The 288,358-nt window shown below is 45.7% G+C and overlaps 3 protein-coding genes and 1 long non-coding RNA gene across 10 annotated transcripts; 3 read left to right on the top strand and 1 right to left on the bottom strand.

Annotated features, from left to right (window-relative positions):
* Nucleotides 1-61,355: 61,355 nt before the first annotated feature.
* LOC149855768 (uncharacterized) lies at nucleotides 61,356-65,917 on the top strand. Its single transcript, XR_016438563.1, has 4 exons — nucleotides 61,356-61,929; nucleotides 62,931-63,290; nucleotides 64,829-64,954; nucleotides 65,621-65,917. It is a non-coding gene; the product is annotated as an uncharacterized LOC149855768 (long non-coding RNA).
* A 5,079-nt stretch (nucleotides 65,918-70,996) lies between these two features.
* SUSD3 (sushi domain containing 3) lies at nucleotides 70,997-144,053 on the top strand. Of its 3 annotated transcripts, none has more exons than XM_090022535.1 (6): nucleotides 70,997-71,362; nucleotides 108,987-109,175; nucleotides 110,473-110,620; nucleotides 114,229-114,393; nucleotides 119,981-120,054; nucleotides 143,387-144,053. In XM_090022535.1, exons 1-6 carry the CDS (start codon nucleotides 71,275-71,277, stop codon nucleotides 143,485-143,487), a joined length of 765 nt encoding a protein of 254 aa, XP_089878661.1. In that variant the 5' UTR covers nucleotides 70,997-71,274; the 3' UTR covers nucleotides 143,488-144,053. The 3 variants fall into 3 exon arrangements, with proteins under 3 accessions (XP_089878661.1, XP_089878662.1, XP_089878660.1); XM_090022536.1 differs by having other exon boundaries at nucleotides 119,937-120,054; nucleotides 143,387-143,546; XM_090022534.1 differs by lacking the exon at nucleotides 119,981-120,054.
* Nucleotides 144,054-149,635: 5,582 nt separating this feature from the next.
* CARD19 (caspase recruitment domain family member 19) lies at nucleotides 149,636-231,666 on the top strand. 5 transcript variants are annotated; one of them, XM_090022109.1, is made up of 8 exons: nucleotides 149,636-150,030; nucleotides 157,487-157,587; nucleotides 159,265-159,373; nucleotides 188,732-188,874; nucleotides 209,724-209,877; nucleotides 219,953-220,012; nucleotides 221,742-221,813; nucleotides 225,023-231,666. In XM_090022109.1, exons 3-8 carry the CDS (start codon nucleotides 159,355-159,357, stop codon nucleotides 225,136-225,138), a joined length of 564 nt encoding a protein of 187 aa, XP_089878235.1. In that variant the 5' UTR covers nucleotides 149,636-150,030; nucleotides 157,487-157,587; nucleotides 159,265-159,354; the 3' UTR covers nucleotides 225,139-231,666. The 5 variants fall into 5 exon arrangements, with proteins under 5 accessions (XP_089878235.1, XP_089878237.1, XP_089878238.1 ...); XM_090022111.1 differs by lacking the exon at nucleotides 149,636-150,030 and having other exon boundaries at nucleotides 157,419-157,587; XM_090022112.1 differs by lacking the exons at nucleotides 149,636-150,030; nucleotides 157,487-157,587 and having other exon boundaries at nucleotides 158,952-159,373.
* An 18,536-nt stretch (nucleotides 231,667-250,202) lies between these two features.
* NINJ1 (ninjurin 1) lies at nucleotides 250,203-282,911 on the bottom strand. Its single transcript, XM_090021766.1, has 4 exons — nucleotides 282,696-282,911; nucleotides 271,217-271,448; nucleotides 262,707-262,872; nucleotides 250,203-256,170 (listed from the first exon to the last, which is right to left on the bottom strand). The coding sequence occupies exons 1-3, from the start codon at nucleotides 282,765-282,767 to the stop codon at nucleotides 262,718-262,720; spliced, it is 459 nt and encodes a 152-aa protein (XP_089877892.1). The 5' UTR covers nucleotides 282,768-282,911; the 3' UTR covers nucleotides 250,203-256,170; nucleotides 262,707-262,717.
* Between the last annotated feature and the right edge of the window lie 5,447 nt (nucleotides 282,912-288,358).

The following is a 288,358-nucleotide window of genomic DNA, read 5'->3' as shown; positions in this document are numbered from 1 at the left end:
AGCCCTCTGCACTTGTCAGTATTGAAGCGCATCCTGTTTTTGCTAGCCCACCCCTGTAACCTATCCAAATCTTGCTGCAATCTTTCCCTCCCTACTCGTGTGCTCACCTCACCCCAACTTTTGGTATCATCAGTGAATTTAAACAGGGTGCTGTTCACCCCATCATCCAAATTGCTGATAAAGAGACTGAACAGCGTGGGCCCAAGGACCGAGCCCTCGGGGACTCCGCTGCCCACTTCTCCCCAAGTTGAATATTACCCATCCACCACTACCCTCTGAGTGCGACCCTTCAGCCAATCTGCAATCCATCTGACTGTGTAGGCATCAATGCCACAGTCACCCAATTTCTTATGGATGATGATGAGAAGCCTCCAGCCTTGGTCCTAACTGTATCCCAGGAACACCCAAGATGAAAAGAATGATAGTGGGGGACCTCTCTTCCTGTTCAGGACTCTTGAGCTGATGTACCAGCCACTGGGCCAAGATAGCTTGGATGCCACCGATGTGTAGATGCCAGGGCCTTCTAATTCTGGCATCTCCAATGTGGAGATGCCAGATGCCACCTAAGCATCCCTGCTGACCACAACCTTGCTGTTCTTGCACTGTTTCTGCTGGTGATCCAGACCTCATTCTCTCAGCACCCAACACCCAGACCCTAAAGAGGATGTCTACATGGCTGGCCACCACTGCTGGTGAGTAGCAATGCATGGACACTTTGACAGCATTGCTAGACAACCTCCTTGCCACTATCTGCACATCAGCAGATGCCCACTGGCCAGTTGTCCCCCAGACATGGGGTTAGATGCACCCACTCATGCTGACCTATGATTCTGTAGTGATAGGTGGAAGGGAATTCAAAGCCTTTCAGCAGGGGGTGCTGTGTTTGATTCAATGTTGGGGCACAGTGACAACTCAAGGTGGGAGAAGGAGAGTGCAGCTGTGTCCTATGACAACAGGGGAGGGAAGCGCACACAGACCCTATTTTGGTCCACTGTAGGAGGCTGATAGTCTCTTTCTGTCTGCAGAGACTATCATGGTCCAGTTCCCTTCCTTCTTTCTATGTGGCAAGTTAGCCTCAGCTCCAAGTGTCTAGCATAGGATTTCATAACCCAGGGTGGGAGCAGGGAGGGTTCCCAAGCAGCAGGGAAAGTTGTCAGTTTCTTCTATTCAGTGTTAAGAGCACTCTGGGGACTCAGATGCTACAGACCTTGTGGATCCCCTGGTGCTCACATGACAGGCCCCAGCAATCTGTGACACCATGCAGCATGATGGAGTAGTCCTTGATGTACTTTGCTCTACAGTGTACAGGGTATGCAACTACAACATAACTGTCATCAAAAGCCACAATGAAGATTGGAAAGGTTGTGTGGGAAAATCCACCTATTGCATCCTTCTGGTTGGAACCACAGTGCCAGCACCCTCTGAGTGGCATGGCATACTTCCCAAAGGGCTGCTTTACCTGAGACCTTACCCTTGGCAAAGCAGTTGGTGACACTGGAGACTAGTGGGGATTATCAGCTTCCACATGGCAATTGCCACCTGTTTCTCCATAGATGTGGGCATTTGCAGACTAGTGGCCTGTCACTGTGCTGAGCAGAGCCAGCTCAGCACAGATCCCAGTGAATGTAGCCCTGCTCCTCCTGAAGTTATGTTACCAGTGCTCACTTCCCAGATCCTCAGAAGCTAACTACTCCCACTGGTTGCTCTTCATGGTCCAGAAGCAGTGGCACATGGTTTGCAGGTGGTCGCAGAGAAAGCTTCCATGGTGCCCCATACCTCTTCTTGGACATGTTGTGTGTGGAAGTTCAGAGTATGTAGCACAGTCTGAAGGGTCACCTTTCAAGTGCCTGGGTCCTAGTGGCACAAGCTGCCATGCTGTAGCCCAGAATTTGGCAAGTGAGCTTGTAGACAGTGGAAATGCAAGGCTGACAATGCTTTGAGCAGGACAGGAGAAACCAGTACCTTGCAGCACTACTCAGCCAGGGATTGCAGGGCAAAAAGTCAACAGGCATCCGCATTCTGTGCCTGCTGGGCCTACACTGCCTGTGTATCTGAGGAGCCCTCCAAGGTAAAATGGACTGGGCCCATAGTGGCAGGGAGCATAAGCAAAAACCTAGGGATCAAACAGCCTATACTATAGATGCTGTTATCTCCGCTTGGGCCTAGGGAGGCTTCTGAGATGCAGGGGAGCAGGGGTGGCAGAGTGGGGGGGAGAAAGTATGCTAGGATCTCTGCTCTCCAGGCCCCTACCTGCAGAGTTGCACTACAGCATCAGCTTTTGCACCTTCTGCAGTATTTCCTCAGGCAGGGGCCTGTACATCTATACCAGTGGTTCTTAACCTTTCTGGACTCAAGGCACTCTCCTTGGCCTTGAGGCTCCCCTCCAGTACTTTTGTGAATTGAGTGGCACCCAATTTCAAAAACTAATATATAGATTACAGTACTGTATTCACTTCCTTGCAGAGAGGCCTGCCAATGGGAATAGGCAACCATCCAGGCAGAGACAAGTCTAAGCCTGCCTTATCTGCTTAGTTTAGCTGCTTATCTCTGTACCAGGGCACTAAGGTGTGCCTGCTCCGTTAAGGTTGAAGCAGCCTGGCCAGTAGGGGTGTGTGAAACGGGCCCTATTTGATTCGGATTTGGATTTGGATTTGGCCTGAATCGGGGACAGCGATTCGATTCGTTGATTTGGATCACTGTCCCTGATTCAATTCGACTGAATCCAAATTTGAAGATTCGATGCTGATTCAGAGAATCAGTGATCCAGCCATAGACACGGCTTTAAATGTTTTTTCTACATACCTCGAGGTACCTGGTACAGCTTGTGAACGCTGTGATTGTGGGGCGGATGGAGCGTCTGACAGGAGCGTGGGGGGGCCCCCCCATGTGCTCAGCGGTGAACCCAGAAGTGGACCAGAAGTACTTTTGATCCACTTCCAGGTCTGTCAGGAAGCATGCAGGTGCCCCCGCCCCAGACCCAGGAGGCACTAATCCCCGAGCTGGGGGGCTACACGGGGGCCCCCCCAAGTGCTTCCCAGAAGACTTGGAAGTGGATTGGAAGTGCTTCTGGTCCACTTCTAGGTCTGCTGCTGAGCACTCTGGGGCATCCACCATGCTTCTGTGGGATGCTTCATGTGCCCCAGCATCTCAGCATTCACAAACCGCCTGCTACCTAGAGGCATGTAGAAAAAACATTTAAAGCTGTGTCTATGACTGAATTGCTGAATCTTTCCAAATCTCTCCAAATTGATTTGGAGTGCTCTGATTTGATTTGGAGAGATTAAAAGGTCTCCTGATTCAATTTGAATTCAGAGATTCAGCCACCAAATCAGGCCGAATCTCCGCCGAATCAAATTGGCGACCAAAGCTTTGCACAGCCCTACTGGCCAGGCAGCTCTGCAGGCTAAGCAGAGCTCCACAGCTGCAGGGAACAGCCTAAGGTGGTAATTGGGCAGCACTTGCAGGCATCACATGACTGGAAGGAGGCAGGATTTTGGGACACATAAGCCAGGGCTGAAATGAGCAGGGACACTCTCTCTCTGGCAACTGCCAGGGAAGGATCTCTTGCATGAGGAAGCTGCCTGAGAACTGGTGCTGCCTGCTTTGCTACCCAAGTGCTGCAAGACTTTAGGAACCTCCCAGGTGCTTTGGCTAGGAAGCATATTGCCCTAAAGGTGGAAGTTTGTCCCCTTAAAGGGGCATAGCTCTGTTGTCACTGATGATGTTTAAGTTATAGCCTAGGGGTGTGTGTTTGTAGTGGAGGACTGGGAGGAGACTATAAGGGGAGGTTTGGGGGCCTCATTAGTGCCTGGAGCAAGGGACACACAATTTGGGTAGAGCCCTGTAATGGGCACAGAGAGAGAGAGGCACCAGGGGGGTACAGTTACAGGAGTGCAGAAAGCCCCTAACACCAGAGGGGCAGAGAAGTGAAAAATAGTAATATAACACCTGAAAGACTTGGGACATGATATAGGGATGGTTGGAGTCATGTATTATACCCTTGGCATTAGGGCATAAAAGGGGCATCCTCCTGCCTAGAAACAACTTATTAATTATATCAAAATGGGTGGTGGATGAGACAGGTGGGTGGACTGTCCTTGACAGGCATGCGGGCTGACATAGTAATTGGCCTCAGGATGATGCTCTGTCTCCTAACACCTCTTGGCACCCTTGAAAAGATCTGAGGGTACCTGGCACCCTGTTTGAGAATTACTCATTTATATACAGTGCTGAAACATCCCCAATAAGGGGCACTTCATATTGCAGTGGGGTTCAGTGACATGATTAGTAATGCTTTTCATTACCTTGTCATGCATCCACAGATGCATCTCGAGCAGGTCCAGGGAGGTGATCCTCCTCCTCTATGCGGCACTGGTCAGGCCGCAGCTGGAGTACTGCGTCCAGTTCTGGGCACTGCACTTCAGGAGGGATGTGGCCAGCACTGAGAGGGTCCAGAGGAGGGCCACTTGTATGGTCAAGGGGGCAGCAGGGCAAGCCCTATGAAGAGAGGCTAAAGGGCCTTAACCTATTCAGCCTCCACAAGAGAAGGGATCTGATGGCCATTTACAAATTCACCAGGAGGGACCAGTGGGAATTGGAGTAGGCTCTATTCCCTCAGGCACCACCCAGGGTTACTAGGAATAACGGACACAAATTGTTAGAGAGAAGGTTCAGGCTGGACATCAGGAGACATTACTTTACAGTTCGGGCTGCCAGGCTGTGGAATGGGCTCCCAGGTGAGGTGGTGCGCTCTCCTACCTTGGGGGTCTTCAAGAGGAGGCTGAACACATATTTGGCTGGGGTGATATGACCCTGGCACCTGTTCCTGCCTGGGGCAGGGGGTCAGACCTGATGATCTGATTAGGGTCTCTTCTGACCCTAAGCACTGTGATACTATGATTACTAGTTTAACAGCAGAGTATAGGAAACTCAGTCATGGACATGGACCCTGTTGAGTTAGGCACTGTACAAACACAGAGCACCAAGATATAGCCCATGCAATAAAGAGCTTACAGAACAAGAGACAACAAGAGTACTGCGTGCAATTGTGGGTCCCGCAATTCAAGAGGGATGTGGACAACCTTGAGAGGGTCCAGAGGAGGGCCACTCATATGGTTAGAGGCCTGCAGGGAAGGCCCTATGAGGGACTTTTCAGCCTCCACAAGAGAAGGCTGAGGGAGGATCTTGTGATAGTGTATAAATTCACCGGGGCGGGGCACTGGGGAGTAGGAGATGCTCTGTTTACCGGGGCACCCCTTGGAATAACCAGGGACAATGGCCACAAGCTGACAGAGAGCGGATTTAGGTCGGACATTCAAAAGAACTTCTTCACAGTGAGGGTTGCCAGAATCTGGAATGGGTTTCCAAGGGTGGTGGTGCTCTCCTCTACCTTGGGGGTCTTCAAGAGGAGACTGGACAAGCACCTGGCTGGGGTCACATGACCCCAGCACTTTTTCCTGTCACGGGCAGTGGGTCGGACTTGATGACCCTTCCAACCCTCCCTTCCAACCCTCGCATCTATGAATCTAAGGGGAAATGGACCAAAAGACGGGGGTCATCACACTGATCAGCCTCACTTAGTTTTTAGAAGTACCTTTTTCCAGAGTACCATGTCTGACAATGAAATGAAAGCCTACAGCATCCCGTGAGCATAGGATTCCAAAATACCAAATTACTAGATACCACAGGAAAGCCAAATCCCCTGGATTTACAAGTGCTCTCGTACTTTGTGACACTGGTTTTGTACATTTCTGATTTAAATAATGGCTTAGTTTTGAATTGCCTTTCAGATAGTATACATTTCCAAAAAGTGAATGACACATGGAGAAGCTTAATTACTGAAAGTCACAAATTAAGGGTCTGGAACAAAAAACATTTTTGTTTCTGGAGGCATTAATTAACAAATCAATTAGATGTACTTAATATCATTACAGTGCAATTTTCAGTGTGAGTGCTTTTCTATTAGTTTTTCAATCTTGCTAAAATGTAGTGGTGTGCCAGCAGTAAGAGGTGGTTGGTAAAGCAAAAACAAAAGCAAGGGAGCTGCCAAGTGTAAGACAAAAGAAAGTGACAATCTGAGCAGATGTGGTTAGTCCTCAGTCATTTATTCCCTTCTGTAGAACTGTGATAGAATTTGACAGGTGTCTAATTCACCGGATAATGAGCAATATAACAATGAGGAGAAAGAAGAACAGACATTAAGGGTTTAGAAAGTGGGGGAACTCCCAGAACCGTCAGCTTCCATTGTGAAACTCCTGGGCTTGATTCTCTGCTGCCTTATACCTTGTCTTGTACCTTGGCCTCATTGCAAAGTAACTGTGGAAAATGACCGAGTCAGAAACAGCTGTGACGGCTGGGCTGGCAGTGACCTGGCCCAGGGGTTTTGAAAGGGCAAAAGATGATTGGAGGACTTGGGATTCCCTTTCTGCACCAATCGGGCCCCAGAGACTCACCCCACCCCATGTCCCCTGATTGGCCCCTTGGGTCACCTGGAGGGGGATAAAAGGGGCAGCATGGGCTGACTCAGGAGAGACCAGCGAGGGCCAACAAGGAAGGAGTTTCACAGAGCTGAGCCAGCGGGGTAGGAGAAGTGCCTCAGAAGATCCTGAAAGAGCAGGACCCGCAGGCAGCAGCGGGACCTTCAGCGGCGCGGCGTGCGGCCGGTAGGAGAGGCTCCCCGCTGGGCTCCAGGATCCCCGGGGAGAGGCTCCCCTGCTCCAGCAAGGATCTGAGCAGCGACCTGAGGGGTTCCCAGCTCTGCTTCCAGCTCCTCCACCCAGAGGCCAGGCAGCGTGACATGAGGCCGGCGCTCTGGGAAGGTCAAGACCCCTAGCAGGCTGAAGCAGTGCCACCAGTGGTGGCCGAGTGGCAGCGTTCCTGCCTACCATGTGGGAGCTCTGGTTTCCAGTCCCAGCTGAGGAGACTTGGGGTGAGTGAGCTAACAAGAAGCAAATCTTCTTGCAGTGGAAAGGGGCCATTGTGTTCTCCCCCTCCAGGTACCAAGGCCCTATATTTCCTTGTCATTTGACATTTTGCATTTTGTGCCTTTTTTATATTTCACCAACCCATATTGTTTGTTCTGCTGTTTGTGTTTTATGTTTTGTGAACCCTGTTTTTTTTGTCAGTGACCGTAAGTGTCTAACCTCTGTTGAATCCTGCCCCCTTGGGGCATTGTAGTGTCCACTATACCCTCTGATTTATGCCTGGTATGTTCCCAGTATTAAAAGGTATATGGTTAAGTCCCCATTGGTGGTCTGGCTCTGCTCTATAGGGGGAGGAGAGTCCCTACACCTCCCACAGCGCATGTGCACTTGCTTTGATCCCTTCAATTGGAGAGGGGGTACCTCTTGGCATACCGCCTGGGTTACACAGCCTTTTACAGACACTTCATGATCAGTTTGCATCAGTGTAAAACAGCTGTACTGTGTGCTGGGCAATAGAAAATCGGGCCGGCCTGCTAAAAGAGGGTTCTGCTAAGTCCATGCAGCCACTTAGAGTGTGAGGAACATGAAGCATGCTGCTGGGTAATACGTACATATTTCTACTTTTGAGGGGCCATAAATGATACTTTTGCCCAGTGCTAGACTGTGGCCCTGAACTACATGAATGTGTCCATCCAGTATGATGAATTGTAATTGTAAAATGCTGCCCTAAACTCCAGTGCTGCTCAGGTAGGCACAAATCTAACTTAAGAAAAAGGATGCTGCAGCCAGCTCCTTGATGGATGGTCCCTTTTCAGCTGTGCCTGGTAGAAACTGAGGACACGAGATAATCTGATCCCAAGTGTTTGATAGTGTTCAATGCGAATACAGTTCCTTTTCATTACACTTCATTCTTTAGGATCCAGTTTATTTTTTTTCTCTGTTTTCTAGATTTCAGTGTTTGTTTTATATAGTGAAGCTACGGTCCCCATTTTGCTTGCTAAGGAAGCACAAGTCTTAATAATTAGACAGTTGTTTTTGTATGTCTGCTCTTAAAAGGGGAAAAAATTGGAGGTTTTAGTTGCATCATTACAGAATCATGCTGGGGGTGAGTGGGACTTTCTATTAGATCAGAACAACACGAGCCACCCATTAGTTTAATGGAGTCAGATAACTGTAATAACCTGTGCATGTAATTCTGTTTCTAACAGCAGGAAAAAATTGTGAGTCACATCTTTTTTTGTTCATCGATCACCTTTTTACTGACCTGGGCTTATAGCCATTTCAGAGAGAGAGACAATAAAGTTGTGACTTTCAGGTTGTATACTAGAGCAATTTAGATAAAGAGAAAATATTGAGGACTAGTGGAAAGGAAGTATGTGTGCTCAAGTTCATTATAGACATCTTTACAGGCAGGAACATAACTGCCAAAGAAGATCAGATCAGTGATTTATTTGCTTTGATCTCTCTTCTCTGAGAGTGGGTAGTTACTGAGGCTTCAGAGGAAAAGGCAAGGCCTGAAGAGGAAATTACAGAATCCCTCTCCTGTAAACCTCTGCCTTCTGGTCAGAGTTCAGCTTGTGCTCTGAAGTTTACAGTTTTGAGTCCTTGTCAAAGCACTTTTTAAAGCAGGGGTATCAAACTCTCCTCCCCCATCCCTGTTAGGCTGAATCTGGACCATTAGGCTTCCTGCAATGGTTGGGCTGGTGGCAGCAAACAAGTGGCAGCAATAGTGGGGTGAACAGCAGCAGCAGGGTCAGCAGCAGTCGTGGCAGGGGTGAGTGGCTCTACATCGGTTGTTGTTTGTCCTACCGCCACCATGATATCCCCAACAGGGGCCACAGTCATGAATTATGTGGCACGCCCTGCTCCCCACTCACTCCAAAGTCAAATTCCCAGACCCATCAGGGCCTGCACAGGCCAGAAGAGTTCAATCCACAGGCTGTATGTTTGACAACCCTGTTTTCAAGGATTATTAAACTCCCTAATACAGCTGTGGCTGTTTTTGTTGCTTAAGTGTACACATGTCACTTTGTAGAGGGAGGCATTGCACAAAGGAGAGGTGGTAGCATTCAGGGAGACTGGCATGTTCCCCCCTTGCTAGTGCACTGGGAACTTTTGCCAAAAGCCTGAAAATTGCACCCCTATCTTCACAAATATTCTAGTCACCTGCACACATCACCTACCCCCTCTACTTCATTTTCTTTGTTGTACTGGTGATTCAGGCCACCAAGCTTTCCTCTGCCATTGACACCCATGTTCCCCTAAGTGCTCAGTGCAGGATATCTGCATGAAGGACCTCACTCTGGACAACTGTACTTCTCTCGAGGAGATTCTCAGTCAAAGAATGAACAACTGGGCAGGTTAACAACAGATCTGGTTGAGACTGATAACAGCTGCCTTGGCAAGAAAGATCCAGAGTGGGCACTTGGTTTAATCTTTCTGAGAATGTGACGTAGAACCTGAAGCATTAGCAGAGTTTCTGAAAGCAGCAGGTCTGAAAGCTTTAGAAAAGGTGTCCTAAATAGAAACTGTGTTAAGCTACACTGAAATAGTTACTGTGATGTCACTCATTTCCCTATGTGTGGTTTACCACTGGGTGTTGCTGTTTGTGGAAGATGGAGCCATGTAGACAGTTCTTGCTATGTGTGGACATGCAGCGGGGAGCAGCTCTCCCCAGCACTAAGCCAACACAGGACTGGGCACAATGTGGTGGGTGCAGGAGATGAGTGAAGTTGGTCACTATGAAATGTGCAGGGAAATAGCAGAGAGCCATCCTTTCCTACCATCCCCTTCACTCCAGAATGGGCCAGGTGCAGAGGCAAAGCTAGGTGGGGTGGACAAGGCTATACACCATCTTAAACCAAGGCACACAAGCTGTGCTCCATGACTGCACCAATACTGCTTCAGGGACACAAGCATTCTCTCCATGTTTTCAGTGACTTCACTGGAATGGGGCAGAGATGCACATTTGGGGATATTCTTTGGGGAGGATAACATCTGCACATATGTAGCCTCTGCGTTGACACTACTGTAATAATATGCCAAGGGGGCTAAAGATATGTTTACATGAGGAAAGCCTAAATAAAAAGTTAAAAATACCTCAAAGTATATTGTTCCAGATGTAGAAATTACCTTGGTGTTCTATAATATTTTCATGACAGTCAAGTGCAAATGCTGTTTTTATAACACTCTGGCTAAGTACTGACAGTCCAAAAGCCTGAGGCTGAATTGATTCAATCTTCGCAGATTAATCTAAACTCTGTAGATTGAACTGAGAAGCAAGTGAACAGACATTCATTTTTGATTCCAGAAATGCAGCCACATGCCAGCAGTAGCCCAGGTCAGAAGCCAGAGCATGCTAAAGCACGTCTTCCTGTTCTGCTGCAGCTAGTGTGGCCATCATAGAGGACAGTCCGGTTGTCCTCTGGCCTCTGTTGATACAAAACTGGATGCCTTTCTGTCCTCTATTTTTCTCTTGAAGAGAGAAACAGAGGACAGAAAGGCATTGGATTTTGTATCAATAGAGGACAGAGTAGCAAAAAATCAGAATGTCCTCTATGATGGCCACCATCAGCAGACAGCTTGGGCCAAAGCTATCCTGCCCACCCTGTGAGGGAAAGTATGTGAGGGAGGAGCAAAGCATCCTGGGATGCTGGGGAACAGTGAGTTAACTTGCATCTGGAGGGGGGATCTGGGACAGATAATAAACCAATGAAACATAAATCAGTTAAGTCTGATACTACATCCATCCAGGTTGATCTTAACTCAGTTTTGGTCATTTTGAAAGCAGTTTATGTGCACTGACCTTCTGTAATGTTACACATTTGAACCGGTTTCTGCTTACTTATACCAGTTTATGTATAATTTCTGTCCCTAGCTTTTGTGTTTGTTTCTGACCCTATGAGTCATGTAGTTCCTCTTCCCACCCACATACCCTGTTTTGCTTTTGCCTTGCTTGTCACTGAATACCTGTAATGCAGCACTGTGTTTTGCTGTCCTTATTTTCTTTGTTACATTCCTTTAACAAAGCTGAAGAAAGAAATATTAACCAATAAGCACTGAGGACTCGTGAAGCTAATCTTATACTTGCATTGTTACTTGGATTCTTTAAGAGTTGGCCTTTATGAAGCAAATTGATGTTGTAGACTATCTAGCAGAGGATTATTGACTAGACCAGCAGAGAATGTGATAAATCCATTGCATGAAGTGAAAAGGGATAAAAGGTTAAATAAAATGGCTTAATAACATGGCAATCACTAACGTTGCACAAAGGAGAAACGGCACTATAAAAATAACAAGGATTTACATAGTAAAGCTTAATTTGTAAAAATGGACAATGGGTAAGATCTTCATTTTGTACAAATCTGCAGTCCACCATTGAAGTAACAAAAGTTATTTCAGCTTATACCCAGATGAGAATTTGGCTTAGTGTCTTTATATTTTGATAGTGTTTTTTAAAAGGTACTGGGCCATGTTTTTGTGAAACACTGAAATGCAGGATTTGCATTAGGGATTTTGTGGTCCCTAGAGCCCAGTTGTTGTGTGTGATTGTTATATTTTTTTAATAATATTTCATGCTTGGATCAAGTCTCTAGGATTCTATATTCTCTGGATTTTAATAGACACTGTAGTAAGGACAATGTCCTTCTGTATTAGTGAACAACAGAATTAAATAATACAGAATTAGAGCTTGACTTTCTTCTGTTGTACATAATTGTGTAGAGAAGGGTGTAGGAAGTTTTTTCCTCCATACAAGAAAACTTGATGGAAGTGAAACTTGGGGTTCAAGAACCTGAAAAACAACAACAACAAAAAATCAACATGTCTTTTTTATTTTGTTGACAAACCTCCAGATTGAAAGTTTTCCTATAATAAACTCCATCCTTTGGAAAAGCCATTTTCCGTCAAAAATATTGCAGGGGCATATTTTTGACAAGTTCCACTTTTGTACTCACTTCATCCATGTACAGGGACTCTAAAACGTTCTGATTCCAATCAGGTTGTATTTTATGTCTATTTTATATTTGTTTTCTGGGGTGCATCCAGGAGGGTGCACTGATGCACTTGCACCCTGTTTTGATTTTTGCTTCATCCAAAGTTTAAAATCAACTGCCTGCCAGTGGTAGCTATATTTCTAGTCAGGAAGCGCTGATGGAGTCAATTGACTTCTTGGATCATTGTCATCTACCTGATCCCTTCTAAACTCTTCATTTCACAAGTGTAAATGACCCTGTCTTCTTAATGGTCTTGATGTTACACCAGTCAAGCTATACTTTGTTCTGCAATTCTGCTGTCTATTAGCTGCTCCTGGCAATGAAGCTCCTATTTTACAGCCCTGAAAACTGTTCAACTCATTCCAACATGGGCAACTGGTGCCTCCTGAGTCGGGGGGCACTTGTCCCCCCCCAGCAGCCAGGCAACAACTGGGGGGAAGGGCCCCCACGGCCAACTGCACTGAACTGAAAGGGCCAGGGGTGTGCCCAGAAGTGCCAGTGGTGCTCCTCCTGGTGTCTCCACTCCCCAGCCAGCACTGTCAGGGGGGACACCAGTATTCCCACCTGCCCCCCCCCGCCCATTGCCTTAGCAGGGAATGCTGACAATCAGGGGGTGCACCAGTGCTTTCAGGGGGTACATTTGTACCCCCTACTCATTGCCACTGCACTCCAATGACGTTATATTTGTTTTTGCTTCAATTTTGAATAATGTAGCCCTAGGACCCTAGCATGCTAGTAAAGTTTCTAATTAATTTTTAACTGGAGAAAAATGTGGTGTTTTGTATGTGGTGATGAACTTCAGCATCTACACCCCATTTTCAAAATTTTGGATCCACCCATGCTTGTGTGGTGGGCTTGCCTGCAGCAGTCCCATGTTCCAGTTTCAGAGAGGGTTAAAGTGATTGGTGGGGCACTCCTCACCAATCAGGAAAGGCAAGTGGAGAGGCTTATCCCACACCTACCCAGGGGTGAGGCGAAGAGCCGGACCAGAGAGGGGACTAACTTCCTCTCTCTGATTGGTCCGTTTGCAATCTCAAGGTGGAACCTCTGAAAAGAATATAAAGGCAGCATGCCCAGCACATGAACGGCTGTGATGAGGTACAGAGAAGAGAGCTAAGGAGAGCTGGCCAGCGGGGTGGAGCGGTTGCCGCAGAAGAGCCCAAAGAGACTCACTGGACAAGAAGCGCCAAGCGGCCACAAGCTCCAGCCCACCATGCGAGGGCATGGTATCAGTGCAGAGTGCATGGAGGGTCCGGCAGTGGACCGAGACCTTGGAGCTGCATGCAGTGGCTCAGGTCCCCAACCCTGGCATGAGGCTGGGCACAGGCTGCACAGATCAGTGCATGGAGGGTCTGGCAGCAGACTAAGACCCAGGAACTGCATGTGGCAGCTTGGGTCCTCAGTCCTGGCATAGGGTCAGGCAAGTGGTGCATGGATTAGTGCGTGGAGGGTCCAGGAGCAGACCAAGAGCCCAGCACTGCACAAAGCAGCTTGGGTCTCCCACACTTTGCACAAGGCAGGGCCATCGGTGCACATGACTGTGCACAAGGCCATAAGCAGGCCAGCTGGGAGAGCCTCATGAAGCAGATGAGGCAGGCCCTGAAGCGGGTGGAAAAGCTGCACAGGGGGACAAGGAGAGCCTCCATGGGTGCCGGAAGTGTGAGTTGCCCGAGAAGGGAATTCCCACAAGGGAAAGAGGCCCTCTTGGTGGGGCAAACTGCTAGGAAACCACTGAAAGGGGTAAGGGAGAGGGATTAGGGATTAACCCCACCCACTGGATTATTTAAGTAAGGTTGTAGGGTGCTGCAGAAACATCGGGGTGCTCTCATTTCTTTCTGGGGGGGGCCTCTGCCTCAGGTCACCAATATTACCCTGGTGCAGCTTGCTGCCCTTTTTCTTTTCCTATGGGCTCTGCACCTTATGCTTTGTAAACCTTGCACCCTATTAAAGTATAAGAATGTATAACGTTTGCTGAGACTTCCTTTTCTGATTACCTGTTCCCTCACCTGTATATGGAGTATTTGCATTGACTTGTACATATACTGCCTATAGTTCTGTATAGATGTCCTATTTTAACTTTCTTATTTCTTATTAAATGGTATATAGTTAAGTCCCAATATGTGCCCTGGTTCTCTTCTGTAAGGGAGGAGGATAGCTGCATCCAGCTGAGCAGCCACACCTCCCCAGTGCCACTGCCCTGGTAACATTCCCTTCATTTGGAGAAGGGGTATATATGTTGAGTACCACCTGCGTTACATGTGTTTTAACCTTAAAGTTTAAGCAGTTTGGAAAGACACTGGAAAACTGAGCTCTTTGATCCCGAAAGACTGCCTGGTTTGCGTAATGGCCTATAAGAAATTAGTTGACAGGGGAAAGCTTGAGAAACAAAAGAGAACAAATTCTGTTTTTTAGATGACGTATATAACTGCATTGAACAACTGGGGCCAGGTACTTCAAGAAAATCAATGATTTTTTTCACAGAACCAATAGGATTTCTTTGTTTGTTTTGGTTTTTGTTATGTGGGGTTTGGGAAACCAGCCAGTTTCTACTGGATTTCCACATACTTGGAAAAATGTTTAAACTCCAAAACTGTTTAGACTCTAATGAGTGTTATTAAACCCATTAAGCATGTAGAGAGAAAGCGCTATTACTGCTTATTTAATCCCAGGAAGGAAAAAGAAACTAAACCTGGGTACTGCTCTACAGGGACATCAACTGTGATCCAAGTACCTCTGTGTGAGTCAGGCAAGGGGACTGCACTAAGGTGAGTAACATGGAGCCCTATATTTGTCAGCATATGCCTGCCTGAGGTTTTTTCCTTTAATAAAGAGAAGCCTCAGGAAAGGGTTGGAGGTAGAGGGATTCAAGGAATGAACCTGGAGAATATCCTTTGTATATTCTGTGTTTGTTCCTAGAGATAAAAAATTTTTGTGGGTGATATCTTTGGGTGCCTGTAGACATGCAGGGACACTGCTCCAACACACTGTAATTACAGCACATCAGTGCAGACTTGATTAATTGAGTCTGCTGGAGAATATTAACTAGCATGCTCCAGTAGTCTCCATGTATCATGTATTCAGTGTCCCAGTGCTTCAAAATGGCAGTGGGGGCACTTTAACTAAAGTTAATTTGACAAGCTTTAAAGTACCCCCACCACTATTTTGAACCGTGGGATGCTAAATGTACAAGACACTGTGAGTGTTTTAATTAAAGCGGCTCTCAGAGTCACTGTAATTACAAGTGCCTCTCCCCCACCATCAGAGCACATGTTAGGTAAGGCTGTGCGAAGCTTCAGTCCCTGATTTGATTCAGTGGAGATTCGGGCTAATTCGGTGGCCGAATCTCCAAAACCAAATCGAATCAAGAGACCCTTTAATCTCTTCTAATCGAATCGGAACCCTCCAAATCAATTTGGAGAGATTCAGAAAGATTCGGCGACTTGGACGTAAACACAGCTTTAAATGTTTCTTCTACATACCTCAAGGTACCAGTGCGACTCGTGAATACTGTGATGCTGGGGTGCATGGAGTGTCCCACAGAAGCACAGGGGGCTCCCCAGCATGCTCGGCAGCAAATGCAGAAGTGGACTAGATATACTTCTGGTCCACTTCTGGGTGTGCTGGGGGCCCCCCCTGCATCCTCCCCAGCTCGGCAACTGGTGCCTCCTGGGTCTAGGGAGGCACCCGGGGTCCCCCCACAGCTGATCGCCAAGTCCCAGGGGAGCCCCACGTGCTCAGTGGCAGACCCGGAAGTGGACCAGAAGTAGCCACTTCCAGGTTTGCCACAAGCATGCAGGGGGACCCTCCCATTCTCCTGTGGGATGCTTCATCCACCCCAGCATTGCAGCATTCATGAGCCTTGCCTGGTACCTCAAGGTAGTAGAAAAAAATGTTTAAAGCTGTGTCTATGGCCGAATCGCTGATTCTCCTAATCAGCATCGACTCTTCAGATTTAGATTTAACCAAATCAAATCAGCAACAGTGATCCAAATCAATTAATTGAATCACTGTCCCCAATTTGGGCCAAATCCTAATCAAATACAACCCATTTCGCACACCCCTAACGTAAGGTGCCCCTTTAGCCCGACTACATGATTGGGATAGTTAGACAAGCTTTCAGATTTAAAGCATTCTTCATCAGGTGTCTGTTCCTAAGAAGAAATATGGCATTAATGAAAGCATTTGCTGTAACAACCTTAGCTGTATCTTGGTGTAGTTTTTTTCCTCTGGGATTTAAATTTAAGAGCTTAAACGAAAGGTGAAATATAAAAACTGTAGAACTGGAGTCACTGGACCTATATGCCCTTGTCATCCTGGCAAAGCAACAAGAATCTGAAAGAGTCCATAGTTATACTACAGCATAATATTATGTTCTCCTGCTACTTTCATCCTCGTTTTCCTTTTGTAGATCAGTAAGCCTCACAGTTATACTAAGGTTCTGCCTTCTCTGACTGCTATCAATCTCTAATAATCTTTCCACTGTTACATACTTGCTAATAACTTTATATTATTTGGCCAATTTATATCAGCTGACAATATGGCCAATGATTATATTATTATAGTTATGTTCATTAGTTCTTTATTTTTTGCTAAAATAATTTTTACATCACAATCGCAGCAAATTAGCGTTTTTGCTAAAGCCTCCAAAGTAAATACTAGGCTTGTAAAACCTTAATTATGTTATTTCTCAGGCAGGTTTTCCTGGCTGCTGCTTTTACTGCAATGCAATTATTGTTTCATTTGAGCTGTTGTGGAGTTGGCATCCAGATTCAATGGGCCAGACCTGCTCTTATTCACACAGCTCTAAATCCATAGTATCTCCACTGACTTAATGAAATTTGCTCTATATAAAGTACTCTATGCAAGTGTTGTGCACTTGCATAACAAGAGGTCTCCATGCAAAATGGTTCCATATTCCTTAGCTTAGTACAAAATGACTATGGACAGGAACAAAGAATAAAATTTCCTGATTTTATGCTGATTCAAGGGGCTATAACATGTAAGCCCAACTATATGGAATCTAGGCTACTTGGTTTATACACTCAAATGCCAGGAGGACAGTCCTTTTATGGCAAGATGAAGAAACAGAAGAAGAAAATTGTTTCACAAAGAAAGTCTTGTTAAAGACTCCAGGCATCATCATCTTATTCTCATATTTATGCTTCATGGCAAGGAACACGATTTGCAGATTATGCTTGTATGTCGGTTTCCACAAAGTTTCTGTGGAAAAAATATGCATCTTCACTAGCCTCTTTCCTGGAAACAGCCTAAACATTTTGGCTAAAACTTTTCAGAATTACTCAGCCTGAGAAAGACACTAGGCACAGAATTTTTCCACTGGAACAATTAAAGTTTCCCAATGTTATAGGATCATAAGATCATAGGAAAGTAGCAATCTCATGAGGTCATCTGCTCCATCTGTCCTTGCTCAAGGCAGGATCATCCCTGCCTAAACCATCCCAGCCATGTGTTTGTCTAACTTGCTCTTGAAAATTTCCAGGGACAGAGATTTCACACTTTTTTTGGTAGCCTGTTCCAATGCTTGACCCCCCTCAGTCAGAAAGTTCCTCCTAATCTCCAACCTAAATTTCTCCTGCTAAAAGTTGAAGCTGTTGCCCCTAGAGCTACAGAGAAAAGCCCATCTCCATCCACTCTATAATCTCCTTTCAGGCATTTGGGCCTAGGTACAGACATTCAAAAAGCCTGAGGTGGAATCAGTCTAAGTTGTATGGTTTTCTGTAAGCAGCGCAGTTTAAGTTGGTAGTGAACAGAACACACATTAGCCCTTTAGGGATAGGGGGCAAATCTTAGACTGGTTTAAAAATGGCAGAACCCAGTCTCTGTGCTGAACTTTCGTTCTGCTTCGGTATAAACCGGTTTTGTGTGCCAAACTTCTGTTCTGTTATGGGTATAGACTGGTTTCTGATCACTTATACTGGTAAAAGTATGTCTGTACCTGCTGTTGAAGAGTGTTAACGCAGCCGCTCAGTCTTCTCCTCTCTCAGCTAAATAACCCTAATTCTTTAAGCCCTTCATAAGTCATTTTCCCCAGGCTTCTAATAGTTTTTGCTCCCCACTAGACTCTCTTGCAATCTGTTCACATCTTTCTTGAAGTGTGGCACCCAGTTATGAGCAACTGAAACCATGACCTAATTCAGGGAAATGTCAGAAGCTTTAGTAGGCAGTGCTATCAGACCCTTCCTATGACAGTGTTTTACAACCGTTTCACCTCACCTCTCCAGTAAATGTTGTGTCTCTGTGTGCTCCAACAGCTACTGACACACTTAAAATGCCCTGAAATCTTTAGCACAGTTAAGTCCAGTCTATGATGACGCTTGCAATATTTCATTTACACTAAGAACCAGTTTATTTTAAGTGGAAAAAAAATGTGGAGGCCATATAGTAGCATAATAAACTTATTTTTCTCAGGGACAATCAATTCAATTATTACCCACAGAAATTCGGATTGGATACCAAGTGTATTGAATTAAAAGACAGGCTATCCAATCTATTCTTTTAAAAAGCCTGTCATTTCCTGTCACATAATGTCAGAGTGGTTTATAATGTGATGCACTATTCTGTGACACAGCATGGTTCCTGATATGACAAGATGACAGCTTTCCCATATTTTACTACCATAAAAGTGCTCTACAATTGCATTTAAGTGGAAAAGTCTATGAGGTTGTAGGAGGTTATCTGCATTTACTTAGAAATACAGTACCCTTTTTATAAGAGTTCCTGCATTAATATGGAGGACTGCAGTAAGAGAGGAGAATATTGGCACCTTGCAGCTAAGGGTTTCTGGTGCCTTCAATTAATATTCAGGGCCATATAAGAAGATCATTTACATTTTAATAGCAAACATATATGAAAACTGACATTAATTCTTCTAAAATGGTACTCAAATGGAACCCATAATAATTGGGATCTATGAAAATAGACTGCTAATGATCTGATTTGACAGAATGGCATAAATAATAATGATATTGAAGTTTAACTGAACTGTTTTGGCCAATGACGCCATTGTACAGTGGGATATTCAGACTTAGGATCAGATTCTATTGGATCTATTGGGCATAAGAAAACTTAGAGACCCATGTGTGATTCTTTTTCAGTCTGATCAAGTCCTTAAAATCCATTAATATGTCTGCTTTTGTAACATACCATTATCTAAATTAAAGCCGAGTCATAGATGAGGAGGACCCATTCACCTTTGCCATTAACTGCTTTTCAGGGACTTGAGCAGGAGGGAATAGAAACACACTTAAGTACTAAAGTCTACTTAAGTGGCTTTAAATGGACTAGAATCTGGCCTTAAGTGCAAGTATCTCAGTAAAGGTATGAGCAACATACTATAGGTAAGGACCTACCACAATTGGGGCAGCTGCTGTATGATTTCACAGTAAAACACATGGATGCCCCATTGGGTGGGCGGGCAGGCAGGTAGGCAGTGCCAGACTGGACATTTGCAATGCAATGCAAAAAAAAAAGGGAAGGATTGGAGAGGTCAAGCTTCTTTGCAAGCTCCCAGGCTCACCCCTGACTAGCTCCTGGAATAAGACTAAATCAGGGACTGAGCCTCTGATTTGCTCCCTCTCCATACACCCACCTCCTTCCCCCTGTGCTTCAGGATGCCAGGGATTTCTGCAGTCTTCTGATTTGCAGCTCCCTTCTTTCTTTCTTTTTTTCCCCTTCCTTTTCCCCTGCTTGCTTGCTGATGTTGTACCTTTTTGCAATCCCCATGCTTTTTTTGCAGGGACCAAACTTTTTCATGGGAACTGACTGAATTCATGGTTTCTGTGGGGGGCGGAAATCGCAAAATCAAAAATTTGGTAAGTCAGGTCATGCGAAAATCTCTACCTCCCCAGAAATATGAATAGAGAGATTTTAAACAATAAAATTACTGATAAAACTATGGCAGTAGTTTTATGCGGCAGGTTCGAGCCCCTGAGGCAGCCGTAACACTCCCTGGTGCTCATGCAGCTCCTGCCTGGCTCACTCTCTAGTGTAGCCCTCCCTTGATTGCTCACCTGCCACATCTTGTTCTTATGGACAATTAGGTAAGGGAGGCTGCCCACAGGCTTTAGAGTGAGCTTTAGTCTGAGCAAGTCCTCCAGGATCCCACTAGTCTCAGTTTGATCCTTAAGCACAGGAGGAGGCCCCCTTTGCCTGTCCATGCCTCTGCAGGGCACCTGTAGCCTTAAGGGCTCATTGCATGGATCCATCTGCCCTTACACCATGCTCCATGCCTCAAAGGACTCTACTGTCACTTATCTTGTAAGGGTCTTGGCCTTATTGGCCTCCTCCCTTTGTGCTCTCTCTGGGCCTTTTAGCCCAGGCCCATGGTACTGGACCTGGCTTTTGGGTTCCAGCCTCCCTAGCTGTGGGTCCTGGATCCTGTTGGTCTCTGCCAGCAGCCCCTCCTGGACCTTTGGTCCCTCCTAGGCCCTTGCCCCACTGCTGGACCACTTGAAATCTCCAGGATCCTCAACTCTGGCAGGCCCTGGATGAGCTGGCTTTGGCCCTTGCCTCAGAGCCACTGAGACCTCCAGGCTCCTCAGGTCTGGCAGTCTCTGGCTGTGGTCTCTTCTTCGCCTTTGGCCCCTCCTGGGCCTTGGCCCTGGCCCTGGCTTCAGGTCAGTTGAGACCTCAGGACTCCCCAGCTCTACTTGCCCCCTTTGGACTATGAGTTGCTGACCCTACTTCTAACCCCTCTCTGGGCTACCAGCTCTTTGAGTGGGCCTCGAGCCTGCCCTCAGCAGAGCTCAAGGCTAAACCACCAGTACAACTTAAATAAAAAGCAGCTCAGCCCTCTGGCAGACACCCAAACCCTTTTGGGGTTTAATGTAAAATAGAGGCCACCTGCCTGCATAAACAAGGTAATTCCCTCTGCCTCAGGTAACTTCCCCTGTCTCCAGGCCTGCAGAGTTGCTTACCCAATTCTACTGTCAGTTCAGGAGCCCTGCTGTTCTGCTGCTAGGAGCTCCTACCTTCACAGCTCTCAGGGCTGGACTGCCCAACTATGTCAGGCATAGGACTTGTATGGCTCAAGCGCAATCCTCTTCTAGTCAGGTAAGTCCCTAATCAGCCCCTCTTGCCACCTGCAAGCTGCCTCTCAGGCTGCTTGTCCTCTTAAAGGGTGACCAGTTGCCCTATCAGTCTGACTCTCTGATTTTCCTAGACTGTGCTTATAAAAGGTAAATCTAGTATCCAGAGGGTGTATATTGGCACAGCTTATTTGAAATCAATAGAGCTAATTCACACCAGCTGAGGATATGGGCCAAACTGCAAGCACAGAACAAGCCCATTAGAGCCAGAACAAGCCCATTAGAGGATAATGGCTCAGACCTCTTGACAAAGGAGGAGGAGCCAGCACACAGGAGCACTGCTCCTGATTGCTGGGCACAGTGCCATCCTTTCAGTCATCAGTGATGGCAAATCTACCACAACCTTTGCTGCCACATGCTGAACCAGGGATGGCCAACCTGTGGCACATGTCAGGTTGGGGAGGGAACAGGCAGCACAGCAGCAGATAGGACAGGAAGCAGAGAGCAGAACAGCAGATTCTGTAGGAGCCAGTGACGTACCATGGGTCTTCAGCACCTGGGGGCCAATGCTTGCATTTGCGCCCCCCCATCGTTCTCGTAGCAATACTTAGTCACGTTGCGCAAGAAGAACTCTGAAGGGCCCGGCCAGTGCCCTCTACCAGGCTGGTGTCCAGGAGCACACCCCCGCTCATCAGTATGCCACTAGCAGGAGCACAGGGCAGAAAGCAGAGCAATAGACCATGCAGAGGGCACAGGGCAGAAAGCAGAGAAACAAATTTAAACTGTAAACTAGCATTGCCGGGGGAGGGGGCCGCAGGAAGACAAGGAGACAGCACCTGAGCAAGACAGGTAACAAATGCTAGGAGTGCCCAGGTAAGAAACAGGGGTCCAAACAGACTCCCAAATCGGGGGGTGGCACATGCAGCTAGGCAGGGCCTTAAATGCCTATATACCAATGCTTGTAGTATGGGGAATAAGCAGGAGGAACTCACCCTCAGAATAGCCAGTTCATATCCAGATATAATAGGGCTTACGGAAACTGGAACGGGAATTCTCGGGCCAGCTTGCAGAGGCACTTAAGGCGAGGGATGTAGTTGTTGTGGGTGATTTAAATTACCCAGACATCTGCTGGGAGGAAGAGTCAGCCAGGTCAGACCTTTCCAGGAGGTTCCTGGCCGAGATACAGGACCTCCACTTAATTCAGGAGGTGCACAGTCCCACCAGAGGAAATGCCCTGTTGGACCTGGTCCTGGCCACAGACAATGACCTGGTAAGGGGCCTCCAGGTCCTTGACCACCTGGGTGATAGCGATCTTCGCTTGCTGGAATTCACCATCCAGCGCAGGGTGTCAAGGGCCAGCAGCAAGGCGGTAGCCCTAGACTTCAAGAGGGCCAACTTCAACGAGTTGAGGAGATTAGTGGGAGAGGCACTGGGGTTCTCAAGGGCAGGGAAACTCAGTGCCCAAGATGACTGGTCGTTCCTTAAGGAGACGATACTCAGGGCCCAAGGGCTGACCATCCCAACAAAAAGCAAGGGGGGCAAGAGTGCCCGAAAGCCCCCTGGCTCACCAAGGGTGTACGGGAATGCCTGATTGCCAAAAAGGTGGTGTACACCCGGTGGAAGGGGGTGCTATCTCCAAAGAGGAGTATACCTCCTCTGCTTGGGCCTGTAGGGGGGCTGTCAGGAAAGCTAAGGCAGACATAGAGCTAGGACTAGCGTCCAAAATCAAAGATAACAAAAAGTCCTTTTTCAAATATATAGGGAGGATGAAGAAAGCACGGGGAAATGTGGGGCCCCTGTGAGATCCTCTGGGCAATCTGGTGGTTGTGCCAGAGGAGAAAACAGACCCCTTTAACCAATTCTTCACCTCCGTTTTCTTGTGCAGGGACCGGGGCTTTCCCACTGTGATGCAAGACGGACTCAAGGGGAACTCCTCCAGACCTCAGGCTGGGGAGGACCGGGTTAGAGAGCTTCTGGAGGGGCTGGACGTGTTCAAATCAGCGGGTCCAGATGCTCTCCACCCCTGGGTGTTGAGGGAGCTAGCAGGGGTTATTGCAGGGCTCTTGGCATAGCTTTATGAGCTCTCATGGTGCTCGGGCCAGGTGCCGGATGATTGGAAGGTAGCCAATGTGGTCTCCATCTTTAAAAAAGGGAGGAAGGAGGACCCAGGCAACTATAGGCCTGTCAGTCTTACCTCAATCCTAGGGAAACTCTTTGAGAAGATCATCATGGAGCACATCTGCAATGGGCCGGCCTCAGAGATGATGCTTAAGAGCAACTAGCATGGTTTCATTAGGGGCAGGTCATGCTGGACCAACCTGATTGCCTTTTATGATCAGGTCACAAAAGCCTTGGATGCAGGTGTTGCCGTGGATGTAGTCTTTCTAGACTTCAGCAAGGCCTTTGACACCATCTCCCACCCCATCCTCATTAAGAAATTGGGTGACTGTGGCATTGGTGCCTACACAGTCAGATGGATTGCAGATTGGCTCAAGGGTCGCACTCAGAAGGTAGTGGTGGGTGGGTCATATTCGACCTGGGGAGAAGTGGGCAGCGGAGTCCCCCAGGGCTCAGTTCTTGGGCCTGTGCTGTTCAATCTTTTTATCAGCGATTTGGACAACGGGGTGAAAAGCAACCTGTTTAAATTCACTGATGATACCAAAATTTGGGGTGAGGTGAGCATGCTAGTAGGGAGGGAAAGACTGCAGCAAGACTTGGATAGGTTGTAGGGGTGGGCTAGCAAAAACAGGATGCGCTTCAATACTGACAAGTGCAGGGTGCTGCACTTGAACAGTAGTAACCAGCAGCACACTTTCAAGAAGTGCATTTCCCATCTTAAAAGAACGGAAGCCAAACGGGATCTTGGAGTCATTATTGACTCCAAGATGAACATGGGCCGACAATGCGAGGTCACGGTTGGAAGGGCTAACCGCACCTTGTCGTGCATCCCCAGGTGCATCTCTAGCAGGGACAAGGTGATCCTCCCCCTCTACGCAACACTGGTCAGGCCACAGCTGGAATACTGCATCCAGTTCTGTGCACCCCACTTCAGGAGAGGTGTGGACAACGTTGAGAGGGTCGAGAGGAAGCCACCTGCATGATCTGGGGACAACAGGGCAGACCCTACAGTGAGAGACTGTGGGACCTGAACCTGTTCAGCCTTCACAAGAGAAGGCTGAGGGGGGACCTGGTGACAGTCTATAAACTGAGTAGGGGGAACCAGAAGGGTTTGGGAGAGACCTTGTTTCCCCTAGCACCACCTGGCATAACAAGGAATAAGAGCCACAAGTTGTTGGAGAGTAGGTTTAGATTAGACATCCGTAAGAACTACTTCATAGTCAGGGCAGCTAGGATCTGGAACCAACTTCCAAGGGAAGTGGTGCTGGCTCCTATCCTGGGGGTCTTTAAGAGAAGGCTTGATGCCTACCTAGCTGGGATCATTTGAGCCCGGTTTTTTCTTCTGCCCAGGCAGGGTGTTGGATTTGAAGATCTACAAGGTCCCTTCCAACCCTACTTCTGTGATTCTATGAATTAGGTAAGGGAAGGGGGTTGGAGTGGCACTTGGGAAGAGTGGAGGACTAAATTGGGACGTGCCTGCCAAAAAAGATTGATCCCCATTGTTTTATTGATTCATTTCCCTCAGTGTTAAAAATCTGCATCTTATTTTGCCCTCACTTTATCTAGCTTCCTCCATTTGACCTTGTTTTACCTTTGTCTGCTACATTGAAAAGTCCCTTGTCAAAGTTTTATTCCCCCCGCAGATTGTTGCCGTGTCGTGCTTCAACCTTCTCTCTGACAAGCTAAAAAACCAATTCTTTCACTTGAAGGTATATGTCCCAAAACTTTCATGTAACCCGGGTACACCCAGGGGTGTGCCCTGTCCGCAAGTGGAAGGGATGGGGTGGTCAGGCAAGAGTGCTGTGAGAGGCCTGCCACCTGGGGGCAGTTCCCTCTCTTCTCTATAGAGCCAGGCCAAGAAAAGTGCTTAACTATATACAAATTTATTGCTACACAAAAATAAATATGAATAAAAGACATTAAATATTTACAGTAGGATTAGTATGTGACACCATACACAATAACCTGCAATCAACATATGGTAGCACTTTGAGGGACTGCAAAACATAAACCGAGTGATTCATAGCATAGGCAATAATTAAGCCCCTTCACAGAATGAAGATTAACACTCTGGAACAGGTATGTCAAAGCATCAACATAATAAATACATCAACTTAGATAAACCCAGGTAAGTTGAGGTAGCAATGCAATATTCTGATAATAGGCAGTAAACATATATAGGTAATGAAGACCGGTAAACCCATATAAACTCCCTTAACATGTACAGTATGAAGGAATCATCAACCACAAAATATGGGGGTGCACTCAGCGCCCCACGGGGTGTTCCCTGGAGCCTCTCCCCATTAGGGCCCTGGGATGTGGACATGTCCCCCAAAAAGGAAGAGAGTAGAGGCTACAGACCCTCCTCTTCCAAGGCAGCCTCCCCAGTGGGGCCCGCTTCCCCAGCAACTCATGCTCCCGCTCTGAAGCATATAGGGCTCGTCCTCTGGTGACCAGTCCCACAAGGGCCTCTCTCTGGTGGCGCTTCTGGCTTCTCTCAATAGCCTGGTGCCCTTCACCGGGCACCCAGAACACAAGTCCTTACTGGCTCTGGTTCCCCCAGCTTCACGCTGGGGGTCTTTCCCCTTCCCGGGCCCTGCTCTGGGCACTGGGGCTCTTTTAGTTTAATGCTGAGCCACCCTGCAGGGCTCCAGTTACTGGGCCTAGAGCCGGGGCTAACTTGAACAGCCTCGAGCTGCTCTCGAGGCTGACATTCCCTGCGCCACCCTGTGCACCGTGTGGGGCCTGAGCAGCCTCGAGCTACTCCCAGGGCCAGCTCTCCATGCCCTGACCTGCGCACCGTGTGAGGCCCAAGCAGGCTCAAGTTGCTCCCAGGGCTAGCTCTCCATGTGCTGATCCATGTACCATGCAACCAGCCGCTTGCCAGGTTTGCAGGCTCAAGCTGCCTGGAGCGGCTCGCAGAGCCTGAGCACCGTGTGCCAATCCGCGCGCTGTCAAGGCTCAGGCAGGGTCCCAAGGACGATCTTCCCCAGAGCTCCTCTCTCCTCACCATCCCTCACTGCATCTGCTTTCAGCATGCCAAGCACGCTCTCCTTTTATATACTTCAGGAGCTCTGCCCCTGAAGTCTGGCAGACCTGCCGCGCTGCAGTCCACAGTCTGGCCCGCAGATTTCCTCTTCCCCTCTCTTCAGAAAAGGAGTGGTGCCTGCTTCCCCCCACCCCCCAGTTTGTTTCTGATTGGTGGATTGGCTCCACCAATCGGAATTAAGGATTCTTGAGACCCTGGACACTTTGGATGAGTCTGTCACATTCATCATTCTTATGGTGCCATGGTGGCCCTCCAGAGTTCCCTTTCCAGCACTGCTAAAAGCTTCCTATGTGACCTTGGGCAAAGCTCTTCCCTTGCCCTCAAGCTCCTGTTCCTACTGCTTCAGGCTAAGTGCAGGTGTTCAAGAAGCCCACAGCAGAAGTGCTGTAACTTTCAAGCTTTACTCTAAGTGCCCCTGTATAGGTTGCGAGGAAGCAAAACACACATTAGCCCTTGGTGGGTGGAGGGGGGATAAGGGGTGTGTAGAAGGAGGGGCTCAGAGCCTGCCTGCATGGCCTGAGTGCAGGGGGTAGACGGAGCTCTCGCATGCTTCCCAGCATATCCCACAGGCTCCCCAGGCTGCCAGAGAGTCCTGAGCAGAGTGAACCAGCCAAGCTACCTCTTATTAGCTGATGGAGATATCAAGGCCACCTGCCTGGGCCTGATGCAGCAGTGGCTTGTCATGATATGCTCCCCTGTGACCATGAGCCACCCACATGCACACACAGCATGCCCTGCACCTGCCAAGTATGCGTGTGTCTGACACTTGGGTTTTGTGTGTATGATTGTATGATGTGTCCCTCAGATACCTGGGTTATATATATGTGTGTGTGTCCCAGATCCCCAGGTTGTGTGTGTCTGTCTGGCCCAGATGCCATGTGTATGTGTGGTGTCCTGGATGCCTGGGATCTGTGTACATGTGTGTCACCAAGCCATAGCTGCCTACCTGGCATGACTCAGGACATCTTGGTGGCCTGGGTGGGCCACGTCCATAATAGGGCAGTCACAGCCTATTCTTCCCACTCTAGTGTTCCAGTCCTCACTTAGTCTTGCTTGCTATGACTTTGATGGAACACTTTCAGGAGGTGATGTTCAGCCTAGGAGCAGTCCAACCCTCAATGAGAAAAGTAACTGATGCCACCGGTATCTTACACTGCTGAGCCCTCTAGATCAGCTATGAGGCCTTTAGGGCCTGAATGGGAGCTCTTCCAGCTGCTACACTCCTGCCTCAAACCTCTGTATGTATAGACTTCATGAAATCATAGACCCTCATAAGGGATCTGTGGTCACTCAACATCATTCTAAAGTCTCATTCGCACCCAGCCTTGTAGCTGAAATTGCTGGGCTTCACCCCAGGGATCCCTAGCAGTCCATTTTGGATGAGGGTAACAAAAGGTGAGCAGCTCAGCTGCTCTTCACCCATCCACTGCTCTGCATCCTCTGATGTCAGATCCCTGCCTAAGTTCCAGGGGCTTTTTAACGGCTCCAGCTAGTCCTCACTTCCAATCCAGGCCCATTTCTACTGTCCACCTCCACTCCATCGTCTCTACAGAGGCAATGACTAGGCTTGCAGGTGCCAGCCAGCTGCCCAGTGTTATGAGATATGGCAGCCAGGCAGGCAGAAGACCCAGCAAATTTATCACATAAATCTGCTGAAAAGACGGGTCAATAGGGAAGCCCTATTTATTGCCACAGGCCCAGAGCAGCAGGAGTTCAGACCAGATATGGCTGACAGGTGGGCCAGAGGCCATATGGCAGGGACAACAGTTATCTGCACTCCAGCAGCGGCAGTTAATGCAGTTACTGAAGTCCTTCCTGGAGGTGTTCACAACTTGCCATGAGAAGACCACCTTAATCGAGTACCAGATACAGATGCCACCAGGGCAGGTGATCTGAGAAGGATGGCAAAGGATCCCTCAAAAAACTACAAGAGGCGGTTCCGGCAGAGGTAGAGCAGATGCTGGCCGATGGGGTCATTAGGGAATCGTGGAGTGAATGGTGCAATCCTATTGTCATGGTCCCCAAAAAGGATCAAACTATACCCTGTGCCTCGAGTGGAGGATCTAGTGGAGAAAATAGGGGGGCATGCTTCATATCCACCCTTGATCTGTTGAAAGGTTACTGGCAAATACCAATGGAAGAACACTTCTGGGAGAAAACTGCATTTGCCACCCCATGGGGTTTATATGAATTCATGCACATGCTCTTTGGGCTACATGAGGCGGCCACAACACTCCAAAAACTGATGGACAAGGTGTTAGCCCCACACCAAGGCTACACAGTGGCCTACATAGATGACGTGGGAGTTTATTCACCGTCCTGGGAGAAGCACCTTAAAATTATACTCCCGGATCTACAGTCTGCGCGGCTAATGGCAAATACAAGGAAATGTGACCTAGGGCAAAAAGAGACCCAGTACTTAGGAGTTTCCATAGGAAGAGGGCAAATTCAGGCACTGGTAGGTGCAAACGCTATAGGAGTACCCAAGGCCACTGACAAAAAAACAAATGAGGTCCTTCTTGGGACTCACCAATTACTATCTGCGCATGGTACCCAGGTTCTCAGACATTGTCAGAACTAACTAAGGATGCAGATCCAGGCAAGATCAACAGGACACCTGAGATAGAGCAGGCATTTCTCAGAATTAAAAATGCTCTATGCACCTAGCCAGTGGTGTACACACCGGACTTCACCAAATCATTTATATTACATATGGATGCCTCCAATGTGGCATTAGATGCAGTGCTGTCCCAGACAGGGGAGGCGGGGAAACATCTGGTGGCCTACATTAATCGAAAGCTACAGCCCTGGGTGCAGGCATATGCAGCAGTTGAGAAAGAATGCCTAGCAGTGAAGAGGGCAATAGAAAGCTTTCGATACTATCTGGCAGGTTGTAAATTTACAGTGGTAATGCACCATTGCAATGGCTGAATAAAGTAAAGTCAGAAAACCGAAGGTTAATGCAATGGAGTCTGAGCTTACAGAATTTTAATTTTTTTACAGAATGTCGACTAGGGAGAGTACACCAGAATGACAACTTTTTCTCAAGGAAGGGTGAGGTGATAAACTCATCTACCTCAAGGCATAGTGGATCACGACCCAAGAAAGGTAGGGGGAGAATTATAACAGGGCCCTGCCCTGGGAGTTTGGGGGAGTCTGAACAGCTCCACACACCAGAAACACCTCTGCATACCCACCCCAGACCTGGGAGAACTCACTGGAGGCTGGGAAACTAGGTCGTGGGATGTAGTGAGTCCCTCAGCAAGGGTCATTGGCCAAAGCCAGCAGCAAAAGTAAAACTGGTCAGCTCAAACATCTCCTGCTGTGATCTGCCCAGACTCAGCCTATAGCAGCCTACAGTTATCCTACCAGAAGTACAAGGCTCCTGATGGTGTTGCTTTTTGGGTCATCAGTACACACAGGCCTCTTCACCCTGTCGAGGTGGCAGTCCATGAAGAGGATTTATGACCCCATTAAATGAGATGTGCTCTTTTAAATACCAAAGACACCTGCTTCCAGGCTCTCTACCTGATGGCTGACGACACCATGGCAGACATAAAGAGCTGCCATGAAATCCAGCCCGGGTTGTCTAAACAAAACTAGTCTCTGTCCCAAGGAGGCACTGCATCAGGGTGACCACCCCCCTGGAGCTGCACAACTGTTTTGAATCCCTCACATCAGCAGACCCAGCCAAGCCATTGGCTCCAGCATGTGAGGATGGAGGGCCACCAGCAACAGATGCAGAGAAGATGCAGAGTAATCGTGGTGGGTGACTCCCTCCTGAGGTGGACTGAGGGAGTGATCTGTTACCCCAAGCCCCTAACCTATAAGGTTTGCTACCTCCCTGGGGCTTGTGTCTGGGATGTGACTAAGAGAATCCCCAAACTCATCCAGCCCTCTGACTACCATCCCATGCTACTCATTCATATGGGTACAAATGATACGGCATGGAATAATCCTGGCCAGGTCACGCATTAATAGAGGCCTTGATCCTCCGGCTCACGGGCCCCAGAGGGAAAGGTGCATCAGTGAGGTAAACAGAAGAATCCGGTGATGGTGTCACTGTGAAGGGTTAGGCTTGTCCACAGTTCATACTTCAGTGAGAGAGGTAGTGGATTGTTGGGAAGGGATGGCCTCCACCTCACCCGGAAAGAGAAGAAGGTCTTCTCAGCCAGAATGGTCAACTTACTCAACAGGGCTTTAAACTAAGATCATTGGGGGATGGGCCATCAATTAACAGTTCTAGCCAGGTCATGCCAACAACAGTAAAAATAACTTGGGTAGCCCAAGGGAGCCTACTCATATGATAGTCCAAGGAAAGGTCATGTCCTATCCTTGGGGGGTCACACTGTCAGAATGGACACAAAACACCCAGGGAACAGGAGATGGGCCCACAATTGATGTAGATCTGGTGAGGGAACACCTCAAGAGGCTAGACATCCATAAATCCATGGGCCCAGAGGGAATGTACCCAAGAGTCTTGAAGGAGCTGGCAGACATAGAGCACCCTATGGTGAAGATATTTGAAAATTTGTGGTGTTCAGGTGAGGTTCCAGAAGACTGGAAAAGAGCCAACATGATCCCAATCTTCAAGAAAGGAAGGAAGGAGGAGCCAGGGAATTATAGGCCAATCAGTCTGACATCCATCCCTGGAAAGATCTTGGAGAAAGTCATCAAGGGAACCATCAGCAACAAGCTAACAGAAGGCAAACTTCTGAATACCAGCCAACATGGCTTTGTTACTGGTAGGTCTTGCCTGACCAACCTTGCTTCCTTGTATGACCAGGTGATGCATTGTCTGGACAAGGGAGATGAGGTTAATGTCATATATCTGGATTTCAAGAAATCCTTTGACTGAGTCTCCCATGATGTCCTCATGGTTAAGCTGGGGAGCTGTGGCCTCGACGCTCACACAGTCTGATGGCTGGGTAATTGGCTTCAGGGTTGGACCCAAAGAGTACTAGTTGAGGGGAGTGAATCAACATGGTACAAGGTGACCAGTGGCATCCCTCAGAGCTCAGTACTTGGGCCAGTACTCTCCAACATCTTCATTAAGGATCTGGATTCAGGCATCAGATCCGAGCTGGCAAAGTTCACGAATGATACTAAACTATGGGGAAAAGTGGTCACACTAGAAGACAGGCTGACCTGGACATGCTCACAAGGTGGACAGGCCAAAACCTGATAGTCTTCAACATAGAGAAGTGCAGGGTGCTCCACCTTGGGAGGAAAAACAAGTAGCATACTTATAGGCTCAGGAGTGCTACATTCAGCAGCACCATGACCAAAAAAGACTTGGGGGTCTTGATTGACCACAAGATGAATATGAGCCCCCAATGCGATGCCACAGCTGGCAAAGCAAATCAAACTCTCCCCACAGAGGTGGTGCAAGCACCTATTCTGGACTCATTCAAAAGGTATCTGGATATTTATCTTGCTGGGATCATTTGACCCCAGCAGACTTCCTGCCTACAGCAGCAGGGCTGGACTCAGTGGTCTCATGAGGTCCCTTCCAGCCCCTACTGTGTATGAAATCTATGAATCTATGAAGAGCTGGTAGGGGAACAGAGAAACTGGTGCCTTGGTGAGTCTCCATGGTTCAGCTGGTGGGAGAGGGAGTCGGGGGGGAGGGGGAAGAGGGTGATTCACCCTCCCCCTATGCTCCAGCATTCACAACCTCCCCCATTCTGGTCCCAATCAGGATTGTGGGCTTCTTGGCCACAGTGGCCTAAGAAAGGGCTATGAACACAGGGGATGGCATGTGGCAGCCTTGGCTCCCCCTGCTGCCCCTTTCTTTCCCCCCCTTCTTCAACCTGGGGCTTTTATTTCTCTTAGGACCTGAGTCCTTGTTATGGTCACATGTAGCTGGAGCAAACCATACCATCATGGGCTACACCATGTCCTCATTCGTGGCCTGACTCATCAGAAGAAGTGCTAGGAGAACTGGCCTCAGGTCCTGCAGGTTGTATTAGCTTAGCAGCCACTATGCTGGTACTTGGGTGGGGCAGAGGGGGGACTGATGCATGCTCTGTGCCTCTGGGAGGGGCACCCAGACATATGATAGGACTTGGTTCAGAACAGCCACAGCCCCTGTATGAGGAATGGTGTCACAAGGACTCCTTCCACTCCCTCTTTCACTGGGGTCCCTACAGGCCACTCCTCTAGAACACTCCTGGGTCCCATGGGCAGTGGGGATATCTGCCCTGTTCTTGGTGAGGAAATGGGATAAGGCCCTTGTAGAATGGTGTGCTCTGCTCCCCTCCCACAGACCACTTCCTAGCATCAAGCATGTGGTAATAATGCCTTCCCATCAATGTGGTCTTGGTGAAGCACTGCTCTCAGTCTCTCTTGTGTCCCCTCACCTGCATCTCCTGGGTGATGTGCTTGAAGACATCTCTGATTCAATATCCTATCTGGAACTGGATGTCCTCCTCATCCCAGATGGTGATGAGATCTTTTATTTCCCTGAACTGTCACATGCATTCTCTGTATTTGACTATTGGGGTGGATAGGTGGGGTTTATTCATGGTCCTTTGTGGTGCCCACTGGGGTCTTGGTGCCCATGGGTGGATGATGGTCTGGCTGTGAGAGGGTGAGTTGAAGCCTGGTAGGGTGGATAGATGGATGGAAGCAGCAGCAGATGTGCAAGAGTGCAGTTCCTGGTGTGTGGTTCTCGCTCTCACTTCAGGCTTGGGGCCCCTGCTCCTGCTTCACCTGGACTCAGCTGCTCAGGTAACCTCCATAATCTTGAATTGTCCAGGAGTCTTCGCTGATACCTCATGATTCTGGCAATGCCACACCCACCTGGGCTGTAAAATTCAAAGGTTTGAGGCCCATGTTGTGCCTCTCTGCTCACCTGGGCTTATTGAAGGTTCAGTGCCCACCCCAACCACATCCCCTCAACACTGAACTTTCTAGTTCATTGTCTACTACCTATCTGATTAGTGGGGAAGAAGAGGGGGAGTCAATCTTCACTGAATGAGAATGAAGGCAGGAGCCTTCCCTCTGAAAAAAAAATAAAAAAGGGATGACACATATTTAGGGCCCAACTCAGCCACTCTTACTTTACACCCTTATAACATGGAGGACTTTAGTGTAGTGTTATGTTATTAATTTTGACCCTAAATAGTACTTGCCAAATATTATTAAATTTCATTTTTTTTCATTTTTACTTTTTCGTTCTCCTTCCCTTAACTGGCACTGTATCAAGTCCTCATTTTGAGGAGATTTCAATATAAATATATATGTCACAAGTGAGAAGGCACAGGGCAACACACTGTCAAGTGGTTGTTTTGTGTTATTACACATTCGTTTAAAAAAGGAAGGAGATTACAATGAGACAGATGTAAGGAGAGATCACCTTCTCTCATTACTTTCCTTCATCTGGAGTTGTAATCCTTCAAGAACAGACATAAGCAGTAGGGCTGTGCAAAGCTTTGGTCCCTGATTCAATTCAATGGAGATTCAGCCTGATTCAGTGGCAGAATCTCCGAATCTGAATTGAATCAGAGGACCCTTTAATCTCTCCAAATCGAATCAGAACCCTCTGAATCGATTTGGAGAGATTTGGAAAGATTTGGAGATTTGGACACAGACACAGCTTTAAATGTTTTTTTCTACATACCTCTGGGTAGCAGGCAGCTTGTGAATGGTACAGAGCTGGGGTACATGTGATTTTCCCACAGAAGTGTGGGTGGCTCCCCAGCATGCTTAGCACTACCGGTCCATTTCTGTGTCCATTGTGGAGCCTGTGGGCCCCCCCCTTCACCCTCTCCGGCTCAGCAACTAGTGCCTCCTGGGTCGGGGAAGGCACCTGGATTCCCCCTGTGGCCGGTGGGGGGGTGGTACAGGGCCATCCCCCTTCACGCTCCCTAGTGGCCACTTCTGGGTTTCCCACTGAACACATGGAGGGGGCCCCCCCAATCCTGTGGGATGCTCCATCCACCCCACCATCACAACATTCACAAGCTGAGCCTGGTACCTTGAGGTATGTCCGAATCGCTGATTCTCTAAATCAGCATCAAATCTTCAGATGTGGATTTGGCCAAATCAACAAATCAAATCACTGTCCCTGATTTGGGACAAACTGAATCAAATAGGGCCCGCTTCACACACACCTAATAAGCAGAGCTATTTTAGTGTTGGAACCAAAACCACATGCCAGATTCAAATCCAGTACTCCATGCAAACACTTCCCCATGCAGGCAGTGTGGGGGATGCAGTCAGGAAGGCCAACCGCACATTGTCATGCATCCACAGATGCATCTCAAGCAGGTTCAGGGAGGTGATCCTCCCCCTCTATGTGGCGCTGATCAGGCCGCAGCTGGAATACTGCGTTCAGTTCTGGGTGCCGCACTTCAAGAGGGATGTGGACAACATGGAGAGGGTCCAGAGGAGGGTCACTCACATGATCAGGGGACAGCAGGGCAGGCCCTACGAGGAGAGGCTACAGGACCTGAACCTGTTCAGCCTCCACAAGGGAAGGCTGAGGGGGGATCTAGTGGCCTGTTACAAACTAGTCAGAGGGGAACAGCAGGCACTGGGGGAGTCCCTGTTCCCCCGAGCACCACCAGGAGTGACTAGAAATAATGGTCAGAAGCTGGCAGAAGGTAGATTCAGGCTAGACATCAGAAAGCGCTACTTCACTGTCAGGACAGCTAGGAACTGGAACCAACTTCCAAGCGAAGTGGTGTTGGCTCCTACCCTGGGGGTCTTTAAGAGAAGTCTGGATGAACACCTTGCCAAGGGTCATTTGACCCCAGTACTCTTTCCTGCCATGGCAGAGGGTCAGACTTGATGACCTACTACTACTAACTATGAAACTATGCACATAAACTGAATTTTTCCTTCCTTGGTGAACCCATAGCACCAGAGGGTGTACGTACAGGGTCAGGGTCTTAGTACCAAAGGGGTGCAGCCAGAGGGGCGCAGCACCCATTGTGCCAGAGGAACGCAGCTTAGGGGGTGCAGAACCAAGCGCCTGGGAGAGAGACACAGAGTTAGGCATCCGAGAGAAAGGCACAAGAAGCCTCAGTGCCTGCATGTTGCAGAGAGACAGAATCCAGAGGGCTCAATGCCAGGAGTGTATAGAGTTGATGATGGTAGTAACATCTGCGAGGCATGGGACACGTGTAGGGAAGGTCAGAGCACGTATGTACTGCTCAGTATAGCTAAGTACACAAAACGCAGCCTCCCACTTAATAATAAACAACTTAATTATTTACTAACAAAGCGTGACAAGTAAGATAGGTGGGCAGACTGTCCAAGACCAGGTGGGTAGGCTGACACAGAGGGCGGCGTCAGGACGGCCCCCCATCACAATAACTTTCAGAGTGTTATTAAAATATTTCAGGTAAGATTTTTCTTCCTAATTTACACCCATACATATAACTGGCTCTTATTCCTATTTTCCTTACAGGTGTATAGAGCTGAGCAGCTTCACTTGATAAGCCCTAGTTGGCTTCATTCATCCCTGAATATAATGTCTTCTTTTTCTCCCTTTCCCCAAACTGAAGGATTTTTGCATACTTGTAACAGCTCTCAATGATTATCCATCTGGGGGAGTGATTTTCCCAGCGAGTCAGAGCCCCCCCTCAGTTCTCCTGCAATCCCAGGCTCTGTGCTCCTGCCACGCCTCACCCAGGGCACTGTCATGGGCCCCAGACTCCTCCTCACTGCCACTTGCCCCCTGTCTGCCCCTGCTGCCCTTCTCCTGCCGCTTTCCTGTCTCCTCCTGCTTGCCGCTCCAGTGCCATGTTCCAGCTGCTCCTGCGGTCCTGGTGCTGCAGCTGGGATGATGCCGGTGGGTGGGGGGTGGGAGGGAGTGGGGAAATTGCTGCGGCAGGCAGGGGGAATGGGCAATGAGGGGGTGTGCAAAATGCAGTGACAGCCTGGTGGGAGTGCAGGGCCTTTTAAAGGCCAGCACCAGCGGGGCCCAGAGCAGGGTGGCAGGAGCGTGGGACCACGCTGCCAAGTGTCTATGAAGCCCGGCTGTGCTGCTCAAGCAGGGAGAGGAAGGAACTAGCCTGGCTTCATAGAGCCCCTGCCAACCTGGCCCCACGCTTCTGTTGCCCCACTCTGAACCCCACCAGTGCTGGCCCTGGTGCACCAGCGTGGGCCCTGTGCTCCCACCCAGCTGTCGCTGAACTCTGCACCTGCTCGCTGCCCCTTCCCCGCACCTGCTGCAGCCATTTCCCTGCCCCCCGCCGCCTTCGCTGTGCTCCAGCACCATGTGGCTCCCAGCTGCAGTGCCAGGACCGCAGGAAGGGCCCTAGCTGACCCTGAGGACTGGGACAATAGGCCACAGTCCTCCCCTGCTTCCCTCCCCTCCTTTTTATTTGTATTTCCCTCGGCATGGGGAGGCAGGAACAGTCCCAGGCCAGAAGCCTGCAGAGGCTCTGGCTGGAGCTTGGGGTGGGGAGGCTGGAAGGGGGGTGGGGCCAGGCCAGACCTGCTTCTCCAGTCACTTAATCATGCCAGAGGCTCCCCCTGGGTCCTACTGCCCCTGGCTCTTGCCATCTTTGACAGGCAGGCAGGGGTAGATCAATTTTAATTTTCTAAATTTTTTAGAGGCCCTGCAGGTGGGTTAGAATGGCCTGGCAGGCCAGATTCAGTCTGCAGGCTGTATTTTGCCCACTCCTGTTATAGAGTAAACAGTATGGTAGAAAAAAACAATCCTGCTTCACCTGAAATGAAGAGAAAATTACCCCAATTTCAGATTTAAGTGTTACTACATTTCAGCAACTTGCATGTGACTCAAGGACTGTGTGATAAATAACACTCGTCCCCCAGTTCACTGCACTATCCAGTAGACCACTTCAGAAAACACAGAATAGGAGCATTATTGCCTGTGTGAACACAATCAATATCTTGTAAAACTTTCAAACAATTTCTTGGCAAACAATGTATTGTCCTGGCCCTGTGAGTCCTGGCTCCACTGCCTGTCCTACAAACACACAATACCTCCAATTGGCTGGTAATGCTAGGGCACCAGCTAATTAGGCAATTTAAAATAACTGATTGACTCCCCCAGCATGCTTTGCAGCCCTGGGTTGGGCTGGGCTGGGCTGTGCTGCCTGTTCCAGTGAGCAGGGCTGGCCCTGCCCCTCTGCTCCCTAGCTGGAACACTGAGGGCTGCTAACTGCCCCACCTTCTCCCCCAGCAAACTGGGCTGGGATCTGGGGCAAGGGAGGGGGTGTAAACTCACCTTCTCCAGAGTACAGAACTTCCTTGCCTTGCTGGCTTACTTAGTACTGGCTGTAAGTGTGAACTACAAATCCCAGAGGCACCTGGAAGCAGGAAGAGGAAGTGATAAGCAACCCTGCAGAGTTCTGTAGCTGTGATTGTGGATTGCAAATCCTAGAGACCTCAGGGGGAGCAGGAAGAGGAAGCAAGCACACAGCCCATGCTGGCTACATGCCAGAGAGCTATGTCTAGCACCTCCTGGCTTCTGGCTTGAACGACTGCAGGCGGATGGCTGAATTTCCTGAATCAAAAGTTAATTTGCTGTTCATTTGCTTTTTGGTTCAATCTTTGCAACTTAGACTAACCTGCAAAGACTAAATCATTCAGCCTTGGGCTTTTTGACTGTCTGCACTTAGCCTAAGGCTTCAGGAGAGTGACCCTGTTTGTCTGGTGATTTCCAAAATTCTGAACAGATTTTAGGGACTCTACTGGATTCAGAAGGGAAAATTAAATCACTGCTTTTTTTGTAGGCAGGGGAAGAATTTCCTCTCCTCCCATTAGAGAATGTGAGCTGTTTCCTAAGGGGAACATCATAGACACTGTGTCCCAGAAAAGTGACAACTGAAAAATGGTAATTAATAAAACAAACAATGTGGGAGCTTGACAAAACCAGAATTCCTGGAGCTATCTGCCCTATGTATTTATTTGTGGGACTCCTAGCATCATACCTCAAACTCTGTAACAGACTGTCTGAACAGCTTTCAATCATGTGTATGTGGTTCAAAACCTTTACTCGAATGACCAGAATTATTAGAAATTGGCTTCAAGACAAGAGAACAGAGAAATACTCTCCGCTTTTTTATGGGCCATTGAATGCCTCCAAGGTCTCTGGATCTTCTTGTCTGTGAGCAGAACTCTTGGGTTTCTGATACTGTATTGAGCACAGGCAATGTAAGTGCTTCTCAGAATCTACATTTTACACATGCATTCGATTTCCCCAGACCATTTGGAAAGTAGTGATGCTACGTATTAGTATGTGTAGGTGTGCTGCTGTATATTTGGACATGTTCAAGTACATTTTTTACTTCCATTAGGGAACTTGTCCATTGCCAGAAATCAGTGCAGATGAATCTCACCTGCAATAAGAGAAATTCAGCAATAAGCAAGTTTCTTTGTGTAGATGGATCTATGCTACCCAGAGGGAGGATGTGGGCAGGCCTGGGGACAGAGGCATCACTGACTCTTATCAGTGACAGCTGAGAGACGGGGATGGCCTGACACTTGGACAGAGGAGTTGAGCTCTGGCCTAGCGTAGACCACTGCTCTGTGTGGCGGGGGGGTGAGCGGGGTGCCACAATGCTCCTTGGGATGTTGGCAGAATGTGACCTACTGTGAGTTGCAATGGGATGTGGTACAGGTGTTTGTTATGGTGCTATAACATACAGTGCTGAAGTATGATACCACATCCATCCAGGGTTATTTTAGAATGGGATCCGCCATTTTGCTAGTGCTCTGTGTACCCTGTCTGTTTGGTTATGGCTGTAGAGTGCTTTCTGAGTGCCTACTGCACAGTAAGTGTAACTTATGTACCTGGTCTCCATTTTGTCAAATGGGGATCGTGATCCTAGCTTGAGGGTGATTAGATAGTGCTGTAAGGGCCCATTTCTAGTTAGCTATAGACACACCAGGGAAGTGGTGATGCACAGGGGGTGCACGTGCACCCCCTGACTGGCCATGTTCATTGCTTAGGCACTGGGCAGGAGGGGCAGGCAGGAGCGCCAGTGCCCCACTGCAAGCACTGGGCGATCACTGTGATTGCTGCAGCTGCTTCTGGGAGTGGTTGTGGCCGCTTCTGGGAGTGGTTGTGGCCACTTCTGGGAGAAGCTGCAGTGATCAGCCGGTGCTTGCTTCCAGAAGCAGCTGCAGTCACTCCTGGAAGTGGCCGCAGTGATTGTCTGTTGTGAGATTGCCCGGTGGGGACTCCCTCCGGTTGGCAGGACTGGTCATGGGTGGGGGGGGCACATGCCCCCCTGACTAAGACAGTACTAGTTACCCATGCACCAGGGAATAGAGGCAATGTCTTTTTCCTTGCATTTAAGACCCGATTTTTTTTTTTTAAACAAACCTCAGTCTGATTTCCCTTTTTACACTTGATGTTTTACAGCAGGTTCAAGTAATCTGATGCCTGGTTGATCTCATTTACATAACTGCTGAGTATAAAAGAAAAGAGGCTGGGTTTAAAACCAAGGCTTTAATGAGTTAGCTAGCTTATTGCCAGTTTTCCTATGTACCATCAAAATGTAAATAATAGTTCTTTTACTTGAATTCAAGCTGAACTGAGTTCTGAGAGTTGTATTCAATTTAATTACTTTCCCCTGATCACTCTCAGTTCCTCTCTATCTTGATGGACAGGAAAATATGTCATCAGTGCAGTGGTCAGGGTCACAGAGAAGAATTTGATTGTTCTCTAAAGCTGCCCTACAACAAGACTTGTGATCAAACATAGCCAGTGCCCTGCTACCTTAGTATGGTACAACTTAGTATGGTTAGTACCTTAGCTCTTGTAAAGATGAGGGTTTGTGAACCAACTGGGGTACCAACCAGCCACATCAGACAACTGCCTCCTTAGAAGTAGAAACCATGTTAAAACAGCTGTGATGTTTATCTATGACTCAGCAGCCTGCTGCAGATTAAGTGAGCCATCCAAATGTGAACTGCTACTAGGTTCTACTGAATCTGAATATCTCCTAATTTCCAGTGATTTTTACCTTCACAATAACCCATGCGTGGTCAGGAAGTAGTATTACAGGTTTCCCTCAATTTATGCAAGTTCTGTATGTGCAGATTCGCTCTCATGCGATGACCCTTTTTATGCCAAAAATTCATTATATGTGAGGTAAATTCATGCTATGCAATAAGTGTCGTGGAAGCTACAGTCAGCTACTTAGTGCGGTGGATTGTGGGAATGAAGCACACCAAAATATAGTCTCCTGTGTGGATCAGTGCTCCTTGCTCACTGTCTGCAGCATACATTTCTGTAGTTGCCATCCCCATTATGGTAAGATTCACCACCACCCTATGCTTATTTGTATTGTCTGCTGTTGGGCAGTACCAGAATTGTTTTGTAAAAAGTGGTAGAAATGGGCCTGGGGGTCAATACAGTCAAGGGCTGGGAACATCTCTCTATATGTTACATTGCAAAGTGGGTTCCCTTTACGTGAATTCGAGTTATGCGCTGTTTTCCTGGAATGCCTGTACAGAATAAAGCGAGGGAAACCTGTATTTCATTTCATGAAGGTATTGCCTTTAGCTGACTTTCACCCAGTTGCTCCATTTTTCTCTCCTGGAATACAGAAAATAGCATGAGACACTTTCTGTTTTTAAAGTTTCTTCTCCCAAGCCATCTAAGCAGGGACTGTGGGAGAACTCAAACAGTAGGCATGAGGACATATAAACGTTTGATTTACAGACTTTACTCTACCTGTAGCTAAATAGGCTTAAGTATCTAAGTGTGTTTTTAGTCTGCCTGAAAATCAATTAATGCATTTACTTCTGTTACACACCACCATCTTGCCCTTAAGATCGAGTCAGAGAAAAGCTGTGAGAAGGAGGAGCCACCAACCCTTTAAGTCTTTCATAGACTCAAGCATACTAGAATAGAATCACACTTAGATGCCCAAGTCCACTTTTGCAGCTAACAGATGGAATAAAATCTAGCCTTTGATATCTAGTTGCAAAAGAGCCTTAGCTCAGTGAAATATTTGGTAAATGTTATTGATACTGTCCATAGCACTCATTTGCCCACATTAAGTTAAATAATTGTGCAGGCTTTCAGGCTGTGCCAAAATATTTCTCTCTCAAAAGGCAAAATAAATAAATAAATAATTTTGAAGAAAATCTCAGCAACATTGATGCACTAAAGTGCTTTTGAAAGATTAGCAAGTTCCTGAGCATGGTGTTCTAATGTCCAATATAAATCAACACCATGCGGAGCATACTCAGCCATTTATAAAGGGAAGAGTGTTAAATTGTTCAGCTTCTGCTGGGAGGTAAAGGAACCTGAAAAAGCTCTGATTCTTCTCTGAACTAACACCTTCCTTCCCTCTTTTCTCACGCCAGTACCCTTGAGAAACTGGTTTCTTGAAATAGAAAGTGTTTTAAAAACATGTTACAGGATTCTTCTCAACCCATGACTGTCCAGTTCACTTACCTTTGCTTCTATTCTTAGGCCAAAGAAGCCACATATTCTTACTTTTAATATTTTAATATTATTATTTATGTTACTTTCATTTTTGTAGGCTCCAACTGAGCCTCTGCATGAACTGGGCTGCATACTGTAGGAGCATATAGTAAGAGTCTCTTTCCTGAAGATGTAACATGTTAAAGAAAGAAGACAAACAGTGGGTGGGTGCGGAAACAGAGGCAAAAGGTTACACATCTGTCTTTGTTCCTTGCTGCCTGCCTGCCTGGATGGTTGCCTATTATTATCATACCACTTAAGCAGCTGGGATACATGAAATACTCTAGTGGCCATTAGGGCTATTTGTCTAATGTTCTAATGAAGTGCAGTGCTTTTCTTGGGTTTTGTAAAGACACTCCCAGACCTGACAACTTGGGCAGGGAATCATGTGAGACTTTTGCTGCTTCTAGTTTGGTTTGGTTTAGCCACCAGAGTAGACTTCCTTGCAGCATTTCAGTATTTCAAAAATATGCGGTCTGAGGCACTCAAAACTGCAAACCTCCTAAACAACAAAAATGACTTGGTGTTTGAAACTTCTAACAAATTTGACTTGCTAGTCTACTTAAAAATCATAGAATCATAGAAAATTAGGATTCGAAGTGACCTCAGGAAGTCATCTAATCCACCCGCCTGCTCAAGCAGGACCATCCCAAACTAGATCATTCCAGCAAATGCTTTATCAAGCCGGGCCTTAAAAACCTCCAGGGATGGAGAGTCCACCACCTCTCTCAGCAACCCATTCCAGTGCTTCACCACACTCCTAGTGAAAGGGTTTTCCCTTATATCCAACCTAAACTTCCCTTGCTGCAACTTGACCCCATTGCTCCTTGTTCTTTCATCTACCACCACTGAAAACAGTCCAGCTTCATCCTCTCTGGAACCCCCCTGCAGGTAGTTAAAGGCTGCCATTAAATCCTCTCTGTAGTCTCTTCTAAAGCAGCCCAGCTCTCTCAGAAGCTATATGCCCCAGTCTCATAATCATTTTTGTTGCCCTTTGCTGGACTTTCTCCAACTTGTCCACATCTTTTCTGTAATGGGGGGCCCAAAACTGGACACAGTACTCCAGATGAAGCCTCACCTGTGCTGAATAGAGTGGAATAATTACTTCCCTCAATCTGCTGGCAACACTCCTACTAATACAGCCCAGCATGGTGTTAGCCTTCTTGGCAACAAGGTCAGACTGTTGACTCATGTCCAGCTTATTGTCTACAGTAACCCCCAGGTCCTAGTCTGCAGAACTGCTGCTTAGCCAGTTGGTTCCAAGTCTATAGTGGTGCATAGGATTGTTCCATCCTAAGTGCAGGATTTCGCACTTGTTGTTGTTGAACCCCGTAAGATTTATTTTGGCCAAGTCCTCCAATTTGTCTAGGTCACTCTGAATCCTAGCTCTACCCTCCAATGTACCTACTCCCCCAGCTTGGTGTCCATAACTTTGCCAAGGGTGCAATCTATCCCCTCTTCCAGCTTGTTAATGAAGTTACTGAACAAAACCGGCACCAGGACTGACCCCTGGGCAATCCACTTGAAACCAGCTGCCAACTAGAAATCAAACCAGTGATCATGACCCACTGAGCCCAACAATCCAGCCAACTTTCTATCCACTTTATAGTCCTTTCATCCAACCCATACTTCCTTCACTTACTTGCAAGAATGCTGTGGGAGACCGTATCAAAAAGCCTTGCTAAAGTCAAAGTATATCACATCCATTGCTTTCCCCACATCCACAGACCCAGTCATTTCATCATAGAAGGCAATCAGGTTGGTCAGGCATGACTTGTGTTCGGTAAATCTACGCTGACTGTTCCTAATCACTTTCTTTCCCTCCAAATGCTTAGAAATAGACTCCTTGAGGACCTGTTCCATGATTTTTCCAGGGGCTTAGATGAGGCTGACTTGCCTTTAGTTCCCTGGATCCTCCTTCTTCCCTTTCTTAAAGATAGGCACTATATTTGCCATTTTCCGATTGTCTGGGATCTCCCCCAATCACCACAAGTTTTCAAACATAATAGCCAGTGGCTCTGCAAACACATCAGCCAACTTCCTCAACACCATTGGATGCACTGCATCCAGCCCCATAGACTGGGCTATGTGCAGCTTTTTAAAATAGTCCCTAACGTGTTCTTTTGCTACTGAGGGCTGCTCCCCTCCTCCCCAAACTGTGCTTCCCAGTGAAGTAGTCTGGGAGCTGACTTTGCCTGTGAAGACTGAGATAAAAAAGGCATCAAGTACTTCAGCTTTTTCCTCATCTGTCACTAGGCTGCCTCCCCCATTCAGAAACCCATACTTTCCCTGAACTTCCTCTTGTCCCTTCATGTCCCTTGCTAGCTGCAACTCAAGTTGCATTTTGGCCTTCCTGATTTCATTCCTGAATGCTTGAGTAATATTCTTTTTACCATCTTGTACCAGGTACACTTTTTCCAGAGCCTGACAAAGGGACTTTGATCCCGAAAGCTTGCAGAAAAGGACAATTTTCTTGCCATTTTCCAGTTGGTCTAATAAAAGGTATCATTTTGGAACCAAGAGTTCTAGTTTTGTGTATGTCTTTTTGTCTCAGACCAAGGCTACCAAGTACACTCCTAAGTAATATTCTTATACTCCTCCCTAGTTATCTGTCCAAGCTTCCACTTCTTGTAAACTTCCTTTTTATGTTTAAGTTCACTGAAGTGTTCTCTGCTAAGACTAGCTGGTTGCCTGTCATATTTGCTATTCTTCCTGCATATTGGGATGGCTTGTTCCTATGCCCTCAGTAAGGTTTCCTTAAAATACAACCAGTTCTCTTGGACTCCTTCCCCTTCAGGCTGGCCTCTGAGGGAATCCTGCCCATCAGTTCCCTGAGGAAGTCAAAGTCTGCTTTACTGAAGTCGAGGGTCCTTACTCCGCTACTCTCCTTCCTTCCTTTCCTCAGGATCCTAAACTCAATGATCTCATGGTTACTGCTGCCCAACCTGCTATGCACTTCTACATCCTTCACCAATTCTTCCCTATTTGTGAACAGCAGTTCAAAGAGAGCATGGCCCAGAGTTGGTCTCTCCAACATTTGCACCAGGAAGTTGTCTCCAACGCTCTCCAAAACCTTCCTAGATTACTTGTACACTGCTATACTGCCCTCCCAGCATATGTCCGTGTGATTGAAGTCTTCCATAAGAATCGGAGCCTGTGATATGGAAACTTCCACTAGTTGGCTGAAGAAAGCTTCATCTACGTCATTCTCCTGGTCTAGTGGTCTACAGCAGACCCGCACAACAACATCACCCTTGTTGCTCTTCCCTCTAACCTTAACCCAGGGACTTTTAACAGGCCTATTCCCAGTTTCATACTGGAGCTCTGAGCCATCCTACAGCTCTTTTATATACAGCACAACTCCTTCTCCCCTGCCTGTCCTTCCTGAACAGTTTATACCCATCCATGACAGTGCCTCAATCATACGAGCTATCCCACCAGGTCTCTGTTATTCTAATCATGTCATAGTTTATTGACTGTATGTTTCCCAGGCTTCATACATTCGTGTACAGACACCTGAGGTGACTAGCCAATTGCCCTGCTTTCTCAGTAAGAATGAGGAGGCCTCCCCTGTTGCCCCCTCCTCCTTGTGCTTCCTCCAGGTCTCCTCCTTCCTACCTCAGGGCTTTGATCTCTATTTCCCAGTGAGTTTAAAGCCCTCCTCACTAGGTTAACAAGCTTGTCTAAGACATGCTCTTCCCTCTCTTCTTCAGGTGGATCTCATCTCTTCCTAGCAATCTTCTTGGAACAACATCCCATGTTTAAAGAAGGTGAATCCCTGCTGGTGACACCACCTATGCAGCCATGCATTAGGCAGTAAAGTGAATGTTTCAACTGCCTCTTCACCATGCCTCTGTATTCCCCTCCTGAGACAAGGGCTGCATCTTTTTACATGTTTGAAATACATCTATCACATTGCAGGTGGTATACAAACAATGCATAATAAGCAGAATGCCCCCCTTCCCTAATACATATATTTCTAGAAGAAAAGACTGCATGCTGTTTTCAGCCTGCTGTTAAAAGCTAACAATTCAGGGTAAATTTAGAAATAATTATGAGGCTTGAAATCTAACTTTAAACTTGCTAATTCCTAGGCAAATGTGAACAGGGAGCTTCCAGTTTTGTAAGTCACTATGCCAGGGAAGCTCAGAGGGTTTCCACTACAAGAAAGCTGAACCAGTGAGGTTCAGGGAATTTAGAAGTCCAACCCATCTGGATTCCACCTTCTTAAGCACTTTCTTCCACTTTAAGCCCATATACTGATATGGTCCATGTGGCAGGCCAGCAGGAGGTGCTCCTGGGTTGAGCCACCCACCTCACTGTGCCCAACCACCTTCCAGGCTCCGAGTGCCTCCCTGGGGGTGCCTCACATCTGGTTGACCCCCTTCCTGGAGCATACCCACTAGCCTGTGGTAAAAACTGCCACCACCCAGGGCTGGGCTTTATTCTGGCTCTGTGCACTGTGGGAAACACAGGCCTAGTAGCCCTCAAGGTACTTGACTCACTTCAAGCACTTGGGGGTGCTTCTCTCAGTTGGAAGCACAAGTAGTGATCTCCCTTAGTCAGCCAAACCAAGGGGACCCCAAGGCATAATCTAGACCCACACCCAATAAGTCTCCCATGCTAGGTACAAAGGAGAACTTTATTGGTTACAAGGGGTAGGCTTGCAATAGGGTACAGGGTAGAGCAATAGCAGAAAAATCCCTTAGAGCAAACTGGCATGACTGAGTAGCCTTTGATCATGCATCTGAGTTACTGCAAGCTATATATCTAGTTAAATCTCAGGTAGCTTACTCACAAGTATCATCCAGAGGCAGGTAGAGATTCCCTCTGGAGGCAGGCAGTTCCTTGATCATGAGTTTTGAAAGAGAGAGAACAAATTTCAGATGGTTCAGCTCTTCTCTTTTTCTGATTCTTCTTCATGGCAGCTGCCTTCTCCTCCTGGACAGTCCTTAACTTATATAGCCCTTATGACCTCATTTACCTGGTCCAATGGAGGCCAGCACCTGTTGGCTGTCAGCCAACCAATTTGAAATGAATCACTAGTTGCTGGCCAGACTGGCAGTTCCTAGCTCCCCACGGAGTCCAAGCCCCTCACCCAGGTATGTGATGCCAGTCACGTAGGCAGGGGGAGCAGGTTCCCCCCTCCCAAGGAATGTATCCACCTCAGGTTACCTAAAGAGATAGGGTAAGGTGTGTCTACCTTCTGCAGGGCCCATATTAACCAAACTGTCACAGAGCAGAGTTTTTGGGGAGAAACAGAGGTGGCTTTCTGCCACAGTCCACATCTCTTTGTTTCTTTTTCTTGACCCTCCTTTTCAAGTGAGGAATCTGTAGCAAGGGCTTGGATTACATTGGTAAATCAACCATATGGAAAGCATATAGGTAAGACCAGCAGTTCAAAGATTGGTAGGCACTAGTGGGGTTTTTTATTATTATTTCATGATGGGGCTAGACCAGTGAGAAAAAGGAAGGAAGTGGGAGGTGTTGAGCTGTACACTGGGAGGTGTTGAGTTGTGAAAAAGCAATGACAGCATACTTCAGTCTTTCCAAGAAGAACCCTAAGAGCCAAAGCAGCTACTTCCAAAAGATTTTATCTAGGCCCAGTTTCATATTGTCCAGCTGCACGCAAAGGCAGAAGCCACACATTAAAGCCCCGAGCGCTGCTTTGAAAATTTGTCACACATTTTCAACCCAACCATTTAACTAAATTTTATTCTTCTTTCTTTATCTGCCAATTACATTTTATTGTAGTGATTTGGAAATTAGCTCTTTTAATATTTCATACTGTTAACAGTGCGAAGTTAACTTGATTCCATGTTTTATAGAGAAAAATGATCGCTTCACTGTAATGCGATATTTGCCAAATATGGACAAGATCCAATTCCCACTGAAGTCTGTAAGAGTCTTCCTGTTGAGTTTAATGGGAGTTGGAAGATGGCCTATATTAAAGGAATGGGGGGGAAGCTGAAGTTTCCCTGCCCCACACAGACATGGTTTTGTTCATCTACAGCAGGGGCGGACAATTATTTCAGGTGGAGGGCCGCTTACCCAGTTTTGGCAGCCTGTTGAGGGCTGCATGGGTAGCCCCACCTCTTGACAGGTGCCCTGCCCCCTGGTCACCATCTTCAGACCAATGTCCCAATGTCTTGGGACCAATGTCCCAGGGTCAGCACCGGTGGGGCCCAAAGTGGGACACAGGTTGGCAGGGGTCTGTGAAGCTGGACTGGGTTGCACCAGCAGGGAGAGGGGGGAGCTGGCTCCGCTCCATAGAGCCCCTTCCAGCCGGGATCCCGTACTCCTGCCGCCCTGCTCTGGGTCCCACCAGCATTGGCCCTGGGACATCAGTGCAGGCCCCGTGCTCCTGCTGGCTCCTGTACCTGCTCACTCCCAGTGCCCCCCAGGCCCACAGTACAGGCAGGGGGCAGCCCACAGCCCCAACCTCCTGTTCCCTGGCAGGGAAGAAGCTGGTGCTGAGCGCAGGGAAAGGCGACCCCTTGCCCGCCCCATGGCTGGCACTCCCTGCTACAGATGCTCACAGTCCACATGGGGCTGTCTGGAGCAGGCACAGGCAGCCCCACATGGGCTGCTAGCAGCTGCAGTGCAGGTCACTGGCCACGGGGCGAGCGAGGGTCCACTTTTCCCCACGCTCAGCACCAGCTTGTAACCTGGCCCTGCGGCCAGCCTGGGCTCCGTGCCAACTCTGGGCTCACCCGTGGAGGCTGTGTGTGGTGACAGCAGCTGCAGCCCCCCCGCTTGCTGAGCCAGGCAGAGTTTGCTGCTGCTGCCAACCCGGAGCTTGCGCACTAGTCAGCCCACAGGCTGTGGTGGCTTTTCCCCCTGTACTCAGCTTTTCCCTTGGCCACTTTTCCCCAGTCTCGTTCCCTGCCTGGGGTCCTCCCCTGTCCCCCCCCCCCCTTGCCCCTTACCTGCAGTTCCGGTGCGGGGCAGCTGCATGGTCCCAGGCCAGAAGCCCCAGCTGGGGCTTCCAGTTGGGGGGGTGGGGGCGGTGAGGCCAGGTGGGCCCTGCTGTTGTGGGAGCCCACCGGGCTTCCCCTGGGTCCTACTGCCCTTGGTTCCTGTCATTTTTTACAGGAACCAAGGGCAGATAAATATTAAATTTTGTAAATTTTTTAGGGGCCTCACAGGCCAGATAGAAGGCCGCATGGGCCAGATTTTGCCAACCCCTGATGTACAGCTTCCATCAAAATAATTTGGAATATACTAATAGATAATGGGTCCTGATCATAATATGCTGGTATAATATTGACAGAAATGGAACTAAGTTAATGCTGGTTAGGCAAAAAGAGAACCTGTCTTTCTCTATGGTTGATAGATATGTAAAGTTTCTAGAGAAAATGTCATGAAGTCTAAATAACTGGATATATGTTGCATGCAGTTCTCAATAGCTGGCATGAAGCCTGATATGGAGGGCTAAGAAAAGGTAATGATTTTGTCTAATAGGACAAAGCATCCTCATTTACTCATTTCCACCCTTAATTTAATCTGCTGTCAAGTGAAATTCCAGACTTGAAGCTATTTGAAGCTATAGAGAAGTTCCTAGCTAGGTACCAAAGGAAATAGAAGTGAATTTTAAGGAACTATTAAGACTAGATAAAATGCAGGGAAAGAAACTATCATTAGCCTCTTCATCCCATGCAACTGGAATTGACTAAGCACATCTAAGTGCTCTCAGGGATATTGTTCTTTTCGTTAGCTGTCAAATGTATCTCTTTGCTTCAGAATTTTCTCCTACTGTTCCTTTCCATGAATGCTCAAGAGGTGAGTAAGCACCTCTCTATTATCTGTGTTTTCAGATCACTTAATAGAATAAAAACTAGTATGCCTGGCACTGGATCCTCCTTCTCTAACCACCTCCCTTAGGTGAAATATTCTTTAGGAGCTGAGATATGTGAATTTGAATCTGGGTAAGAGTAACGTCCTATATGTCACTTGTTATCTTTCTGAGCATGAGATGCATTGGTTACATGGCTGTCGGTTCTGTACAGCTGCATGTGTAATACGTCACAAGGTCAGTTGTGACAAACTGCTGATATTCCTCCCAATGTTTCCCTGAAAAATGAAAACAATTGTGGGGAGGCAGGACCATAGTTTTTGCACCCCTGGTGTAACACAAAGTAGCCTGAAGCATGCAATTAGAGCCTGGGAATTACTGGAGTAAACCTAGAAAGAAGCCCTTATTTGCATGGGTGGGACCCACAGGGATTGCTACTAGGTGGAAGAGAGAGACAGCTGGGGGGTAGGGGCACAATATCTTGGAGAGGGATGTTGGTGGGTGTTGGGGGTGGGACAGCTGGGAAGTTTCTGCTTGTTTCCTATGCTCCTTGTTAGCTTTCTTGTTTCCTTCAGCCACTCCCCCCACTTCCTTTGGTGTCCCACTTGCTGCCTCTGACCCCTGATTCTCTACAACACATCTCACCCTCATTAGCTGCTCCTGTTCTGTTACCCCATTGTCTCCTACACCACCTCCCTCCCACCCATTACCCCCTTCTCTTCCCTGCCTTGGCAAAGTTACTGCAGTTCAGCTTTCATTTTTTGTGGGATAAAACAGACATATGAAATAGCTTGAAACATGCTATGTTCTCCTGACCAATTTTTCAGCTGATATAATTGTTGTATCCATCTGTACCCAGAACTATGGCAGCACTTGAAAGATCTTCATGAGCTATACAGAGATTATTAAACAAAGACCTCCTAATCCCCTTGCAGGTAGAAGAAGAACCTTTTGTAGAAGAAGAACCACATCTACCTTCTCAAGCTCATAAAAGGCCAAATTATCTTGCCCCATAACAAGCAATACAAAGCCACCTGGGAGACAGTGATCATTGCTTGCTGGAATTCACCATCCAGCGTAAGGTGGCAAAGGGCTGCAGCAAGGCAACAGCCCTAGACTTTAGGAGGGCTGACTTCAACAAGCTAAGGAGGATCGTTGGGGAAGCGCTGAGGACCCAGAGGGGAAGGGAGCCAGATGTCCAAAGTGAGTGGTTGCTCCTTAAGGAGACGATCCTCCATGCCCAAAGGGAGGTAATCCCAACAAGGGTCAAAGGGAGCAGGAGGGCACATAAACCCCCATGGCTCGCTAGGAGCATCCGGGAATGTCTCCTTGCTAAAAGGGAGGCATACACCCAATGGAGGGATGGGGTCATCACCAAGAAGGACTATGTTGCAGTCGCCCGAGGATGTAGGGGGGCAGTCAGGAAGGCCAAGGCGGAGATGGAGCTAGGACTAGCTTCCCGGATTAAGGACAATAAGAAGTCCTTCTTCAAATACATAGGGGGTAAAAAGAGGGTCCCGGGTAATGTGGGGCCCCTGCAGGACATGATGGGCAACTTAGTCGTCATGCCAGATGACAAAGCTAACATATTTAACGATTTCTTTGCCTCTGTCTTCCTAAGTAGGGACCAGTTCAGCCACCTCCCTGCTGGGCCCCCCTCGGGCCCCGGGAGAGACACGCCTGGGCCAGGGGTTAGCGAGGAGTTAGTTACGGTACTTCTGGAGAGGCTGGACGTGTTTAAGTCCGCTGGTCCGGACGATCTTCACCCTAGGGTTCTACAGGAACTGGCCGAGGTCATTGCGGGACCCCTGGCGCGGCTTTATGAGCACTCGTGGTGCTCTGGTGAGGTGCCGGAGGACTGGAAGAGGGCCAATGTGGTCCCTATCTTCAAAAAGGGAAAAAAGGAGGACCCGGGAAATTACAGGCCAGTTAGTCTTACCTCAATCCCGGGTAAGCTCTTTGAAAAAATTATCCTGGCACACATCCAGGAGGGCCTTGCGGGGGAATGCATGCTCAGGGGCAACCAACATGGGTTCATCAGTGGCAGGTCTTGTCAGACCAACCTGGTGGCCTTTTACGATCAGGTCACCAAATCATTAGACGCAGGGGTTGCTGTGGATGTAGTCTTTCTGGACTTCCGGAAGGCTTTTGACACTGTCTCTCACCCTGTCCTCATCAAAAAGCTGGGAGACTGTGGTGTCGATGCCCACACAGTCAAATGGGTCGCTAACTGGTTGGAGGGCCGCACCCAGAGGGTGGTAGTGGATGGGTTCTTCTCGACCTGGAAGGACGTGGGCAGTGGGGTTCCGCAGGGCTCGGTCCTCGGGCCCGCACTGTTCAACATCTTCATCAGTGACTTGGATGACGGGGTAGAAAGCACCCTGTTCAAGTTTGCTGATGACACTAAGATGTGGGGGGATGTGGGTGCACTAGAAGGGTGCAATAGGCTACAAGCTGACCTTGACAGGTTGCAACGGTGGGCGGATGAGAATAGGATGGGGTTTAACACTGATAAGTGCAAGGTGTTGCACATGGGGAGGAAGAACCGGCACCACACTTACAGGTTGGGGAACTCCCCTCTTGCCAGCACGGAGACGGAAAAGGATCTTGGAGTCGTCATTGACTCCACGATGAACATGGGCCGGCAGTGTGGGGAGGCAGTCAAGAAGGCCAACCGTACCCTGTCATGCATCCACAGATGCATCTCGAACAGGTCCAGGGAGGTGATCCTCCCCCTCTACGCGGCACTGGTCAGGCCGCAGCTGGAGTACTGCGTCCAGTTCTGGGCGCCACACTTCAAGAGGGACGTGGACGATATGGAAAGAGTCCAGAGGAGGGCTACTCGTATGATCAGGGGTCAGCAGGGCAGGCCTTATGAGGAGAGGCTACGGGACCTGAACCTGTTTAGCCTCCACAAGAGAAGGTTAAGGGGGGACCTTGTGGCCTGCTACAAACTGGTCAGGGGGGATCAGCAGGTATTGGGGGAGTCCCTGTTCCCCCGTGCGCTGCCAGGAGTGACCAGGAATAACGGTCACAAGCTGGCGGAGGGTAGGTTTAGATTAGATATTAGGAGGCGCTACTTCACAGTCAGGGCGGCTAGGGCCTGGAACCGGCTTCCAGGGGAAGTGGTGCAGGCTCCTAGCCTGGGGATTTTTAAAAGGAAGTTAGATGAGCACCTTGCCGGGGTCATCTGACCCCGGTGCTCTTTCCTGCCAAGGCAGGGGGTCGGACTAGATGATCTACCTAGGTCCCTTCCGACTCTAGCTACTATGAAACTATGAAGCAGAACCAACTGAGAAAGAGAAGGGTGGGAAGTTCAGCAAATTACCCTAGTAGAATTAGTCTAAATCACTCCATGAGGTTGGAACTCAAAGTTTTCCTACTCCAAGGTGGATGGTGAGTTCTGCTTCCAGAAATGCTACTGGGACCCCAAGAACCTAGACTATCTAGGTAAAAGTCCTATCCTTCTATGCTGGCCTTGGGACACCTTGCCCTTCCACTGGCTTCTGGGTGGTTCACCTACCTTGGAGCCACTCTGCCAGCAGTGGATGCCCCTTGTTGATCTTTCACACATAAGGGGTCCCAGAACATGGAGAAGGGTTGTGGACAAGCAAACTTCAAGCCTGGGACTCCATTAACTTTTCTAAAGGGATGATATCTGTGATTGGGCTCTGAGTCCCCTGTGCCTGCCCACTCCTCTCCAGTCAGAGGTGAAACTGCCCTAGAACCCCATTCCCTTCTGATGCCAGTTGCATTACTGTGACCACTAAATTGTGCTTGGATGCAAGTTTAAATATTGTGACTGAAAAAACAGAGACAGTAGCCTGCAGTATGCCTACAAATTCCAGTGGCTTGTTGGGGGTACACCAACACCATTGGAAAAAAAACAGGGCTTCACAAGGACTAGTTTGTAGGAGGCACCCCCTTCCCCTCTCTTTTTAACATAACATGTTCCATGGCTACAGTGAATTCTATTGCACAAAAGCTCTCCAAAGCAATATCACATTAGGTTTCTGTCAATCCTGATTTCTTTATTTTATTTTACCTAAATGGTAGAAATATAAACACTCTGAGAAACCTTCTTTAAGGCACCAGATATCTTCAGTCTTGTTGCCTTTAAAAGGTAAACTACCTCCTGTTGAGCAAGATAGATGACTCATTGTTGCTTTGCTTCTCTTCTGAACATCTTGACTGCTTCTTTCATATTCCAGATGTGCCATATTGGAACACCAACAACCCAATTTAAATTAGGTTGAATACAAAAGACTCCTGCAGAACTTCTTTAGTGCATTCCCCATTTGCCTCTTTTATTGTAATGAATTAGCCAAAAAGAAGAGAGCTCTTTTGGGGGAAATAGTCACTTTGCTATTAGCTCTTAACATGAAAAATGAATTCCATCTCCTGGTTTTCTGTAGCTTTTTATTACGGATTGATGCCAGACCGAGAGCATATTTGCCATTACATTAAAAAACCCATCCAGCACAAACTGCTGTAATATTTACATTTGACATTTAATAATACTGACAAAATATAATGATTTGTTTTTTTCAGTTCCTATATTTAATTTTTAGTGGGTAAATGCTGGTCTTACTGCTTTTTTATAACATACTACTAAACGATATCGTATCTGCTTGGGTTTGGAATCGAAATTTACCCTCTAGTTCAAGATATGCCCTTGCTGAGATTGCCTCCGCTACCCTACTAGTGTGAAGTTTGATTCCTAGCATCTCTTGACAAGCTAGTATGGGCAAGCAAAGGACTTTTGCTCTATTTCCTTTTCCTCTTCAAGGAGATCCATAAGGTTTGTCATTTGAACATTTTTGCTGCATTAAATCATATGCCAAATGTTGAACGCAGAGGTTAAACCTGCTGCAGAAGTTTCCACACAGTATTGGTGTCAAAAGCAAGGAAACAGATAGGCTGCAGACTGGGTACACTTTCAACATCCACTTTTCTGACTTCAGGCTGCCTGGTTTTGTCTAAATGTTTGCGAAGTCAATTTTCCACTTGCACAGAGCACTTGAGTGTTCACATAATAGTGTGAAGCTGGATCATCTTGAAGGCTAAACATCCCACAACCAGTAAACACCCTCATTCCAAACTACATTTACACCCACTGATTTGTCTTTGTAATCCACTCAGATAATAAAATCCTTGTGAGGCAGCAGTAGGTAATACATAAATATGCATAAGTACAGACAACCTGATATACATGTTTGAGTTCTGGAGAATATTACTGCTCCCTTAACAACTAATTACAGACAATATAGGGCAGATAGAAGGAAGACCCCATTTATTATGACCAACTTTTCTTCAGGTGTGTGATTGTATTGTATTACCTATTGCAGCCAGCTGAGATACTTTCATTTCACAGGAACTCCAGCACTGGTTTGCTATATAACACAACTGTTCGAGTTGGGTAAACTAAAATAGCTGAAGTTTACCTGGAATAGGGATGAAAGATCTCTCTTTTAGATATTTCTTTTATCGGAAAGCAACAGAAAAGGAAATATTGAATATCAAAGGATAAATGAATAAAGATTTCTTTGATCACACTCACAACACCAATGCAACTGAACTCACCTATGGACTCTCTCATTTGGTTAAGTGTTCCTTTTCCTATTCAGTCAAAGGCATCTATTTTATTTGAAGGGCATGTTTTACTTCCAGTACTCTGCAGCCTTCTGGCACTTTTTTTGTTCGTTTGCCTCTTTCTAACTCTGAAATCTAATTTAAGGCAATGAAGCACCATTAAACACCACTGAGCTTAACATTCTGATTCAATGCTATTGGATACGTAAGCAAAGATTTTATTTGGCTCTTTTTAGTTTGAATGGCAGAAGCATGTATTATATATTTCTGGCAACTTTTCAGATTATGCGTATACATTTTTAAATATTTTCAATGTATGTTCATTTAGATTTAATACTTGGTCTGTAATTTCAATTCACCCTGAGCTGAGATTTTTATGGGGAGTATAGGCAGTAGCTCTTTCCACCTTTAGGCAATCTGGGCTGGAGCAACATGTGGTAGCAATAAGTCGGACATACTTTGTTGAGTAGAGTATTACAGGGTCTTGTCCAGTAGGTACAATAAACACGTCCCCTCTTGTAAGTGGCTTGTTTAGCCTATAACACCTCTTTATTATTTATGCAACACAGTCTTCACGACCATCTAGCATACTACAGCTTTGTCGTGGTGGATTGTTTCGTGCACAGCACTGATAACAAAATGTATGTTATGTAACTGGGGGCAGCATTTGGCCCAACATAACATAATAGATAAAGCAAAAGAAAGTAAAAAGAAAATGTTAGGCTTTGGACTTCTAAAGCTTTGAGATCTTGATATCACAGTCCTGAACATCATGTCTTGGATATGACTTTCCATTGCTAGCTAATTGGGAGTCAAGTTTACCTGGGCAAAATCTATTATTTATAATCTCATCCAGTTAATTGCTTACTAGTTTGTTACCCTCTAGGTGCTAGGTTTTTATAGGTAAGCCTGCAAGTGATTTCAGAGAGTAAATACATGTGTGCACACAAATAATTTATCTGCAGGCCTGCATGGCCAGTTAAGCTGTTCCCATGTACTGTAGTTTATTAACATAATGGCTCAGGCTTTAAATCAAAGTACACTTGGTGTTTTAGGTGGAAGTCTGGCTACATTATAATCAATGGGAGTTTTGCCAGGATTTTACCTGGCAAAACTTAAACCTCTTTTTCAGTTTTGTCATTTCTCCATAGAAAGGAAATATAATGACTGTGGTACTTCAACTGTACATGTGCTGAAGTGAAAAGTTTATCATTTTGACTGGGTGTCCTGTAACATGTTCAAAACATAGTATATTTTCAGGATATTTTCACTTATCATTCAACTGTGAACCTACAATATCTAGAAGGATCTGACACAATTATTATGCTGCTCTTTCACTTAGTATTGGATAAAAATTCAAGCACAGCAAGCAACAAAAAGATGGTGTTTTCTAGTGCCTGCACAGCCTAATTAAAACCTGTAATATCACCTAGAAAAGCTACATTGGAATGTTTGCACCTTATTTTACACCAATTTGCCCATTTCAATCTGGTTTACATTGGAGACAATCATTTGCAATACAGCTCAAAAGTAATATGAGAAAGGGGTCTCTCAGTTTTCCTTTTTTCCCCTCATTTCAATAGCAAGTACTAGATCTGGTCATCTTACTAGTTATTAATAATAGCAGTTAAAATATGGTCTCTCAATTTATGCCCCTATCTGGAATTTTCTAATACTGTTTTCTGTCCTTGTGATATTCTTTGAATAGCTTGGGCAAATAATAGTTAACATACGTTTTAGGTAGTTGTTTCAATATTTGGCTATTTTCTATTCATAATATGTAGTTGATCAGCCAAGTTACATAGTGTAGAAAGGTAGATTCTGCTCCCTGACTGGATGATGAAAGCATTTGAAGCAGGTGAGTAATAAACAATGTATGACATATGAGGCAGGCTTTTGAATTAAAACGCTTTTATGCTACAATTTATGAAATCCTGGGATTCACAAAGACTTTTGTGATTCCCAATGGTTGTATGAATCCTTGTCAATAATGAATAGCATAATTCCATGATTCATAGAAACTGAACTGGATACTTGTATTCAGGGCAGTATGTACATGTATGTTTGTAATTTACTATTTAATCTCTTTTAGTTGGTATTGACTGATACTGTTGTGGAGTTCTTTGTTGCATGCTTTATAATTCTTTTCTTCTCCACTGGTCTTGTATCTTGTTTTCTTTCTCCTACTTTCCACTGCCAGTGCTATTTCATGACTACATTGGAGTCTTGACAGATACCCAGTCTGGTCCAAGGAGTTCCTTCTGGCTAGTGAATTAAAAACACAACCTTCTTGGATTCTGGAGAAGAAAAATCATCTGGTCTGCTGAAATCCTTTGTTTTTACTAATCTATGCTTTCATTATACCTGACTGTAAAATATTTTGTCCATCATCTGCAACCATCTGCAAAGGCTTCATAGGTCTATACAGCCTTTAATCTTTCACTCATGCTCTGACATCTTTTAAGTAGATACTGACACACAGGCCCCATCCTTGAACTGCTCTGGCTATACTATATACCCACTTCATTTCTTGGATACTTGGTATGGTTTAGTGCAGGGGTCCACAACCTATGGCTCTCAAAGCCTTTTGATCTGGTTCACAAACATAGGGGTTTGGCAGTTATTGCTTTCCCTGGGCTGGCAGGTGTGCTCTTTTCTCCTGCTGAAGCAGGGAAAAGCAGCAGTGGTGGCTGGAATCCTAGCACCTTCCATCCCACCACCTGACCTGCCTCTGACCTGAACTGAGTTGATCCAGCCTATGGATGTAAAAGATTGCTGTCCACTGGCTTAGTGAACGTGACCCGATTGAAGGACTTCAGTGACCAGGCTCAAGTAGGCTTTTAGAGCTTCTAATGCAGGAATGAGCTGAGCTTTCCTCTGAATAACCCTGTCAGGGAGTCCGCAGATGCATCTCTGCTGTACAACTAAGCACGTAGTTCTCAAAGGCTCATGAAGGGGAAGAACCTGTTGGTCAGGACTTAGTTCTGTGTTAGGGGTTGCAGGTACTCACTGGGCATGGTCACTGCAGTGCCTAAAGCATCTCAGACAAAGCTCTATATTTCATGCTGAGACATGGGGCTACAGAATACTTAATGTGGATTCTGTGTCTGCTGCAGAAGGGTACCTGTTTTATTTATGCACATGAAATTGTACCTGTCTTATGATGTCTGTGTCTGCCTTGGAAGCTATTTATTTGAGAATAGAGCCCTGGGTGAGTTGTAGCCAAAGTACACAATTCTTCTGAATAAGCCAAAGAAAGCTATTATGATGAGTCAGCTTGTAGAATTAAATGCTGTTCATACACTGCACAGCTGGCAGACTTGTCCCAGGAAGATTGCTGTTCCTTTTGATTTTTATTAAAGAGACACAATATTTTGTGATTAAATCAAATGGATGTGAGACTCTGGCTTAACAGTCCTTTTAAATATGATTTAATACACTAGTAATTCCAACAACAATGCACTCAAGTAATAGAGCAAGTTTTCTCTTCAAGCCAAATATTTAAGTCATAGTTTTTTCTAGTCACACTCTTATATACAGAAGGTTCTAACTAACGGTTATTACAGAAAACTGCCTGCATAAAACTGCCTGCATCAAGTGCAACTGTATTTTATACCAAGTAATAAACAGAGAGAAACTAGATCCAGTTGACTTATTCTAGCCACTAGCAAATGTATAGTCTGCACTTTCAGAAGTTGCTGATGTGTTTCTCTACAACTTGGGTCAGGAATATAATTCCTTCATTGCCTGCACTCATTAAGAAAAAGTTCCTGAGCTTTCACAGAATATCAGGGTGCATAAACTGAGCAGATACAAAACAAAAATTCAAAGGTGCTAATTATAGGAAGCAAAATCAGCAGGATTTGGCATATTGCCAGATCATACAGTATACATTGGCTAGCTCCAACTTTTGGGGGGGGGTGTAAAATTAGCATAAATATCCCCAAAATCACTTTCTTTTTATCTGTTGAATTGAATTGACAAATCCTATGAGGAGGAAATGGCTTGTTCACAGAGTCTTTAGGAAGATGTGCTTGTTCTTGCTGATATAAACTTGAAATTTCAAGTGTATGCTCTTTTCTTTTTGCCCACTTTTCATTGCAAGCTGGGAAAAACCAGAAGAGGTAAATTCAGAAATATATTTTGTTGTCCTTTGTTAGAATCCATCTCTGTGAAAAACATTGAGTAGTTAAGATACTAAAAACCAAATTCAACTCTACTATCTGAAACCACAACTCCCTTTGCATTCATCAGCAATTACTCAAGGCAGATTTAGTCCATCCTGCAGAGCATTAAAAAATTTATCAGCAATTGCGGTTTACATTTATTTTTCCACATGCTTAAAATGACTTCACAAGTCTAAATAAGCTTTTTGTCTCTTCTCTATGATACAGGACTGAGAACCTTATGTGGACTGGTATATGTGTCCCATCATTTTTAGTCCACCTTACATTTTCTAAAAATGCTCATACTTTCCAAGCTTGTGGGGACATAGCCCAAGCCCTTTAGCCCAAAAACTCTGACTCTGCAAGCTTCAAAGCACAGAAGCTCAGTTTGCTGCTGCCTATTGATAATGAAATGTGTCCCTGTTCAAGGTCACCCTGATTTCCTCTTTCTATTTTTTCTTACTCCCAGGCAGGTCATCCTCTGTAAGAAGCAAATCCTCTTGTCCTCTTACATAGTGCGAGCTGTTAACTTGTTGATTACACCACGATGCTGAGCACTTTGTGTTTCCCGTTGAAATTATCAGTGTTTAAAGGCAGCAAGATCTAGAGCAGATCTAGTTTCTAGGTGCCCTAGGCCTTAGATGTTATTGCTACCTGAGAGGACAATTCTTCCTCTCAGTCTTACACTTGTTTCCGCTACTTACCAAGCAACTGTCTCCTGTTTACGTCTTGACAAAATCATTCTAACCCAGTGCAATGGTCTTCTCCTCTGCAGCATCTATTCTGGGGAACAGGACTATGGTAGGCTTTTTTGGCCACATCTTATTTTAGATCATGGCTGAAAGCATTTTTTTTTCTCCTCCCTCCCCTCTCTGTTACTTACCTTTAGTCTCTCTGAATTCACCAAAGGGTCATGTTAAGGACATCTGGACTGCTCCTTGCAATTTCAAATCTAGCATAGATCCAAATTACATGGGATTAGAGGCAGTTTTCTGCTTCCAGATTGGGGGGGAGGGGGGTGAAACCTGGTCCCACATTCTTGTTCCTTTCAGCTCTATCCATTGCTCCTACTTAGGCTTCAGCCTAAGAGACTTTCTCTACCTAATCTCCCTGACAGGTTCAATTATTTTTTTCAGTATCCCCCACTTAAGGATTCCTCCAGTTCAGCTACTGTTGCTAAGACCCCAACAGACATTTCCTACCTGTTCCAATTATCTTTTTCCCTTCCAAGTGAAACATCACTTGCTGTAACCCAGTTGTATGCATTTCTTCCCAAAACACCCATCATTGCTCCATCCTCCTATAAATTCTCTCCCACTAAAAAAAAACCCTTGCTACTTCTTCCCTGCTCTGCTTACTCCTCTTCCTAACTCTTCTCCTGTACAAATCCCACGAGTCTCATTTAAACTCTAACTCCTAAAATCACCTCCCCCTTGCTACTCCCTCTGAAGAATTTCTTCCTTTCCTGAAAGAAGGTCAGTAAACCTGCAACTGCCTAGTCCAGGGATTTTCAACCTTTTTGTGTCAGTGTACCCCCAGAGGCTGGACACAGAGTGTGTGGGGGGGGGGGCCGTGCACAGCTGAATGCAGAGCGGCGGCAGCCGCCACGTGCAACCTTCCCCTGTGTTCGTTCAGCTAAGCAGGCAGTGCCCAACATGGCATACTGTGTGGCAGCACTCTGTATCCGCCTGCCTGTGCATACCCCCTAGGGCCTTCTCAAGCACCCCTGGGGATATCCATACCCCCAGTTGTCAACCGCAGCCTAGTCTATGGGCGACTGGGCCCTGTACTGATGCAGTGCTGATTTTTACTAGGGACCCACAGAAAGGTCTCATAAACATGACAGAGGAGTGGCTCTTATGTGACAAAGCTTCACCAAAGTCCACTGGGTAAGGATATAACCACCTCGGAGAGTGGTCAGTGATGTTTTTTAGCAGTGGGCTGGAATGACCCAGCTTGGGTCCAAGGAAGACTAATGCTAGGACCCAGGTGCTGCTGTCATTGTTTCTACTAACCAAAGAACAAGCAAATGTCCCCCCCACTGGAAGACAGTCAAAGTCCCCCAGTTCCACAGGCTGGATCTGAAGGCTCCATGGGCTGGATGTGGCCCATGGGCCGTAGATTGCTAATCCCTGACCTGGTATCCTCCCAGGCCTCTGAAGTGTCTGTTTGGGGTGGGGGGATGTAGCCTCCAGGATCCTCTCCTCAATTATTAGTTGGAGTAGGGGATTCAGGGTATCAAATAGGATGATGAGACTACACACTGGGTACAAGGGAAGACAGAGAGAGCAGAGAACCTACAAGAGAATGAAAGCAAACACCAAGGCTGGCTCACTGTCTGCATTGCAACAGAGAGGGAAGGTCATGGAACTGGGTGCTGAAAGAGGAGGAGAATGTGAACCTGGGAGGATGTTTTGCTGTTTACATGCTTCAGTCTAGGTAAAACTGAGGCTGGTTTGCAATATGTTCTTATGTTTATCCACAATGCTGCATAGTATCATAATGCCACACTGCATGCACATTTGTAATGCTGGGATTTACATTTATTTTCTTTTCCTCTTTCCTAGAAGCAGTGCAAATACTATTTTAAGGGGGAAAGCAAATTAGCATGATTTGCTTATAATTATAATTTTCAGAAGTGAGCTGGGAAAGCTTAAAAAGTGTGACATAATCTAGGTTACTATAGGCATCAAATCCCAAACCAAACATGACTTTGAGGCTAGCTCTGCTCATCTGGAACTGTGCCATGTAACTCTCTACAACGCTTGCTGATACAGTTTGCATTGAATGACACTGTACAGACTCTTGTTCTGGAGAAAAGGTAATTGTTTTCAAACTGTTTCATTTCTCATGTTGTAGGGAAAAATATTGGTAAATCCTGCCCTATCACATTCTGTTGTTCAGCCCTGTTACATCAGGAACAAATTTGGTTCTTCTTTAACTTAATGTTTTGAGACTCTGGTCTGATCTGAGTTTAACTGGTCACTTATTACTATACCTCTCGCATAAGTTATTTCACATGCATTTGATAGCAGCATTTGCAAGAAATCTACTGATTGAAGCTCTTGTATTATATCCAAACCCCTAATAACAACAGACTGTATCCTAGAAAGCAAGGTAAATAGGTTAGGAAAATCACATTTTTTGCTATAATAATGGGGTAGTGTTTCCCTTTTGTTACCACCTAGTCATTGAACTTGTGCATGTGCATGTGCATGCTACAGAATTCAAAGTTCTATTTTAATTCTAGCAGGGGTTGGGTAAGGAAGGAGCTATGAGAGGACTGAAAGTCAGGTGAAACCCCAGGAACAAAGATCCCTATGAAGCTGAAGTTGCCAGTCCTAGTATACATGTTCTTTTGCTCTAAAGGGCAGAGTGTAAAGGAGTTAGAACAGGGGTGGGAAAAATATGGCCTGTGGAGGGCTTTTTTCTGGCCTGCAGTGGGTTCCTTTGTCCCTCCTGGCCTAGGTGCCGTTGGACATGTGGTGTGTCCTGCTGTCCCCTGGCATGTCCTGCCATCCCCAGCAGGACTGGGGCAGCTGGGCAGCTGGACTGCCTTTCTAGGCAATCCAGGTGGTGGCTTCTTCCAGCTGCCACTGCCACTGGCGAGGACCTGCGCACAGCCCCAGCACCGGCCCACTCCACGTCCGCTCCAGTTTGCCCTGACAGAGCAGACTGTCGGGGAACAGGGCCCCAAGGTCACGGTGAGCCGGGGTGGCCATCGGGACGAACAGGTGGGATTTCTGGCGTGGAGTTTAGAGATGCAGACGCGTAGTGGGTACAAACAAGGTGGGTTTATTTGACTTATGCTTTGATGCACAGATACGAGTTTCTTCAGTTACAGTGATGGAACACAATATGTAACGACGATGAACAACAGAAGGGGGTCTGTTGGCCCATGAGGTTCGCAACGAGCCCTTGCTTTCTACTACTGGAACTAGTCCAGTGATAGGTGCGGCTGCCCGTCGCTAGTCCCAGGGCTGGTCAACAGCTCATAAATGGGAAGACTAACGAACAAAAATAGCAGAACTGTAACACGGTGTGTCGACGCGTGACGCCAGTTCAAAGTGAACAACGATGAATGGTCAAGATGATAAGCCGAGGTCAAGCCAGAGGACGGTGTAACGGGGATGCCAAGCCAAGCCGTAGTCGATCAGGAAACAGAGGTCAGTCTGGAATCAGGTGAGTATAAGCCGAGTTGTAGGGACGCAGTCAAAGATAAAACCGAAATAGTCCGTAACCAGGTTATCAGATATGAGTAATACGCAGGTAGGTCGCAATGTAAGGTTGACAGAGGAGCTGGGGAGTAGAATCCCAACCTCTCTCCTACTGGCAGTCCCTGCCTAAGCAGCCTCTGCGTTCGGATCAAGCAGCTTTCTCTATCTCCTAATACACCTACGACACACCAAAACCAACCACACCAACCACCAACCACAACCTAACGCCCACACCACTGGCAGGGGCCAGGACTCTTTTAAAGCAACTCCTCAGCCAATCAGGGTGCTTGACTGCTGGAATCTTCTGGTACCATTACCTCATGCTTCTTTAAACTGAGCACGTGTGACTCTGGTTTCTGTGTGGTGATTCCGCATGGGTGAGGCTGAAAAGTAGGTCGCCTGTGATTGACAGCTTTACAGGTCACCTAGGGGGCACATGCTGGGCACGCTGTGGAATTTTCCATAACTGTGAGCTGTCTGCGCATGTCTGGGGACTTAACTCCGGTGCTGCCAGCACTACTCAAGATTTTGCTCGGACACAGACCAGCTCCAAACCAGCCGGAACCCGTATGCAGCCCCAGCCTGCCTGCTCTGCACCTGCTCCAGACTTGCCCACCTGCACTGAGCAGCGGTGGCAGCAGCCGGGCAGAAGCTGCTGCTTACGTGGGGAAAAGTGGCCTCCCCTCCTCACTGCTGCTGGGCCCTTCTTGCTGTGGCTGCCTGGAGCCCATGCCCAGGCTCCCTGCCACTCCTCTATGCCACCATTGCTGCCACCTCCATGCTGTCCAGCAGGGTAGTGGTGGCAATGCAGAGGAGCAGCAGTGCATCCCAGGTCCAGGCCTGGGCAAGATGGGCCTGGCGGAAGCAATGTGGTGGTGAAGGGAGAGGGGGAGGCGATTTTCCCTTGCATAAGCAACAGCTTCTGCCTGGTTGCTGCTACTGCTCAGCATGGGTGGGAAAGTCCGGAGCAGGCAGAGGATGGTCTGGGCTGGGGCTGAATACAGGTTCCAGCTGGTCCAGAGCTGGTCCACTTGGCCAGGCCGAGCCCAGAGCAGGCGCAAGGTGGACCAGAGTTGGGACTATGTGCACAGGTCCCCACCAGTGGCACCTGGAAGGAACCGCCACTGCTGCAGCCACTGCCACCTGGGCTGCATGGAAAGCAGGGTGCCCTGGGGGCTGTGTGCTATTGGTGGTGGTGTGGGCTCCAGGCTGTTGCGGGGTGGGGGAGGGAGGTTGCTGACCGGCCTGTGGCAACTCCCCAGAACTACCTGTGTGACCCATGGGCAAAACTAATTGCCTGCCCCCAGGTTAGAATGTGAGAGTGGAATATGACTATATTAGAGAGATGGGAAGACATTTGAGGAGATGATTCTTCTCATGCTTATGGGGCTGAGTGCTCTCCCTTATCTCTCCCTTGTACATATTTACATATAAAAAGAGATATACATATAGATATATAGTTATGCACATTTTATACTTGCACATAATTTTTTTTTCTTTTAGGGCCCAATCCAAATCCCATTAAAGCTCACTCACTACACTGTACAGACAGATTGGACCTTTTGACTTTATGTCTGCTGTTGGCATGGACAGCCTGGTGACTATATGAGCAGAACGCTCCATAAAAAGGTTTGAGCTCCTCAGATTTCCTTGCTCTTTGCTTTTTGCCTTGTATTTATATTCAGCAAGTTTATGTATTGCTTCTCACAAGCCTCGGGCAGGATTAGACCCATTTATTTATGTAAGTACTGCAGTACAAAGTCATTGTGCTTTTTTCAGAAGAACAGCAGTTTACATTTTAACAATGTAAAATGTAAACTCACGTTTACAGAAGCTCACATTTTAACAATGTTCACATTTTAACAATGAAATATCTCAGTCTTTATAACCGATCTAGCACTTTCCAGAAATCTATTTGCTTCCTTTTCTATTTGGGTACGTAATTGCTGAGAGAGATTTTTCAGAAAAGATGTGTATACAGTATATTCTGTTATTAAAACTGTGGCTTGTGGTTGATAGGAACTATGATTCTTTAAAAAAAATACAGTGAATAAGAAGCAAAAAAAAAAAATGCTTAAAATAATTTAAACAAAATTTCCTGAAAGGAAATGTTGTAAAATTTCTTAAGATAAACTGGGTTACCTAGGCCCTGAGACTATAAGGCTGTGCTTTAATGCAAGTTTCCACAGCTAGTAGATGCTAAATAAAAATCCCTGCACTGAGGGTCAATGGTTTCATCAAGTAGGTTTTGATAACTTCCAAAAATTATTATATACTTGTATTTCTATTTTACAGGCCTGGGGAGAGGTCTTGTTCCTGCCTGTTCCCGCTACCACTGAATTCAATGAGAATCATATCAGTGAATCCACAGAGAACATGTCTCAGTGTTTATGTATTTGCTTTTAAGGTAAAAGAGTCAATTCCTGCAGCAATTTTGGCCTGGAATGTGGCAGTCCTTATTTAAGCAAAGCTCCCTTTTGTTGCAGCCGGGTTTAAGTGAAGCTTGCCAAAACTGGGTCAATGGGGGAGCTTCTGCTTCCAGGGACCTCACTGGATCAAGCACTAAATCCTGAGCACCTTATATACACAAGTGGTAGCATTAAAGCCAGTGAGATTAGTTTTGGAGATTACGGCTCTGACTCTACAGCTGGTTTTACTGGTGTTATTCAAACATTAAACAAATAAACATGTTCCCAGAAACTGCCACCTGTTTAGAGTTTTGACAACTTTTTCACATTCAAGAAACAAAGCAGAATTTGCTCTGCAGCCAGAAAAGATCAGTGGTTTTAAAGTGTTGGCATATAACAGACAGGATTAGATTTCTGCTTCAGAACTGGCTATGTAAACCCACAGGATATGTCACTGAGATCAGACTGTGACACACGTGTCTTTAATTGTAGCCATCTAGTATATAAGGACCTACCTAACACCTGGATGAGAGAAAGAAATTTTCACTGCATGGTGGAGGCCTGAAAAGCAGAATTTGTGGTCATTTTACAGTGACCCCACCCCTCAGCACTGACTGGTGGAGAGGGCCTGGGTCAGGAAGGACGAGGGGCAGCAACCATCTTGACTGCTGACTGCCCTTCGTGTTGCCCTGCCCCTTGGCACTGATGGATGGAAAGGCACAAGGGGGCAGCTGCTGTCTTGGCTGTTGCCCTTTGTGCCACCCTACCAGTTGGCACCTTCCCCTCTTGGATGGGCTGCAAGGCTGTAGCAGCAACAAGGACCACTGGCTCCCACAGGGAGCCATCATATTGTTTTTATTATCTTTTTTTGTTTGATTTCCTGGGAAATTGCAGCCTAGGCCATTTTGCACGATGATCTAATAATTTTTCATGGTTTCCATGAAAATTGTGAAATCACAATTTCAGTAGGTCCCTACTTATATACTCACCTACCTTCCATATCTCTGTGTAGTTTTACAGATATCTACCCATAGTTTAAGGGCCTTGATTTTTCAGAGGTACTGAATATCTATAGCTCTTGTTAACTTCAGCTGGAAGTACTCAGCACCACTGAAAATTAGAATGTGACTCTTTATTAATGAGAATGGACCGTAATGGGAGAAAAGGATATGTTAGAAAATTGTAATCTGGTATAAATGTGATAGAAACATTTAGGCCCTTCTCCTGACTTTATTGGGACCAGAATTTGGTTCATTAGACATTACAATCCTAAGAGCAATGATTATCCAAATCAGTGCAATATAGAAACATACTCTATAACACAGGTTAATTCCACATATATACATACATACACACATACATGCACATATGGCAATCTTCCAGAGTGTGTCTACCAACACACTTGCAGGTGATAAGATGGTCTTAATACTTACTCTGTTTAGCTAATTGAGTTTTTGTGAGACTTTTAATCAGCTAATGTCTGTGAAGCACTTTGACATCCTTAGATGGAATCTGCTGTAAAGTGATAATTATGTGAGTGGTAGAAGTCTATTCAGTGCAGTTTCTCCAAAGGCACTAACAGCTGTCTATAGCATAGAATCATAGAAAAGCTGGGTTTGGAAGGGACCTCTGGAGGTCATCTAGTCCAGTCTCCTGCCTGAGTTAGGATTGCCCCTATCCAAACCATCCCATACAAATCCTTGTCTGACCTATTAATGAAACTACATGGTCAACCCTATCACACAACTGCAAGGCATAGTGTCCTTACCTGCCACAGGTAAAGGAGGGGAACAACAATGGCAAATGTCTTGCTGCTGCAAAGGTGGTTAATATACACTCAGGAGATACCAGAAGGGAGGGCCATGCTCTCCACTACAGAGGAAGGCAAAACTCCCCACAATGGACATGTCTACATGAGATGCTTTAATGCACAGTGGACTATTCTACTGTGTACTAGTGAGTCATGGCCAAAACTGTGCTAATTCACAGTAGAATTAGTCTACTGTGCATTGTCACAAAAAAACCCAATCACCTTTGCTACTACGCTTTATCACAAGCTAATGTGACTTTATGTAGTACCTCATGTTAGAGGTACTAAACTTAATGTGCAGTATCTAAGGCACATTAATGAGGCACCTGGTATGTACCAATATGACTGTGGGTGAAATTCCTTCTTTCTCTTAGATGTGGTAACCAGTCTGACCCTGAGCAGAAAGGCAAGAACCTCTAGCTAGGAACCTCTGGGTTTTAGTCCCAGCAGGAGCACTGACATGCTCCCGTCAAAATCCTCAGCTTTGGCTGCAGCCAACACCCAATGCTTGAGGAAGGCAAAAAAAAAAAAAAAGCCCTGATACATGTAGCAATAGGAGAGGAAAGAAGTCCTTCCTGGTCCCATGCAGCAACTAGCAAAGCTGAAAAGCATTGGTAATACCCATAGGCATAGCTATTTCTAGATCATCCCTGACCAATGCTTATCCAACCTCTTCTTGAACACCACCAATGATGGAGATTACAGAATTTCCCAAGGCAGATATTTGAAGACTGCTATCCTGCCCCTTCTTAATGGTCTTTTCTGCAAGCTGAACATACCTGTTTCTTTCAACCTCATATGGCTTGCCTACCAAGCTCTTATAATTTTTGTTGTCTGCCTCTATACCCTCTATAACTTCTCCAGGAACTATAGCTGTCTTTGTGTTATACAGCCAGAGGAAATAAAGACCAGCTTCAGTGCAAAGCATCACAAGCTTTGGTACTTTGAAAAAGTCTAATTTTTCTCTAGCTCAGTTGAATCTTATTTTTTAAAATATGTTTAATTGCAGATGTGGACATACCAGTCCTTTCTGTTTGTGCAGCTCTTTGTGCACTTGCTATTGGACTTGCAGTAAAGAATGCTTATTATCCTATTGCACGTCAAAGCTGTATTTTACTCCATTATATGCTGCCAAAACAACCTGGTCAGTGAAATTTGTTGTGCCATTTGTGGGTTTGATGTGTCATGTTATTTCGACTCTTCAATTCATTGCCATAGGCTATTGTTCTGGACAAAAATTGATCTCAAAGATAATGAGCAGATAAAATCACCAGAGTGAGTGTTAATGGCCATAGAGATTAGTGTGGGCCCCATTCCATATGCTCAGTAATATCAACCAAAGCTCTCTTACAGGAGCCTGCTGTTCATGCTACCACTTCTGCCTTGCCAGACAACACAGCCTGCTGAAGTGCAGTTTCCAAATCAGCTGCCAGTGCTAATGTCAGCAAATCAGTAAAATCATCAAATAACACTATGAGCCATCCTGATCCACTGACGGCAACTTTACTCTGTAAATAAACTACTAGTGGTAAAGGGAAATGTTAAGTCCTCTGCATAAAGGTAGTAGGTAAATGAATGTGTCTGTGCTCTACTAGATGGCATGTGCACTGTGACATATACCATTGGAGAAAGAAGTAGGAACAAGAGTGACTGCTGACTGTCTGCCCAGTTGGTTTAACTTAAAATTCTAGTAAAATAATAGAAGTTCCAAGACAGTATGTTTGTGCCAGTATGAGATTTGGATTTTGGACTGTACAGCTGAGTTTATAACAAAGGATACTTGCTAGAGAAATTAGACTGATCTGCACAACTTGGGGATCCTCTAATGCAATGGTCTCCAAACTTTTTTGATCGCGCACCCCTATCAGTAAAAAATTTTTGAGCACGCACCCCCAATATATGTATATTTATATAAATATAAATGTAAGTTCTAATATTTTCTTCCCGCACCTCAATGGATCGTCTTGCGCACCCCCTGGGGTGTGTGTACCCCACTTTGGAGACCACTCTTCTAATGGACTAATCTTCCAGCTGCTGGATCTGTGAAGTTTACAGCCATGTTGCGTTTGTACATTGAAACTAAGCATCCTTAGCAGGGCTGAGAATCTGAGCCAACGTGTCTGAGTGTATGTGTTACTTTGGACTAAGAATAACTTCTAGCACCTCACCCACCTCTTCCTTGAAAGATTCCGTAAGGAAGTTAATGAGCTTTGGGTCTTGCATTCAATCTGTACAATCCAGTGTTGTTCTCAGGCAAAGACTTCTGATTCCGCACTTGGTTTCAGAATAGCTTTACAAGTTAAGAGTCTGATACATCCTCAGTAGAAAAACATATCCAGTTGAAACCCATCCCACTGGCTAGGTAATGGCATTTCTCTGACAGCACTATATAAGGTTGTTGCAATTGTGTGGTGGAACAGATTGACAACTGTGGTTCCCTCTAAGATGTCTGGCAGTGGGAGCTGGGCTGCGTTGGGTATTTTCCAGAAAGACCTCCCCACATTGTAGTAACACTGTTGGAGCTGGCACTGATGTGACTCATTAGTGGTGAAGTTACACATTACACTTAGCCCATACTAAAAATCTCTGGATGGTGTCAAAGTTGGAAGGTGCTGGGAGCAGTTGCAGGTTAAGGATTAACAGCGTTTCTTGCCTGCCCCGCTCTGACCAGTGGCAATGCAGAGGTGCACCCCCTGGCAGGTGGGAGCACCAGTGCCCCCTCTCCCCCGCAAGCTCTGGCCAGGGATTGGGAGCGCTGAGGCAACTTTGGGGAGTGCTGTGGCTGCTTCACAAATTGGCTGCAGGGGTACCCCCACCCCCCATCAGTGAGACTGGCTGCAGGGGCATGTGCCCCCTAACTAAGGTGGCACCAGTCACCCATGGTTCTGACTTGTCACTAGAGAGATGGTGAGCAGGGTGCTGTGGGTGGGAGGGGAGCTGGGAGTGGTGCATCCTGGGATGCTGGAAGACTACAAATTGCCCTTTTGATGTGTGTGGAGCAGACTGAAGTTACCTTAACCTGAGCTAGGTAGCACAGCCCAGAGTTAACCCTTGCATGGAGTGGTAGAATTTGAAATTCTCAGCGGGCACTTGGCATGGGTTAAGGAGCTTTAGCGCATGGGCACTCACATTTTAAGTGCCCTTAAGATGGTCTACGCTGAGTGTGTCACTTCACCCTAGCGGAGAGGTGACCTGTTTGGTGACAGTCCCTCAGGGGCTCAGAGGTTTCCCGTTCCTGTCCCGGTCAGACCCTGACCACGTCCCTTCATCCTTCCAGCTGTGAAACCTTAACGGTGCGTCCCCTTTTGCTCTTCTCTAGGCCAGCTCAGGCAGCGGGCCGCAGGCGCCGCTCGAGCCGTGTCCGGCGCCCGGCCGGGGGACACGCACGTGCCTCCCGCCTGCGGCGCCATCCCCCTCCCTCAGGGCGGGAGCGGAATCCGCGTTTCCCTCCCGGCTGCCGGCGCGGGCGGCGGCCAGGTGGCCCGGTCTAGTCCCGGCCCGGCCGGATCCGCCGAGCACCGTGTCAGCCCGCCGGGGGCGGGGCCGGGCCGGGCCGGGCGGCAGGTGCGGTCGGAGCGGAGCGGAGCGGGGCTGGGGCGTCCGGTCCCACTGCTCGGCGCGGCGCGGCTGCAGGTGCTCGGCCCTCCCAGGCTCTGCCCTGCCCTCCCGGCGGCGCGGAGCCGAGAGCGCAGCGCAGCGTAGCCCGCGGCAGCTCCGGCGCGGCGCGGGCCATGCCGGCGGCCACCGCCTCGGGGCTGGACGTGGCCCGGACCGTGGGGATGCGGGAAGACGCCGGCCGCGCCCCGCGCAACTACACAGGTGGGTGAGCGCGGCTGCGGCGCCGGCTCGGGGTGGGGGGCGCTGCCCCTCGGCCAAGCCGCCCTGCCCCGGCTCCCCGCGCCTCGGACACCAACTTTTCCCGGCCCCCGCCCCCGCCCGCGCCCCCCTGCGGGCCCCGGGGCCGGCAGCGGGCGGGGGCGACGCGGATCCGGCGGGGAAGCGGCCGGGCGCGGGCACAGGCCGCCTTGGCCGGGGCGGGCTCGTGCCAGAGCCCCGGGGGCACCAGCAGGACGACGAGGTGGCGGCTGGCAGGTGCTGGCCCGGGGCTGGGTGCTGGGGGGGCTGGGTGCCACCCGCGCGCCCACTCTCCTAAGAAGCCGGGTTGCGCTCGTGGCTTTGCTTCCTGCGCTTTTGTGCAGTTAAAGCGGAGGGTGAGTTGCTGCTGGAGGCAGTGCAGCGGAACAGCCTGCGCCCTGGTCCAGAGGCCCCGAGGGACCCCTCTGGGGAGTGCCGTCTTTGCATGCAGGTGCTTCCGCTGAGCTGCCCCAGCAAAACTCCCAGCCCTTGGGCGCTGACTTCTGTGAGCCAGACTACTCCCTGGAGGCATTTGCCTGCACTTCTGAGCCATAGCTGCCACCTTGAAAATTTCATGTGCGTTGAGGAGTTTTAAATTATGTGAATCTCTGCAAGTGCCTTGGCCCTCATGCAGCTGCGGTTCCATGGTAATCATTTCATAATAGCCCTTTAGCAGTAGGCTCTTGTAACTGATGGTTGGAAAAGTTCGTTTACGTTGGTGTAATTGTACTGAAAAGCTGTCAAGACTCTATTCAGATTAAAGGCTTTGAGAAGGATAAGGTGCTAAATCGACATAATAAGTTGGAAAGAAAAATGCAAGCTGATTGCTTGGGACTTGTAGGACGTGTTCACTACCAAGATGTTTTGGCAGAGCAGTGTTTCCATTTCCAATAATGACAGATAATGTTGCCTTTAGGAAAAAAAATTACTTCTAAATATTATACTAGTTTGATTAAAAGCTGAGTGAAAACAACTTTTGCTTTGGCTTACATTAAGTTTACTGGCCAGCATATGCTGTACTACTGTTTCTATTGCCCGGCATCAAAGTATAATCGAATGTGGTTAACTGAGATACTAGGGAAGTACTGACTAAGGCCTGCTTTTGCAGCTCTTCTGCAGTCAAAAAACCACCAGTGCAAATTTGCTTTACTTGCTCTGCTGTAGCCTTGGTTTTGTTGTTGGAACAGTTTTGATCTATAGAAGTGTTTTGAAGAAACAAAAATAGCAGGAATTCACTGTCGTTTTTAGTCAACACATGCGGAGGAAGCTGGCTGCAACAGCTAACCTTACTAAACAGGTCATTCTAGCAATAATTTACTGCACTTTAAATATTATGTAGTGGAATTATCTTGTGATAAGAGGGGGTTTAATGTCCACTTGCTTGTATGCATGTATATAAAAGTAGCATGCAGTGGTGGCAGAGGTGACTTACAATGATAGACATATAGGACCCATGTAAAACTGAAATATAATTTTGAAGGGGAAAGGAATAAATCTTCATAGTAATATTGTGTTCAGAGCTCTCTGCTCTTAAAATGAAATAATCTCTTGACAAGTACAGATAGACTGGGCAGAAAATGAAGCTGTCTCATTTTTCTTGAAACAACACTTTAATGGTATCCAAGTACGTGCATTGGAGTCGGTTTGGCCTTTGGATTCTGTCTCAGTCATCTAAAGTGGGGATGGAAGGTCTGGGCATCCTTCACTGCTCTGTGCTCCTGCTTAGGCATGTGTGTCGAAGGTCATGGTATGCACCACCCTGATCCTGAAGGATCAACGGTTGCCTGCCTACTACGTGCATTAAGATCATTTAGCGGGAATGGGGCTTAGCACTAATGGATCTTACTGGCCCTAAAACACATAAGGTATGTCTAACCCACCGACTGCAATGTAGTGTTTTGATACCTAAGATAGTATTAAATGAGCTAACGTGTACCAGAAGCTGTGCAGCTGCAGCAGCATAGAGCTTCAGAGAAAGGGATGAATTACTTGAGCTCTGCCAGTACAAAGTGGAGAAGCTGAGAAGGTGTTATCTTCCTCCCAACTCAAGGACTGGATTTGGGGCTACTGTCACCATCAACCAGATGGCAACCTCTTCCAAAGCAGCAATGCCTCATGCTGGTACTAAGGGTTTCTACTCAAGCCCCAAACTGAAGTCAATGAGACTGCTCAGGATAGGTGTTTGTCTAAGAGTTTTCTGGAGCAGGCCTAAATGTGGATCTGCAGCTTTTCCTCTGATCAATTCCTGTTGTGGCCTACCATAGCTGTCATGAGGCAGGTACAGTAGGGTCTGTGCCCCAGAAGAATTTACAGACATGCCTGCTGGGCAGCGGGCACCTATGCAGCAGGTTTCCTTGTATCCTGTATGCAGGCCATACGTAATACAGAGGGCCTTGCTCTGGTCTTCTCTATCTATCCTAATTATAAATACCTATCATCGTCACATCAATATTTATTTAATAAGCTGGCTCTGACTTGATCTCTAATCCAGCAAGGGGGTTTAGATACACAACTAAAAATATGATGGGCTAGTTGTTGTCATATAAGTCTTATTGGGGAGACTTAAGATTTGAACATGTTATTTATGCAGCAATAACTGTAGGAGAGCTGACAAACTGAGTCCCTACAGGAAAACAGTTGTACAGTAGTGTATCTTTTTCCTGTTCCATGCTATTGGAGATCATTTTTCATATCACACAGGTGGCATGTCCCCATTGTAAATTTACAGGCCACAAGTGATAAGGTAATAATAGTGATTTATGTTGAAAGACTCCCTCAGACATCTCTCTTGCAGTCAGTGAAAAGGATGATATGACATGCCTATTTGCATGAATACATTAATGAGGAAAAGTTAAAAGAAATTCATCTGCATAGCCTTACTCCTTTCAAGTCTCAGGAAATTCTTAGTTGTAAAGTTCAAATATGCAGTTTTTCTCATGCTGCCCCTCCTTCTCCCTTCCCTTTCCCACCGCCCTTTCTCTGTCCCCTGATCCCACCTTGACCTGAAACAGATTTAAATAGGGGGCTTGATGTCCCTTTTGGGACAGAATGTTTGTTAGCAGGCTGAAATCCTCAAAAATATACTTCAAACTAGAGCTGTGGAAACTACTCTATATTATATTTCTGGTTATAAGAGAAAATATGTGTTACCAGCAGTGAGTATGGCTGAAGGCCCACAGTAAAGAGATCAAAGTATTGTAGATACTGTTCTGGGGAAGCACAGTGTTATGGCACACACTGGGATGGCAGAGTCTTCAGTAAGGGATCATGGTGTGTGGAAAAGTGCAGCAAACTGTTTCAAGCACCTTTGAAGCTGAAACAAAGTATTTCCTCATCCCCAGCCCTCACTTGTTTAAACAACCACAGACACATTACATTTTTCATATCACTCTGTGGCTTTTTGCCATTAGCAAGTTAAAGCTGTTGAGATAAATTGTTCTTGCCGTTCTATAGTTGTTTACACAGGGTAGATACTTGGTGCTCATCTGTCCCATGCCACCTCAGCTTCCTTGTGCTGCTTTGGGAAAAAAACCAGCTGGAAATCTTATGCAGTTAGCTACCTGGGGTGCGGTAGATCTGATGAATCTCCTGTTAACATGGGTTCATTAGCGGCAGGTCCTGTCAGACCAACCTGGTGGCCTTCTGCAACCAGGTCACCAAATCCTTAGATGTAGGGGTAGCAGTGGACGTAGTCTTCCTGGATTTCCGGAAGGCCTTCGACACTGTCTCTCATCCCATTCTCATTAAGAAACTGGGGGACTGTGGTGTTGACACCTACACAGTCAAATGGGTCGCCAACTGGCTGGAGGGCCGCACCCAGAGAGTGGTGGTGGACGGGTCATTTTTGACCTGAAGGGATGTGGGCAGTGGGGTCCCCCAGGGCTCGGTCCTCGGGCCCTCACTGTTCAAAATCTTCTTCAGTGACTTGGACGAGGGGGTAAAAAGCACCCTGTTCAAATTTGCTGATGACACTAAGATGCGGGGGGATGTGGGCATGCTAGAAGGGAGGAATAGGCTGCAGTCGGACCTAGGCAGGTTACAGGGGTGGGCAGATGAGAACAGGATGGGATTCAACACTGACAAGTGCAAGGTGCTGCATCTGGGGAGGAAGAGCCAGCACCATACCTACGGGCTGGGGAACTCCCTTCTTGTCAGTGCAGAGGCAGAAAAGGATTTTGGAGTCATCATTGATGCCAAGATGAACATGGGCCGGCAGTGTGGGGACGCAGTCAGGAAGGCCAACCGCACCTTGGCATGCATCCACAGATGCACCTCAAGCAGGTCCAAGGAGGTGATCCTCCCCCTCTATGCGATGCTGGTCAGGCCACAGCTGGAGTACTGTGTCCAGTTCTGGGCACTGCACTTCAGGAGGAATGTTGGCCAACATGGAGAGCGTCCAGAGGAGGGCCACTCGCATGATCGGGGGCAGCAGGGCAGGCCCTACGAGGAGAGGCTACGGGACCTGAACCTGTTCAGCCTCCACAAGAGAAGGCTGAGGGGGGATCTAGTGGCCTGTTACAAACTAGTCAGAGGGGACCAGCAGGCATTGGGGGAGTCCCTGTTCCCCCGAGCACTACCAGGAAGTGACTAGAAATAATGGTCACAAGCTGGCAGATGGTAGATTTAGGCTAGATATCAGGAGGCGCTACTTCACGGTCAGGGCGGCTAGGATCTGGAACCAACTTCCAAGAGAAGTGGTGCTGGCTCCTACCCTGGGGGTCTTTAAGACAAGGCTAGACAGTCACCTTGCTGGGGTTGTTTGACCCCAGTACTCTTTGCTGCCATGGCGAGAGGTGGGACTTGATGATCTGCTCAGGTCCCTTCTGACCCTACTAACCTATGAAACCCCTGTCACGGGAGTGACATGCAGGGTTTGGTCAGTGAGATGGGCCTTGGCCAGAATACAAGCTTCTCTGTTGCCCCTCAGCTTCTAGAAACCTCTTGGAGGGTAGTGTAGACAGACGTAATCTACAGCATCCCGGTCTGCTCTAAGTTATGTAAGGGAACAGGTGAGTGAAGGTTTGGAGGAAGGAAATAGAACGGTAGTGTGAAAAAGCCTTTTTTTCCTGATACCCCAGCTTGAAATATCATCCATGAGAACTTCGTAGCAGTAATTTGACTTTGTCATGGTCCCTCCCACATTTCTTCAGTTCATAGCCCTGATCTGGAATTTATAGCTCTTTCAGGGAACTTCTGTATGAAACCATGTGTAGGTGGGAAGTTGATGTGATAGCACTCAAAGCACATGGCCCAAAAACTTGCTGATGGCTTTTTCAGGCAGTTGGGGAAGCAAGCTTATCAGTGAAGACACTATAGACACTATGAGATTATGTGGCAGGCCTTCCAGGTGTTTATTTGAGAAGACCAAGGTAAGCATGTTTTTCCTCAAAGCCAGAAATAACAAAGCTCTGCACCAAGGTAGTAAAGAGTCTCTTGTCAGTGTTCCTTTGATTCCATAACACATTTGGATTTGCAGGCTGAGGGATAAAATAACTCCAGGTTTTCCCATAATTTCAGTATTAATTGGGCAAAATAACAGCTGGAAATCTTATGCAGTTGGCTACCTCGGGTGTGGTAGATCCAATGCATCTCCTGTTATTCCTGTCACAGGGTTGACATGCAGGATTTGGTCAGCTACAGCTTGTACGAACTGAATGGTAGTTTCTTCAGGTTTTTATGTTCAAAGAGAAATCTGTGATGTAAGACAAAAGAAAGGAAGGTTGCAGAATTATCACTAATTGCAATGTGGGGTTTATCTTCTGCGTCACAAAAAGATAACCTCAGCCCTTAAACATTCACACCAAATATTATTGTAGCTTAGAGGGAACAATTTTTGTGTGCACCATAAAACCTAGAACAGGATAATACAAGAGGTAGAAAAGATTTATTAGGTCATTTAGTTCAGTCCCTGCCAATGCAAGATTGTTCCCTACAGTATTCTCCAGTGCTTTGTCCAGTCTAGTTTTAAATTACCCAGGTTAACAGATGAATTATGACTAGACATCTGAATTTCACCGAGGGATTGTACCGCTTGGTTTGGACCTGAAATACTGAGGTTTTAAAAAACTGAAATCAACAAGAAAGGCATCTGGCTGTTTTTGCCTGGCCAGGGTGTTAAATTATCAGAATGCACTTGGCCCTCCCATTTGCACCATGCCAAAACAAGGCAATCCTCGGAGTTGCGTAAGAGGGCCCCACAATAATTCTGTTTTAGAGTCTAGATTAAATCTAACAGAAATCTTGCACTCCTTGCTCAGATAAGACTGCCTGATTTTGTTTTATGTGAAGGACCAAAGAATTCAGTAGATAAATTATTTAATCAGAACCAGCAGACTTACATGGCAGTTTCTACATGAGAGTCTGAATTTCTACTCCTGTATTTTGATAAGCAATTGTGTTGTTCCACAGAACAGCCTCAACTTGCTAATAGATGAAGAAACTGGCACAGAAATTATTTGCAGCCTCACTGGAATCCTGCTTTATTGTGCAAGCTTTTTTATATTTTTGAAGACATCATAGACACTGCTAAATGCATAGGTTATGAAGAGTAGAAATGAATCCTAATCAAGACTCAGTCATAAAATCCACTGGGGCTACGACAGGTTTGGTTACAGGTCAGGTCTACGCTGCAAAGTTTTGCTTGCAATAGCACCTAGGAGTGTGAAAAAGAAATTACACCCCTTTATCTGGTGTGACTTCCTTGCTCATTCCTGCTGTGGATGTAGCTTGACCAGCTCATAGTCAAATGAACCAAAATGGGTACATGTATTGAATGGTACTGTTAAGCATTTGCAGTGTCTTTCTCCAATTTTAGTAGTATCTGTTGGGATATATGAATTCCTATCACAGGATCCAGTCCTGCTAGGTGGTTTGCATCTATGAACTCCACAAAAATCAAAGGGTTCTCAGCACCTCAGGATCACATGCAAAACAGCCTGTATAACCTAGAACCAATTCATTTTCTGTGAATGATGCTGTTCACAGTGTTGTATGCTTTGAAATTGTGGTACATGCTTCTGCATACATCTCTGTCTCTCTCTCTTTTACACATACACATGGATGTTCTAACTTGTCCCCTCCCCCCATCGACCGCCACCAAGGAGGAATAGGATCTAGAAGCCTGCAGTCTGACCTCAGCAGAGAAAGAATTATACAGTTATAACACTGCAGAGAAGATTAAGTGTGGCTGTTTGGGTACTTTCTCAGTACATGAGTGATTTCTATCACCATAATAAATTGCATGTTATTGCTAACTCTTTAAGACTAGAGTCTAAAAAAATCAATTATTCACTGAATTTCTTGCTGAAAGTTGCAAATGCTGGGTCACAGTTCTTTAGTACACAGTCAGCAACCTGAAACAGAAGGTCAGCTAAAGAAAATGTTTCAGACTTTATTATCTGAAAACAGAAGGAAGCATGCACAGGCCAGTATCTGGCCCAGGAGCAAAAATGCAGGCATGATTCTACTTTTCTTTGGTCTTGGTGGTTTGTTTCACTCCACTCAAGATGGGCATGTCTGGCCCTAGCAAGGCAGCTGAGAATTTGCCTAGCTTAGTGTGGCTGTACAAAATTGTCAAATCGGCTGATATACCAACTGCCATTTGACTGGGTCCTCCTGCATAGGGGACCTGTCAGGGCAGGTTACAGTCTGCCAGCACTCTGTTAACTCTCAGCTGGGGACCACAGCCAGGTAGAACAGCACTGGGTTACTATAATTTATCCTGGGGTTAGGGTTGAGAATTATGAGACCATAATAAGCTCCCTGATGGCCTTCTTCAGCCTGGGCAAATGCTAGATTTCATTCTTTGGTGACCGAGTCAAGAAATTGTAAAAGTAAATCTTCATTTCTTGTTGACCTTGGGTACCTAATTTTTTTGTATGTTCACCCCTAAGTTTTATTCTTTTAAAAAATAAACAAAGTGTTCACTTTGGGATAAATTGTTTGAAAATGGCAAAACAATCTGTTTTAATTTTTTTAATTAAATATTTTTACTTTTCATTTTAAACTGACTGTTTGCCATTTTCAAACAATTTATCCCGTTTTGGGACCTAAATTATTTGCCCACTTCAACCATAATTAGTGAGTAATTTTGGTCCCCCTGAAACTGCATATTTCAGTCAATTTCAATCAGTATTTCAGAACTTGAGAGCAAAGTCTGGCAAATTTGCCATGAAAGGGAAAGGCCAGCGGTAGAGGCAGAATCTCAGACAAGATGGACATCTACTCGGAGCTGTAACGTTAATTATTGTTTGCATGTGTGCATAGACCACAATTAATGAAGCAGACCAGACAGTTATCATGAGCAGATAATCTAGACCTGCCCATGTGCTGAAGTTGGGGCAGCTACATTGACTCATATCAGCTGAGGATCTGACCCGTGATGACTAGGTACAGATGTTCAGAAGGCCAGAGCCGAACCGATCTAAATTATGTGGTTTTCTGTAAATGGCATAGTTTAAACTGGTAGCAAACAAAACATGCATTCACCCTTTGGAGGAGGGGAGGGGGGAGGGGACACATGAGAAATCTTAGACCAGGTGCCACCATTTGTAAACCAGTCTATGGCATGTCTACATGAGACACTAGCTGCGCAGTAGCTGAATAATACTGTGCACTAGCACATCACAGCACAAATAGTGCTAATACGCTACAGCACAGTATTGTTTGGCTATTGCACAGTAGCATCACATAAGACGTTCACTGGAGCTACTGCACACTTGCAGTGCATTTATTTAGTGCTTGATTATACAAGTACTAAATAAATGCACAGTAACCACTGCACAGTAGTGTCTCATGTAAACATGCCCTTTGTGCACCAAACTTCTGTTCTGTTACAGATATAGACCAGTTTTGTGTGCTGAACTTCTGGTCTGCTACAGGTATAGACTGGTTTCTGATCACTTATACTGGTAAAAGTGTTATGTCTGTACCTTGCCAATAAGTCAAATGCAGACTGAAGACTGGGAGCCAGTTTGAGCATAGCAGAGAACTTTAAATATGTGGGAGGGAAATTGCTTTGGAGGCTACTGTCATTTGGGCTGGCTGTCAGGCTACAGTCTGTGCTAGGCCACTGTCCTTGCCTTCAGGAGGCTCCTACAATGGAGAAGGCAGGAAAGGAAGCCAAGGACAAGGCAACTGGCTTGCTGGAGACTCCTCCAGAAGGGCAGTTTGGGTAGTCTCCTCTTCCTTTACACTGCTGTTCATAAAGCCCAGGGGGGCAGTTAACCTGGCTTTTAGTGTATGTGTTTCTTTTAACAAAGAAATGTTTTTACAAATAAATTACAGTGAATAATAGATTCTATTCTGGGTTTGGGACAAGGCCCTCTTTGCTTCTCCATTAGTCAGCTGTTGAAGGCAGCATTTAAATTCCACCTCCTATATTGCAAATTAAATGAACCATTGAAACCAATGATAAAAATGGGAAACATCCTGATATTGTTATAGAAACATATTTTTATTCATTTCTCCACCATGTGTGCTTAGATAACTGTCTTCTGTTCTTCATGCTCTCCCCCAGGGCTACTGCATATCTTAAATCCTTAGCCTCTCATACACGATTAGCTCATAATTTCCCCCTGCTTCATACCCATGGCTTAAAGAGGATTAGCAGGCACATCAATTACAATTATGTGTATAAACATATATATCTATCAAGAATTTTATGGATTATATTCTGTCTGTTTTACAAATAAACTACTTTCCATTCCTATCCAGCTATTTTTCAAAGTTTATGTATCTGTGCCATTGTGTTTTAGGCTAGCGTTGTGTGTTATAATGAAATATATGTGAACTGATTAATATATCAGGTATGTTGGAATGGTACCAATCTTGTGAAGAGAGAGCACCATTTTCTGATCAGATATCTGATGGCCCCAACACCTGTGAGTATTTAGCTGATGATCTGAACAAGCTATGCTTGGTTTGAAACCTTAGGTAATTTATGCTGACAGTCTCCATCTGTGAGGAAAGAAAGAGAAATCTAAATCCTCCTCTAGTCTTTTGATGTAGTGACATACAGAACTATCAAAAGAAACAAATTACTTGTATAATTACATTTCTTAACTTTTTTAAACTTCTAGGCTAGGGACAGACATTCAAAAAGCATGAGTCTGAATGGATTCAATCTTTGCAGCTTAGTCTAAGCTTCAGAGATTGAACTGATTTGCAAATGGATAGACATTCACTTTTAATTCCAGAAATACAGGCACATGCCTGCAGTGGCTCGAGCCAGAAGCCTAGGGGTGCTAGAGCAGCCCTGCCTTCCCTTCCACAGTGCAGCTGAGCTGAGGGTTTGGGGGTAGGGAGAAGGCTGGCCAGGCCCTGGTAGACAAAGTGTGACTGAGGGTGGGGTTTAAACCTCAACCTTGAGCTACAGGGTTTGGAGGGTAGGGGAAGAGGGAACGTGGCCAGAAGGGGGCATGACCAGACCCTGTAGTGGAGGAGGAGGGGAGAGCTCTGCCTGTCACAGCAGCTCTCTGACAGCTGGGAGCAATCTGGGTACACAGCTCCACTACCTGGCCCCAGAGGGGGACTTTTCCCCCTCTTCCTCCCCCACCCCCTCTGCCACCTCCTTGCCCCCATAACCTTAACAGGGCCATGCCAGGATGGTTGCGGTCCCTGCCAGTGGGACAGGGAAGGGAGGTAGGGGAATAAACCCTATCCTGGGCACCATGACAGAGGGTGCTGTCCCCACCCCCCCACTGCTCTGGGGGTGTGGCCAGATGCCATCCTGGCATGGCCCAGTTAAGGCAAAGGGGGCAGGGAGGGGGTTAATTTCTCCCTCTGCCCCTTGTGCTCCTAGGGCCACAGCTGGGGTCTGCCAGCCCCGGCCACCCCTTCCACCTCTGTTGCTTGCTCGCCCACAGACAGGCAGACCCTGGGCTGTGTGGGGTGGGAAGGAGGGAAGAATTAACCCCCTCCCTGCTCACTTTGCCTTAATGGGGCCATGCTGGGACATGTCTAGCTACATCCCTGCCCCTGCTTGGGCTAGAGAGCAGGTGGGTGGGGCCAGCCCTGCTCTCTGGAGTAGAGAGCACAGCCCAGCCCAGGGCTGCAGAGCATGCTGGAATTCTGGAGGTCTCTGGTTTAACTTAAACCAGGAGAGGGTCTAGGACAGAAGTTCCATGAATTGGTTTGACCCAAATCGGTTAAATCTGATACTATATTCAACCAGGTTTATCTTAAACCAGTTATGGCCATTTTGCAACTGGTTTATGTGCATTGAACTTCTATTATGTTATAGGTTTAAACCAGTTTCTGATTACTTAAACTAGTTTATGTGTGATTTCTGTCCCTAGCCCTAGCGTACGTCTCTAAAGGAAGAGTAATAATGATGAAACATTTATTTGTTAAGGCATTTTGAATGATGGCTAGCAGGGACAGGAGTTATTCCCTCTCCCTCCAGTGTCCGCCAGAGGGGACAGGAGGGGGTTTATTCTGCTGCTCGGCAGCCACAGTGGTCGGGGCAGGCAGACCTGGCTGTGGTCCCCTGGGGGCAATGGGAGTAGAAGAGAGAATAACTCACATCCCTGCCACCTCTATCAGGAGCCAGGCTGGCCTACCACTACAGCAGCAAAGGGGGAGCCCCCAGAAGACCCAGTTTGGGTCCCTGCTGGTGGGACAGGGAGTGGGGAATTAAATCCCTCTCTGGCCAGTTCAGCTTGGACTGGCCACGACCTCCCCACAAGCTGAGGGCACACTTTAGTGTCCCAGACTCCTGGCCTGAGCAACAGTAGGCATGTGCCCACATGTCTGCGCTGTTGCAAACTGGTTCAACCTAGGCAGGTTAGACTAACCTGTGAAGGTTGAATCAGTTCAGACTCAGGCTTTTTGAATGTCTGTCCCTAGCTCTAGAGCCATGCTGTGGCTGCCATCCAGGCTCCATGCAGCTGAGTCAGCGCTGATGCTGCCCCGTGAGCCCCCAGGACCACAAGGCAAGGCTGCTGGGGCCAGCACAGGTGGGGCATACCCTGGGGCACAAAGCAGCAGTACAGTTACATGCCTCTGCTGTTTGTGCTGCGGCAAATGCATGCCCTGGTGTGTGGGGATGTGCCTTATATGGGAGCAATGAAAGATTCAACAAAGAATAATCATAATCATTTTATCCCCATTGAGAGTTGGCCTGTAATTCAACAAGATGTTAAAAAATTAAACCAGAGGCTAAAACCTGAGTTTTCATAAAGCAGTTGCAAATGTACTCTATATATACATAGCATACACTGATATTCTGGCAACTTTTGTTATTCTGAGATAATACATTACTTTTATTATGGATTAGGGAAAAGGTTAACATTTCTGGTCATTGTTGTTTCCATTAGAAAGTATGGCTTCTGCTTAGTGGGTCCCACATATCATTTTGGTCTGTCTGCAGAAATGCCATGGTTGACTGCACATATTTAACGAATGAGAGGTTATATTCATGAGCATTGGGGGAAAATAATGATGGAAGTTAAAACTATTCAAGGTATAAAACTAGCTTGATGTCTTGTGAATTTAATCTCCACCAGAAAAGGTATTTCTAGGCCTTGCAAAACCTGGCTGGTAACTGGGGGGGAAAAAAGGGAACCTGCAGCACTGCTGCCTTTACTGTTAGAGTGGGGAAGGCAGGTACCTGGACAGCTGTTGATGAAAGGATGCTGTGCGGAATACAGGAGAGGGGAGGATCCTTCAGTGATGTTTGGTTATCTTTTATGGTCTGGTCTGTTCATCCAGATCCCTGTAATTCATTCAAGATAAAACAGAATAATGATCCAGGGACTAAGGAAGTTGACCAAACAGAAAAAAAATGTTCTTTTTTTTCCTTTCCCTGTATTAATATTCCTGAATAAGGAAGATGGTTTTAGAGAAGAGTTGTGTACATATACTGCAGATTTGAGATCTACGCTGGATTTGGTAGTTTTCAACTGCAGCAGACTCTCTGTGCTTCCACTGATTGTGCTTCCACAGTGGTTTTGTTTTGTCCTTTTATAAAGAGAAAAGGCATTTAGTAAAATCAGATTAAGATCTAGCTTTGTATTTGAACCTTTCTAGATACCACAATTGTTTAGATGGGTTGGGTTCAGGCATATGTCTGGCAATATGTGGTATTTTATAAGTAATCAATACCGTTTTCTTTTTTGTAAATGTTGATGATGCTGTTTGTTATACAAAACCCATTCCTAATTGGGCTTTTAAAATAGTACCCTCAGTGCTTGATCCTGCATTGCACAGTAAGGATGTCAAGACTGGGAAGGCTACTGACCCAGTGATGGATACTCATTCTGTGCTAGTTTTGTATTGTGAAATGGTACATATATGTTTGGCCATTGTGCACATTTTACAGTGTCTTAAGTGCAAATGAAGATGAAAGGACTGGGAATGTTTCTAGTTTCAGATACACTTGTAATATAATCCTCTTTAGACTGTTTATTCTAGAGACGAAAATGCAAGCTATACACTTGATAGTGCATGTAATTTATTTCTTACATTATCTCCTTTATAATGTATTGGAGAGATCAAAAGTCAATAACATGATTAAATGTTGCCCAGCGGCCGAGGGGATAAGAAGGTCACAGCTAGTGCAGCAATAATAGATCCAGTCACTAAAGTCATGAAAACAACAGTTGACGCCAGTTTCACTAGTGACTTTTATTTGAAAAAGATTTTGCTTAAAGACATAGTTTTAGTGAATTCCTCAGCTGCTATTTTTAACTGGGGAGTAACATTGCAGTTGTAAGTAGATGAATGCTTCTAGGTTGCTTTGGTTTTAATGCATCTTCATATATTCATAGATATAGGGTTGGGAGGGACCTAAGTAGATCTTCAAGTCTCACCCCCACCCTGGGCAGGAGAGAATACTGGGCTTATGTGACCCCAGCTAGGTAATTATCAAACCTCCTCTTAAAGACCCCAAGGTAGGAGCCAGCACCACTTCCCTTGGAAGTTGGTTTCAGATCCTAGCCGGCCTGAGTGTAAAGTAGTGCCTTCTAATGTCCACCCTGGACCTACTCTCAAACAACTTTTCAGTGGCTATTAACTGTATCGTTATCATCCTGTATCAACTCTCTTGATGCCTACCTGGCTGGACTCATTTGAGTCCAGTCTTTTTCTCCCGCCCAGGCGGGGGGGTCAGGCTTGAAGATCTACAAGGTCCTTTCCGACCCTACTTCTATGATTCTATGAGGTGCCCTAACTTAATTTTTCAATATTGCTAGTAAATATGTTAAGGAAATGCAGGAAACCTCTGTGATTACTTAACCAGAGATCTCTTCAAATATCTTGTATTTCTTTTCATTATTATTTCTCAGTTCTACTTATTAATAGAAAAATATTAAATGTTACCTTCCTGTTGAAATCTACAGACAAGGATATTCTCTGATGCAAACTGGAAAAAAATGAGCCATGGAATACAGTATAGTGACTAGAACCAAATCATCCTTTTAAAAAAGAAAGAAAGAAATAAGAATCAGCTCTCTCAGATCTTCCATTTCTTCAGACTCAAAGTAGGGGTATCACACATGTTGCCACCCAACATTTTACCATGTATCATTTGGATTTTTTCTTGACTAATACAGCATTCAGGCTGTGCAGAAAGAACTACTTCAGAAAATAGCTAAAATGGTCATTAGTGCTTAGTTCTGATGCTCACTGGGATCACTGTATTGAACAACCCAATACTAGGAATAGCTGTTGTATTTGTCCCTGGATAAGCTGTTTTTGTGTTTGTCCTGGGACAAAAATATCACCCTTCTAATTAAGGTTTAGTGAGTGGCTGAATGCACTGCTGTTTTTCTGGTATTGATTCGATGACGCAATCCCAGGATAAACTGTTACTACTTCTTATCCAGGAAACATTTTTAGGATTTATCCTTAGACAATGGACATGGACATTTGTACAACTGTGCTTTGTCCTAGGTAAAATGGTTTATCCCAGAATGAATATGATGTTTGTTTGCAGCTCAAACATTAATAGAAAGATACTGGTATTGTTTGGAAAAGGTTAGATATTTCCAACAGAGATTAATCGTTTAGGCTAAGTACAGGCAGTCATAAAGCCCCAGGCTGAATCGATTCAATCTTTGCAGGTTTCTCTAAACTGCATAGATTGAACTGATAGGCAAGAGTACTCGCGTTCGCTTTTGAAACCAGAAAGGCAGCCAGACCCCTGCAGTGGCCAATACTGGTAGCTGGGGGGCAGTAGATCACACCTCCCAGCCCGCTGGCCACTGCCAAAGGCCCTCAAATGCAGCTGAGCAGGGTTCATCCTTGATTGGCTGCCAAGCACCCGCCCCCCAAAACCTTGTGCTCCCACCTCAGGCAGGAACAGTCTCTCCAGCTGGGGGCCGGCCAGATTCCCCAGCTTCAAAGGGGAGGCTCCACCGCTGGCAGGGTCCCCCAAGCCCTGTTCCTGGTGCAGACAGGGGATGTTCCACTTGTTACCAGACTTAATATTAGATTTCAGGGTGGGAGGGAGCCCCGCCCCTCGCCTGGCCGGCCCAATGCCAGACCCCCAGCTGGGTGCTGCCCAGTGTGGGGTGGGGCGGGGGGGAGAGAAGCTCACAGTGGAGGATGGTCTCTGCCCACAGTGGGGGGTTGACTCCTGGGGTACTCCAGGAGCTGGGCTGGAGTACCCCAGCCACCCCCACTCCTCTGGCTCAGTGCTGAACCCCCAACCAGTTATAGCCCAGTGCGGGGGGAGGAGGGGAACCACACAGTATGGGGCTTGACTTCCCATGCCTGCAGCCAGGTTGGCTGAGGAGGAGTCATGGCTAGGGCCTCCAGGTTCCTGGCTCTGGGCAGGCAGAATCAAGCCCCTGCTACGGAATTCCTCGTCCTCCCTCATGCCAGGTAGCATCCAGCATGGGTCCAGTGCCTGGGGTGGGGGGGCTCTCCCCTACCTCCTCAGTCAGAGAGGGGGCTCGGGTGGGGCAGACCCTTCTTGGCTAGAACAGACAGTACAGCCCAGGGCTGCAAAGCATCCTGGGATGCTGCAGGACTATGAGTTAACTTGACCTGGGAGGGGATCTGGGACAGAAGTTCCATAAACTGATTTGACCTAGATTAGTTATGTCTGATACTACATCCAACCAGGTTTATCTTAAACTAGTTTTGGACATTTTGAAAGCAGTTTAACTGCACGGCACTGCTGTTCTGTTACAGGTTTAAAGCTGTTTTGATCACTTATATTGGTTTATGTGTAACTTCTGTCCCTAGCCTTAGTTCAGATCTAAATCTACATCTCACCATGCTCAGAGTTCTGGAATATTTCAGTTTAGGGTTTTGGTTTGGCCTATTACAGTGAAAACGCTCAAACTTAGCAGCAAAGGCTTGTCTTGTCTCTGGTCTTTTTGCTGCTTTTCCTAGCAGAAAATTCTGAAAGTAAACTTAACCCCCTGCTACCTGCTGGGTGGGGAGTCCTGTATGCCAAAAACAGCAGAGAGAGTGTAGTACAGTTTTGGCAATTCCTCCCCACACAAACAATGTACTAGGTGGCGCTCAGTGAAACCCACAGGGGACAGATCCGGGTTTCTATTTTCCCTGCCTCAAAGGTGGTTGAATTTGTGGTTTTGTTTTGATCCACTGAGCTTTGGGTTGGCTGCAAAAATCATCTCTGGATTGGGATCATCTCTCACGGCTGGGAAGTGTTTGAACTTGGAGTTGTTTGCAGCCTTTAATCCATTCTTAAATATGACAGTGGCTTCAATTTACTGAGAGAGAAATAGCCTTTCTGTGGACACAAAACTTATTCCAAATTGGGTTGACACTAGTTAGAGAACAGCATATAAATAGGGTTAGGTGTTTGACCTGGTCAAATAAAATTTGGTCAGTTGACCAGTCAAATATCAATAAAAACTTGTAAAAATTTTTTTACAATAGGTAAAAATAGGCCCAAATACTATATTGAAAAGGAGAGATTTTCCATTAAGAAATGTGTATAAAAATAAAAAATCATGTTTCTGTTAAGAAAACTGCAACAAAATGTAGTTAATTGTTACAATCTTTGACCCGTCAAATATATGCAGTCAATTGACAGGCTTGCCAACCCTACATAAAAGTCCACAGTTCTTCATGTGTGGTAAAGCCAAATATTTTGTGCCATATTAATTGAACAGTTTGTCTCAAAACATAACAGGGAGTGACTCAGACATTTTTGCTAGAGTAAGACCACAAATTAAAGTAAAAATAGTCTTGCTTTGATGCATGCTGTGGGTGAAATTGCTTGTATACACCCTCCCATTTTCACCCCATGTTATTTATTTCTTTTCCCTGGGTGTATTTATTATCACTGAGCCTCCCCTCATTATATGCAGCCCCTATTGCTCTTATCTCTCAAGGTTGCTTTGCAGCTTGCCTTGATTTTAGCTTGTGCACCAGCTTGACCACAGTTTACTTTAAACCAAAGAAACACCTGACAATAGAATACAGGAACTGACTGCAGAGTGCAGACATGTGCTTGTTGCATTAAATTTGATTGGTTTAAAAGACCTGTAGAAACCGCAAGAAAGAGTCTTGTACAGGTCCGTGGCAAAGAGGAAGGAAAATTGCTTCCAAACTTGCAGGTGCTTCCACACTGATGGTAGCAAATCAGTAGGTGCTTGGTTTGTTTCACTGACAAGTCTTGCAGAACAACTGCATTTGTGGCTAATTATATGGTAAATAATTTGCTGAAAGAAAATAATGCTCTTTCATCTGTTCAGAAGACAGCCTAGCTCTGTTTTGTGCATCAGTACTGCTGTTGAACGGATTTAAAGGGGAAGAACACTCAGACATGGAAGTAGACACCACCATTTTTAAAAGGCGCTTTCCTCAAATACCTCTTTCTGTTTAAGGTTAGTGTCTATCATCAGCGAGAAAACTTGTTTTAAAGGTGGCGTTTTCAGTAGTGCTCCAAGTTAGCCTAATGGTTATGTGGCTGGAAATCAGGCTTTGATTTTTTTCCCTGAGGGGAATTTGACTTTTGTGCGAACACAGAACCTAAAATATATTGGCGGAAAACAGAAATATTTGATTTGGAAATGCTGCCTCAGCACCAGCTGGGAGATGTAGTTGCAGAGCCTCATGGTTTCATCCTCAGCAGTAAAGAAGGTTTTCTGGTTATAGTATGGCCATGGACAGGTGTTCATTTAGCTGAAATTCTTACCTCTAGAAAAATAGGCTGGGAGCTGGAGTTTATGTGTATTCCTGCCCCCTAGTTGAAGAGTGGGGCACTGGAGGGCTGCTCCTTGGGGCATCCCTGCCCTTGGGAGTGCACTGGTTGACAACCTGCCCTCTCCCCAGCCTGGGAAGGGGGAAGGCTGTCAATTAGCAGTTAGCAGCTGCTGAAAATGAGACCCTGGAGAGTGCCCTTCCATCCCACCAGTCAGCGTGGTGAGTAGGAGGTCATTGTCCCAGGTTCCTCTGCAAGAGAGTAGCCTCTACTCCATGCACTCCTCTGGGTGGAACCTGAAGGTGTGGCAGGGTGCTGGACCACAGCTGCAGGGCTCCCCGAGCTTGGGGAGCTGCCTGTGGCCCCCTACACTGTAATGGGCACCTGGAGAAGTACAGAAGGGACCAGGGGGACATTCTTCTTGAGGACAACCCTCCGGGGGCTCTGGGAAGGTTCCTGCTGCAGGAGAATGCCTCTCCGCTCCAGCTGATCAGCTGATTGGAAACGAGTGGGCGTTTTCCATGCAGGGTTCCCACAGGGCTTGATTCTGGATGGACTGTCAGGGAGCCAGTGCTCTCCCTCCTGACCTCTCTCTCCCATGGAGGGAGGGAAGGAGAGCAGAGGGCTGTGGGATACTAATTATTCTTCACAGCCTACAGAACTGGGCAGCTGTTCAAGTTCGATTAAGAGGAGGAAGATCTGCCTTGTAGGTAACAGAGCTAACTTTTTAGGAAAGAGCCAATTCTTTCACAAGAAAACGTCTGAACAGTTGTACACCTTTTGTGCTGGGAGAAAGGCTTTTCCTTTGGCACAGATGGAACTCCTGTTTGTGCCCTGTATTTCTCATGACAGACCATGGTCTCCACTTGGGGTGAGGGTTTACTGTTCCTTTAGGGGAGGCTCGTTCCGTTGAGCACTACAGAAAAAGTGTGGTTGGGGAGCCTGGACTGAACAGCTGCCCAGTCCAGTAAGAGCTTGGACTGCTTTGCTTGTTTTTCATGTAAATCTGTGCATATTCTAGCACTTGCTGTAAATCAGGGCATATTAGTGTCATCAAACTTAGAGCTCCAGCTGACTCATAAGCTTAAAAAAAACAGAATTTCAAAAATACTTGTGTAGTGTTGTTGGCCCTGGGCCATTATCAACCATTACCCACTCTCTTGGAAGTGCATGTACTTTTTATGGCTTTTCAGATACTTAGTCTTAAGCACAACACACACAGAACAGTAAAATAGAAAAGGTTAGGGTATTCAGTTGCTAAGATGCTGACATGTGCTTTTATTAGAAACTGTTGAAGCAAGCCATTATTATATAATTAAGTAACAGAAAGGCTTCATAGGTGATGCGCAACTAGATGGCTATAACACAGCTTAAAAGCTGTTAAAATGCTCTTTAGTGCGGCACAGGTTTGAATTTCCTGTCTGGTTTATTGCGTTGTTTGTATCACTTTTAGTACTGATTTCCTGAAAAGTTATGTACATGCCTATTCTTTCAAGTTGGAGTCAGGGCTTTTGAGAGCAGCTAAATGTGGCAGCAGAACCCAGTACAACTGAGAATGTAGCCCTGATGTGCTGACAACTATCATGACAGGAAGTGACGATATTGTCATGGGCTAGGGACAGAAATTACACACAAACCCGTGACCAGAAACCAGTTCAACTCTGTAACTTAACAGAAGTTCAGTGAACATAAACCGCTTTCAGTGTCTGAAACCGGTTTAAGATAAACCTGGATGGATGTAGTATCAGACTTAACCGATTTATGTTAAATTGGTTTATTGACCTTCTGTCCCAGATCCCCCCCAGATTCAAGTTAATTCACAGTTCCCCAACATCCTAGGATGTTTTGCACCTCCCCTGCAGCCTTCCCCACCCCCGCAGAATGGGCAGGTTAGCTTTGGCCCAAGCTGTCTGCCCTGGGCCACTGCAGGCCTGTGGCTGCATTTCCAAAATCAAAAGTGAATGTCTGTTCACTTGCTTATCAGTTCAATCTATGCAGCTTAGACTAACCTGCAAAGATTGAATTGATTAAGTCTTGGGCTTTTTGACTGTCTGTACTTAGCCACAAGGGTGTTGCCAGTGATGTGCAGCAGTTGTTGTGAAGCAAGATGCTGTTTATTTCATTCAGTGGCTCAATTCCAACTGCCCCTGCTTCAGATGAGCCTCTTAACAAATTAAGTCTTTACACAAGTGGTCTCCAACCTTTTTAAATAGGTGATCACTTTTGGAATTGAAAAGGAACCCAAGATCTACCCTTTGCTGCCGCCCCCCATCCTCTACCCAGAAGGTAAGTCTGTAGGGTGGGAAGGGTGGGGGACAGATTGAGGCAGAGGGAGAAAAAATTATTTGGAGGCAGGTCTCCCCAGCAGATAAGTCTGTGGGGGAAGGGGTAGGAGGAGGGGAAAGAGCTGTGGGAGGGCAGGGCAGATCAAGGCCCTGGCCCTAACTCCACTCCCTCCCTCAATGCAAGTACCTTGATCTATCCCCTGCAACAGCAGTGAGGAGGGAGAGTGGGGCTGGAGCAGGGGAAGGCCCTCCACAGCTGGGGTGGGGTGAGATGGAGCCATGAGCAGCTTGTCTAGGGAGTGTAGAGAGGGGGGACACCTTGGGAGGGCACAGGGGGGTGCGTGCCCCTGGAATTGCTTGTGGTGGGGTGGGCTGCAGCTGCAGGCTGGGACCGGGATGTTCCTGGTGGAGGCTGGGGCCATGCTGCAGTCGGGCCAGGCAGTGGTCGCACTGGTAGTGGAGCTACGGGGGGGAGGGTGCAGCTACCCGAAAATTTGCTTTAGCTTGGCCAACCACCCTCCCAGTGCTGCCACCACCTGGCCCAACTGCAGCACAGCCCAGCACTGCCCTTCCCCATGCAGATCCAGGCCACATAGCTGGCTCCCATGCCCTTGGGGAGGGGCTGGGCCTGGGAGGTGGTGCCTGGCTGTTCATGGTGGAGGCTGAGGCTGTGCTGTGGTAGGGCCAGGCAGCGGTTGTGCTGGGAGGAGGGTTGGGGGAGCTACAGCGAATGTTTGGGTGGCTGTAGCCCCCCGTAGCCCTGCTCCCAGCACCACCACTGCCCGGCCCGATCGCAGTACAGCCCCAGCCTCCTCCAGGAACAGCCCTGCTCCAGCCCACAGTTGCAGCCTGCCCCATGCAATTCAGGGGGTATGTGCCCCCTGTACCCTTCTGGGGTAAGTGTCCCCCCATGCCCCCTGGATGAGCCACTTGTGGCTTCATCCCACCCCACCCCGCCTGGCCCAGCTGTGCATGGCTTGCCCCTGCTCCAGCCCCACTCCCTCTCACTGCTGCTGCCTGCACTGCCCCCATTTGGGGGTTGCACATGCCCCACCCCTGATCTGTATGTGGTGGAGGCAACTCCCATTGTGGGTTGGGCTTTGCACCCCAAGCCCCAACTGCAGCTGGTGTTGGGCCGCTCCCAGGGTTCGGGGTGCAAAGCCCAGCTTACAGTGGTAGCTGCCTCCACTAGGCACAGATGGGGAGGTGCGTGCCCCCCAGGGCCTCTGCTGGGGTGCACACAGCGACGGGAGCCCCATCCCCCCTGCCCCTGGATGAGCCGCCTGGACTTGATCCTTCCACCGTCTGCCTGGCTGGGGTCCCCTCACCTGACTGCTCCTGCACTCTGTCCCTCACCACAGGGGCCTTGATCTGGCCCCCACCCCTTTCTTTTCCCCACCGACTGACCTGCCTGGCTAGGGGGCAGGTGGCGTGCACATGCATGCTCAACGTCCCCCCCCCCCCCCCCCCCCCCCAGTCCGGGATTGACTGCAAGAGGCTCCGGGCTTGACTGGTCGATCCCAATCAACTGGTTGGTGACCAGTGCTTTATGCTGTATACATGTGGCACATCTCTTTTGTGAAGCCTGGTGGGGGTTCAATGAGTTTCTGAGATTTAGGAATACCAATTTCCAGAAAAGAGTCTTGTGAAAATTTGGCTTTCAGAAATAATGTTATCAATATATTTATTGTCCTCAAGGTTTGCAGAGCCTAATACTCTTTTGGGCATCTGGCTATTGCATTATGTTTTAGTTTGTTATAAGTCGGCAATTAAAAATAAAAACACTATGGCCATATGCATAATGGGGATTATGAGACAAAACCAAGGATCACCAATAATGCATGGTGATCATGATCAACTATTTTAGGTTGTAATTTGTGCAGTTCGTTAAAAAAAAAAAATTCAGCTTGCACCTCTGCAAAATGTTAGCTTCTTATCTGCTTATTTCTTCTATCGAGTGTAAGGGGAAGGTGCCCAAGAAATATTTTTATGTGAAAATATTTTCATATTGAACACTTATTTTTGTTTTCTTATCAGCAAAACAGAAATTCACAGCTTGCTGACAATGAAATCATATGGTAACTGTTTATGACAAATGGATATTGCTGTGCTGATAATCCTAGTTGTGCATGAAATTTTTGCATTTATTTTATTTCTTTTTTTTCAGTTTATTGTGTAGTTTTCAGTGTTTGGGAATTATACACTTAGCTACTACTGAAAGCCATGTGGTTTGCGTAAATTAGAGTTCACAGATCGTGCCTCATATAGTTTTCATTCTGGGACATTTGCATGCTTGTCATGTGAAATGATCTGGGTTTGTTTGTTGTTTTGTTTTGTTTTGTTTGCTACTGGGTGACGGACCTAGGTCAACAGCCCCCTGTCCCCTGCAGCAGCGTCCTAGCCTTGACTGCTACCCGCAGGAGGCAGCAGCTGCTGCTGCGGTTGCAACAGGAAGTGGAGCATGGAGTCCCCTCCCCCCCCACTCCATGGATGGCATAGTCAGAGCAGAGCCTGTTGGGCGGGGAGAGGCAGGTGTGGGCTGCCCACTGTGGGCTTGGGATCCTTGCCCTGCTGCCATCTCCCCCCGGGGCCACCGGGGCCCAGTAGGTGGGACCTGGCGCAGCAAGGCAGAGTGGGGAAGGGCAGAGACGCTCAGTGCCGCTGCTGTGAGCTCTGCGCTGCTCTTGTAAGGTGCCCCCTGCTTGCCCAGCAGCAGTGGGATGGTGGTGCAGGGTTGTGACCCTTGCTGCTGCCAAGCATGTAGAAAGTGCCTTGCTATGGCAGACAGGGCTCACAGCAGCAGCACCGAGCTTCTTCACCTAGTCCTGCTCTGGCTTGCTGTGCCAGGTCCTGCCCGCTGGGCCATGGAGACCCTGGGGGAAGGCAGCAGGGCAGGGAGCCTAAGTCTGCAGCAGGCAGCCCACACCCACCCTGCACATGAATCTGGGGGGGGACATGCCCTCCCTGCCCCCTCCTCTCGATGAGTGACCTATGGCCCCATCCTGCTCCCCGTCTGGGCCCTGTAGCCACACATGGTTCCAGGCCCCAATTCCCAAACACCGCCCATGCTGGCATCAGCCCCCGCCCTAACCACTTCCATCCCTCCCTCACAATGAGGGCCTCAATCCTCCCTCTCCACCTGCCAGGCTTGTGTGTGGGAGCTGCTCTCCAGACTGCCTGGCAGCCATGTGTATATGTGCACATGCACAAGACTCCCCCTGCCTGACTGCCTTTCTCCTACTCCCCCCAGCCTCTTGCAGGCTGGAACTCTGCCAGCCTGCAAGGAGAGAAACCCACAGTTTCCTCGTTTTTCTCATTTAAAAGGAGAAAATCTGGGTTTTACCATGTTTTTCCATTGCAAACAGAAAACCCGAATCCCTGGTCGTCAGGTGTGTTCTGTTCAAACGTTTTCTAGTTCTGAAAAACTTTATCTTAACACTCATGAACATAGTTTCATAGCTGGTAGGGTCGGAAGGGACCTGAGCAGATCATCGAGTCCGACCCCCTGCCATGGCAGAAAAGAGTACTGGGTCAAACGACACCGGCGAGGTATTCATCCAGCCTCCTCTAAAACACCCCCAGGGTAGGAGCCAGCACCACTTCCCTTGGAAATTGGTTCCAGATCCTCCTCCAGATCCCCAGATCTAATCTAATACCTTTAAAGCTGCCCTGACAGTGAAATAGTGCCTCTTGATATCTAGCCTAAATCTACCTTCTGCCAGCTTGTGACTGTTATTTCTTGTCACTTCTGGTAGTGCTCAAGGGAACAGTGACTCCCTCGATGCCTGCTGGTCTCCCCTGACCAGTTTGTAAACGGCCACTAGATCCCCCCTCAGCCCTCTCTTGTGGAGGCTGAACAGGTTCAGGTCCATTAACCTCTCCTTGTAGGGCCTGCCCTGACTCCTGATCATGTGAGTGGCCCTCCTCTGGACCCTCTCCATGTTGTCCACATCCCTCCTGACATGTGATGCCCAGAACTGGATGCAGTACTCCAGCTGCGGCCTGACCAGTGCCACAGAGAGGGGGAGGATCACCTCCTTGGACCTGCTTGAGGTGCATCTGTGGATGCATGACAAGGTGCGGTTGGCCTTCCTGACTGCGTCCCCACACTGCCGGCCCATGTTCATCTTGGCATCAATGATGACTCCAAGATCCTTTTCTGCCTCTGCACTGACAAGAAGGGAGTTCCTCAGCCTGTAGATATGGTGCTGGTTCTTCCTCCCCAGGTGCAATATCCTGCACTTGTCAGTGTTGAAACCCATCCTGTTCTCATCTGTCCACCCCTGTAACCTGACTAGGTCTGATTGCAGCCTATTCCTCCCTTCTAGCGTGCCCACATCCCCCCGCATCTTAGTGTCATCAGCAAATTTGAACAGGGTGCTTTTTACACCCTTATCCAAGTTGCTGATGAAGATGTTAAACACTGCAGGCCCAAAGAACGAGCCCTGCAGAACCCCACTGCCCACATACCTCCAGGTTGAAAATGAGCCGTCCACCACCACTCTCTGTGTGCGGCCTTCCAGCCAGTTGGCAACCCATTTGACTGTATGTGTTCATGTCACAGTCCCCTAGTTTCTTAATGACAATGGGGTGAGAGACAGTGTTGAAGGCCTTCCTAAAGCCCAGAAAGACTATGTCCACTGGTACATCTTTGTCTAAGGATTTTGTGACCTGGTCATAGAAGGCCACCAGGTTGGTCTGACAGGACTTGCCTCTAATGAACCCATGTTGGTTGCCCCTAAGTATAATCTCCCCTGAGATTCCACATTGTGGAAGTTTAGATTCAGGTGCAAGCTTTGCCTAACAAATATTTATAGGCTGGCTGTACAGCTGCTAGCTGTATTTAAGTTCAGGAGATGTCTTAGTGGGAAATATCAGTGTGGACCCTAAAGTGATTCTTTAATTGTAATTGATCTAGTCAGATAAACTTGCCTGTGGAGCTAGAAAGCATCTGTTTACCCAAATACAAGGTGAAGGAAAAAAGGATAAATTGGAGACAAGTGTAACATATAAAGCTTGAATGTGGGCCTGGATTTCCTCAAGGTTCTAGGATGTTCTGATCCTGGTTTTCAGTTTTGACCTCTCTCTAGATAAAATAAGAGCTAAACTGAAAATTATTCTCAGTTTCAGATTTTGGTAAATCCAGACACATGTGTTTTGGCAATGCTCTGTTAAAAAATAAGATTGTAAGAAGGGCTGGGAGGTGTTCTAGCTGCCAGTGGATGGTTCAGGATTGATTGAGAGTGTGGTCAGGGGGTAGAAAGGTAAGAAAGGTTTATTGACTCAGTATACTACGTGTAATCGTGTTTTTGTTAAGACAGATAATGACAGCCAATAATAATTTGCATTGGCAACTTATTGGCAGTCCCCTTTGCCTGATGTACAACAAGTTTTTCTTTCTACAAAGCTTAGCAAAGTCAGGTGTTCTTGATTAGTGCTGTCCGAGAGGTACTGGGAAGGACCCTGGTATTCAGTCTTTGGGCTCTTTGAGATCTACGGGCCTAGTGACTTAGGTTAACAGCTAATTAATCTTTTTTACAGAGCTGTATCTTCCTTTGAAATGATTTTTGGGTGTGCCAGCCAATTTATACTTTCTGAGCTGTGCTGATAAGTTACAGCCATTCAGATTCTTTTTACTTCAACTGTCTTTAGACTAACCAATAGCAGTACAAGCCTATTTTTTTTGATAAGGTTAATTTTAACTATGCCACAGGGAGTTACCACTTTAAGGCTTTGCTAATTTTACTAGGCCTTACTTTATATAAGGCCTTAAACTTGTACATCTTAAACTTTAATTAGGCTTTTAGCAACAACATATAGCTTAATATCAAGTAAATGACAGAAAAACACTTGGTCTAATTTGTATAGAGCTTTTAGCAAGCACCTTTATTACACAGACATAATTTTTAGCTCTTACACTTTACTTTTTGTTTGTTGGATCACTATGATAGCTACAGTTGAGATGCTAAAGCTACATGCACTACATTAGGGAATGGGGAGGGGTCTTTAAATTTAATTTGCATAGCATGAACAGATTTATGACGACAATGGTTAAAACACCATTAAGCTGTTGCCACTAGGGCAATGCAGAATACTACAACGCTTAAGATGGTTAGCCACGTAGTTGAGGTGATATCTGGTGACACACAAATAGTGCAGATCACATTATACCATTTACATGGCTTGGGCACGTTGACAGCCAAACTGATGATTTGCCCACCCTCTTGAGTGCTTTGCTGAGCCTTTGCCTCAAGGCTTTGCAGCTTATTTTTTATTTTATTCTAGTTTTTTAACTGTGGCATCTGATACCCATGAAGTGGATATTTTAAAGTTGAGAGGTATAGTCTCAGAGGAAATGTCTGGCTATTTTAGGGCAATAGTACAGTTACTTAATTGCAGCAGAGCAATGGCTCCACTTTCAGCTCCTAAGCAACACGAATTGCACAAAGTCCAGGTGGTACCATTTTTATACAGCAAATGACCTGGTCCTTTTTAGCGAACATGTTGCCCTATTGTTACATATGACACATTAGGTAACTTGTATACGCAGGTCATGTTAGGTGGACTGAGTGGCCAGCCTAGGGTCCCTAATCTAATTAAGGTGCTACTAATTTGATCCAAGGGGGACTGTGCCACATACCAAGGGCCTTTGGGGGTAACTTTCCCATATGGGGCGATTGTAGATTCCAGTCCTAAAGGCATTTTTCTTCTAGCCCCGTGCTTAGCAAATAAGCAGTGGTTTAGTTTCTGTCTTTTACCCCCTGCACCAGGAATGAACACTTTTTCTTTATTATAGCCTTTTTAAGTGGTAATCCAGGTACTTTGGTAGGGGTTGTTTTATTTTCTTAAATGTTGCATTCCATGATGCTCTAAGCCAGGGGGCCATTCTTTATTTTTAATGTTGTTTATTACCTGGGAAGAATGCATATTTAATGATGACTGAACTTGCACACAAGCAGTACCCAAAGTTTGATTTTTGTTTACTTTAAAAGCAGTGTTCGTCATGGCCTGGGCAAGACAGGCTGTCTTTAATTCTACATTAGTTAGCAATTTGTCTGCAGTACTTAATTGTATTTGTGGAACGGAAAATGATTGGTTACTTTTACTTAAGTAACCCTTCAGCTATGCGGGCTCCTGCTGAACAGTTTGGAACAGTAGCTTGGACATACCATTGTTTTGGCTTGAACAATACCTGGGCACTGAACAATGAAACGTTTAGGAGGGTTGGGATTTTAATCTGTGACCTTTACCAGGGTGTGGAGTTATACATGGACAGTGTTGGGGCCTCTCGTGATGGAACGGCCAGAGATAGTAGTGAACGTTTTGGTTTTTTACAGATTACATTTATTCTTCCTTCCTTGGGAGCTTGTAACTATGCTTTACCTTCCAGAGAGCCAGAGAGTTCTTACTGTTGCTTATGGGGACAATGCTGTAGCGGGTTGATGAAATGGCACTGCCCTGGCAGAACTATACCACTAATTTGCTTAAGGAACCCCACTGGTATAAAAGGATGGGGATAAGTGATGGCGACTTGCCGATAAAGCCTCCTTTTAGTTGTATTACAGTGGGTACTATTTTACCACACCTTTGTATGGGTATGATTTATAAACTATGTAATAATGCTGGAGAGTGTTGTCAGCCATAGGAATGGGAGGGGGCAGATTCTCCCATAAACGCAGTGACTCAAGAGGCTGAATAATGCAGAATGCACTATTGGGGGTACAAACTCAAGGATGTTGAGCTCAATGGGGTTTTTCTCAGGAAGTATGTAACAGCAAACCCCCAAATGAGTGAAACTACAAAAATTACCTCCCCTTCCACAGTTAGCCATTCTAGCCTTCAGGTAGGGAATGTACCCAAGATGATAACTGGTGCCACAGGTGCACTGACAGTTATCACCTTGCCAGTTCATGATCTTGTTTTTTTTACTTAGCGACTGGGAGTTGATTTGCTCCGGGGTGGCAGGTTTCTTTTAGTATGGATACTGCAGCTGAACCATGTGCAGGTTATCTGAGCTTGTGTTTGGGGGATGCTCTTCAGGGTTAGGCCATTCCTTGAGGTCTTCAGGAGCAAGTTGATTAATATCTGGGTAATAAGAAGGATAGAAGACATGCCCTACCCAGGAAACACAATAAGGCATTAATAAAAAGTACAGTTATAATAGTTCACCACTTTATGGTGCCAGTCAATTTAGACCAGTGACAGAGCAGGACTTGCCTTTAGTGGCAGGCTTAATTAGGAATGGTTATGGCTGTATTTGTGGACAGATCCGATCTGTAGGAATAAGATAACAAGGAGCTTGGCTCCTGTTAGATGAATTTGACTTAAATATCCACCATGTAGCATGCATACTTTTTGCTAATAGTGTCCTTTTTTATTTATTTCCTTGAGGGTGCTTTACTACCACCTGATCTCTTGCCTGGAGCTTCTTTGGGTCACCACCCCTAGGTCGCTGTACTGCTGGCTCATGGGGACTACCCAGTCTAAAGGGCTGTTGCATGGGGCTACTTCCTGGATGGGGTCAGTTATTGGCCCAATTGATAGCTTGATCCAGGTGCCAGTCCCAGGCCTTAGGAGCCAGGCCAGCGGCCAACTGCAGATTGCATTTAGGATGCCATTGGCTCGCTCTACTAATTCATTAGACTGCAGATAGTATGGGATGTGATATGTCTATAACATGCTATGTTTCATGGTTCAGTCATACACAAGATGATTGTGGAAGTGAGGGCCATTATCACTCTGTAGTTCTATAGGTGGTGGATACACAGCTAGCAGAGTTTTCAGTTCTGCATAAGTATCTTGGGCTGTAGCTCTTGCTGAGGCACGGGCGAACGTTATTCTTGTGGCAACTTTTACAGTTACAAACACGTACTGTTGCTTTCAGGAAATTTGAGGGAGCGGGCCTATGATATTACATTGCCATACCTGCCACACTACTTTTCCTTCACGTAATGACAACAGGACAGTCAGGCAAGGTTTTGGTCCCATTTTGACCTGGCGTCAGGTGATGCATGCGTAAACTATTTCTTGTGCTTCTTTTTCAGTTATATGAATGTCCTAAGACGCATTCAGGCAGGTGGTTTCATCGCACCTGGGGCGCCCGTGTTGTCGATGTAGCCATTTTGCGGCTCGTTCTCCAGGTGTACAGTGGGAGGAGGAACTGGGTAATGATGGACTAGCTGCTTTATTTTTTTTCTTTAATATACAGGGTTTCAGCACCCTCTTCTCTTGGTAGCTGATTAACTTGCCTATTTTACTTTGCCTCCAGGCCTTTTCCTGCTTTATTTTCATGTGCTGCACTTACATGTTGGATGTGTAGAGGAAGCTTATCTTGGGCTAACTTTTATAAGGTCTCCTATTTCTTGTGGCTCCAAATGTCTTGTTTTTGTCTTTTAAAGGGGTGGCCATTTAGTACATCCTTTTACTACTATCCAGGAGTTGCTATAAATATAAATGGACATGGACCTTTTACTAACTTCCACACAGCCATGCCAAGCACTGCTTTGAGCTCGGCATGCTGCGTGCTTTTTCCAAGGCCTACTTGCTTGCCATCTCGAATCCTTAAGGCAGCTACTCTCCAGGCATGACCTCGAGCAGACCCACTTGTAAACCAGACTTTAACATTGGCTGAGGTCTCTATTTCAGGTGAGAAAAGAAGTGCTTTTTTGGTGGGTGAAGGTTCACTGCAGCTTGTTTGGGGTTACTCATTGGACCTGGCTCAAGATGTAATAAATCCACCTTTGGACCGTGTTGTCTTGGACTCTCCCCCCATGTGACAGCTGGCAATCTGACAGAGCCATTCCGAGAACAGGTATTGGAGTAGTGATAACTCTGGGTAATTTTTCTCTTAGTGCTTCTATGGCTTCCAGGACAGCTGTTGCTGCACACAATGTCTGTTCTAAGAGAGTATACTTTGCTTCTGCCCCTCTCCAGCCTCGGCTCCAGAATCCAAGGAGTTTTCCTTCAGCTGCCAAGGACTCCTTCTGCCGCAGGCTTCCAGTGTGGTCCTCCTTCCAAGACACCTATATGGAGCCAAAACTCTCCTTTGGGATATCATGCTGCTAGGGAGGCATGAACCATTACTGCTTTTTTAAGGGCTCATGAGGCATATTTATGCTTAGGACCCGGTTCAATTTAGTTCTCTTTTTACATAGGTTATACAAGGGATGAGCTAATACACTAAACTCAGGAATGTGCATATGCCAAAAATTGAGTGTTCCCAATTGGGCTTGCAGTTTTTTTACATTAGTGGGAATCAGGGTCTCTACTATACTTCTCAGCCCTTCAGTTGGTATTGTGGGCCCCCCATTTTGCTATTATATTTCTATAAATTCATACTGGGGCCCTACTTCTTGGATTTCCTGTTCAGACAGCGTGAATCCAAAGGTACGCACTTTTCCTTTTAATGATTCAAAGGCCTTGGTGGCAGCCTCTCTGTCCTGACTGCCCACTATGACCGCATTTATATACTGCCACATGCGTACGTCGGGGTACTTTTCTTGGACCTCATGAATTATTGTAGCTAAAATCCCGTGAGCCAGGGTGGGGCTGTGTATCCACCCCTGGGGCAACATGGTGTAGGTATACTGCTGACCTGTCCACGTGACCTGTCCACGTGAAAGCAAACACTGGCCAGTGATTTTCATGGATGGGAATAGCAAAAAACATGTCCTTGATATCGACGGATCTGTGGGAGCTCGATGCCGAATTATATTGGACTGAATTAAGCACAGGCTCAGACCTGTTCAATTTAAAACTTTTATTGTTTCACAAAGTCATAAACTAAAGGAGGTCTGTTGGTTCACGAGGTTCCCAAATCAAGCCCTTGCTCTCTAACCCGGAAGCTAGGTGCAGCTGCCTGATTCAGTAGTCTCAGAACTGGTCAACAGCTCATTTAAAAGGAGTCCCTTATCTTTTTTTAGGCAAAAGATACAAAACTGTCCCCATGGTGGAAGTGAGGCATCTAACATAACTTTACTATTAGTTATATATGATAACACTTATACATATGCATTTCTAATTCTTACTTCTATTGGTTATTTAGTTAACTTATCTGTATTATAATATCAGGTGATACGCTTTGTATTATAATCATTACGCTTCTTATGTTAATTCTTAATGACCTTTATATTTCTTATGCTAATTTTCTATAACCTAAATACATTATTCATCTATATGTTTTGCTGGTTTTTGCAGGGTTAAAATGTCAAAACTGACATAATATGCGGTTGTTTTTTTGTCATTGCGGTTTAGCCATGCAGTTTCCTATTCTTAACAATGTAAGCGGCATGTCTGCTATTTTTATCATTTGTTTAAAGGTCAGAAGTTCAGTATTTTCATCTAAGGGTCAGAAAGTGATTACCAGAATGTCAATCGCTGACTCCTCAACCTCCTTGAAGCATTCTGGGAGTTTTAGTGCATTTTTTTTAATGCTAGGCCTTGCTTAGCATAAGCACTCTCTTACAGGATCCCATCCATGCAGGCCCATAACACCGGATCTTTCTGTTAAGGCAGGTAGTGACGGGACGGCAGCCATCAAGGGATCAGTATTAGCATTCAAAGCTCGAAAGTCAATAGTCAGTTGCCACCCTCCATTTGGCTTGCACACTGGCCACTCTGTTGTTATATGGAGAGTGGGTTCAGATAATAGTTCAGACATATGGGGGCAGTTCAGCACCAGGCTCATTATCAATCTCTTCCTCTCCATCAGTCTCTCCCCCTTGATCTTCCCAGAGCTCAACTTCTGGTTTCTCCCCATATAGACACTGCTGTACCTTGTGGAAGGATGGCTCCACAGCGTGTGCTAACTGCACCCTCTTAGGGAGGGAAGCGGCCATGCACACTATCATAATTTTTCCTTCCCTCCATTCTAAAGTCTCCAAGTGGTTCTGAGCAGCTCTTGTCGCCTCACACGCCACTCTGTTGGAATCTTTCATATCGTTTAACTCCTTACTCATCTAGGTGACCTTTTCCTGGAGCTGGGCATTCTCTTTGGCCCCTAACCGCAGGCATGTGGCCAGCAGCCATGACAGGCTTATCCCAGGCAGCATTTATGTCCCAGCTGCCAGCAGAGGGTTTGGGATTGATTGAGAGTGTGGTCGGGGGGGGTGGGGGTGTAGAAAGGTAAGAAAGTTTTATTGACTTAACAAAAACATGATTATGCGTAGTATACTAAGACAGATAATGACAGACCATATTAATTTGCGTCTGCAACTTATCAGCAGTCTCCTCTGATGCCTGATATACGATAAGTTTTGCTTTCCACAAAGGTCAGCAAAGTCAGGCATCCCTGATCAGCACTGTCCGATCACAGGCCCACTGATGCAGGTCAGCAGCTAATTAATCCCTTTCACAGAGCTGTATCTTCCTTCTAAATGATTTTCGGGTGTGCCAGCCAATTTATACTTTCTGAGCTGTGCTGATAAGTTACAGCCATTCAGATTTTTTTTACTTCAGCTGTCTTTAGACTAACCAATAGCAGTACAAGCCTTACATTCTTTTGATAAGGTTAATTTTAACTACACTACAGGGCCTTACAACTTCAAGGTTTTACTAAATTTACTAGGCCTTACTTTATATAAGGCCTTAAACTTGTACATCTTAAACTTTAATTAGGCTTTTAGCAACAACATATAACTTAATATCTAAACAAATGACAGAAAAACACTTAGTCTAATCTTCACAGATTATAGAGCCTTCAGCAAGCACCTTTATCACACAGACATACTTTTCAGCTGTCACAGGAGGGACCTCCCACGGTCATCTAGTTCAGGCCCCTGCTCAAGGTAGGGTCATCCCAGCCAAGCGCCTATATTCAATCTGCTCTTGAAAATTTCCAGGGATGGAGATTCCACAGCTTCTCTTGATAGTCTGTTTCAATGTTTGACCAGCCTCGTAGTCAGAAAGTTCTTCCTAATCTCCAAGCCTTTCAGAGTAGAGAAGCCACAGCAAAGTCCTCCAGCATCCCATGGCATTTTGTTCTGCCCCTCTCCAGCCTTAGGAAGACTGTATGCTGCTCACTGGGCACTGTTGCTCCAGCCAGGCAGGAAACAGAACATGACCCTTTCATAATCCCACATTGTTCTGCAGGGAAATGCAGGCTGACCCTAAGCAGCCTGGGTCAACCAGTCAGGACTGCCCTGTACATTGATGTCACCTGTCTCTGAGCCTGAGGAGAAAACTGAGATGTGTTCATAGGGGCCCCTGGCTGCACTATGTCTTCACTGCAAGTTTTCTGCTCTTCAGGGGCTCAGCATTCAAATGTCTGTTGAGGTGTCTCTGACTAAGTTTGTTTACCAGGAAAACAAACTTGGAAGAATTCTTCCAGATCATTTAAACATGTATACAGCTAATATCTGCAACTCCACCCATTTTGGCATTCTCCACAAATTTGCTCATCATGCACTCAGTACTGTCATCCAAATCATTAATGAAGATGTTAATACCAGACCCAGGACAGGCTCCTGGGGAACCCCACTTGATGTCTCCTCCCAGAGTGATGTTGAGCCACTAATGACTACTTCTTGAGCAGGTTGATCCAACCAATCACATTTTGACCTTATGGTACTTCCATGTAGTCTGTATTTTCCTTATCTTGTTAATGATAATAGTATAGGAGACGATGTCAAAGACGAGGTTAAGTTCAGGTCAAGGTACATTACTCATCTCCCCACATCCACAGAGCCTGTCATCCTATCATAGAAGGAAATCAGATTGGTCAGACATGATTTGCCTTTGGTGAATCCATGCTGACTGTTCATAATCGCCTTGTTTTCCTTTTGGTGCTGTAGAATTAATTCTTTGAGGCGCTGCTCCATGATCTTTCCAGGTGTCAGGGTCAGGCTGGCTGGTCTGTAATTCCCTGGCTCCCTCTTGTTCGCTTTCTTAAAGATGGGCACTATATTTTCTCTTTTCCTGTCAACAAGGATCTTGCCCAACCTCCATGAGTTCTCAAAGAGGCTGATGGCTCTGAAATGAACTCAGTCAATTCCTTCAGTACTCTAGGGTGCATCCCATCCAGTCCTACTGACATGAAGGCATCTAGCTTCTCCTAAATAATCCTTAACCTGTTTTAGCATTACTCTAAGCTTTTTGACTCCTTCCCTGTCTTTGCTGCCAACTGTGTTCATTATTTGGTAGCTGCCTTTGTTTGTGAAAACTGAAAAAAATAAAAGCATGAAATACTTCAGTCTTCTCTGTGTCATCCACAGCTCTATTGCTTTCTGCCTTCTGTAAGAGATCTACAGTTTTTTTGGTCTTTCTACTCTTGATATACTTGGAGAATCTGTTTTTATTGCCTTTTACATCCCTTGCCAATTACGTCTCAAATCATGCCTTAGCCATCCTAATTTTGCCCCTGCATGCCTGTGTGATATTTGGTATATTCTTCTCTAGTATTGTGACCAAATTGCTACTTTCTGTAGTATTCCTTTTTGAGTTTCAACTCCTTGAAGAGATTGCTCTCTAGCCAGATTGGTCTCCTGTTGCACATCCCATTCATCTGTGTTATCAGGATAGCTTGCTTTTGCATCCTTAATAATTAGTGGAGCTAAGATTTTTCTGAATGAAGCAAGAATTAACCAGGATTCTGAAATTTCACATGAGTGCTGTGTAGTATTTCCAGTCTGACCGAAGTGGAAAAAAAACAACATTAAATGCTTTCTACAAAAACTTGACCTCGCAAGATTTCTAGTTTGGTTATAAGACCGCAGAGGTTTGAGTGGTTTAAGTTTCAGATAGGCATTTGAACTTTTGGATGTTTGTTTAAGCTCACTAATTTACCCTTTGATGGTTTGTCCCTCATTAGATGTTGTCCAGAGAAGTCATTGAAGTCCTTTTGACAACTTCACTAAATGTAGAAATGATGATGCTATTACAGCCCTGAGGCATAAGGAAATACATAGCTTAGTGGGACATAAGTTGAAGAGAACATTTTTAGACACTTTAAGTAAAAGAAATATTTTAAAGTATATTTTAGCACAGGAAAGGGTATGAACGAGGTAATTGGAATAGATGTTTTAATTACTCCTACATATATCATTATGGGAGATGATAATGCAAGAAAAAGCAGGAAGCAATTTAACTAGCTACAGAAGCATAAATTATTCAAAGTCAACAAATGGATTAATTTTAAATACATCTGGAAGGAAAGAATCAAATGGCAAATTGTTCTTTGGAGAAGAGTTATTGAAGGTCAACAGTCAAGTGTACCAAAAAGCTCTTATGGAGGCTGCTTTGTACTGCTAAACAAATATCCTTTGGACCACATTTGACTTTCATTTACTCTTAGCATCTCTCATTGATACCAGCATCACTGATGACAATGCTAACCATTTGTATGACTAAGACATGCTATTTGCGCTGGTATTTTACAAATCAAATGTATGAAATGCTACACTCTGGACTGGAGATCTTTTATGGATATGATAACTGCTATGCAGAAAACATTTAAAATGAAATCATAGTGTCTGCTTTAAGCCCAAACAAGAGGGGGCACAGTTTATGTATCAGACATGGATCAGTGATCAGGTACTGGGAAAAAGTAGAGTAGGATTTAGGATTCTCTAGAAAATATTTCTTCTTGTGGTTGCTGATTATTGTAATAAAGTACATAGTTGAAACTGCTTTCAGAGCAAACAAAAAGGATCTAAACAGACTTTGAGAGACAGTTTGTCAAGTCAGGTTTTCAGTACATATTTACATAGTAGACTGGAACAGTAGTCATCCCTGTGACTTTTGTTTGTTTTTTGTGGATTTTAAGGGCAGAAATTGAGGGCAGGAAAAGAGTTGTAGCTTCTTATCTGTTATTTCATAGAGGAAGCTTAATATTAATTAAACACAGGACCGTATTATGCAAGAGGTACATCTTTGTTCTACACACATTAAATGTTCAGGATTAGATGGGTATTATTTAACTATTCTCATGCTACTGGACATTTATATTAAGGAAGAATCAAATTGCAAATAAATAAGAGCCCTATCCTGTTCCCATGGAAATCAATAGTAAATTTCCACTGACTTTAGACCAGGATTTTGTGCTAAATACATAAATAGGGACTGGAAGACGCAGGTATGTCCAATAAAATAGGATTGCTATAAACACACAAACCTGGTAAACTTCCTAAATAAAGAGTTGTTTAAAAAAAAAAAAAGAAAAAAAATCTTAGTAACTGTAGACCTCTGTCTGCTTCTAACCAGTGCAAGAAAACATCCTTATTTGTATTTCTGCTTATGACTATGGTTAAAACCTCCAGTCTTTTAAATCATGGTGCAGGTGCATTCAAGTAATTGCAGGAACAACTGAATAGTCCCATATGCTAACACTGGAAAAAGAGACACAGTATTATTTGGTAAAGATAAATATGAAAAATAAAGATATATTGGGTTTATATTAGCTCAGACATACAAGGATGGGGAAAAAAATCACTCGTCTTTTTGGATGTTTCAGAACGCTGTATTTATTTATTTTTTTTAATGACTGATCAGTGAAAAACTATGTTAAAATCAGTTGGAAAATCAGTGTTAAATAAGACATCTCATGGCGACAACCAGTATATAGAGTTGCTAACCAAAACAGGTAACCAATGCAGGCAGCATTCAGTTATTCCAGAGAGAATGTGGATCTAATGAATTTGAAACAATAAGAAAATAGGGAAATCATGTAGGGGAAAGAGTTGTTTGTTTGTTTTTTTTAATGTAAAAAAAATTAGGTATAATGCATTGTATCCTTGAGCTTTGATGTACAAAGTTCTTTCCTGACACACAAATTAAAAAAATGACAATACTAAAGTCTCAAAAGAAAACATGAATGCTAGCAATTTGATAGCACTGAATAACCTACTACATAGACATTCCTCATTGTGTATTGAATATCTTTGTGAGAAAATGTCACACAGCAGAGTGGAATTCCCACGTGGGCAGAAGGCCGGCCAAAGGCTGGGCACGTTGTACATCCTGGTTAAATCCTGGACATAGCTTTTAAATGGGATTTGCAGCAGTCAGTGCCTTTGTGCTGGTTTTCCTGAGAGGTGAATTTGTCTTACAGAAACTAGCAGCATCTTTTGACTGTTTACTTAGCTTGGGTCTCATAAACCTTTATTTCAGTGGACCTGAGATTTGGTCTTAAATTTATGTAATTCTGGTTTCTTTTTCTCCTGTCCCCCTCCCCCTTCATCTGCAGGCCAGTGTAGCCAGATATTCCCCCCTCAGCTCGGTACGTTACAAATAATTCATGGCAACGGCACCACAGTTGGGACAGTGATCACATTCCAGTGTTCTGCTGAACACCAGCTTGAAGGACAGGGAGTCGTCACCTGCATTTGGAAAGGAAACAGTGCTCAGTGGACAGCAGGAGTTCCCTCGTGCAAGCGTAAGGATTATTCCAAAAAAATTTCTATCGCCTAAGCTGAGTTAGTCTCTAGCTTTTTTGATTTATAGTCCTAAGTCTTTGGAAGATGTAGGGTTCTGTGCACAGAAGAGACTTTGAATTTCCTTTAGGGCTGAAATGTGTGGAATGCAATTAAACACCATTCATTACAACACAGGAAAAACTTGTAGTCAGACTCATGCCTGGTCTTACAGCCATGCCTTCAGTAGAGTTACACAAGGGATACATTTTTCCCTTACAAGGTATCTTTCAGCCAATACTACTCCTTATTTATTATACAGTGGATAGTAATTTTATAAGAAATAGGCCCAAAGCAAAATTCTGGATCTCAATGCCTCTGAACTTTGGAGTGTTTAAAATTCAGAATGGTCTCAAGACCAGTGCATTGGACCTTGTCTAATTTTAGAATCCCTGTTACATGGAATATTTTGCTATGTACTTGAGATTCCTATTCCAGGTAGGCAAGCTTATATCTGACTAATGGGCTTCCATAAGAGAAAGTAACAGATAAGAATGCTTGCTTTTAAAAAGCTGTGCAAATATACAGCTATCTCTGGAATTCAGTGGACACATTTCTAAGACTGGCATTTTTGGTGATGCAAAAAGTAACTTTCCTTTGGTAAGGAAGACATAGTGCTCAACCTGGACTAGCTGAGGCTATAGTGCCACATCAAAACTTCTCTATCTTTAGAATATATTTTTCCTACTCCCACGACAATTACAAATATCCCCAGTGTTCAACTGAAGACTTTTTGCTGCTTCCAGGATCCTGTCCTGCTGATTGCTAAAAGAGAAAGTGACCTGATGTGCAAAATAAAATACAGTTATACGGAACTAACCTTCTCAGAATAGGCTTCTTTACATCTGTGTTTCTTTTCCAGTATTTGTTTTTGCCAATCTAGTCCTTGTTAACACTTGATTAATAGAATCTTGTACATCATTGCATTTTTAACAGACTGACGAAGTTGTGCTTTTAAGGTACTGTGAAGCTAACAGCATCATGTTTGATTAACTTAAGTGGTAGGATAGTTGTGATCAATTCATTAGTAACTTATAAACAGTAGATTTTTAAATAGTCCACTTTGAGACAACCTTGGTTTGAAATTAAGCCAAGATACCTGGAACATTTTAATGCATACTGACATGAAAAATTTCATTGCATTATTATTAGCAAGACAGTGAAATGAGTAGATCTCAGCACATTTTAATAGGAATGTGAAAGCTAAATTTAATAAGGTGTTTGCGTTGGAAACCTGTTTCTATATTTGCTTTCCTGCAGCCATATCGAAGTATGAGACTTTTGGATTTAAAGTAGCAGTGATTGCCTCCATTGTAAGCTGTGCCATCATTCTGCTGATGTCTATGGCTTTTCTAACTTGTTGTCTCATCAAGTGTGTTAAGAAAAGTGAAAGGAGGAGAACTGAAAGGTATGTGCACATCCACAAAACCTTGCAAAAATAGCATAAATCCCAAGATGAGAGAGATTTGTGTGTCTAAGGCAGTTAAATGGCCCCTGTTGCCATATTATCTGAGTACCTCCCAGTTTTGTAAATGTCTTCATCCTCATGACACTCAGTGAGGTAATAATCTGTTTGGAGGAGGGGGAACTGAGACCCAAAGAAAGGCTAAGGCCCAGATATTTAAAGGTATATTAGTGCCTAATTCCCTTGACATCAGTGAGGGTTAGGTGTCACATAGCAAGGGTATGGTGGAGTGAGAAACTGAACCTGGGTCTAGTAACTGTGCCATTCTTCTTCTTCTCCTTGGGTTTTCTTTTCCATGGGATGACTGAGGATTTCCCCTACCCCTTTGTTCTCCTTTGCTTTATCTTCAGTTCTTATTAAAATGTGCAGGGATTCTTTATGGCTAGGGAAAGACATTCAAAAAGCCTGAGCCTGAATTGATTCAATCTTTGCAGGTTAGTCTAACCTGGCTAGGCTGACCTGGTTTGTAATGGCACAGACATCCACTCTCAACTGAGGAAATTCAGGCACATGCCTGCAGTAGCTCAGGCTAGAAGCTGGGGGTACTAGAGCAGCCCTCTTTTTCCTGCTATAGTGCTGAGCTGAGGGGGGTATGGCCAGGCCCCAGCAGTATGCTCTGATTAGGGAGGGGTTTCCCCCCCACACTTCTTGATAACAGAGCATTTATCAGCTGTTATCAGCATTTAGCACCCCATCAGAAAACAAAGCCTCTCATTAGTTCAAGTTCTTCTTAAGGAACTTTTTTCAAGGAAGGGAACATTCCAAGGAGGGTTGATTAGCTCTAAAAAGCCCTAAGCTGACACTGTCCTGTCTGCCTTACACAAACACTGATCGGCATTAGCTAGCATACCACATTCTGGCTATGGTCCATGCTATGGGAGAGAAGAGGGAGGGATTCCTGCTTGAACAGCAAGGGGGTGGAGCGGCAGGGGAAGCCAGGCATATGCTGCTGTGCCTGCTAGTCCCTGCTAGAGCTCCAGCGTGGGAGCAGAGGGGAGGAGCAGAGAGCCCAGCCCAGACAGCATGCTGGGATGCTGGGGGACTCTCTGATCTAACTTAAACCAGGAAGGGGGTCTGGGACAAACATTGCATAAACCAGATTGATCCAAATCAATTTAGTCTGATGCTACATTCAACCAGGTGTATCTCAAACCTCTTCCAGCCATTTTCAAACTGGTTTATGTGCACTGAATGTCTGTTCTGTTACGGGTTTAAACCAGTTTCTGATCACTTAAAACAGTTTATGTGTTATGTCTGTCCCCAGCTTACCAGACAATGTTGTAACACTTATACTGTGTGTTTCAAAACCTGGCTGTGAAAAAGGGATGGGGTGATCAGATAGAGCTTTAAGCTACATCTGATTTTTGTACTGTTCTCAATAGGATACAGTTCTGTCTCATCATATATCTCACCTTCTGCAGAAAGCAAAGGTTTACACACATGTGAGGAGAGAGAGAGTTAGCTCCTCTACTGCGGCTGACATTATCCCTCTGACTATCTCTTTCTCCTAACTTGTATATTTCATTCTCATGTCTGTGCTCTTCCTTTACACCTGCCCAGAGCTCAGCTGGATACCTCCATCTCTCTCCAAGGAGCTGTTATGGTACCTGCCGTAAGCAGCCAGGCAGCTTCGTCACCTTCATTCCTGACACTCCCCTGCTGAATTCAAACCTGGAAAAAAGGGTGTAGACTGGATGAGGCAGTTGATGTGCATAGAAGAGGTGGAGACCCGTACATGGAGGTCCTAGTGCTGGTCTCAGATGTGTGAAAACCAGAATTTCCATCTCACAGGAAATTCTTCACTTCTAATTTTTGGTTTTGTGCTAAACAGAAGCTACAAAGAAATCTGCAAGTTCCTGTGAAATTAAATTTAAGTCTGACCTTTTAAAATGGATATTATAATTTGCAATATAAAAGAAAATCCTTTTGTGATTGAAAAGTCATTTCAAAATGACGTAGTAGCCAGTTTGATTCTTATAAGATCCTCTTCCTTTAAGTACTTTTATTTTTAGTGAATTTTGTCAAAATTGGCCATTCCTATAGAATGTTTAGCTAGTGATGGATCAGCATTTTCAGACAGAAAAATATTCTGCTTGGACACTTTTAAGCCAGCCCTAGTAAAACCATCAACATCTAAGAGGAATCCTCCTCCCTGGATCCTCTCAATTTGTGTCCTTCCCTGTCCCAAACCTCTATGCCTTTCCCCCACAACTATATGCCTAACTACTCAGAAAACTGCATTCAACTGCTTTGAAACAATATCACCAAAAAATATTTATTGAGTTCAGGCTAGTTTGATGCCATTTTCTTGTGATGCCACGAGGGGGCTCTCAGATCAGGTCCTAATCTCATTCTCTGCTCCTGTAACTTGAGCAAGCTTGGGAACTGGGAATAGTTTGGTTTAACCCCATAGGGAGAGAACAGCTTGCAGCAAGCTATAGAACCATCTCTCTGAGCGGAGAGTGGTAATGATGGGTCTTGGCGAGAGGTTTTCTAGACAGAAAACAAGTTAGGGCAGGAAAAAGATTGGAAGGAAGGGAAACAAAGGGAGGAGACCTCAGAAAATCCTCACATCTTTAGTAGTAATAACTTGGCCCCTTGTGGCCTAAATCTTGTAGGAGTCAATGGCAAAGCTGCCATTTTCTTCAGTCAGCAGAGCGTTGCATCCTGAAAGAACAGGGTGTGAACAACAGAGAATAGGCATTGCCAATTTAGCAATTTTATTGCAATCCTCGTAGTATTTAATGTTCTTTCTTAAAGCCCCAGCTTAATGTGAGCATCTCAGGCACTGTTTAAAAATAACAAAACTAAGATTTGAATCCCCTTGGGTAATAAAAAATTTTGCAAACATGCCCCAAGTATGTTCTAAAGGGTTAGAATCTGGAGGGCAAATAAAACAATCTTCATTTTTCCTCAGTTTCATCATTTTTCTATGGATATCATGATTAAGACCAGATTGATTTTTTTGAACACTTGGGGGAGAGGCAATATTTCAAAAATGACCCAGGAGATATTTTTCTGAATAGAATAAATTTTATTTTTCTATAAAGCGCCAGCAGCCTGGTAACATCAGCACTTTAAAAAAAGCCAGCGCCTGGTGTCTGAACATAGGTAATTCCTTTTGATGCCAATAGCATTTATCTGTGAAGAGATGCAACTTCATGCTATAAATACAACTTACTATAAGCTAAAATTCAGAGAAGCTTCCTTGCTGCAGTTTCTTTACTTTCTCGTAAAAATTGCTCAGGGTCTGATGATTTTTATAGATTTGGGGGGTTAAATCTTAACAAGTAACATTGATGTTTTAAAAATAATATTTATCCTGTCTAAAGTCCTAAATTTAGAAAACCTCCTTTTCCAGGCAAGCACTTACTTAAGTCTGGACTGAGACATGCCCTTAAAGTTTAGCACATGTTTCAATGGCTTCGTCATAGGGATAATGTGAAACTTGTTTTTTAAGTACTTTTCTGGATTGAGGTTTTAGTCAAGTAAGAGTTAAAATACTGTAGTAATGCCAGAGCTATCTATTTTCGACTTTTCTGTGTTTACAGGGATATGCAGCTGTGGTACCAGCTCAGAACTGAAGAACTGGAAAACATGCAAGCTGCATATTTTGGTTTTAAAGGCAGAAATAATAACAATAATAAAAAGCTCAGGAAAAAAACAGTATTTGATGATGGGGCTAACATGGCATATGACAACCAAGGCTTCTGCAGGTGAGAGTATTAAAATGAAGTATGCTGGGTTTCTGAATGCACTTGATGAATGGGTGTTAGAAAGAAGATTAGTGGAAAATAATTTTAAAATTGTCTCATAAGAATAAAATGATAAACTGTATTGGCGGGTGATATCCTGGCAATTGAACTGTTCCACTGTACATCATGTTTGCAGTTTGTGCTGTATGGGTTGCATCCAGCAAGATGCTGGGCACTCCAGTAATGAGCTGCACATTCCTGGGATATTGTGTACAGCCTCAGCTTGCATTAAAACCCCAGGTTTGTCCTTGAACTTGCTCTTTTTATGGTAATTAATAATGTTGCAAGAAAAGCTATTCATACAGCTTGAAAACCTAAGTATGACCTTGAACTCTGCCAGTGATTTTCTGACCTGTGTTTATACCGCTGCTCTGGTCTACACAAAAAACTGAAATCGGGTTTTTAAAAATGCACAGAAATGTGTGTTAATATGATTTTTGTCTCCCTATACCTTTACTATCCTTTGATATTGCTCAGCCGTCAAAGACAACAATGTACATTACAACTCTGGCTTGCTTTTGTTTCACTGCCCACTTTACAGACTTTGAAAACAGTGGTAGCTATAATTCTACTGGTTACCTATTTAAAAAAATGTTATGTAAACCACCTTCTGTACCACAGTGGAAATGGTATTCAAATGGTTCATTTAAACAAAAGTCTAGTGGCTGTTTAATCAATTTTTAGCTTTGGGTGGTTTCTGAAAGACTTAAAGCTAATTATATGGTGATTATATCCTAAAATGGTTTTCAAAAGGATTAAGAACCAGGTTTTTTTTTTAATTTTGACTACTCCAGCTATCTGTGCTGGAGTGTTAAAAGTCACTACCTGTTTTTTAAATGTTTGAAAAACCTGTATCAATACACAGTTGTTAAATACAAAGTTTATTGCTCCTCTAGAGCTGCAAGTACTTCAGAAGTTCTTATCTAAACCATTTCAATGAAGTAGAAACTGTTTACCAAATGCTGTACATCCATCCTTAACTGACTATATCAAGGAATATGTACTGGTAATTCATTTGGATAAGCAAATCTTCAGATAAACAGCTTCTATTTGATAAGGAGGTTGAAGTGTTTAAACTTTGTTGGGAAAGTGAGGTGAAGGGACAGGGACAGTAAGGAAGCTTACAAACTTTTCTTTTTCCTGTGTAGAAAATGTATATGCTGAAAGCAAATATTAGAAGATATTGCCTACCTTTGTATAGCAGAGTGGTGGATATGATGATGTAAAGGTGATGTGATTCCAGTGTAGTCATTCAGATATAACAAAAATCAGTCCAACCTCAGAAGCTGTAAGAGAATATTCAGTTTTGAGGTAGAAGTCTAGCTGTTGAGCATGGCCACTTATGTTCAGAGAAGCTGTTTCCTTAATAGGAGTTTGAAAGCATTTGACTGAATTTGAGCAATTATGAAACCACCTGAGACACTGCTGGAGTTATTCCAAGGATGAACTCAATCCTGTAACAATATTCCCTCAACAAACTTCTACATAAATGCTGATTGTAATACATTTATATTCACTGTTACATAAAACTTTATTAAAGCTGTAGATGTCTACAGTTTAATTATATTAACTGAATCTACGTGCCTTGATAGATATAGTATGGGAATTGTCTTAATGCATTATGTAGCAAATGAATTTTGAAGATGACAAATGATATGCCAACTTTGTCCATTACTTTTAAAGTTTATGATATGTTATATAATGAATTATCCTGCAGATCTAGCTTATTGTTAACAGCTTGACAGTACAGAGGTAAATGTAAACTGAAGCTGTCTGATGTACTATGCAGTTAGAAGACTCAATGATGGCGAGTTGTGTACTGGCTTTCCCCCTGGTTTCTAACATTTCTTGTCCCATATACAAGAAACATACTAGTAACTTACATTTTGGAGGATTTTTTTTTTGCTTTGGAGTTGTACATTGACCATTCAAACCAAAGTACAAGAAACTGTTAAAACGACACAGTAAAAATCAGTGCAACCAAAGTCTGTATTTTTCACACAATTTACATCATTTCTTGAGAATGTCCTCTGCCTGCACCTTATTGATCCAATGTTTCTAACAAAGAACCATGCTTTAAAGTAATACAGTTTGTTGTTTATTTCTTTTCCTTGATCTTTTTAGTGAAATAATGCATGTTATTTTAACCCATTGTAGTTTGCAGTTTCATCACTTTTTCCCTATGATAGGCTTTAGTTGCTTTATTCCAGGTAACTAAGGAAAGCTGTAATTGAATTGTAATTGCATGTGTAATTGAACCAGAAAATCTGAGAGATGAAGCATGATTTTATCTGTGGGGAGAATGTTGACTATGATGACTACCTTTTCACCTGCTACTTAAGTTTTCAGGGGAATGAATGACCACACACACACCTTGATAACCCCAGTGCAACTTTATCTCACCATTATAAGCTTTTTTTTCTTATAGAAGTGTTCATCGGACATAAGTTTCCATTTTTAATTGAAATAGTTTTAAAAGATGATTCTATATTTAGATCTGTCAATTTCAGGAAATTTCACTTTGTCAATTTTAAGGGGGGAAAAAGCAATTCTATCAGACGGAGCAGAGATTTGTTACGGTTCATAATTCGAGGAGTCAGGATTAAAAGCTCTCATTTAACCTGGTGATAGCAAAGCTTTCTTGTTCTGTGAGAACAAGAAGTAAATGTGGTAACTATGGAATTGTGTTAATATTTAGTTTCATTATCAGAAGCTGAATTGTAATGGCAACTGTTGTGTGTGTGTATATATAAAGAGCTGCGTTCTGACCTTGCATGCACATGAGTAAGTCTTACTGAAGTGATGAGACGTAAATGTGCACACAACTGAGACCAAATTTAATTCACTGTGGTGAACAATTGCCATCTGTGCCAGCCTGCTGCTGTTGAAAGACAGCAGCAGCACAGAGTTTACAAATACTCACTGAAACAAAGTATCATGTCTGTATGCTCCAGCCTTGGCAATATGACCAGTCTTTCCTAAGGAGTACTGACTTGCGCCTGAAACATTAACCATTACTTACTCACAGGACAAGCTTGCTTCCAAGAAGGGCTGAGCAGAGAGTGTGGTAAGCAGAATATAGAACTAATTGCTTAGTGACAAGGGGGTTGAAAGAGATGCTGTGGTTTCCGGGAAGTTAAGAGTTTATACAGGGGAAATGACTGGACAAGCCACTGTGGAATAGTGCTTTGTATGACCACTTTTACTATAGAATAAGAGCATCCAAACAGGGAGCTATTCTGTTTTAAATTCTTACCTGGGGTAGGAAAGGATTTTCCTGTTCTGTGTACCTTCATGAGATATTAAATCTTTTTCTCTTCTGTGCTGGCATGAAACCAAGACCTTTTGAAATAAGGTGCCAAAAGAAAGATAGAGAACTCCAGAGCAGAAGAGCAAAGGGGCTTGTATTTTGCACATTCCTTCAGGGTGTGACAGTTCCCAAGTTCAAGTTTCTTCTCTGTTTGACGTGGATCTGCCATATCCCATGCCCAACCACCCGACTAGGCTGTTTTCTGTTAAAGAAAAGATCTCTCTCACCAGAGATTACACTCAAAACTGGCAAAAAATTTCTTGAAATAGTAGTTTCATTCCACCTTACCGTACCAAAAATGGATTGATGAATCAGTATGCTTCAGTGAAAAAACTGTTTATTTGTTTTATTGGCCAAGATTGTCCTTCCTTCCATTAAACCTACCTCATTCTGGAACACCTTTCTTGTGTTGCTGTCAAATGAACTTTCCTCCTTTTGTCCATAACTGAGCATGCCTCTCAACTCTTTTAGATATGCTACCAAAGTCTTTGCAGGCTACATGCTCCACATGGGCATACTTAATGCTGAATATCTGCAAAGGAAAGGTTAATGAAAGCTGTTCTTCCCCTTGCCAGGTACCAAAGATACTGGAAAGATTAGAAAGCATGTCAATGAGAGATCAGATAAAAGTAATGAGACTCAAGAGAAGTGGAGCCACAACCCCTGCATAGGTAGAAACTTACGTTCACTTACAGATGTGAGGTGGATACAGCTGGTGTTCAGCTAAATACTCACCAGAGATGGCAGGAGACAGTTAGGTGGGCCTTGGGTTTTCAGCCTGCAGAAATATATCAAAGTTTCCTTTGCTTATTTATGATTCATAAACTGAACTAATGCTCTCCTTATCCCTTTAAATAATTCTAGTCATGCTCTGAGGAATTCATGAGGATGCAAATAAGAAAAATATGCGCAAACCGGCATTATCATAGGAAATTACAAGGTGGAGCTAAGATACACAGCACACCATTTTCCCGTGCATATGAAAGCAGCGAATAAACTCAGGACACCCTGTTGTTCCTTTCTCACCACAAGAGCATGCAATAAGCTGGCCTCAGCATTGGAAAAACATTTAAAATTAGTAGTGGGAGAATGTGAAAAGATTTGGGAAAAGATTTGGAATCCAGCTTGCTGTAGCATCCAAATTATCAAGTGAAATATCCAGACTAACAGAAGTTACCATTTCCCTCAATCTCAGTACAATCCTTTTCACAATACCAGGCCCTGCAATGGACCCTTCCTTGAGAAAGGAATGTGCTGTTGCCCTTGCAAGCAGGATTGGTGGCTTCCTGTACTGAAGATACCAGCAGATCAATTCCTTTGGAGCATATGTCTGTTGTCTCTCTCCTGCATTCAGTCTTGAGGGAACAAGTACAAATCACTTCTGCCTATCTTTTGGAACGAAAGCATTTGGGTCAGCTAACCCAGCTGACCAGACCCAAAGATCTGTTATGTGATTAAATCTTTCAGTCTAGTTCAAAAATGCATCCCATATAACTATATTGAAATCGGTCGTGAAAGAATTAAGAGAAAGTCCTGCATTTTTGTTGGAACATAGAATTATTTCTTCCTTTCCCTCTCCTTGCCCCCCCCCAAAAAAAAACAAAAACAACTCAGAAAGGCACATTTGGTTTGTTTGAGTTGAAAGTGGATTATTTTGCATAGCTCTGGAGCTAATTAGTTAGCAGAACTGAGTGCAGGAGTGAGTCAAGTGGAAAAGCCCATGTCTTGGAATACATTTGAGAGCCCTTCTTTAGATACCAATTGTAACTGGTATGCATTACCAAGCACAATCTCTTTAGAAGGGCAACAGATTGGTGCACTCCCACAGGAGTTATTTTTAGTGCCTGTGTCTGAAAGCTCATGAAATTGGGTACTGGATCCTTTCTAATAATATGCAAGATGTCAATCATTGTGCATTAGCAGCCTACAAAGGTAACAGTAATTAAGCAAAATCTAATAAAAAATATTTCCAAGTGAAATGAGTTCATTTCTTCATATTGTCTTCATAGACATTTAGGAGAGGTGACCTAATTTTGGGGAAAGTGTATAACAAGTGATGAAGCAAAACCAGTAAGATGAACTCCTGACATTTTGCTTATACAGAAATCCCAGATGTATGTTTGTATATGTATGTTTTATATATGTAGTGGTTATAAAGGGCTATGTTCATTCCTAACCATGTGTAAATACACAGATCAGAAGCAGAGTTATATGAATGTGCACTTCAACTTCTGGCAGGCTTGTTGGAAATCATTTTCTGGAGAACACCTGTGCTTCCTGTTCCACCACAAGCTGCAACACTATGGCCTTGGGTAAGGGGACCTTTGGGAAGTCTAAGGGAAAGAGGGGACACAATATGCAGCCACAGTCCTCTTCCTCTTCTACACCCCAAACCTACTCCCTCAGGTGTCTTTTCCTTTCTGTTCACATTAGCAGGGGAGATTATAAAGCCAAAGGAGAAACTACTAAATTAAAAGGGCAGCATGCTTCAGTGATCCTCATGGAAGCAGGTTCGTGTGGTGCAAGTTTGTACCAATGAGAGAGAAGAAAGCATGGGAAGAAACTCTCATGCTACAAGACAGGCTGTTCTAAAGTTCTGCTAATAAGAACAAAACAAGTAGAGCATAAAAAGTAAATACAAAACAAGCACAAAAACTCAGCAGCCGAAGGTTGTAGAGCCAGAAGATGTATCACTGGATAAACCAAATAAAGAGAAAATATTCTTCAGTTGTGGTTTACTGCCAGCTTGTAAGAGATCCCCAAAGGCCAGTCTGTCCTGAGAACATTCTAGAAATGCTACCAAGTGGTGCAGGAATGAACACTGCAGCTGTATTTTTCCCCACAACTGTTGATTTACGGGGTAGAAGTAATGATGCTGCGGGTATGGGTGAAAATTCATCTGCCTTCTAAGGGTCAGGTTTGCTTCCGTTTTGTTAGTGCTAGGCCTCTGCCCAGGTTAAATTCCCTTTGTGCTGGCCTCATGGGAAAACAGGGTAGTTCCCTCTTGTAATGAAAGCTTCTGGCAGTGGAAAGCCAATGTAGCTGGCTCATTGATCACATGGGGAATAAGTTAGATGCCGGAGTGTGGCCTGAGCTGCTGCTGTTAGTACCTTCAGTGCAGTGTTTCCCAAACGGCTGATACCTGGAGCACACTTTTCTGGCTTAAATTGGTTGCACGCTTCACTTTTATACCTGAAAAGTGTGTGTGTGGTGGGGAGGGGGTGTCAAATATTTCTAAATTCAGAAAAGATACTGAGTGGGACACAGAGGCTAAAAAAGTTGAGAATTACTGATGCCATTTACCTGGTGCCATTTAAGGTGATGGGGAAAGGACCTCACTCTGCTGTACCCTGTTCACTGTCTGCCCCCTCCTGTCATCTGGTCTGTGCCTCAGGGGCAGAGGCAGCCCTGCTCTCCTCTCTGGCCCACAGCCCTGGGAGCATGGAAGGAGAAGAGAGGGCAGCCAGGCTGCAAAGTATGGCTTCATGCACATCTACCCACTTGCAGCAGAGCACACTGCTGGGAGCTTGGGGCTGCCTGGGGGTGGGGAAGGTTGCAGGAGTCACAGCAGTCCCCAGAGGAGCAAGTGCAGGCATTGCTGGAGTAGTTGATGTAGGTGTAGGGTGCTGGATGGGAGAGGGGAGAGTATTTACTTCCTCACACAGTGGGGATCTCACGGCACACTCCCATTGCTCCCAGAGAGCAGTAGTGTGCCACAGCATGTCCTTTAAGAATCACTGCTCCAGTGGCTGAACTAGCTTGTATGCAGCCACCTCTGCCATTCCTGACCTTGGCATATCTGTGAATGAAATCTATATGGCTGTTAGGATCCATCCCTGTACTCAGGCTCTTGCGGCCTTTAGAGAAAATGCTCATTTGACTCCAGTTGTTTGTAAAGCTGAGTTCCCAGGCAGTCTGTTTTGGGGTGTCTGGAAAAAGAGCCCAGTCATTTTTTTTGTTTGCTTGTGGTGCTTTCACGTTAGCTGCCTGGGTACAATTTTACATCAGTGATTGCAGTGAAGATTTTATAGCCACAAAGGTGAGGAGGTTCCAGGTTTTGATTCCCATGGTGCTGGTGACTCAGCCACATTTCACTTCCATTAAAGTATAGAGATCAACCATGAACGGTTCAGTCCAAAAAAAACCCTTTATCCACTCCCTGCTGTTTTCATGTAGTGCTCAGATTTCCGGATTCCCATAACTTTGGACCATTTGTCTGCACAGGTACTACTCTTTGCCACTGTAAAATCTAGGATACTAGGCTAGATGGACCTGTGGACTAACCAAGTTTGGCACTTCTTATAGTTCTTACACAAGGCATCACACTGACTCACACCAAGGCTGCATGAAGAAGTGCAGACCTGGAAGCAGTGGTGATGAAACAAGTTTTGGTATCACCAATATGTTTAATATTCCTGTATATGAAATTCACAATGAGATGGCTATAAATATTATTTTTTTCAATGCATAATATGCATTTAGGCAGGCAAGGGTAGATGTGATATCTTTTATTAAACCAACTGCGTAGTCAGAAAAAAGTTCTTTGCAACCTTCTTCAGGCATAGGGAATCTTTGCTGTTCTGAGACTCCAAGGAATGAAAGGACATTCCTTGTGACAGGATGTCAGTGAGAATGTAAATAGGTAGAAATTAGGAAAACAAAGTTATAACATACCATCCTTCCCTGGAACCTACACGGAAAATCCTCAAACAGTTGCAACCCATATTAGAAGGCCCAATTCTTAGAGATCTTTCCAGAACCACCCATCCTAGCCTTTAAACAAGCACGCAGCCCTGCTAACCTCACCAGAAACAAACTCCCTATGACCCAAACTATACCTAGTGGATCCAGACTATGCCAGGACAAGAAATGCAAAACCTGCCAACACCTCTCTACCATTCCCACAATAACCACACCCCAGAACAGAACCATCGCCCTTCCTGGATCTGACACCTACACCTCCAGAAATGTTATAGATCTCATCCAGTGCACCAAATGCCCTGGTGGAAAATATGCAGGAGAAACCAATCAACAACTGCACCCCAGAGTGAATGCATACCAAAAATCTACCAAAGACCAGAATACCCAACTACCTGTGGATGCACGCATCTCACAAGACAATCACCACCTCTCTATTCTTAGTTCTAACTTCAAAGGGAACTTATAAAACACCTTTCATAGATGAGCCTACAAACTTCATAAATCTACTGGATACAAAAAATCATGGACTCAGTACAGACATTGGATTTATGCATAGGTGGCAGAAGGTCAGGGCTAATGGGGCTTAGCCCCCATAAACACAGGGCAGCAGTGGCAGTGCAGAGGACTGCAGGGCAGCCCTGCTGTAAGCGCTGGGTGGCTGCAGTGGGGGGAAGAGGTGTGCACAGACAGACATGCAGCCACAACCTGCAGAGGTGGCCAGCAATGCAGTGCCCAGCAGATAACTTTATGAAGGGGAAAGGGTGAGGGGGGGGCAGATTGAGGCCCCTGTGGTGAGTAGGGTAGGGGCTGAGGCAAATGGGGTCCCAGGGCCGGGGTGGGTGGTGGGATGGCTCATCCAAGAGCACGGGAGCGGGGGAGAGGAAGGGCTCCCACTGCTGTGCACCCCAAGGGAAGCACAGGAGACATATGCCTCCTGGATTTATGCATGGGGCATTGCAGAGGAATGCTGGGCACTGCACCTGCTGCCAGTGTTTGGGAGCTGCAGGTAATGCCATGTGCCTTCCACTGCTGGGTGGGCAGGGGATGGGGTGCAGGTGCAGCTTGTACACAGAAGGCACATGGCATCGCATGGTTCCTGGGTAATGGTAGTGTGGAGCAGAGCCCAGTCCACAGTAGCAGCCTACTTCTGTGACACCCTGCATACAAATCCAAAGGACATGTGCCCTCTGTGCCTCCCCCAGGTTGTGCACAATGGCGGGAGCACTCCCGCACTCCTGGACGAGTCGACCGGGCTCAGACTGCCTCAGGGCCCCGTTCTTCCAAGCTCCAGCCCCTGCCCCTCTTCCTCCCTCACTGTGGAGGCCTTGATCTGCCCCCCACACCTCTTCCCCCTTCATCCCTCACTGTGGAGGCCTTGATCTGCCCCCCACATCTCTTCCCCCTTCATAGGCTTACCTGGTGCGTGGTTTATGTGTGTGTGTAAGTATCATTTTAAGTTTTACTTGGCTCTTCCCCAGTAATATTTCTCCCTCTGTCTATGGATTTATGATGTATTATACCTGCCTGACATCTGATTCACCAAGTACCTGCCAGCCCTGATCTTTTACACTCCCCCCCGCCCCCTCTTTCTTTCCTCTCCTCCTTTTCTACCTGTTTTCTTCCTAATTTCCAGCTATTTACTTTTTCACAGACAGCCTCTTTTCTACCTTGGAAAACTACTACAGTAGAGTCTTCCTTACTTACCTTTGGCTTTTTCCCTCCCTTGTTTCCCACCCTCCTCCACTCTCCCCCTTCCCTCTTCTACCTTTCGTTTTCTTAATTTCTACCTATTTACATTCTCACTGACATCCTGTCACACTTTTATCTTCTTTCATTCCTTGGAGTCTCAGAACAGCAAAAACTCCCTGTGCCTGAAGAAGGGTGATTGTGCCTAAAAGCTTGCAAAGAACTTTTTCCAACTACTCAGTTGATCTAATAAAAGATATTGCATCTACCCAAAGAATCTTGCCTGCCTATGTCCTTAGACTAACATGGCTACAATAAAAAATCCAGTACTATGCATTCATGCATAACTCTTCCTTCCACCCTACCAAAAACAGGATAAAATTGTACAAAAGAGGTTTTAACATAAAACCAATTGAATTTTGGTCAAGTTGTATTACAGTGATTTCTTTCGTTACGTTGCTTCAGTGTATAATAGTTAAACGGGGGGGAAGGGAAATATGTACACTATAAAATATGGTATCATGTGAGTAGCTTAATACAATTGCATGCAAGTAAATACATAATAATGGAAATTAATTTCCCTTTTAAAGAGGCAGTAGCATTTTCCGTGTCAAAGATGACACGGAAATGTCACTTTCCCTGCCTTCCTGGCCCCACGCTGCTCCAGCACCACAAGGCTCCTGGCTGCATCGCCAGAGCATGTGGCTGCGCTGGGTGTGTGTGTTCATAGGGTGAGTCCCACACCTCGCCCCCACCAGACACATGCACCCACACCCCACCTTGCACTGCCATACATGCAGTACCCATACCCACACCCCCTCACAGACCCCAGTCACCCTCTCCCCCTACACAGCTCCCCACAAACCCCATACCCACCACACCCCACATATCCACACACACCCACATGCTTTCTCCCCCATACCTATCCACCCCCTGCAGATACACCCACACCCTCCCCCACACCCCACATACCCACGCCCCCACAAACCTACCCCATCTCCCCACAATATACAAGAGTAAGACTTCATTTTAAGCTATTATATACAAGACAAAATATTTTTTGAAATCAAATTAATGAATGTTTTCGATGTTCGCTTTTTAGAATATAATTTGGTATTTTTCTGATTCCAAGATGGCAAAACCCCTTACTGAAAGGAGTACTTCTGGGGCAAAGGGAAGGACTTCTGGTGGCAAAGGTCAGGGGTTAGGAGGTGAAACTTCCAGTCGCAAGATGGCGACCAGGGGGTGGGGCACCTATCAAGGGACAGGGCTATCCATGCAACCCTTGAAAGCTCACCAAATATCAGTATGTGGCCCTTCACCTGAAACAATTGCCTACCCTTGCTATATATCATGTGATCATTCCCTTCCCTGCTTCGCATATGAGAGCTGCCTCCATGGAACAGGCCATTTCTAGTCCACTGGTGTTATGATAAAGAGGAAATTTACAGTTGAGAATTTAAGCTGCAGTACAGAGGCCACAATAATGATGCTCCCTTCATGTTAAGCCTGTTGTTACTATTATATTACTAAGGTTCGGGACATCCTATACTGGGGCTTGGCAACCTTCTTAGAGTGGTGGCTGAAATAACATAACTTGGTCTGAGGCAAGCTGATTTTTTTTACTTGGTTACTGCAGCTTCACTGCTGATGCACACACCGCGGAATCCTTCCACCGCTGAAATGCCATGGAATTGCCCTGCCTCCAGAATGCTGCTGATATGTGGGTTTTGAGGCAGGAGAAATCACTTGCATGGATGTGCAGGGCTAGGAAGCAGACTTCCTCTTCTTCCCCTATGCAAAGTCCACAGAAAGGTGCCATCTGTGGAGTACATGGGTCCTTTCCCTGGCACAAATAGTCACACAGTAGGTCAGTGGGAGGGAGGATTACATCCCCTTCCCTCCCCTTTCCACTCTCTGGAGCTCTCCAGGCACTCTGGCAGAAAATAGGCTGTGGGTCAATGGCTAAATTCCTTAGTATGACTCCAATTGGAATTGAAAATCAATCTGATCCAACTCATTATTTCTGGGCTAACTAGGGAAAAAAAGAGTGTGCGCCTTTAGCTCATACTGGGAAAGGCTGAAAATATATATGATGGTGCTGAGGTGATATTGTTCCTGTTATGATACAGAAAAATATGCAAGGCACGAATTCCTGTGGGTGGTATTTTTTTATTGGACCAACTGCACAATTGGGATAGATATAGCCAAACTAACTATCCCAACCATGCAGTTCATCCAATAAAAGATAACACCCACAAGAATTTTTGCCCTTCAAAAATATGCATCGCATTCTCCTCTCTATTTCATGCCAGTTCCTCCTTATGGTTAGGCAAAGTGTCATGGCTTGATCATGGTTAGGCAAAGAGTCATGGTTTGAGCATAGAACTAAGAATCAGAACCATGGCTCTGACTGACTTTCAGCTCAAGTACCCTGTCTGCCTCTCTCTTCCAGCTGTATCTAAGATAGCTAAGGTATTTGCATCTACTGTATATATGTTTGTAAAGCATTTAGAATGTGATGGGTTCCCCTTTAAGAGCTAGATGTATATTTGGTAAATTTTATTTGTTTTTATAGTATTTCTTTGTACATGCCTTTATAATTTATTGGGACTAACTCAATGCACATATGCACATCATAGTATCATAGTAGCTAGAGTCGGAAGGGACCTAGGTAGATCATCTAGTCTGACCCCCTGCCTTGGCAGGAAAGAGCATCGGGGTCAGATGACCCCGGCAAGGTGCTTATCTAACTTCCTTTTAAAAATCCCCAGGCTAGGAGCCTGCACCACTTCCCCTGGAAGCCGGTTCCAGGCCCTAGCCGCCCTGACTGTGAAGTAGCGCCTCCTAATATCTAATCTAAACTTACCCTCCGCCAGCTTGTGACCGTTATTCCTGGTCACTCCTGGCAGCGCACGGGGGAACAGGGACTCCCCCAATACCCGCTGATCCCCCCTGACCAGTTTGTAGCAGGCCACAAGGTCCCCCCTTAACCTTCTCTTGTGGAGGCTAAACAGGTTCAGGTCCCGTAGCCTCTCCTCATAAGGCCTGCCCTGCTGACCCCTGATCATACGAGTGGCCCTCCTCTGGACTCTTTCCATATCGTCCACGTCCCTCTTGAAGTGTGGCGCCCAGAACTGGACGCAGTACTCCAGCTGCGGCCTGACCAGTGCCGCACAGAGGGGGAGGATCACCTCCCTGGACCTGCTCGAGATGCATCTGTGGATGCATGACAGGGTACGGTTGGCCTTCTTGACTGCCTCCCCACACTGCCGGCCCATGTTCATCGTGGAGTCAATGACGACTCCAAGATCCTTTTCCGTCTCCGTGCTGGCAAGAGGGGAGTTCCCCAACCTGTAAGTGTGGTGCCGGTTCTTCCTCCCCATGTGCAACACCTTGCACTTATCAGTGTTAAACCCCATCCTATTCTCATCCGCCCACCGTTGCAACCTGTCAAGGTCAGCTTGTAGCCTATTGCACCCTTCTAGTGCACCCACATCCCCCCACATCTTAGTGTCATCAGCAAACTTGAACAGGGTGCTTTCTACCCCGTCATCCAAGTCACTGATGAAGATGTTGAACAGTGCGGGCCCGAGGACCGAGCCCTGCGGAACCCCACTGCCCACGTCCTTCCAGGTCGAGAAGAACCCATCCACTACCACCCTCTGGGTGCGGCCCTCCAACCAGTTAGCGACCCATTTGACTGTGTGGGCATCGACACCACAGTCTCCCAGCTTTTTGATGAGGACAGGGTGAGAGACAGTGTCGAAAGCCTTCCGGAAGTCCAGAAAGACTACATCCACAGCAACCCCTGCGTCTAATGATTTGGTGACCTGATCGTAAAAGGCCACCAGGTTGGTCTGACAAGACCTGCCACTGATGAACCCATGTTGGTTGCCCCTGAGCATGCATTCCCCCGCAAGGCCCTCCTGGATGTGTGCCAGGATAATTTTTTCAAAGAGCTTACCCGGGATTGAGGTAAGACTAACTGGCCTGTAATTTCCCGGGTCCTCCTTTTTTCCCTTTTTGAAGATAGGGACCACATTGGCCCTCTTCCAGTCCTCCGGCACCTCACCAGAGCACCACGAGTGCTCATAGAGCCGCGCCAGGGGTCCCGCAATGACCTCGGCCAGTTCCTGTAGAACCCTAGGGTGAAGATCGTCCGGACCAGCGGACTTGAACACATCCAGCCTCTCCAGAAGTACCCTAACTAACTCCTCGCTAACCCCTGGCCCAGGCGTGTCTCTCCCGGGGCCCGAGGGGGGCCCAGCAGGGAGGTGGCTGAACTGGTCCCTACTTAGGAAGACAGAGGCAAAGAAATCATTAAATATGTTAGCTTTGTCATCTGGCGTGATGACTAAGTTGCCCATCGTGTCCTGCAGGGGCCCCACATTACCCGGGACCCTCTTTTTACCCCCTATGTATTTGAAGAAGGACTTCTTATTGTCCCCAATCCGGGAAGCTAGTCCTATCTCCATCTCTGCCTTGGCCTTCCTGACTGCCCCCCTACATCCTCGGGCGACTGTAACATAGTCCTTCTTGGTGATGACCCCATCTCTCCATTGAGTGTATGCCTCCCTTTTAGCAAGGAGACATTCCCGGATGCTCTTAGTGAGCCATGGGGGTTTATGTGCCCTCCTGCTCCCTTTGACCCTTGTTGGGATTACCTCCCTTTGGGCATGGAGGATCGTCTCCTTAAGCATATGTGCTTTCATTAAAGTTTTCGTAATGGCTCTGCTCTTACCACTGAGTATCATACACAGACACTAGACACTAAACAAGCAAAAAGTTCCACCCATTCCTATTGCAAATCCCTTTTCAAAGCCACTGCCAACATCAGACAGGAAATCTAGGTGCATACGGTGCAGGAGTTCTCTCACTGCAAGGAGGCCCTATTTGAATTATTATCCCCTTTGCGCTAGGAACAATTCTCTGTTTGCAAAAAGAAGAATTTTTAAAATTCTTTTAAAGCCCACTGACACACACATGACTGTATATTACCCTTCTCTCCTGCTGGAGGCTGAGTCGTTACTTCTCCCAACAGTTACACCAGCTCTATTGACTACATTGGTATAAATGAGAGCTTTGTTTTATGATGTGCAAACTCTACATACAGGTGCCATCTGTGGAGTAAATGGATCATTTCCTTGGCACAAAGTGTTCCAGAGTAGGCCAGTGGGAACAGGGCTACGTCCCCTTCATAGTTTCATAGTAGCTAGAGTCGGAAGGGACCTAGGTAGATCATCTAGTCCGACCCCCTGCCTTAGCAGGAAAGAGCACCGGGGTCAGATGACCCCGGCAAGGTGCTCATCTAACTTCCTTTTAAAAATCCCCAGGCTAGGAGCCTGCACCACTTCCCCTGGAAGCTGGTTCCAGGCCCTAGCCACCCTGACTGTGAAGTAGTGCCTCCTAATATCTAATCTAAACTTACCCTCCGCCAGTTTGTGACCGTTATTCCTGGTCACTCCTGGCAGCGCACGGGGGAACAGGGACTCCCCCAATACCTGCTGATCCCCCCTGACCAGTTTGTAGCAGGCCACAAGGTCCCCCCTTAGCCTTCTCTTGTGGAGGCTAAACAGGTTCAGGTCCCGTAGCCTATCCTCATAAGGCCTGCCCTGCTGACCCCTGATCATACGAGTGGCCTTCCTCTGAACTCTTTCCATATTGTCCACGTCCCTCTTGAAGTGTGGCGCCCAGAACTGGACGCAGTACTCCAGCTGCGGCCTGACCAGTGCCGCATAGAGGGGGAGGATCACCTCCCTGGACCTGCTCGAGATGCATCTGTGGATGCATGATAGGGTACGATTGTCCTTCTTGACTGCCTCCCCACACTGCCGGCCCATGTTCATCGTGGAGTCAATGACGACTCCAAGATCCTTTTCCGTCTCCGTGCTGGCAAGAGGAGAGTTCCCCAACCTGTAAGTGTGGTGCCGGTTCTTCCTCCCCATGTGCAACACCTTGCACTTATCAGTGTTAAACCCCATCCTATTCTCATCCGCCCACCGTTGCAACCTGTCAAGGTCAGCTTGTAGCCTATTGCACCCTTCTAGTGCACCCACATCCCCCCACATCTTAGTGTCATCAGCAAACTTGAACAGGGTGCTTTCTACCCCCTCATCCAAGTCACTGATGAAGATGTTGAACAGTGCAGGCCCGAGGACCGAGCCCTGCGGAACCCCACTGCCCACATCCTTCCAGGTCGAGAAGAACCCATCCACTACCACCCTCTGGGTGCGGCCCTCCAACCAGCTGGCGACCCATTTGACCGTGTGGGCATCGACACCACAGTCTCTCAGCTTTTTGATGAGGACAGGGTGAGAGACAGTGTCGAAAGCCTTCCGGAAGTCCAAAAAGACTACATCCACAGCAACCCCTGCGTCTAATGATTTGGTGACCTGATCGTAAAAGGCCACCAGGTTGGTCTGACAAGACCTGCCACTGATAAACCCATGTTGGTTGCCCCTGAGCATGCATTCCCCCGCAAGGCCCTCCTGGACGTGTGCCAGGATAATTTTTTCAAAGAGCTTCCCCGGGATTGAGGTCAGACTAACTGGCCTGTAATTTCCCGGGTCCTCTTTTTTTCCCTTTTTGAAGATAGGGACCACATTGGCCCTCTTCCAGTCCTCCGGCACCTCGCCAGAGCACCACGAGTGCTCATAGAGCCGTGCCAGGGGTCCCGCAATGACCTCAGCCAGTTCCTGTAGAACCCTAGGGTGAAGATCGTCCGGACCAGCGGACTTGAACACGTCCAGCTTCTCCAGAAGTACCCTAACTGACTCCTCGCTAACCCTTGGCCCAGGCGTGTCTCTCTCGGGGCCCGAGGGGGGCCCAGCAGGGAGGTGGCTGAACTGGTCCCTACTTAGGAAGACAGAGGCAAAGAAATCGTTAAATATGTTAGCTTTGTCATCTGGCGTGATGACTAAGTTGCCCTTCCCTCCTCTTTCTACTCTTTCAAGTTGGCCAGGTACTCTGGCAGAAAGAAGGCTGTGGGACTGGCCAAATCTTTCTATTTAACATCTTTTTTTATTTAACATTGTTATAGAAAGAGAATACAACCCTCCCTTCCCCTCTCCAAAAGAAAAAAACCCCTCTTTGCATCTTTCCTTGCCACATTTAAAGTGAAACAAGCTTCCAGCTTACCAGATGCTGTAAGTAAATGTAAATACAAGCTAGCTGTTTTGACCTCAGGTCACAGTAAGATGCTTTTAAATATTCCAGCTGGAACAGGAGTTAGGAACGTTAAAGTACTAAGGGTGTGTCTGCATGTTACTGAATAGTCATATTGCTACAGCATTGTGCTTTAGTGTTTCCTTTTGGAAGTACTAAAGCACAGTGCAGTAACCACCTGTATTGCGCCATGAGTGCAGCGTGCGGTTAGATTTTTTTGCTACTTCGCTGTAGTGGCACATTAAAATGGGGGAGCATGCTGCTATGGCGAAGTAGCTGCCAATCATGTGTAGGCTCACATGATCACTATGTCACTGTAACATGCCATACTATGATGTAGCGTGTCCCTACGGCAACATAGGACGATGTGTAGACGCACCCTAAGAGCACAGAAGTGGTTAGACATGTTAATCAGAAATCAGGCAAAGGCAAGGCAACTAAAGTATTATAGCATCTGATGAAGAAAGTTGTTGCCTACTAAAGCTCATGCTTCTCTGAACCAGTTAGTATAGGGCATCACTCTGCCCTGCCTTCTTCCTAAAGTAATAAAAGGGAACACTTGGGTTATGTTGTTTGCATCAGTGGACAAATGTCAAACTGAAATCTGTGTTACATAAATAACAGAAAATTCAGAGGAGACTAGCTCCACTCAGTTCACATTGATGTAGTTTCTGTTAATCTAGGCTAACGCCTTCAGTCTGCTCAGGGGAAATTGAGGGCACTGACAGAAGTGACATTTTGTCATGCAGTCACCCTCTTGAAGTGGCCTACAGCCATTCTGCTTTACAGAAGGGCTTCAGAGAGCTTTAAAAGGTCCTGATCCCACCTAAATAACCTTGTCTGCCTATGTCCTTAGACTAATGTAGCTACAACCTATACACCTGAAACATGGAGCATACTGAATTTTGCCATTTGAAATGGAAATTACACAACATGAAAAAGAAAGAAGCCAGAGACAACAGCAACATATAGTTTCTAAGCCTATGCAAGAAACACAACATCATTCCCAGAGGACTAAACATCTACAGTCCTCTGACTACTACACACAACTCTGAATATGCTTCACAACTTTGCAGGAAAACTTCAGGGAAACTTAGAAATCAAAGATGATTTCTAAACCATCAGATAGGACATCTCACAATAGAAAAAATTAAAGCCTGACTGCTATATTGACTGCTTCTGGGAAAGAATGAACAAGAAATAATCAACAACACATGCCACCATAACATCTGTCCCTCTCAGAGAGAAGGGCCATAGAATCCCTAAGATCTGACCACCAAATAGTAATAAAACCAGTGGATAAAGGAGGAGCTATAGTTATCCTTATCTGTGAAGACTACATAAAGGAAGCAAACAGACAACTCTCTGACACCACCTACTACAAAAAACTAGATGATTCTACTCCCCTTTTCACCTTGAAACTCAAAACTACCATCAAATCATTTCCATCAGAACTACCAGAAAAAATATAAACTTGATCCCCTTACTACCCAACCCAGGGACTTTTTACATGCTCCCTAAAATCTACAAACAAGGAAACCCTGGCAGACCTGTTGTATCCAACCATGGAACCCTCACTAAGGAAATATCAGGTTTTGTCTAATCAATCCTCAAACCTCTTGTCACCTGAAGAGCAAGTTTTGTCCAAGACACAACAGACTTTCTACAAAAACTTAAAAACATAGACCACCTTCCCAGTAACACCCTTCTAACCACCATGGACATTACCAGCCTATATACCAACATCCCACACCAGGATGACAGTCAAGCCTGCTTTACATATCTACAAGAGCAAGATTACAACTCAGAGTACAGACCCAAAGATATTACTATACTTATACACTTCATCCTCACACACAGCAACTTTACTTTCAATAGCCAACACTTCCTTCAGACCATGGGCACAGCTATAGGCACCAAAATGGCCCCACCCTGTATCAAGATTTTCATGAGCCATCTGAAAGAAAAATTCCTTAAGGACTCTGTGGCAGGAAAGATTTAACCTGGCAGGGTGAGGAGCAGAGCCAGTGGGACACCACACCAGAACAGGAGCATGGTGAAAGTGAAATTGCTGCGGGAGAAGATGCTACGGTAAAAGAAAAAAAGGAAAAAGAACGGCAGAGCTGGGAGGAGTTGGAGCTGGCTCCTGCATCGATGTGGGCATGGTTTATGGCAGCGTGACAAGGCCAATTTGCTGGCTGGCCCCCTGAGGCCAGGAAAAAAGGCCTGGTGGAAGAGCAGCTGGTGGAGCTGGAAATAAGTTCCCTGATGCGCCCAGGGCGGTGGGATATAGAACAGAGCCCCATGAGAGGGACATGGTGGCTTCCCCAGGAAGGGGCTTTCCAAAACAGGCAGAGCCAGACAAGGCTCAGGGACTTACCTGAAGAAGCACCATGGATGTCAGACATCTCTAGCCCAGATTGGATCCCAACGGGACCTGAAGGGACAAGAAGAGACGGACATCTGAGCTGTGGCAAGTATAAAGCTAAGAGAGAGGGGGAGACGCTGGGGAGCAAGGTAACCCGAAGTCTGGAAGACGCTTAGGCAGGACAAAGTATGGTTGGGGAAAACTCAGATGAGATAACATCCCAATCCGACCATCATAAATTCAGAGGGCCGAAACACCACAGTTCATACTGTATCAGCTCTAGTAATCTGGAAACAACATCTTTGGTTAGCATTAGGTGGGGTGTAGGGGAGGCAGAGTCCCAAGTAGGAAGGACAGTCGGGAAGATTGAAGGAAGGTACCAGGAAGGGCAGGACAAACCATCTTTCTCCCAATCAAAATAATTTATTCCAGCAAGACATGGCAGGAGAGACCCTCTGGGGAACCTTCCAAAATCTAACCCAGTAACAAGCCTGTCTCTTCCTTAAGCAACGGCAAAACCAGAAAAGGCCCTACAGACATGACACACAGGTGAACAGCACAGTAGGCTACAAATTAATGCATTGGCCAGGAACACTGAAGAAAGGGTGACCCTGGAGGCCAGTGCCCAGATGGAAGGAAACCTAACACCCCAGATAGAATTGTTAGGTCAGATGTTGCACACGGTAACTAAGGTATTAGAAGTTCAGCAGCAGTGGGCATTGCAACAGCATAAATGGATGCAAAGGAATTGGACTACATTTCAGATGCATAGAATGACTCACGAGGATGATGCTGAAGCCTACATTGAATTCTTTGAACATACAGCCATACAAATGGGGCTAGACAGGCTGTAGTGAACAAGCCAACTAGGATCCCTCGTCATAGGCAAAGCCCAAGCTGCATCCTGGGCTCTCCATAGGGAGGAGGGCTATGATTATGAAAAAGTAAAGGTGGCAATATTACACCGCTTGGAGCTCACACCTGAGCATTATTGCAGAATATTCCGAGCTCAGAAGGGGAAGGAGGACTGCAAACCCAGGAATCTCATGCAACTCTTAAAGAACCTCCTGAATAAGTGGATACTTCCGGAGAAGGTAGATTGGGCTACCTTAGCCGACCAAATTTTATTAGAACAATTCGTGAAGGACTTGGATGATGAAACCCGATTGTGGGTATGCCAGCATCTACCCAGGACGGCTGAAGAAGCGTTAAGAGTCGCTGAGGCCTTTGTGGCATCTGAAGTAGAGCATTTCAAAGAAAAGGACTATAAGAGCTTGGGAGCCATCAGCAAGAGGGATGAGGAGCCCTGGCAGGGGCCAACACGGTATTTGAGGTGTGGTGATATGTTACTGGTATAGGAAATCAGGTCAGGTTTCCAGGGAATGCACCCTAGGCCTTCAAGAAAGGTGGAAATTGGTGGGAGAGAGTACAGGGCTGACAGAACGACTTGAAGTGAGCAAACCCATTGAAAAGATGGACTGTAGCTTTGGATGCAGTGAAGAAATAGCAGTGTGGAATAGACCCACGGTAGCAGGAAAACCAATCCAGGCAACCCTAGATACAGGCTGTTCCCAGACCCTAGTCAGGGCTGGGCTAATACCTAGATATGTTATTGATTGGTGCCGAACTGTGAGCATGAGCTGTATCCTTAGAAAAACTGAACAGTACAAAAGAGGCTTTGTTGATGTAAGGATCACCAACCACAAGGGTAGGATGCAAGTGGGATTTGCACCTGAATTGGATGGTCAAATGATCGTAGGGCAAGACTGGCCACCCTGTATGAAGTTTTAGAGAAAATCCAGAGGGATGAATTGAGACGGAAAGGCTGGCCCTGGGTTGAGGGTTGGATAGCCAAAGAAGAAGCAACTTCCTTAGGAGAAGACGACTTGATAAGTCTCAGGCCTGGATCCATGGGACCCCAGGTCCGGACTGCACAAGGAGAAGACAAGGAGTTCCAGAGGATTTGGGTGGAGGAAGTGGCTCATATCAAAGATGAAGTAGCCTGACCAGAACTTGATGTAAGTGACCCTCATTTCGAGATACATAATGGCTTATTGTACAGGGTTAAGAAGTGCCCAGTCTGGGGTGAATGACCCCGGCAGTTAATGGTGCCCTGTATTTTCCGTAGCTGCGTGTGGGGATTGGTGCACACCACTCCCATGGGAGGCCGTTTTTGGAGAGATAAGACACTCACCAAGATTGAGCAATAGTTTTTTTTGGCCAGGTATGAGGGAGGAAGTTGCATGATGTTGTGAGGCCTGCCCAGAATGTCAGAGAGTCCAAGAAAGGTGGCCACCACGTGCACCATTACAGGTGATGCCTCTTATTGACAGTCCCTTTGATAGAATAGCATTAAATTTCATGGGTCCCCTTACAAAGAGCTGTGCCGGATACCAATATATACGGGTCATAGTAGACTATGCAACACATTACCCAGAGGCAATATCTTTAAGGTTGGCAATGGCTCCCCAGATTGTGGAGGAACTACTGAAGTGGATATCCCAGGTGGGAGTTCCCAAAAGAAATAATTATGGATCAAGGTATGAACTTTATGTCAGAGATTATTAAAGCCATGTGTCAAGTATTGAAAATATGGCAGTTGCGTACATCTGTTTATCGTCCACAGACCAGGTCTGGTGGAATGCCTAAATGGGACAATCAAACGGTTATTTACAAGGGGAACCATCATCCGAGAAAGATGGAGGCCCATTCCTCGTCATCTACAAGCTAGAGTACATCAGGAAATACAAAAAATGCTAACACAAAGGGTCATTGTACCCTCTTGCAGTCCATGGCGGAGTCCTATGATAACAGTACCCGAAACTGATGGGTCCCTACAAATATGCATAGACTTCAAGAGAGTTAATGAAATTGCTAGATTTGATGCATTCCCTATGCCACATGTAGAGAAACTTCTGGAGAGAATATGCCAAGCTCATTATATTTCTACAATCGATCTGTTAAAAGGGAACTGGCAAATACCCATGGCTGCTAAGGACCAACAGAAAACTGCCTTTGGTACACCCTGGGGTTTATTTTAATTTACGAGGATACCGTTTGGCCTCCATGGGGCTGTGGCTACATTTCAGTGCCTCATGGACCACATTCTTGCCCAGGATACGATGTATGCTGTCACCTATATTGACGACAATTATCTACTCTCAATCCTGGGTTCAACATTTGCGACATTTTGAAAACAGTGCTGTGAGAGCTACACCAGTTACAGATGACAGCTAACTCCAAGAAGTGCTCACTGTGGATGCAAGAAACCAATTACTTAGGATTTAGGGTCAGACAGCCTTTGGCCAGCAAGATAGCTACGATAGAAAACTATTTACAACCCCAGACCAAGAGGCAGATGAGATCATTCCTGGGTTTGGCTAACAGAAGATTTATTCCCCGTTTTACAGAAAAAGCAACAGCATTAAGGGATGCAATAAGAAGAAAGGTCCAGGGTTTGATAAGGTGGCTTCCCCAAATGCAAGGAGCCTTTAAAGCTATCAAAAGAGCCCTGTGTAATGATGTGGTAGTTGTAACACCTGACTTTTGTTATCCTGCAGATGGATGCATCCGAAACTGCCATAGGAGTGATGTTGTGTCAGGACCAAGAGGGAGTCAAGCGACCGATTGCCTTTGCTAGTAAAAAAATTAAATACCACTAAAACAAGGTATTCTAGTATTGAGAGGGAGACTAGCAATAAAGTGGGCAATAAACTACTTTGGTATTATTTAATGGGAAAAGAATTTAAACTAGTTACTGATCATGCTCCTTTACAATGCTAAATAAGTCCAAACATGATGATGCGCGAATCATGCACTGGGCATTGTCTCTACAGCCTTTTAAATTCTATGTCAGTTATAGGCCTGGAGTGACCAATAAAGTTGTGGATATTTTATCAAGGTATAATGAAAATGAGGCGGCAACGACAGATCCATGGAAGACCACTACCAAAATTATTGATGATCAGAACCAAAAACCTGTTTTGCCACAAGGCAGCTTACGCTGGGGAATGTGTGGTAGGAAAGACTTACCCTGACAGGGCAAGGAGCGGAGCCGGCAGGACGCCATGCCAGAACAGAAGCGTGGCAAAAGTGAAACTGCAGCAGGAGAAGACGCCACAGTAAAAGAAAAAAAAAAAGAGGAAAAAGAACAGCAGAGCTGGGCGGAGGTGGAGGCAGCTCCTGCGTCAGTGTGGGCACGCTTTATGACAGTGTGCTGGGGCTGATTTTCTGGCCGGCCCCTGAGACTGAGATAAAAGGCCCAGTGGAAGAACAGCTGGGGGAGCCAGATTGGATCCAGACAGGACCTGAATGGACAAGAAGAGATGGATGTCTGAGCTGTGGCAAGTATAAAACCAAGAGAGAGGGAGAGATGCCAGGGAGCAAGGTAACTTGGAGTCTCTAAGACGCTTAGGCAGAACCATGTATGGTTGGGGAAAACTCAAGATGAGATAATATCCCAATCCGACCATCATGAAATCAGAGGGCTGAAATACCACAGTTCCCGCTCTAGTAATCCAGAAACAACATCTTTGGTTGGCGTTAGGTGGGGTGTAGAGGAGGCAGAGTCCCAAGTAGAAAGGACAATCGGGAAGACTGAAGGAAGGTACCAGGAAGGTCAGGACAAACCATCTTCCTCTCAATCAAAATAATTTATTCCAGCAAGACATGGCAGGAGAGACCTTCTGGGGAACATTCCAACATCTAACCCAGTAACAAGCCTGTCTCTTCCTTAAGCAACGGCAAAACCAGAAAAGGCCCTATGGACATGACACACGGGTTAATGGCATGGTAGGCTACAGACTGCACCATCAAACCCTTGCTATACTTAAGATACATTGATAACATCTTCATCATTTGGACTGAAAACTTGCAATCTCTAATTGATTTCCATCAGAAATTCAGCAAGCATCCCCTCTCCATCAGACTGTCTCTGGAATACTCCAACCCCAACATTTCCTTTTTAGACATGATGGTCACTATCCGGAATGGTAAAAGACAGACACCAGATACAAGAAACCCACGGACCAACACACATATCTGAACAGAACCAGCAATCACTCTAAACACACCAAGAAAGCTATAATGTACAGCTAGGCCCTTCAATACCACCAACGTTGCACCAAAGAGAACACCTGGGATCATCACCTCACAAATCTCAAAAGGGCATTCACTCAAGAAGGACGCTCCTCCAGAGAGAGAGATTGCACTTTTGAAAGAGCCACCCAGATACCATGTGAAGAATTGCTTCAGTATAGAAGAGAACCCCCCATGAATCTCTCACCACTGGTTATGACATATCATCCCTCCCTGGAACCTATATGGAAAATCCTAAAACAATTGCAACCTGTACTAGAAGATGACCCAATTTTTAAAGTAAACCCAATTTTTAAAGCACCACCCATCTTAGCCTTCAAACAAGCACCAAACCTCACCAACCTTATCACCAGAAGCAAACTTCCTAGGGCCCAAAACATACCAAATGGATCCAGGCCATTCCATGACAAGAAATGTAAAATCTGCCGACACACCTCCACAACAGAACAATCACCATTCGTGTATCTGATACCCGCACCTCTAGAAATCTAATATATCTCATCCAATGCACCAAATGCCCTGATGGGAAATATGTAGGAGAAATCAAACATCAACTGTGTACCGGAATGAACACACATCGAAAATCTATCAGAGACAAGAATATCTAATTACCTGTACGGACACACTTCTCACAAGAAAACCACTCTCTCTCCAATCTCTCAGTTCTAATCTTCAAAGGGAATTTACAAAACACAGTCAAACTTATGAACTTCACTTCATCAGTCTACTGGATACAAAAAAATCATGGACTAAATATAGATATTGGATTTGTGACACATTATAACCTGCCTAAAATCAGACGCCTCAGGTAAACCCTCTACTTTGTACCAGCTATATTCATTCCCTTCCCCTACCCTCCTGTTTCTAATTCCCCTGCTAACATTCATTCATCTCTCTGTGCATTCATTCTCTTTCTCACACCACCCCCATCTGTCTCTCACCAATTGGCCACCTCCATTTACAGTTTAACTGACTGGCTTTCTTGCATACTCCATCCAGGAAGAACATAGACTATCTGAAGACATTTCCTTTGCCTGATGAAGGGTAATTTCACCCAAAAGCTTATAAAGAAGTATTTTTCCAACTACTTGAGTTGGTCTAATAAAAGGTATCAGATTTACCCAAATAACCTCATCTGCCTATGTCCTTAGATCAACAAGGCTACAACCTATACCTCCAAAGGGGAATGCCTTCATTAAGTTGTGTCAGCCCATACCAGGAGCAGGGCTTGCCTGACACAGCCCAGCGCTGCTCCCGGCTCTGTCTTCAGAATGGGAGGGGGAGAAGGGACGGGAGGGAGTTCTCTCTGGGGTTTGCCCAGTCTCTGCTGGCGGGTGGGGTGAGTGGATTGGAGCCCCCACTTCCTCCCTCCCATGAAAAGCATATGCCCTAGGCAGCATAAGGTGCCCTATTTTACTTCTGCCAGTAACTGCTTCCTTTTTTTGTAGACACATTGCAGTCTTCTTTTTTTCAGTCTGAAGTCTCAAGAGTATGTGATCATATCCACCTGATCTGAACACCCTGGGAGCCCTGGGGGGTGTCAAAGTGTGGATGCCCTCTGGTCAGTATCACCTTAACCCAGGTCCAGCCTCCTGAGTGATTTGGAAATCAGACAGTCAAGGAATGTGGGAAGTGGATTGAAATGGTAATGCACTGATAGGCAAGAGAAAGGAATACTACCTAGCCCTGTGTATCCAGATGTTAGCTTGTGGTTGGATTGTTCAAAGAAAGATGAATGCCTGTTTTCTGGAATGCTACATATTTGTGTATCATGGCACATCTCCACAATCGTTTGGGCTGAGAGTGAATAAAGGCTATGTGATTTCTATTTTTTCCCCCGCTCACTGGTGACCCAGAAGCAGCTTGGTCTGGTGCACAGATCCTGTACACCAGGATCTGTAAGTACAAATGGGGAATGCTAATCTTATGTCCTTATGCAGGTGGTGATCTGCAACCAACGTTCTGCAGCTGCACACAGAGCAGTGTTGAATCTTGTATTTTGTAGTACTGTGTTTGTGCTGAATAAACAGGCTTTACACGCCCACTGTACTTCCTGCCAGTAATGTATTTATTTCCTCTCCTGATACCCTGAGTTACTGAAGCGGAAGGGTGTGTGTGTGCGGAGGCAGGGTGGGGTATTCTGAGAAACTACTCCCATTTCCAAAGTACATCAGAGAGCTTTTCTGAAGTTCTTGAAGTGGTTTACTGGTGGCAAATCAAAGTGATGCCTGCTTGAAAACCAGTTTGAAATCTTTCTCATCAGTATACAGAACCATTTTTATCATTTCCTTGAACTTATGAAAGTATGCAGCACCCTCCCTGAAAGCCTCTGTGCAGACATAGCATTTTGATAGGCAGTTAGCACCTCAGGCACAAACACAATTGTGAGGCCCAGGTGCTCACTGGGAAGTTCACAGGTTTCAGCTCTTCCCCATCTGCATGGAAGAGGGGAGTTCTGTCTATGGCACTGTTTACAGTATGACTCTTTATAGCAGGGCTGGGCAATTATTTTGGGTGGAGGGCCACTTACTGAGTTTTGACAAGCCATTGAGGGCCGCATGACAGGTAGCCAGGGGCAGATAACTATTCATTTTCTAAATTTTTTAGGGGCCTCGCAGGTGGGATAGACTGTCCTGGCAGGCCGTATTTGGCCCGCAGGCCTCATTCTGCCCACTCCTGGTTTATAGACTCCCCTCTGCCTGTTGCTCTGTCTCCATCTAGCAAAGTCTTGCTGGGAATTTGAAGGCAATGGAGCTGAAGCTACTGTGATGTCTTGTGCAGTCTCCTCAGCCCATGAAATGTCCTAATAGGAGCTAACAGTGGCAGCCTTTACCCAGGCACATTCCTTTTCATGGCTGCAGTTGAACAGTCACAAAGGCTTCATGTGTCAATATTTGAGTGAAAGCAGAGTGGGGTCTGAGGAATTCTCTACATGTCAACCATGCCATTCAGCCTGTCCCCATATGGGGAAGTAAATAGATTACTACTGGCAAACGACTACTTTGTAGCAGTCTATTTGCATCCAAATCAGGCCTTGTACCAATATACCCAGTTCCCCTGTTAACCTTGCCACTGCCACTCCTTGTTGCTCAATTTCCAAGCCCTGCAGGCAAAATGTCATGGCCCTGTGTGCTGAATCTGGCCAGCACAGTGGACATTTATACAAATACATTTGTTTGCTCCAACGTACCAGAGATTGAGCATGTTGGAGCAGACTCGATTAATCGAAGCTGCTCCACACACAAATTGACGTGCCCGGCCCTGCATTGCATACATTTGTATAAATAGCAAAATATGTGTGAGCACTGAGAAAATGGCAGTGGTGTGCTTTTGAACTAAAACACTTTTGATGTGTTTTAGTTCAAAAGTGCGCCACCATCATTTTCTCAGGTTCATGCACATTTCACTGCTTATAGAAATGCATGTGCCACAGTGCTGGGCACTTTTTAAAAGCACCTGACACTGCAGCACAAGCATGTGTACAAATGCCCAGTGGTACCAATTTCATATGCACAGGGATGGAGCAGCAGGTTTGATCTGGTAAACAAGAGGCTGGGGCTGGGCCTGAGGCCATAGGCCTGATCTGGCATGGGCAGGGCTGGGACTGGGGCCAGAACTAGGATGATGGGCCAGATCTGGCACATGTGGGGCCAGGACCAAATCCAGTGCATGTTGGATTGGACCCATGGACTCTATCTGGCCTATGGACAAACCCAGCACTACTCACCTGGGCTACAGGGCTGAAAGTTTGAGTACCACTGCATTAAAAGTTTACAGTCCCAACTGAAATAGCTGTAAGAGCACAATTTCAAAGTGTAGATTAGGCTCCCTATGGTGTGATTTTAGCTTGTAGACTTATCCAAACTAGCTCATGTGGACATCAGTAAGTCTAGCCCCAAGAGCACAGGATTCTGTTATGCGATGTTTCATTCAGCATCTCATGATGCCTCTAATCTCAGTGCTCCCCAGCTAGATGCTAGCTTTCCTATTGGCCCAGTAAGGCACATGAGCCTTGCAGCATACTCTGAAGATCAGCAAATTCAGGTTCGTTGAGAGTAGGAAAGGGGGGATGAATTCCATAAGGAGAATGCCCAGGTAGCAGTCCTCTTTCCACATTATGCTGAGGGGAGTCCAACTCGTGTGTCTCTGCCAGTCACAATTTCCTTAGGATGCGTGGACAAAAGGCCATTGAAGGGTTTAATACAGTCCTACTCCAAAGAGAACTGGCAACTACTACACATTACAGAGCCCCTAACTCACCAATTAACTAAGCAGGCAGAAGGAAGCCTTTTCCACTCATCCCAGCACCCAAATGATTTCAGTAATTTTCTCTGGAGATTGAAATTAAATGTGGGAACTTTTTTTTTATGAAAAATGAACAAACAAATTACCTCTGCCCCATTCCCAAATAAACCAGCATCACCACAAGTCTTCTCAGAGTCTGCTTTAGCTTTAAAGAGATGCAATCATTGCTGGCAACGTTTAATGACAGAGAAAATGAGTCCATATGTTACAGTAGAAATTGTTTGCTGAATGCTTGATGTACAGAAATAACGGAAGAGGAAACTTCTGAATGTTTGCTAAAGCAAGTGAAACCAAAATGACTATTTCCTTCTTACTTACAGATTCCAGGAAGAATGGACTAGAGACATTACAGTTTCTGCTCATTACAGAGAAACTGACCATCAGCCTAAGTTCAACAAAACTGCACCCACTAAAATATTAGTAACAGGACATAAGACTGCAGTACCTACAGTGAAGACAATTCATATTGTTGAAGTCTATGGACATGATGAGGAAATTTATAAAAATCCTAATTCACATTTACCTGGATAGCCAATATCAGAAACAGCATTATTTGTTGGACCAAAATGAAATAAGTATAGAAATATGTGCCTTAAAGACTACATAGAAAGCTACTTAATTATTCATATAAATCTGAACATTTTGTATATCTAAAGATTGTTATTTAAAAGAATGCTTCCAGGTTTAATATCAGTAAAATAATCAATGTTGACATAAGTAGCCATTCCCTACAATGTGCTAAATATTGTGATCAAGGCAAAAAATATCATTTTCCTGTTCATACAGTAGAAAGAAATGGCAGCAGTTTGTATATTTGATTCATGCACCATCATAACAACTGCATATTCACATGACTGTAACCTTATTTTAACTTGTGTTCTTTTTGTAAACATGTCAAAAAGGAAAAAAAAAGTATTTTTGCATACCAGTATGACAAAATTACAATAAAGATGCCTTTTTAATTAAAGACATTGCCATTTTATTGAAGAGTGGCATTGCTATTTAATTCTTCCATGTTATTTTCATGCAGGATTTCTCTGTTCCTGATTAGAAAAAGTTTGTGTAGGTTACAGCATTGAACATGAGAACAAAAACATCTGTTGCAGAAGAGAAAGAACTGGAAGTGAGTCTGTGTGAACCTAGCTGAAGATCTAGCTGTAGTTGCAGCCTGCTAGTAAATGGTTCTCTTGATGCAGAGATCATTTAGTTTTAGGAACATGGCATCCTCTCATGCTGCTAACCAGCACACTGCACTTGGGACATTTTCTTCCTTTTTCAGTTTGAAATAGTTCACTGCTGTATTCAAGTACGGTTCTTATTTGTTCTCTTATCATCAGATAAATAATAGGAATTGTTACCACATTCTGGTCGTTAAGAAATTGTTATGCAAGATGACTCCTACCAATGCACTGAATTGTGTACCTCCTTAATGGTTCATTTCAGTGTACCATCATGATCTGCACATTTTCATTGTTTTGAAAGACTTCTAGCCATTTTCACCAGTTCAGGATGGACTTTTTAAATATTTGAACATTGAACTACTCGCCTCCTCTACCTGCCACCCCACACTGATAGACAGGCTCGGTGGGCTAACTGAATCTTCAAACAAGATCTCCATTGTATCATCACTTATCACCAGGATGACGGGGCTTATCCTCTCCCTTTTTTTGAATTTGTCTACAATTATTCCAATCGCATATTGAGTCACTCAGCCCACTTATCTGTCAATTACGGATTTCATCCCTAATTCCATCTATTTTATTTAAGGTCTGCCAGTTTCCTGAAGCCACTAGCCTCATCCAGCCTCTACCTCACATCCAGTAAGAACTGGAGGGGCATCTTAAATGCCAGCAAAAAGACCTATGCTGTCAGGAACTACTCAAGTTTCATGCTGTTGCTTTCAAGCTGTTTACCCAAGTCTGTGAAAAGGCAGCTGGTCTTCTGTGTCTTGCTGTTAAAACTTCATCAATGACCATTTTCTGAGATCATCTAACTTCCAATTCTGGTTCAAGAGCATGAAGAATTTTACATGTGAAAAAATGCATGACTCCAGACTGGTCTGAGGAAAAGTCATGGACCTGGTTAAATGGGAGAGTTATGAGCCAATGCTGATTTAGGAAACTCACCAACTATATCCACAGGCTTGGTCTGCACAGGAAATTTCAGCAGGCCTACACTGAGAAGGCTGAGGCAAACAGCACTCTTCCAAGCAGAATAGCCATATCATGAAAATTAACCGCACCCCTCTCCCTGATTGTTATAGTACCTAAGCCATTGCATATTAACTATATTAGAGCTCTGCAAAAGACAAGTGGAGTCTGCTCAATGTGACATCTACTTGAACAGCTCTCCATCAACTTGCTTGATTATGGCATTTTCCTCAGTAAGGTTCTTGTCTCTGACATACCTGAGATTATGTTAATTTAAGCATGTACATATCATCCTTGTTGAATCAGCCCTTTAAAAACTCCTAGCTGAGATGTAAAGCTGAGGAGACATGCGTTACGCTCAGCTGTTGTCCTGTGGGTGTTTCCTGCCTGGATATTGTGGAGCACGTTCAATTTCCATTGACTTTACTGCAAGTTAAGAATACCCAGCAGGGAGTTCTCATACCCTTGTGGTCCTTATTGTCAATTTAGCCATAATGCTCATCTGATTTTCAGCTGTTTCATAGCTGTGCTTCCAAGCTCCTGAGTGACTGGAATAAAGCTAGTTGGGAATTTCCAGGTATACTTTTTCTGTTGGGAAATGTTGATTCCTCAGAACCAGGTTGGAAACAAGCAGTCTCTTTTTTTAGTCTCACCTGTTGAAACTGTTCCATTTTATATACAGTTATTTATTGAAAAAGGGGTTTGGACATGAGTCACTCTCAAGCTAGGTGAATACCTTGATCACCAGAGTGGTAGCAGTGGTTTGGGTGGGAGGTGTGGGGTTAGGTTCTTTTTCTCTCGTTTTTTTATGAAAAATTCCAAAAAATATCTAGTTTGTCTCCATATGAAACAGGAACTTGTATTAAATAGGACTGTGCGAAGCTGATTCAGTTTGGGAAGAGATTCAGCCTGATTTGGTGGCCAATCTAAATCAAATCAGGGGACCAATAAAAAGGTCCAAATTTATTCAAAGCTCTCCGAATCTTTGGAAAGGTTCAGAGAGCTTTGATGATTTGGGCAATCCCCACCTGCTACAGCAGGGAGCTGAAGCTGGACTCAGAGCTGATAAATATGGGTGGGGGAGAGGACCATGGGGGACCCCTGCCAGGCCCCATCCCCTGCCTGCTCCCCCCTCCCTTGTCCACTTCCTCAGCCCCAACCCATGGCTCCCAGCTCTTTAAAAAAAAGCCCTGACTCACTGGGTGCTGTCAGGCAGGGGGTGATCCCTGCTGTCCCCCCACTGCCCCACACTGTGTGGGGGACTCTGCACAAGCCCCCCTCCCACTCCCCCAGCTCCTCCCATAGCTGCCCCATCTGCCCCTTTAAGAAAAAGAAAACCGGGTCTCACCAGCTCCTGCAGCAGCCTTGGGGCTTTGGGGGGCTCATGGAAGAGCCCCCCACATGGCATGAGGCAGTGGGGATCACCCTCCACACTGGGCAGAAGCCGGTGAGTTTGGGCTTTTGGGTTTTGTTTTGTTTTTTCCTTAAAGGGCTGGAGCTGGGGCAGGCAGGGCAGCTGTGTGTGTGGGGAGCTGGGACAGTGGTGGGGGGTTGGGGACTCGTGCAGAGTCTGCCCCATACAGCGTGGGGCAGTGGGGATCACCCTTTGCCAGGCAGGGGCCAGTAAGTGCAGGCTTTTTTTTCCAAAGAGCCAGGAGCTGGTGCAGGTGGGGCAGCCATTGCTGAGCTGGGAGAGTGGGTGGGGGATGGGCCTGGGTGATTCAGCAGGAGCCGAATCTCCAAATCAAATTAATCTGAATTGATTCGGGACAGTGATTCAAATCACCGAATCAAAAAACTGCCCCCCGAATTGACCGAATCCAGAGCGAATACTAGCCACTTTGCACAGGCTTAGTATTAAACCTTGAAGAGTTTTGTGATATTTCTGCACAGCTCTGCTTATGAACACACATCCTATTTTCAGATGTGACTTACTGTTAGAAAGCAATCTACCCTTGGCAGCAGCACCTGGTATCAGTGGCATCAGCTGCAAGGGTTAAGCTAACTGCCTGCAGAATAGACTGGGCTTAGTATATAAATTCAGGCCCTCCGCTTAGGCCTTTGCTGCTCAATGTCTCACACCCTGCAGCAGCTCCCAGCTTTGCTCCAATCCTTGATCCTGCCTTACCTCTACCTTGGACTCTAGTACCTTATTCCTGCTTACCCTGTCATGTGTTCTGAGCTCTCTGACCTAGACTACAGACTTGGATATCACTACAGGCTAGGAACATAATTTGGACTCCCTGGTTCTGATCTCTTTTGTTCAGTCTCAGCCCCTGATCTGCATTCCTCACAGATACAGGTACTAATTTAATGCCATGCTACTCAAGACTGCTTATGCCCTAGTCCCTGGACTTAGGCTCATAATGGGTGTATGGACAGGAGAAGATGGGATTTAGTTTGTACTAAGCTCTTGTTCTACCTTTCTGTTCTACAGTGTAATCCACTGGTCAATAGTTAATGTACACAAATATTTAGTTGGGCATATCTGTATTGTGTACTGCTTTGTTAGTCTTCCATGTGCCATGCCAAACTTGCATCCCACCAGAACAAATCTATCTATAACTGTATGTCCTCTGCTGGAACAAATGTCACCTCTCTGCCCTAATCCTTGCACAAATCCAGGATCAGTCCATTTGCTATTGTCTCCAGGAGTCTTGCAACACCAACGCACTACAGCTGGTATAGCTGCACTTCAGCCCTGTATCATACTTTATGTATGCACTGACGTTCTGGATCTATGGAGATATGAATATTTACAAGGCTATCACCAAAGGTTTAGCAAAGTGGCAAATGAGCTGCCTTGGAATGCAGACACAAAAGAAAGGATTTGAAATCTACAGGCAAGGTAACCAGAAACAAAAATTTGGTTACCTGCCAGGCCCCAGGGTTCAAGCCACCTTATGCCATGTTATGGGGAGGTGAGTAAGGCTTTGTTATGGAAGAAGCTGCTGTTTCTGCAGGCGGCAATAAGACCGTTGAGGGCAACTGGGACTCTGAGACCTGCATGGATTCTGTTGAAGATGTGCCTGATGGTCAGGACCAGTTCAGGCACATCTTCAGGCACAGGACCAGTATATCTGAGAGCCTAAATTAAGATAGGAATGCAAGACAAAGGTACTTGTTTATATGTCTGTCCTGTTAGCCTGGATAAGTATCTTTCTTTTGACTCACTAGATCCACTTATTATATTGTTTGTACTATGTACTGTGGCATGCACTTAGGTCTTTGGGGTTTTTTTCCTGGTACACCCTGGGCACAATATCTGGAGAAGATGCAGACCTGTCAGAGTTCTACTCCTGCCACCGTACACTCAAAATGGCAATTGCATTAGTGATGGAGGGAAATCTGTTCCAACTCAGTTTTGAAAGTCCTGTCCACACAACTGAGCTGTCACCTACTTTCAGACTACCTCTCACTCTGGCCCATCTCCCTTTTTCAGCCTCCTGTCAGTAAACCACTGGGCTGTCCTCATATTCAGTATGAAGATCATGCTGGGGCCAAATGGAAAACAACATACCTGGATGGGAATGGAACAGTTCAGTTTATTTCAACCACCCATCCACATTTCACCATTTCTCTTCCTCAGTTTCCCCTGCCCCACTCCTGTTGTGGCAGCTGTATCTTGGCTTCCCGTGTGTTCAAAATGGCAAAACCTGCCCTGCTATCAAGATTAAATTAAGAAAAAGACCCTTAGAATCAAAATGTTCATTAAGTACAGTGCAAGCTAAAAGTGTTGTTAATTATCATGTCTCCATGGCATATGGATCAATGAGGGTGCAGGTTTCAAAGCATATTGCAAGGTACTCTTTAAAAAAAAAAAAAAAAAAAAAATTATGCCTAGAAAATATCTTACAAAAGGCTATGATTTTTTTCTAGGACAAAACTTGTCATTTCAGCAGTAAATACATTCTCTTTAAAAAAAATAAGTGAAAACAAAGAGCTGGAGATCATAAGTCCCATATAAGGAAAGAGGCAGCATATTTTTAACATGTAAGGCTCTGGACAGTCATAGCAAAACTCACTGCAAACTTTGTGTGCATTTCCAGAGACTAATATCACATTAAATGTACAGAAAGCATGGGGTGAGGCTCTAGTAATACAAGGCTGATCTCCTTTGTTGCTCATTCTGAAATATTTAGTCATGTCCCTGTGGGACCACTCTGAATAGCATCAACTTACATCTTCCTAAAAGGGTACATCCTCCAGCACAATGACTATGCAATTTAGAAACACCAATTCATTCAAGGCTGTAACAAAACTCCCAAGGATTGGTAGGCCTTATAAGTAGTCCAGTGCCACCTGAATAGCACCACACAGCTCCACATACCATGCCTACAGGCTCTGCTACATTTTCAAATTAAAGCTGGATAGAAACCAGCTATCAAGTTGTTCTACGCTTTCAAGTGCTAACTTTATAGCTGGTTGGCTCTTTATAGCTGGATAGTCATTTTATTGTGTGATAATTACTTTGTGTGTGTGGCTTGTCTAAACTTATTGTGTGATTGACTAGTTAATTGTGTAATATATGTAACACGTAGCAGGTGCCTTAAAGCTGACTGGCTGGTTAGTTACTGATAGTGGTAGGTGAGGGGTAGTGAATTTCTGGAGGACAATAACCACACACTTTTAACATAGGTCTCACATTGACATGCTACAGCTCTGGAGTCAGGTCTGCATAGCTCTCCAGAAAAATGCCCTCTCTCACTTTGTTTTTGCAGCCACTATTGCATTTCCCATGTCTGGAGTGCAGTCATCTTCCATCAGCAGGTGCTTGTTTCCTAAGCTCTAGACTTGAGGCTGCACTGAGACAGGTGAGGTCTTTGCAATATTGCCAAAAACCCCTGCAGAGCTGCTTGGTACCTTTGTAAATGTACCGCAAAATTGAAACTGTTTGGCAGTGAGGTATCAACAACAGCTGCACAAGCCTTTGTACTGTCACAATAACAAATTGCCATAGCCTGTAGTCCTGGTTTGTCCATGCAGGCCAATAACAATTTGAAAATGGTTCCAGCTGGTCAAAAAGAGGGGGGATTTTGGGATAATGGGATACAGTCCCAGAATCATACTTGCTTAGGCTGGCTTGCGTTATATAGCCAGCAAGGGGTCATGGAGGAAAAACTACACAATGTGGCAGGTCTGAGAGCGGAACAAAAGAGCATTATAGTAGCCACCCACAAGGCGCCTAATCGGGATGGATTTGTGTTGTGAAGTAGAAGTCAGCTGGCTGTGTGGACCTAGCTACAGCATCCTATTATATAGCCCCATCTTAGCTTCACTAAAATCTCCCCCTTGTAGATAAGCCCTATGTTGTGTAGATACTTCCAAAATTTTACCTGGATTCTAGTTTTAGGAACGCATCAAAAGGCTTATCAATGAGCTTGATTTCAGTCCAAATCCATACAGGTTCTTCATTTTCTTTCCAAGTTGGAGTTGTGGAAGGTCACACCTTAGCCACTAGCTATAAGGTCACAACATGAGGACACTACATCAACAATAGCAGCAGCAATTTCACTAGGCTCAAAAGCCTGTGGGTTGAATCCCACCATCTTAATTTCAAGCTGTCCTTTAAATTTTCCTTAACTGTGGGGGGTGTCTTTTTGAGGAATGCTGAGTAGAAATGGGAGTTGTCTTAAAAGAAATTTAAAAAGGAAGGGGAGAACTACCATAGGAGATTAATTTATTGACTAAATAAGGCAAGCTTTAAACTTGGTTTGAAGGGGCCCAGTGACCACAGGTGAGTTTTTTTTAAAAAAAAAAAAGGTGGCCTGAAGTCAGAGGGCTAGAATCTGAGTGTGAGAGCAGGAAGGACTGGGAAACCACAATGGGGTTATGGAAGAGACATGAAAGAGAATAAAGGGGCAACTTGAACACTACTAAGATATTTGTTGCAGTATGGCGTATGAAAAAGAAGAACTTGATGTCTAGGTACAAAACCAAAAGCACAGCTTAGAACTGTGAGAGAGACAAGCAGCAAGATCAGAGTATTGGTATATAATGGTACAACCTGTTTGGGAAGAATAGAGAGGGACAGCCAGGAGGATGTATTGCACTGTGTTTCAAGACCCCAAGGACCTGCTGTTCTGAAACTCAGGAAGTGGTTTGTGGAATATTTCTGGGTGAATTAAAAAAAGTGGGGGAAAAAGAATAGGAGTGATGTGATGGTAGGGCTCACAGAGCACCTCATTAGGAGAAAATGGTCCTGGATAAAGCTTTAGAGCAATCAACAGGAGCAACTGGGGATGTGATAGTTATGTTCTGTAGGACTTAGAAAGCAATATAGAAAGAAGAACCTAGTCCTTAAAGTGTTGGAATATGTTGCAGTCAACTTTCTGTTTCAGAAAGTAAAAGAAGTTAGTAGGGTAGTAGCTATTTTAGATTTGATTCTGTCAACAGTAAACTGGTTAATTCACCAAGGGGATAATTAGCAACTATAGCTTAATTCACTGTTTTTTCAAGTTCCCTGCCAGTATTTCCACCCCCCTTCTCCCAGTTATTAACTCTTGATAGCTGATCAGTACTGGATAATTCACCATTATTTGCATTCCCTTGGAGTGGTGAATTAACCAGTTTAATGGGGAGGATCGATGATGGTCTAAGGTGGAAAGAAATGTGGAGAAAAATGATCAGCATCCACTATTCTAGGCAAAGGAAAGAGTGAGAGCAGCAGAAGTAAGGAAAAGGGACTTCAAGAAAGCAGATGTAAGCAAATCAGGGGATTATAGGCTGGGTCTCCTGGGAATATTCCTGGAAGGATAAATGAGTGCTGGCAGTTACTGAAAGAGGCTTATCAAAAGCACAACAGCAGACTACTCCAGTGCAGAGAGACAGCAGGAAACACAGTAATGACTGCAACAGGAGCTCTTTAATGACTGGAAAATCAAAAAGAAATCTTTCAAGAAGTAGAAGCAAGACTGGCTGGCTATAAAGGAGTAACACAAGGATGTAGGAATAAAATCAGATGGGCTAAATCACAAAATGAGTTACATCTAGCAAGGGACATAAACTATACAGAGAAAAGGTTTTATATGTATATTAGAGGGAAAAGGATGGCAAGGGAAAGCACAGGCCCTTTACTTAATGGAGGAAAACAAGAAATGAGGCAAAGCTGAATTTTTCAGTCTTCAAAAAAGGTTACCTGTGACCAAATATTTAACAGCTCTGTTCAATATTTTCATTAATGAATTGGTTGATGAAATAAGAACACCTCTAAAGAATATTGGTAACACCTAACTAATACAATTCAGGCAGATTCTGACCCCATCCAAGCACTTTGTGAGAGAGGATCAGAACTGAAAATGATTTTGGAGATCATTAGCCATCTAGAGGCCCTACACTAACAAGGTAAAATCCAATAAAGACAAGTGCAAAGTTCTAAACTTAGGAAGGAAAAGTCAATTGCACAAATGTAAAATAGGAGATAACTGGCAAAACAGCAGTACAGCACTAAAGGATATGGGAATTACAGTGGTTCACAAATTGAACATGAGTCAAACAAAAGAATGCGGTTGCAAAAGAAGTTAAATGTCACTCAGTTTAACAAGAACATTGTGTGTAAGACACAAAAGGTAATTACTGTGCTGTCTATAGCACTGATGAGGCCTCAGGTAAAATGCTGTCTTGCTTAGGGTACCATCCTGTGAGAGAGAGAGAGACAAATGGGTTAGAATTCAAGGGAGAACAGATGGAACGATGGGAGGTTTAGAAAGCATGATCTATGTTTTATGAGGAAAGGTTGAAGGACTTGGGTTTGTTTAGTTTAGAAAAGCCAGGGTTAAGGGCAGACATGCTAGCAGCTTCCGATACCTAAATGGCTGGTATGCATCAATTGTTCCTCATGCTTGGTGGAGGTAGAACAAAAAGGAATCCACTTTACTTTGTGACAAAGAAGTTTTGGGTTGGATATTAGGAAAGTTTTCTAACTATAAATATAGTGAAACACTGAACCAGGATACCTACAGAGATCATGCAATCTTTGGAAGTTTTAAGAAATAGGCGAGACAACCACTTGTTGGGGGTGGTGTTGGTCAGTGGTTCTCAACCTTTCTGGACTGCAGGCACCCCTCACTGAACTCAAGTTGCTTCATATTTTTTTGTGAATTGAATGGCACCAAATTTCAAGAACTAATTTATATATTGCAGTGCTTGCTTCCTTACCCAGGAACTGGGCAATAGAGGTAGAGGATTGTCCAGGCAGGGACAAGCCTGAGCTGGACTTATCTACTTAACTTACCTGCTTATTTCCTCACACCTTACTTATTTCACACCTTGAGCACCCTTCAAAAGATCTGGTTGCACTGGTTAAGAATCACTAGTCTTGGTATATTTGATCCTACTTTAGTGCAGGCTATCAGACTACAAAATCTTATGAGTTCCCTTTCAGGCCTATGTTTCTATGATTCCATGAATAAACTGAATATGAATCTTCTTTGAGTAAGGATTTCAGGAGCTCACTGTAATTTTAACTTTATCACGTGACTCTCAAATGCTTTATTAAGATTTCAAACTTCATGTGGGGAAATAGATTCACTTGTACTTTCAACAAAATGCACAAGACAAGAAGGGAAAAGGAAATATAATTGCCAGGTTCTACAAATGAGACTGTTATTAGGTTTGTTTTCGATGGAGAAAATATAACCCTTAAGATGAAAGCCATTGATAGACAAAACTGCAGAGAAGCCAGATAGATTATGTATGTAAGAGCTAGAACTTTTCATTACTACTACTTATTTAAGCAACATAGCACAATAGGCAGGTAAATTATAACAAGATAAAGAAACTACACCTATGGTATTGTATAAGACTTGTGATTTTGTTTCCTTTGGGAGTGTGCTTAGTTTATGATAAGTATACCCCCTGGAGTTGGTTTTATTGCTCATGTAAAAATTATTTATCATCAGAAGGCAAATGAGTGCCGTGCAGAAAGAAGATGAAAGCTGTTGAGAATATCAAGCAGACATTTTAAAAAGCTTGTTTATCCAGCTAATGAGTTCAAGCGGATTCATCTGCTGGTCTTTTGTTATACAGAGCAACCCTCAAAGGGCATTTCACATTGACTTGTGTATATTTTTAATGAACAAATGGCTTGCACTTAAAACAACCACACTGCTAGTAAACATAAAGAAAATAGAAGTATGTATGCAGCCTAGTCTTTTAAACTGTTTAATTGCTGCACATCACACCATGATAGGATAATTCTTCACAGATAAAGCAGTGACAGATGAACAGCATTTTCATTTGCAATCATTTACCAGTGCTATTCCTTCACTCAGAATATTTCAAAAGTGTGTTGCTATTGCAAGCGAGAACTACAGAGATGGTGGGCATACTGTTCTGGTCTGCTGTTAAACTCAGCCTCTATGCAGAAAGCTAAAAAGATAGTTTCAAGTTCTTAGGCAAATACAGGTGTGGTCTGAAACCAGCTAGTAGATCCGTCGCCATGGGAAGCAAGATATCTTTTGATAGCTGTTGCATTTATTGTTTATAAATCAGATTTGTTCTTCTCTGAGTCAAAAGGACAAGGAATTATTTTCCATGCTACAAATTGGATGGGCTAGAACCTGTGAAGTGGGGGGAATCAAAAGCACTCAGGGCACTCAGACATGCAGCTTCCTGCTCTCATTCATGGCCCTTCACAGAAAGTGCCATGAGTGGGAGTGACCCCCTTCTGCCCAGGGCTGGATTAACGCATAGGCAAACTAGGCACATGCCTAGGGCCCTGAGCTGTGGGGAACTCTGATCCTTCCCTCTGTGGCAGCAATGCAAATGACCCGGTCCACCTTCCCTTCCCTTCCCTTCCCTTCCCTTCCACCCGCCTTGCTGCTGTGGCAGCTGCTTCCTAGCAGTGGCTCTGAGCCCCACTCCCTGCAGGCAGCAGGCCTGGGGTGGGAAGTGGGGGGGTCTCAACCAGCCTGGGCCCACAAGTTGTTTGCCTAGGGTCCTATAAAAGTTAATCTGGCCCTGCTCCTACCGACTGTTGTCTGGGAGCATTGAGGCATGGAAGAGTTGAGCTCCACTTCAGAGCCAATCCGGGAGGAGTTGCCTGTCAGCAGACTCTCTCCCCTAGCCCCACTCAGCTGTGTCTGCAGGATGGGAGGGGGGAGAAGGGAGAGCAGGGAGCTCTGGGTTGGTGTTTGTCCAGCCTGAGTTGGAGGGAGAGTATGTGGAGTGGAAGCCCCCATGTTGGGGGACCCTCAAATCCATGGTGGGGGCTGCAATCCATTTCCCCACCCCCCCAGCTCAGGCTGGGCAAACTGCAGTTCAGAGCTCCCTCCCCCTACCTTCTCCCCCTCTCTTCCTATAGACAGCACAGGGGGGCGGGGGTTGGGCTGATTAGGCACAGGGACAGACAGACGTTAATGAAGGTGCTCCACTTTGAAGTGCCTTCATCTGAACCCTCATTACTTGAGGGTTAATTTATCATGCAAACAGACACTTTTAAAGCGCTTCGCAGCTGTGTGCTTGTCACAGCAGAGTTGTAGAGCACTTTCAAGGGGCTGATCACATGACAAATGTCACTTCTGTCAGCACCCTCAGTACTTTGCAGGATGAAGCTCCTACAGAGCTCCTGCCCGTAGCCAAAGGAAATACCCAGTTGCATTTTGGGGGCAGCACAACATGCAGCATTTGGCTCTTCTGACTTTATCACAAGTCTCACGATATTTGTTGTCATTTTTTTTAAAGCTGCAATGCCTTGAGTCAGATGGGTGCATAAGAATCTTTACTTAAAAATAAATAGGTGTCCAAACCTTGTAGTAACAAAGAAAAACTCAAGCCCTGAAGGCTCCAATATCACAAAGTAAATAAAAAGAAAGCTAAATGAATTATTTTAAAAAAAAACCAAATAAACAAACATGATTTCAATCAGGGGGCCTGGCAGATCATTTTGCGCACTTGGGGTTGACAAACCTTCCTATGTGTTGGAACCAGTCAATTGAATCAGAACAAAAGAGGCCCCCTTTACCAGCTTGCTCTCCTCTGGGGGAGTAAACTGCTTGATTAATTACAGAATAGCCAGTAAAGAATGGACATTTCCTTCTGGGAGCTTTGTAAATGAGTATTTGGTGGCTTGCTGTTTCCCTTGAATGACCTGTTCTTGTGTTCTCACTAGGGAAGAATTAAAAGATACCATTTTGACTGCATGCTTTGTTTTGCCATTCTGAAGCTATTAAGTACTGTACTCCTTGGTATGTATTAGCATAATTCAAAGTTTATTTGGAGCAGGCTATATCTGAATGAGGGAGAGAGAGATCTTTATAGGATACAGGCAGGAGAAAAACCTACAAAATCTAAGCAACTGTAAGGACATGGCTGAAATATAAGTGAAGGAGGCAGGCATAAAAAAGACAGGGAGAGATCAGAGCACCCGTATGATTATGGGATACGCTGAATATCAGAACAGGGAACTGCAAGGATGCTTCTGTGCAAGGGACCTTTTTGCAGTTTGATTTTTTTGCAAAATCAAATCATCTTGCTCCTGGAAGAACTCAAGCAATGATGACCTCTGGGATGAGCAAATGAATAAAGGCATCACTTCTATTACAATCAGATGCAAATGGCTTGCATTAGGTTTCTTGTCACAATGATATAAAGCACATCTTTGTAATAATTTTAATTTAGAGGCTGCCTTAATTGAATCAGCAACTTGAAAGAACTGAGAAGGAGGTCTGGTGGCATGCTTCCTTGTAGCCCCTGAGATTTAATAAAAGTGGATAGGCCACCAAGAAGTTGTTAATTTAGCTATAGTACACACTGCGCTTCATTCAAAGATTTATTGTCTTTTTGAGGGAAAATCCAAGAGAGAGCCTTATATAGTGTTCATCCACATGCCCTATGAGGTTCAGTGGTCTCTCCAGAATCCAAACTTTAATCATATACTAGGTACGTAATATATAGTTTATGGTTGCAAAGAAATTCTTCTGAACGTGAGGAGAGTACAAACAATGTTATGGTGGGGGATAGGGATTCTTAGGCAATAGCTATAAAAGAAATCAGAACTCTCCTCCTTCACCTCAGTGGAACGGTACCTCAGAAGATAGTTTTTAGAGAACAACAGCATCATGGTTAGGAGTTTATTTTACAGGTATAGGAGGGTTAAATGTTTTATATCAGGATGTTGTGGGGTGGGAAGTGGGGGGGAGGGGTACATTGGGAAATGAGACCAGAAATCCAATTATATGTAGAGTCCAAGAGAAATTATTAAGGCTTGTCTGAAGTTAACTTCATGGCCCATTTTAGCTCACCTGATTTCTGCTATTCATGTATGTATAGCAACCCAGAGAAAAAAAGATAATCTCCAAAGGAGATGATCCAGACTTCCAGCCAGTCACGCCACAGAAGAGACCCAAAGGCAGTGACTGACAAGGATTAAGGTCAGGTTTCTCCAAGATATTTATTTTATTAAATTCAACATTGTTATGTGCTGTCAATAACTTCTCATTTCATACTTTTCTATTAGCACATCCGAATCTATGGAAAGAAGTGAACATGTTACGTGCTTTTATTTTGCTATACCACCTGTCTCTGTCCTCCTTAGAGCAGTGAGAAACAAGAAGAAGATCAGGGAAGGGCCAGGATCAGAGCCATTCTGGAGCAAGAGGAGTAGCTAAAGGGGGCTAGGGAGAGCTCAGGTTGCAGGGACTGTGAATCCTGTGAGCAGCAACAATGCTCTAGGCTCTGGAAAAAAGGAACAAGCTGGCTTCAGGGAAGGAAGGAGCAGCAGGAACAGGGTAGTAAGCTCAAGGACTCCAGAAAGGAAGGGAAGTGGCAGACATAGGTGGAAATGTGAGCTGGGAATGAAAAAGGACCTGGGGCTGTTTCCGCATGGTTTCTTAGCACAGGGCCTTCTGTGTTTAAGGTCAGATTCTTTCAGAATTATTCCTTGTGCAACAGCAACAGTTCTGTGCAAACTCTGGTTTGCCAATTCCTGTCCTCTCTTAGTCCATGCCACTTACCTGCCTGCTTATTTTGTTCCCAATCATGTTATTCTTTTCTTAAAGTCCTGGTGGGAGGAGACATGATTTATAGAACCTGTAAGTCCTTGTATCATTATTTCACTGACTGGAGTTGTTTCTAATGTCACTTGTTGACTGGAACAGGAGGGAGCTGATGGGAACTCCAGTGATGCTCCTTACCTAGACAGCTATGCCAGCCTGGTTCTCCACTGCTTTATACCAGTGTATGCCTTGCATTAAAGAAATTGCACCGATATCAACCTTGTGTAACACAGTGCAGAATTGGGCCCTCAAAATTAATTTGAACCAGAATGTGTCTGTCCATTGAAGCTGCAAAGCCTTAAGCCCAGACATGGACAAGTATTTGTGGGATTGGTGCCTTGCTTGGTGATCCCCTCAGAAAGCATGGTGCAATGGGTTCCAATCCATTTCCAGAAACTGGTTTTAATTTCTAAAGCCCTTTTGTGGCTTGGGTCTTCATCTCTCTTTGTCTTTCCGTGACTGTGGAGACCAGCAGTGGCACCCACAATAATGGGCCAAATATTTCCAAACAAGAAGACAGAGATGAAAAGCCCTTGCTCTCTCTGTTGATCCAGCTGAGTCTGAGTGTGTGCCCATTGGGACTCTCAGCTGGTCTCATCCTTGAATGGAAGGATTGTTGATGACAGAGTTAAGGTCCAAATGCAGCCTTTCCCAAGTCTGAAGTGTTCACCTGGGAGCTGGGTTTGCTTTTAACAGAGAAATATACCAGGAACAAATTTGAATCTGAAACAAAACTTTAGAATCTGGATGTGTTTGGATCAAGATTTTATTTTGGCTCATCTCTTGTAAATAAACAGTGAAGGAAGATCATAATAGGAATGGCATGATCCGTATAAAATACAGTCCCAAGTACTCCCAATATAAAGGATCTTGGGACCCTTGCTTTCTTGTTGTGAGCCTGTTAAAATCAATGACAAAACTCTGATTGACTTCTCCCTTGAAGTAATTTCCTTCACTGGCATTTTCTTAGCTCAGCACACAAGAGAGGCCTCTGCTGGTCACATAAAACCATACGTGGCTCCTGCTGATTTTACTTTCACTTTATTAACTTAGTGACCTTTGTTCATCAAAGCTGGGTGGCAACTCTTTCAGCCGTCTGTTTTACATATTTCGGAGGAAACAAAAACATTGTGAAACCTATGGATGATGCTCTACAGGACATGTAAGTGATACACATTTAAGTGGGTATATTTCATTAAATCACTGATGCAGCAACACAGCGTCCTGAATAAATAAAGGAGTGGCAAGTGCTTGGTTGCTTGATGAATGGCTTGTTGCTTGATGAAGTCTGAGATTTCTTCTTGGGGTCTGTTTTGCAAATTGCTAGCTAAAACTTCGAGCAGGGAGTTTTCATGTGATACTATCCTTTAAATAGCTGTAGTGCTTATTCTGTTTTCCTAGCAGAAAGAAAAATTACGTTAAAGAAACTTCCTGCGCTGCAGGGATTTAATTTATTCCTAACGTGATCTAGCCCTTCACAGCCTGGGAGGAAAAAAAGAAGGAAATCATGCAGTTGTGGTTTAATACTTACCAGATAGTTTGAAGCATGTTCTCATTCTGATTCCAGGTGACAGGGGCAAAATTAAATAAAATAATCAAATTCAAGAAGCATAACTGCATCACTGGAGGGGGGAAAAACAGTAATCTCTCCAGAATAGCTAGTTGGAAAATGGGTCTGCTTGTCCTTTAAACAGATACTATGGAAAATAGAGCATGTTGTTTGGCAGGTCATTTGGATTGTTCGCCAAATTAAGAGATAAAAATCAAAGATGAATCGCAGCCCTGGAAAATAATTGGACTTCCCTTCACTGCCTGCCATCAGCAGGGAGCAAGTGATTTGCAAATTGCAGCTCTTGATAAATTTTGAAAATAAGCATTATTCACTTCATAGGCTCTAATGGCTTTGTAGTGGCACTTGCACTAATACTGCAAATGCATACTCCATATCTGCTTATGCTCTTTGAATGTCATAGATCTGGCTCTGGGAGGGGTTAACAGTGCCTTGCTTCTGCCAAATATGTGCCACATCACAGTTCCACCCATCTGTATCTAGGCTTGCCTCTATCTGGCATATGACTCATTTTAACTGACCAATGCAAACTACATCCCTAATATAGCTCACTAACATTTTACATTTTAGTAGCTGTGATTAGCTATACAAAAACTCATGCATGCTTCTAAGCTGAAATGGCAGACTGTAAACAGCATGGACAATGTACTATATGCAGGATGGGAAGAAAGGATGTATTTACCTTGATTGCTGTCATCCTTTTTGTTGGCATGGCAGTCAAAATACCTACAACTGGGTCTTGCAATATTATAGCAATAGATGCTGCTTATATTTTTTAAAGTTCTGTTCTTTCCATTTCACCCAGGATGTTTTGAAATTTTGAAGGATATTTCAAACTGATTTGGAAACTTCTATGTGCACACTGAAGTTGGCATAATTGCAGTTTGAATTCTATTAGTGATATTTTTTTAATCCTGCTTTCAGCAGACTTAGTGTTATGAATACAAAACATTGTGGCAGGCATTTAATTGTGTGAAACCATAATAAAATCAAAGCCTATGATTATGTTATGATATTATGTAATAGGGCTGTGCGAGGCTTCGAGTGCTGATTTGATTCGGAGGAGATTTGGCCCAATTTGGCGGCTGAATCTCAAATCCTAATTGAATCAGGGGGTCACTTAAAAGGTCCAAATCAACTTGAAGCTCTTTGGATTGATTCAGAAAAGATTCAGAGAGCTTCAGTGATTCGGGAAGTCCCCGCTGGCTGCAGCAGGGAGCTGTAACCGGACTTCAAGCTGGTAAGTAGGGGGCGGGGGAGGGGAGATTGGAGGAGGGGGGAGGGGACCCCTGCCTGCCTGCTCTCCCAATCCCCCTGAGCACCCTGACCCCTGCCCACTCCCCCAGACCCCTCCCATGGCTGCCCTACTCGCCCCAGCTCCTGGGTGTTTAAAAAAGCCCCCACTGCATGGGGGGCTCTGGCATGAGCCCCCATCCCTCACATGCTCTCCCAGCCTCCCCCCCACCATAGCTGCCCCTCCCGCCCCAGCTCCGAACCGTTTAAGAAAAACCACAAAAACCCCCAAACTCACCAGCTGCTGCAGTGGCTTCAGGGCTTCTGGGGGTTTGTGACAGAGCCCCCTACACAGTGTGGGGCAGTGGGGGACAGCAGAGATTGTGCCCCCCTCCGGCCTGGCAGGAGCTGGTGAGTGAGGACTTTTTTTTTTTTTTTTTAAAGGGCCAGGAGCTGCGGTGGGTGGGGCATCCATGGGGCCGGGCTGGAAAAACATGCAGAGGATGGGGGCCTCATGGCAGCATGGGGTAGTGGGGGGCAGCAGGGATTGCCCCCCACCTGGCAGCACCCGGTGAGTGCCAGGCTTTTTTTTTATTCTTGCTTTTTTTTTCTTTTTTTCAAAGAGCCGGGACCTGGGGCTGGACTGAGCTGGGAGAGCGGGTGAGGAATGGGGCCTGTGTGATTCAGTTGATTCAGCAGCAGCCAGATCGCCAAATCAGATTCAGCTGAATCGATTCAGGATGGTGATTTGAATCACTGAATTGAATCACTGTCCCCTGAATCGGCCGAATCCAAAGCAAATACTAGCCACTTCACACAGGCCTACTATGCAGCACCTAATGCCATAAAGTTTGAACATATATATGCAATCCCTCCTAAAAATTGCTGTATAGGGACCATGAAATCACTTTCTTCTAGTCAGAATCTATTTATGCTGCTACTGAAATCAGCATCAAAACCTGCATTTGATCCAGACAGGATCAACACCAATGTGCGCTGTCACAATTAAGAGCAAAATGAAATCTGGATTTTTCAAATCCATGTTTATATAATTAAAAATAAGGATTTCTTTAGTTAGGTGCTGTATATTCATGACACCTACACTTCTGTTTGACTCCCAAGCAAACCCATCAACAACTTTATAATATTTCACAATATTTTAAATATAAAAATATTTAAATGAAACTTTTCTACAATGTTGCATTTCTAAAACAAAAAGAAACAGAAATAGTTTAGCAAATGCTGTATTATACATTATACATTATAATACAGAGATGTTGAGGTAAGGAACAAGATTTTTTCAAAAGTGCTTAATGATTTTTTTTGTTTTGTATGTTTCCATTTTTCTACTGTTGACACTTTATGAGGACTTGACTTTCAGAAGTGCTGTCATTCACTCCTAAAATCAATTACTCGAAAAGCAGGTTGAAGTGTCTGGTACATTGAACTGCAACTCCTCTCTCTGGTAGACGTGTGTGCCACAATAAAAAGCTCCTTTCTTACCTGAGAAGCGAAGACATGTTAGAGAGTGAGGGAGAGAAAATCAAAAGCTGGAAAGTGATTCTGAAGGAGTCTTCCAACAATCAGGGCTGGTCCAACCATTAGGTGAACTAGCTGGTTGCCTAGGGTACCAAAATTTGGGGCGCACCAAAATTATATGCAGAACAAAATAACAGGAACATCATTCTAAATAACAGCCCTGGCTGGCTACAGCTCCAGCTTGGTCTAGGACCTGTGGTTTGTTAAGGGGAGCAAGACCTCTGAAAAGATCTCAGAGGAAAGATCACTAGAATCGACCACCATCACAGCTAGAACTCCTGGTTACCTCCACACAGCTACATCAAGGGATTCGACATGGCTTTAAGTGCACCTCATGGCTCTCTCGTACTCCCCTCGCAGCTCCTACTTTTTCAACTCTCACGCAGACTTATGACGAGCATAGCACTGGTAACGTCATCCTAAAAGATATATTGGAAGTGGTGGGGGCACCGAGGCACGCAGTACACCTAGGGCGCCAATTACCCTTGGACCGGTCCTGCTGACAATCCTGTGTCCATTGCACAAATCTTGCGCAAGCAGCTAGTCTGGGTATTGGGCATCCCTTTAGGAGCTGAGTTAGGATCTGTGGGGGGAGTACTTATTTTTCTTACAAGACCATGAAACATCAGTAAAGCCATTCACACCAACTACTCAATTCTCAGGCCAGATGCAGACCTAGAGGTACCTGCAGTTAACTTCATAGAGGGATCCTTATAGTGGCAAAGCTCTTTCCGGCTCCGTGGCAGTGTAGTGGAATGTGAACTCTGTAGCTCAGAATTTGGGTTGGAACGGAATTCAGGAGGTCATTTAGTCCAACCATCTGCACAAAGCGTGACCATCCTTAACTAGCTCATCCAAGCCAAAGCTTTGTCTAGCTGGGTCTTGGAAACCTCCAAGGATGAAGATTCCACAACCTTTCTGGGTAACCTGCTCCAGTACTTCACTATCCTCCTAGTGATAAAGTTTTTCCTGATATATAATCTAAACTTCCCTTGCTGCACCTTGAGACCATTGCTCCTTGTTCTGTCATCTGTCACCACTGAGATCAGTGTAGCTCCATCCTCTTTGGAACCACCCTCATATGTCCCAGCCCCATAACCATTTCCGTTGCTCTCTAATTTGTCTTTTTTCTTTCTGTAGTGGGGGGCCCAAAATCGGATACAGTACTCCAGATGTGCCCTCACCAGTGCTGAATACAAGGGAATTATCACTTCCCTTGTTCTGCTAGAGATGTGAAACCAAATCCAGAATTTTGTCCTTCCTTAAAGGTGTCCTTCTATCCAGCAAGAATCTCTCACAATGGGCAGTTCAGAAGTTAAGAAGGGAAGATGGGTATGAATCTTATTCTCCAATATAAACGTGCCAAACACTGAGAAATGTAAAGTTTGCAACTTGGAGTTGTATTGACCATGAGTTGTTTCTAATGCAAAGAAAGGCCTGGAAGACAAACCTGGTGCAGTTCATTTAGTTTACTGATTAAGGACTATACAGACTGTAACCAATGGTAGCATAAATGATACTGACATATACTCCTTGGTTTATTGTAGTGCTACATCAGTTGAAATGGAACAAGCTCTGCATATCATTTCATATATCCCTCTTTGTCTGGCTTGTTTGCAATATACAGGTTCATAGGATTCAGGTAACCCAAATCTGCTTTTCTTAAAAGCGGAAGTATAAAAAACACTAGTGTATCAGACATGCAAATCAGCATAGCTGATATTTTTCAATCGTCTGGCAATCTTGAAAGAGGAAATATAAAAATAAAAACAATGCCAGTCATCTATGACAGAATCAGAAGAAAATCCTTATTAAGCAAGTTATTTAAATATTTTGTAAAACTACGGGTGAGACAATTCAGCTAAACCTCTTCATGTAGGTGATTCAGGATCATGGGATTCTTGTTCACAACTTGTATAGCACAAAGAAGGCTATACAAAATATATATATATATATATATATATATATATATATATATATAAAAAAATATATATAAAGACATAAGAAATGCTATAGTGGGTCAGACCAGTGGTCCAGGAGCCTGTACCCAACAGTGGCTGGAGTGGATGCTCTGGGGGGAACGTAGAAGTACAGGGCAGGTTTAGTGTAATCTATCCTCTGTCAAACCCTCCCTGCTGTCCACCATCTTTGTTTTTTTGAGGTGCCAAAGGACACCCCTATCCGAATGAATGAAAATAGGTACTTAAATATGTATCATTCTTTAATATGTAACAACCTAATCATGGCAGTACCTAGCTTTAGTAAAAATATTTCTTTTGGTCATGTACAAGCAGTTTGGACCCTGGTAGCCTGAAGAACATAAGTATATCGGAGGTCTACATCAGGGTTTGGGGGAGCATCTATTCACCAAGGTCCGCCAGGGGAGGACAAAAAATAATGGGCTCAAGCTGATTGAAGATCAATTAGGGCTAGACATAAGGAAAAACTTCTTTACAAGCTGAATGCCGAGGGTTTGGAACAGCCTTCCCCCAGAAGTGGTACAGTTACCCACCCTGGTGATCTTCCTAAAACCATCTTGATGCCCATCTTGCTGGGATCATTTGATCTCAGCAGTCTTTCCTGCCCACATGCAGGGGAGCTGGACCCAATGATCTGTAAGGTCCCTTCCAGCCCCTAACAACTATGAATTCTCAAGCTGGCCACTCCTGTATTTAGCTGTGGACCGCAACTGCTTACAACTGCTCGTAGTAATGCAAACAAAATATACTGCATAAAGCAATGGGACCAATCCAAGGCCACTGAGTTCCACTTATTCCAGTGGTATTTGGATCTTTCAGCTCCCCATAGCAAGAGGGAGGCCTGCTGATACAATGCCACAAGCACAGTTTGTATTCAGGTCCTGATGGTCATATTACTTTTAGCACGTAAATATTAGGGGAGTGCGACGTGGGTCCTATTTCATTTGGATTTGGATTCGGCCCGAATCAGGGACAGTAATTCAACTGTTGGCCATAGGCACAGCTTTAAATGTTTTTTTTCTATGTACCTCAAGGTACCAGCGTGGCTTGTGAATGCTGCAATGATGGAGCATCCCACAGGAGTGCGGCGAGGCCCTCCATGTGCTCGGCAGCAGTCCACTTCCGCTGGAGAGCATGCAGAGGGGCCCTTCTGTGTCCCCCCCGGCTCAGCTGTGGGGGGATCCTGGGTGGCCCCCAGACCCAGGAGGCACCAGTCACTGAGCTGGGGAGGTGGTGTGGGGGGGCCAGCACACTCCCCAGCATGCTCCCCAACAGACCCGAAAGTGGACCAGAAGTGCTTCTGGTCCACTTCTGGGTTTGCTGCCAAGCGCACTGGGGAGCCCCCCCTGCCCCAGCATCACAGCATTGACAACCCACCTGGTACTTAAAGGTATTTAAAAAAAACATTTAAAGCTGTGTCTATGTCCAAACTGCTAAATCTCTCCAAACTGATTTGGAGGGTTCCAATTTGATTTAGAGAGATTAAAGGGTCCTCTGATTCAATTCGGTTTCGGAGATTGGGCCACCAGATCGAATCAGAGACTGAAGCTTCACACAGCCCTAGTAAATAGGTCAAACGCTATTAAATGCATCAGTTAGGAAGGCCATAAGCAGCACAACCCATTTTACTTTCATGTCACCAGACAGAAGATTAGAAGTGTGAGGGGGAAAAAAAGATGGTGACAGGACCACAGAAAGACTACTTCTTGGCTGCTTCTTGGGTTCTCTCTTAATGGGCAAACACAAATAAAAGCTTCCCAGACAACTGTCAGGTCCTAATCTCTCAGAGTATGTGAGCGAACATTTTATTATATCTAGTTTTGCCATTGCAATGGTATAGTCTTCTCAGTCGTTCTGGGTAAAGTTGTCCATTCTTCATATACTGTGAAATTTCTGTCATGTTAACTAGTGTTAACCCATGCTGTAGTTTTCCTTTAAGGGCATCTTGCCACTAGCTTTTTTGCAGGTATGTTATTTAAGAAAGCCGGTTGATTATGAAAATAAATGTTATTAAATTGCTATTTGTAAAGAGTAAACAGGCTTCAGAGCCTCGCAAAATACTGAGATAACTTGCAGATATCATTGGGTGCCCCTCAGACCTTTATGCTATTTAACATAAGGGACTAAATGTCTTGAGGCATAGAGGAAGAAGTCTGTGGTTATATCTGCCTGTTTTAACTCCTTTCTTTATATATAAATATATTTTTTTCTCTTTTTGACACAAGCCATCACTTTAAAAGCTTTCCTGTAAAACACGCTGGAAATCTTCATTTTCAGAATGTTACATTTTCTTGACCTAGGTTTGACAATTAGAAGTACACAGCAGTAAGCAATGTATCTCATTCTTGATCACAGTGAGTAAACCTGAGCCCTGGCATTGCTTTTTTGCAAAACTTGTTTTTAAGTATGTCAGTTTTTCCTTTCCACTTTGCTGATTAATTAAATGGTCCTGGTATTTTGTGCTAAAGAGAACTTTTAAATGACACAGATTTCCTCATGCTTGCTGGTTCATAAAGCTAATATATCCATATTTAATTAGGAGCTTCATTTGAAGCTCATTCTTTTAATTTAGAGATGTTAGTCCTTTCTCCTTAGATTTGAAAATCTAGCTGTCAAATTTGTCTTACATGTCCTTGTTGCACATAAATAAAGCCACTTCCCTAACTACATGATTAAAACAAATTGTGTATGCAAATATAACTTACGCACACAAAATAGAAAAATACAGAAATTGTGTTCTGAACACTTAAATTATGTGTGGAAAATAAAATAATGTTATTACAAATTGCACAATTAATTGCTTAAAACAGTGATTAATTTTGCAATACAAAATTTATACTCTAAATAAACAAATTAAATGGCCTGTAAAACTTATTTATATATAAATTTAAAGATTTAACTTTTCACTACCGTCAAGAGAACTGAAAATGTATGTCAGATGCAGAGAGAAAATTCTATTTAAACAGCCTAAATAATTAATTACTTGGCAAATTAGTCTTCTACGTGCCAGTCCTTTAGATTACTGCGAAATTATGCCTTTGTGAAGGTTTGTGCGTTCTCTCCAACAGAGTGGCAAGCCATGAGATTTCCCTCCGTAGACATGGCTAGTGCTCTTTTCAAAGTTAAGCTACATTAGTTGGTGTCATCCTTGTCTAGGTCTCTCTGAAGCCTAGCCCTACCCTCCAGCATATCTACTCTTTCCCTTATCTTGGTGCCAACTGCAAACTTGCTGAGGTGTGCCGTGCGCCATCTTCCAGGCCATTGATGAAGATAGTGAACAAAAGCCATCTCACTGCTTCCCAGTTCACTTTTTGTTGGGAAGCTCTGAAGGGAAGTAGTACAAATCTAGCATTGGGTAATGTGTATTTTGCCTCCTACAAGGTAAAGCATGGGATCTTTGGAAGTGTGTGCTATAAAATAGTGTGAATATGACCATTGCTAGTGGAGTTAAAGAATTAACTCCCACAGTTGTGGTCTAAGCCTTAGAAGCTGGGAGATCTGAAATCCTTCTATGCTTACAAATGTGAACTCTCTGGCTGTGGCTTTATTCATTGCATCATATTACAGTATACTGTATCTCTGATAACACCATTCTACCTAGCTGTGAATTCTACCTATCCTGTGGACCCAAAGAAATCTCATGAGGTTCAATAAGGAGAAGTGCAAAATCCTACATTTAGGATGGAACAATCCCATGTGCCAGTACAGGTTGGGGGCTGACTGGTTAGGCAGCAGCTCTGCAGAAAAGGACCTGAGGGACCTGAACAATAAGCTGAATATGAGCCAACAGTGTGCCCTTGTTGCCAAGAAGGCTAATGGCACACTGGGCTGCACTGGTAAGATTGTTGCCAGCAGATCAAGGGAAGTGATTATTCCCCTCTATTTGGCACTGGTGAGGGCACATCTGGATTCCTGTGTCCAGTTTGGGGCTCCCCAGTACAGAAAGGATGTGGGAAAATTGGAGAGAGTCCAGCGGAGGGCAACAAACATGGTTATGGGACTGGGGCACACGATTTCTGAGGAGAGGCTGAGGGAACTGGGTTTATTTAGTCTGGAAAAGAGAAGACTGAGGGGATTTAATAGCAGCCTTCAACTTCCTGAACTGGGGCCTCCAAAGAGGATGGAACTAGACAAGGGGGCAGGCAATTATTTTGGCTGGAGGGCAGCTTAATGAGTTTAGGTGAGCTGTTGAGGGCTGCAAGGGTAGCCCCTCCCCTTGACAGGTGCCCTGCCCCTAGTTGGCACCTTGGGACTAGAAATCCTGTCCCTAACCCCTGACCTTTGCCACTGGAAGTCCTTCCCCTTACCCCCTGAAGTACTCCTTTTGGGACATGGAGTTGCTTTCTTGGAATCAGAAAAAAAGCAAATCATATACTAGAAGTCAAACATCTACCATAACAGATTTTACTTTTACTTCAAAAATATTTTTATCGTGATTAATTTGTGTTTGCGCCCAGCAACCACGGTTCACCACATTGCGCATGCCTGGCCCGGCCTGGCTGCGGGTTTTGTCTGCACTCAGGCAGAGGCCCCTGGGCCCAGGCCCAGCTGGCTCGTACATTTGTCCACCTATGACCCCCTCCTGCCTCCCCTGCTCCCTGCTGCCACATGCAGTTGCCAGGACACCCCTGGGAAGAGGGGACAGAGCTCCCCTCCACTTCTGGTGGAGTCCCATGAGCAGCACATGGTGGGAGGGAACAGGGAAGGCTGCCAGCTTCGTCACACAGGACTTCCCCCAGTCCTCGGAGCTGCACTTGAGCCCTGTGTGATAGAGGCAGGCTGGCCTGGGCCTGCTCCTTGCTGCCATTTGCAGCTCCAAGAACTGGCTGGAGCCACACACTGCTGGGTGGCAGTGCCTGTGAGGGCCATGAGCTCTCCAAGGGCCCACTGCCAGCAGCAGGGCTGTGCACCACGGGGAGAGTGTGTGTGTGGGGGGGGGCACACCTCCGTCTACACTCCCTCATACCCACAACCTGCCCACCCAAGCTCCATGCTCCCACTGGCCCTTTGGGAGCAGGTTTTGGGCTCTACACTCCTGATAGCCCCAGCCCCATGCTCCGCACTCCTGCCCAGCTACAGTTTTCCTCCCACCACTGCCATTCCCTACATGAACCCTGAGCAAGCGCTGCAGCAGGGACAGGAGGAGGAGGCGCTGGAGGCTGAGGAAGCCGAACAGGTCCCTTGGTGGCTGTAGAATGGCAGCAGTGGTCCTGCCTGGCAACTGTGCGTGCTGACCGTGAGGCCCTCCTGCGTACAAGGGTAGGAGCAAGGTGTGCAGGCTGGACAGGGTACAATTAATCGTGGGTGCACGTGGGCTGGATGAAATTGACTGGTAGGCCAGATGCACCCTGCGGCTGTATTTTGCCCACCCCTGAGTTAGACTGTTCTCAGTGGTGGCAGATGAGAGAAGGAGCAATGGCCTCAAAAGCACCAAGGGAAGTTTAAGTTAGATATTAGGAAAAACTTCTCACTAGGAGAGTAGTAAAACACTGGAACAGGTTACCCAGTGAGCTGGTGGAATCTCCATCCTTGGAAGTTTTTAAGATCCAGCTAGATAAACCTTGTGTAGGATGATCTAGCTGGGGCTGGTCCTGCTCTGAGCAAGGGGTTGGACTAGATGACCTCCAACACCAATTTTCTGTGATTCTGTCACTGCGGTGTCAGAGCAAGTAGATGAACTGTGACATCCCAAGGGACCCAAGGTTTGATGGCACATCAAAATGGATTTAGGGGAGAGCACAGGAAAAAAGGCAAAAATTCTTTTTTAGGCAACGGGCATCTGTTACGGTTGCGGAGGAGGATTTAATACTCCAGCCCTAGACTGGAAGATTAATCCTCCAGCCCTGGTTCAGACCAAACTGCCATTTATCCAACAGACCAGTGGGGGCCAACCTTTTTGGCAGGCATGCCAAAAATTAGGCCTGCACCTTCCCCAAGTGCCACTCATATCCCTTTTCCCTGGCTTATCTACTGCTTTGTTTTCTGCTCCTTGCCTGAACTGCTCCTCTGCTTTCTGCTCCCTTCCCTGTGCTCCCTATTGAGTTTGCTGCTCTGCTTTCTGTTCCTTGCCCTATCTGTTGCTGTGCTACCTGCCCCCTCCCCAGTCTGCCCCATGCCACACATAGAGGTTGCCCAGCCACTTGCAGCACCTGTGCCCATAGGTGGCAGAAGGGGGGCTAATGCAGGGCAGCAGTAGGGCCACAAGACAGCCCAGCCATGGGCTTCCAGCACCTGCAGAAGTCAGGGGGAGGGAGTGGTGGCAGAGCTGGCGCAGGTGCTGCATAGCCAGCGGGGCACGGGACTGAGCTGTGAGTGGTGTGGCTCCTGCTGCTATGCGTACCCTAGGAGGCACAGGAACCATGTGCCCACAGATCTGCATGGGGCAGGGTGGGCTGCCACTTCCGGCTTTGACCAGGGCAGCGCTTGGCTCTTCCCCAGAGTAGTCACCCCAAAATTTGCCATAGTCTCCCAACCCTCCCTCCCGGCACCGCCACTTAGCCCCTAAATTTCTCTCCCTTTATCTATGCCTGTGCCACAGGTTGGCCTCTCCTGCAATAAACTACAAAACAAGAGACTTCATGCTTATGCCTGTTCTCTAAAGATAGTTATAAATGAAACAGCCACCAGTTCTCCTCAGCACCAGTGAAAATAATCAGTGCTTTGTATCTCTTGTATGTATAAACACACACAAAATAGATCTTTGTTTTGTTTCACAACTCAAGGCTTTATAAGCAGATCAGCTTCCCACACAGAATGCCTTTGATTGAGGCTAGCTCCAAAATAAATGTCAGTAGTCCTTAAGGTGAAATAGTAGGATTGGCATCATATGTCCATGCCAGAGGTACAGTGCACAAATGATAAGAACTATAGATTAACTTATCTAAAAAAATAAAGTGTTACTGATGTTGATTAGCATAGTAAGTTAATTATTAAACCCCAAGACCAAGAAATTGGTCTACACACAACTAAACAGGCAAAACAGCAAATTAGGTTGTTGGAAAGTTTGCCAGATTATTTTCCTGTTAATCAAGTTTCCAGGAAGGTCAGCTCATCCAAATGACCACGTATAAGGGCCACATTTTCAGGAGTTAAGCATGTTGAGATTTGAGTTCTTAAAATTTTAACCTTGTATGTCACAACGAGATGCTCGGCACTTTTGGAAGCCTTACATTCATTGTTTGCAGGATTGGTACATCCTGAAGCTGGTCTGGGTGATCTTCTGTGTGGTAGGAGGGGTATGGGATTGCTGGAACTCACTCACCTCAGGGTGGGCACCATAAGCAGGGAGAATGATTCAGCAAACACTCGGAGCTAGTAAGAATGACCAAAGGCACAACAGAAACCTTTGAAGGGCAACCATTGCATATTTTCATTTTTCCAGCTTAGATCAATGCAAAATGTAAATGAGCAATGCATTTGTGAAATCCTTAGATTTTGAAAAGATCAGTACATCTCTAAGTGCTTTGCTGAATAGTATTATAGTGTTTTACTGTTGTAACTGTTATGCTGCAGGAGAAAGCAAGAAGCAAGGTTTATTTGGTAGTATCTTTTTATTACACCAACTTCATAGCTGAGAGTTGCTTGAGAAGCTTTTGGGTCACCTAAAATATTGCTGCTTGAGTTGGATAGGGATAGGAAATAGGCAGGCAGTTCTCTGCCATGGGAATCTTTCTAGGGCACCTTGCATTCTAAGGGGAAGGTGGACAAGCTGCTGGTCCATGCACCTTAGTGGTCACTTGATTCAAGATGTGCTTCTCCTAGTGAATATGGCTTACTGGCATGGGGAGTCTCATGAAGTCAGCAGGACTATTTGGGCCCCTCCAGATGTATTTGTAAAGGAGCATTCCACATCAGATCCCATCACAACCTTGCTGGTACACGGGGATCCTGATCCCTGGCTCCCCCTACACCCATAAGGAGCAAGCTTCTGTCAGCTGACCAGAGCTCCCAGCTATGGGATGCATGTGGCCACCTGGTCAGTTAATGGTGTGCTAGGGACCATTAGCAATGCATAGGGGTGCACATGGGTGCATGTGCACCCTGAGATTGGCCGCTGTTGATACTGCTGCTGGTGCCTACAGGCAGTCACCAATTGCCCCCACTGGCGGTGTGTGCGGGTGGTTACTGATTGTTGCTTGCCACCCCCCAGCATCTGCGGGTGGTTGCAGTCGCTACCCTGCTACCAATGCTGCTGCCTACACAATGCATAGGGGGAGCATGGGGTGGGGGGCACGTGCCCCCCACCCCAAGATTGGCCCTTTCTGTCCAGGGCACCGGGGTGCCAAGAGAAGCGCTGGCAGCACTTCCGTTTGCTACCTGCGCTTCTGGGATGGGTGATCTGCCACTGGGGGACCCCACTAGGTTGGCGATCAACCACTGGTGCCCCCAGGCTAGGGACCAGGGCCAAAGTTATCCCACGTTTTGTGGAATAATCTTGTGGCTTCTGGCATGATAAAAGGAGAGATCACTCAGCTGACCGTGGGGCTGGTCACAGGTTATGGCCGGTTAACCAGGCCTGAAGCCCAACATGTGCCAGCGGCCCGCGTGGGTTTCACCCGGGGCTGCAGGACGGCGCTGTTGCCGTGCCCGGACCTGGCGCTTCAGGTGTGTGCGCTGCCATGACTGGCTCTGGGCCCGGGGCCGGTGACGCCCTGCCCAGCCCCGACCCGCGGCCTCCCCTGGCCCTGCGCTGCTCAGGGCGGGAGCGGCGGGCGGCGCCAGGCTGCGAGCCGAGCCGAGCCGAGCCGAGCCCGCGCGGGCAGGGCCGGCCCCGGCCGCCGCACAGCCAGGGAGCCCCCGGGCGGGCCGCCATCATGCCAGGTCAGTGGGCCGCTCCCCGCCCGCCGCCTCCTGAGGGGTGGCGCCCGGCCCCGCCTGCGGCTGCCCGGCTCGGGGGGCGCGCGCTGCCTGTCCCCGGTCGCGGCGCGTGGTCCGAGGCTCGGCCCGGGTGGGAGCTGGGCGCTGGCAGAGGCGGGAGCCGCCGGCCCGGAGCTGCGCGGCCCGGTTGGGCCTGTCCCGGGGCCCTGCCGGCGTGCCCCGGGAGCAAAGACTTGGTTCCTTCTGGTCCCAGACGCGGTCCCGGGGTTATCCGGGCGTGGGGGTGCCGGTCCCGGTCTGGCCCCTCCAGGGCGGCTCCTGCCTTCCCGTCCCGGCGCCGCCGACCCCGGCTTTCCGCTCGGAGCACTTGGCGTTGCGCATTTGTGTTTCTTTCCCCAGCCATCCGAGACATTGGGCTCCCCGTTTTCTTTTCTTTTTCTGATCCTAAAATTAGGCTCGGACCGAGTCCCTCCGGTCTTCCCTAGGGATGACTGCACAAGGTTTTGCCTGTGAGACAGTGTCAGGACCGGGGTCGTCAAGAGAGATTTTTCGGTAGAAAAATCACCGGGTTGCGAGGAATGGTGCATAGCCCAGTTACATGATTTACAGTTTGATAGTGTTATTTCGTGGATCAAGGAGGGCTTGCATTCCTTTACTAGAGGTGCTCATTCACTTATGGGGTGTATAAAAAAAACTTTTACTAACTGCAAAAACAGTCAGGCCACCTTAAGTGCAGAAACTTTAAAGATGGGATTAATTAGGTTGTGAGTCATAGCTTGCTTCTGAGTCATCATCAGATTTTATGTAAAACCAGTATTTATGTTGAAATTTGTAGAACGGAAGTACTGCATAACACAAAATATTTTTGTAAAGTAGATCCTGAATGCTAATTTGAACTGCTTTATACTGGCTTAAGATACTTTTTTTAAACTACACTCAAATCTGAATAATGAAACACCGTAGTCAGTCATACAGTCGGGCACAGCAGCATACAGGCCTTTGTCTGGCTGCATAGAGCAATACGTTCCACAGCTTCAGTCCTAACGTCTAGTCATGAGCATGAAGTGCTGTATAGCACTCATGTAATCCCACAGAAACCAGCCAGGAAGTGGCATGTATATATACAGAAGACTTCTGCAAGCCTGATTTTTATTGCTTAGCATAATTAGTCTTTTCAGCATATCTGTGCCAATCCAATCCGAGTCATTGACCCATTGAGGGTGCACATCAAAACACTTCCTGTTTCCTTGATGGGCTAAATAATCGTTGTGTCCTTGATAGGAGGGTTCTGGAACTGATAACACATACACATAGCACATTTAAGGATCAAATGCTTTTATATTTATGTGTAGTGCAGTTCCAACCAACTTTAATGTTTAAATTGTTATTTCAGGTAAAGATTCGTTAGTAGTTTTGCTGCAGAAAACTTAAATTACAATCTGTCAGTTGCTTGGCTGACAAATTTGGTAGTTTCAGACCAGTTGATGTGGACAGATGTCTACTAAAAAAAAAAAAAAAAAAAAAGCTCAGAAATCTAAGCAGAAAGGTCAAGGATTAAATGAGAACAAAAATTCACTTTTCATCCTTAGGCAGGATTTTTTCAGCTTTATCCTGAGGAAGAGTAGTGAAGGGCTTGCGTAGTTGTATGCTTATGGTTAACCACATGCCTTTAATTTCTAATTGCTTGTTTAACTCTGAAGAGATTATGTAACTTACTAAGCACTTTATTAGAGTCATAATTGGAGGAGATTTAGAATAAGTCTTTTAGGGAACATTAGGTATAGTGGTTATCATTAAAACCTAGTGAATTGGTGTTTGCATATTATTAAAGCGAAGGAAGATTTCTGAGTTATTTGGAGGCATATAATATGCACCTCATCTTATCTGCTTCTTCCAGGTGTGTTTCCCACTAGGTATCCTCTGTTGTTATGCCTTCATTCTCCTTAAACTCCTGTCTATTATTTTCTCTTCTGAAATGCTGCCTGTCATATTACACATTCATGACACTTCTGCCTTTTCCTCTCCCCAGTTCTCAGTGCCTGAACTATCTTTCCCACATAGTCTTCAGCTATCTGGTTATATACCTAAACTATCTGTGTCCATCCCTGCCTAATTTCTCCTTTATGTCATTTTGGCCTGTTGTTCATTTCTTATATGATCTTTCTTACTGACCTTAGCATCCTCATTTGTATCACCCATGGCTTGGACAATTGTCTTTGGATTGCCTACTACTGTGATCTATATGATAGCAGTGGCCTTGTCACGGTCTTGTAGATTTTATCTTTAGATGAACTGGTATCTTCCAATCCCAGAAACACTCCATTTACTTCCCTCCATCTTGTCTATGGTTTGTTTGTACTATTCTTAATTCACTCCTCTCTTTCTCCACTTCATTTCATGCTGGACCACAGATACTTAAAATTGTGCCAGATAACTATATACTGGCTGTCTTGTGCCACAGGTGTGCAGTCCTCATTATTGCCCCAGGCATACACTTTTTTTTTCCTTCCTGATATGTAGACTATGCATTTCAGCATGTGGCTTTACCTGTCCAAGTTGTTCTGCCTATTTTCTGCTTTCTCATCATCTGTGAACACATGCATCAAGGGACATCCTTTTGAATGGCCTTAATGAGTGTATGTAACAGGTGCATTTCCAAGTTGTGTTGTTGAACCTCTGTACATATCTGTACACAGACTTCTAGTAGTGCATTTGCACTCCAAGCTGACTTTTATAAAACAAAAAAGGTCAAGTTCTGGGATGTGATCAGTAGCATGCTGCAAAAGTTTGCCAAGAATGAAAGAGTTGTCATAGGAGTAGACCTTAATGGCCATATGGGAGGGATTGGGACATTTGTAGTTGCTACTAGGGGACACGTGATGAAGACGATACTATCAGGTGGTAGGAGTGAATTATTTTGCTATTGTGAATAACTTCTTCATTAAGAAAGATGGACATATTAAATCCTACACTGGAATGGGCATGTACAGAGGAGTCCAGAAGAATATGTGGGAAAAGAAGTTACCAGAATGGCACTATCAGGGAGAAGGGGAAGAGGAAGACTAAAGATGAGATGGAGAGGGATATGAAAGGGAAGGAGTTGGAAGAAAAAGGTACATATGATCGAAGCCAGTGGAGAGTCAGGATCCGCAATAGCAACCCTGTTTAGGCAGGACAAGCGAGGGAAGAAGACAAATCCTATGAAAGTGAAGGTACAGCGTGTGTCTGACTGACTATTTCCTGGTCTCATAATGACTTGGGGCAGGGGAAGAAGTAAAAGGACTGTAGGGCTATTTCTGGAGAGCATCTTACCAAACAGTACAGATTGGTAGTTATGGAAATATATGTATGCACACAGAGTAGTTAAAGAACAAATCAATCAAATAGTGGAACCTGTAAGAGAAAAACAGCCAAGAGTTCAAATACAGAGTTCTGAAAAGGTAAAGGAAGGAAAAAGTTACCGGCGAATTGCAGGAAGATATGTTTGAATGCATTAACAAATGCTCAAAAGAGGTTGTGGCATGTTTCACCAGGAGCCATGCATCCAGAGAAAGCTGTGGTGGTGATGCAATGAGAAACAGGCACTGGCCAGGAGAAAGAAGAAATCCAAAGTATGGCAGAAAGGCAGAGATTGAAAAGACTATGAGAAATTAAAATAGCTGAAAAGGAAGCCAAGAAAGGAATGTCAGAACCCAAGACCAAGCTTTGTAAGATTTGTATAATAGACAATAAACAAAGGAAGGTGAAAAAGATGTCTACTGACTGACTGACTGGTAAGGGATCAAGAGGGGAAATCAGAGAACTTGGGAAAGTGCAGTGCATAAGACAAGGAAGACAAGATACTGACAGAGCCAGGAATGATAAAGGACAAGTGGAACAATTATTTTGAGACTAATAACATATTTAATCAAATATAAGACAAGGTTTTTCCCGCCAATGAACATGGGGGTGGGGGAAGCCCCTAGTCTTACATTTGTATACAAGGAAACCTCACTAAATACATTGTCTGTCATTAAACTGCTGTCAAAAGCAGCATGTTCTCAGTAATGGAAACCAACTAAAAAGATGATTAAGGCAGCCAGCTGAGCATGACTATAAAATATGGCCTATGTGAGGCAAACATACTAATGAGAATGAATCTACCACAAGGCTAGACTAGTACAGCCCATCTGAATAAAATATATGGTAGTCAGGGCTGTCCCTGGGGGCAAATCAGGGCAACTGCCGTGGGCCCTGTGCTTTGCGGGGGCCCCACAGAACAGAGCAGAGCAGCAGCTCCTCATCCAGCTGCTCGCCACCCCCCTGCCGACGTGCCGTGGCAGCAGCAGCTTCAGATCCAGGACCCAGACTGGAGCAGGGGTGGGGCCCCGCATGGGCTGATTTGCCCTGGGCCCCGCACCCTGCTTGGGTCAGCTTTGGTGGTAGTGCCCATTGCACTGAGTCTCCCTCAGCACTAACTTTTTTTTCAAATCATGGTGAGCCTTTACATTGAATATATTTTAGCTGCTTCATTTCAGCCGATGAGCTGCACCTTTCTTTCCCATTTCCAATTATTCCTGTTTTTTTAAAACAGCCTTAAATATCTGGGAGACATCACCAAACGGCCCCAAAGAGCTTGCCCCAGATCCCTCCGTTGCCTCCTCTCTCAGCCTGTCACATATGATTAGTGTGGCCCCACTCTCTGAGATGGAGCCAGACCAGGTTGCTCTGTGCCTCATCTGCTTATACATTTTTGGAGGATCCCAGGACTTGTGACTAGGAAACCCAGTTCCAGTCTAAATTGTGGGGAGGGGCTAATTAGCACCCCTCCTTTGTGTGGGAGTACATGCATATACTGAGCAGTGCTGAGCTGTAGGGTCACCATGGCTTGAAATGCCGTTGTCACTGCGGGGGTCCAGCTGAATAAACTACACAGTAAACCATGAGACTTTTGGCTTTGGACTAACAGATTCAAGGGAAACCTCCAATAATTCTACATCTGGAGAATTATAACAAATTTATAAATTATCCATATATATAATCTAATTATTGGGGGTGTCATCTTATAATGAGGGTCATTTTCTATTTGAGCAAATATGCTAAGAACATGGAAGGGGCTTCCTGGGCCATCAGATCTGGTCCCCTGCATTCGCAGATATTTGTTAAGCAGAGGAATCCCTCAGATAGCCATTTCAAACTGTCACCTATAACAAGGAGGGACAAATTCTGACTCATGGGTGAAAGATAATCTAAGGCAGGGATGCAAAGTAATTCTGGTAAATCAAGCAGATTTTGGTCAAATGGATAGTTAAGAAAGAAGTAATGTATGCCTTTGAAATGAAAAATCAGTTGCAAGGCCAGATGGGTTATCAAGAGCAGCATAGAAAAGTTGGAGATGTGGAAATGTAGGTTTTCTCACCGATTTTTTTTTTTTTTTTTTTTTAACTCCCATGATTATAACCTTGATGTTACTATGCTTATGCACTGTCAATGACCTTGAGAGTGATACTGCCTGAAGTTTTGTACTCCTGGCAGGGTTACCAGTGTTGGCAAGGTTGAGAGCGAGGTTTCCAGATTAATAGCATTCTACAAATGAAAATAAGAGTCTTCAGTGGTGGAGCAAGCAAATGAGGCAAGAAAATTTCATGCTGGCTGCAGAGATAGATGAAGGCTGCAGCAGACTAGAAACCTTTGGTTGCTTAGGTTTTTGTAGACATTGCATAAAGGCTTCCGTCCTTTGAAGTACTGTGTGGTCGCTGATGTGCCATCAGCATCCCCATTAAAAGAAAACACATGCAGATGTCTTCCCTCAATAGCAAGTCATATGGCATCTTGCAGTGAGGGGAGACGGGGTGCAGGTGCTGGTAATTAGTGGAAGCTCCTTATAACCAACCTACATGAGCGTAACGTACTTGAAACTAAGAAAGGTGTGCAATTTGGCAGGTGCAATTATGATCGTATCGGAGGGGGCTAGAAAAAGTGGCCCAAAAGGTCTGTCTTATTTCACCCGACTGGAAGATGGTATCCAGTGGGAACTATATTTGCAACGCAAACCAAATCATGAAGTTTGCAACCTGGAATGTCCGTACTATAATGGACAATCCTAACAGTGACTGACAGGAGTGAAGGACCACATTTGTGGCCAGAGAACTTGTATGATTTGATAGACACATTTCTGCACTTAGTGAGACTAAACATGCAGAAAAGGGGTAGCTCACAGAGCATGGTGGAGGCTACATCTTTTGGGAAGAAGGAAAAGATGAAAAAGATAGACATATCCACAGCACTGGTTTTGCTATCAAGCAAGATTTTTCCTCAGGTGCCAGAATGTCCAGTTGGCATCAAAGAGAAGCTCATAACCTTTTGTGTTCAGGTGACCAACAGACAGCATACAATAGTCATCAGTGCATATGCCCTGACTCTTGATGGAGATGACAAAACAAAAGACTTTTATTCTGAACTTGACTAAATCCTGTCATCTGTCCCCAAACAAGTGGTGAGCCACAGAGTCCCAGCTGCATGCCATGTCAACACCTGCTTCACCCCCCTCTCTACTGCATGCCTGCACAGGCCCTCTTTACCCTTAGCACTTCTCTGCACTCCCTTTACACCACTATACTGTATGCTCCTCCACCCTATTGTACCATAGACTAGCATGCCCCAAGGCTCTCACCCAGCTTCCCGAGTTGTGCTGTGGGCACTGCTGTACCATCCTTGGGCAGGGTGAGGAAGCAAAACCCAAGGGAGAAAGGGGGGGCTGGAGACTCCAGCCACCATTGCAGTTGGAGCAATGTGGAGAGAATCTGTTGGGCATAGTTGTGGGGGCCACAGTTTTAACCTCTCACAGGCTTCGAGTTGCGCAGTCCTGCACTAAGGTACTGAGTGCTCTCATTTCATGTTTGTAGTAATGGGAGCTGAGGATCCCAGCATCTCAAAGGACATGCTCAGCTCCTCAAAATATAGTATCACAGGGGAAGAAGGATCTGCCAGTGTGAGCTATATAGTTCTGATGTCCTGTAAAACCCCTACAGCATGCAGGTTTGGAGAACAAAAACATCCTAGTAGTTCTGCTTATGTTCCCATAATAGAACAATTTTGCAAGAACACTGCCAAGGGGTACTTTGGAATCATCTCCTCCACCCCATCATGACCTCCTTCTTGCAGGCCATATAGAAGACAACAGTCTTACTCAGATGTGCAGGTAAAGGCATGATTGGATGCCACATGTGGGTGGCAGGAGGTGCAATTGTAGGATTGCACGTTAGATCCAATTGTGCCTTATTGCCAGTGTAGGGGGAACCCAATCCTGGGCTTCCCTTGCATCAGTAAGAAGCAGGCACCCATTGCTTTGCTGAGGAGGCTTCTAGCTGCGGGGACCCCCAAGAGGCTCTACAGGGCTCTGGGTCCCGGCTGTGCCTCAAGCGCAGAAATACAGCTGTTGTTGTTAGAAATATAATTGCCTGTTTTGAAAGAGGAATAGATATTTGCCACTGTGTGAAAAGTTATGGTGGAAATAATGTTTTGCCTGAAGGCTAAAAATTATGAGCATGATGCATAGTACGGGACTGTTGCTTCTTTTGTTAGTGTATAGCAACTGACATGCATTTTTTCCACATTTTAGGAGCTAGTGGAAACAAACACCTGATGATTTCTCTCTGATCTGCCTTAATTATATTTTTGGAAATGTACTTTAATTTCTTTTTTCCTCTTTGCCCAAGATTCAGATTCTAGCTAAAAATGTAACATGCATTGACTGTGTACATATGGCCTTCAGATGTTGGGGATGGCACAAGTTGTTGTCAGGGACCTGTTTGAAGTGTGTTGTGTGATCCCTGTGCACAAATCAGTAGCCTGAAATTAAGCTACTTTGTTTTCATCCCCATCGTTTATAGCAGTGGTGACCAGCTTATCCAAGCCCACAGGCTAGTTGAGTGGACTAGGGCCAGTCTATGGCCGTATTCTGGCACATGGGGCTCCACAGGGCAACAAAATTTATTAGGAGCCTGGGAGACAGAGGGTGAAGGAACTAGGGTTATTTAGCTTGGAGAAGAGAAGACAGGGGTATTCAATAACAGTCTTCAAATACCTGAAGTGTGATTATACTGCAGATAGAGATAGGATTTTCTCTATGACTGTAGGGGATAGAAGTAGGAGCAGCAGCCTCAAGCTGCAGTAGAGGAAATTTAGTTTGGAGCTAAGATCTGTTAAAGCAGTTCCTCTTTTCAAAATGTTGCTCACCCTTGTTCTAGTACAACCCCTGCATAAATGAATCATAGAAAGTAAGGGCTAGAAGGGACCTCAAAAGATTATTGAGTCCAATGCCCCCGCTGTGGGCAGGAATACTGCTGAGTCTGACCAGCAAGGTGTCTGACCAGTCTCCTCTTGAAGACTTACAAGGTTGGGGACTGCACCGCCTCCTTGGGAAGTCTTCGTCAGATTCTGGTCTCCCTTACCAAAAAGAAGTTTTTCCTGACGTCCACCCTGAAACCATCCTCTCACGGTTTATGGCTATTGCTTCTTGTCCTCCCCTGGGGCACCCTAGTGAACTGTGCACTTTTCTTAAACCATCCCAGACAGGTGCCTACCCAGCCTCCTCTTGAAAAATTCTGAGCCTAGGCATCTTGGTCCATTGTCCTAATATTCTTACAGGGTAGAAGTTCCTTCCTTGAGTTTCTTTCTTGGATCCAGTCTAAATCAGGTTTCACAGAATCAAATGAGTCGGAAGGGACCTAGACAGATCATTTAGTCCGACCCCTGCCATGGGCAGGAAGGAGCACTGGGGGTGGCAGGGGTCATAAGGAAATCAGAGTTCCCCCTGTTCCCTTAGCTCACCAGGACTCAGGTCCAGGCCTCTCACTCCCCACCCACAGCCCCTTGGTCCTTGCTGATGCCCTCATGCCCCACCCACAGCCCCCTGGCCCTGTTGGTGCCCCTCACTCCTCACCCCCAGTCTGCTGGGCCTGGCTGGTGCCACTCACTTCTCCCTCCAGCCCTGACCAGCCCTGCTGGTGCCCCTTGTCCTCTACCCATGTCCCCCTGCCTCCCCAGCCCTGATGGAGGGGGCCCCAATTGCCAGGGCTACAGCCAGGGACCTGGGTCCGCAACCCCCTGCCCCTTGCAGTAGTGCCCAAGCCCCAGCTGCCACCCCCAGAAGGCAGCAGCTGCTGCAGCCTGAGCAGGGAGCCCGGCTCCCCCTCCCCCATGGGCAGCATGGGGTTGTGCCCCTCACTGCTTCAGGGTGGGCAGGGGGCACCTCGCCAGGGCAGTGCAGGACTCACAGTGGCTGCAGCAATCTTACTCGCCTGACCCCACCCTGCTGCCAGGCTGTGGAGGCCCCAGGGGAGAGCAGCAGGGTGGGGAGCCAGAGCCTGCAGTGGACAGCCTGCCCCAACCCCACACACAGGTCTGGTGGGCACTGGTCCCTCCTGCCCCTTCGGGAGCATGCACAGTGATGGGGAGCCACCCCACCTGTCCTCCCCCTGGACGAGCTGCCCATGGCCTTGTTCCTCTCCCTGCTGAGGCCCTGTGGCCACATGTTGTGGCACCCTGCCCCAAGTCCCACGCACTACCCTGCTGGGCAGCAACCCCAGCCCAGCTCAATTCCCTCCCCCCCTTACTTGTGGAACCTATTATCCTAGCGGCCATGTGCCTGTACATGCAGGCACCCCCTCTTTCCGCTCCCCCCAGCCCCTTGCAGGCTGGAACTCTGCCAGCCGCCAGAGAGCTCTTTGCAAAGAGCAGAAGCCACATGTTTTTCTGTTCAAATTAAAAAATCTGTGCTTTTCTTGGGTAAAAGGGAAATGGAAATCCTGGCTCACTGGTTATAACAAAGAGGAAGTATACAAAAACAGAGCTTAGTCTATTAAACTTTTGATCGCTCAGGTTGGCCCCACTAATTTGATAGGGTCAGTCACATGAGTAAGGTTTAGAGCAGATGTTGCATAATTCGTAACAAGTAAGTACTAATTTCTCTTTCTGTGTATCTATAATTTAAAAATTGTTCATTTCTGCTGGGGAGAAGCATCAAAGCCTTCATGGACTAAGTAGTGAAACTGCTGTAAAGCTATTTAAAATAACTCAGGTAATGCCAAGATAATATTGTACCCTAAATTAATATTGCCTTCCAGCTGGGTTGCTGACCTACCTTCTAAACTTCCCTTGATGAAGGCTGTGGGTGCAGACAATTGAACCGTTCAAAAAATGTCACTGATTGAGAACTGTTTCACAATAATGTGAAGTACTGAGGCTTCACCCAAGGGGCGGGAGTTTGCCTGGTGGTGGTTGAATGGGGGAGTGCTTGCTCCCATGCTTTGGGAGTCCTACAGGGGTCTGAACTGTGGCTGGGGGCATTGTCACTTTTCTGCTTTCCCTTAAAATCATAGAAAATTAGGTCTAGAATGGATCTCAGGAGGTAATCTAGTCCAACCTCCTGCTCAAGGTAGGACCAGCCCCAATCAGATCATCCCAGCAAAGGCTTTGTCTAGCCAGGTCTTAAAAACCTCCAAGGGTGGAGATTCCACAACTGTTTCCTAAACACAAGTTTAATAAACTTCAGTAAGCCTACATATGACTGAATTCTGCAATGCACTTGCCTGACTTCGTGGTATGGTGAGTGGAGTGTTTGGATCCATGGGGCTGAGGGTCTACAACTGAGCTAGTTGTTAAAAGATAGGTTTCACTGAAAAGCAGTGCAAGGTTGTTTATTGATTTTAAAAGTGCCCACAAAAAGAGAAATAAAGGGGTTGGGGGGGTGCAGGAGAGTTTTGGTTTTATAGCAGAGTGGTCAGTTGCAGCAGCATGTGGGGGGTGGGGGATGAGGAGCAATGCAGTGTGGGATGCCTGGAGGACTGACCAGACATGCATCACAGAACATTTGGGGTCCACACACAACACTGAACTGGTTTACAGTGGAAAGGTTCAAAATAGTACTTGATTTTCCAGGTACACATTTTTTTAACCATTCTAAATGAACTTGAACCATTTTAACAGGGATGCATGTCTATCCGCTTAAGGCTTACGTTTAAACTATTAAACTATTATAAATGTTATATATAGGGACCTACCAAATTCCAAATTAACGATTTCACAATTTTCATGGAAACAGTAGATTTGGTAGGTCCCCCTTGAAAAAGCTTGATCCCCATGAAAAAGCAGGAAAATAGGGGGAAGGTAGGGAAAGGCAGCTGCAGAGGCGGGAAGCATGGGTGGGGGTTGTTACAGCGTATAGTGTTTAGTACCTGTAATAATAGGTTTTAACTCAATGTGCAGTAACCGGTGCTACTAAACAGTAGAACCAGTGCACTTTTTTTAGTAATGCTAATGTGTAGTAGACTAATTCTACTGCACATTAGCACGGCTTTTGCCATGATGTGCTAATGTGCAGTAGAATTAGTCTGCTGCGCATTAAGCATCACATGTAGACACACCCTGTTTCTCCCAGATTCATGCTTGTCACTCCTTGTGGGGAGTAAGTGGAGCTCAGTTGTGCCTCAGCAGGTGGATCCCATGGCCCTAGAAAACTTGGGGCCTGCATGGGGTTATTTCCTTTGTGGTATTTGTGGAGCTTTCCCAGAGGAATGGTGGGGGCAGAAAAACACTTTAAGAGACAGGAATGAGATCAGTCACTACTTCTGCATTATTCTTTTAATGACTAGGATTTAAATAAATCATGCCTATCTAGCATGTTTGAAATATTGTGCCCAATCCCAACCTAAAAAATAGAGGGATTTGCAAGGGCGTGTGGAGTGTGAGTAGGTAGAACAGTACTGGGAAACTGAGTAACAGGGAGCAAACTGCTAGGCCTGCGCAAATAGGGAAGTATTCGATTTGAATTTGGCTGATTTGGAGGACAGTGATTTGATTCAGATTGCTGTTCCGAAATTATTTGGCTGAATCTACTTCGGAAGATTTGGCGCTGAGTTGGAGAGATTTGTTAATTCGGCCATAGACCATAATGGGGAATCACTGAAATACCTGTAACTTTGTCATTTTTTGACAGATTTGGATGAAAACAGCAGGGATGGTAGCCCCTTCTGAGAGCATGAGGCAGACCTCAAGTTTCAAGGACAGAAGTGCAGGGTTTTCTGGGAAACTGCACCTCAAAGTGCTGACAAGCAAAACTTGTGACGTGTGATTTTGTATGTGTTAAGGCACAGCAGGGTGAAAACAGCAGGGATGGTAGACTACAACAGGGGGTCTTCCCAGGGCTCAGACAGAAACAGCTCACAAAAGGGACAGAAAGGCTGCAGACAGAAGCTTATATGCTGTTTCTTTGTCCCTCCCCCAGAGCACTGTGATTGGAAGGGGGCTCGGAAAGATCACAGTCATTGGCCAGCTATAGATGTCAGTCTTCCCCCTCCCCCCGCTCTCCCTCCCTCTTAGTTTCTGTTCCCCTGAAAGACTGCCTTCTGAATTTCCAAATCTTTTCCAAATCAATTCAGAGGGGGTTTTTTGGTCTCCTGATTCAATTCAGATTTGGTGATTCGGCCTCTGAATTGGGCTGAATCTTCTCTGAATCAAATTGGCAACCGAAGCTTTGTGCACCCCTACAAACTACCTCTATTTTAAAATGGTCTTTTTGACACACATCACAGACAAAAAACAAAGCAACCAAAATCCCTTCATAAATATGAGTCTGAGCCAGGGATAACATTGATCTCTGGCAAGGATAGTTCAGTCGCATTCAGAGAGTTCTGAGTTCTTGGAGGCAAAAGCGACTAGAAACACAATCTGAAACATCTTCTGTCTGCTTTATTTAGAGGAGGAGAAAGCAGAGCTCCTCTGGAGATCCCAGAGATGCTTACACCACATAATATAATCTACGCTGCACAAAATGTGGGATTTTCAAATGTCAGCAGAAAGCCCTAGCTGAGGATAGTGATTGTTTAGTGACTTACTGATAAGGACTCTGATGATAGGGAGTATTTTAGTCTGCTCAGAATGTGATCTTAACTTAAATGTGACCTTCCATTGACGTGACCTCGTTTGACAGGTAGATTCACTGTTAATACACTACTGCATATTGTCTATGTGGTAGATAGCAATCACTGAGAAAGGAGGAAAAAAAGAGGGATGAGATTACTTGGTGTTTCAGACTTCCTAATTTTTATTTAGCTTGTTGTTGTTAGCCATTATAGCAATTTTTGGTAGCGCTTTAGTTTAAATTTACTTATTTAAATTTACTTATTTATTTAGTTTAGATCTTTAGAATCTAGAGATGTCTATTGCAAACCTAATTGTTCCTGGGTATATAACTTCTGTGTCTCTGCCTCTATTGTGCCCTCTTGCAAAATAATCCTTTGAAGATGCAGAATCAGATGTGTCAGGCTCCAGTTCATTGGCCTCTCTTCATCTATTGTGCATGGCCATGCTGACAGGTATCTTATCTCCCTGGCCATGCCTAGGCCCTATGTACATCTAGCTGAGCTGAGTTGGAGTTCTCCAGTGAGGAGATCCATTTTTGATCCTGCCCTTTATAACCCGAAGTTTCCTTAAAACTTGAAAAAGTTTTATAACATTGAGTTAGGACAGCATTGTTAAATAAAAGCTATTCTGAGGTGCATAATTTGAAATGTAAGGATTAGAAATGCTTGGAGATTATAGTGTTTGTAGGGGGTTTTACTATATTGAACAAATAATAGTATAATGGAAATCCAGTTGTGTCTTTAGAATTATAAACCCTCTGTGATATGAATGAACCTTTGTGTGTTAATGGAAGTGACTGGCACTAGAAGAGCTGTTACTGAGTTATGATCTCACAGGGAGATTTTTCTGACTCTTTTCCAGTTCTTTTTAAATACTGCACTAGTGATAAAGAAGGAGATACAATACAAAGCCTATGATACAGAAATGTCAAGCACTATGCTTACACAAAGAGCAGCAGGTTAAAGCTTTCTGCAGAGGTTGCGTCTTAATCCTTAAATTAACTATATCGAGGTAGAGAAGCACTAAGGATAGGCAGAGTCATCTATTGGGCTGATAGCTCCAAAATACCAATTATATCTATCCATACAGTTTTACTACATCTGCAAACCATGGAATATGCTACACTGGGCAGGTCTGCTATGTTATACATGCAAGGTCTAGAATGAAGGGTTAGGTATATAGAAGACATTGGTAGAACCTACATTTGACCTCAGATCTGGCCCCAGGTAATCAGATTTGGCATCAGCAAGGTGAGAGGCAGGGTGTGATTTGTCACAATTAGCAGTGCAATGTATGTGTATCTGTATTTTAAAACATGGTCTGTCTTACACGCAAATAGCCTAAACTCTTTTTGGTTGAATTCTGTACTCTAAAAAGAGAGGACCTGAAAAACCCCTTAGTGGAAATGGTGCCAGAAGCAATGCAGCAAGTCTGGATTTGTAAATTTGCTGAGGTTTATAAATGACTTAATTTGCACTACGTTTTCTTTTTACCTGTAGTTTAATACACTTACAATGAGGGCATTTGTTGCTGCTAAAGGTTCCCTTTTTCTACACAAAGTATAAAGTAAAAGTCCTGACTGTTTGCCATAAAAGATTTCACAGTACTGAAGCAGAGATATTTTTCTTAGTGTCCTGATTTCATTTCAGTTTTAGGAATTTAAACTAGCCAAATTTTTCAGTCCTTGCATAAACCAAAGTCAGTGGTATTTGTATGTAAGTTTGTGTAGGTAAAAGCAATGAGTCAAGGCTGTAAGATTTGCATTCAGTCTTATTAAAACGTCCCAGCAGTTTTGATCGGCTATCACAGGCTTCATCACTTCCTGTCTTAAACTGTTATGTACTATTAGCCTCAGCTCCTAAGTAGCTGTCAAACACCAGACATTGTTGCATTTCAGTGGTGGGAGTAGTGAATAATGGATATACCATATCTCTTTGAAGCCAGTTATGTTTTAGCATTCTATGTGATCGAGAATATTTCTCTGCAAGATACTGAAAATTCACATTTAAAATTTTATCAAATAAGTTTAAACATTATAATTTGATTTAATATTCACAAATGATAGGAGATGTATTTTCTGCCTACACAAATCCAGCAGTTTTACACCTTTAAGACAAGCAGATGCAGAGATAAGACATCCATCAGTGCTTGCTACATTATAAATATTTTAGATCAGCATTTCCTAAAGCATGGAGGATGTTTTTTCAGGAGGGAGACGAGCAGTGCAGAAGAGTAGCCCTGGGTTTAGAGATAAATAATTTGAGATGGGTGATCTTTTAAGAACATACTGCAAGATTCTTACACAACAGAAAGGGCACAATTGATTGCATTTTCCTGACAAATGGCTCCACTCTCAGAAGTTGTGTTACGGAAACTATTCTGCTCTACCTTTTTTACTACCATGTAATTTGAAGATTAAAATTAAACATGGTTTTGCCATCTGATAATAATTGTTGTTTGTGTGGCATTCTGTTCCTAGATCAGTCATACTGTGATCGGCTACGACAGGACATGTACTTTCTTACAAGCAATGGCCGACTGAGTGAGCACCTGGTTGATAAAATTATTCTTCAGTTGAACAGAGTCTACCCCCAAATTCTCACTAATAAAGAAGCAGAAAAGGTAATTAAATGAGTTTTACTGCAGCATGTCTGGACATAGCATATTATTCTGGCTGCTACGCATAATTCAACAACTGGTAGATCTGCCACATACTAAACTCAGGAGACAAATTCCTAAATATTTGACCACTTGTCCCATTTTCTTTTTTTACTACCAAAAGTAGTAAAAGTTAAAAAGTAGTTAAAGTTTGCAGTCAGTGATGTGGTATTTGAGTGCCTCATGAGAACTAAGGAATTTATCCTGGTAGGATCCCTGCATGGTTAGAAAATATTATGATGTCCATTTTAGTGATGAGAAAACAAGGTATTGTCTTCAGTATTGGTTGTATAATTTTGATGAATGGTGTGATTTTTTTTTTTAAACCAGTTTGAACTCCTGGGTTAAATCAGAATAAGCCAGATTTAAATTGACTATCCCTGAATTTCTGTAGGTAAGTCAGTTTAAAAATAGATCTCTAGTTAAACCCGTGCAACTTAGAAGAGAGACCAGGCTTGAGACGCAGCCAAAATTTTCAAAAGTGCTTACTGGTTTTGGATGCAAAATCATTGAAGTCAGTACATAATAAGTGAAATGTGGATTTTAAAAGCCAGCAAATCAAATTGGTAAGTTTGTTCTTATTGGCTGTGTCTACGTGACTGTGCATATATGTGTTGCGGCGTCTCAGATGACCTTGAGATGATGCAGAAGGCACACCTGCATAAGAAAATGTGCAGCATGGATTCTAAATTTCATATTGGGGAATCCCGGTATTAAAAAAAATGTGCCGGAAAAAGGTTCCATGGGGTGCACTCTCAGAGCATGCCTGCAAGCAACTGGAGGTTGGGTCTTCAAAGGAGACACTCTGACAGCTGGCCCGAGCATCTCTATGGCTGCTGTGCTCCCCTGCTGCTCTAGCATGCTGCCTCAGCGTGCTGGAGAAAATAAAAGCAGGTCATGGCTCGCAGCAGCTGCAGGTGGCGGATCCTCGGGACGCTCATGGCCACAACAGGCAGAGCCCTCCAGTGGCACACAGCTCCAGCTGAGTCCCGGAAGTTGCACATGTGTGGGGTTGGTGGGGGATTGGAGTGTGGGGTTGGTGGGGGGTGGGGCCCCCTACCACATGCCCCCCCCCCATGCTGCACAGTCCCTGCTATCAGCAGGAGGAGGTGAGCCCTCAGGGCACTCATGGCCCATAGCAGGCAGAACCCCTTGGCAGCACATAACTCCTAACTGCACTGCCAGGAGCCCCACATGCTGGCACAGAACCAGACTAGTCTGGTGTGAAGGCGTCTACCAGCAGGCGGGGTTGGGCTAGCTCTGTGCTGCCACATCTACCTCTGGGACTCAGCTGGAGCCACATGCTGCCGGGGGACTCTGCCTGCCACAGGCCATGATCACCCTGAGGGCCCACCACCTGTTGCTGTGCTGCTGCTGCCACTGGTGGCAGGGGCTGTGCACCATGTGGGGTAAGGAGGGCATGTGGCTGGGCCCCCCCACACAAATCACCCCCACCTCACAAATCCCACACCCACCCATAAACCCCATACCCACACACTTCCAACATACCTCACATACTCCTACACCCACCCATATCCCTTTACACTTCCCCACCATAGATCCTACACCCACACACACCCCTACCACAAATCCTACCCCCTGCATGTTCAGCTGTTAAATGGGACAGGACCAGCTGGTGGGAGCTGTGGCCGCATGGGCAGCTGCCACACTGGAGCCCTTCCCTGTGCCAGCACCAGTGCCAGACACTTAGCCCTGGCCTGGTGGGAGGGGGCAATGTTCTGGTCCCAGGAACCACTTGGGGGATGTGATGGGCTGGGGAGGAGGGGTGGAGGTGGCAGCAGGAGTTGGCGATGGGTGGGGTGGGGATTGAGGTGGCAGTGTGGTTTATGTGTGTATGTGATGGGCTGGGGGTAGCAGCAGGGGTGTGAGAGAGAGGGAGAGATGGGGGGGGCGGCACTTAAGGTAAAAGCAGCTGCCAGAGCCGTGCTTGGAACCCCCCTTTCCTTCTAGACCACCCTGTGCAGGGGGAAACTGGCCTGAAAGGGAAGGGGCTTGCCCAGCCCCATTCCTGAGCCACTATCTTATGACAGTTAATTACTTTATTGTGCCCTAATTTTGGTGCACTTGTAGACTGTGATACTTTACTGCAGAGTTAATTAGTCTACTCATCAGGAAAGTGCATGGGTAGATGCACCCATTGGGCATGTCCCGACATGCATGGACTTTTGGTTCCCCAGGGATAAGAAGCAGTGTCCCCTGCTCTACTCTGACCATGCCTCCTGCAAGGGAGGGGGATGTTGATCTTATCTGCATCGTCTTGGGGTTGCAAAAAATTTCCAATGTATCATGCTGAGAGAAAGATCAGGAAGCACTGCCTTATCCCCTCTCCCTGCAGCACAGGCATACCTCAGCTTCCGCCGCCCTCCCCTCCCCACTTCCCCCATCTACAGAGTGGTCAGTCTGGCTCCTGTTTTGCCACATGCATGTTCTGTGCGAACAGCTTAGCCTTTTTTCCCAGTATGTGTGCTGGATGGGCACTTCAGCGCCCTCCCACTGCACTGCCTTGCCTCCAGGAGTGGAGGCAACAAATAGAAGATGGAGAAAGGAAGCAGAGCCCAAAGAAGCTGACTGCAATGGCAGGACTAGCAGCTACGTGGGAAGCTGGGAGCCCATGGGCTACATGCTGTTCCTTCATGGGCTTCCTGCTGGTTGGTCAGCTGTGATCTAGATCAGCATATTTCTTGTGGTAGCTAACATAAAGAGTGATTAGTTTTTGGAACCTTTATAAAACCTAAATGTCTGTGTACTTCCACCATTACATGTCCCCTGAAAAGGTTCCAGAGTACTCACAGCACTGGAGCACTAGGAGGGAGTGTTCAGGGAATCAAGGTGTTTCAGCACTGGTTCTTGGGCACCTAGGCATTTGGGCTGCAAAGTTCGCTGTCCAGGATGGGGTTAGAAATGGGAGCATCTCCTAAAACAAAGTGTGTATGCTAGTAAATATCACAGGGAATGTGTTCAGGCTTTTTTTTCATATCAATTTAGAGCAGTGAACAATAGAAATGAAGCACCTTGCATCATGTGCTTATCAATTCCAAATACCAAAGAGTTAATCATATAAGGACCATATATTGTTCTCAGTTGGAAATAATGGGCAGCTCTATTCCAGTTAAAAAAAAATGGATATAGTACTCAAGCAACACAGAAAGCAGGAGAGGAAGAAATGATTTTCCCTATGGTCTGAAAAAGTCCTGAACAGTAGTAGATCTCACAGAGAAGATGAAAATGCATTACACTTAACCTTAGCTAAAATCATTTTGATGTATGTCTATTTGGAAGGTATCTAGAAGTTTCCGTAGCCAAGATACAAATGTAGGTTGTGCTAGCAATACACTGAGGATCAATTCCTTACTTTGGAGGAGAATAATTTCAATAGAGCTGATCTTACATTCCTTCCACAGGCAGATATCTCACTGACACCTGTGGGGGTTTGGCAGTATAAGGAGTGAGGATTTCCCTGAAGGTGGATAATTGGGGTGGCCAGTTTTGTAAATACAGAATAGCAATAATATACTTTTCAGTGAGTTCAGGGGAAAATGGTTAGTTTCCCTACATGTGCACTTTCAGAAAAAAACAGATTGTAATTTACTGTGAAGTTCCTAAATGATTGAGCCTTCCTTTACCTGTGAAAATCTCACTCTGTAAATCAAGCCACCTTAGGTGATTATGTGGATCCAGTGGTCCAGATTCAGCACTGATTGACACTATTTTTTCTGCTATAATAACTCCACTCCTTTCAGTAATATGTATCCTAATTTGCTGAGGTTTGGGGATGGAGAAGTAGACACTCAAGGACAGATTTGCTATAACCCAAAACCTTGCAGAATTATTTAAAGTACACAATGGGCACATCCAAACGAGCACAGTCATGCAGTATGTGGTGCTGCAAACACATTTGCAGTGCCATATACCGCACAGTCCGGAGTTCTCCACGCTCCAAGGGCATGCTACCCAAGCAAGCACTGCTCCTTCTTTTTTTTTTCCCCCATGGTTTTTCTTTTTTTTGACGCCTGGATATCCAGGGGTCAAAAAAAAATATGGAAAAAAAACCCAAAGCAGCACACACTCGGGCAGCATGCACTGCTAAAAAGCAGAGCTGGGCTACTCGGAGCCATGCTGTGTCTGCCAGCCAGGCTCCACCCGGCAGGATTGCTGTGGCTGCAGCTCTGAGAGGCCCCCAGAACCCCAGGTAGGGCTGCTGGGGCCAGCACAGTGCTGAAGCCATCTGTGGCTCCATCCTGCTCCCCCAGCTGGTCCCACATTCCCACCATAACCCTAGGCCCCATGCCCAGCTGTGCAGAGTTCCCAGTCCCAGCTACTCCCTCCCTCCCCTCATTGTTGGGGCCTCAATCTGCCCTTCTGCCAGCCTTAGACTAACCTGAAGGGAGCTGTGGGAGATGCTCTGGGAGATGTGGGAGATGCTCTGGGAGATGTGGCAGCAAGGCAGTGTGTTCATGCTCATGTACATGGTGCCCCCTGCCTGATCTCTCTCCTCCCACTTCCCCAGTCCCAAACAGCCCCTGGAACTCTGCCAGCCTGCAAGGGGAAACCTGCCATTTCCCGCTTTTTTCTGTGGTTTTTATCACAGTCAGTTGACAAACACAATCAGGAGTGTGGGGCTATTGCTCAGTAACTCAGGAGAGCTGGTTACTGGCACCCAGGAAAAAGCAGAACTCCTGAATGACTACTTCACCTTGGTCTTTCACTGAAACAAGGGGAAACAATGCCAGGTAGAGTACAGGAAGAGCACGGTAGGAATAATTGCCTTCCTACTGTTGCCTTAGAATTGGTGTATGAACAGTTAAAAAAATTAGACATATACAGGTCAGTGGGATTGGATGATCTTCATCCGAGAGTGCTGAAGGAGCTGGCCAAAGTCACCGTGGAACCCCCGGAGAAACTCTTCCATGACTCACAGCGCTCTGCAGAAGTTCCTGAGGACTGGAAGAGGGCCAATGTTGTGCCCATCCACAAGAAGGGCAGGAGGGAAGATGTGGGTAACTATAGGCCAGTCAGCTTAACTTGCATCCTAGGAAAAATCCTAGAAAAGTTCATCAAGGAGTCTATCTGCAATAAGCTTGCAGAAGGTAAGATTATGAATGACAGCCCGCGTGGCTTTGTCGTGGGCAGGTCATACCTTACCAACCTCATCTCCTTCTGTGACCAGGTAACTTGTCATCTGGACATGAAAGAGGAGGTTGACATTGTAAACCTAGACTTCTAAAAGGCCTTTAATCTAGTATCCCACAATATCCTTGCAAGAAAATTGGAGGTGCCCTGGTGAACAGGAGTCCTTGATGTACTTCCACCTGGGGGGAAAACTAGGAGTAATGGTCACAAACTCCTGGAAGACTGATTCAGGCTCAACATTAGGAAAAATTTCTTCACAGTCAGGGTGTCCTGTGTAATAAGCTCCCTACAGAGGTGGTGCAATCACCTACCCTGGAAATCTTCAAGAGGAAACTAGACAGTTACCTTGCTGGGGTCATAGATTCATAGATATAGGGTTGGAAGGGACTTTGCAGATCTTCTAGTCCAAACCCCTGTGCTAGGCAGGACAGAAAACTGGGCTCGAGTGACTCCAGCTAGGTAATCATCAAGCCTCCTCTTAAAGACCCCTAAGATAGGAGCCAGCACTACTTCCCTTGGAAGTTGGTTCCAGATCCTAGCCGCCCTGACTGTGAAGTAGTGCTTTCTAATGTCTAGTCTGAACCTACTGTCTAACAACTTATGGCTGTTATTCCTTGTTACTCCGGGAGGCGCTCGGGGGAATAAGGTCTCTCCCATTCCCCGATGGTCCCCCCGCTAGTAAGTTTATAGACGACCACCAGGTCCCCCCTCAGCCTTCTCTTGTGAAGGCTGAACAGGTTAAGGTCCCATAGCCTCTCCTTGTAGGGTCTGCCCTGCTGAACCTGGATCATGCAACTGGCTGTCCTTTGGACCCACTCAATGCTGTCCACACTCCTCCTGAAGTGCGACACCCAGAACTGGATGCAGTACTCCAACTGCGGCCTGACCAGTGTCACATAGAGGGGGAGCATCACCTCCTTGGCCCTGCTTGTGATGCATTTGCAGATGCATGACAAGGTGTGGTTAGCCATACTGACTGTGTCCTTGCATTGGCAGCCAGTGTTCGTCTTGGAATCGATAATGACTCCAAGATCTCTTTCTGCCACTGCGCTTTCAAGAAGGGAGTTCCCCAGCCTATCGGTATGCTGATGGTTCTTACTGCCCAAGTGCAGCACCCTGCACGTGTCAGTACTGAATCCCATCATATTTTCATTTGCCCACCCCTGTAACCTGTCCAGGTCCAGCTGTATCCTGTCCCTCCCTCCTAGCGTGCCCACCTCACCCCAAATCTTGGTATTGTCCACAAATTTAAACAGGGTGTTTTTCACCACCTTGTCCAAGTCGCTAATAAAGAAATTGAACAGTGCAGGACCAAGGATCGAGCCCTGGGGAACTCCACTGCTCACATCCCTCCAGGTTGAATATGACCTGTCCACCACCACTCTCTGCGTGCAGCCTCTCAACCAATTTGCTATCCATCTGACTGTGTAGGCATCAATGCCAGTCACCTAGCTTTTTAATGAGAACGGGGTAGGAGATAATGTCAAAGGCCTTCCTGAAGTCCAGAAAGACTACATCCACCGTGACACCTGCATCCGATGATTTTGTGACCTGCTTGTAGAAGGCAATCAGGTTGGTCTGACAGGACCTGCCCCTAATGAAACCATGCTGGTTGCCCCTGAGCATCATCCCCACTGCTGGCGCTTCACAGATGTGCTCCTTGATAATCTTCTCATAGAGCTTCCCCAGGATTGAAGTAAGACTAATGGGCCTGTAGTTGCCCGGATCCTCCCTCCTCCCTTTTTTGAAGATGGGGACCATATTAGCCTTCTTCCACCATGAGCGCTTGTAAAGCTGTGCCAGGGGCCCCACGATAACCCCTGCCAATTCCCTCAACATCCTGGGTGGAGAGCATCTGGACCTGCTGATTTGAACACGTCCAGCCCCTCCAGAAGTTCCCTAACTTGGTCCTCCCTGACTCTAGGCCTGGCAAAGTCTCTCCTGAGTCCATCCCGAATCTCAGTGGGGGAGTCCCAGTCCCTGCACAAGAAAATGGCGGCAAAGGAATTGTTAAAAAGGTCTGCTTTTTCCTCTGGTGCAACCACCAGATTGCCTAGCATATCCTCTAGGGGCCCCACATTACCTGGTGCCTTCTTCATACTCCCTATGTATTAAAAAAGGACTTTTTGTTGTCCTTGATCCTTGATGCTAGCCCTAGTTCCGTATCTGCCTTAGCTTTCTTAACAGCCCCCCTAAAGACCCGAGCGGTGGAGGTATACTCCTCTTTGGTGATAGCCCTTGCCTTCCACTGGCCGTACGCCTCCTTTTTGGCAATCAGGCATTCCTGAATGCCCTTGGTGAGCCAGGGGGGCTTTTGAATATGCTTGCCCACTTTGATTCTTGTTGGGATTGTCACCCCTTGGGCTCTGAATATCGTCTCCTTAAGGAACGACCACTCGTCTTGGACCCCTAATTCCCCTACTCTCTGGAACCGCAGTGCCTCTCCTACCAATCTCCTCAACTCGTTGAAGTCGGCCCTCCTGAAGTCAAGGGCTCTGCCTTGCTGCCGGCCCTTGACACCCTGCGCTGGATGGTGAATTCCAGCAGGCGATGATCGCTAGTGCCCAGGTGGCCGAGGACCTGGAATCCCCACACCAGGTTCATAGTATCATAGTATCTGTGAGGGGTCCAGGACCCCGCGGGGCCCGGCCCGAGGGAAGAATCCTGGAAATCCGCCCCGTTTCCGGGCTAGGACCCAGAAACCCGGCGGGGAACTTAACGGGTGCCGGAACCTGAACCGCGCCCGCGTGGGATCGGCGCGGGAAGATAAAAAGGAGACACTCACCCGCAGAGGAGGAGGGAGGCTTCATCCGGAGCCCACCCCAGGAATGGCGGAGCCACGTGTGGTGAGGCCGGGAGACACGCGGCGGGAGCCGGCGGCAGCGGAGCCAGGAGCCGCGGACCCGCGGACGGTGAGTCAGGGAGCGGCGGAGCCGGGAGCCTCGCGGCGGGGGCCGGCGGCGGCGCGGCCGATACCGGCGGAGCCAGGAGCATCGCGGCGGAGGCCGGCAGCGGAGCAGCTGGCGGAGGCGGAGTCGGGAGCCCCGCATCAGAGGCTGACCGCAGAGCAGCCGGCAGAGACGGAGCCGGGAGCCGCGCGGCAAGAGGCAGCGGCGGCGTCCCGGAGGGCGGCGAAGCCCCACACGACCCCAGACGGACCAGCGGCGCAGGAGACTGCGGAGGCAGCAGCGGCAGGAGGCCGCGAGGTCCCGAAGGTAACGCAGACCCCGGGGGCAACCGGGAAGGGGGCCACCGACGGGGGCACCCTTCTGCAGAGACTGCGGGACACGTGGTCGCGCAGGACGACCCGTGGGCGGGGAAGGCCGGCCGTGGAAACCCCGCTTGGCGGGAGACAGACGTACGGGGGTTGGGATAACCCCAGACCTTAGGAGCCAGCGGCGCCAGGGGGACTAGGTGCCGCGGGAACACCGGTGAGGGTCCGGCCGGGGAAGGCCCCCCCCTTTCCCACCGGACGGGGACTCTACCAAGGGAGCCCCTCACGGAGGCTCAACCCGGAGGACCGGGCGAGGGTGTAGGGGAGGAGGAGCCCTCAGGACCCCTGGACTTTGAAGGTACCGTACCCCACGTGGACCGCCAGCTTCCCGGCACGGGTGAACCCCATAATTTCCATCAAGTCGTGGCAGGCGAGAGCGGTGAAGCGGGACGGTCCACTGAGTACCCCTCCTCTCCAGGGGACATCCAGGGTTCGGGGTCCCACGGTACGTGGTACACCCCCAATCCTTACAGTATCATAGTAGCTAGAGTCGGAAGGGACCTAGGTAGATCATCTAGTCCGACCCCCTGCCTTGGCAGGAAAGAGCACCGGGGTCAGATGACCCCGGCAAGGTGCTTATCTAACTGCCTTTTAAAAATCCCCAGGCTAGGAGCCTGCACCACTTCCCCTGGAAGCCGGTTCCAGGCCCTAGCCGCCCTGACTGTGAAGTAGCGCCTCCTAATATCTAATCTAAACCTACCCTCCGCCAGCTTGTGACCGTTATTCCTGGTCACTCCTGGCAGCGCATGGGGGAACAGGGACTCCCCCAATACCCGCTGATCCCCCCTGACCAGTTTGTAGCAGGCCACAAGGTCCCCCCCTTAACCTTCTCTTGTGGAGGCTAAACAGGTTCAGGTCCCGTAGCCTCTCCTCATAAGGCCTGCCCTGCTGACCCCTGATCATACGAGTGGCCCTCCTCTGGACTCTTTCCATATCGTCCACGTCCCTCTTGAAGTGTGGCGCCCAGAACTGGACGCAGTACTCCAGCTGCGGCCTGACCAGTGCCGCATAGAGGGGGAGGATCACCTCCCTGGACCTGCTCGAGATGCATCTGTGGATGCATGAGAGGGTACGGTTGGCCTTCTTGACTGCCTCCCCACACTGCCGGCCCATGTTCATCGTGGAGTCAATGACGACTCCAAGATCCTTTTCCGTCTCCGTGCTGGCAAGAGGGGAGTTCCCCAACCTGTAAGTGTGGTGCCGGTTCTTCCTCCCCATGTGCAATACCTTGCACTTATCAGTGTTAAACCCCATCCTATTCTCATCCGCCCACCGTTGCAACCTGTGGCCAGAACCAGGTCCAGCAGGGCATTTCCCTTGGTGGGACTGTGCACCTCCTGGGTTAAGTGGAAGCCCTGTATCTCGGCAGGTAACCTTCGTGAGCGGTCAGACTTGGCTGACTGCTCCTCCCAACAGATGTCCAGGTAATTTAGATCACCCATGACAACTACATCCCTTTCCTTAAGTGCCTCCGTAAGCTGACCCGAGAATTTGTGGTCCAGCTCTTCCCCTTGGTTGGGAGGTCTGTAGTAAGTCCCCACCGTTAACTCCCTTTCCCCACGACCCCCCTGTATCCTGACCCAGAGCACTTCAGCCTGCCCTTCTTCCAACCCCATCCTGCTAGTTGAGGATGTGTATTCCTCCTTGATGTAGAGTGCCACACCCCTGCTTTTCCTCCCCATTCTATTCCACCTGTATAGTCTGTAGCCCCTATGTTAAGTGCCCAGTCATGGGATAAATCCCACCAGGTTTCTGTGAGCCCTACTATGTCCGGGTTTGAACTTGCTATCCGGAGGCGAGTTCCGCCTGCTTATTCCCCATACTATGAGCATTGGTGTAGAGGCATTTAAGGCCATGAATTGGTGTGTGTGCCACCCCCCAATTCCCAGGACTATCTGGGTCCCTGTCACTTACCTGGGTACTCCTTGTACACATCACCTGTCTTGGTTGGGAGTTGTCTTCAAGTCTTCCTGTAGCCCTATCCCCTGTCAAAGCTAGTTTAAAGTATGCTGCATGAGATCAGCCAACCTGGAAGAGAAGACACGCTTGCCTTTAGGGGAGAGGTGTAGCCCATCCCACCCAAGCAAGCCCCCTGCGCGAAAGTATGGGTCATTATCCAGGAACCCGAGGCCTGCTTGGTAGCACCGACTCCATAACCATCGGTTGACCTCGCCAATGCAGGCCTTGTGTCGCCGTCCGCATCTACTCACTGGGAGAATAGAGGAGAATACCACCTGTGCCCCCGTCTCCTTGAGCTTGGCCCCCAGGGTCTCAGAGTCCTTCATGATGTGATCTGGGTTGCCTCTGGCTGTCATTTGTCCCCACATGGCTAAGAACCATGGGGTAGTGGTCTAAGGGTCAAATGTAGGCTGGGATCCTCTCTGTGATATCATGAACCCTAGGCCCCAGCATGTAGCAGGCGTCTCGTGCCATGGGGTTGGGCCAACAGATGGGACCCTCCATTCTCCTTAGGATGGAATCCCCAATGACGAGGATCCAGCGTTTCTTCCTCATGATGCACCCATTCTGCGCCGTCTGTGTCATGCATGGAGTGGCACCACCCCGCTGGAGGCATCCCCTTCGTCCTTCTCCACCAGGGCTGCCAGGGCCTTGTATCTGTTCCCCAGTTGTACCTGGGGAGCCTTTACAACGCTAGCCCGAGCAGCCCTGGTTCTGGTGGATACCTTCTGCCACTCCTCTGTTGAACGTGTCTCCTGGGTGGTCTGTACACTAGACGAGTGGTCCTGCAGTGAACAGAAATAGGAGTCAGTTTCATCCTCTGCAGCCCTGATTCCCCATAGCCTGCTCACCTCAGCCTGGAGCTCCCTCACCTGCTCCTCCAGAGCCCAAAGTCGGGCAAAGGAGGGACAGGCAAGGGAACCACCAGACCCCCTGCTTCCACTGGCTGCTGAGGCCCCACTGTGCCGCCCCCACAGAGGGGGGGCAAAGGAGCTGCTGACCCTACCATGAGCTCCATCTGGGTGGAGGCCACAGAAGAGCCCAGGGCAGGTGGCTCCGCCAGGGCAGGGCCCCTAGCAGCTGTGCCTTGCGTCCATACCATGTCTGCGGAGCTGTGAGTCAACTTTTCTCACCTGTTGAAGGCTCGCTTCTGGGCCGCTACCACGCGTCCTTCTTATGCAAACGCCAGTGCAAATGCCGGTGCGCCCTTACAGAGGTCACCTGACCCCATTATTTTTCCTGCTTGGTGCAGGGGACTGCACCCAATGATCTTCCAAGGTGCCTTCTGGCCTTACAATCTATGAATCTATGACACTGTTGAATGTCTTTGTGACCCCATTTTTTATTGTTGCAACCCCAAAGTTGGGAACCGCTGGAGTAAGGGTTGCTCACATGGCACATGTGGCCAGGGGAGGGAGAAGCAGGGCTCCTGGGGGTGGGTGGAACAACTGCCTATGTATGTGGCATGCACCCTGTGTGGCTTGCAGCCCCTGGGTCTGTGGCCCCTGGCAGCCTGGAAGGTGGGTTGTCCTGATCTAGATAATACACCTATACATGTTTTCCCCTCCTCAGTTTCTTCACCATTCATTGAACATAGTTTACTCTTCTGCAAATGGTTCTGCCTTAAAATCATGGTGTTTATCCCTATCCTTCTTCATGATAGCTAGTTCCCCTCTCCCTCAGGTGATTCCATCATTTAAAAGGATCCCTCTACTATGATACTACACACATTTCTCTGTTCAAGTTTTCTTTTCTCTGCAGTTTCCTCTTTGTAGTCTGTAAGTCTTTCAGATACTGCAGTATTTAGCATTAGCCTCTGATCCCTTTATTCTCCTGTTTGGAGTTCATCCAATATCCAAGACCCATATAACCAAATAGGAGAAAACTGGCTTCACCTAGGGCAGGGCTCTGTGCAACTTCTGAGTGGCTAGGGGCTGCATACCCCTTGGCTACATCCCATGTGGGCTGTATGCTGCACTGCTTCATGTGGACCCCCTACCCCCCACCACATTGCACAGCAGGTGCCCCCTGCTGCACTGTGCCACACTGGAACAGGAGCAAGAAGCAGAATCTGGAGGAGTTCAGGGACCCTAGTGGCAGCAGCAGGAGAGTGATGCGGGGTGGTGCCCAGACTGGGAGCCCAGAGGTCACAGGTTAACACTTCGGGTCTCTGAGCGAGAACCTGGCCAACCCATTGTCACACAGTCCTCCCACGTGAAGGTTTAACAACCCTCTGTTTTCCCAGACGTGGGCATCACATTATTTATTTATTTAATAAAGTCAGCATGTGTAAGTCATAGCTAGGTTCCTCAGACCATCACACCATGATTTTCAAAGGTGAGAAAATGTATCAGCATTTTTTATAGCAAGATTGACAGTTTTGGAGCAAGCTGAGAAATACCAGTCCATTTGGATGTAAGCAGAGTTACTTAGAATATACTTTTTCCCCATGCAAAAAAGTGCTTCATTTTGTCTAATTTTCTATTTAAATTCATCTTTTCTTAAAAATCTGGTTTCAATTTAAAAAAAATGCACTGCTAGATTTCATAGATTTCAGAGACATTAGGGCTGGAAGGGACCTTGGAAGATCATCGAGTCCAGCCCCCTGCCCAAAGGACAGGAAGTCAGCTGGGGTCATAGGAAGATAAGCATCCAATTTACTCTTGAAGGTGTTCAAAGTAGGTGCAGTCTATTCCAGACCTTGCGTGCTCAGACTGTAAAGCAGTTCTTCCTTATGTCCAGCCTGAAATGGTCCTGAAGGAGTTTGTGACCATTTGACCACATCATCCCCTGGGGCACTCTGGTGAATAGATGTTCCCCCAGATCCTGGTGAGCACCCCGATAAACTTATAGGCAGCCACCAGGTCACCCCTGAGCCTGCGCTTTTCCAGGCTAAAGAGCCCCATGGCTCTCAGCCTCTTGTCATAAGGTCTGTTTTCCTGAACTCTGATCATGCGCCTGGCTCTTCTCTGGACTCTCTGAAGCTTCTCCACATCCTTTTTGAATTGCGGAGCCCAAAACTGGATGCAGTACTCCAGCTGCAGCCTCACCAAGGCCAAGTACAACAGGAGAATGACGTCCTGGGATTTGCTTGAGAAGCTTCTATGGATGCAAGCCAGTGTTTTGGTCGCTTTACTGGCCACAGCATCGCGTTGAAGGCTCATGTTCATCTTGTGGTCAATGATGACCCCCAAGTCCTTTTCATCTGTAGTGCTAGCCAGCATAGCACTGCTGAGCCTGTAAGCATGCTGTGGGTTTTTCTTCCCAAGGTGGAGAACCTTGCATTTTTCAATGTTAAACACCATCAGGTTCTTGTCCGCCCATTTCTGAGGTCATCAAGGTCAGCCTGGATCACCTTCCTATCCTCAGGTGTGGATGCTTTACCCCAGAGTTTGGTATTATCGACAAACTTCACTGGTCTGCTTCTGACACCAATATCCACATCATTAATGAAGACATTGAATAGTGTTGGCCCAAGGACAGAGCCTTGAGGGACCCCACTGGTCACAGGGCACCATGACAATTGACTTCTGTCAACAACCATCCTCTGGGTCCGACCAAGGAGCCACCGGATAGTGGTGGACCCGAGGCCGCAGTTGGCCAATTTTGCCAAGAGGTGATCATGGGATAACAGATAGAAGGCTTTTCTAAAGTCAAGATATACGACATCAATCTCCTCTCCTTTGTCCAGGTGATAGGTCACCTGGTCATAAAAGGAGATAAAATTGGTCAAGCAAAACCCACCTGCAACAAACCCGTGCTGGCTATCCCTCAGGATGCTGCCATCAGTCAGTCTGTTAAGAATGGCCTCTTTGATAATCTTTTCTAAGACCTTCCCCAGAATAGAGGTCAGGCTGATGGGCCTGTAGTTTGCCAGATCCACTTTCCTCCCTTTCTTGAAGATAGGCATGACATGAGCTTTCTTCCAGTCCTTGGGCACTACACCAGAGCACCAGGAGCTCTCAAGGATCTGTGCCAGGGGCTGGGCTATGATGCTAGCCAGCTCCTTGAGTACCCTTGGTATAAGCTGTCAGGGCTGGCTGACTTGAAGGTATCCAGCTTCCCAAGGTGTGCCTTCATGAGGTCAGCATTGATGGAGGGTAAGGAATCACCCTCACCCAGCCGTTCCTGTAATGGGCAGGGATGCCCCTTGGGGCTGGTGAAAAACTGATGCAAAGTACCCATTTAGCAAGTTGGCTTTGTCCTGGGCATCAGTTGTCAGTTGTCCCATCTGGTTTAGCAGGGGTCTGGTGTTGCCCTTGGTTTTCCTTTTGCTCCGCACATATCTAAAAAAGGACTTTTTATTGTCTTTAATACTTGTAGCTAGTTGGAGTTCAGTCGCAGCCTTGGCTTTCCTGGTTTGCTCCCTGCAGGTGCTGATCAGTGCAGAATATTCCTTCTTGGAGATGGATCTAGTCCTCCATCCTTTGTAGGTGTTTCTTTTTAGACGCAGGAGGTCCACTAGTTCCAAGCAGAGCCCAGGGGGCTGCTGTGCCCTTTTGCTGCCTTTCCTCCGAGACAGAATAGACTTAGCTTGTGCATCAAGGATCGCTCCCTTGAGGAGCAACCACTCATCCTGAACTCCCCTCCCTTTTGGGTCGTGGTCCCTGAGGGCCTCTTCAACAAGCCTCCTGAGCTTATCAAAGTCAGCTTTCCTGAAGTCAAGGACTTCTGTATTGCTGACTGAGTTGCCAGCATAATGGCGGATGGTGAAGGTAATCAGCTCATGATCACTGTCACCCAGCTTCCCTTCGATCGTTAGGTCGCCCATTAGGTCATCCCCCATAGCCAGTACCAGGTCAAGCAGTGCTTTACCTCTTGTCAGCCCATTGACTTCTTGTGTCAGGTATGGCTCATCCACGCATGACAGAAAGCTTTGTAACTGCTCTGATTTGGCTAAGCGCTCTTCCCACAAGATGACAGGATAGTTGAAGTCTCCCATGACAACCATGCACTGGGAGCGCACAGCTTCAGTCAATCCCCTGGTGAACTCCTGGTCAAGCTCTTGCTCCTGGGTAGGAGGTCTGTGATAGACTCCCACTGTTGTGTCCCCTGTTCCCTATAGATTTTAACCCAGAGGGTCTCCAGTTGTCTACCCTGAGTGTCAATGTCGGCTTGCAGGGACGCGTAGCTTTCCTTGACATAGAGAGCTACACCCCCTGCCCCTTTTGTCCACTTGATCCCTCCTGTACAGGGTATAGCCATCTATACCTGTGGTCCAGTCATGGGTGGAGTCCCACCAGGTCTGTTATCCCTGTGACATCGTAATTATTTGTGTTAAGCAGGAGGACGTTTCTCCTGTTTATTCCCCAAGCTCCTGGCATTTGTGTATAGGCACACAAGTATCCCTTTAGGGGCCCTCGCCTTGCCCACAGCTTGCTCCGTGGCTGGGGCAGGGGTGGGCTGCCTTAAGTGCCTTGACCTGCTGGCTTTGCAAGGGTTGCTCAGTAGGCCAGCAGTGGTGGTAGTCCCCCCCCACTCCCCGGCAGGCTCAGTTTAAAGCCTGGTGGAGCAGGTCAGCCAGCCTGGCTGAGAAGATCCTCCTCCCCAGTGGAGAGAGGTGGAGGCCATCCCTTCCCAGCAGCTTGATGCCTTTGTTACCAAAGAGCAGACTGTGGTCATGGAAGCCAAAGCCATCCCGATGACACCAGCACTACAGGCTTTGGTTCACTACCTCAATCCTCCTCTCCCTCCTCCGCCCGTAGCCCAAGACTGGGAGGATCAAAGAAAACACCACCTGCTCCCCCAGACACTTTAGCTCTGCTCCCAAATGGTCAGTGGGCTGGAGGAGTTCAGGGATCTTCTCTGCAATGTCTCGGATTCGGGCTCCCAGGAAGCAGCAGACGTCTCAGGCTAAGGGGTCAGGGCAGCAGATTGCCCCCTCAGTTCCCCTCAGGATGGAGTCTCCCATGACAAACACTTTGCGTTTTGTCTTAGGGAGAGTCAGGGAGGTAGCTATAGTTGAGCCTGTGCTGTCTACCAGAGCTGGCAGCTCAGCAGGCTCTACTGGGGCTGCAAGCAGTTCATACCTGTTGCAAAGCTCCAGCAGGGCAGGGACCTTGGTGTAGCGGGCCTTGGGGCCCTTGACAATCTTGGTCCAACTCCTTGGCTGGACAGCATGGGAGGTCCCCGAGTCCTCCCTTGTCCTGGAAGGCAACTGTGGTCTACCATCTGCCTCTAGGGGATGAAGGGCCTGGTAGTAGGAGTCTTATGTCCCGCTCGCCATCCCTGATGGCACACAGTCTCCGGACTGCAGCCTAGAGCTCCTCCAGCTGGCATGCCAGAGACGCCAGAAGAGAGCAGACCTCACAAGGGGAGGTGGCCATGCTCCCAGACCCCAGAGCCTGAAAAACTGACAGGCAGTCCTTGGAGCCGAGAGCTGGGGCCGTGTGGGTATGGAGCCCGGAACCATGGGCTCCGTTTGGGTGGAGGCCTCTGAGGTGCCAGAGTGGGGGGGCCTCAGCCCTCGAGGAGACCCTCGGGTTGCGGCACATGCCCATCCACGTTTTACTGGTGCTAGTCTGGCTAACTGTGACTACCTAAAGTAGGGGCTTACAGGCAGGGCTGCGGGCCCTCCCGCTCACCCTCCTGCGCAAACTCCCATGCTAACTCACATGCCAGGCAGACAAGCGTGCCTGTTTGTGCAACCTGTTCACAAGACTCCGGTCGCATGGCTCCCTGGGGGCTGGGTGAAGTAGGACCTGGGGGGGGTACATGTCCCTCCCCAGCTCAGACACAGCTGCCCCGCAGCTGTCTAGGGTTGGGGTCCCTCTCTCCCTGCCGCGGGCTCCACCTACCTCTGACTATGGTGGAGGTCCAGGTTGGGGTCCTGCTGGGGGGTCCTGAGGTCCCTGGGCTCAATGAGGGTGCAACAGGCGTCCATAGTTTCATAGTTTGTAGGGTCGGAAGGGACCTGAGCAGATCATCAAGTCCGACCCCCTGCCTTGGCAGGAAAAAGTACTGGGGTCAAATGACCCCAACAAGATGTTCATGTAGCCTTGTCTTAAATACTTTATAGGCCAGTTAGTCTTATCTCAATCATGGGCAAGCTTTTTGAGAGAATTATTCTGGCACATGTCCATGAGGGGTCAGCAGGGGAGATTATGCTTAGGGGCAACCAACATGGGTTCATTAAAGGCAGATCCTGTCAGACCAACCTGGTGGCCTTCTACGACCAGGTCACCAAATCCTTAGATGCAGGGGTAGCAGTGGACATAGTCTTTCTGGATTTCTGGAAGGCCTTCGACACTGTCTCTCACCCCATTGTCATTAAGAAACTAGGGGACTGTGGTGTCAATACCCACACAATCAAATGGGTCGCCAACTGGCTGGAGGGCTGCACCCAGAGAGTGGTGGTGGACGCGTCATTTTCAACCTGGAGGGATGTGGACAGTGGGGTCCCTCAGGGCTCGGTCCTCAGGCCTGCACTGTTCAACATCTTCATCAGTGACTTGGACGAGGGTGTAAAAAGCACCCTGTTCAAATTTGCTGATGACACTAAGATGTGGGCACACTAAAAGGAAGGAATAGGCTACAATCGGACCTAGACAGGTTACAGGGGTGGGCGGATGAAAATAGGATGGGGTTCTACAAGCGACAAGTGCAAGGTGCTGCACCTGGGGAGGAAAAACCAGCACCATACCTACAGGCTGAGGAACTCCCTTCTCGTCAGTGCAGAGGCAGAAAAGGATCTGGGGGTCATCAATGACTCCAAGATGAACATGGGCCAGCAGTGTGGGGATGCAGTCAGGAAGGCCAGCCGCACCTTGTCATGCATCCACAGGTGCATCTCAAGCGGGTCCAAAGGAGGTGATCCTCCCCGTCTATGTGGCACTGGTCAGGCCACAGCTGGAGTACTGAGTCCAGTTCTGGGTACCGCACTTTAGGAGGGATGTGGACAACATGGAGAGGGTCCAGAGGAGGGCCACCCACATGATCGGGGGCAGCAGGGCAGGCCCTACGAGGAGAGGCTACAGGACCTGAACCTGTTCAGCCTTCACAAGAGAAAGCTGAGGGGGGATCTAGTGGCCTGTTACAAACTAGTCAGAGGGGACCAGCAGGTACTGGGGGAGTCCCTGTTCCCCCAAGCACTACTAAGAGTGACCAGGAATAACAGTCACAAGCTGGCAGAGGGTAAATTCAGACTAGACATCAGGAGGTGCTACTTCACTGTCAGGGCGGCTAGGATCTGGAACCAACTTCCAAGAGAAGCAGTGCTGGCTCCTACCTTGGGGGGTCTTTAAAACAAGGCTAGACAATCACCTTGCTGGGGTTGTTTGACCCCAGTACTCTTTTCTGCCGTGGCAGGGGGTCGGACTTGATGATCTGCTCAGGTCCCTTCCAACCCTACTAACTATGAAACTATGAAACCCCCAGGGTAGGAGCCCTGGGGGACCCCACTGCCCACATCCCTCCAGGTTGAAAATGACCTATCCACCACCACTCTCTGGGTGCAGCCCTCCAGCTAGTTGGCGACCCATTTGATTGTGTGGGTGTTGACACCACAGTCCCCCATTTTTTTAATGAGAATGGGGTGAGAGACAGTGTCGAAGGCCTTCCGAAAGTTCAGAAAGACTATGTCCATTGTTACCCCTGCATCTACGGATTTTGTGACCTGGTCTCACGGGCCTGTGCGTCTCACTGGAGCTGGGGACAAACTGTGGCTAAGCCATCACTGGGCCCTTTTTAAACTGTGCACGTGCACAGAAGGGCTTGCTGACAGGGCTGTACTGCTCTAGGGGCTTGGGGGTCCCTGCCCTACGGAAGAAGGGGACAGGTGAGTGCCCCCCCTTCCTCTAGCTCATGCGCTAGGTGGGCCTGGTTGCATTGCTCCCTGGGCGCTGGGCCAAGTAGGAGCTGGGGGTAGGGTGGGGGGGCCTGTCCCTCCCCGGCTCGGACTCAGCTGCCTCACAGCTGTCTGGGGTTGGGGTCCCTTCCTCCCTGCTGCGGGCCCCACCTACCTCTAGCTGTGCTGGAGGTCTGGGTTGGGGTCCCGCTGGGAGGTCCTGGGGGTCCCTGGGCTCAATGGACAAATTGCTAGAAATATTTTTATCTTGATAGCATACCTCCTAAGGGTATGTCCAGATAAGCATGAACTTGCAGTATGCAGCATTGCAGATCTGTCTGTGGTGCCACACATTGCGCATGCCACATATGCAGGCATTCCAGGTGCTGCTAATTTGCAGGGGTGGGGGAGGGATTTGACACTGGGAGATCCGAGTGTCAAAAACCCCTTGCCTAAAAATAATGAGGCGGTGCACATGGCGGCAGCACTGGGCTCCCTGTTGCAGGATCACTGTGGCTGCAGCCCCTAGAACGCCCCAGGATACAGGTAAGGTGTTTTCCTGCTGGCCTCAGCCTACCCCATGCGGGGCAACATGTGGCACACCAGAGCGTGTGTGCACAGGAGTTTCCTGGAGACAACTAGCAGCAGGACATATTGTGCCGCTGCTGTTTGTCCCTGGGGAAATGCATGTTTCCACTCAGGGGGACATGCCCTAAGACAGCAAGCTACCAAAAAGTCTCTGAGGAAAACAACAGCAATATAAATAACGAATTTAAGTGAATTTCTACCTCAGCACATCAAAATTGTAAAAAACATGAGAAATTTCTAATATAATAAAGGGTGTAGCCTGTCTGTCTGTCTGTCCGTAATACTGTTGGAGCACTCTGGTTACTGAAACAACCAATAAGAGTGCTCCAAGGGCATTATGGACAAAAGGCAGCAGCGGCATGGCGGAGTGCCACCATGATGGCAGGGACTGAGATGACGGAGCAGGGGGGCGAGACCAATGCTGCTGGCCTCACCCCAGCAGCCCTGCTTCTCAGAGGTGGCGGAGCAGGGCCAGAGCGGGGGGAGTGAGGCCAGCAGCACTGGAGGCAGCAGCGGCGTGGGGTGCTGGCAGAGGGGACAGAGGCAAGCTCCCCACCTCCGCCAGCTCCTGGGAGGTGGCAGTAGCTTGGGGTGGTGGGTGGCAGGACTCTGTCCCCCCAGTTATTCTTGATGGGCAGTTGGCTGTTACTTAACATATCGGTCCTTATTCTTCGCTGTTCAGTTTAGTAAGACATTGTCAGAAGAGAAATATTTATTGACCAGTGGCACCAAAATATTTCTATTTAGTCCTTTACAATAGATTAGTTCCTTGCTATCACAGACTCTTGGGAAATGCTGAACATCAGCTATTTTTCTTACAGTGTGAACTCTATTGATCAGATATCAGAACTATATGTACTTGAACTCAGTTTAAATCAGCAGGTTCAAAATGTGGATGTTGACATTTCAGGTCTGGATTATTTTTGTTTCCTAGAATGGTCAAGTACTGACAGATACTTTCACTCTTATATATTGTAAAAGTCTTGTAGTAACTACTAGAATGCTGCATTATTGCTATTGTAATCTTGGTTTTAATAAGTGCTTTTTCTCTTCCAGTTCAGAAATCCAAAGACATTACTTCATAGTCGTTTGTCAGACCTGATAAAGCACTTGCAAAATAAAGGAGACAAGCATTGTCAAGAGTTTTACAGAGCTTTACAGATCAATGCTGAACAGGTGTATAATGACTTGCCAAGCAGGAAAATCATAAGTAAGTTGGGATGATTTTGGCTTCTCTGAATCAATGCACTGCAAAATCTGATTTTGCAGGTACCCTGCTAGCTTTTTGTGAGGAAATAAATGCCCTTTTCGGGGTGGAAGGTCTCTTCTTGCAGACTGAGGTTTTTAGAGCCACCACATGTATTTGGGTGCACAGTTCTCACTACTCGTGGTTGGAATTGGATATCCAAATCTTTGACAGCTTTGAAACTTCAGTTTCTGTGCTTATAATGTAACTCATGCCCAAAATACACAATGTAGTTAAATAACTCAAAATCTGATTTGTTTTCTTTTTGAGAACTGCACCATTTTCTTCATCAATTTGCTTTAATGCGTATTTTCTCGCATTTATTTTTACTTGCAGTAAATAAGAGACATTGTTAATTAATATCAAGTTTGTTGCACAAGTTAACAAAATCAAGGCAGTTCTGAAATTTGGCTTTTCACTTTACTCCACACAAATATTAGATGATACCTATTTCATAGGCACTTGCAATGGCAAACTGCAGTGTTAATTACTTTGGTTCATAACCTTCTCAGAGAGGCAGTTACACACTGAAGTGTTTTTGTGGGGTCAAGGCCTTAGCTCCTTTCATTTTCAATAGTGTAAAGCAGCTTGCTTCTAAAAGGAAAAATATGCTGTCTGATTTGCCAGTCTAGAATAATAATACTCACTGTGTCCAGTGAATGGGAAAAAGGAGAGAATATGTTCCAAGAGAGATATGAAATATGTTCAGTACATTGAAACCATTTGCGTATCTTGAGGGCAGACTTTTGTAATTAGATTAATAGAGGTACAATGGGACTGAATATTAAAAAGCCACCACAAAGTACCTGACAGTATTGATGCTGCTCTGTTCATCTGCCATGTAGTTCTGAGTAGCACCGCAGCAGGGCTTTTGGTCAGATTCCTGATTTTGACATCATTAATTCTCTGTGGTCAGATCCCTGAGACTGACATCATTAAAGTCAAACATCAGAATAATAGGCAAAAAAATCAGACTCTGTTTTTAATGGAAATGTAATGAAAAATGTTCTAGAGTAGTGGTGCCCAACCTTCCGGCCATGCCAGTGTAGGATCGGTCTGTGAGCCACGTGCTGGCCTCACTGAGTGCCCACCCAAACTAGCGTGTAGGTTATGTTACCTGCAGGGTACCCTACAGGGCCAGAAATCTAGCAGCAGAGCAGCAGCAATTAATGCTGCCACCAATCCCCCACTGCCAAATTTCAGTCCCATGGTCTGGATGACACAGCTCTGCAGGCTGGATCTGGCCTGTGGGCTGGGGGTTGAACATCACTGTTGTAAAGGAAGAATGATATGGGTAAATTATTTTAAACTATCGCACCCTCAGTCTTCAGGTAGCATCTTATTATTCAATACACTATCCATGCGCACTGAAGTATGAGCCCATATCGATTTGAAAAGAGCCTCATCTCAGTAACCCCAGACTGCCATCTCTGTGGAAATACCCGAACTGCAGAGTTAGATGAAGCTCTAGGCACAGTTGGAGTGTTTGGATGTGAGCTTTGGCTTGGGCCCAGGCTTACTTCAGTCCCAATTCAGCACATCAGTAGTCATCTCTTTAGCTTTGAGTCAGTGCCTTTGATATGATATGCACCTTGTAGAAGCTGTCCCTGCTGGGTAGGCACTTGAATCAAATTTGAATCTCAAAAAAATCTATCACTTTAGCTGAAAGAGCATCAGAAAGAGTAACATGGAGTTACCTGTCCAGGCTGTGGTAATGACTTGGGGCCAAGTCCCTTTGACTTCAGTTAGGTGGTTTTTAAGTGTCTTAGGGCCTTTGTACATGCCACAAAATTGACCTTTAAAGCAGCTTAAATGCCCTTTTGCACCACTTTAATGGCATTACTGTTTGCACGCTCAGCAGTATATTCCATTTTAAATGATTTTGGAACGTAGCAAAATAAGACACTTCCACGGTGTTTAAGTTTGCTACTGGAGCACTGGAATCCAATGTGCTCAGGGCTTGGCAGGCTTCCAGAGCCCCGTGCACAGTCCCCGCTGCCTTCTCCCACCATCAGCACACCCAGCCACAGCAGCCCGTGCAGGCAGGCAGGCTCAACTGAAATAAAAAAAAAAGAGCATGAGGAGCCCGATGATTTATTTTTTCTCTTGGAGCCTGCCTGAGCTGCACAGGGGCCTGGTTCTTCCCTCCACGGCTGCAGGAGTACTGGTGCTTCCCTCCGGTGCTTTCCTCTGTGGCTGTGGTGCCACCTGCGACCACCCAGGCCAGGGACCAGTGGGCAGGTGCTACCTGGGGGGCGCCACTGCGACCTCCACCACAGAGGGAAGCACCAGGCCCCTGCACAGCACAGGGACCACTCAGCCTGCTGACAACTTGTTGCCTCCTCCCTCCCCCTGCTGTTGCCAGAGAGGCAGGTAAGGATTGGGCCTCCACCCTTGTGTACATGCCATGGGGGTTAAGTTCAGTTTAATTCTTCCTAAACTGAAATGGTGGAAACAGTACATTTTTAAAAATCCACTGTTTCAATTTAGGGAGAACTAAACCAAATTAAACCCCTGTGGCATATACAAGCACCCTTAAGTAGTTCTGAAAATGGGACCTAGCCTTTGTCTACATTGCCCAACTTCAGTCTGAGTAGAGAAACCTGAGCTATCTTTAAGGTTTAAGTTGGGATACCAATAAAGTATAGCCACAGCTGCGTAGAGTTTAGCAAATGCTATGGCACCAGCCTGAGTAGCTGAATAAACACTCAGGTCATCAGCCCAAACAGCTCCATGATGGCACAGCACAGCACAGTGACTATCAGTACTTGAGCTATTTCATTTAGTACTAGCTTACATCATTCTACACAAGCTACAGGTTAGAAGTTAGAACAGTGACAGAAGGATAGATGTGCCTTAAGGAACCTTGTGAAAGTTTACCCTGACATTTCTCAGACATAGATGTAGTGCGGTCAGGCTATCTGACATGAAATCTGAGCATAGCAGGTTGAGCTGTGAAAATTTTGAAGAATGTAAAACACAATGATGCTGATGCATCCAGGGAACTAAAGAGAACGCACTTTGCATGTCTAATGTTATGCAAAACAATCCCAAGACAGCTTTAGTTGGATGTGTGTGATCCAAAGGGACTCCTAGCAAGTCACAAAGTATTATATTTCTGTTCTGTTGCAGACTCTGCTCTGTCTTTGAAATGCTTAGTATGATTAAGATCTCTGGGTTAATTAATAACTATGCATTCATTTACTGCAGTTTCTTTGTTCTAACCCAATGAGGAAGTAATTTACTGTGAAAGCGGTGAGAGTGTTTATGTATACACTGCTGCTTAGCAGTTAGATCGGTGATTCTCAACTAGGGTGCCACAAGATCCTTTTGAGGGTGCTGTGGGGTATACTGTTAGGTTTACAACCAAGATTCACAAATAAATCCAGAGATTTCAAATAGAAATCCCTAGTTGTAGTCTTTTTGAGTTGTTTGCAACAGAAAAGCTGCTCTATTATTTTTCTGTAGTAAAAAAAGTGAAAACTAAGAGCTGGCATTTTTCTTGGGGGTTTCTTGAGTCTATCCAGGGGTGCCTCAAGATTATTCAGGGGTGATTTGAGTCTAAAAAGGTTGAGAACCAGTGGGTAAGATAGTTGAAGTGACTATTCATCATTTAGGATTAATTGATGAGTATTTGTGAAATACTACATAATTACAGTGCTCTTTTTTATTGTAACTGCAGTAAAAGCTGTGTTTCATAGATTTCATAGATTTCATAGACATTAGGGCTGGAAGGGACCTCGGGAGATCATCGAGTCCAGCCCCCTGCCCAAAGGGCAGGAAGTCAGCTGGGGTCATAGGATCCCAGCAAGATAAGCATCCAATTTACTCTTGAAGGTGTTCAATGTAGGTGCTTGAACCACCTCCGCTGGCAGACTGTTCCAGACCTTGGGGGCTCGGACAGTAAAGAAATTCTTCCTTATGTCCAGCCTGAAACGGTCTTGCAGGAGTTTGTGACCGTTCGACCTCGTCATCCCTTGGGGCGCTCTGGTGAACAGACGTTCCCCCAGATCCTGGTGGTCACCCCTGATAAACTTATAGGTGACCATCAGATCACCCCTGAGCCTACGCTTTTCCAGGCTAAAGAGTTCCATGGCTCTCAGCCTGTCATCGTAAGATCTGTTTTCCTGACCTCTGATCATGCGCGTGGCTCTCCTCTGGACTCTCTCAAGCTTCTCCACATCCTTTTTGAATTGCGGCGCCGAAAACTGGATGCAGTACTCCAGCTGCAGCCTCACCAAGACCAAGTACAAGGGGAGAATGATGTCCCGGGATTTGCTCGAGAAGCATCTATGGATGCACGCCAGCGTTTTGATCGCTTTACTAGCCGCAGCATCGCATTGGAGGCTCATGTTCATCTTGTGGTCAATGATGACCACCAAGTCTCTTTCTTCTGTAGTGCTAACCAACGTAGCACTGCCGAGCCTATAAGGATGCTGCAGGTTTTTCCTCCCAAGGTGGAGAACCTTGCATTTTTCGGTGTTAAACACCATGAGGTTCTTGTCTGCCCATTTGCTGAGCTTGTCCAGGTCAGCCTGGACCACCCGCCTATCTTATGACGTGGATGCTTTTCCCCAAAGTTTGGTGTCATCGGCGAACTTCGCCAGTCCGCTTCTGACTCCAATGTCCACATCATTAATGAAGATGTTGAACAGGATGGGTCCCAGGACAGAGCCTTGAAGGACCCCACTGGTCACAGGGCACCACGATGAGTGACTGCCATCGATTAGAACCCTCTGGGTCCGACCACGGAGCCAGTTTGCCAGCCAGCGGATCGTGGTGGAGCCAAAGCCACAACCGGCCAGTTTGGCCAAGAGGTGATCGTGGGATACCAGATCAAAGGCTTTTTTGAAGTCAAGATATATGACATCAATCTCTCCTCCCAGCATTCAAGTAAATGGGACACCCTATTAACTGGAATTTCCAGCTGCATGGCTGGACGTAGGGATAGTGGTGGGGGAAGCTCGCTGCTGCTGCTCCACATGCCCCACCCCACCCCTGCATCCAGCTGAAAACCCCTTCCCCCCCGCCCCACATCTGGCCATACCTGGCCCCCTGATCTCAAGTAACTGGAATTTTTATATAACTGGCACCCCTTACCCCACTCATGCCAGAAAACACAGCTTTTACTGTAATAGGCCAGAAAAGGTTATATTCTTTAAAACAAGCTCCTTTTTAAATTAAAGCAGCTAAAATAAGCATATTCTTTTTATGCCTCATTGAAGTAAATGTAAGTTATTTAAATACAATATACCTGATACTTCATGCCTTTAAACACACATGTAACTTTATTCTGAAATAATTGTCCTATAAAAAGTAGCACATGCTGAGGGTTTGCAGATTTGAGTTCTGGCTTTGCAAATATGAAGAAAGAAATGGAATTCCCAACATGAGAATTTTTCTTTAAATTCAGATGGACCGGAAATCAAATAAGGTTATGAACACCCAGAAAGAGTGTAATGGCAGCACTGACAGAAGCAGTAGGGTAACAAGGCAGAACTGCAACCTGCAGTGCATTCACAGGTTTGCGTGTGGTCAAATATTTTCTCAAAATTAAGCTTTTAAAGAAGAACTGGTTTAAATTTCAGAGGTATTTTATGAGAGGCAAGGCATTTTGTGGGTTTTGTCCCTTATTAAACCAAGTGCATGGTTGTGTAGATTTAGACAACCTCCAAAGCATTCTTGCAGTTTTTAAAGATAAATTCTTCCTGTCCCACTAAATTAATTTAAAGCTAAATATTTGGTTGTGTCTCAGAATTCCCACTAGAGGGTGCTAAGATACATGACATATAATTGTCTTTGAGTCTGAGAATGGGAACAATATCACAGAATGCTACATTTGCATTCTTCTTAGTGCTGACCAGAGTAGAAGACTATAAAGCCAGGTCCTCCTCAGAGAGGGATTTTTGGATTCGAAATACATTAGGGTTCTTTTTGTGGAGTGCTCCTTGTGTCTTTTCTGGGGCAGGAGGGGAGGGAACATGCAGGGAGTGCTACATGTGCAGCTGGCAGGCAGGCCATCCATCAAAACCAGCAGGCTACCAGCCTCTCCAGTTATTAAGGGATTGACAAAGGGTTTCCAGTGCTCTCCTCCTCAGCCCCTCTCCTGTTCCCTAGCAAAATGGTTCAGTTCAATCAGTGCTGTATAGGGTTCCATATTTCAGTCGGTGCTTCTGTCATTCCAGGCAAAAGACACCTCACTGTGGAAGACAATCGTCCTCAAGCTAGGATCAATGAAGACAGAACTAACAGGATCCCCTATGGGGGGCTCAGTTTGGAAGAGAGTGCTCACTCATCTTCCCAGAGAATAGGGTAATGTGGCCCAGAATTAGCAGTGCATGAGAAAGGAAAATCAATAAAATAAAAGTTTCAACTTCTCTCATATAAAGTCCTGCCATGTAGCCAAATGTGGAACTCACAAAAAAGTGAAAGAAAAAATTATTTTGATTAAAAAGCTACTTTCAGGGATAATAAAATATTTTTAGTAAAGCAGTTTCCCCTGTAGAGCAAATATTCATTGGGCCTGGTGCCTTTGCAGTAAGGAACCTGCTGGGTCTGGGCATTCACTGGGGTCTAGGTTTGCCTTGAAGGAGTATCCCCTTCCTAAGGCAGCTATATTGCCTTCTGCCCAGGTACAGAGTTGCAGACTCTGCAACTACTTGTGCTCTGGGTAATGACATATTGACAGCTGAGAAGGTAGCCACATGTCCAATGTAGAAATAGAGGCCTGGCCAGTTCTAGTGAAACTGGGTACCTAGCCAGGTGACTGGCTTCCTGATGTCTTTGTCTCCTGTCCCATCCTTTCCTGACTGCTGGGTCCGCCCATCCTGAAAGTGAAATTTGGAAAGGTTAACACTGGATTTCCCATGTTAGTTGTTAGATTCTGAGACACATATGTTAAATAGAGATTCTCCGACTGGTGACAGAAAGTGGCTTTCACACTGTGGCAAACTGAGAAGTTCTGTAAATTAAGCACATGGCTTTTCCTTTTCGGATCAAGGACAACAAGAAGTCCTTTTCTAAATACATAGGGGGCAAAAAGAAGGTTCTGGGTAATGTGGGGCCCCTGCAGGACAAGCTAGGAAATTTGGTCATCACACCAGACAACAAAGCCAACATATTTAACTATTTCTTTGCCTCCATTTTCTTGAGCATGGACCGGAACAGTCACCCCCGCTCTGGGCCCCCCTTAAACCCCAGGGGAGGAGCACCTAAACCAAGGGTTAGTAAGGAACTAGTCAGGGAACTTTTGGAAGGACTGCATGTATTCAAATCAGCTGGTCTGGACTATCTCCACCCCCCAAGTACTGAGGGAATTGGCTAAGGTCATTGCGGGACCCCTGGCACGGCTTTACGAGCTCTTGTGGTGCTGTGGTGTGGGGCCAGAGGACTAGAAGAGGGCCAGTGTGGTTCCCATCTTCAAAAAGGGGAGGAAGGAGGACCCAGGAAACTATAGGTCAGTTAGCCTTACCTCAGTCCTGGGCAAGGTTTTTGAGAGAATTATCCTGGCACATGTCCACGATGGGCCAGCAGGGGAGATCATGCTTAGGGGCAACCAACATGGGTTCATTAGCGGCAGGTCCTGTCAGACCAACCTGGTGGCCTTCTACAACCAGATCACCAAATCCTTAGATGCAGGGGTAGCAGTGGACATAGTCTTCCTGGACTTTCAGAAGGCCTTTGACGCCGTCCCTTACCCTGTTCTCATTAAGAAACTGGGGGACTGTGGCATTGACACCTACAAAGTCAAATGGGTCGCCAACTGGCTGGAGGGCCGCACCCAGAGAGTGGTAGTGGATGGGTCATTTTCGAGCTGGAGGGATGTGGGCAGTGGGGTCCCCCAGGGCTTGGTCCTTGGGCCCGCACTGTTCAAAATCTTCTTCAGTGACTTGGACGAGGGGGTAAAAAGCACCCTGTTCAAATTTGCTGATGACACTAAGATGCGGGGGGATGTGGGCATGCTAGAAGGGAGGAATAGGCTGCAGTCGGACCTAGGCAGGTTACAGGGGTGGGCGGATGAGAATAGGATGGGTTTCAACACTGACAAGTGCAAGGTGGGGAGGAAGAACCAGCACCATACCTACGGGCTAGGGAACTCCCTTCTTGTTAGTTCAGAGGCAGAAAAGGTTCTTGGAGTCGTCATTGATGCCAAAATGAACATGGGCTGGCAGTGTGGGGAGGCAGTCAGGAAGGCCAACCGCACCTTGGCATGCATCCACAGATGCATCTAAAGCAGATCCAAGGAGGTGATCCTCCCCCTCTATGCGACACTGGTCAGGCCACAGCTGGAGTACTGCATCCAGTTCTGGGCACCACACTTCAAGAGGGATGTGGACAACATGGAGAGGGTCCAGAGGAGGGCCACTCACATGATCAGGGGGAGCAGGGCAGGCTCTACGAGGAGAGGAGACGGGACCTGAACCTGTTCAGCCTCCACAAGAGAAGGCTGAGGGGGGATCTAGTGGCCTGTTACAAACTAGTCAGAGGGGACCAGCAGGCACTGGGGGAGTCCCTGTTCTCCCGAGCACCGCCAGGAGTGACCAGGAATAACGGTCACAAGCTGGCAGAGGGCAGCTTTAGGTTAGATATCAGGAGGCGCTACTTCACGGTCAGGGCGGCTAGGGTCTGGAACCAACTTCCAAGAGAAGTGATGCAGGCTCCTACCCTGGGGGTCTTTAAGAGGAGGCTAGGTGTACACCTTGCTGGGGTCGTTTAACCCCAGTACTCTTTCCTGCCATGGCAGGGGGTTGGACTCAATGATCTGCTCAGGTCCCTTCCGACCCTAGAAACTATGAAACTATGAATTATTGGTAGGGACCTACTAAATTCACAATTTCCCAGATTTCATGTATTCCAAGAAATCTGACATTGCTCATGAAATCTCTGGAATAAAAAGCAAACTTAAGTAAAATAAAATGCTGGCTTCCCAGAGGGGTAACTGGGGCTGCTACTCCCACCCTTTGCTGTTGATTGGCTTTGAGGGCTGCCTGTCATGTTGGCCTCACCCCCTCCATCATTTGGCAACAAGGGGCAGGGCTGCAGGATGGACATCCCTCATAGCCAATCAGTGATGAGGGGTGGGGCCACTGCCCCCAGCCAATCAGAGGTATGGGAGGGGTGATGCACTCCCCCAATGAAATGGCTGCCAGGCCCCGCGTTCTGCCTACAAAATAGGAGGGCAGCTCCCTCAAATTTGGTAGGTCCCTAATTATTGGGCATGGGGTAGAGAGGAAATCCAGCCCGCAAGCTTTTTTTTTACAGAAAATACTGATCTATGGACAAATCACCTGCACCAAATTTTAACATAGCACTCAATGACTTCAGTGATAGTTGCATCTGTCTGTATGTGACAGCACAGTTTGGTGTCTGATGTTATAGAGCATAGTGTGTTACCTGGGAGATGGGTTTTTTTGTGTTTGACACACAAGCAGAACTCAATGCTTCGACTGTAGGGCAAGAAGCAGGATAGGAGTTAGTCCTTGTTCAAACACTAAAAGGTTTCATAGTTCCCAAAAGCTTTTGTGATTTAAAGTTTGTCCCAGTATGAAAGCCTTTGTAATGTAGGGCCATTCTTTCTCGAATAGAGCACATCTATGGGCATCAACAGATCTACTCATATTGAACAGAAGAGAGTACAGAACAGTCTGGCTGGGTTATTTTTTTGCCCTCTATCCAGCAAGGCATTTTCCATGTGTAAATTTAAACGTGTATTGTTTTGACAATTAGCCCTAAAGTCCTAATAGATGCTTAAATCTATGCACATGATTGAGATCGTAGCTGGATGAACAGTGTATAGTCACAAATCTTTTTGGCTGTGTTCAAATGATAATTGTGAAGTATGTCTTTAATACTCTCCCTAATTGAACTGCGGCAGTGACACACCTTTGAGGGAGAAAGGGGGCAGGAATTTTTCATGTGAAACTGAGTATTTCTCTGAGAAGTGGTATTACATGCTTTTCTCTTGATTTTGCATGATTGATACACAAGTGTGTTGGCTTGAGTTTCCTACTAACTCTTGGTGTGTTACTTTTATTCCTAGAAACCACAGATTCCACAGGGATAGACACTGACAAGGAGCAATATATTCTAAATGACAGGGGTAAATAAAATACATACACTACCATTGGATGGAATGACACTTTCAGATGTAGTCTGTTTTATAAGTTAATTTATGTTCTCTCATATCCTTATTGTAATTATAAGTGGTTTATTGGGGGTGATCTTATTCTGCCAATCAGACTAGTGCCATAGCATTCACAATGGTAGAGTTTAGGCAATATTTATTTCAAAATTTTTTTGATTGCATTATTTTTTTAACTAGTCTTCAATTTCCTGCGTGCTCCTCTTCCCCCTCCCCCTCACTTTCTATGCTTTTACAAATGTTGCTTGGATTCTTGGCAGACCCTCACTGAGTTCCTGGCAGTAAATAAGTAATTGAGAACTTTAACATTGTTTATTGAGGGCTATTCAAATCCTTACATTTGCCTCACTTGGGACATATCTGCCCTTCAAATTCATCACACCAGGCTGCAGCACTGCTCCATATGCCTGTTTCCTGACCAGCAAGTAATGTAGCCATGTTAGTACAGTGCTGTAATAGGTGAATTAGTACTGCTGAATGGCAGAGCCACTTATCCTGCTTGCAGCAACATGCCAAGGCAGCTGCACAGGTTTTAATTCTGGAGGTCATATATTCAGAACAGCACGACATGCATCCGTGCACTGCTGTTTGGCCTGGTGGATGCTCAGTGGATTCAGGCCCTCCATGCCCATACTTGAAAAAGGCATGATTTTTAATTAATTTGGTGAAAATGGTAGTGTTGGGAGAAGGGGAAAATATTCACAAATTTGTGAACGGTTTTAGCTGAAAAAAGTGGGAAAAATTCAGAAAAGTTCAAATGAAGTCTTTAACTTTTTCTTTTTGAAATTACATTTCATTTAGAAATGTAACTAGGTTAACTATGTTTTAAAAAGCTTAAAATTTAGGGTTGGATCAAGGCTATGCAGAATCATCAGCCCAGCTCAGCACCCAAATGGCTCCCCTGCTGGATAATCTCCCTGCTCCTGTGCTCTGAATCTGAACAATTTAACCAATGGCTGGTGTTTGTTCTGCATTTTTGGCTGAATTATTTTCACCAGGTTTAATCACACGGTCCTCACATAGAATAAAATCTTTAAAAAGTCATGGTAACTGAAGTCAGAATAAGCTTTTTGACTAGAGCACAGCAGGACAGGACCTGTAATGAGCAGTATGCTTTGTTGGGGAGCAAGGATAAGAGTATGACAAAGAGTACAAAGTATAGAAACGAAAACAAAATGTTGTGGAAAATACTACTTATTTGGGGCATAATTGTTCTCATTGAATAGCGCCTTACCTACAGGTAGCTCATGAACATCAATGGAACTACTTGTAGAGTTAAGTGTTACTGACTGCATGGGAAGGTATCACATTCTGGTTCTCACTTTTTTGCTTTTATACATCTTTCAGGATGTTGTTGCAGAGTAGACCTTTTATGAGTATAAAACACTCTAGAGAAACCTCACTTACAGCTTAATAAGAACTTAAAATGAGGGACCTAATTAGAAGATGAGAAGCTCTAACAGCAGTGATGTCAGAGTAAATGAAATACAAATTAATTATAATAGAGTATAGTAATGGTATTTTATAGTACATTAGGTACAGAATATGCATAATTATGATTGTGCTAACTTCATTTGAATAATCTTAGCCATGCATGGTAATAACAATGATTCATTAATTCTGATGAGTTAAGCTTTCAATCCTCTGTTCTGTTTTAATACAGTCTCTTCTCCTTTGTCTTCACTAGGTCCCATGTTCTTCCTTGCCTGTTTTAGTGTTGCTGCAGGATTCGCATTATTCATGTATTGCTGTAACTCAGGTAATCTGCTCTGAAGCTGTTTGGGATGGGTGTTTTTATTTTCAGTCACCAAATGCATTTTGGAGAGCTCTCTGTGTAACATGAACAAAGGCTGCTTATATAACAGAGTTAGTCTAAGGGGTCGTCATTCTTTAATGAGGTTGGGATACAGCCTGGACTTCGAGAATGCTAGGTTATAAGTAAAAAAGAGCTCATGGATTGCTTACGGAAGATCCCAGAAATAGGGGCACTTTTTATTTTATCTAAACCATAGTCATGTGAATTTCTCTCAGTGAGGAGAAGGTCAATGCCAGAACAGATCCAAAATCTTCTGGCTCCAAAGTGGAACATTTTTTTAAATGCTTTAAGGTGCTAATAGCAGTCTATCTGGTGCTGGTACTTTCAGTGACTGATCATGAGAAGCAAAGATATTCTTCTCATTTCTGATTCTAAAATATTCACTATTAAGTGGCTCCTGTGCTTAATTGTGGAAGAGGTTCCATTGTAGGAAGGAGGTGGTGCATGTTTAGTGGGTGTAAGAGCCTTTTGCATGAAAGACACTCTTTGTGGATAACTGTACATCTTGAATGATAATATTTGAGCTGGAGCATTAGAAACAACCAAATGTAAAATGCCAAGCACAGCACTCCTTGTGTGCTTTTGGCTATAGGAGCTGGTGTACCTTTACCACGCACTCCTCTGATGGGTTTCTAGGCTCAGGCCAGCCATAAATGATTGAGGTGGTAGTATGTGAAACAACCTTTATTTCAACTTATTCTTAATAGTCTGTGAAAATTGTCTTCTCAAAATAACCATTAAAACAGTGTTACTCAGAAATAAACTACAGGCTGGTCAGATCTGTACAGTTGGTGTAGGATGCAAAAATAGCTAGGTGCTATGAGAATGTAGGCCTGGGTCCTGCACTCCCTTCACACACAGATGTAACCCATTTCCATCACAGGGAATTATGCATGAGGAATACAGGTAAGATCTTCTGGGGGCTGATCCTCAAGCTGCTTCTTACATGGGTAGTGCAATGGTAATCAATGGACTACTTGAATGATTAATGGATGTCCTCTGCCTCAGACCTTCCAGCATCTGATCGATACCTATACCTCAATTATATAGAGAAGAGCCTTTTTTAATTTAGTGGTCTGCAAGCATTTGCACATAAAAGTAGGTTTTTGAGGTATTCTCCCTGTCCCCATGTACCTTTTCTTGATTCATGAATAAACATTAGGAACACACCTGGGAAAAGAAGAGACTTTTTTAGTTTGGTGACAAAGTAAAGACTCAGGAAAGACATTTTGTTCAGGTAAAACAAAGGTTGATTTTTTGACTTTACTGAAAAACCAAAAAGAAAAAAAGGAGAAAAAAAGGTTTCATTTTTAGGTTAACCCAAAACATTTAACTTAATTTAAAATTAAATCTTTTGAATGCGTATGAACCTTTTACCCTTCTTCTTTTAATTTGGGTAAGCTTCTAAGGAAATAATGCCATTTTCCAAATAAAAACTTTCATTCTGATCATGTCAAAACAGAGCATTTTGGCATTTTTGAAATAAAAATATCATTTAAAAATTACCAACAACATTTTCCATTCTTTCCCCCATTTTCTCAGATGAAACAGTACTGAATTTCATCTGAATTTGCAAATAGTTTCAGTTTCCATCCCTCCAAAAACCTTTTCCAACAAATCTAACATTAGTGAAACAAATTTTACCTGGCTGTACTTGGTATTGAGAGTCCTGTAAATATGCAAACTGTAGTCACCAGTAAGCCTGCCTATTATGGGAAAAAGGCTTTACTGCTAACATGAGTACTCCACTGGCTTCAGGGGAACACCAGTAAAGTCATGGATACATGTAACAAGTTAACCTGTGCCATATTGAATTGACCTGATTTTTTTAAAAAAGGCTTAAGAGTGGTTCCATTTTGCTTTGGTAGCTCCAAATGTACTCTGAAATGAATTAAATGTTACTTTTTATACTTTCAAAAGCTTCCATTTTAGTGCAGCCCACTATAAGTCCTGCTTCTTCGTGCACATCTGGCATGGGGTTTGTGCCACAAAGTTTGTTTTTCCATTCATATGTCTATAGATTAGGGGTTGAAGAACAAGGCTCTTATTTAATAGTTGATATAACCTTTTATCCTTGCAGTGTAATGAAGTGGATACAGTACATCAATATTTGAGAGAGAGAATCAGCTATAAATATTGATAGATTGTTATGGAAATCAACTACATATCAATTACTATTAAATAGCTATTACTGATTAAATTAATATTAATTAAATATCTGTTGGTTTGTAACCTAATTGAGTCCCCCAACATGTTATCTGAGTGCCTCTTGCTTTTCGCAGTTTAACTGCAAAAACAGTGAGAGACAGAGTCTCACCTGGCCCTGAATTTTTCTCCATATCAGTATGGGAGGAACAGGGAACATTTGGGAGCTGGTAACAGTTCCCTTCTTCTAAAGTTAAGCTTCAACATTATCAAAAGCCATCTTAATAGGTCCTGTGACAGTAGGGTACAAAATTGAGTTCTACCATAGCCCCTTTCTGTCCTTTATATTGGTAGGGAGTAGTGGCACAATATTTGGCAGTGACACTGATGTCTACACTAGATATTCTCTGCTGGGGATCTGAGGGTGGATTGTGGCCCTTCAAGCTACTCAGGTGGCATGAAAGGGCTAATACAGGGCTTGTGAATCCTGCCTTAGAGTGTTCCAGCCTTAATTGCTTCTCCTAGTGGAGATGTTGTTTGGGCCATAAATGTGTTGGTAAATTATTTTGTAATTTAATTTTATGAGGGTATTAATCTTTTTCTTTATAGGAAATTTGGGTGTTTGTAACACTGCTTATTCCTGTAGACTAACACTGATTGCCTCCTGCAGCACCCCACTTCCTGAGAAGCAAATGTGATGATCTCTCCTATGTTGTCAGTGGACCTTGATCATTGCATTATCATTGTTAACTTATTGTGCTTCATAACCTAGCCTCATTAATGAACAATGCCAGGAAGGGGCTGTTCTTTCTACCTGCTGTTCCCCTCTGTCTGCATGGAAGGATTACAGTTGGCCTTTTTTGACATGAGTATTACACTGTAATTTCAGTTAATTTACAAAAGGCATTTTTGTATAGAAGGTTTGCAAACGTAAGTGCAGTTGACTACAACTGGACTTACCAGTCAACTCACTTTTCTTTTTTCTCTACCTTTTGTTTTTGTTTTAGGTACAAAAGTTGTAGGAGGAGCCCGGAAAATATTGGGATTTTCTCCTATTATCATAGGAAGACATGTTAGAAATATTTGTATGTTGTACCTGGAAGACACATCAAGGAACAAATGAAGAAAAGTTGTTTCTTCAGTTGTCTGTAAAGTATACCTGCCAAAAGAAAACTCGCAAAGCACGCGCGCGCACACACACTCACACTATATTCTTATACCAAAGAGTTGATTAACTCACTTTAGCAGTAAATATGCTGCCTCAAGGTTCATTCTAAAGCTTAGCTATATATATATATATATATATATATATATTATATACACACACACACATATATAGGTGTATATATCTCCTTTCTTAAAGGAATGGACCATTTATTTTTGTAAATGCTTATTTTAAAATATTTATCATTTGGATAATGTTTTTAATACAAACCTTGACATGTTATCTTAAGCAATGACTGATGACAGAACTTAAGCCATCTTTGTGTACCTTGTGTTTTATACTGGAGTAGAGGAACGGGACAGTTTAAAGGATATATAATTCTGTCTTTTTTAATAGTTAATGTAAGGGTGACACTTAAGCAAGTCAACCCAAAGCTTTAGTAAGAAATGGACTGGATCCTTTATTTCAGGGTTGTCTCTTCTGTCTGTATTCTTTGTACTGCATGTGTTCAAATGGGCATTAATCCATACAGGGCTCACCAGTTGCTGGTTCCTTGCAGTATTTTTTGACTTCCTTCTTTTATGCCTCAGCTTAGCTTGGCCATGTTCAGGTTCTGGACACTGTTCATCTTTGTTAGCATGTATTGAGCTAATGTAGATTTCAGCCCATGGCTGTTTGATTTTCTTTGCGATCAGGATGACAGAACTAGCCAGAATATGAAGTAGATTTTTAAGATTTGCATTGTTTTTTCATTTTCATTGAAGTTATCAGTTTTGCGTTGCCAGGAAACTATAATAGCCCAACATATTTGGCAGGAACTTTAGAAACAGTCATCAAAGCTGCACAACGTGCTTTTGTTTATGGCCAAAAAGATGCATTTTAACTTGCATCTCAACTTTCTTTATAATGTAATTTGATCATACATTGTGCTTTTCTTCTGTGGGTTTTCTTCTGAGAACCTGCAAAAAGACTTTCCTGTGTTCATAAACACATATAGCATTAAGACATGTGGGAAATACAGGGACTCAGAACTGGAAATGAGGTGCTTGGGGATTTTTAATTTTGTGGCCCAGACTTCTACCGTTGAGCTCTCAGGAAAGTCCTTCTCTTTCTCTTCTAAGTGGGTTTCCTCATTCTAATTAGAGGTGTTACTGTTCCTGAACCTGGCTACAAATACTGGCATCTATAATGAAGGTGTTCTCTCATGATCTGCTTATAGGTAAAAAAAACTGAGATGCTTGGTAAGGTGTTCTCTTCCTGTCTTTCATGAGCTACTCTGTGACTAGAGTAGCTCAGATTTTCTGAGATAAAGCTTTGTGACACATACTTAAACATGTCAGTATCCTCAACAATGGCAAAGGGAATATTCACAAGCTTAAAGTGACTTTAAGCTGACTCCTGGGGCAAAATGAAGCCTCACTGACAAATACTGCAAGGCTCATCTACGTAAGAATATTAACTGATACTGCAGATGTTACGCTGGTATAACCCGTCATATGGACCTGTCATACGGTCACTTCGCAAACATATTTCAAACTGTAATATGTTATACTGGTATACCCAGTCATATGGATACTTACTCTGGAGTGGCTTCTTTGTTCAGTTCATGTTGCATTGGAATGGGTTTAAGCTGAGCAGACAAGCAAATAAAAGGCCCACCTCTCTCATTCTGGACTACGTGTAACTACCGGGGAGTTGTAACAATTTAACTACACAGGTATAATAACGTTTAGCTGCATAATCAAGCCCTTGCATGTGAAATCACCAGCTCACAGTGGTTAACAATTACTAGGAGAACTGCAACTTAGTGCAGGACCTTTGATCATCTTCTGGTTCTCCACATTTATAGCACAGTTTTTTTCCCAATCCCATTATTCTGACACTGAAAAAAAATCCCTTTGAACAACTAGAATGCATCCCAGGGGCTGCAGCATTAGGGTTTTGACTAGCCAGGTTCCAGATAGTACCTGTTGGCTACTGCCATCCTCTTCCGTGATTCTCTGGTCTACTCTTTGTTCTGTTTATACAGTTGCTTGTTGCCTTAACAGGCTCACCTACAGCAGTTGTTAGAGTCCTTGAGAATATCTGTTTTCCGTCTTTGAGTTCACTGGATTCTAAGCTATAATCACCTAAATCTATAAACTAGACCCAGAACAAAGGAGGAGCAGAAAAGCACCCAACCAAACCCAGCAACTTAGGATATTCATTCTGTCACATACAATAATCAACATTCATGGGACTTTTGCCCCATAGTGGAAAGATGGCCCCATTAAAGGGGGAGCCTATACCTAACTTTAAGCTTGTGAATATTCCCTTTGCCATTGTTGAGGATACTGACATGTTTAAGTATGTGTCACAAAGCTTTATCTCAGAAAATCTGTAACTTTTTGCCGGTCTTGGAGCTTTGCAGGATGGAGATAATGGACACACATGAAATGTTGACCTCAATCTATGCCTCATTTGATCATAGAAGCAAACAGTCACACTGAAAAAGTATTTACCAGCTTTAAATTGCCATGTACTTTTACACACTAAAAATGATGTAACACTCCAAAGAAAATAACCCACTGTATTCCAAGATTACTTCTATCTGTCTAGTTTGTCTGTGTCTATGAATGTCTTGTTTCCTTCCAAGACAGATTTAACCAGCAGCCAAAGCATACCTGGAAGGGAAAAGGAGATTGTAATTTAGGGCCAAGTATCTAAATAACAGACTGCTTCTTTTTATACTAACAACATACCTGCTGGAGTATGTGACTGGGTAAAGAAGGGCTGAAATAGGGCCAAAAGGGGCCCCCATTCCATCTCTCCTTACTGAAGTCAATGGGAGTTTTGCAGTTGCAATGAATGGAAGTAGAAGCCAGCCCTGTGAACACTATTGAGAATAAACCTCTCAAACTTACAGTACATCTAGTTGCAGCACTATAGGCCTTAGTGCTTTGGTTTACCCAAAGTCTCAGGCAGATTTTGCAGCCCACAAAGAGCTCTGTGCTACTGCAGCTACCCTGATAGCAGTACCCTGCTAACTAGGGCTAATTCATATGTTTACAGACGCAATGGCTGCATCACTGTAACTGCAATGTAAACATACCCTTACTGGCTTCTGTAGTGTAGCATTATTACAGAATAGAGGAGCTTCTCATGGACAGCGAAGTCAAGATTGGGCCAGGAGACATAGTAAACCTATTCAATAGAGATCAGCATCTCATAAGATGGGAACTCATGAAGATTCTGTGCAAATGAAATAAGAGCATTGTTCGTCCAGCCCCAGCGCTGTAGGTTGGAATTTTTCCCCTTCTTCTGCCCCATCATCTTTCATTTATCTTTCACCCTAATACCCCAGGTAATCTTATAGAGGCAACTGTAACAGTGTTTAGAGTGCTCCCTGTAGTATTCAAAACAGGGTACTCTCAGTCAGTCACCTCTCATTTTAGTGCAGACACAGAGGTCCTGTTACTTTTAAGCAGCTTCCCTGTGTTTAGATTCTCCATCTCTTTGTTCCTGTTATAACAGACTGTTACTTTTTGTGGGCTCTTGTTGAAATCCTGCAGGAATCACCAGTGCGATACATACTTTGAAGATCAAATTCTACTTCACTTATCCACTGAAGAGTAACTCACCCTGCTGGCACTCCCATTGAGATCAATGGCTCTCCAGGAAGCAAAGCTAATATAATGGAAAATGGCAGAATGTGGTCCTGCAGGCGCCTTAAGGCAAATGATTGTGATGATCCTTTGGAACCATATATGACAGGACCCCTTAGTACCGGCTGGGGTTCTGAGCTCTTCCAGCATGAGGATGCCTTTGAAGAATAAAATGTCATGTGGAAAATTATCACTAGATTAGTAGGGAGAAAGGCTGGAATGAGAACTAGATCAGCTGAGAGCAGGATTCGGCTGCAAATTTCCAAATGGACGGTAAAACCTTCCTCATGATTCTGTTTACAGGGCATGCTTGTTTTTGACCCAGCTTGGTTACTTAAAGGACCATGACAGCACATAGGAGAAAACTATCAGTTCACTGTTGGTAGCTTGCACTGATAAGAAAAGCAGTGAGACAGATCTAAATGTGCCTGTGTATTTGTACACACTCAGTGTATCATTTTTGTACAATGTGTTGCACAATTAGAAGTTTTTTTGGTCCCCTCTTCCCTCCTCCCTCTCCTTCCCCCCTGGCTCTTCTGAAGTCTCTTAATTAGAGTTTGAGAAAAGGTGTATGGCAATAATAGACTCTTGTAGTTCTCTCATTTTAGAACAGAAGGGTCCAAGTCTGTATGTGATCATCCCAGGAGGGATTCCTGAAGGTTCATTCAGGAAGGGATTCCAGGCTTTTTCACACCTCTTCGCATGGGAGGTATATATGGCATGTATAGTTTTCCCCTCCATGTCCAGTGTCTGTAGGAGGCAGATAGGTCGGTTCTTTGGATAGCCTAAATTGTTCGGTGTTTTTTTCCAGCTGAATGTTACCATTTATCATGAAATAAAGCTATGGCTTGGGCTAAGGTGGCATGATGACAGAGTGATTAAGGTATTTTGCTCTGGCTCCAGGGGTTTGTGCCATGTACTGCATAGCAGCTGAAGGCTGCCCCTGGTTAACCCAGGTGTGAATGGGTGCCTGGCTAGGGAGTCCAAGGCAGCTAGATGTAATGCTAAACATTATCACTCCCTTTTGTGCACTTGGCCACAGAAACTGGGTATACCTTAACTGTGCTTGGGCAGACTTTCTGGATTACTCTTGTCATCTGTCCAGAACCCCACTCCCCACTGCAAGTCCAAAATAGACCACTTGAAATGTATTGTCCAAACTATCATGATGTGTAGGCCTGATCCCCAAGGGTCGTGTGAGCAGTAGCAGTTATTTGCAGTTAAGCATTTGCAAGGTGGAGATCATACTTAATAAGCCAGGTAGAGTTAATACGTGTGTGGAAATTGCTCCTGTGTGTCTGCTGATGATTGAACATAGGTTGGCCATATCTTCATCATCTCCTCACCCATTCTAAGAGCTGCTTTAGAGAGGGTCTTCTGCCCCCCCCCCCTTCCCTGTCACCCTAACATCAGGTTGCCATCATCAGGTTGCCATGGCATTGTGGGATACGAGGTCATTGGCCAGCATTACTGTTACTTCGCATCTCCTCAAAGTCTCTGCTCCCTCGTATAACGTTCTGGAGGCTTTGCAGAGCCCATTGGTACAGCCTGCAGATCTGTGCATTGTGCACAGCTTTCCTGCTTCTTGTCTCCACTAAGCTGCACCTTTTCAGCTGCTTTAAGAGTTGTGCATGTGCATAGGAAAGGGAGGCAGATTTTGCCAGTGGATTATAGATAATCCAAGCCAAATGAATTCTGACACTAGCCAGCAACAAACTCTTCCTTCTTTAGTTCATTTGTGAACAGGCCAGTTGATTTAGATTAAAACTGAACTGCCTCAAATCGCCTTAGTCTCACAATGTCAAACTTCTCTAGAGTCAACGGAAATGGCCTGTGTTGTAAATCTCTAAACTGAAGTAAGTAGGCACACTATAGCAGTCCTGTATGATCCTGTATCATAGTTAAATAATAGGCAAAATGGACCATCTGCATCCACAAGAATTGAGAAGCAAAATGGCAGGTTGCACACTGGATTTGCACAACTCCATTTAAGGGATAACTTTGCACCATTTGAAGTACTTCAGCAAAGTGCAACCTATCTGTAAGCAAGAACTGTATTAAAGTAGAAATTCACTCAGGGACATGCGGGGTTGTTTTGGCTGGGTTTTCAGAGCACTCTAGGTTTTGAAATTCAACTCCCATTACTTTCACCGAGACTTAGCAGCTTTGAAAATCTCAGCGTTCATGTCATGTTTGTAGTATTATATGTACATAAGACTCCACTTTCTTGGTGTTTCATTTACAATAAAAACAAATTCTAAAATACCTTAAGAAGAGCTGTTGCAATCTTGGATCTGTTTTCATTGGTAGGTTGTATACATAGTAATTGTTCTAAAAAAATGTAGACTTTGTAACTTTTCGAACTACTACTGTTACATTACAAAATACAAGCTATTTGGTATTCTTCATGGGTTCAACAGTTATAGTCAAGTGCCATTGTGCATGTTTTCTTACATAACATTCGTACTGTATAAAGTGAGCAAAAGGAAAGTTATCAGACAGTTCAACAAAGATGTTAATTTAAGTTAAATGTCAAGAAGCTAGACTGAATCTGTGTACTGGGAGGAAAATGTTCTTCATGTGTTAAACACTTTATATGGAATTTCAGAAGTGCTGAACTATGTCTGATGTTGCCTCCTGGTGGCTGTTGCTGACAGGGGCTCTACTGCAGTTGCCACTGCACAATTTGAGTGTTTTGTCTCTGACAGCTAATTATAACAGGATTTTTAACTTCTTCATTTTAATTTAAAATAAATGTACATTTTTCTTGTTAACCAATTCAAAATCATAAATTAAACTTGAAATCCTCGTTCAAATATAGGTGTATTTTTGTTAAACACTAGCTTTGTATATTTGATCATTTTTATGCTGACTCTGAGTGTGTTTGTGGAGTGACTCTTTGCCTAGACTTATAGTAACACAACACTTAAATGATCACATCTGAAAAGCTCCTTCATTTTCTTGACACAGTACTCTCAAGGTTTGATTTGGCCATGATAAAAGGGCACAAGTTCCAAGCAACCTCCAGTGCAGTATGATCCTGTCCAAGCCTTTTTGCTCTGAGAGAGGAACTATCACATCTCCAGTGGGCTGGTAAGGGTTGTGCAGTGGTCACCAGCCCGTCAATCCCAGAGTCTCTTTTGGTCAATCCTGGGCTGGGAGAGAGCTGGACATGCACTCATGTGCACATCCATCCCACCCCCACCCTCTCTCAGCCCCAGCAAGTCAATCTGTGGGGGAGGGAAGGGATGGGAGCCAGTTCAAGGCCCCCACAGTGAGCAATTGGCCATGCACCCCAGCCAGGAGCACAGAAAGATAAGTGGGCACCCAGCCCAGCTGTGTGGTGGGAGGCTGCAGGGACATGGGGGGGTGCTTCCCCCATCTCTCTGGGGACAGAGGTGGCTGCTGCTGTGCTTTGAGCCCTGCTGGAAGCTGGCCACGTGCAGATGCGGCATGGGGGCAGCCTCAGCCCAGCTGGGTCTGGGAAGATATGGTCATCCAGGGACTCATGGGGGAGGGATCCCACTGCTGGGTGCAGCCTGGCAGAGTCCCCGGGGGTCCATTCCCCTTCCCCATCTGTGCTCTGAGTGCAGCGGGTAGCCCGCAACAGCAGCCGCCTCATCCCAAGTATAGGTAGGGGGGGCATGGGCCCCTGGGGCCTCCGCCAGACTGCACCCAGTGGTGGGAGTCCCCACCTGGACAACCAGATCTTCCCAGATGTGGCTGGGCCAGGGCCCAATCCCACTTCTGTGCCACGGCTGTACTGAGGCATGCCCACCTGGTGGCCAGATGAATGTGGTGTCAGGCCCCAGTCCAGCCGGGTCTGGAAGTTTCTGTGGTCCAGGAGTGTGTGGTCCATGGTTCAGGGCCCCTAGGCACAGCCCGAAGGAGGCTGCAGGGGCCTGTGCCCCCCCATCCATGCTTAGGACATGGCGGCTGCTGCTGCGAGCTGCCCGCTGCACCCAGAGCACAGGTGGGGCAGGGGAATAGACCCCAGGGGCCTCTGCCAGGCTGCGCCCAGCGGCAGGAGCCTTACTCCCCCCACACAGACATGCTCCTGGACTGCAGAGACCCCAGACCCAGCCATGCTGGGGCCTGATCCCACTTCTGTGCCATGGCAGCTAGACAAATGTGGCATTGGATCCTGTCCCAGCCAGGTCTGGAAGTCTCTGCAATCTAGTGGGGGGGGGGGGGGGGGGGCGCTCTTGCCGCTGGGCACAACCCAGTAGAGGCCTCGGGGGCCCGTGCCCTCCTCACCTGTGCTCCAGGTGCAGTGGATAGCCCGCAGCAGCCTCCTCCCAGAGCACAGGTGGCGGGGACACGGGCCCCTGGGGCCTCCACTGGGCTGTGCCCTTAGACCACGGAGACTTCCAGACCTGGCCAAGACGGGGTCCAACACCATGTTCATCTGGCCACCAGGTGGATGCGGTAGATCCTGGGGTGCCCTTTACTTCCAAAAACTGATCTTAACCATAAAAAGTCTGGTCTAGTGTCTTGAGTGAGTCAAGTAACAAAGATCTCTCAGTGTAGCAGGAGAAGAGTGCAGTGAGCCCACCCCCCCCAACCAGGTACACACACCCTGAACTCTATCCCTGAAGAGGCAGGACATCCTGGCTGAGGGGGGATCTTGTGGCCTGTTATAAACTAGTCAGGGGGGACCAGCAGGCATTGGGGAAGTCACTGTTTCCCCAAGCACCACCAGGAGTGACCAGGAATAACGGTCACAAGCTGGCAGAGGGTAGGTTTAGGTTAGATATCCGGAGGCGCTACTTCACAGTCAGGGCGGCTAGGGTCTGGAACCAGCTTCCAAGAGAAGTGGTGCAGGCTCCTACCCTGGGGGTTTTTAAGAGGTTAGATGAACACCTTGCTGGGGTCATTTGACCCCAGTATTCTTTCCTGCCATGGCAGGGGGTTGGACTAGATGATCTACTCAGGTCCCTTCCAACCCTAGAAACTATGAAACTATCCCTGTTGTTACCAGTGGGAAAAGAAAAGAAGGCTCTAGCCTCTCTGAATGGATGGGACCCACTTGTTACTGTAAGACAAGAGTCATGTGTGCCCCAAACTATGGTGTGTCTATACCCCCAAGGGTCTATCAATGCCTTAATCCAGCCTTGATAGACTAACTGCTCTCAGTGCCTTGCATTACCTACCTCTAATTGCCACCTGCTGGCTGCATATAATAGTGAACACCAGTTTCTCAGGTAGTTCCCAAAAGAACAAGACTTCTATTAAATCATCTGTTTAACCCCCGGACAGGTCTTAGCTTGCTGAGGTGGGACATTCTGGAATTAATGGAAAAGTGTATCGAGGACCAAGCTTTTCAAGGCAACTAACCTATGTGGCAAAATGGGGCTCTAAAGGATAGAGCAGGAGGTGAGGATCCAAAGTCTAGGCTTCATTGTCATTGCTGCTACTAACTCTCCATCTTTACTTGGATAAATCAGGCAGGGATTTTATTCAAAGGCATCCAATTTGCATGGTCTTCTTAAATCCTGTAGCATGTACTACACAATGCAGTCTAGTGCTGTGTGTAGTTGTGGAACTGGCTCTGAACAAGGCAGCTCAGGTACCAGAAACAGTATAACTGCACTATTGCATCACTCTCCTCTAGCTATTATAACCCATTTCTCAGCAGAACTAATTAGCCCAGAGAAGGTGTCACACTACTGTAACTGCTTCTGAGATGTGAGCTAGCTCGGATATCTGAACAGCACTGGATTATGCCATGCAGACAACAATAACCCCAAACCCACTGTGCCTTAGTTTCCCTCAGTTTGACATGGAGATGGCATTGTCTTCCTGATGGGGAGGAATGTGAAACTTATTTGGGTATGTTTGGATGAAAGTTATTATAAACATGCAAAATATTCACACAACTATTTATTATTAACTTGCTAAGTGTTCAGTGTAGCAGAGAAGCTTTCCTCTGTTATGTTTCTTATTTTAACATTTGGTTTTTACACCATACTCATCACCATAGTGTCTAAGCAGTTGCCTGTGATGTATTAAAAGCAACTAAATAGGAGTTCTCATCTGTAGTCCAACTTCTCACACATCCTCTGCCCTCCCCTGAGACTTCTCCACCTGCCATACTAGAACTAGGGACTCTCCCTTTTACATGCCAGTATATATTGTTCACTTTGTGGGATGGGTCCATGTTGCAGGATAGAGTTTCCAAACAAATGCTTAACTAGAGAGAGAGTGTCCAGTTAGATTCTGTACCTAGCAGAGGAATCACTGCTTATACCTAGTGACAGGGAGGGAGTAGCACTGAGCTATTTCCTGATGAAGGTCACCAAGATGTTCAAGGATTTTGGTATGAGACAACATAGAATTGCAGCTTGGAGGCAAAGCTTAATAAAGCAGCCCCAGCCCTGGAAGGCAAAATCTCAGCCAGCTTCATTTGTTTGCAGAAGTCATCAGTACCACCAGGCGCAACAAGGCAGCAGTAGTGATGGCACTGATGCTTAAAACATCTGACAAGACAGTTGCAGCCTATGATTCATGAGTCTCTGACCAAAGCTTTGATTTGGGGGTAGGGGTGAGGGGTGGAAATAATAATGGCATCTGGAGTGAGTAGAACTGGGTGTGAGAGAAAGAGATGATGTAAAAGAAACGGGACAAAATAAAATGCAGGGTAGAAAACAACTTTACATAACACAGAGCTACAGTATTTCTACCCTTGAGTTTTCCCATAATCCTTGTCACAAGAAAGGTCTTCATCTCTGTGACCAGTGCTTGAGGGGGCTACATCACTGTAGGCTGGTCTTTTATTTTTAACTTGGCAGCATTGTAACCGGCAAATTGTGAGCCAGCGCCACGCACAGAAGGAAGCAGTAGCTGCCCGCACTCCCCTCCCTGTGCTACTTCCTCAGCTGAAGTCAGTCACTGTAGTTCCCTTGACCTCAATGCCCCATGGGCAGGCATCAGCTGTGGAGCTGGCCTTGCCGTGTGTGAAATATTCGTTTTCACTCTCTGAAAACGCGGCTTCTTGCAGATGAAGCCTGACTCACCCAGTCTGTTTTGGAATGTGAACACTGCAAACGGTTTGAGCAAAAAGCGCCTCCTTGTATTTCACATTTGCTATATCTTTAATAATGTTGTGTCTAGCAAAGCTCGTTCTAACCTTTCAGGATCACCCTGCCCTTTGGGTGATACCTATTGCTAACGGAAGTCGGGTGTGCTCAGAGGAGGAGCGTGTTATACACAGCAGCCAAAAGCCATGAATAAATAATTTCCACACTGCACCCCATGGTGGGATGAATGACTGGTATGATACCTGGCAGTCTCTGCTGAGCCTGTTATTTGACTATCTGTGTTTCCTTAGGTTTCACTATAGCAAATTTGATCCCTAGGTCTCAGAGCTTCAAATACTATGGTTGGAAATTAATTTAGTAGTTACATTTCAGAGCAAGAGCCTCTACTCAAAGGAGATAACTGACTGTATAGAAATTCACTGATAATACAACCTTGCCATGAATAGAGGGATATCATTTAGGGATACATATTGGCACTGAGAGAGATGAGGCAACAGCAACATTTCTGAACTTGTTTGAGACTGGGGGGAGAGGGGGTCGGACAGAACTTTCTGCTCAGTCCAGAAAAGAAATCCTTTCTTCCTCCGAGCAAGGAGGAGTGTGGGTGTGGGATTTGTCTTGGCTGGCTCTGAAGGGGAGGAAGTGAGGGCCCCAGTGGTTACAAATGGGTTTGTAAGTGCTTGGTTGTAAAGAGAAGTTGGAGGTAATTAGAAACCATGTCCCTGAATCTCTGTGACAGCACATTCAGATTTGGGGTTGCCTGGAGAGAGGCTCAGAGAGGTCACACTGTGATAACCATGCCGCAGAGCACACATTCTTGCTCCACTTTTTACAAGAGCTTTTTTAATACGGCCGTAGGCTTTGGTAACCATTGTCCGCTGGGTGTTGTGGCTGGTTTGCTTTCAAAGATAATCAGCGCCATCGTGTGGATGTTTTGTACACACTTGTTCTGCTGCTCTGGGCAAAGATCTTAAGTTCTCCCTCTCTACCTGTTGTACCTTTCCCTTTCACAGGAGAGGAGATCTGTTAAATGGTTCACTTCTCACTGTTGATGAAAGAAGATCCATGTGAGGGGCTCTGCACATGCTGCTTCAGGATAATACCTAGTGGCAGACGTAGAAAAGGGACTTGAGCGTATCTAGGCCTCTTTATTCTTCTTCTCCACTAATCGCTCCAGACAGGCTGGTTGTGCTTCTGTCCTGAAGAGACAGAGAAAGAAAAGCAGCTGAGACTTCCAAAACTACCTGGGGGATTTCAACACACAACATTCACTGAAAATAATGAACAATGAGCATCTAAATCCCTGTAGCACCTTTTAAAATAGTCTGTTTTTTGCCCTGCCTCGCTATAAAAGGCTGTTGCTAGTTTAGATCCTCTCGGACAATTTCTGTTGGTAGAATAAAAACCACCTTGAAAAGGACATAGGTACAAAGAACATGAAGTCTTTAGACCCTTATATCCCCAGCTGTAGTGATAGTCTAGCTCTGTCTGGTGAATTTAAATGTGTCCTGGTGTGTTGTTTTAGTTTGGTTGTTGCAGTGTTCCTCTAGAAGAGAGTAGGAAGGATGAACCCCACTTCACAGATGAGGAAACTAAGGCAGAGAAGGGCTAAAGTCCATAACCTCAAAGGTATATATAATATAGGCACCTAACTCTCACTGAAAGCAATGGGAGTTATAAAAGACCAAACTTTTGTATCGAATGTCTGTGCACATGTGTGTGCAAGTCTATACACAGAAAGGATGGACGAACGAGTCAAGTAGAGACATTTCCTGGCTGACCCTGCAAGCATCTACCCAAACTTCATGCTGTGTGGTAAAAGTGCAAGTCTTCTGGCTTGACCACGTCTGTAAGAGGCTTTTCAAGCTGTTATTGGGTGCCCACATTCACATATTGGTGTTATTTGCATTATGATAGTGCCTGGGACATTCACCTCCTTCCCAAAATTTCTGAGCAGGCTGCTCAGTCACAAGCCAGTGTCTCAATTGTTTCACCAGAGCCTGCTCTGCTCTCCTGTTTCCTGTACCTTTTCTCATCACTGTGAAGTTGCCCCCAAGCAAACGCAGCTGCATCACAACCAGAGGATTTCTTCTCCACACATCAGCTCCAATTGAAGGGTGAGATCAGTGGGCTTTTTTCGGCATGAGCAGCGAGATGCCTCACTCCTCACAATCTCTCAGAGCCAGAGGGAACCTGTTTGACTAAATACGTGTTCTCAACTGTATATGCTATTTCCTTGAAGCCAAAATATTTCATGGAGACATGGGGAGAGTTTCAAGGTCCAGGGTGGACTTTTTAGCATTGAGAGCGAGAGTGAGCACACAAAATAAAAAACTCCCCCATTCATCCCCTAGCAGAGGTTTTGACACAATTCTGTTTTTGAGATGTGAAAGGAAACCAAACCTCAGAAGTTGTCACAAAACAGAACTGTCATCCTTGGGTCCACTCTCCCTTCTCTCCAGCTATTTCTGTATCTCCCATTACCAAGCATCTGAGCCCCTTAATGTTATTTAACATACTTGCCCTCAGACTCCCCCTCTCCACTGTCCCCTTGCCCCTGTGAGATAGGACGTGCTTTGATGTCCCTTTTTACAGATGGGGATTGCAGAGGTATAACTTGAAATGTTGGCTTCCTGGGCATGATGGGGGGAAGGGAAGAGCACTTATTTCCTCAAACAAGGACTGCTGCTGCCTGGTGCAAGCTCCCTGAACACAGGCTGCTGCTGCAGGGGTGGCACAGACTTCCTGAAAGCTGCTATTTGGGGGTCATCTCTGGGGCTTGTGCCGTGATTGTCCACTCCACATTGCAACACTGGGGAACTGGAAATACCAAGAAACTAAATGACTAATTGAGTAGTCAGTGGGTGAGAGAGAGACTTTGCGGGTGGGGAAGGGGAATAAATGTGGCTGGTAAATAGTGGAGAAATCTCTACTATTTACCAGCTACATTCCTTCTCCCCCCATTCCCCCTGCCAGCCTGTCTCTCGCCCACTGACTCCTCAATTTACATCTTCACCGACTGCCTTTCTTGCATGCATACCAGCCTCTGGCTCTTTTACTAGTCATTCCGTCCAGGAACAGCACACACCAACTGCAGGTGCTTCCTCAGCCTGACAAAGGGTATTTATACCCAAAAGCTTGCGAAGAAGAATTTTTCCAACTATTTGAGTTGGTCTAATAAAAGATATCAGATTTACCCAAATCACTTTGTAGCTTGTAGCAATTTTTAAATGTAGCTTTGTTTCTGGGATTGGTTCTTCAGGCAGTGAGGTTTAGCTAGTGCTGCTTTTGAATTTGAGATCAAATTTGTAGCTCATTCACACCAGACCAGTTCATTTAGATTCAGTGGAATCACAAAATGCTGTTTTTAAACCAGAATATAGTGAGTTCTGAATGTGGCTGTCAGCACAGCAAAGAGCAGTAGGAAGCAGGAGACCAACTTGTCTAGACTAGTACTGAGTAATCAGAGCAACCAGATTGGTAGGCAGGAACCGTTTGTTGTAGTACTGAATCAAACACAGCCTTGAAACTAGTTTAGTCTAGTACAGGCAATGTTGGTTGGCAACAAAGAGAAGACTTTGTGTTTTTTACCACACTACGTTTAACACCAAACATGGTGAGGTGCACGCAAATTAAGCAAAGTTACAAATTACAGAGGTTTCATTTAAAGAGCACCATAGTTTCATTTGGTGACCTTTAGGTCTTGGTTTATTAACTATTTTTCCAAAGACAGCATATGAAGAAATCTAACAAGTAGGGACCTACCTAAATTGCAGCAAGACAAGGGGTTTTTCATGGCCCACTTGTAGTGTATAGAGCTCATTTTGCAGGCAGTTCATGGTGGCCCTACCCCTCAGCACTGATTGGCGGGGAGGGGCTGGCTGCCATCTTAATTGATGCCTTGAAGAGAGGCTCCAGTAGAGGGGGAGGGATGATGGGTCTTGTCTGCTGCCCCACCAGCTGGTGCCTTCCCTTCCTGGCAGCAAGGACCCCTGGCTCCCACTGGGGACCCAGCAATTTATTTTTATTAAGGGTTTTTTGGGTGTATTTTCATGAAATCTGTGAAACTACAAATTAAGTAGGTCCCTACTAATACATGCTAGGTCACAGTCTGCACTTGATTAAGATTTTCACACACATTTTTTGAATCATTATGGAACTATTCTTTTATAAATTATGTATTGACACAGTCAAAATGTTGAACAATACAAGCACTTCTGTGTTATACTGCCCTGTCTGATGCATTTAATACAATTTGATTTCATTATCATCACATCAGTGCTCATGGAAATTGAAATTCTGACAGAGAGAGAGGACTGTGATTAAATATAATAATTTTCTTGGCTGGATGATACTTTCCATGACATGCCTGATGATTCATGTTTCCTGACAGTTGTTTTTTGCCTGATGAGCAGAAATGTAGAAGTAAATAGACAGTAACTGTGGAACACAAAATGCCCTCATTTATGTCTCCTGAAACAAATCTTCCCATCAAACATTTGGTTACTTGGACTTTTTTCTTTAATGGTCTTGGCTCTGATGCAGAATCTTAGTCTTTCTGAGAAACTTGCTGTAGCCAGACAAGATAGCAACACGAGATTTTTGTGCTTAACACACCTCTGGAAATATACAGTACTGATGCTATTGCAATGCTCTCACTATTGTTCCCTGGGGAAGAAACCAGAGGTTTGATTGATTAATCTATTGCCATTATGAAATAATCCAGCACTAAACTTTGAGTCTTTTCATGTCTCCTAAACAAACAGAGGGCTTCAAAGAGGAACATATTTCTGATCTTCGCACGCTGCCTCCAGCAGGGAGGGAATTTTTTTTTTAATCATTTCTGGACATCAGCAGGTCAGGGGTGGCTACATTTTGTTTTGCATTTGTTCTAAGAAAATACTGTACTCTGTCATTCATTATTTACTACAGAGTGAATAAATATGTAAGTAGCACTACATAGCTTGAATCATATTTCCAGATTTTGAACCAGTACCTTTTTTGCATAACTAAACCCTTGACTAGTCAAAAAAGGGTCTGCAATACCTAATGCAGCCATTTTATAAACAGAAAGGCTCAAGTACCAATGCTTTTATTCTGTTTTCATTTGGAAAAGATTTGCTTTAGAATTTGCACTATACTACTGTACTACAGTGCTTAGCTTTGGTTAAATACAGACATTTGAAAGGTTAAAATAGGTTCAAAATGGCCACCTGATTTAAACTTAGCTTGTCCCAGTGCCAACCTTACACTTTCAGACCTTAGTGACTGGCAATCAGTCTAAACCTGTAAGAGAACAGAAGTTCCACACACATAAACTGGGTTCTGCAATTTTTGAACCAGTTCAAGATAAACCTAGATCTATGTAGTATAAGATTCATTCAATTTAAGTCAAACTGGTGCATGAAACTGTTGCCCACTTCTGTGCAGCCATGGGGCTGGGAAAATCTGGCCCCAGCCCCAGGGCTGCTCTTTTCACTCTTCCCTTTCCCCATACCGGTCTATTTTTTTGCCCCCAGCTCCTTGCTCCCTTCCAGAGAGCCCCCTCAACCCCCATCCCACAAACCGCTCTGAGTGCAGCTGCTTCTATCACCACTGCTGGGGCCAAGCAAGTACGTTCCAGTGGGGGAGGGATGGGGGTATAGTTTCACTAGGGGGGACCCTCCACCCGTGGGCCATGCCTGCTCTCCCCACCCCTCGCAGGTTGCACCTTCTCCCCCTACCTCACCCACAGGTCATGCCCGCCCCTCCATAGGTCACACCTGCCCCCCCCACTCCCAACCCCCAGCTAGCCCCTCACCATCCTAACTTACCTGCTATTGGGGTCATTTTTAATCAATTTAATCTCCCCTTAATGCCCCCAAATGTCTGCCCTTAGACTCCATGTGATGTGCCTCCTTCAGATGAGTAGGATTAAATACTTACAAGTATAATTAAGTTCTTTCTTTTGCTGTACACACAACTGGACAGCACTCCATAAAGCAGTACTCCATGATACAAAAGTCAAGTGGACCACACCTTTCTGACTTGTGTAGCCCCTATAAACATTGCTTCTGATACTTACTACCCCAGGTCTAACTTCTCAGTCATGCAGTGACCCATGATCCATTTGGTTCCTATTTATCACTGCTGGCAAGTATGCAATGGCATGTGAATGAAAGGCTAACAAAGTCAGCTTGTGTCTCTCTCTGACATGTGCATGGCCCAGATGACCCAAAGAAAAGAAAATACACCAGAAAACAACTTGAGGTTCATTACACAGTCTTACATATATCTATTCCTCAACTAAGCAAGAAGGCTCTTTTCCCCCAGGCCAGAAAGTCAGAAGTCCTTGGAAACTGAGATCAAAACCCATGTAAATCCACATTCGTGGATTTAGTCATTGCATAGCTTCAGGCCAGGGCACAGCAGTCAGGGGCTAAGGACAGACATTCAAAAAGCCCAAGCCTAAATTGATTCAATCTTTGTAGGTTAGTCAAAGATTGAACTGGTAAACCCCGACATTGGCCTGAAGGGTTCTGAGGGTGGGGGAAGAGGAAGCCTCGTCTGACCCCTGTGGTGGGGGAGGAAGAGGAGGGAGAGTTAACCCTGTTTCCAACCTCTTATTCTTAATAGGGCTATGCTATAATGGCTGTGGTCCCTGCTGGTGGGACAGGGAAAGGAGAAATAAACCCCCTCCTGGGCACTCTAACACAAAGGCTGCTACCCCTTCCCCTCCCCTTGCTGCTCCAGCGATGGGACATGGCCAGATGCCTCCCAGCATGACTGTTAAGGTGAAGATGGCAGGGAGGGGGTTGCTTCACTCCCAGTAGACAGGCAGACCCCAGTGGGGAAGGAGGGGGAGGGAAAAGAGGGAAGAATTAACTCCCTCCCTGCCCACCCTGCTCAGGCTAGAGCAGAGGGGTGGGGCCAGTCCTGCTCTCTGGAGTCAAGAGTCCAACACAGCCCAGAGAGTATGTGGGATGCTGAAGGACACTGGTTTAACTTAAACCAGGAAGGGGTCTGGGACAGAAGTTGCATAAACTGGTTGGACCCAAATCAGTTAAGTCTGATACTATATTCAACCAGGTTTATATTAAACCAGTTTTGGCCATTTTGAAACTGGTTTATGTGCACTGAACTTATGTTCTGTTACAGGTTTAAACAAGTTTCTGATCACTTAAACTGGTTTATGTATAATGTCTGTCCCTAGCCATGGTGTCTGATTACAGTTAACAAAGGCCTGAATTCAAGTCTTGTGCCAAAGGCTATCTGGTCATTCTGGGACCAGATGATTTAGTTCATTTGTTCACAGGCTCTTGCAGATGTAGCAGCTGATGAGTCTTCCTGAGTGCCAGCTCTTTCTCTCCTTTTAAGGAAGTCAAAAGTACATTTGTCCATAGCCTCAGGCTGGGAAATCTAGGACAGCAAGAGGTGATGCTAATCACATCACTCAATTGTGCACAGTTGGCTACAGAAGCTGGTGTGCCTTAACTCTGCTAGCCTAGTAGACTTGGGCATTTGATGTAGTTTCTTGCAGCCGGCTTTCCAGTTTTCCTTGGCTCCGTACCTTCAGCCGCATGCTTTTCTCTCATGTGTATGTGTTTAATGACATGATGGGGTAATTAACACTGATCTGATCAGCAATCTCTATAGTGATTTGCTGCTGAGTTTACAAATATTGCCAGTGCAGCTACCATTATGCGTGGTAGGCAAACCATAGTAGGATGTTTTTCTATACAAGGAGTGGGGATAGGGGATGTACCTGTGACTCAGAAGTAAGTGGCTGCTTCAGTAGCTAGAGGTGCAGGACCAGAGGCAGTGACAGATGGAAAACACAGGCTCTTCTACATTTGCCTCCCAGCTGTTCCACCTGGAAGTCATGGCCTGATTTCCCTTGTAGGGGCAAATGCAAGAAGGAGAAATGAAGTGAAAGGGGAGAAGGGTGAAGTTTTGCAGGCACTGTTGGGAGGTGTTTGGTCCTAAGAGGGTGAAAGGACCTAGTGTCAACCCCTCCATTGAGAGGAGAAGATTTGCACTGTGCTTTCGTCTGGACTTTTTGTTACCCTGGGAAGGGAGCTCCCCTCCTCAAGATCTGGAGAAAAACAAACCACAGGAAGACCCTGACAGTGAGACAGCAGCCAGTGATCAGAGGGAGAGGAGGCTGCATCTGAGAGGTAAGCATCCCACTACCAAGGTCAAAGAGAGCAGTGCTGGGAGGGAAATTGGGAGAGAAGGCTGCATGTTGTTCAGGGCAGTTAAATTATGAGAAATAAGTGCTATGCCAGCCCTGATCTCTTGCTCTCTATAAGAGCAGCAGTGCAGCCGGGGGCTCCCATGTTAACAGTACAGAGGCCATTGATCATGCATAAGTGTTAACAGTGGGGGGGCACAATTCTGTGCCCCTGCCCCAGCTGCTCTTGGTGCTTGGTTCGGCTCAGCTGCAGCCTTGTGCCCCATCTTTGGCATATAAATCTGGGGAGGCATGTGCCCCGGCATGCTCCCTTCATATGTTGCCTATGGCAGGGGTTCACTGAACTGACACGAGTGCCATTTCCTATTTCAATAGTCTGCCCTCAGTGTTGTCTTTGAAATAGCACCCAAATAGAGCTGTGAAACAATGCTAGTTATGAAGTGTCTGGAAGTGTGTGGAAAAGAAACTCCCCCATCATCTCCTGCATTGACTTTTCTGTCCTTTACCTGCCCTTCATACTGAACAGCACTGTACTGGATACATGAAAACTAAAGGATGCCTCTTGCCAGGACTGATAAGAAAGGACAATATTCTAAGGGACATGTTACTTTGTCTTCCACTGTGTTTGAATTGTAAGTCTGCTGGCCAGAAGCTGACTCCTCTGGAATAATGCCTGATGCTGTTCTCGTTTTCTTTGGCTAAAATCATCTGTGTAACTGGAGTAACTATGAGACTTCGAGGAGTTTATGCTGCAGTTGTTTCGTACCAAGGTGAGCCAAGAAATATGTAACCAAGGACACTTGGTATTTAGAGCATCCTGCAAAGCCTTGGCAGTCGTACAATCTCACTCTTAAGTGTTAAGTAAGAAACACACCATTAAGGTGAGTGATCCTAGAGGAATTTAGACAGGGATTTTCTAGTGCATGAACCCTAATATCTCTGGTATGTGTTAGTAAGTAAAGTTTTGGTGTTCTTTTATTCCCCCCAGTTTGAGTTGTTAGTTATAAGTTTGGGCATACGTAATTATCTCAGGCTAAGAACATTTGGGAAGGGTGAGAACTCTTCATCCTTTACTAGGTATTGAGCCTAAGTGGTAAGTCCTAACATAGTCAGTGGGATGATGCCCAAATTACCCAGATCTGCACATGCTCAGTAGAGTGGCTGTTTGGCATAAAAGTGTGTCACTCACCTCCTGAGGTGATCTCACCATTGACTGGATGGTGAGCAAGAAGTATGTGACTTTGTTTCAGAAATGTTTGAGTGACAGCTGATTGACAATGCCCCATCAGGGGATTTTGATTGATTTGAGAGTATGGGGTACTTTGAATCTTTAGAATACGTGTGTGCGCCCTGTCAATTGCTCTTTGCCACTGTTGGTTGGAAATAGAGCGTTCTTGCTCTTCAGCCCTGAAGAGTCATTGGGACCAGTCAGTTGGTCTAGCCATTAGTCTTCTCAGAGTGTTTCCTTTTGGGTAGTACTGGGAAGTCTACTACAAGCTGAGTCCCTGGGATGAGTGAGTATTCTTGAACTTTGAGGGATCAAGAGATGCCATTACTTGACTGAATTACTTGAAGCTAGGTACAGTATTGCCCCACCTTTTTACACTCTTGGATGTTCCAGAGTTGACATGTCCAAGCACAAGTAATAATCCAAGGTTCATGGTGGAAATATCTACACTACCATAGAAAACCAGACTCTGGACATAATGTGTTCCTTCTGCAGAGTTCAATACACTTGGCAAATCCCAGTCGCACCCTCCCAATAGCCTTCTAAAGTCCTCCTGATATTCCAAGGAGGAGACTGACTCATAAAGTCTTGGGGACAGATTTTTTTAAAACCTTTAGGCACATGAGGACTGTAACAAGACCTCTAATGAGATTGCTGAAAAATATGAAAGTCTTAGTGTGGGAACTAGATTTCCAGTGCAAATTTCTGAAAGCATCTGAGAGGTCTAAAAGGTAGGTGCCATCAGAATTGCCACTCTTCAACATCTGAAGACTAATACTGTGACACTACAGCAGTCAATGCTTCTGAAGCAGATCTGGGGGTCACCAGGAATCCACTCTGGTATGTAAGTCTGTTAATGCTGTGAACAGAACAATACCAGTATGAATCATTTCCAAGGATCCTTTTAAATGGTAAAGGTGGCACATAATTTACCATCAGGGCCATTCCTGGGGGGAGCGAATTGAGGTGACTGCCCCTGCCCCTCCACTTTGGGGGACCCCACAGAGCGGGGCGGAGCAGTGGCTCTGCATCCAGCCACTTGCTACCCCACCCCCACCCCCACCTGCTCTAGCTTCTTCAGGTCCAGGGCCCGTGGGACCAGAGTGGGTTGATTTGCCCTGGCCCCAGCACCCTGCTCGGGTCAGCTCTGTTTACCAGGCATTTTATTCTTAGGAATGCTCCCAGCTGAGGCTGTGTAACAAACAACTTGAAGGAGGCCACTGATGATAGGGCTATATTTTCCAGTTCAGTTTCATAGGAGATGATGCCTTTGCTAGCTAATAAGCAAGTGCCAGACTTGCACCACTCCCAGGTTACAGCTTTGGCCAGTAATATGATACACTGCCATAAACGACAGAACTTACAGATGTTGTGGCTCTCTTGTATCTGTACACTGAAATGGTGTAGTCATGAAGGAGCACATCAGGGCCAACTCTGGCTCTCTGTGGAGACTCAGTGGAGTGTAGGTAACTCTCTAAGTTAGCGTGTCAAAGGGCAGAATTTGTCCATTTGATATATTACCCTGCATTCTTGGGTACCCAGTGGTGCATGAAGTTAAAATGGCAGCAAGAAGATCAGATAATGGATGGATGGCTGAAAGTCCCAATACATTTAATCCTGGCTGCAAGCACTGTTAATCCAGAGACCAGGTTATGGACAATTTATTTTGTGTGGGGAAACATTCATAAACATGTTTACATCCAGGGCGGGGTAATGAGCTCAATACAGGTCTGAAACTCTGGAAATGATTGAAGTCAGTGAGAGCTGCTGCGATCAAGGCCAGGATGAAACATGCCTGTTACGATCAATGCAGTAACTGAGTGTTTAGTTGCACACACAAACATTGGCTGGAGTTTGACAGCATTCCAGTGCTGGTCTGTATGTTTCAATGCTCCAAACACTTGAACCCTATGTTTCTGACATCATAACAATACAAAACTTTGCAGATGGAAGGCCAGGGGTGGGTGGTGGGGAATGGGGAGGAGGCTGGGAGGGTTGCTTAAGTTTGTTTTTTTTAAAAGGGAGAAAAAAAACAAATGGAAAAAGAGTAGCTGATGTACATTTCAAAAAAGGTAATCTAAGCTGAAGTGTTTCTATTAACAAATTATCACTTTCCAGCAAGTCATATGAGTCTGTCTAAAACAGTAGTTATTTCCTTTTCTAACCCAAGGGAAATGTGGTGTCTTGGATATCCGCCTGTGGCACTGACTCTTGGATGTTAGTTTAATGGTGGTAACTGTCTTTGGTCCCTAGAAGAAACATTCAAATAGAGCTCTTTTATGATCAGCTAGATGTGACCATTGCACTGCGAACACGTATCAAAGCTACACTAGCATGTTCAGAATCTGATGCAGCTTGGTTTGGTTTTAATTCTCTCTTATGGGGAAAAGTAAGGAGTTGATGGGAACGGTTATTGTAGCAGGATGGAGTCCTAGGGTTGCCATTCTCTCCCCTAGGGACCCCTTTAGTACCGTGCCAAGCATTCTCTAAGCACCCTCAGCATCTCACCCGCCACGTCTTTGATGTTATGTATTTATTGTAGGGAGATTGCCCTTTGTTCCCTTGGCTACGGTTTCCTGCTATGTGCCGGACCTGCCTCGGTCTCCCTGGCACTTGGGTGCTCTACAGCCCTGCCTCGCTCTGCGTCCTGTTGATGCTCTGTCCCTTCACAGTCTCGTCCTGCTCCGGCTCTCTGGAGTCCCGCCTCACACTGCACCTCACAGTGCTCAAACGGTCGCTGCCCCTCTCTCTCTCTCTCTGGGGCTTCTCGCTCACCCTGAGCCTCACTGGCACTCCGGTTCTCCACAACCTTGTTCTGCCTTCTGGGGTACTCGGGGTCAGCCCTCTCCCAATACTGCGCCTCTGCCTTGGCACTCGGGGATGACACCTGCCCCTCTGCTGTGCCCTTACGGATGCTCTGGGTCAATGCCCTCCCTGCACTGTCCTTTCTGGCAGTCTGGGAGGCACACTCCCTCTGCTGCACTCTTTTTGGCTTCACGGTTGCTGCCCCTCTCTCTGGGCCTCTCAGCAGTGCTGCCCCCTCTCTGGGGCTGGGGTCCACTCTTTAATGTGGTCCCCTATGAGGCCTCCTCCATCCCCTTATAGCCTCGCCTGAACCTCCAGTTTAACAACAACTGAAACACAAGCCCCTCGGCTATAACACAAATCTATGCTTCATGGCTACAACGGCCTCCGAACCGCACCACAGGTGTTCCATCTCTCACCCGCATCACTAGCTGCTCACACATCCAGGCCCCTTTTCCCTTTCACACGTTCAAGGCTAAGCTCCTTCCTCCTTGACCACAGGCTGCCTCCTCTCTGGGCTTTGGCCTACGATTTATGTCTGAGCCAGGCCCTGCCCCTTCCATTCAGCTGACCAGACAGGTGTGTGTCCTTAACTCCCTCAGGTTGCCCAGCACCTGAGCCACTACTCCAGCTTTCCAAATAGCAGGCACCTCAGTGCCCTGCTACAGTTATGTAGAAATTTTATCATTGCTTTGAATGTGCCTGCATCTTCCTGGTAGTCTTGGATGAGTTGCCAAGGACTGAATGTGTATTGGAAGGCTGCATTGCACTCATGGCCTTGCTTTATGTTCCTGCAGGTTAAGGTGGCGTGGGAATGATGGGACAGTATAGAGAATATTGCCAATGACCATGACATTGTGAAATATTGGTGTGGATGAATGGAGCACTTGACAGCTTTGAAAAAGTCTACTGTAATTTAACAGGAATTAAATATAGGTCAGATACACTTCTGTAACTTTAGAGAATAGTTTATCTTTTACTAAACTGTAGAATTAACCTTTTAACTAGCTAACTTTAATATTATAGAGAAGGTGCAGATTACAATCTGTAGGCCTTTTCTTTAAGGGGAATGATGAGAAGAGTTAATTTTGAAAGCTTTGTCTCCAGTCAAGGGGCAGGGGCTGGGAGGAGGAGGACATAGGCTTAGCTATAGAGCAGGGCACACAACAAAGGCATCTAATGCCACAATGTGCAGCATTCCTTCATTACGTCCAGCATTTCCTACACTTTTGACAGGACATTGACAGCATCTCATCCCCAGGAAGCAAGACATTAGGACTGTAGAAGGAACCCACTTCCTTTGCATGGCAATGTGACACAATCATTAGGGCTGGCAGATCTCCTTCTCTAATACCTTTCTCGGTTTAACCTACATCTCATTTGGCCTCCCTGGGCTTTTTTGATGCCTAAAAGGCAAAAGACTGAGGTAAGACTTTTGTAACATGAGTTTGGCCAGGATTGGCACTCTTCAGTTTTCCCCTTTCTCTACTGTTTTCATGTCCATCTTGTATTTAAAAATACTCCTGTCTGAGATGCATGCCTCAGGAGTGCATTTCTTATGTGTGCTGTGGTCCACTCTCTTAAATGAATAAACAATAAAGAAAAACTTTCTGTCTTCTCCCTCTGTGGTCAGCAGGAAGCTGTCTCCCTGCCTGCAATGCGTAAGATAAATGCAAGTAAATACAAGAACAAAATTAGCATTCAAGAACATCCCATAAGGAGCAGTAGGATCACGAAACAATGAGTGGTTTCATCATTTATAATATTTTTGACAGTGTTGGATATAGTAAGTGATCCTGAGTCCTAGTAGTCTTGTTCTATTGGTGCTTGGTTGAATTCTATGGTAGCAGAATTACTAGTGGTAAGTCTTCTGCTTTACTTGGTACAGTATGTAGTATTACTGGACTAGACATAATTCATAGCTGTAGCAGTCATTGAAGAGCCGCAGAATAAGGCCAAAAGTTTTGCCCAGTTCTTTGGTATTATGAGCCAGCAAAAAGTTTGGAACCTACAATTTCATCTGATGATTGTTTCCCAAACAGTTGGGATGATAATTGAGATCCTTATTACAATAATTCTTGTTATAAGCTGTGAAAGATGGCTTTAAAAAATTTACAGCCATAACAATGAAAAACCAACCAAGAAAAAGATTTATTGAGAGACCTATTTTTCCCCATGCTTTGTTCACAGTGACTGTCCAGAAACAAAGCTGTATCCAGTCTTAACAAACACACAACAATAGAAATATGGCATATGATACATTGTACAGCCCTTGGTGGCAAAGTTAAAGATTTGTGTGGGTTTGTTTGCATGCTTGCTGGTTTAATTTAGTTTATCTGAGCAAGGGTGGGATTTTTAACCAGAGACAGAGTAGTCAGGTCAGATTATTTGATAACACCAGTCTGCTTGAGAACAACTTCTAGGAAATTACAGATTTTAGATAATATATCCTAAATGTTTTTGTCCCATAAATACTTTCATTATCATCTGCCTAATCAAATAAAACTGGATTGAGAAGTCCAAGAAAAAACAGACCTCAATTCAGGAGGTACATTACTCATGCAAATAGCCAAAGTAGCATGTGAGACTCATTCTGCCCCTGTTTCACTAAACACGGAGTGAGGGGATGAACTAGAATGAACTGCAGTCCCACAATGGCCTATAAAAGCTCATGGTACTTCACTATTGATGATCTGCTTTTAAGTGAAAATTCTGCTTGGAGCCAAGCCATGTTGGACTCTGGAGATATACCAGGAAAAGCTTCGTGGACCTAGGAATGGCAGAAAATTATGCATTTATCTGCTGTAGCTAGAAAAGATTAATCTAGGATTTTAAATACGAACTGGATAAGATTTTTTTAAATGTGCCTAAATAATTAAAGTAACTTGGAGAAGCTTTGCCTGATTAAAAAAAATTATGAGCTTTTAAGGCCTCAGTGACTTAAACATGGATTGCATGACTGAAGGGATTTTTCAATTATCAGTTAATTACAGTGAAAACACTATAATGAAAGCTTGTCCTTTTTATTTGAAACATTAAAATAGAAGTGTAATGCCCTTGGTGTTTGGCACCTTTAAAAAAAATCAGATTGTTTAGTTAAGATGACATGAAACATGTTTCAAAAGGTCACTGAAGCCATTGAGACTGATGATCCAGAAATGAGTAGAGGGAAACTGAAAAGGAATGAATTGGCAAAGGACTGGAAAGAAATACAAATGCACTGAACAGGGGGACAAGCAAAACAAATCTGGGAATCTAAAAACTATATGGAGTAAACCAAGGGCAGAAAAACCGAGTTGGCCAAGTCATGTAGAGAGGAGTGTTCTGAATGGCTGAGTGAAAAACCTGGGTGCCAAAAAGGTGAAGTGAAGTCTGATCTTGTGAGGAGCAGGTAGGAAGAGATCCATGAGGAGATCATCTGATATGGGCTTATCCCCCTTCAATTCCTACTACAGGTATAGGGAGGAGGGGCTCAACTCTTTGTTGGGGCTGCTGGGGGTTGGAAGATGCTATGAGGGAGCATGCTATGGAAGATGCTATGAGGATTTCTTCAGGCTCTATTTAATGTGGTGTCAGCTGGCACCCTTCTGGCAGTGGCTAGGGGATCACAGACCTACCATGACCATAAAGATCATTACTAAAATCAGCTGAAAGATCTTGGTGAGGCATCGGGTAGAGTTAGGATACGTGGGCTGGGGCCTCTTGAGCCTCCCACTGCAGGATAGAGAAGGGGCTGCTTCCCACTTCCTCACCTGCTGCCTTGACTCCTGTGGAGCATGCCAAGGCAACTGAGCCTAGGCCCAAACTGAGGTGCTCAGACTCCCACTTTGGTAGACTACTTCCCCATTAGCAAAGGATGGTGTGAGGTTGCACTCCTCCCTTTCAAAATCCTGCTCTGCCCATGGGAGTAGCAGGATGTGTCCCTGTACTTCTCCATCACAATCTCACTAGCCAGTTTTAACTGAGACAAAATTCTGACACATCTTCCCATGTTTGTCAGTGTGAGCAGTGGAGATATTGGAGGAGGAATTCTAAGGAGCCTAGGCCACGTCGCAACGTGGTGCAAGTGGAAGAAACTCCAGCATAGTCAGTGGAGTTAGAATTGCGGAAAATTAGGGCTGGAAGGGAGGTCAGGAGACCATCTAATCCAACCCCCTGCTCAAAGCAGGATCATCCCCAACAACATCATCCCAGCTAAGGCTTTGTCTAGCTAGGTCTAAAAAACCTCCAAGGATGCAGATTCCACAACCTCTCCGGATAACCTCTTCCAGTGCTTTACTACCCTCCTAGTGAAAGTTTTTCCTAGTATCTAACCTTCAACTTGAGACCGTTGCTCCTTGTTCTATCATTTGCCACTACTGAGAACAATCTTGCTCCATCCTCTTTGTAACCAGCCTTCAGGTAGTTGAAGGCTGCTATTAAATCTTCCCTCAGTCGTCTTTTCTGCAGACTAAATAAACCCAGTTCCCTCAGCCTCGCCTCAGAATCATGTGCCCCAGTCCCCTAACCACTGTTGATGCCCTTTGCTGGGCTCTCTTCAATTTGTTCACATCCTTTCTGTACTAGGGGGACACAAAACTGGACATAGTACTCCAGATGTGATCTCACCAGTGCAGAATAGAGCAGTCACTTCCCTCAATCTGCAGGTGGCGTTCCAGCTAATGTAGCTCAGTATGCTGTTAGCCTTCTTTGCAACAAGGGCACACTGTTGGCTCATCTTCAGCTTAGTCCACTGTAACCCCCAGATCCTTTTCTGTAGAGCTGCTGCTTAGCCAGCAAGTTTCCAGCCTGTACCTGTGCATGGGGTTGTTCCATCCTAAGTACAGGCCTTTGCACTTATCCCTATTGAAGCTCATGAGGTTCCTTTTGGTCCAATCTTCCAATTTGTTGAGGTCTTTCTGAATCCTAGCCCTGACCTCCAGCATATCTACTACTCCCCGCTCAGCTTGGTGTCATCTGCAAACTTGCTGAGGATACGCTTCATCCCATCTTCCAGGTCGTCGAGCTGTATCAGTTTACATTAGGTCTGTAATTGCAGAAAGAACAATTGAGAGGCAGGGAGCTGAATGAGAATCCAAAACGGGAATATGAAAAAACCTTGTATTTAATGAACAAAAAGGAGAATGTTGCACTTGACCATGACATGGAGAATTTTAATAAGAAACAATTAGGAACAATTAGGATCCCAACCCTAGTTAAAGGGTTACAACCAATTCAGAACCTGCAATGGAGTTTTGTTTAGGGTGTCTTTGCGTGCTACATTGTCTAATGCCATATTTTGCTACCTTTCATGTGTGTGGCAAGTTCAAGAAGTATATATCCAGGCCACTGTCTGACATTTGATTACAAAGAAAGTAATGTTCTGAAGAGCTCCATTTGTAAATATACTGGCTCTGACAGTGGGAAAATCAAAAGCCGTGCTATTTTAGCACTTGTTTCACTGTAATACAATATTAGAATATTACATAACATGGGTGCATAGTAGGGATGTACAAAATGGGCCGTATTCGATTTGGATTTGGCCTGAATCGGGGACAGTGATTCGATTAATTGATTCACTGTCCCTGATTTGATTCAACCAAATCCAAATCTGAAGATTTGATGCTGATTCAGAGAATCAGCGATTTGGCTATAGATGCAGCTTTAAATGTTTTTTCTACATACCTCAAGGTACCAGGTGCAGCTTGTGAACGCTGCAATGGTAGGGCAGATAAAGCCTCCCACAGAAGCACTGGGGGGGAAAAGGGGGCCCAGTGTGCTTGGCGACAAACCCAGAAGTGGACCAGATGTACTTCCAGTACACTTCCTGGTCTGCCACCAAGCTCATGGGTGGTGGGGGGCCCTGCGCCTTACCCCCTGGCTTGGCAATCAGCCATGGGGGGCCACTTGCCAAGCCAGGGTGGGATGGGGGGGTGTCAGGCCCCAGCGTGCTCCCCAGCAGACCCAGAAGTGGACTGGAAGTGCTTCTAGTCCACTCCCGGGTCTGCTGCCGAGAGCACTGGGGAGCCCCCTGCACTCCTGTGGGACACTGCACCTGCTCCAGCATCTCGGCATTCATGAGCCATCTGGTACTTTGAGGTATGTAGAAAAAAAAATTTAAACCTATGTCTATGTCCGAATCATTGAATCTCTCCGAATCAATTTGGAGAAATTAAAGTGTCTCCTGATTCGATTCGGATTTGGAGATGCAGCCACTGAATCAGGGCGAATCTTCACCAAATCACATTGGGGACCGAAGCTTCACATTGCTCTAGTGCAGTGATATTCCTTCATCTGTTTTATTTATTATTATTTTGACTAATTTTTATTTGACAGATGACTTATTGAATGTTGGGGAAATCTGTGGTAAGCATCTGTTTGTAGCTGCTCTAAGCTACAGTAAAATCTCTTTGCTCTGTGTTACCAGAGACTTTTAAGAAAAGAGTCTTAACAAGAAACAGAGCAACAAGAATGTTTCGTATGGCTGTGTTGGTTCATTCTAGATTTGTAGAAACTTATCAACTTTTTGATGCTTTGTTTTCTGCTGGAAGATAATACTTGCATAACCTACAAAAAACAAGAGAAGTCTCAAAGCTCGTTTCTTCATAAAGCTTCTTTGAGAACTCGGCATACTTCAGTTCTCTTAATAATTTTATGTATAGTGCTACAAGAAGAGAGATTTTAAAACAAAGTGATGACAAAGGAGATATATTAATCCACATTTATATCTACAAGAAGTTAACACAAGAAAACTAAACTTCTACTCACAGGTATTACAGATTAGAAATAAAAGGATTAAAATGCTTTTGTTAGTGGTAGTATTTACAATACACATCACTGCCAGCAGCAGTGTGTACTCAGGAAAAATTACTTCCCGTGCCAGCAGGTTACATGAACCATAAAGATCTTTTTTTTTCCCCCCCCCGCCTTAAATCTATTTTGGACTCAAATTAGTCACATACTCACGAAAGCAAGAGCATGCAGAAAAAGCTGTCAAGCAAAATTCAGTTAATGCACACTATTTTTCAGGGTTAATATGTGACATTAAATTGCATATGTGCCCTGAAAAATCCCTCTGTGCATGGATGAATTTCACCTTCTATTCTTAAGTTACTCAGCTGGGCTTAGGTATAGTAGCATGTTAACAGACTTTTCAAAATAGGCTAGAATGGTACATAATATATTTTACAGACCAGAGTATGATGTGGGTGAGAAACTAGGCAAAAGGGCTGTTTCTGTGGTTGCATGATAGGGAAGGAGATTCACTCAGATTGTCAAGTACTAACTATGATCTAGAGACAGAAGTTGGGCAAATGACTGTTTCTAAGGGAAACTGGACAACTGAGCATTGTAGTTGATCTTTTGTTCCTAATAGTCTCTCCTTTTAACTTGGAGGCAGCAGTTTCCAATTAGCTGACAGAGGGGCAATAAGATGTGGCCTCTTGATTCAGCATAAAGATAACTGCAATGTGAATTACAAATATCTAGATTCCAGTAAAGTGAGGTATAGGCAGTGTGATTATGCCAAAAACTGAAGCCCTTATTTTCAATAGTTTAGTTATTCCCTTGAGGCCACAGCAAGTGGTTCAAGAATTATACCCTTTCCCTGCTTTTTCACTTAAAACCTTAATGACATGAGTATACGGTAGTCCACAAAATATTCTGAGGGCTGAAAGCAGTCCACTGGTCCAGAAAGTTTGGAAAGTGTTGCCAGAATAGACAACAATTAACAATTATGTTTGGCAACTTCTTGCCCACCAGGAAAACAGAAGGCATAGAAAGTGAAGAGTCCTGAGATGTCTCTGAAGTGGATACCATCACTTCATTCCCTGAAATATGTTATGCTGCATATTTCTTTGAAGAACTACCGGTTTCTGCAGAAAAGTAGCTGCCTTAATCTTGGAGTGCATCTATGTGCTAAGATTTGTAATATTTGATGCTTTCAACAGAAACTAAACACCTTAAACATTTAAAAGATAAAAATTTCAGGCACAGAAAAAAGTCAAATGAAGAAAACTAATAAAGAGGATAGCTTGAATAACTTCACTTCTTCAGATTATTTTCTTTGGGTCCAAGATAAACGCAGAAGGGTATCTGCTGAGAGGTCAGCGGTTCAGATTTCTGAAATGAAAAGCAGGGAAAAAAAACATCAACAAATTAATTGCATGGATTTACAAGTTCCTTTTACAAAGGCAGTGAAATTTCTTCCTGAATCGTGTGCACAGTAAAAGGAAGCCACACTGGCCACACTCCCAGCATATACTCTTCATCTGGCCACCAGGGATTGTATTTTTGTTAAAAGCCTACTTGTAGGGGAAAAGACATTTACTATTTAAGTGATCTATTAAGGCTAATGCAAACGGACAGATATTTTTAGGAAAGGCAATAAGTGCAAATGGTCAAATCAGATGCATAAATATCCAAAGAACTATCTCCAGCATCCAGAAGCATCTAACAAGACTGGGGTAGAAAACCAAAGGTCTAGGTACAACAGTGATGGATACATGCTTATGTATGAACACAAGCAGGTGAGAGCATGCTGCTAGAGCCTTGTGCAGGAGTGGGCTTGTATGTAGCAGCCTCCCTCTCTCTTGGTTTCATCCTCTACTTGAGATTCCTTAAATTGTTCTGCCTGCATTGCAGAAAATGAACTGAAACGTACGTTAAAACTTCATTGACAGTTTATGCAATAGAGCTAAATCCAGGGTGTTTTAGAAATGTGGCTTTTTTTTTTTTTCTTTTTGCTCTCAGCATTTGAGATTTCCATTTGACAGAAGGCAGATGGTTAAAAACTGAAGCTGAGACCACAGAAAATTTAGGCTCAGACTCTCACTTCCATCAAGAGGACAGCCATTTTTTTAAATTGCCTCATTTGGGCCAGAAGCTTTGGATTTTGTGTTTGTTGAAGGAACCGATGAAAAGAAGTTATTGCATAAATGTCACGTGGAAGTCTGTCAGCAGAGTCAGCTTGAATTGCACAAAACCAGGCACTAAAAAAGTTGTCTGTGTAAAATCAGCTTTGTCTCATTTAGATGGGGAAGGGGTGAGAGGGAGAAAGCTGGCTGTAGGGGAGGAATTTCCTCTTACAGGTTTAAGGGGATAATGCACAATAGCTGATGCAGAAACTAGCTTGGCACATAAATGCTGTCTAAAGCAGAATGGGCATATGATGCATGGAAACAGATGTCCCTTAAACTCTAACAGCTGCAAGACTCCATAAACTGTTTATTGTTGAGCTTTGTAGCTGTGGCAGAGTACAGCAACCATATTCAAGGCTGTGAAACCAGTATGTCCCAAGAACCAGTGTTGAGTCAAACTGAATCAGAAGCTGGAAAATGTAGGAGATATCAGTAAGCAAGTAGTTGGATGGAACAAGCACTTAACACCAACGTTTTATGATATGCACTAGTCATTGTCATATTTATGAACAGATTTTAAGGTGCTGGTTATAATCTATAAAAGCCCTAAATAGCCTGGAATCAATCTATGTACAAGATTGTCCGATGCTATCAAGAGAAACGTTTATGATGGCTTTTGCTCCTGATTACAAGAAAATGCTGCTGACTGAGCTCTGGATTTTGGATACCAATGTACTAGTTCAAAGTAGCCTGGACTTAATGTCCTTTAAGGTATGCTTCATGGCTAGGGTAACTATATGTCCTAGATTGGCTGGGACAGTCCCAGTTTTTTGAAGCATTGGAGAAAATTGAAGCAAAAGTCCTGGATTGGTGTGAACCTGGCTCATGTGCCCAGCTCCTGACTCAGGACCTGGGCATATACAGGCAGGTTCCTGCCAATCCAGGACCATTGCTTCAATTTTCTCCAGGGATCCCAGCCAGTGGGCTGCTGCCTGGTACAGACTCTGCTGGGCTGCAAGTGGAGCTGCTTACACAGTAGAGTGGAAGTGGGGGAGGGAAGGGTTAGGGTGGAGGGGGGGGTGTGCCTGTAGGCTGCACTGTCCTGCCCAGCCCTATTCCTGCGACGTGTGCATGTATCAAGTCCTGCCTAGCCTCAGTCCTAGACTGCTGCTCCTAGGAGCTGCGGGGTCAGGGGACGGGGTGTGGTGTGTCTGCATGCTACACTGTCTTGCCTGACCTCCTCCTGAGGCCTTCAGGGGGTGGGGGGCAATGCATGCATGCTGGCATGTGCCAAAGATTTCCCTGAAATTTATTATGGTCACCCTATTCATGGCCAAGTTTTCACCAGATAATTGAGCAGAACCATAGAGAATAAGAGAAAAATAGTCATTGACATAGGTTGGCTAGTTCTTGCTATCATATGCCAGGCCCTTATTGTTTATAACTCAGTAAAAATACATTCACTTAAGCTAAAAATTTATATACCTGATTTTTGGATCCTCCCCAATTTTTGGGGGATGTGTTGGAGGGCAGGGAGAAAGGGGGCAATGGTTTTCTCCTGTTTCTTTTTTAACTCTGTTCAATCAGCTGGAGTTGCTTCTAAGAACAGAGCTAAAGAAAAGTAGGTAGTTTTCAGCTGTCCATTTGAAGAGCTCTAGTGCCTACAACCTAAACTAGGGATTTCTATTTTCTATGGGGAAGTAATCCTGTGGCAGGATGTGCCTTGTGCTATCCCTATGAAAGTTCACCTAGCTTTGATGAAGTTCTAAAGATATCCATGATCTGCAGCAGCAGGTGTTTACCAAGTTATCCAGTCCCTGAACATTCAACCTGCTCTGAGCATGCTTCAAGCTCTTATTCAACTTTTAAGATAGAGGAGGGCAAGACTAAAGAAACTATAAAGTTCCCTCTAGAGCACAAGGTGTGCTGAGCTGGGTTCCAGATGGCGACCATTATTTTTAACGACAGCCTTAGCTCTTTCCCTAAGTGATGTTTAATTTTATGCAGTTCATGGCCCCAACAGCAGAACAAGTCTCATGACCCTACCCTAAGAAACTAATAACTACCATTTTCCCCACCCTTCATTCCTTCCATTTTTTCAGATGTTGTAGCTAAAAGCATGGAGCAGATGATTTCTGGCAGAGCTGGGACAATTGTAGTATGACAGATCAATCCAATTGGCAACACTGCATTTTAAAATGAATCACAAATATAGTAGCAGAAAGGTGTCCTGTTCCTTTCCTCTACCCTGCTGCACTGAGAGGCAGGATGAAGTATGCCTAGTTCACTTCTGGCAGATGTTTGTCTAACCTGTTCTTAAGAACCTCCAAAGAAAGAGACTCCAGAACTTTCCCCAGGAAATGTGTTTCAGCTTCTAATATTTAGTTTTTCCCCCAGTATCCATTATCATCCTAGTATATTCTTTGCAGCAAATTAAAGTGACTTTTTGCCCCCCCCCCAATTTTCCAAGAAGGACCTTGATCACTGTCCACTTTATAACAAGCTTAATATACACAATATATTTGAAGACTGCTGAATGACCCTCCACTCAGTCTGCCTTTTTTCTAGAGCAGGACTGTCCAACTGGGCTGCATGTAGTTTACAAAGGGTTAAAGCAGGGCCCACAAAATCCTGCCAGTCACTACTCCCATCATTGCTTCTGTTTCTGTTTCTGCTTCTGCCCTAGTGGCTAGGATCTTCAGGGCAGAGCAGGGCTGGAGCTGGCCTGGTAAACTAGCTGGTCAGGCAGAAGCGAGGGAAGGGGGGGGCGTGTGCTGCCCATAGCAGGAAGGCTCTTGAGAGCCCATGGCCACTGTCATGTGAGGCCCCCACCTGCTATGAAATTGGACAGTGCTATTGCAGAAAAAATGAGCCCAATTACTTTAGTCTTTCCTCCTCATTGTGATTTCTAAGCTTATCATTATTATTACTCTCCTGTCTATCTTAAAGTCTGCTGCCTGAACCAGACATGCTTTACCAGCTTAGTCCTTCCCAGTGCCAGCAGATAGGAATGAGTGCCTGCTCTGTCTTGCATACAACGTTCCTATTCATTTGTAATTCCAGGAGACATAATGAACATATTCTCTGAATGGCTGTGCCCCTGGTAATTACTAGAGCACTATCCCTTTCAGAGTCAGGAATACAACCTTACATTTCTGATTCCCAACATTCTTTGCTATCTAGCAAAAAGCTGTTTAAGCCAGTGACAATGTGATGCATCCGCTTCTAGTGGGAAGTCCAAAAAGAGGACAGCAACCTACTCCTTCAGCTAAAGTGGCAGAGAACTTCACTGCCGTTTAAAAGTCAATGGGCTTTTATACACGTGCTGTGGGAGATGTGCGTGGGGCAGGACACCTTAATTAAAAGCTCCCGGAGTGTAAAAGCTGAGCTAATTAAAAGTTTCCAGAGTGTCATATGCTTCAGCATCCCTGCGCTGAAAAATCGTGGCAGGGCACTTTGAGCTAAAGCTCATCAAACAAGCTTTAGTTTAAAGCATTCTACTGCCATTTTTCAGCATAGGGATGCTGATGCAAATGATGCTGAAGGCTGCTGGAGTGTGTAAATTTTCACACTCCAGCAGACGCAATTAATTGAGTCTGCTCTGACATGCTGGAATTACAGTGCATCAGAGCAGGCTCCCTGCATGTGTATAGGAGCCCTTTGATTCTAACTCTGCTGGTGACCACATCAGACATTCAAGAAGATTTTAAAGCATGGAGTTCAGGTGTTGTTCTTTTGAATGCATGCCTTATGGTACAATATTTAAATTACGCAGTCATATGCTGTTTGTCCCTGCCTATAAAACATACTGAATGAGGGAGAGAGTTCTGAAATAGAAGGGTATTTGTAGTGTCTTAGACCTAGGAGACTTCTCTTGGCTCCTGTTTCTGGCTCTTGCAGAATAGAAATCTCAACTATCCAGGCAGAGTATGCAAGCACAGAAGGCCTGAATTTAGCTTGCACTATCTTAACAACCCAAATGTACTTTCAGTACAGCTTTTACATGCAATGTTTTGAACCCCTATTTTGTAAAAAGGATGACACCAAAATGGATGCACTGACTACAACTTTTACAGCTGGTAAGGCTATATATGAGTGTTCTCTATTGCTAAAAATGAAATACATTGATACGTTCTTAGAGATTATGATAAGAATGGATCATTGGATCCCTGATACCCTGTTTATAAAACAGACCCTTGCATTCCACAGTTGCCCCTTTTGTAAACTCAATAACTTATTTAGCTAGGCAGATATTCAAATGCATTCCTTGGTCTTAACATAAAGCTACAGAGAGAGAGAATCCACCATTTCCTTTGATAGTGCATTCCAGTGTTACTTGCCTTTTTGTTAGAAATTTGCATCTTGTTCCCAAGTCTGGCTTCATCTTTAGCTTTTGGTTCTTGCCATGTTCTTTTTTTCTAGATTACAAGTTCTTTAGTGCCTGGCATTCTCCCCCCTGGCCCTGTGTTACTTACCAAGTGACCTCTCCCTCCCTATTTTTGCTACACAAAACAGATTGTCCTCTTTAAGGTTCTTATTTTAAGGAATTTTCTCCAGGACTTGAATTACTCTGTGACTTTGTATTTTATAATAGATAAGGTTTCTTTAAAAAAAATATACACACGTTACTGAGAGTGGTTCTAGAGTTCACTCAATTGATAGAAGGAAGCATATGAGATTATCTGGAGTACTATTAGTACAATTTACCTAGGAAAAACATCTGAATCGCACAATGGAAGCCTCCATGATCACAGGTGATCTTGTAAAGGACAGGAGCCAAGGCCAGGGATTAAAGAAAGCCAACAATGTAAAACTGACTTGGAGAGTGGGAGACAGATAGAGCACACAACCCAAAGGGACACAGATCTTCATGTCTGACCCTCTTGATGACATGGACTCTGGTTTGGGTTGGGTTGGGTTGGGTTGGGTTTGGTTTAGCCATTCTGATGCAAGGTCTCCACCTGTTGTACTGCAGCTGACTGATAAATCATAGCTTTTTAAGACAAGATGCCTTCACTTCTATTTGCACTCCTTGCCTTTCAAGTCTCCATCAGGAGTTGAGCATATTGGAGATGGTGAGGGGTATGGTGATCTAAAGGTCTGATCTCAGTCCAGAGAGCCTTTCTTAAATTGCAAGGGGTATCTTGCAAGACTGAAGAAGGTGTGGGAGTCCCAAACAAGAATATCTGTGGTATGTGGGTTGGGCTGCCTATAACTGAAAAGAAGTGTATTTGGCAGGGGAGGGCGGGGAGGAGGAATTCATGATGCTCATGAAAGCCAGAGGACACCTTAGAGGAAACTTAGGGTGTGATCATGCTAGTAACTTGGATGAAGTTTGAGTCTTTTTGTGTTAACTGACTAGGATAGGAAAAAATTCCATTTGCATCAGATCGCTGACCTGCCTAATAAAAAGGCTTTTGAGAAAGGGCAGGGAATTACAGCTTTACTGCCTCTCCTGGCACTATTGGCACTAAACATAGAGAATGTCTCTTCCTGAGAAATCATCTTTACATTTTCTACAGAGGGGATATAGAAAAGGCCTCTGTAGTAGGCTAAGGCTCTGCTTGCACTTCAAATTATAAATGTTAATACATCATAAATTATAATCCCTCAAATCAACTGTTTTCAAATTAGTGTGAAGCATGTGCTTGGTTTTTATAGAGAGTATATGCATAAGGTTCGAACTCTGAAAATTGATTATTTTTAAAAAAGCCCAGGTGAGGAGTGGGTGGCCTGTTGCACATATGGAAAGGGCAACTGGCCTGCAGTAGGAAAGAATTTGAAAGGGCCATAACTCACCTTTCTGTCACCTACTGTTTTGAGGATGTCTCTGTTGCAGGCTTCTGTACTCCAAACGCAGTGATAAAAATATTCACAACTACTATAATGAACACCAGTCCAGTTGCAATGTTATTGAGAGCATCCAGCTTGTTGTGTTTTGTGGGGTTGTTAAGGTCGTATTTGACTTTAAAGAAAAACAACAAAAATATTCTTACACTGAAACCATGCTTACAGACAGAGTGAAAAGCTTCTTTACTATTCTGATATAAATCTAAGTATTTCTCTTTTACCACCATGCTAAGTGTCACTCACATGAACCGTGCAAAAAGAGAATTTAGCATTGCAAGCAATATTGTGGAGCCTAAGAAGACTAGGAGCCCGTGTTCACTCACTAGAAGCATGTAATATCCACTAACTCCAAGAGCCAAATTCAGTGGCCAATGGCAAGCAGCAATAGTGTGGACAGTGTTGGCACCACCCTTTTGCACGGGGTGCACCAACATGTGTATGGGGTGCACGTACACCTGCATGCACCCCCCCATGCATCACCCCTGCTTCTTCCAAAGATAAATTCTGTTTTGTAAATTTAAAGCAAACTTGAAATTCACTTTATTTACACTTTTAAAAACGTGTTTATCAGAAACATACCAATGAGAGAATTTCTCACGGCCAATAAGGCTGCATATCTTCAACAAAAAAACCTCAGCTCACTTTTAGATTTCTGTATGTAAGCCTTTTATCAACTGGTGTGCCCACACATTGCTTCTCATTTTTTGTAAACAAGCAAGAACCTTAGACAGCACCAACAGTATAAAAATTTCTTTCCTTTGTTTGCTTGCAGCTTTTTCTTAGCTGTACTATTGATAGGAGGGATATATAGACAAACATGGGAGGTAACACAGGCTTGTTGTAAGCTTCATTTTCCCCAAACTGTGAAAATGTAAAGTGAATGATATTAAGTACCTGAGTGTTTGTATAGGACTGCAGGAAAGTTGGAGGGATGACTCAGCATGGCTGGAAAGGTAGATTTCCTCTGACAGTGTCTACCATAAAGGAAGAGCATTGTAATTTACAGCCTAATGCAATCTTTTGGCAAGTGGTAAAAATGCTGTCACTTATTTCAGTGAGTTTTGGATTAGACTCTCAGAAAGAAGATTACTGGAGACCTCTACCAATTTTTATTCTTACAAAGTTATGTAAGCTATAAGCATCAGATTTGGTGAGCAAAATCTTACATCTAACAAGCTCTGGTAGTATTCTAAAGGCTGGAGGTCTCCACAGCTGTGCTCATGGATGTGTGCTCTGGTGCACTAATTGGATGGTTATTTTACTAAGCATAATAACCAAGGCAAAGAACTCCTGACCTATTTGTGATTGCTGTAACACCAGGTGCAGTTTAACCTTTGTGCATACTGGCATAGTCCTGGCCACCTCAGTTTCAAGGCCTTCTAGGCACCTATTCCACATTTTGCAGCTTTGCTCACAGAAGCAGTGCATTGTGAGAGACTTCACAAGCCAGCCAAAGCAGTTGAGCAGCTGTGAAAGGACTCTTTGAACCACACTAGCTACTCTGCATTCCACACTGGCTCTAAGTCTAAACAGTTTGGATTAAAGCCATATTCAGGCCTGAAAATTCATTTTGGATACCATGCCTGCACTCTGTTCTGTACATACATGTTTGCCTTCTAACATTTCCAGAATATGGCTGGAGTACATGATATCTCCAGAAAAGTGAAGCAGAATTCCCATTCTTGTAGTACATAAGAAAAAGTCTCCCCAGCTGGGTGCTGGGGGAAATGGGTTAGCAGTGCCTACGTATTACAAAAACACCATGTTGTACAGAGCTGTTATTTTAAAGATTCATCAAAATTGGGGACTGGAAAATGGGAAAATACAGCTCTGCCTATTAAGGCAGGGTTCAGAGTTTCCAAACAGAATTACAGTAATCTTGTTTTGTTATTATAGTACTAAACATGAAATTAACCTAGAAACCATTCTTAAGTACAGTGAATCTTAGGTGTTTTATTATAGCGGGAATGGATTACTATCATTTCATGTAGCCCAAACTATTTCAAAATGCCTCTCCCACACACTTTCTAAGAAGGGCTCATAGTTACCATACCACCTTGAAGGATTAGCATTGAAAACAAATGTCTTCAAAGGAGAAGCCATGTGCAATTTTCCACACATTTTAGTATGGAAATACTATGGAAAGTAGTACTATGGAAATACTAAAATCCACCCAGTCTGAATTTTGTGCCTTAGACAGGAAGTATGGGCCTTGAAAGTAGGCTAAAGGCTCAAAATAGGGTTGCCAACCCTCCAGGATTGCCCTGGAGTCTCCAGGAATAAGATATAAATCCCCAAGAAACTGCTCCCAGGAGATAAATGATAGAGCTTTCATTAAAATAAATATTAAATGTTGAATCCGATTTATACAGTAATCCAGTGGGTTTTTAAAATGTAATAGTTATGTGCATTTGCCTTCCTAACATTAAGTCAATGCACTATAATCCATAACTGATATACACAAGCATGCGTTCACATTTGCACCATGTGTCACATGTTGGCCTTCCAGAAACTTTCTGAAATAGATATAAACAGAGTTGGCAACTATAGCTCAGAATGACCCAGGCCAGAACTGGGGAATTTTGGGAGTCATCCTCAGTTCTAAAAGATTTAAAAGGGAGTTACAACAGAACATTAAAGGAAGGGATGGTAAGTGACGTCTTAATTTTAGAATTCAGTAAAATAGCTCTGGGCCTTTCTGTTAAGGGTCTGAAATAAGCCTGAACAATTGGAGAACAGAATTATGGGAGCAATGAGAAGGAAAGGAGGAAGCCATAAAGCAGAAGACGCTGGGAAAGGCAGTCTGCATATGCAGAACACCTCGGCTAGGGACAGACATTCAAAAAGCCTGAGCCTGAATTGATTCAATCTCTGCAGATTAGTTTAACCTTCAAAGCTTGAACCGATTTGGAGGTGGAAAGACATTCCCTTTTCATTCCAGAAATGCAGGCACATGCCTTCAGTGGCTCAGGGTAGGAGCTGGGCGCCACTAAAGCAGCCCTGCCTTCCTTTCTACAGTGCTGAGCTGAGGGGGGTGTGGCCAGGCCCCAGCAGGATGTTCTGATTAGGGAGGGGTTCCCTCCCACTCCCCTGACCAGCAAGGGAGCCAGCAGAGAGTTGATAACAGAGCATTGAGTTACACAGGGAAATGTTAGCATTTATCGTCCCATCAAACAGAAAAAAAAGCATCTCTTATTAGTTCCAGCTCTTCTTAAACAACTTTTTCCAAGGAAGGGACATTACCAGCTACCTGTTGACTAGCTCCAAAAAGCCCTAAGCCAATACTGTCCTGCTTGCCTTTGTCCAGTCTCCCACAGCATGGACTAGAGCCAGCATGTGGTTTGTTAGCTAATGCTGAGAGGTGTTTGTGTCAGGCAGAGGGGAGAGGGGAATCCCTGCTTCACCAGGGAGTGGTAAGGGGAGGGAGGGAGCAGGAGGAAGCCAAGCAGACCCTGCTGTATGTGCAGTCTCTGCTGGAGCTGCAGCCAGGGAGCAGAGGGGAGCGGCCAGTCCAGCTGTGGATCAGAGAACCCACCTAGCCCAGAAAGCATGCTGAGATACTAAGGGACTCTGATTTAATTTAAACCAGGAAGCGGTCTGGGACAGACATTTCATAAACCAGTTTGACCCAAATCAGTTAAGTCTGATGCAGTACATTCAATCAGGTTTATCTCAAACCAGTTTCAGCCATTTTCAGACTGGTTTATGTGCACTGAACATCTCTTCTGTTACAGGTTTAAAACAGTTTCTGATCATTTAAACTGGTTTATGTGTAATGTCTGTTCCAAGCCTTAGTGTTGCACTCAAGGGTGGAGCTCCAGGCAGAGAGTTAGAAGCTGGCATGAACAACTGGAGAAGAGTTGCTGATTCCTTTTAGAAAAGGTGGAATTTCCTTGATGCTGTGTTAGGCCTGTGACCAAGGGGAAGGGGCTGCAAGACAGCTTGGAATTTCATTTGGACTTCCTCTACTGTACAAGAGGAGGAGAGTTTTGACTAGCAAAAACTGTCATTTCTGCAGTGAAGAGTAAGCTGTTGCTGCTCCAGTGCCCACTTGTCTCTCGTTTTGTATCAAGTGATCTCATTTGAGTACTGTGAGATCAAAACTGTACTATGATGGACAGTGTACCACTGGGACAGACAGCAGCTCAAGGAGGGTGGCCCAAAGCAATTCAGGGCTTTGCCTAGTCATTGCCAACACCTCAGACAGGATCACAGGGAACACCAGCTGGACATGCTCTTGGTGAGTCACTCTATTTGTCAAGTGGGGCTGCTGGTGGCTACCTTAGCTTTGACTTCCAGTTATTTTGGAATTAATGGGTACTCCCAAATAGAATACCCGTTGGATGCTACTCTCAATGTGGCCAGAGAATTAGAGTGGTGAGACCCACATCAAAAAGAAAAAAAAAATCTTCCTAGGCAGAAGCAGACATTAGAAAGCAGATGGTATTGCTGAGAAGACCATCTAACAACAAGTGTGAGTGAAATGTCTCACAGGCCATGACCATGAGAAATAATTAGTGGAAATACCCCATTCTCTAGACAAAGAAGGCTGTTTACCTTTGAGCTGCTTTCTCTCACACTCCTTTATCATCTGTATTGAACTTCTGTTAACTTTTTTAGTCATACCCCAGTCTCTGCCACACACTGGGAAAGACCCTCAACTTCTCCACAAAGAAGACTGATAAAGCCCAGTGCCACTCACTTATCTGAGAGATCACATTCCATGCCCCCTCAATAATAGGGACCCCCTCCAGGAGTTGCTTCTGCAACTGTGCCCCATGGAAATTTAACAAATAACATTCAGTAAAGTAGCTGTAACTTTAATAGCTCCCTGTGTGAAATCTGCTTCTTGCTTGCCAGATTTCTGTTTTACATATATAAGATTCTTAACTTCAAGAGAAGAGCTTGTAAAAGTGACATAACTAAAAGACTGAATACTAACTGCAAAGAAGCCATAGCTCTCTGAAAATGTTGGCAGGACTCCCACATATTTCAGTGGCTTATGGTGCAAGCACTTCCTGCTGGAGTGTTGATTGTTCCTGAAAACATAGACCCTCCTTTAGCAGCTTTCTAAAGCATATTAGGCCATCTCTTGACAAGATCTTTGGGTGTGTGTTTTTTTTGTTCTGGCCAGGTGCTTTTCAGGAATGCTACTAGCTTTCTACAAAAGCTTGGCGAAGTCTATTTTCATATGGAGTGCTTGCACAAACTGGCAAAATTAATGTATTATGAAGTGGCCAAGTGCACTAAGAGTGTCAAAAATATACATAATGATTTTAAACTTCCAAAATATTTCAGAAGAAGGCTGCCATTCCACTGTTATCCTAGGCTGATGCATAAAAACAAATACTGGACTCCTGTCCTAGCACAATTTTTGGTTGATTTTTGTTTTTCTTTTTTCTTCTTTATTTACAAAAACAAATAGAGAGCCACTAATCAGTCATGGTCTTGTTATGGAAATATGCTTGATCCTGTAGCCCATACACACAACTCCTGCAGTCAGGACTATAGGATTAAGTTTGCATGCACAACACAGCTACCCTGCTAATTTAGGACTTTTGGGATAGGTTTTAGTCTTGTATCTTTAACTGTGTACCTATTTTAAATGTACAATGCTGAAAAAGTGAAATGTTTGTATGGTTTTTAAAATAAATTACTAAAAATGCTGAATTTTTCAGCAGCAGTATAGTACCTGCAACTCAAGTGATAACAGAATGTAGAAGTAGAACAGATTCTGTGCATCTCCATTACTAAATGCTAAATATACTGGGTAAAATGTTGGTTCTAGTGCAGTTGGTGGCAAAACTCCTATTAGAGCTGAATGGGGGGTGTGGCAGGGCACTGCGGGTGCCTGCCACTTTAAGGGCCTGGAGCTGGCAGTGGGAACCCCCAGGAAATGCCAGGCCAATTACCACTGTCAGGGCGCCTTAATCCCTAGCCCCCACAACCAGGTGGGTTACCCTTTATTGGAGGGTCTGGAAGGTGGACCCCACAGAGAAAGAGTGAGGCCACAAACTCACACCTGTCTGGACTTCCCCTGACTGGTCAATGCTGGGGCCAGGACCAGAAGGGTCGAAGGGCCGAGGGCCCACCACGAGGAACACCCAAGAGCTGAGGGCCTGGGGTCCTGACTGGCCTGGAGGTGGGCCAGGGCCAGTAGAGCCAAAGGTCCCAGGGGGACCACACCCGGAAGGGGAAGCAGGTCAGGGGGCTATGCTGCCCAGTATGAAGGTGGAATAGATTGCCTGAAGAGAAGAATCCAGGTGGGGTTCAATTAGTAGGATTCAGGGGTCCAGTGTGGGGGCCAGTGATGTTGAGAACATCTGGATGCCATCTGCAAGGCTTGGACTGTGGTGCAGGGGAGGATCAGAGCCACAGATAGCGCCCCCTGGCATCAGGGCAAGAAATGGGCAGCCTCCCACTTAATTGACATCTATTAATTAATTACCAACAAGGCATGGCAGGGGAGAAGGTGGGCGGTTGGCCCAGAAACTGGCCCCTAGAAGGCCCCTGTTACAGGGGGTCAGGATTTTGCCTTCTTTTTAAATCATTCCCAAAACATTTTGTGTGGTGTTTTATACTTTACATGAAAAACATTTTTTTCCCTAGTGACTGATAAGTGAATAGCAGTATCAGTAGTAGCATCGCTGATATTCTGTTTAGTCTTATCAGTAAGCAAACTCTTTTAACACTATGTAACAGAGTCCATCCCTGTTACTATGGGTGTGGAGAAGCTGGAAAGGCCCCACACCCTGAAAGCATCCCCATCATGCACTGCAGAGCTGAGGGGACTCACCAGAGGCCCAGGTTTGGGGATGCAGGGAACCTCCCAGCAAGGGAGCTAAACCCAGGTGTGGGGGGCGGGGTGGAATAAAAGAGCTGAAAGCAGCCTCTGGGTGGATGCACTGGCAGAGAGCAAGGCTGCCTAGAGTCTGCAGTTACTATGAGCAAGGCTTTTCTTTTTTTTTTTTTGTTTGCATAAACCCTGCAGGCCCTCAAGGCCTCTGAAAGAGGCTATGGGCAAGTGAAACCTGGGAAAAGCCTAGCAAGCCAGAGACATGAAATCAGTGAAAAACTGAGTGGCAGTTTACTGAACTCTGTTTCTTTTGCATCTCTTACAAAGCTCATGGTGGTGGTGGTGCTATCAACAAACTCAGCTGCAGCAGAAGTAAGAACCCTGAAAAGTGGGTCCTTAGCTAAGGCCAGCAGCAAAAATAAGTGGCTGGTTTGGGGTGCCTGACCAAACATCCCTAGCTCTGCTCTGCACAGAAGCTACCCATAACAGTGCACATACTGGTAGTGTTGATAAATATTAATGGGGCCAGAGGAAGTCAGAAATAAAAACTATCCAGTGCCACACAAAGGTAATCTACTTGCAAGTTAAGGAAACAGTCCTGTGGACATAAAACATATCACATTTCACTCTGTTTACATCCTGTCATCTTAGCCAAAAGATCAGATCACGTGATTAGTGTCTTGATACCAGATTAGCCAAATCTTTGGGCTGAAGAAATTCTATCTTGCTTGTCTGTACATACTTCAGAATTCATGATCCTGGTTTGCAATAGTTAACTGTCCCTTCCTACCAATTCATTTCTTCCAAAGGATTACATACTGACAAGAGATTTGCCCCTTCTATTATCTCTTCTTGGTTTTGGGTCCAGCCAATGTAGGTTTTTACTCGAGTGATTTCTTGAAGCAGCGTTTCTGCCATTTGTCCACTATGCTTCTACCATACACTCTGTAGGCCAGGTCCCTGCTCAAGGCAGGAACATCCCTGAATAAAGCGTCCCAGCAAGTGTCAGTATACTAAAATGTCCATTAATGCAATGGGTAGTATACATGCTAATAACCAACAATGTTATTTACACCATTAGATCAGGTTTCTTGAAGGAGTGCTAGGACTTGATTTTCAGTGAAGTTCAGTGGGATCTAGGTATCTGTCTGGGAATTTTGCAGAGGAGAGTAAGATTTTATTGTTGCCAAGCACTGTTACTATCTCATTTTTAGGCCCAATACCATTTTCATTCATGGCCTTACAAGCTTGCCAAAACCAATATGCAACACCAGTGTTAAAGGGGGAAAGAATTTGTACCTTCCTTGTAGCACCCTACCAACACGCATATACCATTGTGAAATCGTACACAGCATGCTCGAAGAGTGTGACCCGTTAATATTTCTTTTGACTTCTATTCTATTTCACTGTGTTCTTCCTCCTCCAGCCTTTTGAAATCTGTCCGATTTTCTGTGCCATGCAATTAGATATGAGGAAGTTCTTCTAAAAAAGAAAATCAGTTTCCCGAAAACATTGCAATGAAATATTCAAGACACCGAAAAACATAATCTGATGTGGTGGTAATGAATTTTAACCAATTCCGGTGCAAAGCCATTCAAATAGCTTTAAAAATGCATAAATGTGGTTATTCATATTGGCAGTGGTTCTTGTCATTACTACATACCAAGAAATATCAGGAGCACGCCCACTGCAACTTGGAGTACGAGTGACAGGCTGATGAGAACAATGAGTGGGACGTAGAATGAGAAAGAGGGTCCTTGTTCCATCACTGCTTTTAACTGGGATGCGTTGGCCATCAGCAGAGCAATATCCAGCATGCTTTCTGCAGCACTCTTCTTATTGGCATAGTGATTAATGTTCATAGGTCCATTTCTCTGCAGCCACTGTTGTACTCTCTATTGATAGTAAAAAAATATTCTAATTACAAATACATCTAGTTTAACAAGATAGAGATGACTTTAAGCCCAGGAACAATCTCACTAATAATGCTGCTGTTCTCTGTACTGCTCTTATTGTATCTCTACTTTCATAGCTACCTACATCTTCTAACAAACAGGCACTACCTCATATCAGCTTGGTCAGACTTGTACAAGACGATTAACTTGCAAATATGCTTAGAATTAGGGAATTGGGAAAATGTACTATGGGAGAAGTTGAGTAAACAAATGGATTTTAGCATGTCAGTATCAAGGCTCTACTTCAAATCCCCATGGTATACTGGATAAACTGAGGAGGAGAAGTAAGTTAGATCAGAATCAAGTTAGCCTAACAAACATCTGTATGTGTTTGGAGCGCAGCCCCAGAGCTGGGAAAGCCCAGCTGCTCACCCTAGCCCTTGGGCTATGCTCTTCCTCCCCTTCCACCACCCCAGAGTTAGCTATTTTTAGCCCCCTGAACTCCCAATCTTTCCCCTTCCTCCCCCCTGCCCCCATTCCTGCCTGTCCTTCCTCCCACCCCAACCTACTTTGGATCATGTTTCCAGCTTGGCTCCTAAGACCAGGGAACACCTGCACAAACACAACCAAATCACAAATCACACAGCTTAAAGTAAGCTGTGTGATTGTAGATCAGGTCTCATCAACTTGTGCGCATACCCACAAAACATATGCACCACTTAAACTGCTCACAAGTCCTATTTTGGGGATTCATGTGGGACTCAACTGCCATGTGAGCATTGTGCTGTCCCTGCCACACACTAATCCTCCTTATCCCTTTGGGTTGCCACTGCCAAAACTGAATTTGGCCTCCAAAATGTATGCAGACACCTAAAAATGCAGATAGTCGGTGCACCTTGGGGTGTTCCAAAGTGGAAAAATAGCTTAGTGCCTGATTCTCATTTATAAAACACGGCCCTTGATGCATATATGATATGCATGAGCCAAAATATATCTTCTATTCCACCCCAGCAATGTATGTTGATACCCTGACACCTCTACCCATTTTGGTGCAGGAACACTGGTGTAAGAGGAGGCACAATATAGGACACTGGCGTTTGATTTAGCAACTGTTGTTAAATGTGTAATTGTACACATTTATTTCTTTTCCCATTGGATGAAGGATGGAGCCCCTCACAGAATGACTCGATCTTGCCCTAATTCAGTATAAGAAAGAAAGTGCTCTGTTTGATGTGTGTAACTGCTGCTTCTTAGGGATATACCTACTGTACAAATGTTTTCATTGGCAAGTATAATCACTGTGGTGAACGTCTATTTTTAAAAGTTCTTTCAAATACAGAAGACACCCTCTAATCATGATGTTCAGTAGTAGAGTTCAAAACAGCTGAATGTCCAACCAGTTTAACCAATGTCTTTTGTGCCTGTGTGTGCCTTTTAAACTAGAAAGGTTTCAGTTCGCAGAGTTGCCAGTTCCTTTCAGGACAGCAAACTGCAAAACTTGACCTATTTTCTCTAGACACTCTGTATCCTGCCATAATCTAAACTTTTTACTGAGAGAAAAATGTCAGCAGCAGTCTTTTTACAAAGGGATTGAAACCATGTAATCCTAGCATTGCAGAGAAGGCTTGTTTACTTGGACTCGGCTGACAGTGGAAGGAGAATAGACCTGAAAAATTAACATAGACTTCATTCAGGAGTAGCTAGCTATTCATTTAGCTTTGTCTAGGTCCCATGATCCAAAAAAAGCTATTAATCTGGTTCTACAGTCAGTCCTGTAACAATAAAACACACCCACATACCTACTGGAGCATTTGCAAATACAGGGCACCCCCTGAGATGCCAGTATCCTTCTACCACTGAGTGTACTGCCCCCATTACTTTTTTTCTAGGGTCATGTGAAATAACTACTGGAGCTACCCATTTCAAGAAGACCTACACTAACACTTGAACCTTTAATTATAAGGTCCACATTATTGTGGACCACATTATGCTCTTGGTTACAATTAATTAATAACAATAGAAAACAATACATGAATACAACAGAATTTGATCTGTGTGGCTTCTATTAAAAATACCTCTTATTTTAAGGTCTATAAAAATGATACAATTTATAAGCTTTTTTTCAACTAATCTATAATATTTGTTTAGATTTTGGTTTAATTTATAGTAGCCTTTCTGCCAAACTGACTTGGAAAAATATATTTCACTATGGGACAGCAACCTGATACACACAGCAGATAGCCCTGACATAGGCTTTAATTCTGAATGAAAAGCAGATTTTTTTTCTATGTTCACATTGCAACAAATACTTGCGCATTCAATCCTAGGAGTGGGAAAGTATCCTTAAGCTACTGAGCTTTTTTTTTTTAGTGGATGCTGCTTTGTAAATTACATGCAAATATTAGTAAACTGGGTCACATCCTGCTTCAGTGACACCTGTGGGTGTACTGGGGTTGTTCAAGTGTAAGAGCGGGTAGTGAGTGTATCCTGATTGCGTGGTCTGTTGTACTGGCTGGGGCACACAAGCCTAATGCTGAAGGTTTGGGGCAATACAGCCATAATTAATGGCTCCTACTCTAAGCTACAGCACAGAGTGCTGTTAAGCATTGTGGGTGTCTGTGTAGGTGGTCCAAGGTAGAAGGTGTGGGTGCTTAATTAGAGTGGCTCTCGGAACCACTGTGATTAAAAGTGCCTGAAGAGTTGTGTGTATTCAACATCTGGTGCTTGACAGACTAAAGCTCATTCAACGTGCTTTAGTTCAAGCACCCCTCCCCCTCTCACCAGTTTAAAATGTGGGGATGCTGAACAGATGTGGCACGTAGGCTGCTGGAACGTGTTAATTAATGCACTCCAGCAGACTCAATTAATGGAGTCTGCTCAGCATGCATCAGAGCAGACATCTGGCATGTGTATAGGTGCCCTGTACTTGTATTTCATACCATCAGTTGAACAGTTACCAGCTTGACTTGAAAACTCATTGAGACTGAGACTCTGATGTTTTAACAAGTAAACCAATTCATAACCAGAACCATGCTGATACCTGTACAATGGCAAGTCTCCACTACATGGTATGCATAGTCAGTATTTCCTTTGGCTGCAAGACTAGTGCCATTTTCTGTTAGAAAAAAATCTGCAATGAGAGACGTTCCAGTAACAATTGCCTTTGGTTCCCTGACTAGGGAGTGGTACTTCCTCACTGGGAACAGAAAAAAAAAGGAAGTGTAATAGGTCACTCAGAACTAAAGACTTAATGCGCTGGCATACTGACCTACGGCAGTTGCTGAAATGGCTAACATTCACGGAGAGGTTTTTCTGTCTACAATTCTTGGAACTGGAAATAAAAGCATACATAAGGGAAAAGGCAGGAACTGAATGATATATTTCTGTTTTACCAGAGTAGGAAGCATAGGATGCGTGCAAAATGGTGTGAAATTGAAATGCAGATTTATAGCTTTAGAAATATTAGAAGCAGATCACATGAAAACTCTCACTGTTGCAACTGCTTACGGAGTTGCGACTGCTTACGGAGCTGCACCTGCAACTTCAGGGATTTTTTTTCTAAGTTCAACAAGGTCTTGGTTTATATAAGAAATACCTTATTATGAGAGAGGATACTGAGTTTTGTTCAAACAAGATGAATTTCAGTGGTGTTTAGCATGTTTATTCGCCACTGCAAATTGACTACAGTCTGACATCACAGTTACAACATCACAACAGCTACATCACAGTTACCTAGAACTAATTGCAGTGGGGGTCCTTTCAAGTGTCTGACAATTATTTTAAAAAGGTCCAGTGTGGAAAAGACTCTGGCATGCTCATTCCCCTATTAATAAGCAGTAAGCTCTTGGATGCATTGGCAGACTTGGTCTCTGAAAAGAACTGTGAAACTCCGCCCCCCCTCTCCCCATTTCCCAATCTCAAATTTGCTGATCAGCTTACTGAACACAGAAAATTATGTTATTACCTCTAGATATTTGCCTTAGATTTTATTTTCCTCTAACCTTTCATGAAAGATGAAAAGAACAAGCTTGATTTTTGTTTCTTTACATTTACAGCTCAGGTTATTAGTAATACTTTATCTGAGCTTTATCTGGTCATCTTATAGGTAGAATGCTGAAAATACTTGTTTTCATTGACCATTATAGCTTATGCCTTCCACTTCACAGTTTGGTGTATTTTAGTAAAGAAGGTTTCGTTGCTTACAGTACAAAAGTGGTGCTGGGATGGCCAAGTGAAACCAAGTGCTCAGGAGCCACTTGGTGATTTAACAAAACAAAATGTCTTTATGCTTTCCAGTATGACTCCAGAAAATATCCATTTAAAGTTTGAACACCAATTTTAAATACAATTCTCTCTCTTAGTTTTAAAAAAAAAAAAAAAGTTCTGTTTACTGATCAATGTTAACATTTGACTAGGAGCCGGTGAAAATTGTCTGCCTGAAGGTCAAAGTCTGTTATGCATTTGTGAAGTTGTTGGTGACTGCTTAGCTCTCCACAAACTACCATGCTTACAAGACAGGGTCAGACAAAGAGGAAAGGTTTGTAGGGGGAATGGATAACTTAAGTCTTTCTAGTAAAATGTTATCCTCTACTTACAGTGAGTCCCAAGATACCTGTCAGGCTATCAAAACTGGCAAAGGTGCTAATCAGTATGGTAGTTTTTTATTATGTAGGCACCTCTTCATTATAAAGTTTCTCTGAAACGACCAACACTGAAGACTGGCAGGGGAGAGGGGGTAGTTCCCCCCCATCCCAGTTGGCCATGTAAAAGTTGAATTTTGTTACTTTTCCCTGTCCTTGAATATGTGAAAGGAAAGGTACTTGGCTTAATGGAGTAAAATTTTAAAACATGACCTTTTCCCTTTTTGGAATACACATAGCTAATCTGCTAATCTTATTTTCTTTCCATCATAAGCATGTTTTCTAAGAGGATGATTTTTTTTTTTAAAGCTTTTTAAAACTTTAAGTATCCAAACCTGTGGAAGCCTGAAATTTTCACGATGTAAAAAACATAAACAAGTACAAATGGTGAAAACTACTTTTAATTAGTTTTAATAAGTTATGGTGGGAGGCACCTATTTTTTTAGAATACCTTGAATCTCTCTGCCTTTTATCACTGCTTTCCATTCAATTGTAGTATACTACAGCATTTGTCAGAAATTGTACTGTAAGTTGACTGTCACCTTATGTTGTGTGAAGCTTTGTCTATATGTTCCTATTGCTATAAATAATTACTAATTACACTCTACCACTAACTATGAGGTTAGAAGGTGTTTCCATTTGAAATATGCAATGCTCTAGGACATGTTACTTCATTCTCCTGAATAAAAGAAGAACAATATCAAGTTCCTACAAGTCATGAGGTTGTTGCATAGAGTTGTACTTAGCAAAAATGAACTATGGATGTCAATAGTAAAAAACCACTACGATCTTTCATGGTTCTAGCAAGAAAAAAAAACGAAACAACGTGTAATTTAAATAGCTATGAACTATTTCTTTTCCTGAGTCATAATTTCTTCTGAATTTAAAGCAGAATAGTTAAATTGCCTTAGCTTGGCAGGGGGACACACTCATCTGGAATTAGTGGGTTTAATTTGGTTTACTTAATTTGGTTTACTTAAATTCATTTCCAAAGTGTTTTGAAGGAAAGTTGTGGATGGTGCTGCATTATTTTTCTGAAAGGGCCTAGAACAGGGATGGGCAATTATTTTGGCTGGAGGGTCACTTAATGAGTTTTGAGGACCTGTCGAGGGCCCGATCCATGTCTTTCCCTCCCTCTGTCTCCCTTTCCTTTCAGAACCTGGCCAGAGTTGTAGTTTGCCAGGAGCCCCAAAGATCAGATGGGGACTTCTGCTGTAGTAGGTGAGTGGCAGCATCTGCTGTGGGCACAGCCAGCAGGTTCCAGAGCCCAGATGCAGAACCTGCCACCAATGTCACAGGTGATGCTCACACCCACCTGGCATGTGCTGCAGTGGAAACCCCACCTGGATCCACAGCTGATGCTGCCACAGCAGGGGCTGAGACTGCTGGGCAGAAGCAGGCCCACCCACCCGCCTGTCTGGTACCATGTGGTGGCTGGAGCTGCCAACTGTCCTTGGGCCAGATCCAGTGAGTTGGTGGCCATCCACCTGTGGGCTGGATCGAAATCTGTTGGTGGGACAGATCTGAGCTCCTGAGGGAAAGTCAGAGAAATATTTAATCCTGGTAGAAGGTAGGCGTACAGACAGAGAACCACTTGAGGAACTTTTAATTCTAGTTACTGAGGCACGTAGGTGCTTTGGACACATCTGATTTTTAGGTGGCTGCTTAGGCAGGAGGGGTTAATGACTAATTATTAGATGCAAGCATGCAAATCCTTTTGTGGATTTGGGCACAAGGGCCAGATTTTCAATATACTTCAGCATCTGCAAACTGGAAATATATATTCAGAAGAACTCAGCTTCCTGTTAGTCCATGTGCTAAGCTCTTTTCAAAAACTGTCTGTAAATTTTTACAGTGGATCATTCTGCTGCTGAACACCTTAAAATTTGCCTCATGTATGTATCTAAAAGGTAACTGAGCTATTTTGAAAACCTGACACTCAACTTCTACCTCAATTTTCCTCCCCACCCCTTGCCCACCACCCTTTTTATAACTTGACTGTTTCAGGCATAGTGAGAGGATTAATATCTATAAAGTGTTCTGACACACAGCAACCTAATAACACGGGCCGTATTTAAATGTAGCCATTAATTTATGTCACTTTATTTTTCAGTTATCTTTAATCCAGAGCTTGTATCTCAGTTTGTGGGAAACATTTTTTACAAAGGTTACCGCAGGCCATTGAATATGAAGCAAAATGGGAGAAATCATAAGCAATAAAGATTTCTGGAATAAACTGAAAGATTAAAAAAAAAAAAAAAATCCCTCTCCAGTTAACTGCATAATCAAAACCCTTTTTGTTAAAAGGAGATGTCTGAAGCAGTGTAATTTTAAGAGACTTTCTTTCATTTCACCATTCTGACGTAAATATGCTGTGTCTGGTTTATGGACAGACATTACTCATGCCAAATATACAGTTTTTCTGTACTTTCCAGTCTTTGACACTGCTTTAGTTCCAATGCCAGTGACACCCTGCCAAGGACATGACAGGAAGGGAGGAGGGCTCATGAACACACATACTTTAGCCTCATTTACAAAGGACATTTTTATGAGTTATACAGGTATGGTTTTATACATGCATTATTCTACTAGTACAGCTTTCTGTATAGACATTTGTTTTGACAGAAGAGGAGTGTTTTGGTTTAATTTAAACCTCCCTCTTCCATAGCAACACAAGCTGAACTGTGTTCCAAAGAAATCTGAAAAAAGGAGTTCATGCTAAAATAAGTTTATGTCCACACTGGAGTGTGTATTGTCACACTCTTAGGAGACAAGGGTTAAGCAAGACCTTTCAACTGTGGCAATCAATGCTTTCCAAATTACAATTGTTCATGTACTTCTTACCTATTCTCCCAGTCAGTAGCAAGAGGTTGGTTGGTTGGTTTCTCTGACTGGTGCATGAAAACTCAGGATAATCCTAACCGTCTGAAATGGGTGTCAAACGTATGGCTTGCAAGCTGGATCACCAGATCCAGCCCCTTGATCTGGCCCCTGGTGCATCCTCTTTTGCTTGTGCCGGACCATTCCCATGTGCAGTGCTTGGGACATGCGGTGCTAGCTGGGCCAGGTCCCAGGATGCAGCCCTCACTGGGATCAGTGTCCTGGACTGGCCTGGGCAGGTACCTCCTGTGCTGGATCAGGCATGTAGGTTGGGGAGGTGGCAGGGAATGGGCCTGTAGATCGACCCCATGCCACTTATCTGGCCTGATGAATTTGACACCCCTGCTTTAGAATAAGATGTCTGTTTCTAAGAGGAAAGGGGGTCCCCCTTTTGTTCTCTTCTATCCTCAGCATCTCTGTTCTCTTCAGTGATCACAGGGTGAAGAGTCCCTCTAAACCAGGGGCAGGCAATTATTTAGAGTCGAGGACCACTTACCCAGTTTTGGCAAACTGTTGAGGGCCACATGGTAGCTTTGCCCCTTGACAGGTGCCCTGCCTCCTGGTCACTATCTTGGCACCAATGTTCCAGGGCCAGCACCAGCAGGGCCTAGAGTGGGGCATAGGCTGGCAAGCATCTGTGAAGCCAGGCTTGGCTGCACCAGCAGGGAGAGGGGGAGCTCCTGCCATCCGGGACCTTGTACTCCTGCTGCCCTGCTCTGGGCCCAGGACACTGATGTGGGCCCCGTGCTCCCACTGACCTGCTTACTCCCAGTGCACCCCCCAGCCCCGTGGTACAGGCGGGGGTAAGCATGCATCCTTGATCCCCTGCTTGCCAGCAGGCAAGAAGCTGGTGCTTAGCATGGGAAAAGTGGCCCCTCCCCCACCCTGTGGCTGGCACTCCTTCATGCAGCCACTTGGAGTCCTGAGCTGCTGCCTGCCTGGAGCTCGCACGCTAGGCAGCACAGAGGCAGGGATGGCAGCCTCACCGCAGCCTACCGCAGTACAAGCTCTGGGAGGGCAGCAGCAGCAAACACTGCCTGGTGCGGCAAGCTGGGGTGGGGGGGAGGCCACAGCTAAAGCTGCTCCTGCCATGCACAGCCCTGATGGGCGAGCCCTGAGCCAGCACAAGGCCCATGCTGGCAGTGGGGTGGGTTACAAGCTAGTGGTGAGAATGGGAAAAGTGCCCCCCGTAGCCAGTGCCCCGTGCTGCAGCTGCTCGCAGCCTGTGTAGGGTGGCCTGTGCCGGTGGGGGAAGGGCTGCTTTTCCCTGCGATCAGCACCAGCTCCTCCCCTGCCCCTCCCCCCCCAGCTCTTACCCGAGTTTCCAGTGCCAGTGCAGCCACATGGTCCCATACCACAAGCCTGGTGGGGCTTCCCCCTGCCCTGCTGTTGCAGGAACCCCCCGGGGCTTCCCCTGGGTCCTACTGCCCCTGGCTCCTGTCATTTTTGACAGGAACCAAGGACAGATGAATATTAATTATCTAAATTTTTTTTAGGGGCCCTGCAGGCCGGACAGAATGGCCTCGCAGGCCGTATCCAGCTAGAGGGCCGTATTTTGCCCACCCCTGCTCTAAACTTTCATCCTAAGCAGTAAGAGGCCTTCTACTAGGAAGGAAACAACATACTCTTCTATTGCTCCTCATAGCAGCTCTATCTAAAACAGTGGTGCCTAACATTTTTACCCCACAAGCCTCATGAGTCTGTGGGCTAGATCTGGCATGCAGTATTGGCCCATCCAGGGCCCAATCCAGTCGCACAGCAATGGCCCATATGGGGCTTGATCCAGCCGCACTGGGCATAGGAATGTGGCAGTGGGGGAGTGGTGGTGGCAGTGTTACCCTGCTGCCAAACTTCCTAACTTATGAAGAGCCCCATGGGCCATGCCATCAGGCTGAGCACCTCTGAACTAACAGAATATCAGCTTGGGGGTGGGATGGGCTGTATGATGATTGCGGTAGAGCTTTTGGCCGGTGGGATTAGTAACTGGCTGTCGGAAGCTGAGCAGCAAACAGGTTAAGAACTGGCAAGCAAAACCAGGGTTTTGGCTCTTCTATGCTAGTTTGTGCTACTGTCAATGGCTAATGAACATCCTACTCTTCTATAAAGATGTCTTTCTTGGACTCTCAGACCCCCTTGCTGACCTCTGAAATGGAGGATTTCAGGCTAAATGTCCTTCAACAAAAGATAGGTGCAAGGAGAAAGAAAGGGTATCCAAAATCTCTTATGTAAGTGACATATAAAACTAGATTAATAAAATATCTTGGCAAAGGATTATTTTAAAAGCTGTGCTCTTAAGCAGAAGAATGTCATACAAATACCATACTCGGAGAAGGAACAGATGAAAAGATTTCTTTTCGTTCTGGTCAACTACAATATATTTCAAATCCAAAACATGTAGAACGGTTCTGGTCACCTTTCCAAAGGGGATACAAACAGCAGGCACATGATTAATGAGGAGAGGCTGAAGGAATTGGACTTATTTAGTCTGCAGAAGAGAAAACTGAGAGGGGATATGATGGCAGCCTTTAACTTACTTGAAGGGTGGTTCCAGAGAGGATGGAGCTAATCCACCTTGGCCCCTTCTTGTTGGTGACAGATGACAGAACAAGGAGCAATGGTCCCAAGTTGCAGCAAGGGAAGTTTAGGTTGGATAAGAAGAAAAGCTTTCTCACTAGGAGGGTAGTGAAGCACTGGAACAGGTTACCCAGAGAGGTGGTGGAAGCTCCATCCCTGGAGTTTTAAGGACGGGCGGGCTCGACAAAGCCCTGGCTGGAATGATTGTGTTGGGGACGGTCCTGCTTTGAGCAGGGCAATGGAACAGAAGCCTTTTTCAATCTGTGGGCTGTGACCCAAAAGTGGGTCACAAGAATATATGAAAGGGTCACAAACAAACTTTAAAAATGGGTTCTCCTTTAAAGGAGAAGAATGTAGGAAACCTTAGCTTTTCCCTTGTAGGCTGGCAGAGGTCCAGCCTGCACAGGACTGCTTGCTTCCCCCCTGCCCCCACACACACACACTGGGGGGCTGGGGCCTGGGGGTGGGGGACAGTGGGGCAGGAGTGTGGGGCACTGGGTGGGGACTGGCCATCCAGGTTTACAAATGGGTCCTGGTACAAAACTGGTTGAGAACCACTGGACTAGACCTCCTGAGGTCCCTTCCAGCCCTCATTTCCTATGATTCTGTGACTTGGAGCATTTGAGCTTTGAAGGCCATCAGATACAGCTCACATCATGGGTTATGCTCCTTCATCCCCCCCAAACTACTGGAGCTGCTATCTCCATCAAATATCGTAGCCTTCCTGCATGGCTGTGAAGTCAGGTTTCTACTTCCCTTAGCTACCACAGTCCTGCCAGGGTTCCTCTACAGGTGACAACGGGCTCGGCGCGAGACGAGCCCATGGACCACCAGTTCCCTAAAGCTGTTCATCACTGGAAGAACGTGAGTAGTTTAATTATCTGCCTTCCTAATCGGGCGGGGGAAGCTGTAGGTGTTGCCCAAATACACGAAGCGACTCGTGCAGCGGCAGCCCGTCCCGCAGGGCAAGGCGGAGCCCAGGGAGGGGCCCGGCCCGAGCAAGCGGGGTCCCACCGCGGCCCGTCCTGTGCGAAGGGCGCTGAGCGGGCCCCGGCCGGCCGGCCGGCTCCCGCCGCTGGCCCCTCCTCGGCCGCGGGCGCTTGCGGCGGCCCCCGGAGCCTGTGCGGCGCTGCTGCGCCCGCGCTGTCCTTACCCCGGCGGGTCGCGGCGCCTCGCCGCCGCCCGTCAGCCCGTTGAGCTCGAGGGTCTCGGCCGCCGCGTCCATGCCGCTCCGCGCGCGCCGCCGCAGGTGCGGAGCGCTCGGCTGCGCCCGCAGCTCCCGCCCCTTCCTGGGCCGGCCCGAGCAGCCGGGGGGCGGTCCGAGCCGCGGCCGGGACCCCGCGCTGGGCGGCCTGCCGGCCCCGCTGCTGCGGGGGGGGGCGGGGGAACAGCGGCGAGGGCCCGGGTCGGAGCCAGCTCCTCCCCTGCCCTGCGTGACACGGGCCGCGGGCGTGCCCGTCGGGGAACATCAGGCCCCGCGGGGCGCAGGACAGGCCGGCTGCCTCCGGGCACAAATAAAGAGAAAAGAGGAAGGGGAGTGAGGCCCTGGGTTACTGACCGGGGATTCACCGGGGCCACTGCCCCTGGATGATGGAGGGAGCCTGCGGCCGCTGCCCGAAGAGGAGTGATTGGGGGTGATTGGACTTTTTTTGGACCCAGGGCGTGGCTGGAACGAAGAGAGACATGTTTTGGAATGCCAGGTTTCATAGTTTCATAGTTCGTAGGGTCGGAAGGGACCTGAGCAGATCATCTAGTCCGACCCCCTGCCATGGCAGGAAAGAGTACTGGGGTCAAATGATCCCAGCAAGGTGTACATCTAGCCTCCTCTTAAACACCCCCAGGGTAGGAGCCTGCACCACTTCTCTTGGAAGCTGGTTCCAGACCCTAGCCGTCCTGACCGTGAAGTAGCGCCTCCTGATATCCAGCCTAAATCTACCCTCTGCCAGCTTGTGACCGTTATTCCTGGTCACTCCTGGCGGTGCTCAAGGGAACAGGGACTCCCCCAATGCCTGCTGGTCCCCTCTGACTAGTTTTTAACAGGCCACATGATCCCCCCTCAGCCTTCTCTTGTGGAGGCTGAACAGGTTCAGGTCCCGTAGCCTCTCCTCGTAGGGCCTGCCCTGTTGTCCCCTGATCATACGAGTGGCCCTCTGGACCCTCTCCATGTTGTTCACATCCCTCCTGAAGTGCGGCGCCCAGAACTGGATGCAGTACTCCAGCCGCGGCCTGACCAGTGCCGCATAGAGGGGGAGGATCACTTCCTTGGACCTCCTGAGGTGCATCTGTGGATGCGTGACAAGGTGCGGTTGGCTTTCCTAACTGCCTCCCCACACTGCCAGCCCATGTTCATCTTGGAGTCAACGATGACCCCCAGATCCTTTTCCGCCTCCATGCTGACAAGAGGGGAGTTCCCTAACCTGTAGGTATGGTGCCGGTTGTTCCTCCCCAGGTGCATCACCTTGCACTTGTCTGTGTTGAAACCCATCCTATTCTTGTCCGCCCACCCTTGTAACCTGTCTAGGTCTGGTTGTAGCCTGTTGCATCCTTCCAGTGTGCCCACATCCCCCCATATCTTAGTGTCATCAGCAAATTTGAACAGGGTGCCTTTTACCCCCTCGTCCAAATTGCTGATGAAGATGTTGAACAGTGCGGGCCCGAGGACTGAGCCCTGGGGGACCCCACTGCCCACGTCCTTCCAGGTTGAGAAGGACCCATCCACTACCACCCTCTGGGTGCGGCCCTCCAGCCAGTTGGCGACCCATTTGACTGTGTGGGTGTCTACACCACAGCCCCCCAGTTTCTTAATGAGAATGGGGTGAGAGACAGTGTCAAAAGCCTTCCGGAAGTCCAGGAAGACTATGTCCACTGCTACCCCTGCGTCTAATGATCTGGTGATCTGATCGTAAAAGGCCACCAGGTTGGTCTGACAGGACCTGCCACTGATGAACCCATGTTGGTTGCCCCTAAGCATGCAGTCCCCTGCTGGCCCCTCCTGGATGTGTGCCAGCATAATTTTCTCGAACAGCTTGCCTAGGATCGAGGTGAGACTAACCGGCCTATAGTTTCCCGTGTCCTCCTTCCTCCCTTTTCTGAAGATGGGGACCACGTTGGTCCTCTTCCAGTCCTCCAGTACCTCACCAGAGCACCACAAGTGCTCGTAAAGCCGTGCCAGGGGACTTGCAATGACCTCGGCCAGTTCCTTTAGAACTCTAGGGTGGAGATCATCCGGGCCGGCTGACCTGAATACGTCCAACCCCTCCAGAAGCTCCCTAACTAAATCCTCACTAACCCGTGGCCCAGGTGTGCCTCCCCCAGGGCCCAAGGGGGGTCCAGCAGGGAGGTGGCTGTTCTGGTCCCTACTTAGGAAGATGGAGGCAAAGAAATCGTTAAACATGTTAGCTTTGCTGTCTGGTGTGACGACCAGGTTTCCCATCGCGTCCTGCAAGGGCCCCACATTACCTGGGACCTTCTTTTTACCCCCTATGTATTTAAAAAAGGACTTCTTATTGTCCTTAATCTGGGAAGCTAGTCCCAGTTCCATCTCTGCCTTGGCCTTCCTAACTACCCCCCTACATCCCCGAGCAACTACAGAATAGTCCTCCCTGGTGATGACCCCTTCTTTCCATTGGGTGTAAGCCTCCTTTTTAGCAAGGAGACATTCCCAGATGCTTTTGGTGAGCCATGGAGGCTTGTGTGCTCTCCTGCTCCCTTTGATCCTCATTGGGATTACCTTCCTTTGGGCTTGGAGGATCGTCTCCTTAAGGAGTGACCACTCTCCTTGGACACCTGGCTCCCCTCCCCTCCGGGACCTCAGCGCTTCTCCAACTATCCTCCTTAGCTCATTGAAGTCTGCCCTCCTAAAATCTAGGGCCGCTGCCTTACTGCATGCCTTTGCCACCTTGCGCTGGATGGTGAATTCCAGCAGGCGATGATCGCTGTCGCCCAGGTGGTCGAGTACCCGCAGCCCCCTCACCAGGTCATCACCCGTGGCCAGCACTAGGTCCAACAAGACGTCTCCCCTGGTGGGGCTGTGCACCTCCTGGGTTAGATGGAGGTCCTGCACTCTGTCTAAGAACCTACGTGAGCGATCAGACCTGGCTGGCTGCTCCTCCCAGCAGATATCCGGGAAGTTCAGGTTCCCCATGACTACCACATCGTTAGCCTTCACTACCTCTGTGAGCTGACCCAAGAATTCCTGATCAAGCTCTTCTCCCTGGTTGGGAGGTCTGTAGTAGATTCCCACCATTAAGTCCCTTTCCCCTCAACTGCCTTGTACTCTAACCCAGAGCACTTCAGAGTGCCCCTCCTCTGACTCCTTGCTAATTAACGAGGATGTGTATTCCTCCTTAATATAGAGCACCACGCCCCCACCTCTCTTTCCTATCCTGTTCCTCCTGTACAGCCTATAACCCTTGACATTCACCGCCCAATCATGTGTTGCGTCCCACCACGTTTCCGTAATCCCCACTATGTCCGGGTTGGTGTCAGCCAGCAGGAGGGTGAGTTCCTCCTGCTTGTTGCCCATACTACAGGCGTTTGTGTAGAGGCATTTGAGGCCTCCTGTGGGTGTGTGTACTGACCCCCTAGTCCCAGTGTTACCCTGGCCCCTATCACTTACCTGTTTGTTCACTTCACTCGTTGGGCTGGGCTGGGCTGTAGTTGTGGGTGCTGTTTGGTCTGGCAGTCTGATGTTTTCTCCGCCCTCATCTTCCCCTTCCCCTGACGAGCCTAGTTTAAAGCCCGCCGGAGGAGGTCCGCCAACCTAGAAGAAAACACACACTTACCTTTAGGGGAAAGGTGGAGCCCATCCCATCCCAGCATGTCTCTTGTTGTGATGTGCCGGTCATGGCTGAGGAAGCCAAAGCCCTCCTTGAAGCACCATTCCTGTAGCTGCCAGTTGGTCTCCGCAATGCACGTTTCATGCCGTCTGCCTCGTCCACTCACTGGCAGGATAGAAGAGAAAACCACCTCCTTCAGCACGCAGCCCAGAGCATGGTAGTCCTCCATCAGGCGATCAGGGCTCCTCCTGGCCGCATCGTTAGTACCCACATGGACTACGACCATGGGGTAATAATCGGTGGGCTGGATTACGGTCTGGAGCATCCCTTTCAACGTCCTGAATCTTCGCTCCGGGTAGGCAGTATCTGTCCCGGCGACAGATGGGGCCCTCTGTACCTCTCAGGATGGAGTCACCAATGACGATCACATGACGCTTCTTCCTCCTGGCCTTCTTGCCTCCTTCAGCTTGCACGGGACGTGGTGAGCGTGGAGTTGCCTCCTCCCCGGTTTCGTCCTCTCCGTCCTCCTCCTCCAGGGCTGCCAGGGCTTCGTACCTGTTCTCCAGCCGGACTGGAGGAACTGGTGCTGCCGTGTCTCGAGCAGCCCTGGCATGGGAGGTGACCGTCTGCCACTTAGCAGTGGAGGGCTCATCTTGAGGTGCATCCTCCTTGGTCGTACAACCCTGCAGGTTTCCTTCTGGAACCACCTTTGCTGGTCTAACCATTCCTACCAGGCTGCAGGTCCAATAAAAAAAGCATCTCCACGCAACCCTTGCCTCTGCATCTTCCCATGATCTTAATAAATTTGTGATGATCTGAGACCTTAACCTGAGGTGATTCAAGGGTCACCAACTTTAAGTCTATTAATAAAATAGTTGAGGTTTGGCAATTGCATTGCCCTGGTTTTTTTTTTCTAGAATGCTTTTCTCCCTTGTTACTGTACATGAAGGGCCTATATGAAAGGGTTGGCTGTAACTGTCCACTAGTAAATGTTCTAACACAGTGGGGAACAATGAAACTATAAGGCCCCCGCTACGTTACACATATTACACAATTCACTGGTCAATTGCGTAATAAATTTAGACTGGTAACGTGCAAAGTAATTCTCACGTGATAAAAGTAACTATCCAGCTCTAAAAAGAGTCAACCAGCTACAAAGTTAGTGTTTGCACATCTGTAACAACTCTATAGCTGGTTTCTATTCAGCTTTATTTGCCTTTCTGCTCAGTTCAAGGACTGGGACCCCTACAGTGCATTACATCTATTATGCAATTAACTGGTGAATTGCAAAATAAATTTAGACCAGCCACACATGCAAAGTAGTCACTACACGATAAAATGACTATCCAGCTATCAAAAGAACCAATCAGTAGGGCTGTGCGAAGCTTTGGGTGCTGATTTGATCTGGAGGAGATTTGGCCCGATTCAGTGGCCGAATCTCCAAATCCAAATCGAATCGGGACCAGTAAGAAGGTCCGAATCAATTCAAAGCTCTCCAAATCTTCGGAAAAGATTCGGAGAGCTTTGGTGATTTGGGCAGTCCCCACCTGATACAGCAAGGAGCTGGACCCAGACTCCATGCTGGTAAGTAGGAGGTGGGGGAGGGGGCTGGAGGAGTGGGGCTGGGACCATGGGGGGACCCCTGCCAGGCCCCATCCCCTGCTTGTTCCTCCAGCCTCACCAACCCCCGCCTGCTCCCCTAGCACACCCCCCCTGCAAATGGCTGCCCCACCCGCCCCCCCAGCTCCCAGTGCTTTAAAAAAAAGCCCAGACTCACTAGGTGCTGCCCGGCAGAGGGCGCAATCCCTGCTGCCCCCCACTGTTCCACACTGTGTGGAGTGTCTCTGTCATGTGCTGCCCTGCTCTGCAAGCCCCAGCTCCAGCCCTTTAAGGAAAAAAACCTAAAAAATCTCACCAGCTCCTGCAGTAGCCTTGGAGCTTTGAGGGGCTTATGCAGAGCCCCCCACATGGCATGGGGCAGTGCAGGGCAGTGGGGATGCCCCCCCCCCCCGGCTGGGCAGGAATCAAAATCCCAGGT

This window comes from Crocodylus siamensis, chromosome 11 (assembly GCF_052110815.1).
Source record: "Crocodylus siamensis isolate JL-2025a chromosome 11, ASM5211081v1, whole genome shotgun sequence".
Classification (NCBI taxonomy): domain Eukaryota; kingdom Metazoa; phylum Chordata; order Crocodylia; family Crocodylidae; genus Crocodylus; species Crocodylus siamensis.
Note: the sequence above shows the minus strand (reverse complement) of the source record. Positions and strands in the feature narration are given on the sequence as shown.

Coding starts and splice junctions, on each gene's coding strand:
- SUSD3 (XM_090022534.1), top strand. CDS start 71,275: ATGCCGGCGGCCACCGCCTCGGGGCTGGACGTGGCCCGGACCGTGGGG. Junction 71,363..108,986: donor CGCCCCGCGCAACTACACAG/GTGGGTGAGCGC, acceptor CTTCATCTGCAG/GCCAGTGTAGCCAGATATTC. Junction 114,394..143,386: donor GACAACCAAGGCTTCTGCAG/GTGAGAGTATTA, acceptor TCTTACTTACAG/ATTCCAGGAAGAATGGACTA.
- CARD19 (XM_090022107.1), top strand. CDS start 173,151: ATGACTGGCTCTGGGCCCGGGGCCGGTGACGCCCTGCCCAGCCCCGAC. Junction 188,875..209,723: donor CTAATAAAGAAGCAGAAAAG/GTAATTAAATGA, acceptor TTTCTCTTCCAG/TTCAGAAATCCAAAGACATT. Junction 221,814..225,022: donor CATGTATTGCTGTAACTCAG/GTAATCTGCTCT, acceptor TTTTTGTTTTAG/GTACAAAAGTTGTAGGAGGA.
- NINJ1 (XM_090021766.1), bottom strand. CDS start 282,767: ATGGACGCGGCGGCCGAGACCCTCGAGCTCAACGGGCTGACGGGCGGC. Junction 271,449..282,695: donor AGGCGCCGCGACCCGCCGGG/GTAAGGACAGCG, acceptor TACTATCAATAG/AGAGTACAACAGTGGCTGCA. Junction 262,873..271,216: donor CGTGCTCCTGATATTTCTTG/GTATGTAGTAAT, acceptor TTTTCTTTAAAG/TCAAATACGACCTTAACAAC.